Below are 288,358 nucleotides of genomic sequence, written 5' to 3'. Positions count from 1 at the left end.
TCATCGGGTCTCATCCGTGTCGCCATAAATCATTTCAAATAATGTATCTGTAATATATTCCACTGTGGGAAAAAATACGCCACTGTCATCATGTTAGTTATCTAATATCGTTTTAGCTCACCTCGTAAACGAATCCATCATCGAAGCAGTTCGATGCTTTATGCTTGTGTATTCCCCTTTAACACAATAGTCATTGGGCTGCTGTAGGTGAGATCATCCCTTTTGCGCTCATGCAAATATGATCTATTATATTGACAAGATAGTTGAGTGACCGGTTTTACAAATGGAAATATATGTCCTCAAAGATGGAAGGCAGGCGCGATCAGGTCGGACCATTCTAGCCAATGAAAGTATATATAAACTCCAAAAAAAGTGCATTCACTTATATCAGTGCATTCGCAGCAAACTACCCCTTAGCCTACGAAACTTATTTTCGATCATATAAGCCTCACGTAACAAATTAGAAATATAATTTTTGTTTACCAAATTCGACACTCGGGGACAGATATTGGGCGGAGTAAATCCTCCCGCTTCGCCTCTTCCTCTCTGCTCATGTTAGCGCGAACTGACCAAGGAAAACAAAGCAATGTTTGTATGGGAAATGTAGTTCCATGGGAATGTCGCTCCAATGGAGAACTATGATCAGCCCTTGTAAAAAAGTTTATAGTACCTTCAGAAAGTATTCACACCCCTTGACTTTTTCCACATTTTGTTGTGTTAACAGCCTAAATTTAAAATGAATTAAATTGAGACTGTGTGTCACTGGCCTACACACAATGCCCCATAATGTCAAAGTGGAATTATGCTTTTTATCATTTTTACAAATTAATTAAAAATGAAAAGCTGAAATGTCTTGGGTCAATAAGTATTCAACCCCTTTGTTATGGCAAGCCTAAATAAGTTGAGGAGTAAAAATTAGCTTAATAAGTCACATAAGTTGCATGGACTAATAGCGTTAAACATCATTTTTGAAGGACTACCTCATCTCTGTACCCCACACATACAATTATCTGTAATTCAGTCGAGCAGTGAATTTCAAATACAGATTCAACCACTAAGAGAAGGGAGGTTTTCAAACACCTTGCAAACAAGGGCACCTAATGGTAAATTGTTTATTAAAGCAGACATTCAATATCCATTTGAGCATGGTGAAGTTATTAATGACACTTTGGATGGCGTATCAATACACTCAGTCACAACAAAAATACAGGCATCCTTCCTAACTCAGTTGCCGGAGAGGAAGGAAACCACTCAAGGATTTCACCATGAGGCCAATGGTGACTTTAAAACAGTTACAGAGTTTAATGGCAGTGAAAACTTAACTATATTTTCTTAAAACTGCATTGTTGGTTAAGGACTTGTAAGTAAGCATTTCACGGTAAGGACTACACCTGTTGTATTCGGCGCATGTGACAAATACAATTTGATATGATTTTACAGGAGAAAACTTAGGATGGATCAACAACATTGTAGTTTCTCCACAATACTAACCTACACACATCTTGTTTGCAATAAGGCATTAAAGTAAAACAGCAAAAACGTGGCAAAGGGGCCTCCCAAGTGGCGCAACAGTCTAAGCACTGCATCGCAGTGCATCGCAGTGTTAGAGGCGTCACTACAGACCCAGGTTCGATCCTGGGCTGTATCACAACCGGCCATGATCGGGAGTCCCATAGGGCACCACACAATTGGCCCAGCGTTGTCCGGGGTAGGGGAGGGTTTGGCCGGACGGGCTTTACTTGGCTCATCGAGCTCTAGCGATGTGTGGTGCCTGGAAAACAACCTCTCACTCAACGTCAACAAAACAAAGGAGATGATCGTGGACTTCAGGAACAGCAGAGGGTGCACCCCCCTATCTACATCGACGGGACCGCATCGGAGAAAGTGGGAAGCTTCAAGCTCCTTGGCATACATATCACTGACAAACTGAAATGGACCACCCACATAGACAGCGTGGTGAAGAATGCGCAACAGAGCCTCTTCAACCTCGGGAGGCTAAAGAAATGTGGCTTGTCACCTAAAACCCTCACAAACCTTTACAGATGCACAATTGAAAGCATCCTGTAGGGCTGTATCACAGCCTGGCATGGCAACTGCATCGTCAGCAACTGCAGGGCTCTCCAGAGGGGGGTGCGGTCTGCCCAACACATTACCGGGGGCAAACTACCCGCCCTCCAGGACACCTACAGCACTTGATGTCACAGGAAGGCCAAAAAGATCATCAAGGACATCAACCACCTGAGCCACTGCCTGTTCTCTCTGCTATCATCCAGAAGGCGAGGTCAGTACAGGTGCATCAAAGCTGGGGTCGAGAGACTGAAAAACAGCTTCTATCTCAAGGCCATCAGACTGTTAAACAGCCATCACTAGCACATTAGAGGTTGCTGCCTATAGGCATAGACTAGAAATTACTGGCCACTTTAAGGAATGGAACACTAGTCACTTTAATAATGTTTACATATCTGGCATTATCGCATATGTATATACTGTAATCTATACTATTCTACGGTATTTTAGTAACTTAATAATGTTTACATATCTTGTATTACTCATTTCATTTGTATATACTGTATTCTATACTATTCTGCTGTATCTTAGTCCGTTCCGCTCTGACATCGCTCGTCCGTATATGTATATAGTCTTAATTCATTCCTACTCAGATTTGTGTGTATTGGGTATATGTGGTGTAATTTGTTAGATATTACTGTACTGTCGGAGCTAGAAGCACAAGCATTTCGCTACACCCGCAATAACATCTGCTAATCACATGTATGTGACCAATACATTTGATTTGATTTGATTTTTCGTGGGCCGTGCACCTGCAGGCTGACCTCGGTCGTCAGGTGAACTGTGTTTCCTCTGACACATTGGTGCAGCTGGCGGGCGTGTGTTAATAAGCGAGGTTAGGCAGCATCATGTTATGGGTACGCTTCTCATCGGCAAGGACTAGGGAGTTTTTCAGGATAAAAAGAAACGGAATAGAGCTAAGCACAGGCATGAGGAAAACTTGGCTCAGTCTGCTTTCCATCAGACACTGGGAGACAAATTCACCTTTCAGCAGGAAAATAACCTAAAACACAAGGCCAAATATACACTGGAGTTGCTTACCAAGACAACATTGAATGTTCCTGAGTGGCCTAGTTATTGTTCTAATTAAACCGTCTTATAAAATCTATGTGTCACGTCCTGACCATAGAGAGCTCGTGTTTTTCTATGGTAGAGTAGATCAGGGCGTGACTGGGTTTTTTTGTCTAGTTCATTTATTTCTATGTTTGGTTCTAGTTTCTTTTTTCTATGTTGGGGTTTTTGTCTAGTTTACATTTTCTATGTTGTGTTCTAGGTTCTTTTTTTCTAGGTTGGGGTTTTCATATGATTCCCAATTAGAGGCAGCTGGTCATCATTGTCTCTCATTGGGGATCATATTTAAGTTGTTGTTTTTCCCACTAGTGTTTGTGGGAGATTATTTTGAGTTTATGCATGTAGCACCACTTCGTCACGGTTTGTTGTTTTTTGTTTATAGTCTGTCTTGCATAGTTTCACATAGAAATAAAGATGTGGAACGATACGCACACTGCGCCTTGGTTTCTTTCATACGACATCCGTGACACTATGGCAAGACATGAACATGTCTGTCTAGCAATGATCAACAACTAACTTCACAGACCTTGAATAATTTAAAAGAATAATGTGAAAATATTGTACAATCCAGGTGTGCAAAGCTCTTAGACTTACCCAGAAAGACTCACAGCTGTAATCGCTGACAAAAATGTCTCAAAATATGTTTCGCTTTGTCATTATGGGGTATTGTGTGTAGATGGGTGAGAAAATAAATATGTTTAATCCATTTTGAATTCAGGCTGTAACAAGACAATGTGGAATAAGTTAAGGGGTATAAATACTTTTCTGAAGGCCCTGTATGTGTAAGTGGCATATTGAGAGAATTTAAAGACTACAAGACAATGTGGAAAATTGTCACGATTTTGTGGAGAGAAGGACCAAAGCGCAGCGTGATCTGGGTTCCACAATTTATTCGTTAAACGCACAAAACAGTAAACAGCAAACGAAACGTGAAGCAAATTCAGTGCTCACAGGCAACTACACAAACAAGATCCCACAAACACAGGTGGGAAAAATAACTACTTAAATATGATCCCCAATTAGAGACAACGATTACCAGCTGCCTCTAATTGGGAATCATACAAAACACCAACATAGAAAAATAAACTAGAACACAACATAGATATAGATATACTAGATCACCCCCTAGTCACGCCCTGACCTACTACACCATAGAGAAACAATGGCTCTCTATGGTCAGGGCGTGACACAAATCAACATGACACCATACTGTATCTTCATCTGACAGGCATCTTTCTGGAATAAAATATGATATAACATAATAGAATAAAATAGAATAAATACATCACAGTAGTTTTAACCAGTAAGTAATAAAAAGGCGATGTGAAAAGTCTTTGAAACCCTCCTACGCATTATGAACTATGTCAAAGTTGACTTTAAAAGTCATATCCTTTTGCAGAGCTGATGGGGAGCTGATGGTGGAGGGGTAACATGGGATTTGTTTAGCCAAAAACAGGGCACAGACAGAATTACTGGGGATTATAGGAATAATGGTGGAATGAGAGCTGTATGGTGGAATTACAGCCATGACAGCAGCTGGTGATGCGTGCAGTGCAGAGCAGACCATAGCTCTGGGATTATGGTCCATTTTGGAATACAGAGATTTACTACTGATTTTAGTCCTAAAAGTTGTTTTTGTTCCTTTTATGTATGTTGTAACTGGAGACTGTGTAACATAGCTCGACCTATAGGTGTGACTACTACTTTTAGTTCCTCACGCCTCCGATCTGGTTTATATATCCAAGGTTGGTTTATTTTGGTTCAACAGTCTACTTAAACACCTTGTCCTTATCGTTTACCAACCATTGCTTTTTCTTAATCAGCCTCATTCTTTACAGCGGTTGAAGAGATCATCACTTTGGCAAACCATCATCATCACCAGCATCATACATTTCCTTATCATCCCTATAGAATTGATGCCTTCCCTTAGAGGCCAAGCTACACTGTTTGCTGTCCCAGAGCCATAGCCAGCGAAGGGAGTGAGGCATGCAGGGGGTCACATCAGGGGCTGGTTGGTCTGCTTTATGTGCAGAAGGCAGCACTTCCAAAGGTTGGCCTGGGTGTATTAGTGGTGCGTAAATATTTAAATTGTCCAGGCCTGCTTATTGTTCCCAGCTGGGGGGCTAATGGAGGTATGTAGGTGTCGTGTACAGTCAGTAAAACACTGTACAGCTGCTCTAGGGATAAGCCCCCTGTACAGACAGACAGGTCGTTGTAGTCAGGCAGGGCAGGCAGGACTGTAAGGAGTTCAAACTAAGGTTTCTCTCTCTGGTTTACATTACTTTTTTTTCTCTCTGTCTTTCTCTTCGCAGGTCTGTTCTGTTCTCTTTCTGACTTGGCTGTACTGTAACTCAACCAGATTCATTTGTTATGATGTGGTCACTTTCATTTGTTTCACCTAAAGGTCAAATATGCAGACTTGTTGACTTCATAGTGATATTTTGTTGCTCTTCCTGAGACCAACACATTTGTAAGGAGAATTCCCCACCTCTGTACAGCAAATCCAACCAGACAATGCCTCTACAACCTATAACGTTACTGTGGAGATGTGTAAAAGCTCTTTATAATGCAGATAGAACACCACTGAAACAAACGTTTACCTTACAAAGTTTTGATTTCCAACACTTGATTTATAGTTCTAAACAAAAGGAGAAATCCACCAAGCCATTTCTACACACACATACACAGTACATCTAGACATCAAAGGTTGTGATTGATGGAGGATTAATGATTGGTACGATAGTATGTCACGCTTTGTCTAAAAATGCCTGAGATGATTGAAGTTGGACCACAAGACTATTTCTATAAACTAGTCTACTGTTATTAGACCTATAGCTAACAGAACAAAGGAAACATTATTCAGCAGACAGGCAAACTATACAGCTGTCTGCACCCTCTCTCAAATCTTTCATATCTCAAACATACAGAACTGTGCTTTTTCATTTCTTTCATCCACACTGAATATTACCAACACATTGTGTATTTCCAAACGTGTGATAGTTTTCAATGAAAACGGCGTACAGTGTTACGTTATTCCTATAACTCCATTACAGTAACATAGAATATAGTATGCCAATTTGTGTACAGTATATTGTTGTACCACCCTGTCCTTTCCTTGTCTAGAAGGTACCGTCATTGATACCTGAGGCTCAGTCCCAAATGGCACCCTATTCCTTACATAGTGCACTACATTTGACCAGAAAAGTAGTATACATTGAATAGGGTACCATCCCTGGGATGTCCACTTATGGGAGGTGAGGGATCAATTCTCTAATGACTCTGATCTGATCTCAGATTAACCCTTAATACTCTGTCTCCTGGGGGAGGGATAATTGACCAATCAGATGTGAAAAATATATGATGTGAAAAGATCTGATGTCATTGGTCAAAAGACCAATTAGTGGAAAAAATATCTGAATTGGTCTGCCTGTGTAGATGCAGCATTAGTGGTTCTCAATGACTGTCCTTTCCAAAATACCAGTGACCCCAAAAAAAGAAGAAAAAGAAGCACCTTACTTTCCATTTCTACAGCTTATATCAAACTGATAACTCTAAGGTTACTTAATTTGTTTTACTATATCATCTTTAATTGTTCTACTCATGCTGGAAATCATACTTAAATTCATGAAGCAACATAAAGGCCTGTTAGAGCTGTGACTGACCTAGGGCCTTGGAGAACTGCTTCCTAAGTGTGCAGTAAACATTCAATAAACTCAGCAGCCGTGCCATTCCATTCTATGGTGCTTGTTATGACACTGTAGCCTGGGAGACGATAAAGAGAGTGTCTAATACATACTGTACTCACAGACAGTGAAACACATGAGGCTACTATAGGTAGAAGCAGAGCTATATTACATATTTATATACATACATTATATGCTCACACATGGCATGTGTTTACATTATGGATGGGCAGAATCATGGGTGTGGAAGAGTAAGACTTGGCATTCCAGTCCTTAGCTTTCCAGATACAGGATCTATCCTCCACACGCTCTGCTTTTCAGGAGATAGCCCAAGGCCAAGGGGCTTTTGATCATTAAATATTTACCTTTAGAGACCTCATAGCTTGTAATTAGCCGATCCCAATAGTAGACATTCTTCAATTCAACACAGCTTGTCAAAATAGAGGTAGTTAAACAAATTGAAAGTGAGCATGAGCTTATCCATGACGATTTGAAATTATTTTATAATCGGTTTTATATGAAGCTGCTACTGATATCTGTTTAACATAGCCACGTTTGGTTTGTTAAGACTGTGTCTCATCAACCATGACAGCTTAAACAATAGCGTAGCCCACATGTACAGTACCAGTCAAAAGTTTGGACACACCTACTCATTCAAGGGTTTTTCTTTATTTGTACTATTTTCTACATTGTAGAATAATAGTGAAGACATAAAAACTATGAAATAACACATATGGAATCATGTAGTAACCAAAAAAGTGTTAAACAAGATTGGGATTCTTCAAAGTAGTCACCCTTTGCCTTGATGACAGCTTTGCACACGCTTGGCATTCTCTCAACCAGCTTCCTGAGGTAGTCACCTGGAATGCATTCAATTAAGAGCTGTGGCTTGTTAAAAGTTCCTTTGTGGAATTTCTTTACTTCTTAATGCCAATCAGTTGTGTTGTGACAAGGTAAGGGGGGTATACAGAAGATTTGGTAAAATTTGGTAAAATACCAATTCCATATTATGGCAAGAACAGCTCAAATAAGCAAAGAGAAACGACAGTCCATCATTACTTTAAGACATTAAGGTCAGTCAATCCGGCAAATTTACAAGATCTTCAAGTGCAGTCGCAAAAAACATCAAGAGCTATGATGAAACTGGCTCTCATGAGGACCACCACAGGAAAGGAAGACCCAGAGTTACCTCTGCTGCAGAGGATAAGTTCATTAGAGTTACCAGCTTCAGAATTTGTTATTTATTTTACCTTTATTTAACTAGGCAAGTCAGTTAAGAACAAATTCTTATTTTCAATGATGGCCTAGGAACAGTGGGTTAACTGCCTTGTTCAGGGGCAGAACAACAGATTTTTACCTTGTCAGCTCAGGGATTCGATCTTGCAACCTTTCGGTTACTAGTCCAACGCTCTAACCACTAGGCTACCTACAGCCTACGCTACCTGCCGAATTGCAGCCCAAATAAATGCTTCACAGAGTTCAAGCAACAGACACATCTCAGCAGCAACTGTTCAGAAGAGACTTCGTGAATCAGGCCTTCATGATCCAATTGCTGTAAAGAAACCACTACTAAAGGACACCAATAATAAGAAGAGAATTGCTTGTGCCAAGAAACACCAGCAATGGACATTAGACCGGTGTAAATCTGTCCTTTGGTCTGATGAGTCCAAATTTGAGATTTTTGGTTCCAGCCGCCGTGTCTTTGTGAGATGCAGAGTAGGTGAACGGATGATCTTCGCATGTGTGGTTCCCACCGTGAAGCATGGAGGAGGAGGTATGATGGTGCTTTGCTGACACTTTGATTTATTTAGAATTCAAGGCACACTTAACCAGCATGGCTACCACAGCATTCTGCAGCGATACGCCATTCCATTTGGTTAGCACTTAGTGGGACTCATATGTTTTCAACAGGACAATGACCCAAAACACACCTCCAGGCTGTGTAAGGGCTATTTGACCAAGAAGGAGAGTGATGGAGTGCTGCATCAGATGACCTGGCATCCATAATCACCTGACCTCAACCCAATTGAGATGGTTTGGGATGAGTTGGACCGCAGAGTGAAGGAAAATCAGCCAACAAGTGCTCAGCATATGTGGGAACCCCTTCAAGACTGTTGGAAAAGCATCCCTCGTGAAGCTGGTTAAGAGTGTGCAATGTTGTCATCAAGGCAAAGGGTGGCTACTTTGAAGAATCTCAAATGTAAAATATATTTTGATTTGTTTAACACTGTTTACTACATGATTCCATATGTGCTATTTCATAGTTTTGATGTCTGCACTATTATTCTACAATGTAGAAAATAGTAAAAATAAAGAAAAACCCTTGAATGAGTAGGTGTGTCCAAACTTTTGACTGGTACTACATATCATAAACAATGGAATACTAGATCATTCATGCTTATAGCTGATATAAACAGATTGGTATCAGAAGGAACGCAATATAAGGGTGTCTTAGTATAGCCTACCAGTTCCACTGGTTTTTGGTTAGTCTGCAGAGATACTGCATCAAAGATGGCGGATTATAAAGATGAGGCAAAAATACCTTTTACCATTGAAAAAAATTGGCACAGTTCCAGTCTACTTTAGGGGTGGCTCTCCTATAGGCAACAATGCAATAGCAGCTGAGTCTGGTCCACTTAGTTCATTTGACCGGCACCAAGCTGATAAAAAGTAGCCTATGAAATGTCTAGCTTTCTCTTGAGTCTCTGACTGTATCTTCTCAGTGACAAGGAGTACCACCTGTTGGTCATAACTAGTAACTGCATTTGAATGGTGCATCAAATGTACACTAATAATAAGCACTACTGAATTTTATTTCAGATTTCATTCCATGAATTAAAGGTTGTCAGAGATTTTCCAAATTTGGCACAGATTACAAAGCAGAGAAATTTGGGGCAGTATTGGTCAACATTGTGAAAATGTATACAACGTGTTAAAAAGCTGTAATCAAAAACTATTAAGAATCCGTCCTCATAATCTTTCATTAACACAGTCTGGAGCCATAAACTGGTGGAAGTCCAATAGCCTTGTAAATAATGTGTGTGCTGTAGCCAACTATACTATTGTTCAATCTACTACGGCAGGGTTTTCCAAACTGTGTTCTTCTATAGTTTATCTAATTTGGTTCCATTTTCTGTGTTCATCTATTGTGGACCTTCTTGAGATGTTCCAGTTATGCCTGATTGGCGCTGCTGCCTCCACAGACGATCATCACCAGGGGCCCTGCTAGGGGAACGGGCAGCCAACCCTCACCCTGCAGTCTCTGGATGACCCCACAGTACACAGCCCCGCAGGCCAGCTCCACCAGCACACACTCCTCGTCTGGACGGACACACACACACACACACACACACACAAGCAAGCACACATGTATACACACACACAAACAGAACATATTTATTCGTAACCCGTAGCTATGTTTCTTTTAGAATACAACTATACCTCATATAAAGCAGAGTAAAGTATAGGGATGAGAACAGTGACGGCTGGTACAACGCTCACCCAGGAAGGTCTCCACTGCTTGCAGGGCCTGTTGGTCAGTGACCAGCTCTGATATGATGTTCATGTTGCCCTGTCTTCGAACCCAGACACTTGGCCTCTGACAATACAACCATCACAGATTATTAGAATGGAATGGAATAGATTTGAATACAACATAATGCTAAATGAAAATCTCAGTTTAATCTCTGTTCTCTTCTCACCTGGTGATGTCAGAGAGGGTGACTATCTTGCCAGCCTTTACTGCTGCATTTAAACAGTCTGCTCCCTCAGTCTCCACAGATGATGGCCACACTGCCGCAGCCCACCTCCTTACATATTGGCCATATATCACAAACCCCGGAGGTGCCTTATTACAATTATAAACTGGTTACCAACATAATTAGAGCAGTAAAAACCTGTGGTATACGGTCTGATATACCACGGCTGTCAGCCCATCAGCATTCAGGGCTCGAAACACCTAGTTTATCATTTGTGATCTAAGTCAGTCATTCTTGAAGTCATGCCCTTTACTACAGGCTCGGTTAAGGATTTGTCTGACTTCAATATCTTCTCACCAGAGCAGAGGATGGTCAAAGGGTGGAACATACAGTAGGTCAGGGCATCAGTCTGGGTCAGACGCAGGGCCTCATCATTAGCATCATCCCACACCTGAACAGGCAAAATGAGACAAAAATGGCAACACACACACATGGGGTAACAGGCATAGTCTACAAAGTCCACAAGTAAATCAGTCATCAATTATAAGGATATCCTCTGTATCATTAAGAACTGAAGGCAGCATTGAATCACATCTTATCTGGTCAACACCAGGAGGTGCTGTCAAACAAGTGTTTCAACCGTAGTAAACAAACCAGTTATAATGGCGTCCATTTCCCATATTCCATGATGTGCGTAATTTAAAGGTTTATGTGGAGTTGTTTGTCTGTTTCAAGTGGATTCATATAGACCCATCACTTGTGCGAAACACTAATCATTGAAATGTTACTAAAGTAGTATTCTAACTGTGTATTCAATTAGGCCTATAGATGTGAAATTATTTATGGTAACTTAACTTCAACCCTTTTGAACATGCTTACCTTTTGACACGTGTTCAATACCGCAGATGTTGAATGAACCAGAGGGTTGGGAACTTTCCATTTTTAAATACACTGTGGTCCCCGCCCGTTTTGAAAAGTCTATGCTCTCCAAAAACAGACTATTTATGTGAAAGGCTTCTGGATTTGACATGATGGCTCAAGTCCCTTGATAGACGATTAATCAACAACTATGAAAGTCTTCGATCTCCTCTTGAATGGTAGTGCACATGCACAAATGCAGGGTTTTATTTTCACACCTATGTGACCAGTCCACAGAAAAGACAGTAGGCAAGAAGTAGACTGCTATAGTACAATTCATTTTGTAATGGTGCAACTTTGTGACAACCATAACTTACTGCGGCTCTCAGTGCGTGATTGCTCCTTGACCTTCACAGAAAACTGCACCTGTCAGGCAGATACTGGTCAATGTTTAGCCCAGAGGTGGGATAGATCCGAAATCTATCCCATAGTCCACCAATAACTATTGTTTGGTGGACTGTAGCCAATGTCAGAATTGCGCATAGCATTGCAAAACGTAAAGTATAACATTCTACACTGAACTAAAATATAACCGCAACATGCAACAATTTCTAAGATTTTACTGAGTTACAGTTCCCATAAGGAAATCAGTCAATTGAAATAAATTCATTAGGCCCTAATCTATGGGTTTCACATGACTGGGAAAACAGTGACTGTTCACATGACTGTGACAAACAATATGCATGTTTGTCACAGATACCTTAAAAAAAAAAAAAAGTAGGGGTGTGGATCAGAAAACCAGTCAGTATCTGGTGTGACCACCATTTGCCTCATAAAGCGCAACACATCTCCTTCACATAGAGTTGATCAGGCTGTTTATTGTGGCCTGTGGAATGTTGTCCCACTCCTCTTCAATGGCTGTGCGAAGTTGCTGGATATTGGTGGGAACTGGAACACACTGTCGTACATGTCGATCCAGAGCATCCCAAACATGATTAACAGGTGACATGTCTGGCGAGTATGCAGGCCATGGAAGAACTGAGACATTTTCAGCTTCCAGGAATTGTGTACAGATCCTTGTGACATGGAGCTGTGCTTTATCATGCTGAAACATGAGGTGATGGCGGTGGCTGAATGGCACGACAATGGGCCTCAGGATCTCCTCACGGTATCTCTGTGCATTCAAATTTCCCTCGATAAAATGCAATTGTGTTCATTGTCCATAGCTTATGCCTGCCTATACCATAACCCCACCATGAGGCACTCTGTTCACAATGTTGACATCAGCAAACAGCTTAACAACACAACGCCATACACACTGTCTGCCATCTGCCTGGTACAGTTGAAACCGGGATTCATCCCTAAAGAGCACACTCCTCCATCGTGCCAATGGCCATCGAAGGTGATCATTTGCCCACTGAAGTCGGTTATGACGCCAAACTGCAGTCAGACCAAGACCCTGGTGAGGATGAGGAGCACGCAGATGAGCTCCTTGAGACAGTTTGTGCAGCAATTCTTTGGTTGTACAAACCCACATTTTCATCAGCTGTCAGGGTGGCTGGTCTCAGACAATCCCGCAGATGAAGAAGCCGGATGTGGAGGTCCTGGGCTGGTGTGGTTATACTTGGTCTGCAGTTCTGAGGCTGGTTGGATGTACTGCCAAATTCTCCAAAACAACGTAGAGAAATGAACATTAAATCCTCTGGCATCAGCTCTGGTGGACATTCCTGCAGTCAGCATGCCAATTGCTCTCTCCCTCAAAACTTGAGACATCTGTGGCATTGTGTTGTGTGACAAAACTGTACATTTTAGAGTGGCATTTCATTGTCCCCAGCACAAGGTGCACCTGTGTAAAGATCATGCTGTTTAATCAGCCTTTTAATATGCCACACCTGTCAGGTAGATGGATTATATTGGCAAAGGATAAATGCTAACTAACAGGGATGTAAACAAATTTGTGAGAAATAAGCTTTCGTGCATATAGAACATTTCTGGAATATTTTATTTCAGTTTATGAAACATGGGACCAACACTTTACATGTTGCATTCATATTTTTGTTCAGTATAGGTTAAAAAAAAATATTCCCATTTAAGGGAAATCATTATTTATTGTGTACATTTATATTTCATTGTGCATATTGATTGGTGTTTGTTTTGTCACATAAACCATCCCATAGAACTGATGGTAATACACAACCTATAGATCAAGCCAGCATCAGTCAACAGGTAGGCTATACCAAAGATAGTACAGTATGGCTCAGTGGAGGCTGCTGAGGGGAGGACGTCTCACAATAATGGCTGGAACGGAGCAAATGGAATGGCATCAAACTCATGGAAACCATGTGTTTCCTGTATTTGATACCATTCCACAATTCCGCTCCAGCCATTACCACAAGCCCATCCTCCCCAATTAAGGTGCCACCAACCTCCTGTGGTATGGCTTTACTCAGTGATCAAAATGTGTATCACTTTGCATGATAGGTATTAAAAAGACAACAACCAACCTGAAACAAAAATATGGAAAACAATACAGTGTACAAACGTCTGCTAAAATGTAACTCAATATGAATACAAACTCCAAACAGAGATCCAACTATAGGCCTTTTTAGGTGATAAAGCATTTATATACTGTAGGCTTATGAGTGTTTTGATGAGTTTAGTTGAAATTCACGCCCATAGTTAGCTTCATAGTTATTGCATCTGTAGAAGAGAATGCAGCCCCTTTCACTTTCCCATCCCAGCATTACATCTTCCACTCGTTCCTTCAGAACACATTTTGGTTTGCATAAATAACACCAACATTGTATGACTGTTTTAAACATTCCACACATCTTTTAGTAGTTTTAACTGGCCTTCAAAGTCTTTCAATTACACCTCTGTCTTTCCTTCCTTTTCTCATCTTGTAAAAACCTGTTCCCTTCGTTCCTCTGCTGAACCCTGAAGATATGAACGCCAGGGTTTAAACTGTGATCGCCTTCAAACAGCACTTACTGCAAAACCCATATTCAATAACTCATGACTGCTACTGTACTCTGCTCCCTTTTCTGAGATCATTACATTCAAGTCCTAACTCTGACACACAGGAGACAAACACTGAGAGAGAGGGGAAAGAGGGAAGCTCTGCTCAGAGTATTCTCTGGATGAGGGGTGGTGGCAGGGTGATGGGAGTCATTGAAAATAAAATAAAAATGTTTTGTTTCATTGCTTCATGATCCAATGAGCTTCATTGCTTCATGGTCCAATGAAGGGCAGGGGGGGACCTTACAATAATTTTTAGACAGATCTCTGGGACGTGGATACTGCCTCTACTTCCTCTTTGGTAAGTGACTACCAATTCCAAGCATGTCTGTCTGTCTCTGTCCGGATATGGCCCCCTCTGTCCATGCCCTGGCCCTTGTCCTTTGTTCTGGGGTGGCACAGACTGGCACAGAGAGAGGGCACTGTCCGGGCACAGCCACTGTCTGCAGATCCAGTCAGAGCGCAACAACGTGCACTGCCTTCTCAGCAAAGTGCACCAGCTTCTCTATGCCAGAGAACGTTGTCTAGGCTTGATCCTTGGATACAACTGTAAGAAGAAAATGTTACTATTAATTGTATTTTCTGATCATGGAAATTCGTATTCTACAGGCAGGTACAGCAGGGGGTGCCATGTTACAATTTAGGATTTATTACCAAATATTTTGAGATGCCGCTTCAGTCATTTGGGATCCTCATCAATTCAACTAACATTTAATTAGCATCTAATTTCAAACAAGATTGTGGAAATCTATATACCTAGATACAACACATTAACCATAGAATTAAACAGAATTATAGGATCTCTATGATATTAACTTCCTAGTGATTCAGACCATAGTTGTATCCATCATGGTGACTGGCCTTACCCCGAGCAGGTTGCGTGGTACGTAGCCCTCCTTGTCATGTAGCCTGGCCCACCACCACTCTGTCTCAGCGTCGTCCCTGCGACTCAGGGTGGTGATGGCGTCTCCCTCGTGGAAGGACAGCTCATCTGAGCTCTGTGCCTCGTAGTCCCACAGCGCATACACAGACCCTTTATTCATCACCCCCAGCTTCTCCTGCAGCCCTGGCGGATGGACAGAGAGGAAGAGGGTCACTTCCCAGTTCTCAGGGGCTTCCAGTGGCGCAGCGGTCTAAGGCACTGCATCTCAGTGCCAGAGGCGTCACTACAGACCCTGGTTCGATTCCAGGCTTTATCACAACCGGCCGTGATTGAGGGGCCCCTCCTTGCCCCTAGTGTAGGATTGGATGGGTACCATCAATAAGGTTGATGCTTTGCCTTGCCTTCATATAGATTAGATGGAGCTTTCGACATATAGCTTATACCTATCCAATTCTACATATCCAAGCACGAGTGTGTAGGGATAAGTGTTGTTTTGGGGACATGGCCCATAGCTCTCCTTTGAGCTCCACAGATCTACAAAAGTGTGTAAGGGTGTAGGGGCTAGGGGTTGTTTGTAGACAGGAGCCGCATGTCTCTCTATACAACACCACTCACCGAAGAGGAACTGGGAACACAGTGTGTATCCGTCCTCCATCTCCTCACACTTATCAGCCGCTGTCTCCACGTCACTGATGGTGGTGGCAAAGATGGCCGCCCCTGACTCCACCAGCAACTTACAGAGATGCACACTGTTACAGGAGGCCGCACAGTGTAGTGGGGTCCTGCACACATGACAGACACAAAAGGAGAGACGTTCATGGAGACATTGTGAAGTATTGACTGTTTTAAATGCAGCTGACCAAAGCTAAGGTAAGGTCAAAGAGAAAGAGAGGAGAGAAAGAGAAAGAAAAGGTCAATGAGAAATGGTCACAGTGTACGTCCTCACCATCCATCGCTGTCAGCAGCATTGACGTTAACTCCAAAGTCGAGCAGGAACTTGACGATGTGGTGGCGTCCAGCACATACGGCGTTGTGAAGGGGGGTGATGCCCTCATCATTGGCCGTGCTGGGGTTCTCAACCTGCATGGGGGAAAGGATCAATCAATCACATTTATTTCATGAATCAAATATAAATGTATTGATAAAGCCCTTTTTATATTAACAGTCACAGAAGCCATTAAAATGTTTTAAAGAGCAGCTGACTTAGAAGTCAGTTTGAAATCTCTCACAGGCTGACAGAATGGTGCGTAAAATGAGAAGACTCAACACAAGGACTTTATCTTCCGGGACAATAAAGTTTGAATTGAATTGAAGGGCCTATGATTACCTCATAGATGATCCGCTGCACCAAGTCAAACTCTCCCTCCAGAGAGGCATCCAGTAGCAGGGCCAGAGGGTTGAACTTGACCCGCTGCCCGTGGCCTATCCGCTCTGACTCAGGCTTCTTCAGGTTAGTCCTCTTGATCTGCTGAGACAGAGAAAGTGGAGTTACTCTCTGGCTAATGCACAGGTGGTTGGTGGCACCTTAATTGGGGAGGACGGGCTCACAGTAATGGCTGGAACGGAATAAATGGAATGGTATCAAACTCATCAAACAAGTGGTTTCCATGTGTTTGATAACATTCCATTCACTTCATTCCAGTCATTATTATGAGCTGTCCTCCCCTCAGCAGCCTCCTGTGGTCTAATGTCATGACTAGGGCAGGGAATTTTTCCTGTGAAGAAAGTAATGTTTGCAACTCAGATGGCAACTCTGGCATAAGTCAGATTTTTTGTTTTGTTGCTGACCATGTGACCTGACCAGGAGAAACTCTAGACCCTATGTATTATGGCACACAAAAAGGGAGCATGCTGTTGCATTATGGAGCTGTGGCTCCGCAGGTTGACCTTAGGCAATGCCAGGGGTGTGACAGTCCGGGGAGAGGTTTCTTGCTGCTGGGGAGACGAGGCCTCAGGGATGGGGATGGGCCTGGGAGTGGAGGCGGTGCTAGCAGGACCAGGTTGGTTGTTGTAGTTGTCTTCCAGGCTGGGCTGGGGGGTGGGCATGCGGGGAGCGGTCTCACTGGGTGGGGGTGTCCTTTTCTCATTGGAGTCAGAGGAAGGGGACATGGAAGAGGACAGGCGATGGTCTGAGTTGGGACCGTCTGCCGCAGTGACGACCAGGGAAGCTGTCCCGATCAGGTTCCCATTTGAAGTGTTGATGTTGTCCATGTCCGGACATCCCAGGACACCACCCATGAAGACGGGCTGGTAGAACAGGGTGCTGTTGCTGCCCTCCATGCCTCCGGCCAGGGTGTTGAAGCGCTGGTACAGGAGCTTCTGGATGTTGGGTCCGGTGGGGCCCTCTGGCTCTGTGATGGAGCTGCGTTTCTTCAGCGGGCGCGGTGCGTTGGTCAGCCGCCGGCGCAGGACCTCTAGGTCGGCTTCACTCTGGTAGCACAGCGGGGAGTGGGCCACGGGGGTCAGCTTGGTGGGGCTCAGGGGCCGCGGGATGTTCTCCACACTGGGAGGGGGTAGGAGTCTACCCTCTGTGGTGTCCCCTTCCCTGTCCACCATGTCCTCTCCACTCTCTCCTCCTGGGGACAGTGCCCCGTGCTGGAAGGGCACAGGGGAGGGAGAGGTGCTGGAGGGAAGCACAGGTTTCCCATACACTACGAACAAAAGGAGATGGTGATATTAATATAGGACCATACAGATACAGAGCTTCAAGCATTATCTGAATCAGGCCAGGGTTGAAATACTATTTGTTTTCTTCAAATACTTTGAGAGTTTGATTGAGACTCCCTGGAGCGCCTTTGCACTTTTGGAACTATTACATTGATCCCACTGTGCAAGGCATGCTCAATCAAGTGCAGCTTAATTATTTGAAGGAAATCAAATACTATTAGAACCCAGGTCTGACTGACTCTTTAAAAATACAATGTCCATCGATTGAGGCGTTTACCTGCTTTAACAGCAGACCTGCCTCCTGTTGGGTAGCTCTTGGCTGCTGCAGGCTGCTGCAGGTACATGTGGTAGATGGAGGAGGAGTTCATAGTGGCAGGGCCCTTCCTGGGGGACTGAGGCCTGGAGGAGGACCGGTCTGGAACGTATGGCCTCACAGCCCCAGCCGGCAGGGGGTCAGGCCTCTCCCCCTCCCCCTGGCCTGACTGGGGTGTGGGGCTAGGGGGGACAGAGATACGCTGCTGGATCTGCTGGGAGGAGTAACCAGGAGGTGCTGGGGCTGAACGTTGCCAGGCTAAAGTGGCAGGGACAGACCTGGTCAGGGAGCTGGTAGAGCAGACTATAGACGGGTGGCCAGTAGGTGCAGGGTAGGTCCCGTAGATGGGTAGTGGTTTGGACACGGATCCTCCTGGTAGCTTACTGAAGTCAAGGCTCTGTGGAGGGAAACACCGTGAACCAGTTAGATCCATTATAGGACAGTAGGAAGGAGAGTCCAAGGAGTGTGTGAAAGAGCCAAAAGTGAATGGCTGCATCTAAATAGTCTTAAGTTGCTTCCTCCACTTGTGTCCTCTCTGTCTGCATCGATCTAAAAAATACTGGGTCTGTGAAAGCAATATGGTGTAGAAAACCAACCAGGAATTGCTTTTAATGGTTAGTTATTTAATATCCTTGCAGATGAAAGAGAGAAGATGATGATAGTAAGCCACTTTAGACTATTGAGATGTACCCAATGACTGTAGTAGTGGGAGGTCGAGCATGGATCTCACCTGGTCTGGGCTGGTGTTCCTCCAATCTGAAGGTTGCATCGAGGAGACACTTTTACTCAGGGTGGGCCACACTGCTTCATTGGCTACAGGAGGGGTACACACACACACACACAGAGACAGAGAGAGAGAGAGAATGTTGATGCTAGTCCAAATGAGCAACGGAAAGTACAGTTACACTCACACACACACACAACACACAGTCTATTTGAAGAACTCGTTGCCTTGTGCTCTCATACCTACAGACTGGCACAGTACAGGAACAGCTTGCCCTCCATACCAACAGACTGGCACAATACAGGAACAGCTTGCCCTCCATACCTACAGACTGGTACAATACAGGAACAGCTTGCCCTCCATACCAACAGACTGGCACAATACAGGAACAGCTTGCCCTCCATACCTACAGACTGGTACAGTACAGGAACAGCTTGCCCTCCATACCTACAGACTGGCACAGTACAGGAACAGCTTGCCCTCCATACCTACAGACTGGTACAGTACAGGAACAGCTTGCCCTCCATACCTACAGACTGGCACAGTACAGGAACAGCTTGCCCTCCATACCTACAGACTGGTACAGTACAGGAACAGCTTGCCCTCCATACCTACAGACTGGCACAGTACAGGAACAGCTTGCCCTCCATACCTACAGACTGACACAATACAGGAACAGCTTGCCCTCCATACCTACAGACTGGCACAATACAGGAACAGCTTGCCCTCCATACCTACAGACTGGCACAGTACAGGAACAGCTTGCCCTCCATACCTACAGACTGGTACAGTACAGGAACAGCTTGCCCTCCATACCAACAGACTGGTACAGTACAGGAACAGCTTGCCCTCCATACCAACAGACTGGTACAATACAGGAACAGCTTGCCCTCCATACCAACAGACTGGTACAGTACAGGAACAGCTTGCCCTCCATACCTACAGACTGACCTGAGGGACACAGGGTCAGGTCTAATACAAGGTGTATGTGCTGGGTGTATTTTGGTCCCCGATTCTGATCGGGTTAAAGAGATTAGAGTGTCTATCACTCCAAAAGGATAACTCTCTCTCTCTCTCTCTGAGACATAGTCTGTCTGGAGGTAAACTATTCCCTGCCTGTCTGTCTGCCAGACTTCCTATTAAACCTATTGCAGTGTCTGTGCCAACTAAGCCTTGCCTACTCTCCCTTTCAAACATTACAACTGCCCAGCCCTATTAAAAGGTGAGCACTTGAAGGACTACACAATCTAAGGCTGCATCTGAAATAGGGCTCTGGTCAAAAGTAGGGCTTACACAGTACCAGTCAAACATTTGGACACACCTACTCATTCAAGAGTTTTTCTTTATTTTTACTATTTTCTACATTGTCAAATAATAGTGAAGACATCAAAACTATGAAATAACACATAGAATCATGAAGTAACCAAACAAGTGTTTTATATATATATATATATATATATATATATATATATATATATATATATATATATATATATATATATATATATATATATACACACACACATTTTAGATTCTTCAAAGTAGCCACCCTTTGCCTTGATGACAGCTTTGCACACTCTTGGTATTCTCTCAACCAGCTTCACCTGGAATGCTTTTCCAACAGTCTTGAAGGAGTTCCCACATATTCTGAGAACTTGTTGGCTGCTTTTCCTTCACTCCATCACTCTCCTTCTTGGTCAAATAGCCCTTACACAGCCTGGAGGTGTGTTGGGTCATTGTCATGTTGAAAAACAAATGATAATGATTCACGCAGTCTCCCCTGAACAGTTGATGTTGAGATGTGTCTGATACTTGTACTCTGTGAAGCATTTATTTGGGCTGCAATCTGAGGTGCAGTTATTCTAATGAATTTATCCTCTGCAGCAGAGGTAACTCTGGGTCTTCCTTTTATGTGGTGGTCCTCATGAGAGCCAGTTTCATCATAGCGCTTGAGTTTTTTTTGCGGCAGCATTTGAAGAAACTTTCAAAGTTCTTGAAATTTTCTGGATTAACTGCACCTCAGTGTTAAAGTAATGATGGAAAGTCGTTTCTCTTTGCTTATTTGAGCTGTTCTTGCCATAATATGGACTTGATCTTTTACCAAATAGGGCTATCTTCTGTATACCAACCCTATCTTATCACAACACAACTTATTGGCTCAAACACATTAAAGAAAGAAATTCCACAAATTAACTTAACAAGGCACGCCTGTTAATTTTTTTATTTCACCTTTATTTAACCAGGTAGGCCAGTTGAGAACAAGTTCTCATTTACAACTGCGACCTGGCCAAGATAAAGCAAAGCAGTGCGACAAAAACAACAACACAGAGTTACACATGGGATAAACAAACGTAGAGTCAATAACACAATAGAAAGGATAAGGGTACGGCTAAAGGCTATAAGAACTGGTCGTCTAGTGCGTTGGGAACAGAGAATAAAAGGAGCAGATTTCTGGGCGTGATAGAATAGATTCAGGGCATAATGTACAGACAAGGGCATGGTAGGATGTGAGTACAGTGGAGGTAAACCTAGGCATTGAGTGATGATGAGAGTGGTTGTGTCTCTGGAGGCACCAGTTAAGCCAGGTGAGGTCTCCGCATGTGTGGGGTGTGGGACAAAAGAGCTATCTAAGGCATGTTGGGTGGGGCTGGGGGCTCTACAGTGAAATAAAACAATAATAACTAACCTAAACAGCAGTAGACACGGCATATTGACATTAGGGAGAGGCATGTGTAGCCGAGTGATCATAGGGTCCAATGAGCAGCAATAGGTGAGTCAGGGAGCCGTTCGGTAGTCGCTACTATGCTAGGCAAGCTGGAGACACGGCGATTCAGAAAGCTAGCAGGCCGGGGCTAGCAGATGGGTCTTCAGCAACGTCGCAACGGAAAAGCCTGTTGAAACCTCCTTGGACAATTAAGTCAGCAGACCAGTCGTGACGGATCGGCGGGGCTCCGTGTCAGCAATAAAGGCCAAAGAGGTATTGTAGCCCAAAAATTAGCTGGTAGACCTCTTTGATAAGCGGGAGATGGGCCTAGCTCGAGGCTAGCTCAAGGCTAACTGGTGCTTGCTTCGGGACAGAGGCGTTAGCCAGCAGTAGCCACTCAGGTTGTTGCTAGCTAGCTACGATGATCCGGTGTAATGGTCCAGAGAATCCGGAGATGTGGTAGAGAAAAAGCAGTCCGATATGCTCTGGGTTGATATCGCGCTGTGCAGACTGGCAGGTATTGACCGAGCTGAAGCTGGCTGGTGTTCGAGTTAACAGTGAAGACCGCTAGCAGTGGCTAACTGACTACTAGCTAGTAGCGAGTAGACTGCTGATGGGGTTCTGGTTCTAAAGTATAAAAATAGCAGATCAGTACCACATTGGGTGAGGCAGGTTGCAGGAAAGTATATTCAGTCCGTAGATGGAAAGTGAGATTAAAATATATACCAAAACAAAAACAAGGAAAACGACTATTTACATGGGACAAGACAAACACACGTCCGACTGCTACGCCATCTTGGTTTAATTGAAATGCATTCCAGGTGATTACCTCATGAAGCTGGTTGAGAGAATGCCAAGAGTGTGCAAAGCTGTCAAAGGCAAAGGGTGGCTACTTTGAAGAATCTCAAAAATAAAATATATTTTGATTTGTTTAACACTTTTTTGGTTACTACATGATTCCATATGTGTTATTTCACAATGTAATTTTTTTTTTAAATAAATAAAAACCCTGGAATGAGTAGGTGTGTCCAAAATTTTGACTGGTACTGTATATGGAACAGGGTGCCATTCGGGGCACAGCTCAAGTCCATCAAAGACAACCCATCATTTCACTCTCTACTGTACGTGAGTTCTATTTGTGAGACATGTCTGGCTTGTTGCATTCAAAGAGGTGGAGAACAATGCCGCAGTAACCCCTTCTCTAACGTCATACGTCCATACAAATAAACCATGTTACCTAACCATTTCCCCTTATTCAATTGAGGCTGCTCATAATGACAGTGGTATTTTGGGCACACAATGACAATGAATTACAATATAAAGTACCAGTCAAAAGTTTGGACACACCTACTCATTCAAGGGGTTTTCTTTATTTTTACTAGAAGCACGAGCAATGGACATTATACCGGTGGAAATCTGTCCTTTGGTCTGATGAGTCCAAATTTGAGATTTTTGGGTCCAACTGCAGTGTCTTTGTGAGATGCCGAATAGGTGAACGGATGATCTCTGCATGTGTGGTTCCCACCGTGAAGCATGGAGGAGGTGGTGTGATGGTGCGTTACTTGTGACACTGTCTGTAATTTATTTAGAATTCAAGGCACACTTAACCAGCATGTCTACCACAGCATTCTGCAGCGAAACGCCATCCCATCTGGTTTGCGCTTAGCGGGACTATCATTTACTTTTTAACAGGACAATGACCCAACACACCTCCAGGCCGTGTAAGGGCTATTTGACCAAGAAGGAGAGTGATGGAGGGCTGCATCAGATGACCTGGCCTCCACAATCACCCGACCTCAACCCAATTGTGATGGTTTGGGATGAGTTGGACTGCAGATTGAAGGAAAAGCAGCCAACAAGTGCTCAGCATATGTGGGAACTCCTTCAAAACTGTTGGAAAAGCATTCCAGGTGAAGCTGGTTGAGAGAATGTCACGAGTGTGCAAAGCTGTCATTAAGGCAAAGGGTGGCTACTTTGAAGAATCTATCATCTGAAATACATTTTGATTTGTTTAACACTTTTTCGGTTACTACATGATGCCATATGTGTTATTTCACAGTTTTGATGCTTTTACTACTATTCTAAAATGTAGAAAATAGTAAAAAATAAAATAAAACCCTGGAATGTGTAGGTGTGTCCATACTTTTGACTGGTACTGTAAATAAATATATTTTCAAGGCCCAAAAGAAATGGAACCTCACATAGGCATACTGAAGATGAACACAATAGTAAGATAATGATTTAAACCTGTACATATCTTATATAAGGAGGGAAGGCAAGGGAGTGGCATTAGTTTTAGGTAGCTGTTATCCTATGCTATCCTATCCTATGCTATGTTGTTGATATAGGGCCCTGTTACGGAGGCCCCACTCAATGTAGTTATCTTTTCTTATTTCTTATTGTTGTAGCATTGCCGAGAAGGAACCTGCAAGTAAGCATTTCGTTGGATTGTGTTTACCATGTGTATCGTGTAAAATAATAAAACTTGAAATGTGTATTTTATTATAATATAGGGCCCTGTTACTGAGGCCTTGTTATTTTATGTATAAAATAAGGGAAGGCTGTGGAATTGGTTTTAGGTCAAAGTTGTAACTATGTTATACATGCAAGTACAGAACTATCTACATTTATGTTGTTGATATTGAGCCCTGTTACTGAGGCCCCTCTGCTTCTGCTGCCCTAGCCCCTGGCTGCAGACTCACTGTCGGCACTGTAGGCCCCTGAGGGGGACCGGGGCCCCTCTCTCATCTCCACGGGGTCCACTATGATGTCTAAATCTGAGACCTTCCATTGGACAGAGGGCTTCCTCACACCGCACCATTCCTCCTCTGCTGAGCCCGAGACCACGCACAGCGTGGCACCACAACATCAACAACAACACCGACAGAACAGACGATACGAATAAGGGCAGGAGAAGAAGAGGTCCACAGACAGACATAACAGAATAGAGAGGACAGGAAGTTAGAGAACGCTGAACCAGATAAAAAAAAAAAAACAGAAAACAATATAACGAGTTTAGAACTGAAATTTCAGAGAAGTTACCAGCTATGCCATAGCAATCTCATGATTGTCCAGATCAGATAAACCAAGGTGTCCCAAATAAACAGATATAGTCTGACAGTCAGTAGTTTGAGATTGATAAAGTAGGTAAAGCTGCAGTGTGGCGCAGAGACTGACCTGATTTGGAGCGGCCATGGCTGATGGTGCCAGTCCCAGGGACAAACGCTGGTTTAACGGGGTCTGGGGGCAGAGCGTAGCCCACCTCCTGTCTGCCTGGGACGGGCACCTGGATGTACGGACATACAGCGGCCACGCGGCCTGAGCTGCTGGGGGTGGGCTGGGGGGAGGGAGGACCGTTTATCCTGTTAAGCTGTGGAGTGGAGAGAGAGAGAGGGCAAAATACAATGTCAGCTATACTTCCACAGTCAAAGCAGCGGTGGTTCAAATCACAATGAGTACAGAGATTGTTAAGAGACAAAGAGCAAAGTCAACTACCTAAATACGTGTTAACAGTGCCTAGTGAAATTATCAGCATTTTGTTGCCTTAAATTTGGAAAATTAAAACGCTCGTTTTTAAGGCAGCAAAATGTGAAAACTTTGTGTACTTTCACTACACAGTCTTTATGCATGCTATGCTACTGTATATGCTGGCGGTCTGTTTGTATGAGAGTGAGTGGGAACACAAAGCAAATTGAATGCAGTCTATCACAGTGCCATCCGTTTTCTCACCAAAGCCCCATATACTACCCACCACTGCGACCTGTATGCTCTCGTTGGCTGGTCCTCGCTACATATTCGTCGCCAAACCCACTGGCTCCAGGTCATCTATAAGTCTTTGCTAGGTAAAGCTCCTCCTTATCTCAGCTCACTGGTCACCATAGCAACACCCACCCGTAGCACGCGCTCCAGCAGGTATATTTCACTGGTCGCCCCCAAAGCCAACACCTCCTTTGGCCGCCTTTCCTTCTAGTTCTCTGCTGCCAATGACTGGAACGAATTGCAAAAATCGCTGAAGTTGGAGACTTATATCTCCCTCACTAACTTTAAGCGTCAGCTGTCAGAGAAGCTTACTGTTTTTGCCGCACTGCCTTGCTTTATCTTGGCCAGGTCGCAGTTGTAAATGAGAACTTGTTCTTAACTGGCCTACTTGGTTAAATAAAGGTGAAATAAAAAAAAGGTCTTGAGATAGAAGCTTCCCAGAGATACTCAATCTGAGAGTTTCTTCCTGTGGGGTTGATCTCTTTTTGACGTGCCTCTGTTTTTTTCTTGTGCAGGCGCTCGCGAAGGTCCCCAATGCGCTTGTCCATCATGGTCACCTCCATGTTGCGCTTACTCAGCAGCTCCTTGTTCTGCTGCAGCCTGCCACTCTGCTCCGTGTTCAGCTTGTTACGCACCTGACAGAGACACAGAGGGAACATGGAACAGAATGGCTGTGAGTCACACCAGGAGGCAGATGGATGGGCAACGTGCGCCCTGTCCTGTCTCTGTTTAACCATGCCCTGGCAGGATGAGGAATGGAGAGACAAAGCTGCACATCTATTATGTCAGCGTCACAAATATCCTTCAGAATGAAAATGTCAGCCTGACTCATCTAATCTCCTCTCCTTCACATCTGCTCTGCAGCTGGATGACATCATCTGGAACTTCCTAACAAAATGTGAATCTGAAGTGCCATTTTATAGTGGCATCGCTTGTTGTATTACGTAAAAATAAATGTCACATCAAGCTTTCTCTCTGATGACATGTACAGTACTTCTGACCAGACAGTGTACATTATGCAGTAGTACCCAAAATATACTTTTAGAACAGCCGAAGCAAGCACACATTTTCTTCAGGAAATGTACCTGTAGTTCCTGGTAGAGTTTGCGTAGCTCCAGAGAGGCGGTGCCAGTGAGAGGTCCTCCTAGGGGCTGCAGGCCGTTGAGACGTCCCCTCCTCAGGTCCTCCAGCTGCTGGGTGAGCTGGTCCACCTTCACCACAGCTGACTGCAGCTCTGCCTGCTTCTCCTGGAACTGCCCACTCACATGCTGGATCTCAGCCGCTGCATGAGGAGAGGAGACGCAGTACACTGTGAGATACGAACTAGCTGTGTGTTTGAGTGTGTTGGGAGAAATCAAAACATAGATGTTTCAAGTCTGATGGTGTATGAGAGAAGAGTGAATAGAGTGTATTGGAAAGTTGTGGACTGGATGGACAACTCCCCTTTCTCCAGAGTACCAGTATCAGAATGTGTCAGACAGGGTGCAGCCTTGGACGTTATACAGGACAGGACTACACCCTGCTACAGTATGAACATAAGGACTTTAAGGCACCCAGACACACCCAGTTCCAGACCACAACATGGGGAGGGTCAGATTCCAGGCTCACTGACAGAACTAGGGAAAGAGATGACATCATGGACAGCTGAACGGGGCCTAGATTCCACTATGCTGGGGTTCTCCGTCAGAAGAGGCTGGTGGGAGGAGCTATAGGAGAGCAGGCTCATTGTAACGGCTGGAATGGAATGAATGGAACAGTATCAAACTCCGTTCCATCTACTCCGTTCCAGCCATTACAATGAGCTTGTTCTCCTATAGCTCCTCCCACCAGGAGGAGTGTGCGTTTGCATCCTGCATCACATGGCTTACACAGGTTTCCATTGATGAGCTTGCTGTAGTCCACCTGGCCCCTCATGGCGCAGATCTTCTTTAGTTTGGCCTCCTGACTCTCCACTCGCTCCTTCAACCTCTGTAGCTTCTCAGCCTCTGACACCGTCTGGCCCCGTCTGTGGTCCTGCTGCTGCAGGTACCTCAGACGCTGCTCCTGAATGGAGAGGAGGGGAAAGGAGGAGAGGACAGAGAGAGGGAAGAGAGAGGACAGGAGAGGACAGAGAGGACAGAGAAAGAGGACAGGAGAGCAGAGGGTTGGGTTGGAGGAACAGAAGGGAACAATGAGTTACAGATGTGGGGAGGGAAAATGTAGTGCAAGCATTCCTCCACTTCATTCCAGCACAGTGCAATGACAGATAAAATTACACACACACACACACACACACACACACACACACACACACACCTCAGTTCGCACAGAAGAGAGCTGAAAGGAACAAAAGATGAAGAGGAATGAGAAAAAAGAAGGTAATAAAAAGGATTGAGAAAAGAGGGAGCAAGAGAAAACATTAAATACAATCCTATTCAGCTAACACAGTGGGCCTCAACACACCAGCTCGCAGAGAAGAGAGAATACACCCCAAAAAATGATCTTATCACAATAGGAAAAGGGCTTTGCCAATACAAAAAAATACCAGCCTTCCAAATAATACACACATACATAGACAATCTAAATAACGGGAAGTGAATCCATACATACCAAATACACACAAGTGGTGGAGTAAGAGAATGAAGGAAAAAGGAAGGAATCAGTATGTGAATGAGAGCGAATTAAAGGGATTGCAAGACTATGTGGTGCTGACAACCATTTTCAGGTCCGCTCAAGAATGAGCAACACAGTACAGGCTCTGACAGAGAGAGACAGAGAGTTTGACTAAACACAATATACTGTTCAATAGAAGGAGAGAGGTAATCCCTCAATACAAACTCACAGCTAATCACGCACATTAATACACACCGCTAATACACTCAACAAATATGACTCACTAAAACACTGTGTAGCTTATACAGTCAATCTACACTGAGCCTCTAGGAGTCCACTTCATCAACATTATTACAATCATCCACAGAGTAAGGCATCATGGCTTCTCAAAGAACAGAAAACATTTGAACATTCGCAGTGTTCCTTCGGCCCCATCATAAAATCAGATTTACCTTCAGAATGAGAAATATCAGTCAAAACCTAACCCGCAACCGGATCCAAACTCCTTGTAAAGGAAATGTGATGATCAATGAAACACTAAAGAATACGTGACAAGATGTCCCCTTGATGTCATGAGACACGGAAATGCTTTCCTGGTGCTGAATTAGAGTTTCCAGTATGTTCTGACTTAGATATTCCTGGGAAGTGACCAGTACGCTGGGTGTGGTAAAATACTGTTCGACCCATTAGGTTCCTCTCCGTCTTCTCCCCTCCTTGAGACAACACACTTCCTTCTCAGCAGCTGGCTGCTCACTGCTGACCTAATTTCCTGCCGGACATCTAGTCCCTTCCTGTTGTCCCTGGCAACGCATGCTGCCACCTCCCACAATGACCGCACTAACCTTAGTAACCCTGACCTTGTACCTAGATCGTGACTGAACCCATCCTCACATACAAGCTGATCTAGGAACTGCTTGTTGTGTTTAAATGACCACAGAGACCATAACAAGCTGACCACAGCACATGTGACCAGATCAACCACAGACCGTGTGAACTATATCCCATTCCATCAATCAATCAAAGAGCAAGCAGAAGCACAGTGGTCAGTAAAACCTTCTTAGAAGGAGGAAACCTAGAGAAACCAGGTTCATCCACTCTTCCCCCTGTCTGAGACCACAGTAAATCATCTCCACAGTCCTCCCCATTCTGGCCGGTTACCTATAGAGGGAATAGAGTGCCATGTCAAATGGATCCCTGGTGACATATAGGAAGGAGCCAGGTGTATGGCCCAGCCCAGACAGTGGAAGCTGAGGATCCATCTATAGATCTACAACATATAGACCTGCACTCTGACCCAGTGCCTGTTCCCCAGCCCAGTGGAAGCTGAAATAAAAGGGACTACCCTGAACTTGTCCAATGAGAAAAGCTTTAAAACATTTTGCTACGGTGTGCTCTAATTGACACAACACAGCCACTCAACTCAGAGGGTAAAAACTTTGAGCTTGGCCAGAAATCTCAGAGGTGTAGACACCAGTGGGTATTGCGGTTGGAAAGGAGGTTTATCACAGAGAGGTCAATAATGATGTTAATGGTTTATATTATTGTCTGTGTTCTAGTACCTTGGCAACCAGCATCTGCTGTTGGGTCTCGATCTGTTGCTGTTGCCGTGTGGCCATCTCCTGCAGCTCTGACAGAGTCAGCTCCACGCAAGGGTTCCCCACCTACACACACGAGACAAACAGAGAGAACACGCTCAAAATGTGGGCCCTCTCAACCAACACACACATAAAACATTAGGCAATAGGGTTACAGAGACTGGTGTAGGCAGCAGGAGGTCTAAATAACATCAAACAAAGAGAACATATCTGTCTTACGGAAGACAAGTCTCTATAACATCAAAAAAACAAAAGCAGAACTGTCCTCTTTGATGTAACGTTAGAGGACTCATACAGTAGTTTTGTGACATAAAAAATGAATATCAAACAGAATATCATATACATTTTAATATCAAACAGTATGCTCATGACATTTAAAGGTGTTCTGCTGACCATGATGCTGAGTGCAGGGTGTGTGCCACACAAAGCTATCAAAAACAATAAGGCGATTCCACGCCAGGATAGGCCAAAAATGATTTGTTCTGGCAATTTTCACATAGAAAATTCATTGGGAGGAAGGATGTTTGACATGCTTTCTCATTTGTATCACAAACAATTTAGGAGAAAATTACAATGAAAGTGGCCATTTTAGGACCTTTTTAGACCTACTGTATACATGTCTCCTGTAAGACCCTTTGAACCGTGAACCACACATGATACAGACATCATCTTGGTGTCATTATACTCCTTATAGTGTGCTCTAACATATGGAGTATGTCTAGATTGAGATTTTTCTTTTTATAATAAATAAAATCACATTCATTTATTCAACATTACAAATATTAATAAGAATATCTCAAAAGTACCCTTTTTGATTTAGCTTATTTTTAGACATATTGTTTGGAACAATATACTTTTAATTACATTATCCATTTCATACATAGCAATTTAGGTTATAGGTCAGGGTTCCCCAACTGGCGGCCCGTGGGCCGAATTTGGTCCAGCGGTGATTACATTTGCACCCCCAAGTTTTCAGAGCTAAAAAAATTAAATAATAATTATTGTAAAAACACCAGCAAATCATGACATAGACTTTAAGCCTTGAGACATGGATTGTGTATGTTTGACATTCAGAGCATGAATTGGAAAGACAAAAGATTTAACTGCCTTTGAATGGGATATGGCAGTAGTAGGTGCCAGGCGCACCGGTTTGTGTCAAGAACTGCAACACTGCTGGGTTTTTCATGCTCAACAGTTTCCCATGTGTATCAAGAATGGTCCACCACTCAAAGGAGATTCAGCCAACCTGTGGGAAGCATTAGAGTCAACATGGGACAGCATACCTGTGGAACTCTTGACACCTTGTCGTGCCCAGACAAATTAAGGCTGTTCTGAGGGCAAAAGAGGGTACAACTCAATAATAGGAATATGTTCCTAATGTTTATACACTCAGTGTATGTGATCGTATATACAAATGTAAGAAAGGTTTGAAATGATTATGCTTTAGTCAAATATTATACCTGTTTGCGCTTCTTGCGGTCACATCGGCCCATGGCTGAATCTAGTTGATGATCACGGTTGTTAGGTCATTAACCAATCACAGCCCTCCTTTAGGATTGCATATTCAGCAGAGGGAGTTCCCTTTCAATTCATTTCTCCATTCACTGTGTTGGTGGTTCTCCTAAAATTGCTCATAATTTCATGATTAGCAGAGCACACTCTGTGAATGTGATGAACTTGTAGAGTATATTGTTCCAAATAATAGGTCTTAAAGCTGAGATCAATGAAAGGTGAAACAGCGCCACTGGTCACCCCAGGTGCATTTGTTATTGTTTTGTTTTTTTGAAAAGTAGGAGATGAGCATCCAGCAACGTAATAAACAAATATTGCAGTACTCTGCTGTTCTATCGCACGTGCAATGATGTCCGAGGTAATAACGTCTTTGTTGTTGTAATTTCAGCAAAGGAAGTGGCAGTTTGACCGCATCGAATTTCAACTTTAAAATTAACAAAAAGGGTACATTTGAGATATTTATATTTACAGTACCAGTCAAAAGTTTGGACACACCTACTCATTTAAGGAGTTTACTTTATTTTTACATTGTAGAATAATAGTGAAGACTACCACAGCATTCTGCATTGATACGCCATCCCATCTGGTTTGTGCTTAGTGGGACTATCATTTGTTGTTTGGCCGCCTTTCCTTCCAGTTCTCTGCTGCCAGTGACTGGAACGAATTGCAAAAATCGCTGAAGTTGGAGACTTTTATTTCCCTCACCAACTTTAACCATCAGCTACCTGAGCTGCTAACCGATCGCTGCAGCTGTACATAGTCCATCTGTAAATTCCCCACCCAATCTACCTACCTCATCCCCATACTGTTTTTATTATATTTACTTTTCTGCTCTTTTGCACACCAGTATTTCTACTTGCACATCATCATATGCTCATTTATCACTCCAGTGTTAATCTGCTAAATTGTAGTTATTCGCTCCCCTATTTATTGCCTACCTCCTCATGCCTTTTGCACACACTGTATATAGACTTTCTTTTCTTCTACTGTGTCATTGACTTGTTTATTGTGGTATTGGCTTGTTTATTGTTTACTCTATATGTAACTCTGTGTTGTTGTCTGTGTCACACTGCTTTGCTTTATCTTGGCCAGGTTGCAGTTGTAAATGAGAACTTGTTCTCAACTAGCCTACCTGGTTAAATAAAGGTGAAATAAAATGTAAAAAATTAAAAATAGACTAGTGGGCCTATGGGCAGAGTTGCCATCATTCAGCAACAAATTCTCCTCATCAGTCAAATGGGGTTTGAAAAGATCACTGAAAGCAGGTTTGGTTGCATTTTAACAGAGCTGTAGAGTAGCTTTAACTGACATAGCTTCAAACAGACGTTGTGCTTTGACGATATCAGTACTGCTGTTCTAAGTACCTGCTGTCAGTATTTTAACAAGTCTGTCAATGTCAGTTAAACAGCAGGAAAGAGAGAGTCAGTCAGGGTCTAATGCAAGGTCAGGGAAATGGTCCAAAACAATGCTACAGTGAATTTCAGTCACGTCAAACCATGACATAACTGCTGATATTAGAAAACAAGTGTAGGATCAGAATGCTGCATCACCCCTCATACCATATGAAGGACCATGCCACTGTACTGTACCTACAACGTTTCATCTATGGGAATAGACATAGGTGCTGACTATAGCACTAACCTTAAATCACATTACACATGAATGGGGATCCTAAGAATAAATATGTAGGCTTTAATTAACAGAACATATCTTACACATTTCAATTGCACACAATAATGGACAGCTATGCCAATATTTCAATGGAAAAATCAGTGCCACTTCACAATAGTTCTATACAACATTCATTCAATTATGCCATTGCATGATCATTAAAATCATGAAAAATGCTGATATTCAAACTATTCTCTTATTTGCTTTTTATTCAAGCCTTATGTTACATAACATAATTTTCTCCGCTCAGGATATATACAATGAAATGCTATACAAATCAATAACAACACAAGGAAAGCCTTATTGGCAGAGACAACGATGTGACTGACCTGCACGGAGAAACTTCACACCATGACAAAACATCAAAGCTATTTAATTTAAATAGGTTTTATTACCTGGTGGGCGTCCCATGTAATTCTGCAAGATCGCACCTTAATTTTGCTGCATTGTCCTTCAACTGTAAATTCCTGTACAGCCTCAACATGTTTCCACTCCATTTTTTTCTATCAAATAGTTCCTCTGCAAATCCAGAAAACGTAGCGCCGTGAATGACAATGCACTGATTCCTATCGGAACTTTCGCACTTGTCCGATGCGTTGATTTGCGAGTCTCTTCCTCTGGCTCGAGGAGCGCGGTTGGTTAGTCCCCTGCTGTCCCGGTTACAAGCGTTCGCACGCTGATCTACAAATCAGTAAACAGAGGGGGCGAGAATCAACAGGATAGTTGTCACATCTATTTAGGCCTGGCGGATAACGGATCGTATTTGTCTTTCTCTGTATGTCCCAAATGTTTCTACAACAAATACCCCTATCTCAATATAAAGATAGGGTTATTTGTACGTAGGTTAAGAACATCTAAAACATGTAGCCTATCAAAAGCGCCCATTCTTCGTCGCTGACGTGACTTTGTGACAGCATACATTTTTCACCCCTGTGAGGGTTTTGTTCCAGTTTTGACGTGCCAGCAGTTCTTTCCACTACTCCCTCTGCTGCTGGAGCCAGACTGCAGGACGAGTACACCCCCTCCCTCTTCCAAGCTCCTGCTGCCATAAAGTCCCTGCGCCACAGCTGTCTGGCAGACAGATTCCGGGACCCTCAAGATGCGCACAGGGATTTAGGCGAAACCTTGTATCATTCACAAGCGTTCATGCATCATATTCTAAAATTGCTGTGATCTCAGGAATAGGCTCACTGATTACACTTCTAGCATGTAAATGTACTTCTCAATAGAGCCTCAGAGTCAAGGCTTTATCATAGTCCAAAAAGCAATTTCTCCAACTGTCAGGAGGTGGACGTTGGGCGAGGGACCAAAATTGGAATAAGCTATTCAAATACTCAGCGACATCGAGTTATGATTAACCAATCGACGCTCACTATAGTCTCCAGACCCTACTGGCTTGCCTGCTGATACCAAGGCTGCTTGAAGGCGAAGCAAGCGTAACTTTCACATTTACACGTTTAAAGGATCTTGGCAGTATAGCAGTCAATGGAACCATTGACCAGACTGGCACACATTGAGCAAATCTGATCGAACAAAGTGGATATTTGTCAAATCCATCATGATGTATGTATTGTAACAGGCCAACAATGTGGTTACCCAAGCAGGAAAAATATATATTTAAATACAGTTGAAGTCGGAAGTTTACATACACTTAGGTTGAAGTCATTAAAACTCGCTTTTCAACCACTCCACAAATTTCTTGTTAACAAACTATAGATTTGGCAAGTCGGTTTGGACATCTACTTTGTGCATAACACAAGTAATTTTTCCAACAATTGTTTACAGACAGATTATTTCACTTAATCACAATTCCAGTGGGTCCAGTGGGTCAGAAATGTACATACACTAAGTTGACTGTGCCTTTAAACAGCTGATGTCATGGCTTTAGAAGCATCTGATAGGCTAATTGACATAATTTGAGTCAATAGTAGTATTTGGTAGCATTGCCTTTACATTGTTTAACTTGGGTCAAACATTTTGGGTAGCCTTCCACAAGCTTCCCACAATAAGTTGGGTGAATTTTGGCCCATTCCTCCTGACGGAGCTGGTGTAACTGAGTCAGGTTTGTAGGCCTCCTTGCACGCACACGCTTTTTCAGTTCCTCCAACAAAATGTTCTATAGGATTGAACTTTGGAGGTATGCTTGGGGTCATTGTCCATTTGGAAGACCCATTTGCAACCAAGCTTTAACTTCCTGACTGATGTTGCTTCAATATATCCACATAATTTACCTTTCTCATGATGCCATCTATTTTGTGAAGTGCACAAGTCCCTCCTGCAGCAAAGCACCTCCACAACATGATGCTGCCACCCCCGTGCTTCACGGTTGGGATGGTGTTCTTCGGCTTGCAAGCCTCCCCCTTTTTCCTCCAAACATAACAATGGTCATTTTGGCCAATCAGTTCTATTTTTATTTCATCAGACCAGAGGACATTTCTCCAAAAAGTACGATCTTTGTCCCCATGTACAGTTGCAAACCGTAGTCTGGCTTTCTTAAGGCGGTTTTAGAGTAGTGGCTTCTTCCTTGCTGAGAGACCTTCCAGGTTACGTCTACATGGGACTCGTTTTACTGTAGATATAGATACATTTGTACTTGTTTCCTCCAGCATCTTCACAAGGTTCTTTGCTGTTATCACAAACCCAGCTATAATTTCTATAATTACACACAGCATCCAGTCAGCCATAAGGGTCCCTCCATCTAGCCACCCCTGCCTGAGCCCTGCTCTGTTGTAGCCACAGCTCACTCCATTACAACACTGCACATCCAGTAGCAGGTGCATTTGGAGGCAGCAGGAGTAATGACCATAAAGCTCAACTCAGCGTTCAGAGCCAGAGAGCCATTAAAGTCCAGGCGGCCCATTATGACATATTTTCAAACCTCAGTTGATTGACTCTTATCGAGGCATGGACACATGTTACAACGTAACACAAACTATTTGGTCTCCTCTGCTGTGAACACTGCAGCAAGCTTTTGAATACATCCACTAGCAGGTGCATGTGGGGGCTTAAATCAAATCAGAGTTTACTGTATGTGAAAAAGCAGGGAGTGTCCACTGTCCAGTATGACCACCTGTTATTTTATCACTTCTGGCCTTATGAACAAGATCCACTGGAATTCTGACCATGCCGACAATGATCAGACTCATCCCCAGAACAGCCCAAGATCCCACCCAGCACAGCTGTGAACATACACAGAGCCAGACGGTCCAATGGCTGCCATGACCAAACTAAGCTCTCCACACTTTATGTCTAAGGAAGGTAGGACTGGACATACAGACTCTGTATTCCAGAGAGATGGAGAGAAGGAGATAGAGAGGGGGTAGAAAGAAGAGAAGGGAGAGACACTGAAAGAGAAACAATGAGAAGAGCAAAAGGTGCTGGCGTAGGCACGGCCTGTTTCTCCACTAGCCTGTATCTCCGCTAGCCTGTATCTCCGCTAGCCTGTTTCTCCGCTAGCCTGTATCTCCGCTAGCCTGTATCTCCGCTAGCCTGTATCTCCGCCAGCCTGTATCTCCGCCAGCCTGTATCTCCGCTAGCCTGTTTCTCCGCTAGCCTGTATCTCCGCTAGCCTGTATCTCCGCTAGCCTGTTTCTCCGCTAGCCTGTTTTTCCGCTAGCCTGTTTCTCCGCTAGCCTGTTTCTCCGCTAGCCTGTATCTCCGCTAGGCTGTTTCTCCGCTAGCCTGTTTCTCCGCTAGCCTGTTTCTCCACTAGCCTGTTTCTCCACTAGCCTGTTTCTCCACTAGCCTGTATCTCCACTAGCCTGTATCTCCACTAGCCTGTTTCTCCACTAGCCTGTATCTCCACTAGCCTGTTTCTCCACTAGCCTGTTTCTCCACTAGCCTGTATCTCCACTAGCCTGTTTCTCCACTAGCTGAACTTCACATGGGACTTATGACAGTGATAAACATTTATTCTAACCACTTTCTGAAGTTTTAGCAAGATCTGCAGGCTGACTGTCTGAGGCCGGTAACACATGAAGTAGGCCTATATATAAATTACAAGACACACACTTTCCTGACAGTGTACTTCTCCACCCTGTGAGACACTGATGATGCAGAGAAATATGAAAGTGCTAAGAATCAACACGGTACAGTAGAGTATACAGTAATACAGCAGTGCCACTAACACATAGCCCTCAACCACAAGCTCATGGGTGTCCCTCCCTCCCTCCCTCCCACCCACCCACCCACACACACCCACGTATACACACACATATCCACATCACACACACACACCCACGTATACACACACCCACACACACACACACACAGAAATCAAAGTCATATCTCGGATACACAACTTACCCCTAGAATGAATTCACTCCTTCCTTTGACAATAAACAGAAGGGAAAATCAAAGCCAATTCCACAAGAGGACTGACTGTTGAGACTGACGGGTGAAATCAGTGACAACCAGGAGAGTCTGGCTGCATGGCCACAGCCCACGAATAATGAGACCAAAGAATGCATCCCAAATGGCTCCCTATTCCCTTCCTACATAGTGGGCCACATAGAGAATAGGGTGCCATTTGGGACACAACCCAAGAATCCTCTTAAAACAGTTATGTCATAAGACTATTGTAATCCATGAGGACTGACTGACTGAGATAACTAAAGGTAGATGCACTGTTGCTAAAAGTGCTACAGTTACTATGCTAAACGATATACTAAGTTATCTGCTTCTTTTAAAACATTCATGGCTGAATCTGAACTCGGACATATGTGTGTGTAACTACCTTTAGATTACACAGTGAGTGATGCATGAGTATGTCAGGTTAGGACTCAATCTGAAGATGAGAGTTTAAGAACACCAGAAGATAGCAGGTACTGGGACATAAAACCAGGTCAAAAGGTCATTCGATAAATCAGAAAAACCCAACCAGGAAGAAACTACAGTACAGGCATAAAACTACATCAAACGTGGAGAAACAAATCACATGTTTCCAAGCAGCAGTAACCGTGTAGTTGTTATATAGTAAATTGTAATGGAACAGATCATAAACTGTGAAACTAAATTGAATTGCTTTTGAGCACTGCCTGGGGACAGTATCTAGCAGAAATGATTGACATTTGACACAAAAATAATACCAAAGAAAGCAGTGGGGAGTCCAGCATGGGTCAGAGATGCCAGACCGTAGTAAGTTTATCTCCTGCTTACATATGGACAAATTCTAAGGGAACTGTAATCATGCCTGTCACTAAGCCTTTTCCTAATCCTCTACAGACACACACACACACACAAGCACACTCTAACACGCACACACACACACTCACTCGAGCACTCTAACACACCAAGTCGTTGCCGCCACTACAAAAGATATGATTTTTAAAAATTAAAAAAATTGCCGTCAGGGATTGGGAACCAAGTCAGGATCGAGGGAAAGATGAACGGTGCAATGTACTGAGAAATCCTTGATGAAAACCTGCTCCAGAGTGCTCAGGACCTCAGACTGGGGCGAAGGTTCACCTTCCAACAGGACAATGGCCCAAAGCACACAGCCAAGACAAAGCAGGAGTGGCTTCGGGACATGTCTCTGAATGTCCTTGAGTGGCCCAGCCAGAGTCCGGACTTGAACCCGATCGAACATCTCTGGAGAGACCTGAAAATAGCTGTGCACAATCGCTCCTCATCCAACCTGACAGAGCTTGAGAGGATCTGCAGAGTAGAATGGAATAAACTCCCCAAATACAGGTGTGCCAAGCTTGTAGCGTCATACCCAAGAAGACTCAAGGCTGTAATCGCTGCCAAAGGTGCTTCAACAAAGTACTGAGTAAAGGGTCTGATTACTTAGGCAAATGTGATATTTCAGTTTATATTTTATAATACATTTTTATAAATACCTGTTTTTGCTTTGTCATTATGGGTTATTGTGAATAGATTGATGAGGGAAAAAAACAATAGAATCAATTTTAGAATAAGGCTGTAACATAACAAAATGTGGAAAAAGTCAAGGGGTCTGAATATTTTCTGTATATACTAAACAAAAATATAAACACAACATGTAAAGTGTTGGTCCCATGTTTCATGAGCTGAAATAAAAGATCCCAGAAATGTTCCATAAGCACAAAAAGCTTTTTTTCTTAAATGTTGTGCACAAATTTGTTTACATTCCTGTTAGTGAGCATTTCTCCTTTGCCAAGATAATCTATCCACCTGACAGGTGTGGCCTATCAAGAAGCTGATTAAACATCAAGATCATTACACAGGTGCAACTTATGCTGGAGACAATAAGGCCACTCTAAAATGTGCAGTTACTGTATGTCACACAACACAATACCACAGATGTCTCAAGTTGAAGGAGCCTGTAATTAGCATGCTGACTGCAGGAATGTCCACCAGAGCTGTTGCCAGAGAATTGAATGTTCATTTCTCTACAATAAGCCACCTCCAACGTCATTTTAGAGAATTTGGCAATATATCCAACTGGCCTCACAATCGCAGAACACGTGTAACACTCACAAACACACAGAGTTTTAGTGGCCCACTATGAAATCTCTAGGAGTGAGTGATCGAGGAAGTCCTTGGCATTACAGTAAAAAGTCTCTGGTGCCTATTTGGCCCTATGGATAGGAATTATTAGGACTTGAAATGCCAAATCATGACGTCATACAGCCTTCCTTCCCATTCACACACAGGCATACACATGCAGGCAGGCATTATGCCAGGAAGTGTGTTTGGCTAGGTGATTTACTGCAGTGTGTGTGTTTTTTTGTTTGTTTGTGTTGTGAGGACTTACCCTTTCCTCACAAGGCTGGTCTGAGCTCCCTCCACTGCAGCTGTTGGACTGTTCCTGAGAGAGCTGGCTCCCTGCATTGGAAACAAGGACAAGCACATCAGACACTGTGCAGACAACTAGTCACTAACACAGCATGGATACATAGCAGTAACAGTAAAATTAACATTATACACAGTGTACAAAAAATTAGGAACACCTTCCTAATATTGAGTTGCACCCCCTTTTGGCCTCAGAAGAGCCTAAATTCATCGGTGCATGGACACTATAAGGTTTCGAAACCGTTCCACATGGATTCTGGCCCATGTTAACTCCAATGCTTCCCCCAGTTGTCAAGTTGGCTGGATATCCTTTGGGTGGTGGCCCACTCTTGATACAAGCCGTTGAGCGTGAAAAACCCAGCATCGTTGCACTTCTTGACACACACCTGTGAGCCTGGCACCTACTACCATAACCAGTTCAAAGGCAGTTAAGCGTGATAGATGGCATCATGAGGAAGGCAAATAATGTGGATATATTGAAGCAACATCTCAAAACATCAGTCAGGAAGTTAAAGCTTGATCGCAAATGGGTCTTCCAAATGAACAATGACCCCAAGCATACTTCCAAAGTTGTGGTAAAATGGCTTAAAGACAACAAAGTCGTGGTATTGGAGTGGCCATCACAAAGCCCTGACCTCAATCCTATAGAAAATGATGTGGGCAGAACTGAAAAAGCGTGTAAGAGCAAGTAGGCCTACAAACCTGACTCAGTTACATCAGCTCTGTCAGGAGGAATGGGACAAAATTCACCCAACTTAAAACAGGGAATTGTTATTACATTTTAGGAATTGTGAAAAACTGAGTTTAAATGTTTAAGGTGTATGTAAACTTCTGACTTCAACTGTATAACGAGGAATAAAGTGACTGTGCAACAGAATATATATATATTGTTATTTTTAAATATGAATGAATTTTATATTTGGCGTACCCCCGACGGCATTGCGCGTACCCCAGTTTGGGAATACCTGGTCTACAGTATAGATAGCTAACTTGATAAGAAATAGTGAGAACAGCGGTAAAGCTCCTCTCTTTACTACAGGCTAATTCATGCACAGAGGCCAGTTCCAACTTCCCAGGCCTTTTTTACGCCCCCAGTCAGGCCCCAGTCAGATCCCAGTCTCTCTGCCCTCCACCCCTGATTGGGTCCCAGTCAGATCCCAGTCTCCCTGCCCTCCACCCCTGATTGGGCCCCAGTCAGATCCCAGTCTCCCTGCCCTCCACCCCTGATTGGGCCCCAGTCAGATCCCAGTCTCCCTGCCCTCCACCCCCGATTGGGCCCCAGTCAGATCCCAGTCTCCCTGCCCTCCACCCCTGATTGGGCCCCAGTCAGATCCCAGTCTCCCTGCCCTCCACCCCTGATTGGGCCCCAGTCAGATCCCAGTCTCCCTGCCCTCCACCCCTGATTGGGCCCCAGTCAGGCGGGAGGACCACACAACATGTTATTGCGTGACTCCAAGTTTACTTCTATATGATGGTTATTATATCAATATTTGCGCATAAAAGCGTTTCCACCGACATTTCTCGCATAATGCATTTTACAGACACAAAAAATCCCACCTTGTCTAGCGTATTTTGTCGACATTTAGAAAGTTTACCGACAAATGTTCGGTTTCCATCAGGCCTGTCACGACCTTTTTTATACAACATTACTTGCGTAAAAAAATTGGATGGAAACCTGGAAAGAGACAGTAACGGAGTTTGCAAGAGCACAACCAGATCTGGGACCAGGCAAGGTCTACCAAGGCCAAGTCACCCACCCTGGTTGCTGCTCTCTGAGGGGGAGTCTTCGTGTCTCAGATAGAACCTGACCTCCATCCTCCTGGGACCCCACTCCTGCAGGTGCTCATACATCAGGTGGTCAAAGGGGATCACTCTCTCTGTGGAGGACGAGGAGAACAGAGTTATAACATAGTTCTATTATATACAATACTAATAAGGGGATCACTCTCTCTGTGGAGGACAAGGAGAACAGAGTTATAACATAGTTCTATTATATACAATACTAATAAGGGGATCACTCTCTCTGTGGAGGACGAGGAGAACAGAGTTATAACATAGTTCTATTATATACAATACTAATAAGGGGATCACTCTCTCTGTGGAGGACGAGGAGAACAGAGTTATAACATAGTTATATTATATACAATACTAATAAGGGGATCACTCTCTCTGTGGAGGACGAGGAGAACAGAGTTATAACATAGTTCTATTATATACAATACTAATAAGGGGATCACTCTCTCTGTGGAGGACAAGGAGAACAGAGTTATAACATAGTTCTATTATATACAATACTAATAAGGGGATCACTCTCTCTGTGGAGGACGAGGAGAACAGAGTTATAACATAGTTCTATTATATACAATACTAATAAGGGGATCACTCTCTCTGTGGAGGACGAGGAGAACAGAGTTATAACATAGTTATATTATATACAATACTAATAAGGGGATCACTCTCTCTGTGGAGGACGAGGAGAACAGAGTTATAACATAGTTCTATTATATACAATACTAATAAGGGGATCACTCTCTCTGTGGAGGACAAGGAGAACAGAGTTATAACATAGTTCTATTATATACAATACTAATAAGGGGATCACTCTCTCTGTGGAGGACGAGGAGAACAGAGTTATAACATAGTTCTATTATATACAATACTAATAAGGGGATCACTCTCTCTGTGGAGGACAAGGAGAACAGAGTTATAACATAGTTCTATTATATACACAATACTAATAAGGGGATCACTCTCTCTGTGGAGGACAAGGAGAACAGAGTTATAACATAGTTCTATTATATACAATACTAATAAGGGGATCACTCTCTCTGTGGAGGACAAGGAGAACAGAATTAGAATATAGTTCTATTATATACAATACTAACAATTGTCTCACTCTCTCTGGGCAGGAGAAGAAAACAGAAGTTGTTGTTAGATACATAGACTTGGGTGATTATCTATTGGTGATTGTAAAGTGACATGGTGGGTTGATTGCCCCTCAGCCCTGATCATCATTAGAGATGAACTGAGTACGTTCTATTAATAGAATGGATAAACGACATAAGCCCCATGGCTAAACTCTGGTACTGAAGCACTGTATTGTGTCGTGAAGAAGAGAAAAGAACCCATGACAGTCAGGCCAACCTTGCCAATAGCTAGTTACTATATTTTCCCCTCACCTGTGAAGTCATTGAAATAGAATTACTAGAACACTGTCTGGGATGTACAGGCCAGGGTTTTCCTGGATCAAACCGGTGTTCAGGTGGGGGGGATCTTTTAATATTAATCTACACATTTCTCCATGGAGTTGTGAGAAATTGTTCCAGTTTGAAAGCAAATTTCCTGCAATTTTATGCATTTGCCATGCCTGTGTTTTATTTTGCTCAAACATAATAACAAAATCAATACTGCTAAATTCATCGTTTTGGGATGTTTCAATTCCCCTTGACTATTTAGCTTTTATTTTGGTGATGGTTAGTTCTCAAAGATTATAAAAAAATATATACAGTACCAGTCAAAAGCTTGAACACCTACTCATTCAAGGGTTATTCTTTAATTTGACTATTTTCTACATTGTAGAATAATAGTGATGACATCAAAACTATGAAATATCACATATGGAATAATGTACTAAGCAAAAAAGTGTTAAACAAATCAAAATATATTTTATATTTCAGATTCTTCAAAGTTCACCTACTCTGCATCTCAAAGACATGGCGGTTGGAACCAAAAATCTCAAATTTGGACTCAGACCAAAGGACAGATTTACACTGGTCAAATGTCCATTGCTCGTGTTTCTTGGCCCAAGCAAGTCTCTTCTTATTGGTGTCCTTTAGTAGTGGTTTCTTTGCAGCAATTCGACCATGAAGGCCTGATTCACGCAGTCTCCTCTGAACAGTTGATGTTGAGATGAGTCTGTTACTTGAAATATGTGAGGTGCAATCTGAGGTGCAGTTAATTGCCGATTTCTGACGCTGTTAACTTTAATGAACTTCCATTCCTGTGATGGTCCTCATGAGAGACAGTTTCATCATCGTGCTTGTTAAAGTGCAGTCTTTGCAACTGCACTTTAAGAAACTTACAAAGTTCTTGAAATTTTCCGGATTGACTGACTTTCATGTCTTAAAGTAATTATGGACTGTCATTTCTCTTTGCTTATTTGAGCTGTTCTTGCGATAATATGGACTTGGTCTTTTACCAGATAAGGCTATGGAAAACATTTGTCAAGGGAAGGAGTTGGTGATTACCCAAGTAAGAGATCTCAATTATGTCTGGCTGTCAATTATGTCTATTTGCCTGTATATATCAAGACATTGAGTTAAATAGATTAATCTAAAACTTGGAGGAGATCACTAAAATGTTCGGAAGAAAGTCATGAAGCAGAGGCAAATTATAAAATAGTGCTTTCCTAAATATCTGTAAAGCTAAGATTTTTCACTTGTCAGCTTAACACCAGTCAGTCAGTGAACCATTAAACCAGTGACTTAAACCCAAAGGTTAGGGGTTGAAGGTGAGGTTTAAAGTCAGAGATTAAAGCCGAAAGTGTCACTTACCGTTGCCCTTCCAGACACCAGACAGGTGACAGCCACCTTCTCCGGCCTCCTTACAGAACTCCACCACGTCTTTACAGGTGGTCTCTGGGGTGATGGGCACCTCTGTCAGCATCTGCTGGCTGTCGCTCAGGTACACCGTCAAGATCATCTACAGAAGGGAGACATAGAGATATAGCTTGTCAAACATACTATACATCTCTGACAAGGTATAGCCTAGTCACATACTGTATTTGCCCTAGCAAACTCTTCTATTGTAGTAATACCAGACTACTGGTAATATCGATTGAGCAACTATACAACATACATATGGCAGAAATGTTAATGCATGTAACCCAGAGAGGAAAGCTCTTGTATTGGAGGAAATGTCCCCTTAACTCTGGCTGTCCTCTAGCCCAAATACATTTCTATCAGATGCTTTGCCTCAAAGTCAGAGGCAGTCAAGAGGGAGCAAGACTATTGATGCCATAGGTGAGCGATAGACATTAGAGGAGAGATATTACGAGCACAGACTACCAAGACTATTCTCGCTATTCACCAAGTCACTTGGCTCTGTCATATCCTCACATGGTCTCTCCTATCATTGCTACGCAGACGACACACAATTAATCTTCTCCTTTCCCCCTTCTGATAACCAGGTGGCGAATCGCATCTCTGCATGTCTGGCAGACATATCAGTGTGGATGACGGATCACCACCTCAAGCTGAACCTCGGCAAGACGGAGCTGCTCTTCCTCCCGGGGAAGGACTGCCCTTTCCATGATCTCGCCATCACGGTGGACAACTCCATTGTGTCCTCCTCCCAGAGTGCTAAGAGCCTCGGCGTGACCCTGGACAGCACCCTGTCGTTCTCTGCTAACATCAAGGCGGTGACCCGATCCTGTAGGTTCATGCTATACAACATTCGCAGAGTACGACCCTGCCTTACACAGGAAGCGGCGCAGGTCCTAATCCAGGCACTTGTCATCTCCCCTCTGGATTACTGCAACTCCCTGTTGGCGGGGCTCCCTGCCTGTGCCATTAAACCCCTAAAACTCATCCAGAACGCCGCAGCCCGTCTGGTGTTCAACCTTCCCAAGTTCTCTCACGTCACCCCGCTCCTCCGCACACTCCACTGGCTTCCAGTTGAAGCTCGCATCTGCTACAAGACCATGGTGCTTGCCTACGGAGCTGTGAGAGGAACGGCACCTCCGTACCTTCAGGCTCTGATCAGGCCCTACACCCAAACAAGGGCACTGCGTTCATCCGCCTGCTGGCCCCCCTACCTCTGCGGAAGCACAGTTCCCGCTCAGCCCAGTCAAAACTGTTCGCTGCTCTGGCACCCCAATGGTGGAACAAGTTCCCTCACGGCGCCAGGACAGCGGAGTCAATCACCACCTTCTGGATAAGAGCGTCTGCTAAATGACGTAAATGTAAAGACAACATGCTTAGAGTAAGACAGTGATTTGGTAAAAACATATAGCCTCCTATCTTCCATTTGACACCACATTTTAAATGCTCCTTTGAACTTCACATGTTGGTGCTCATGGGTCCTTTTACATGTTGGTGATCATGGGTCCTTTTACATGTTGGTGGTCATGGGTCCTTTTACATGTTGGTGCTCATGGGTCCTTTCACATGTTGGTGGTCATGGGTCCTTTCACATGTTGGTGGTCATGGGTCCTTTTACATGTTGGTGCTCATGGGTCCTTTTACATGTTGGTGCTCATGGGTCCTTTCACATGTTGGTGATCATGGGGCTTTTTACATGTTGGTGCTCATGGGTCCTTTTACATGTTGGTGCTCATGGGTCCTTTCACATGTTGGTGCTCATGGGTCCTTTCACATGTTGGTGATCATGGGTCCTTTCACATGTTGGTGCTCATGGGTCCTTTCACATGTTGGTGCTCATGGGTCCTTTTACATGTTGGTGCTCATGGGTCCTTTCACATGTTGGTGCTCATGGGGCTTTTTACATGTTGGTGCTCATGGGTCCTTTTACATGTTGGTGCTCATGGGTCCTTTCACATGTTGGTGCTCATGGGTCCTTTTACATGTTGGTGCTCATGGGTCCTTTCACATGTTGGTGGTCATGGGTCCTTTTACATGTTGGTGGTCATGGGGCTTTTTACATGTTGGTGCTCATGGGTCCTTTTACATGTTGGTGCTCATGGGTCCTTTCACATGTTGGTGGTCATGGGTCCTTTCACATGTTGGTGCTCATGGGGCTTTTTACATGTTGGTGCTCATGGGTCCTTTTACATGTTGGTGCTCATGGGTCCTTTCACATGTTGGTGGTCATGGGGCTTTTTACATGTTGGTGATCATGGGGCTTTTTACATGTTGGTGCTCATGGGTCCTTTTACATGTTGGTGCTCATGGGTCCTTTCACATGTTGGTGGTCATGGGGCTTTTTACATGTTGGTGCTCATGAGGCTTTTACAAAAACATTTATAAATATGACTTGCAGTTAAACTAGGCGGTGATTTCATTTCCAGATTGACAATCTGTTGTAAACGGAAATGTGGGTTAATCTGCAAATTTGGGTGGCAGAATTAAAAAATGTGTCTCTCTTAATGTCCCCACCCCCTCCTCCCTGTCCAACAGAATCGTCCACCAGGATAGACATAGACAGAGGTATTTATACCCCACAGCTGCCTGACACGGGTCCCTTGGCCTGTATAAACCACTGAGCCCTCTGCGGAAGGCTCAGCCCAGCCCCACATGTCTAAACCACAGACACACCGACCGAGACAAGCCCTGAAACGGAGCTGCACGTCCCGTCCACGATGTAAGGTAATCTCTCCCTGCCACACGCAAGGATGGGGATAGACAGATTGAGAGGAGGAATTCTGTAAGGCTCAGTTTACAACCGTGAGCGAGCTATAATAATCTGATTATGGCGGTTGTAAACGTGTGCGTGTGTCCACAGGGTGACAAGTGAAAACATACACCAGGAGAGAGAGAGAGCAAAAACAAATCCAGAAAGGTAAGGTTATTGTCCCCTCACTGTGAGGGAAAAGGATCATTTATTTTTTTCTCCCTAGGGATTGGCCTGTAGCCTTGACTATATAGGGGCTGCTTAGAATCAAACAAAAACCAGCCAAGGGTGATAAAACCCAAACCAGTCCTGAATTCATCATCACTGCTAAAGATTCTGTTTCCAAAAAGCAACAATTTGTAAGCATGCATCTCTGATCTCCTCTGTCCTGCGTCCCTTAACCTGCTCAGAGCTGCTGTTGTCTCTCAATGAAAGGTCAGAAACCAGACACAAAGAGCTAGAGTGGCTAAACTAGCCTCTGCCTAATAGTATTAAACACTCAGTCACACTGAACAGCCTACTCCATGTTAACATTCATAACAAAATCCCACAGTCAGGTAACTTTTCAAATCTACAAAAAGACACCACACATGCCTACAGTACAACAAGATACAATACGCATTCATATGCACCAGAAACATTGTCCTCAACCACATACATACTGTGCCTTTCCGGTCTCCTCACCTGAACTACACTCATTAACTAACAAAAAACATCAACAGCCCACCAAACTCTTAAACTTGCGCAAATACATAACACCTTAAAAACATATAATCACTCTCCAGCTTCCCAAAATGACTCCTAGCCAGCTCTGGATGCCATTTTCTATTTTTAGCAACAGCACATTTATTTTACATTTTTTTATTTCACCTTTATTTAACCAGGTAGGCCAGGTGAGAACAAGTTCTCATTTACAACTGCGACCTGGCCAAGATAAAGCAAAGCAGTGCGACACAAACAACACAGAGTTACACATGGGATAAACAAACATACAGTTAATAACACAATAGAAAAGTCTATATACAGTGTGTGCAAATGTAGTAAGATTAGGGAGGTAAGGCAATAAATAGGCCATAGAGGAAAAATAATTACAATTTAGCAATTAAACACTGGAGTGATAGATGTGCAGAAGATGAATGTGCAAGTAGAGATAGTGGGGTGCAAAGGAGCAAAAAATAAATAACAGTATGGGGATGAGGTAGTTGGGTGGGCTATTTACAGATGGGCTGTGTACATGTGCAATGATCAGTAAGCTGCTCTGACAGCTGGTGCTTAAAGTTAGTGAGGGAGATATAAGACTCCAGCTTCAGTGATTTTTGCAATTTGTTCCAGTCATTGGTAACAGAGAACTGGAAGGAAAGGCGGTCCAAAGAGGAGTTGGCTTTGGGGATGACCAGTGAGATACACCAGCTGGAGCGCGTGCTATGGGTGGGTGCTGCTATGGTGACCAGTGAGCTGAGATAAGGCGGGGCTTTACCTAGCAAAGACTTATAGATGACCTGGAGCAAGTGGGTTTGGCGACAAATATTAAGCGAGGGCCAGCCAACGAGAGCATACAGGTCGCAGTGGTGGGTAGTATATAAGGGCAGTCAGAGTCAAAGCTGGACAGGACAAGACAGCGGCAGGACAGGACAGAGGCAGAACAGCGGCAAGACAGGACAGCGGCAGGACAGGACAGCGGCAAGACAGGACAGCGGCAGAACAGGATAGTGGCAGGACAGGACAGCGGCAGAACAGGATAGTGGCAGGACAGGACAGCGGCAGAACAGGATAGTGGCAGAACAGGATAGTGGCAGGACAGGACAGCGGCAGAACAGGACAGCGGCAAGACAGGACAGCGGCAGAACAGGATAGTGGCAGGACAGGACAGCGGCAGAACAGGATAGTGGCAGGACAGGACAGCGGCAAGACAGGACAGCGGCAAGACAGGACAGGACAGGGGCAGCGCCCACCTCCCTGTCAGGCTCCAGTCTGTCCAGTGCTACTGCTATAGCCCTGTCTGTCCGCCCGTCCGTTCACCTTAGCTGCCCTGCGTGGCTGCGGCCCGGGACATACCGTCTGGTGGAGCCAGGCCTTGGTCACACTGACCAGGCTGTGCTGCACCATGCTGAAGAACCTCTTCATAGAGCTGGAGGGAGAGGATTTTCACGTGTGTGTGTGTGTGTGTGTGTGTGTGTGTGTGTGTGTGTGTGTGTGTGTGTGTGTGTGTGTGTGTGTGTGTGTGTGTGTGTGTGTGTGTGTGTGTGTGTGTGTGTGTGTGTGTGTGTGTGTGTGACACCAGGCAGTAGAAGGATAGGGGTTGGGGTGTCAGAGTGAACGTGAGGAGCGTAGCCAGGGTGAGGGTGTGTGTGCTGGTAAATGCAGCCAGGGCCAGGCCCAGGGTAACATCATGAGGCCACCCATCTTCAGAATTAGATTCCCAAGGAACAGGCTGTGTGAGGCAGAGAGGAATAAGAGGTGCCTGGTGACACTAAGCAGACCAGGATGTCACTGTGACAGGGCACCTATAGGAGGAACAGGACACTCACTGACCACGGGCACATTAACATCCAGCTAAACAACACACAGACACACACACTTCTTGTTCAAACTACAGGTGTAGAATCTTAAATTTGATCACCCTGTTGTTGCAGTAAATTTCCAGGAAATGCAAACTTGTAGTGCATTCAAGGTTTAAAAAGGCTTCTAAAGTTTGTAATTTTTACTATAAAATGTCAGACTGGATTTGTCCTACAAAAATCTCCATGAATTATAATCCACACAATAATTCACATTTCCTGTTGCTGCAGGATTATTTACTGCTGTGAGAAACAGATTAAGTTAAGATCCCACATCTGTACCATTCCAAACAGATACAACCTAGCAACAACACAACTAAAGCCTGCTGAGAGGAGAAACAACATTCAGACAGGCTGATAGGACATTATTCCATAGTAGAAAACAAATGATGCCATCCCATCTTTTCGAATTCACTTGATATTCGATTTGCGGAGTGACGAGATGGATCTGTGCTGACTGATTCCAATAAAGCCCAAATCTAACGGTTGTGCCAGCAACACCCCGGGCCTTGTCAATAACACATCTGAGGACACAAACCAGGTGCTGTCGCAGTGGGCCTGGAGCTGGGCTGACTGATGAGCCACTGCCTGGAGAGCCTGTGATGCACAGTTTACCCTGTTACTCAGACCTCATCTACCAGGCAGACAGAGAAAGACAGTCCTCTCTCTCTGTGTCTGTGTCTGTGTGTGTGTGTCTGTGTGTGTGTGTGTTATTTATAAACAAAGTGTATTTTAAGCTCCCTTTAAAAGGAATACCCCTGGGGCATCGAACAAACCACATGTACAGGAATACAAATCATTCAAGAGATTTTCAGATAAAGTAAATCTTTATCAGTGGATGGATTTGCAACGTGTCTGTTGGGTGGAAGACATAATGTGCCACTTTTAACCAGAGCCCATACTTCCATGACAGACAACAGAGATAAGAAACCAGAATGCAGACAGTTTGATGTTTCAGAGTCAGACACACTCTGGACCTACCAACACCTGATGTGGTGTCCTGGCTAGCTGGCTCCCCTGTGCAGCACAGAACAGTCAATAAATTGTCCATAGCAACCACTGTGTAGGGGAACGGGCTTGCCTGGCACCACTAAAAGAGCTAAAATCCTGTTCTTCCAGAGATTGTTGAAGTTAAACGCAGGACATAGCAGTAAACACTGCACTTCATCTGTAGTCTATTCAATGGAGCTGACAGCCTCCCATTCACACTGCTGACATACATGCCCAGTGGGTTTGCACATAGACGGGGAACTGGGGTGAGTGTTTACCATAAAGGCAAGAGGTTGAATGGGTGGATCTGAACCCAGTATGTTCTGGATCAGATGTATAGCTCTTAGATGTGATGGGACCCTGCCTAGGAGCAGCTCACAGAGACCAGCACAGAATGATCCATGTTCTTCCACTAATTTTATCCTCTAGTCTAGAGAGATCATGGTTGAGTTGAATTCCATTTCGATTCAGTAAGTTCAGGAAGTAAACTGAAATTCCAATTCAAAACAAAATGTTCCTCTGTTGTAATGGGAATTTCACTTTACTTCCCTGAACTGACTGAATTGAAATGTAATTGACCCTAACACCAAAAGGCACATCAATACAAATGGCATGGCGGGATTCATAACAACAACAGCAGCTCGACTACACAGTGATGCATGGCTTCACTTACACTAATGAGAGCTGAGGAGGACTCTCACTATAACAACAACAGTAAGTCAGTAAATTAAACAGGCTAAGTCTTTGTAAGCCTACAACTGGCTACTGGTCAAGTCATGAGATGGGAGAGTACAAAATGGCTCACAATCAATATCAGTCAGTTAACTCCACTTGGTCTGAGCCGAGTGAATAGAGGGCTCTGAACTTGATCTTTGGCTCGTAAACACCAGCGTTGTACTACAGTAGAGTATATACTAATAACTGTGATGTTTAAAACACTAACTCCCAATGATGATGAATGTCCAACACAGTCCATTAGCTGTGTCTTTCCTGATTATTCTACCCAAATTCTAAACTCCGGTGTCTGTTAAATAGCTATGAGAGCGGTAGTATCAAATCTGGGTGGAAATAAAGGTAATGGGGGGTTACTGTGAAGCGTCGAAAAGAGGCTTCTGCAGTACAGGGACGACAAGAGGGGTTTGAGGGAGAAATAGGACTGCCCTGCTAGACATGATAAAGGACATACAAATGGAATATGTGCGTGTGTGTGAATAAAGCAGTTGTGAAACGTTCAACCCAGTACAATGCCTCGCTAATTATATTAGTCGAAAATAGGACAATGCGCAAAAGCCAGTTAAACAGGCATGAGGAGATCCATGTTGGAGCCGTGTGTGTGTGTGTGTGTGTGTGTACTTCCCTACACTGACAACAGTTACTGGTGGACTGACACTGACAGGGAGGTTACAGGTCTTGGTGAATGTGCGTCACTGGGTGGGTGACCACAAGTATTGCCTATCACTGTTGTGTGGGGATCTTCCCTAGGCTACCCTAAAAATCTGCCTTATTCCGCTTCATATTCATCTCTCATTGATGGGAGTACTGTAGCTCACCCACCACTCAAAATCCATATGTAAATTCTATTCAAATTAACGGGTTTTATTTTATACAAGAGCTCATTTGTTCGAAGCTACCCACATGCATCTGTTCATTCCACAATATATATTTCCAAGACTTCTAAAACTATCCGATTGTTTTTATTTACTTACCGGCGTCATGATTTTAGTCAGTCAATGAATGTTTATCCCAGCCAATCTCTTGGAGAAACTCTCTGTCTCTGGTCCGAATAACTGGTCGGTATGGTCGAGTGCGTCCCTCTCCAGAATCGGATGTAATGGTCCTAAAGTAACGACACTTGGTCCCACAGCGATGCAGGCATAACTAGACGCTGAGGGCGAAGTGGGTCACGGCACGCAATAATCACTGAACATCACACAGCGTAGTTGGGAGGCATGTTGTTTCGACGAGTTTGCTGCTGAGCGACTGAAAGTTCATGCCACATTTCGCCGACCGCCCGCGCGCTCGAATAAATAGTATAATCCAAGGCCAGGACAAGTCCGCTAAAATGCTGTTGTAGCAAAGACGGCTGGTTTTATATGGTTGTCCGTGAAATAATACTGAAAATATTAACCCAAACGCTCTAAAGTAACTTATGCCTCATATCAAGAAAATGTGACATCAAATCCATTCCAACCCCAACAATGTTACTTGGACTTTCAAGCCTGGATAGTCACATTATGACGTTCGGTGCAAAATCTATGTAGTTATTATCAGCCCCTGGTCTCGTCCTGGTCTCGACAAGCTACATCAAACTAGAACAGCTTTAAATTCACAAGATAATGCAACCCACTTTCCTACCGCAGCTACAAACGCCATGACAGGGGGAGAAAACTCTCCGACTGTAGTTCTACTGTTATATTTTCTGATAATTATATTCCTAACTAGGACTATAATGAAAATACTGATGAATGTAATAAAATAGTCTACCAGAGCATTCTTCCTTCAGCCCAGTTGCTTTCACACATCTAAGCCAACTTTGTTCATATGAGCCGTTTCAAAAGGATGATGCAGTTTTATATGGAACGTCAGTGTCATCTTGTGTCCGTACTGTGAAAAGAGTTGTTGGAGTTGCAATCATGTCTCTAAACAGTTAGTTGCAGGGGATGGAAAAGATTCATTGGATCTTTCAGGTCTGACAAAAAAAAAATAAACATGAATTCATCAAATTAATTGTATTAACTTAATTTATTTATTGAGGTTTTCTAATGTGTGTAGGCCTACATATTGTAGTGGTGGTGCTCATCATCCAAAACATGATCACGTTACACTCTTATTTACAGCACAAAAACTGAAATACAATTAAGGTATTTACTCAGAAATTACATGGTAAATGGTAATACAACGGTAATACCTATAGGCCTAAATTACATGTTGATTCATGAGTCATTCAAATACAGCAATCCCCATTTGGTACCAGGCAGTTACCCAAATATGTTGAGATAAATTACAATTCATTTCTACCACAGAATTTCGTAGGAAATACCAGGTAAATACAGTATTTATGCAGATTTGTGCTCTTCCTTGATGATCTTATTTTTTAAAATATGTAATACTATCAAAGGCTGTTAAACAAAAACAGATTTCAGCCTTTGCACAAGTCATACATGATCACACCACCAACAACAAGGAACAATTTTAAACATCTTGCTTTAATGAATCACTACAGTAGAAGAGGAAAACAGCAGTGCTAACAACTCAGATTAATCTCTAACTGGTCTTTTCACATTGTTTACTTTGATCAAATTAAATGTTACTATTTAGACTGGTAATCAATAACTTTTTTTCTTTGAGTATATTTTTTTATTATTTGAATATAATCAATAACTTTTCTTATAGTAGTCAGTTTCTTTGTTGAGTAAATCTTGACAATACCGCTTATCTTCTTACTGAATGCAGCAATTTTGTCCATTAGCATCTTTGAAGCGGAGACGCATCTTGGGCTTGTAGTTTTCGAGGTACATTAGTTGTTTTGAGTTGAAGGCTCCACGTCTCTTTCTGAGAGAAGAAACACGGACAAAATGATGGCATTTTGATGATTTCTGATGGTTTTTATGATTTGGCATTTTGATGGCATTTTAAATGTCACACTGACGTATTCAGGAATCACCTTATAACTTATATCATCTTCATTTTTAATCACAGTAGCGAGAAGATTTGATAATTTATGAAAATTATTATTCATTTATTAGTATTCATAAAAATGGTTGAAGTATCCAAATATTATCAATGTAGAGAACTTGTGGGCAGTAGGTAGTTTACCAGTTAAATGCGTTGGGCCAGTAACCGAAAGGTTGCTGGTTCGAATCCCAGAGCCAACTAGATAAAAAACCTACCAATGTGCCCTTGAGCCAGGCACTCAACCCTAATTGCTCCAGGGTCACCGTCAATAACAGCTGATCCCTGGCCGTGGCCCCACTCTCCGAGGGTGTCTCAGGGGGAATGGGGTATGCATAAAAACTTATTTCCAATTCACACATGCATAATACACACTTGAACATGTATGAAATAGAACAAATTATAAGCACCCACCAAATTATTATATAACTTACTGTCTTATAAAGTGAACAGCATCTTCATACTCCATCCCACACTCAATCAACGCCAACGCTACCAGGACTGGGGCTCTGGGGAGAAATTATATCAATCACATCAAGTGTACTGTAGAGATGGGAAAGTTGGTGTAATATAAAATACCCCTCCTTCACTAAATAACCACATTCACTAAACACTGCTTTGAGTTGGTGGCTAGCAGACATTCGAAGGAAGGAGAAGATACAATATGTAGACAACTCACCGACCCAACCCCGCCACACAATGCACTGCAATGCAACAACCGGGTTCCTCTCTGAATTTACACTTCAGGAGGTTGAGCCAGTCATCAACGACTTGTTCAGGGGGTGAAGAACCATCGTCAAAGGGCCAATCCTGTTTGGAGAGTACATATGGTTGGTATTAGGCTCTGTAAAAGGATTAGTTGATTAGGTAGGGTAATTGATAGGGCTAATGCTTTCATGCTTCCTCCATCATTAGGAAAAGGACAGGTCTAGATGTCATGCAGATACAACTACAATTGGAACAGAAATGCCTCAATCAACTCCAACCAGATTTGAAGGTGTAACCGGTTAAGATAGTGGCAGAACAGAGCGGTTGTCTCACCACAACAGTGATGCCTTCCTGCTCCACAGGGGTTTTGTCGTAAGTGGCATCACACACTCTGACCAGTGTCTGCACTCCAAAAGCCTTCAGATCCTATAATAGACATAATAGATATAATAGATTTTAGTTTAGTAAGTAATCATTCAACACAATTTGTTTTTCAGTTCATTCCAAATAAGGTTTAACATATCTTTATTTAACTAGGCAAGTCAGTTAAGAACAAATTCTTATTTTCAATGACAGCCTAGGAACAGTTTAATAACTCTATAAACCAAATAACACAATGCTTCATGTAAATGCAAAGCATAAGGGATATGTATTAGTAGGAGTCAATGATACCGTACCTCTATAAACTTCACCAGCTGGGAGTTGGTGGGATTGTGGGTGATCAGAAACTTCATACAGTCATGGGAGATCTCAACAGGGGCGGGGCGATTCATCTTGACAGACAGAGAAGGCAGTCTTCCAGGAGAGGGTGTACAGTACAGTAGTAGAGAAAAGTACTCCAAAATGGTAGCTAGATTGGGTATAAAGGTGGTTATTGAAAGATATAGGCTATGGAGAATGGGGTGAAAGTAAATAAAAAGTGGAATATGAAACAAAAGAAAGAAAAGGGGTATCCCTTTAGATTTTAAATCCCAACTAGCCCATTCAGGAATTATTTAGTGGTTGTTTAGTGGCTGGATTAGCTCAATCCAAGCCATATACTTGGAGAAATATCAGCCTCTCTCTCTCCAGGAGTACTGGTCGACTTCTGGTGGGGTATTTCTTCATATGTTTGGCTGCAGGCTGCTCACAGGTGCTGGTGCTGTGCCTGGCAAAAGTCTCCACAGTGCGGCACCCTCACAAACGCCATAAATGTGCTGCCTGAAAACATATAGTTCACAGGAAGGTAGCAGTCACAGGGAGGAATGGTTTTATCAGCAACACAGCCCAATTACTAACATGTAATAGACTAGTTGCAAAGTAGGATAGGGTACAGCACTGAACCAATTCAGGCTATATAAAAGACTCCATACGATGTCATGTCTGTCACGTTGTACTACACGTCTCATGTAATTTTGATTTGCGATAATGAAATAGGCCTAACATGTTGAATAACACTGAGAAAATCAATGGGTGTAACAAACCAACCGTTGTGTGCTGAGTAACGTTGCGTTCATCCAGCGTGCACAAGGCGGTGTGGCAACTCTGCACACCATTGATTCTTCTCTCTACAGTGGCACAGCCTAGGGCTCCTGCTGCTCACAAAGAGCTCCTGACCTGTAAAACAAAGCATTAGGCTAAATCATATAGCGTATACATTAAAGCCACGTTTAGGAACAACGCTGCGAAGCCTAAACGTACTGTAGTAACAATAGAAATACATTTTTTACATTACATTAAGGTTTCATCCAGCTCATAGACGGGGAACAATACCATTTATTTATAAACATTACAGCTCTCTCTCTTTGTCCCTCTATCACTGTCTGTCTCTCTGGCAAGAATTGTTCAATACAGGAAATGCATTGATTACATATTATACATGATGCAGTAATAGCTATACACGTAGCTATTCCAGAAGCACTTGCATTTAACCATCATAGCGAGCTAGTTATTAGCTTGCCAGAGGTTAATCTAATAAATTAGCCATTTGCCATAGATGGCGACAGTATTTGTGAGTCAAGCTAGGTTAGCTAGCACGTTGGCAACGCAGCAGATCAAACTAACGTTAGCTAGCTAACAATGACGTGCCGGATGTGTAGGTAACTAGCTAGTTACTTACAAAAAGCTGATGATTGACGTCTTCAATGAAAATTCGATGAAAGACTGGTTGAAAAAAGCAACATATCCGTTTGTTGACAGCAGTGCTAAAAAGCGTTAGCTTGCTAGCGGCTTGGTATTATACCACGTGACGTACGTGACGTCAACGTGTGTTGGAATAAAATACAGTGAGCATTTTCATTCAGGTTCTCAACACTAGAGGGAGTCACACAGTCATTTGGAGAAAGAATACAACATAGTTTGGGGGATTATTCCATGTTAATTCAATGATAGACCTTGATGGTGATAGAGGATATTGCATGTTTGAGCAAGTCTGACGGCAAAGACACTATACAAAGTCTGCCTTGACAAGAAATCTAGTAGATGCATTAATTGCCATAGCGATTTGCGATAATGAAATAGGCCTAAATAGGCCATCATTGTAAATAACAATTTGTTCTTAACTGACTTGCCTAGTTGAATAAAGGTTACTTTTTTTATTTTATTAAAAATGCCATAGAGGTTATCATTCTGTGTTACGCAATCTTAACAGTGGAGGCTGGTGGGATGAGCTATAGGAGGACATGTTCATTGTAATGGCTGGAATTGAACAAATGGAACGGAGTCAAACATGTGGTTTCCATACGTTTGATGTGTTTGATATCATTCCATTTAATTCCATTCCAGCCATTACAATGAGCCCATCCTCCTATAGCTTCTCCCTCAAGCCTCCACTGAATCTTAGGATTCCACATGTGTGAAATGCCATGTTAGTCTTACTGCTTACAGTAGACCTATGATGCTCTCACAGTCCACAGCCATCTCTCTCTCTCTCTCTCTCTCTCTCTCTCTCTCTCTCTCTCTCTCTCTCTCTCTCTCTCTCTCTCTCTCTCTTTCTCTCTCTCTCTCTCTCTCTCTCTCTCTCTCTCTCTCTCTCTCTCTCTCAGGTAGTGGGCTTGGATTCACAGGTCTGTTCTTGTGTGGTTTCCTTGAGTCCTCATGAATAGATAAACACACACCCTTTGTTTAGCAGGTAGAAAAAATACACCACTGCCAATAGTATACAGTCCTCACTCCTCACACACCTGGGGCTGGTAGGCTAGGCTGTTTGCGCTCGGTAGTTTTCCATGTGACACAGGCAGGAGTTCTGAGAAAGGAGAGAGAGACACCTGAGGATAGATTCCTGCTGTGTTTGTTCCGCTGGAATATTTACATTTTTCTGATCCCAGTTCATATCCCAAGTAAGGTAATTTTCAGCCTACTTTAATGAACGCATGTCTTAACTATATTGTCTTAGGGAATTGAGGAGAAATTAACTTAAAATTCAGAGACCCGGGGGTACGAAAGGCCTGACACAGTAGAGGCTCTGTACCAAAGAGCCGTTCCTGTCTCCTACTGTATGTTTATTATCTCTACACATTAGGTGTTCTATACTCAAGGTGCTTAACATGTCTTTAATAATAATGATAATAATACATTTTATTTGACATACGCCTTTTAGTACGCTGAAAGACACCTTATATTATAAGTACATCAAATCAATCCCCGTCTGTTTGTTCAGTGTTGTGAATGTAGTGATAACGCACTTTTGCTTTCTACCAACATAGCAATATCTCTGTACACATTTAACTGACCATTTACTGGCAAGTACTGTTGTTGCAAAGACTTTGGTAATAATGACTCAATAAATAAAATACAATCACGATCTGGAATACTGAATACTTGTCAAATACAAGCCTACGCTCTAACAGTAAATATATAGTTAATAGTCTGAGTGGATGTGGGGGACATAAAATACAATGGTATCATTTTACATGATGGCGTCATTACTGACATTATGGAAAAGTAGGTGTTCTGTTTTTTTATTTCCGTAAGGCCTACAGTTTCAAAATTGATTGCCGTGCTTCGAAGCTCTAAAAGCATTTAGAGCGGATAAATCCTATCAAAAGGTAGATTAGTTTAATCTCCATGGACCAATTAAAGAGGATGTAACACAAAAACATATACACATACTGTAGGCCATTTAGGTCTTGTTAGATTCATGAAATGATGAGTCAAAAATTTAATTATCAAACTTCCCTTCATTGAAAGTGTGCTGGTTTTACAATAAATGGACTTCCTCTATTGTAAATAAACTAGGTGTGGTTTCTACATGGACATTTTAGTGTTGAATTTAGTAATGTCAATGCCTACACTGCTTTGTGAAGACTCACAGAGTAGCAAGCGAGAACTAATGCCATCACACAGAAAATAATGTGTTTAACTGCACTGAAAAGGATTGAAGATTGGCCATGTCAGTGTCTTTGTGGTCAGGTTTAGTCTATGTATTTATTTAATTTATGACAGATTTGTTTTAACCCTGTGTGTGACCATTTTGCCTTGTGACTGACTTCTGTGTTGACAGGCCACAGGGATGAACTGGTCAGCACTAGAGAGCCTACTCAGCGGGGTCAACAAGTACTCCACTGTGTTTGGCCGTGTGTGGCTGTCCATGGTGTTTGTGTTCCGTGTCATGGTGTTCGTGGTTGCCGCCCAACGTGTGTGGGGAGACGAGAACAAGGATTTTGTGTGCAACACCAGGCAGCCCGGCTGCACCAACGTCTGTTACGACAGCATCTTCCCCATCTCACACATCCGCCTGTGGGCCCTCCAGCTTATCTTCGTCACCTGTCCATCTCTCATGGTCATGGCTCACGTCAAGTATCGCGAGGGGAAGGATTCAAAGTACGCTTCCCAGCACCAGGGCTCTCGCCTGTACGCCAACCCAGGGAAGAAACGTGGAGGCCTGTGGTGGACCTACCTGGTCAGCCTGATCTTTAAGGCTGTGGTTGACGCAGCCTTCCTTTACATTCTCTACTATATCTACCACGGCTATGACATGCCACGTCTCTCCAAGTGTGCCCTGGAGCCTTGCCCAAACACAGTGGACTGCTACATATCCAGGCCCACGGAGAAGAAGATCTTCACCATCTTCATGGTGGTCTCCTCAGCCATCTGCATCTTCATGTGCATCCTGGAGATGTTCTATCTGTTGGGCAAGCGGTTACAGAAGGTGCTCAAAGAACGGCAGGCCAACAAGAGACTTCTCTTCGCTGAGTGCCATGAGGTGACCAACATCGCTCCGCCGAGGTCATTGTATATCAGGGTAGATCCAACTATTGGGAGCCAGCAGAACATCAGCAGACAGAAGAAGGCAGAGGAGGCTGCTGCCACAAGTCTGTAGTCCTGATCCGTTTGATTTTGGTGCACATAGCACTGACTTTGCTGAGAGCTACTTTATTGAGGAAAAATGTACTTTGATATGTGGTTGTCCACCTAGCTATCTAAAGATGAATGCACTAACTGTAAATCGCTCTGGATTAGAGCGTCTGCTAAATGAGTAAAATGTAAATCCATATTACACTGACTTTGGGGGTAGCTACTTTATGGAGGAAAAATATACTTACTATGACTGAGATATCTGGTTGTCCCACCTAGATATATTAAGATGAATGCACTAACTGTACATTTTGCTCCATACTGGAGCATTTTGGATTTGAGATCAGTAGTTTATATGAAGCGACAGAACAGAATGTGCCGCTTAGAAATGAAAGCTCTTTATATATCTAGTCCCTCCGTTTGAAGACGTCATAAGTATTTGGACAAATTCACTTATAGTGTATTAAAGCAGTCAAAAGTTTAGCATTTGGTCCCATATTACCAGCAGGCAATGACTACATCAAGCTTGTTGGATGCATTTGCAGTTTGTTTAGGTTGTGTGTTATGTTTTGTCCAATAGAAACTTAATAATGAATGATAATTGTATTTCTAAGTGAGTAAATGAGATGTTTGTGAACATTTCTAAATGAATCCTGATAATGCAATGATTAACAAAAATCATGAAGGAATCCTGAAAAATGATGGGTGAGAAAGTTACAGAGGCTATACAAAACATGCTAACTACTCACCATTCCCAAGATTAAATGAAATCAAATGTTATTCATCACATGCTTCGTAAACAACAGATGTGGACTAACAGTGAAATGCTTACTTACAGGCCCTTCCCAACAATGCAGAGAGAAAAATAGAAAAATAATAACACAAGGAATAAATACACAATGAGTAACGATGACTTTATATACACGGGGTACCAGTACCAAGTAGATGTGCAGGGGTACGGGGTTATTGTTGGAGATATGTACATACTGTATAGGTAGGGGTAAAGTAACTAGGCAACAGGATAGATAATAAACAGTAGCAGCAGCATATGTGATGAGTCAAAAGAGTTAGTGCAAAGCGGGTCAATGCAGTCCGGGTAGCTATTTGGTTAACTATTTAGTAGTCTTATGGCTTAGGATTAGAAGCTGTTCAGGGTCCTATTGGTTCCAAACTTGGGGCATCGGTACCGCTTGCAATGTGGTAGCAGAGAGAACAGTCTATGACGGGTGGCTGGAGTCTTTGACGATTTATAGGGCCTTCCTCTGACACCGTCCGGTATAGAGGTCCTGGATGGCAGAGAGCTTGGCTCCAGTTTTGTACTGGGCCATACGCACTACCCTCTGTAACGCCTTGCGGTCAGATGCCAAGCAGGATACTTCACAATTCGTTCATGATTATAGATAACCATGGTAGCATCCATATTAATGTAAAAGTGACACCAAAATGGCACAAGACATTATTCACCATTCAGTTCCTATTGGGCAAAACACAATCCAAAACAAACTGCAAATACACAGATTGGATTAATGCAGGGGCTTGCTGGTGCTGTAGCCCCTTGGCCCAGGCACGAGGCAGCAATTAAAAAAGACATACATATATATATATATATATATATATATATATATATATATACTGCTCAAAAAAATAAAGGGAACACTTAAACAACACATCCTGGATCTGAATGAAAGAAATAATCTTATTAAATACTTTTTTCTTTACATAGTTTAATGTGCTGACAACAAAATCACACAAAAATAATCAATGGAAATCCAATTTATCAACCCATGGAGTCACACTCAAAATTAAAGTGGAAAACCACACTACAGGCTGATCCAACTTTCATGTAATGTCCTTAAAACAAGTCAAAATGAGGCTCAGTAGTGTGTGTGGCCTCCACGTGCCTGTATAACCTCCCTACAACGCCTTGGCATACTCCTGATGAGGTGGCGGATGGTCTCCTGAGGGATCTCCTCCCAGACCTGGACTAAAGCATCCGCCAACTCCTGGACAGTCTGTGGTGCAACGTGGCGTTGGTGGATGGAGCGAGACATGATGTCCCAGATGTGCTCAATTGGATTCAGGTCTGGGGAACGGGCGGGCCAGTCCATAGCATCAATGCCTTCCTCTTGCAGGAACTGCTGACACACTCCAGCCACATGAGGTCTAGCATTGTCTTGCATTAGGAGGAACCCAGGGCCAATCGCACCAGCATATGGTCTCACAATGGGTCTGAGGATCTCATCTCGATACCTAATTGCAGTCAGGCTACCTCTGGCGAGCACATGGAGGGCTGTGCGGCCCCCCCAAAGAAATGCCACCCCACACCATGACTGACCCACTGCCAAACCGGTCATGCTGGAGGATGTTGCAGGCAGCAGAATGTTCTCCACGGCGTCTCCAGACTCTGTCACGTCTGTCACGTGCTCAGTGTGAACCTGCTTTCATCTGTGAAGAGCACAGGGCGCCAGTGGCGAATTTGCCAATCTTGGTGTTCTCTGGCAAATGCCAAACGTCCTGCACGGTGTTGGGCTGTAAGCACAACCCACACCTGTGGACGTCGGGCCCTCATACCACCCTCATGGAGTCTGTTTCTGACCGTTTGAGCAGACACATGCACATTTGTGGCCTGCTGGAGGTCATTTTGCAGGACTCTGGCAGTGCACCTCCTGCTCCTCCTTGCACAAAGGCGGAGGTAGCGGTCCTGCTGCTGGGTTGTTGCCCTCCTACGGCCTCCTCCACGTCTCCTGATGTACTGGCCTGTCTCCTGGTAGTGCCTCCATGCTCTGGACACTACGCTGACAGACACAGCAAACCTTGCCATGGCTCGCATTGATGTGCCATCCTGGATGAGCTGCACTACCTGAGCCACTTGTGTGGGTTGTAGACTCCGTCTCATGCTACCACTAGAGTGAAAGCACCGCCAGCATTCAAAAGTGACCAAAACATCAGCCAGGAAGCATAGGAACTGAGAAGTGGTCTGTGGTCCCCACCTGCAGAACCACTCCTTTATTGGGGGTGTCTTGCTAATTGCCTATAATTTCCACCTGTTGTCTATTCCATTTGCACAACAGCATGTGAAATTTATTGTCAATCAGTGTTGCTTCCTAAGTGGACAGTTTGATTTCACAGAAGTGTGATTGACTTGGAGTTACATTGTGTTGTTTAAGTGTTCCCTTTATTTTTTTGAGCAGTGTATATATAGTATATAGCAGTATATATATATATATATATATATATATATATATATATATATATATATACTGGTACTGGTACTATATATACTGGAACTATATATATATATATATATATATATATATATATATATATATATATATATATATATATATATATATATATATATATATATATATATATATATATATATATATATATATATATATATATATATATATATATATATATATATATATATATATATATATATATATATATATATATAGTACCAGTCAAAAGTTTGGACACACCTACTAGCCTTCCCTGTAGCTCAGTTGGTAGAGCATGGTGTTTGCAACACCAGGGTTGTGGGTTTGATTCCCATGGGGGGCCAGCACAGAAAGAAAAAAAAAAGAAAAAAAGAATTGTATGAAAAAATGTATGAAATTGTATGAAATGTATGCATTCACTACTGTAAGTCGCTCTGGATAAGAGCGTCTGCTAAATGACGGAAATGAATGAAATGAATACTCAGTCCAGGGTTTTTCTTTATTTTATACATTGTAGAATAATAGTGAAGACATCAAAACTATGAAATAACACAAATGAAATCATGTAGTAACCAAAAAAGTGTTAAACAAATCAAAATCAATTTCATATTTGAGATTCTTCAAAGTAGCCACCCTTTGCTTTGATGACAGCTTTGCACACCCTATTTGACCAAGAAGGAGAGTGATGGAGTGCTGCATCAGATGACCTGGCTTCCACAATCACCCGACCTCTACCCAATTGAAAGGGTCTGGGATGAGTCGGACCGCAGAGTGAAGGAAAAACAGCCAACAAGTGCTCAGAATATGTGGGAACTCCTTCAAGACTGTTGGAAAAGCATCCAGGTGAAGCTGGTTGAGAGAATGCAAAGAGTGTGCAAAGCTGTCATCAAGACAAATGATGGCTATTTGAAGATCCTCAAATATATTTTGATTTGTTTAAGACTCTTTTGGTTACTACATGATTCTATATGTGCTATTTCATAGTTTTGATGCCTTCACTATTATTCTACAATGTAGAAAATAGTAAAAATAAAGAAAAACCCTTGAATGAGTAGGTGTTACAAAACTTTTTACCGGTAGGGTATATATATATAGTATATATTCTTTCACTTCAACCACTAACCACAGGAAGATTCAGGAGCCCGCTCTCAATGAGTGTAGACAGCCTGCTACTGCCTGCTGCCGCTTTGCTAATTGTCAGATGAGGAGAGGAGGTAGGGGGCCCACATGGGTAACTTGGGGGGCCTACCTTGATTGGGTAACTGATTAATAATTTGTTTTAAATAAACTGCAAAATAAATAAAGGTGACTGGTCAATTGTGTGAGTCAGGGGCTGGGCCCAGGGGGCTCACTCCTGAATCTAGCTTGGAAAGACAGTACCGTGCAGTATCGAAGAGCCCTCACTGCTGCTCGATCATCCTATTTTCCAACTTAATTTAGGAGAATAAGAACAATCCAAAATATATTTTTGATAGTGTCGCGAAGCTAACTAAAAAGCAGCATTCCCCAAGAGAGGATGGCTTTCACTTCAGCAGGGATATATTCATGAACTTCTTTGATGAAAAGCAAATTAAATCTGCGTATTCCTCCAAAGCTCAGTTGTCCTGAGTCTGCACAACTCTGCCAGGACCTAGGATCAAGGGAGACACTCAAGTTTTTTAATACTATATCTCTTGACACATTGATGAAAATAATCATGGCCTCTAAACTTTCAAGCTGCATAATGGACCCTATTCCAACTAAACTACTGAAAGAGCTGCTTCCTGTGCTTGGCCCTCCTATGTTGAACATAATGAACGGCTCTCTGTCTACCTGATGTGTACCAAACTCACTAAAAGTGGCAGTAATGAAGCTTCTCTTGAAAAAGCCAAACCTTGACCCAGAAAATATAAAAAACTATCGGCCTATATCGAATCTCCCATTCCTATAAAAAAAAAAAATGGAAAAAGCTGTTGCACAGCAACTCACTGCCTTCCTGAAGACAAACAATGTATACGAAACGTTTCAGTCTGGTTTTAGACCCCATCATAGCACTGAGACGGCACTTGTGAAGGTGGTAAATAACCTTTTAATGGCGTCAGACCGAGGCTCTGCATCTGTCCTCGTGCTCCTAGACCTTAGTGCTGCTTTTGATACCATCAGTCACCACATTCTTTTGGAGAGATTGGAAACCAAAATTGGTCTACGGACAAGTTCTGGCCTGGTTTAGATCTTATCTGTCGGAAAGATATCAGTTTGTCTCTGTGGCTGTTTTGTCGTCTGACAAATCAACTGTAAATTTCAGTGTTCCTCAAGGCTCTGTTTTAGGCTCCGCACTATTGTTTTCACTATATATTCTACTTCTTGGTGATGTCATTCGGAAACATAATGTTAACTTTCACTGCTATGCGGACGACACAGCTGTACATTTTGATGAAACATGGTGAAGCCCCAAAATTGCCCTCCCTGGAAGCCTGTGTTTCAAACAGAAGGAAGTGGATGGCGGCAAATGTTCTACTTTTAAACTCGGACAAAACAGAGATGCTTGTTCTAGGTCCCAAGAAACAAAGAGCTCTTCTGTTGAATCTGACAATTAATCTTGATGATTGTACAGTCGTCTCAAATAAAATTATGAAGGACCTCGGCATTACTCTGGACCCTGATCTCTCTTTCGATGAACACATCAAGACTGTTTCAAGGACAGCTTTTTCCATCTACATAGCATTGCAAAAATCAGAAACTTTCTGTCCAAAAATTATGCAGAAAAATGAATCCATGCTCTTGTCACTTCTAGGTTAGACTACAGCAATGCTCTACTTTCCGGCTACCCGGATAAAGCACTAAATAAACTTCAGTTTGTGCTTAACACGGCTGCTAGAATCTTGACTAGAACCAAAAAATGTGATCATATTACTCCAGTGCTAGCCTCTCTACACTGGCTTCCTGTTAAGGCAAGGGCTGATTTCAAGGTTTTACTGCTAACCTACAAAGCATTTCATGGGCTTGCTCCTACCTATCTTTCCGATTTGGTCCTGCCGTACATACCTACACGTACGCTACGGTCACAAGACGCAAGCCTCCTTACTGTCCCTAGAATTTCCAAGCAAACAGCTGGAGGCAGGGCTTTCTCCTATAGATCTCCATTTTAATGGAATGGTCTGCCTATCCATGTGAGAGAAGCAGACTCGGTCTGGACCTTTAAGTCTTTATTAAAGACTCATCTTTTCAGTAGGTCCTATGATTGAGTGTAGTCTGGCCCAGGAGTGTGAAGGTGAACGGAAAGGCTGGAGCAACGAACCGCCCTTGCTGTCTCGGTTCCCCTCTCTCCACTGGGATTCTCTGCCTCAAACCCTATTACAGGGGCTGGGTCACTGGCTTACTGGTGCTCTTCCATGCCATCCCTAAGAGGGGTGCGTCACTTGAGTGGGTTGAGTCACAGATGTGATCTTCCTGTCCGGGTAGGCCCCCCCCCCTTGGGTTGTGCCGTGGGGGAGATCTTCGTGGGCTATACTCGGCCTTGCCTCAGGATGGTCAGTTGGTGGTTGAAGATATCCCTCTAGTGGTGTGGGGGCTGTGCTTTGGCAAAGTGGGTGGGGTTATATCCTGCCTGTTTGGCCCTGTACGGGGTTATTGTTGGACGGGGCCACGGTGTCTCCCGACCCCTCCTGTCTCAGCCTCTAGTACTTATGCTGCAATAGTTTATGTGTCGGGGGCTAGGGTCAGTCTGTTATATCTGGAGTATTTCTCCTGTCTTATCCGGTGTCCTGTGTGAATTTAAGTATGCTCTCTCTAATTCTCTCTCTCTTTTTCTTTCTTTCTTTCTTTCTCTCTCTCGGAGGACCTGATCCCTAGGACCATGCCTCAGGACTACCTGGTCTGATGACTCCTTGCTGTCCCCAGTCCACCTGGTTGTGCTGCTGCTCCAGTTTCAACTGTTCTGCCTGCGGCTATGGAACCCTGACCTGTTCACCAGACGTGATACCTGTCCCAAACCTGCTGTTTTAAACTCTCTAGAGACAGCAGGAGCGGTAGAGATACTCTGAAGGATCAGCTATGAAAAGCCAACTGACATTTACTCCTGAGGTGCTGACCTGTTGCACCCTCTACAACCACTGTGATTATTATTATTTGACCCTGCTGGTCATCTATGAACATTTGAACATCTTGGCCATGTTCTGTTATAATCTTCACCCGGCACAGCCAGAAGAGGACTGGCCACCCCTCATAGCCTGGTTCCTCTCTAGGTTTCTTCCTAGGTTCTGGCCTTTCTAGGGAGTTTTTCCTAGCCACCGTGCTTCTACACCTGCATTGCTTGCTGCTTGAGGTTTTAGGCTGGGTTTCTGTACAGCACTTTGTGACATCAGCTGATGTAAGAAGGGCTTTATAAATACATTTGATTGACTTACATTTTTTATTTTATTATAATATAATTGTTTTCCAACCACAGAAGCCCGCTCTAAATGTTCAACATATAATTTAGGCACAGACGATCAATAGTTTATAAAACATATTTTTGTTATCACAAGCACATACAGGTATCTGCCAAAATGAAGGAAACACCAATATAAAGTGTCAGGAAGGCTGCAGTTTGGGCAGCATGTGCGCCAAATATAGGCTACAGCTTGTTGCGTTGTGGCCCTAAACATATAATCCATAGAAGGTTTTGTAACCCCGGGGCCTATGATTTCTTAATCCGGTCCTGCAAATGCATCCAACAAGTTTGTTGTCACAAGCTTGATGTAGTTATAGTGTGCAATGAATATGGGACCAAATACTAAACTTTTGACTACTTGAATACACTTTAAGTGAATTTGTCCAAATACGTATGACATCTTCAAATGGGGGGACTACTGTGGGTACATAAAGTGCTTTCATTTCTAAACGGTAAAACAGATACTGCATGTATGAAAATGCCCTCAAATAAAAGGTGACATTCTGTACTGTCGCCTCATATGACCAATATGTATAGAGTCAGATTTAGAATTTTAGCTTCACTGTCCAAATGCATACAGGGGTGAAAATGTGTGTATTTTTTAAGATATATATGCAGTATATTTTTTGTTGTTGTAATAATTAAGGCACTGTCCATAACCCCTAACTCTATGTAGAGGGCTTAGTAGTAGGCTAGGTCAGGTCTAGGCCCCAATGAAAATTGAAGTATAGAATATCAAAGGAAACCTGTTTCCAACCTATTCAATTGAATATGTATTGTGCTCATGACTCAAAGGCTGATGGCCATAACAAAAGCAACGACACCCACTCTCAGTCATTTTGAAATGTACAACATTCACCTCACTCACTCAGAACACCATGCAAATGAAATCACCTCTCACTCTTCAACAAAAAGGAATTTGCATCGCCACCACAGACAATTCAAAACCCCTTTTCCTGATGTATGCTTTACACGATATAAAGGCAACAACCTTTATACAATTCAAAAGGTCACAACAATCTTTGCACGGTTCAAAAGCTACAACAAAAATTATTAAACAGATCAATTCAAAAGCTCTCCCTTTTCTGAAATCCTCTCTTTTTACTCTCTCTCTCTCTCTGTCTCTCACTGTCTGTGTTCTAAAGCCTCAGCCCACACTGTCTCTCTCTCTCAGCTAAAATAGCACACTCCGTCCACAGCACAGCACATTGCCTGCCTCAACGTTACATAAGTGACACCTGTTACCCTTTTACTTGTACTTCCCTCCTACAATTCCATTCCTCCATTATCGACACACCCTCTCCCTCACTCTATTCTTCCCTCTGTCATCTAACCACAATAACCATTTCCTTTAGTGCTCTCTCGTTGCCATGGCTTACACTGCTTATTGTCCCTCATTCTAGTATGGTCTGAACCCACTGGGCAGCGACGTCTATTCCACGTTGGTTCAACGTTATTTCATTGAAACGACGTGGAAACAATGTCGATTCAACAAGTGTAGCACCTGGCAGATATTCTACTGCATGATTCACCCACTCAGCTACACCCACTCATGCAGTGTCCCAGCTGGCTACATATCATACTGTAGAAACAAGCACACAGCATGCACCCCCCACATACTCCTTCAAAAATCTGAAAAAAATTCATTTCTTTATTCTCTAATGATAATAGTAAATACTACAGTATTTAATTTGCATATACCCCACTCATTCCCCTCCTCCATATCGCAATTTTTGCCACACAAAATTGAGAATGCTAAATTCCAATTATAGACCATATATTGTGTTCCCTACAGTTTATAGAAAGAGAAGAAGCTCTGAACTATCTGTTCAGACCTACCCACAAGTTTATAGAAAACCACATAAGTTCTGAACTATCTGTTCAGGCCTACCAACCTAGAGGTTATGGAAAATGTGCTCTTTTAGTATTTCACCAATAGGTTTCCAGAAGGAGAAAGCCTCCACTTCTATGTCAATTATAATAAAACAAAAACACTATAGTAAATGCTACAGTAGTGTCCGCTAAAACACTACAGTAAATACTACAGTATAGTACAGTCCACAAAAACTGTGAATACTGCAGTACACAACAATCCACAAAAAACACTACATTAATTACTATGGTGTATACTACAGTTTTCTTTTACCACAGTATTTATACTATAGTTACCTGTGAATACTACAGTATATAACAGTAACTACTGTAGTATTAACTGTACTTTAGTCTGCAAAAAGACTACAGAGAACAGTGAATACTGTAGTATTTTCAGTGCATTTGGAAAGTATTCAGATACTGTCAGATTGGGTGCGCAACTGGTCAACTGGAGTCAGGTGCAGGAGAGCAGAGATGAGTGAACAGGCACATTTTAATTGGCAGAAGCAAATCAGTAGGGCGCAACAGCGTCACAACACTCCAAGGCAAAAGCAAATAGCGCACTAGTCACACAAATAATGTACAACAATACAATACCACGGGTTCAAAACAATACCCGGAAAAAACCAGCCTGCCGCGTCACACAATAAATGTAACGAACAATTACACACACAGACATGGGGGGGAACAGAGGATAATATACACGTAGAGTGATGAGGGGATGTAAACCAGGTGTGCGGGAAAACAAGACAAAACAAATGGAAAGTGAAAGGTGGAGCGGCGATGGCTAGAAGACTGGTGACGTCGACCGCCGAGCGCCACCCGAACAAGGAGAGGAGCTGACTTCGGCGGGAGTCGTGACAGTACCCCCTCCCTGATGAGCGGCTCCAGCAGCGTGCCGACACCGGCCTCGGGGACGACCCGGAGGGCGAGGCGCAGGGCGATCCGGCCGGAGACAGTGGAACTCCCGCAGCATTGAAGGGTCCAACACGTCCTCCACCGGAACCCAGCACCTCTCCTCCGGACCGTACCCCTCCCACTCCACGAGGTACTGAAGGCCCCTCGCCCGACGCCTCGAATCCAGTATGGAGCAAACGGAGTACGCCAGGGCCCCCTCGATGTCCAGAGGAGGCGGAGGAATCTCCCGCACCTCAGACTCCTGGAGCGGGCCAGCCACCACTGGCCTGAGGAGAGACACATGGAACGAGGGGTTAATACGGTAATCGGGGGGAAGCTATAACCTGTAACTAACCTCGTTCACTCTCCTCAGGACTTTAAATGGCCCCACAAACCGCGGGCCCAGCTTCCGGCAGGGCAGGCTGTCACGTCCTGGCCAGTATAAGGGTTAATTGTTATTGTAGTTTGGTCAGGACGTGGCAGAGGGTATTAGTTTTATGTGGTTCGGGGTGGTGTTTTTCTAGAAGGGCATTTGATTTAAGTATTCCGGGGTTTTTTGGGCACTATTTGAGTTTCATGTATTCTATGTTTAGTCTAGTGTGTCTGTTTCTATGTTTGGTTAATTGGGGTTGGGACTCTCAGTTGAAGGCAGGTGTTGTCTGTTTGCCTTTGATTGAGAGTCCCATATATTAGGGTGTGTTTGTGTTTGTCATTTGTGGGAGATTGTTCCGTGTATAGCGTCAAGCCTTACAGGACTGTTTATTGTCGGTGTGTTTTTTTTGTATACGTGGTTATTTTGGGTTTGCCTTCTTTCCATAAAATAAAGAAGATGAGTATACACATACCTGCTGCGTTTTGGTCTCATCACTACAACAACTGTGACACAGGCAGAGGGGCAGGTTTCGGGTCGAGAGCCAGACCCGGTCCCCCGGTGCGAACACCGGGGCCTCACTGAGGTGACGGTCTGCGCTGGTTTTCTAGCACAGCACGACCCGCTGGAGGTGAACATGGGCGGTGTCCCATGTCTCCCCCGCGCGCCTGAACCAGTCGTCCACCGCAGGAGCCTCGGTCTGACTCTGATGCCAAGGCGCCAGAACCGGCTGGTACCCCAGTACACACTGGAAGGGGGAGAGGTTAATGGAGGAGTGGCGGAGCGAGTTCTGAGCCATCTCGGCCCAGGGCACGAACGCTGCCCACTCCCCCGGCCGGTCCTGGCAATAAGACCGCAGAAACCTGCCCACATCCTGGTTCACTCTCTCCACCTGCCCATTACTCTCAGGATGAAACCCTGAGGTAAGGCTGATCGAGACCCCCAGATGTTCCATGAACGCCCTCCAGACCTTCGAAGTGAACTGGGGACCTCGATCAGACACTATATCCTCAGGTACCCCGTAGTGCCGGAAGGCGTGCGTAAACAAGGCCTCCACAGTCTGTAGGGCCGTAGGGAGACCGGGCAGAGGGAGGAGATGGCAGGACTTAGAGAAACGATCCACAACGACCAGGATCGTGGTGTTACCCTGTGAGGGGGGAGATCGGTAAGAAAATCCACCGACAGGTGCGACCAAGGCCGTTGTGGAACAGGTAAAGGGTGGAGCTTACCTCTGGGCAGGTGCCTAGGAGCCTTACACTGGGCGCACAACGAGCAGGAGGAAACATAAACCCTCACGTCCTTGGCCAAGGTAGACCACCAGTACTTCCCACTCAAACAATGCACCGTCCGACCGATCCCAGGATAACCAGAGGAGGGTGACGTGTGGGCCCAGTAGATCAACCGGTCACGGACAGCAGACGGAACATACAGACGCCCAGCGGGACACTGGAGGGGAGCAGGCGCTGCACGTAACGCCTGCTAAATGTCCGCGTCCAGCTCCCACACTACCGGCGCTACCAGGCAGGAAGCCGGGAGTATGGGAGTATGATCCATGGGCCGCTCCTCTGTGTCATACAGCCGGGACAGTGCGTCTGCCTTCACGTTCTGGGAACCTGGTCTGTAGGAAAGGGTGAACACAAAACGGGTAAAAAACATGGCCCACCTTGCCTGACGAGGATTCAGTCTCCTCGCTGCCCGGATGTACTCCAGGTTGCTGTGGTCAGTCCAGATGAGAAAAGGGTGTTTAGCCCCCTCAAGCCAATGTCTCCATGCCTTCAAAGCCTTAACCACAACCAACAGCTCCTGGTCCCCCACATCATAGTTTCGCTCCGCCTGTCACGATTGTGTGGAGAGACGGACCAAGGCGCAGCATGCTCTGAGTTCCACATTTTTTATTTAGTGAAACTTACAAAACATAAGGAAACAAACAACTAACCGTAACATCAGAGGTGCTACATGCACTAACTCAAAACAAGATCCCACAAAACACAGTGGGGAAATGGCTGCCTAAATATGATCCCCAATCAGAGACAACGATAAACAGCTGCCTCTGATTGGGAACCATACCTGGCCAACATAGAAATAAAACACCTAGATAGAAACACCCCCACTAGTCACACCCCGACCTAACCAAAATAGAGAATAAAAAGGCTCTCTATGGTCAGGGCGTGACACCGCCGGGCTGAGCTTCCTCGAGAAGAAGGCACAGGGGCGGAGCTTCGGTGGCGTGCCCGAGCGCCACGGCGTTAGCCCACTCCAGAGCTCTCCCCGAGAGGCACGAGACGAGGGCGGACACCCTCTCCCTTCCCGAGGGTGCCAGGTAAACGGTGGCCAGGTATAGGTCCAGCTGTAGCAGGAAACCCTGGCACCGTGCCACCGTCCCATTATACTCCCTGGGAAAGGCGAGACGCATCTCACTGGGACCGGGTACAGGAGGGACGAGTGGTTCCAAACGTCTTCCATTTAAGAATGATGGAGGCCACTGTGTTCTTGGGGACCTTCAATGCTGCAGACATTTTTTAGTACCCTTCCCCAGATCTGTGCCTCAACACAATACAGTCTTGGAGCTTTACGGACAATTCCTTTGACCTCATGGCTTGGTTTTTGCTCTGACATCCACTGTCAACCGTGGGACCTTATATAGACAGGTCTGTGCCTTTCCAAATCATGTCCAATTAATTGAATGCACCACAGGTGGACTCCAATCAAGTTGCAGAGACATCTCAAGGATGATCAATGGAAACAGGATTCACCTGAGCTCAATTTTGAGTCTCACAGAAAAGGGTCTGAATACTTATGTAAATAAGGTATTTGTTTTTTATTTTTAATACATTTTGAAACATTTCTAAAAATCTGCTTTTGCTTTTTCATTATGTGGTATTGTGTGTAGATTGATGTAGATTGATAATTTCATCAATTTTAGAATAAGGCTGTAACGTAACAAAATGTGGGAAAAGTCAAGGGGTCTGAATACATTCCAAATGCACTGTATACCATAGTATACTATAATATTTTTTCATGTGGGTTGTCATGCCAATGGAGTTGGCAAGAGCACAAACAGATCTGGGACCAGGCTAATATAGAGTGCCTTAAGAAAGTATTCACAACCCTTGACTTATTCGTTTGCTAACTTTTTGAAATGAAATACAGAAATATCTTTGTAGTGACGGGTGTATTGATACCCCATTGAAAGTGCAATGAATAACTTTATCATGCTCAAACGGATATTCAATGTCTGCTTTTAAAAAAATCTACCAATAGGTGCCCTTCTTTGCGAGGCATTGGAAAACTTAAGTGGTCTTTGTGGCTAAATCTGTGTTTGAAATTCACTGCTCGACTGAGGGACCTGACAGATAATTGTATGTGTGGGTTACAGAGATGAGGTAGTTACAAAAAAATCATGTTAAACACTATTATTGCACACGGAGTGAGTCCATGGAACTTATGTGACTTGTTAAGCAAATTTTACTCCTGGACTTATTTACACTTGCCATAAAAAAGGGTTTGAATACTTATTGACTCAAGACATTTCAGCTTTTCATTTTTAATTAATTTGAAAAAAATATATATAATTTCACTTTGACATTATGGGATATTGTGTATAGTGACAACAAATCTCAATGTAATCCATTTTAAATTCAGGCACAACAAAATGTGGAAACAGTAAAGGGGTGTGAATACATTCTGAAGGCGCTGTAAAACAGATATTCTCAATAACAATCTTTAGCAGAATCAATCAATTATGCAATAACCACGTCTGGTGTGTTTGAAGCACCCCGAAGCCACAATATTCATGATACTGAGAGATCCTCATTGCATGAACATGTGCGGTGTATTTTTTTGAATGTGGTGCCCTGTCAAACTTACACTGGAGAAGTCTCCTTCCTCAAGATGCTCAAACAAAAGGGTGATGTCATCTCTGTCATTCAATGCGCCAGAGCTCAATGTCAACTGTGCCACTTATTTGGGTTGGGGTAACAATGATTCCTTCTTCAAACAAAAAGACACAAAAAAAGAACAGTGGCTCATATGAGTGACATAGTAATGGTATTGAGAGGTTAGTCACCCAGACAAACACTGTGGCTATGATGAAAGGCCATTCGTTTACTATTAGCCTGGGTACTACTCTGTTCAATGAAAAGGAAAAGGTGCAAATCTCACTCAACATTAAAAATGCATTGTTTTATTCAAGCAAGGTTAAAAGATGAGTGTTCCGGCCTTGAATTCTTTCCATACTAGTCTGTTTGTGCAATCATGCCACTCCTTGCCACTCCTTGTCATGTTTGGAATGACAAGGAGTGGCAAGATGGCACAAACAAACCCAATGAACTACTACTCAGACACAAACACAACAGTTTGTCTGTCAGCCTCCTCAGATAATGTGGGTATTGATCCTCATGTGAATTATAGCTGACATACAAATTAACTATTAATTATGACAGCCCCCACCCCATTATCACATCCACTGCCACCTCACTGGCCTGGTTCACAATGATCTAATTAATTTGGCCTGAAATAGACAGACAGAGCCCTACATTTCTGCAATAGAGGGGTGTCGTCCTTGGATGTATTCACTTGCAGTGGTAAAAGAAACATGTAGAAAAAATAAATGTGGGGCTTACTTTTCCCAACAGACAAAATGCAGGTGACACAGAATCCCCATTAGAGCCACCAAGTCAAGGTATTTATTTGCACATTTATGCATTTCAACAACAAGTTGTACATAAAAGCTTTACAATAGCTCCTTTTATGTATATGCATCACTTAGTATTATACACCATCAAGGACCAGGCAAGGTAGGCTACTGTAGATCAATAGTTCACTGCAAGAAATCTTCATAGCTTTACAATGCAACATTTATTTCAGAGCACTTTATTATATTTTTGGCAAAAAATGTTTATTTAACCTTTATTTAACTAAGGCAAGCCAGTTAAGAACAAATTCTTTTTTACAATGACGGCCAAACCCTAACCCGGGCGACGCTGGGAAATGATCAAATATACCAATGATAAAATATACCACATTCACTCATGATTTTCATTTATACAAGACCCAATCAACACTTTTCATAAATGAAATATACTGAAAAACAGTAACACCTGCTCTTTCCATGACAAAGACAGACCAGGTGAATTCAGGTGAAAGCTATGATCCCTTATGGGTGTCACTTGTTAAATTATGCCATGAGACAATTGATACATGGATTGTGTATGTGTGCCATTCAGAGGCTGAATGGGCAAGACAAATAATCAAGAACTGCAACGCTGCTGGGTTTTACACACTCAACAGTTTCCCATGTGTGGGAAGCAATGGAATCAACATGGGCCCGCATCCCTGTGGAATGCTTTCGACACCTTGTAGAGACCATGCTCTGACGAATTAAGGCTGTTCTAGGTCAAAATTGGATGCGCAACTCAATATTAGGAAGGTGTTCCTAATGTTTTGTACACTCAGTGTATATAGCAAATGTGTAGTCATGTCGAACAATCAGATGAAACAAATACTGTAAATGAAAATCCAACAGTATTTCAATATCAATCAACTTGACAAATTATATGTAACTTATTTGATGCAAAAGAAAATACATTAAATAAAGCAACTGTTTTGCTTATATGGTAATAGAAATCTATGAAGAATGAAGCTCTTATTAAGGTAGTATTTACTATGACTATCTTTACTTAAATGAAGCATGAATTTCAAAACGTATGACTGAATCAATTGGTTATGGTGTTAAAAACCTTAAAAACTAATTTATATTTTAATCAAAAGAATGTCACGGGCTGCCTTAATGACTGTGAGATCAATAACTATGAACCAGACTCAGACTCAGACTTTGGTTGTGTCCCAAATGGCACCCTATTCCCATTGGGTCCTGGTCAAAAGCAGTGCACTATATAGGGAATAGGGTGCCATGTGAGAGGCAGCCAGTGTGTCTCTCCTCTCACACCTCTGTGTGGGTTGAGGAGTATGAAGATGATGAAGAGGAAGATGAAGAGGATGACGTGTCTTTTTTACTCGTCTGACGAGTGGAACCTTCAGCAGCCCTGAACTGCCAGGTAACCTTCCTCGGTTGATCGGTTACGGGGACTGTAATTTCCTCTGTCACTGGCTCTGTCACTGGTTTCACTTCCTCACAGAATAGATCAGACAACACTTCCTGCTCTAGTTCCTCCCACAGATCCCATGTCGGTTGTTTGATTGGTTTAGACTTAGAGCCGGACTCGGACTCATCAGAATCCCAGTCACTGTCTCCAACCATGGAGCCGAGCACAAAGTCCACTCCGGACCCGCTGTCATCGGAGGAGTCGGACCCCTTGGAACAACGAATAAAGGAAGAGTGGCCTTCTGTGGCAAGCAGATGACACTCAGGACCCGCCAGATACACGAAGCTATCTGTTGAGAGGAAGTCACTCTCCTCAACGTTGGGGCAGAGGGGTCTGGAAAGGGAGGTTGGGGGTGTAGACTCAGTGGGGAGAGAGGGGGGCTCCTCCCGTGCCAGTGAGACATCAGGGAGCACAGACACAGCCAGGTATACAAAACTATCTGTTGTGACAAATGGATCCAGGTCACTGCTGTCCAGGCCTGACTTCTTCCGTGGTATCGCATGTCTGGAGGGGGACAAGGGGAGTGGGGAGTCAGTGCCAGATATGATCTTAACACTCTTGTTCCTCGATTTCAATTCTGCCTGGTTTAAAGGGGTGAAACCATCATGTAGATCTGGGTTATCAGGCCCTTCATTGTTGGTGGATTGCATGTCACCCATTTCAGTGTCTTTCATCAAAGGTGCTTCTTCCTCAATCCCATATCCCTCACAGTGAGGGGAGCTCTTTAAGAGTGATGGGTAGCACCACTGAAGCTCGGTGCTCTCCTCCCTCCCCCAGTCTTTAAATGCCACCTCGTCTTTATCCTGGTCCAGAGATGTGTTGCTCCCCAAGTCTGACTCAGTCAAGGGTCTGTCACTACCATCTGAGGCGTTGTCTTCCTGGCTGGTCTGACTGGGGTTCGACATGAAGACTCCACTTGAGTCTGACTCCAAGGTCAGGTTGGAATCAGGCGAACCATCTTCCTTGACATTTTTTGTCCCTGTTGAACACCCCATGGCAAGGAGTTCCAGGCTGGGTTGGGTACTGATCTGCTCAGGTTCAGAGACACTTCCAGAAACAACAGACTGCCCTGCTGTGAGCTGTGAAGCTTTCTTTCTCAGAGAATCTGTCAGACATTGTTCTGCTACAAGCTCACTTTCTACGTCCTTGGCCCTTCTCTCCAGCTCCAGGAGAGAGAGTTCAGAAGCAGCACTAGAGGGTGGGTGAGATCCTCCAAACCCAGAAGGGGGTTTGAGCAGAGGCCAGTGCCTCAGAGAGCCAGTGTAAGACTCTGCATCCCCCCAGCCTTCATCCCACAGTGTGTTCACCATACCGAGCACCGTGTCCCACTCCTCCACCTCCTCCCCCTCAGCACCGCCACCTCTTGCTCCACCCTCCTGCTCCTTGCTTTCTGGATCTCCCTCCTTTATACTTGACTCAGTGCCATCGCTGCTTGTACATTCTGGCTCCTCCCCTCCTTCCCCTTCCTTCTCTGGTTTTTGGAGAGTTTTTTTTGCAGAGAAGACCCTCCAATTTTCCAAGTGTTGCTCCTTCAAGGAGTAACCCACCCTACCCATCAACCCTACCAATTTACCCTGGTGCTCAGAGAAAGGGGTAAGGTGGGGAAGATTTTTTCTCTCCATGGCACTAAGCACCACCAGGGAGGGCAGAGGGGGAAGGATAGGAAAGTTATGGATTGCACCACCTTGTCTAACAGTTCTCTTCCTCACAATCAGCCTGCGAGGCCAGGTGGATTCCATAGGCTGGGGGCTCACAGCACGAGGTCCTGGGGAAATCTGATCGAGCAAGAGGGGGGTAGTGTCACGGGGTGCCTCTGGGGAGAAGGGAGAATCATTGTCAATGGCTGAGTCCAGTGCCTTCGTCCTCGGCGCAAAACCAAAAACCCCAACATTCTCCTCTTGAGACATGGAGCCCACTGAGTGGGATACCGCCCTTTTTTTCTCAATCTCTCCCCCTTTCTCATTCTTTCTTTCTGTTTCTCTGTCTCTTCCTCCTATCCTTCTGAGATCCTCTTGAACACATTGGAGGGCCGTGACAGAGAGCTGGACAAGAGGGGGTTTGGGAGGGGGGTGACGAGGCTGAGAGGGGGGTGATTCTTCGAATATGAAGCTCTGATGTTGAAACGGAAGGGGTTTGGCTGGGGAGTAGAACACAGGGGTGTGACAGCCAGAGGAAAGGGGTGACCCAGAGAAGGGTGAGATCAGAGGGGAGGTCATGTTGTGTTGTGAGTAGAAAGGATTTAAGAAATTCTTCTCCATTACGTCTCCAGATGAGAGTTCTAGATGTTCAAGATGTTTGGGGGGTGTTAAGACTTTCCAGGAGCGCTGGCCGTTGTCCCCTCTCTTGCCGCTGTCATGCTGGTGTTGATGTCTCTTGCCACTGAAGGAGGAATTTCCCCCAGGGGCTGACATCAAGGAGACACTGGGGGACACTGACCTCCCCCCAAACCCCCCTGGGGAACGGCTGCTCTGGCCAGCTTCAACCAGCTTCAGCTGGTCAAATATCACCCTTTCGTCTAGCCTCCTACCCATGGAAGGTATGGGAGTTGTAGATCGTGTCTCGAACGTGATCATGTCCCCGCAGGCACCTGCCCCCACCCCTAGGTTGCCGTTGCTGGAGAAGTTGTTGTCCTGGCCTCCCCTGGAGGTTATGGTGCTCTGGGCAGAGCCATGGTCAATATGTTCATTGATACACATGGTGTCGTAGATGGAGCGCTGGGGGATGTAACCGTCCTCATTGTAGCCATCCCCATCCACACTCTTCTCCAGGCAGCAGGGACACTGCCTGAAGCAACCCGGTCGACTAAGAGGCTTCCCCATACTGTTCTATCCACCACCAGCAAAAATGACTGTCAGTAAATGTTCCAAAAAGAGCAGTCTAAAAAGAGATGGTAATTAAAATATACTGGATATAAAAGAAGTGCAGTGAGACAACGTAAAAATGAGTATGATGCATGTCAGCTCATTCCTTATCATCATGCAATAGTCAATTACAAATATGAGAAATATTCAGATTGAATGCCATCTGTAAAGTCTATTAAAACAGCCTCTCTCGCTCTCCTCTCAATAATACCAGTAGAGGAGCTTGGAGAAAGTCTTTTTGTCATAGAGGCATATTCAAGAACAATTTTGCTCACTTGCTCTGACAGAACTGCAGCCAACAACACAAAAACTGATTCGCAAAGGTGTTGAATAGGGTTGCAGCTTCAAAAAAATAACACACGACTTCAACATGATGCTGGGTAACTCACTGTTCTCTGTTGGTCCGTTCAGAACCCCAAAAGTATTTCCTTTTGTCTATCTCTGCATCGCCTTCTCCTCATACTAGTCTCTGCTGTCATCACTTTCAACTGTCCCCATCAATAAATGAGTCAAAAACTTGTCATTGCCATGGCAGCTGATTAATCCATCTCTTTGCTTGCTTGTGCTCCAGAATACATCATTTCTGAAATGAAGAAACTAAAGGTTTAAGAAACCATGTAAATCATCCGTCTGCTCAGAGGCACTGATTATTTGACAAATGGTCTCTTATTTGAACACCAACGCAAGCCACCCCCCTCCTCTCTCTCACCCACTCTCCATCTCTCGCCCTCACACACTTGAAGATTCCCCTCCCCCATGTTTCTAAGGCTGCTTCAGAGGTTTCTATTAAAGACAAACTTTTACTCTTTTTTCTTTCTCTCCGTCCTCTTTTCACTCAATTTAGGTTTGACCTCTGTGGGCTTTGATGTCCTCCCCAGACATGAATCAGCAGGGGAAATCAGACGGCTCTAAAGACAGTCACAGCTTCATCGTCTCACACAGGTGATGCATGTGACATTGACAGAATGATATCCTTGAAATGACCTTCGAAACGAATCAGAAACGGGTATAGCAAACAAAACATGTTCTGTTATATAACCACTTTCAATGTGTTTGGCTTGGCTGAGAGATACATGAGGATAAAGCCTGCAGTTTCTTTTACCTGCCTCCTCTCTCTCCCACACAAACTCTTCTTCGCTCAGCACACTATCCCTCAGTACCACTTCTCTCAGTACAGTGCCCTCGTCCCTCCCACTCATGCCCTTTCGCACATGCAAGGAGAACGTGGTTTCTCTCTTCTATTTGTCCAACAACACATCATGCGCTGTACAATAACAATACTCTGCACTGCTAAAGCACGATACACAATACATCACCCCACCTTTGAACCATCAATTAGTAAATCATGCAGTCAAGCAGATGAGAACGACTCTTCAACTCCTCAGATTTTCATACAGGTAATTTAACATTAACATAACATTATTCACAAATCTAAATGATGATCACTTTCACAGTGAAGGAACATTTCCATTTGGTTTGAGTTGTATTCTCAGTCAGGTTCTTTTAATCACTTCAGACAACAGACAGCAGAGCAGACAGAAATGTCCTTTGCATAATCATGTTGCTTATTCAAGTCCACAACAGAGGGATTCATACAAAAAAACTAAAACAACAAAACTATGTACACCATTATGTGATCACCTTGGTTTAGTTAGTAGTTTGGATGATCAAGACTATGGAATTAGTTGTGTGGGCCCTCAGAATAAGGCATATTGGTAGAAAGTAACATTTTCAGCTATATTAACAAACTAGAAAAACAAACAGAAACGAATGTAACATGAATAGTTTTAATGTTTTGTTAGCCATAATTCCATTCATCTTCTAAAACTAGAATCTAAAAACAAAGACGTAATGAAAAACTAAATGAAGTGTCAGACAGTATCTTATTGTCTTTACATGATTGTGCATGTTTGCGGCATGTCCATGGCTGTGTCCGAAATGGCACCCTAACCCATATATAGTGCACTACTTTTGACCAGAGCCCTATGGGCCCTGTTGAAACGTAGTGCACCGCCCTATATGGGGAATAGTGTGCCATTCCATGAGTAGGTTATTCCCACTACAAATGGTCATTGTCATCATCTGTGGAGGCTTCAGTATAGTGATTATGCAGCGGAAGCTCATCCAGGTGGACCTCCCGTACTGCCAGGATGCGTGTGAGCATGCTTTCCAGCGCAGGGCCTTCTAGTTGCTGGGCAGAATACCACAGCAGGTTGTTTGAGTGACAGGAGAGCTCTGGCTGCAAGTAGAACAGGTGTGGTCTATTCTTCACCGACTCTGAGCTGCAGGTGGAGACAAAGGAAGAGGATTATAGAATTATCGAAAGGCAGCAATTCCAGAAATATTCTCAATTTCTGTTTTTCAGACTGCAAAACATTGAGGCATTAAAACATTGTCAATATCTCAAACAAGTCATATAGCTACAGTAAAATTAGAGTGGAATATAACAGAAATAAAGATGTACTATGTAATCTCACCATTTGGAGAGGTAGAACTCGTAGAGTCTGACAGGGCAGCGTAGTGGGTTCTCAGTATTCTCAGGCATCTCCATGTCACCTTCCTCTTCATCCAGCCTTCTCTTGGCAGGCAAAGCTAGCAGCTCTGGATATGCACACAAAGAGAAAACAACCCACAACCTAGCGCATTATGGAACTCGTAGAGGATGTTATTGCTTGTGATATGGCAATGCCTTTCTTAATTGCTCCTAATGGGATAAAGAAAGTAGAATAAAATGTGATAGCCTTGAACAGCATTGAGGTTGGAACTCAACTCACCGGGGGTGTCTGACACATCCTGACCAGGCCTAAACCTCAGGAAGGAGCTCTTGCCGTTCTTGGTGACCCTGGTACAGCGGGTGAAGTTGGTGAAGGACAGACGTCTGTGTTGGCCCAGGGTCTTGAACTGGAACAGCTTGGTGCCAAAGAAGAGCAAGGTGTTGAGCAGCACGATGGGGGAGTAGGCTCCCAGCTGTTTACAGTCCCACAGGTACTCCTCCTCCACACGGGAATGCAGGTAGCCTAAAGAGAAACAGTGGAGGGAGGGACAGAGGGATGTGTCGTCATTGTGTGTGTGTTTCAAATGGTCCAATGATATTAAAGGGATAGGACAGGCGTAGTAGAGAAGGCTAGAAACCTTCTTACCGCTGGGCAGCAGGGTAGGACTCCAGTAATGTAGCATCATAGTCATCTCCATGCTGAACTTATGATAGAGCACATCAGTGAAGATATTCTCTAGCCTTCCATTCTCAAATAGATACTGTAGAGACAAATGAGAGATGGTGAGGGAGAGAGGCATTAGGTACTGTATATCATATTTGGCAGAGGGGCAAATACAATAGATGTCCCTGGGGCAGTAGTTACTATAGCAAAAGTGCAGATAATATTGATGTTACTAGTAAGGGTGTGAACATTTAAAACAACATTTGGATCCTTAATGTCAAGAAAAATTCATAACTGAAAAATTGTGTTTTGTTATGTAGATGCAGAAAGTAAACGGCATAGTGGGTCAATTTCCTCAGCAACTAAAAGTTTTGAAGAGCGAGGCTCAACTTCTCCGCTGTTTTGGTGCCCTAGTTACCACGCTGCGAACAACCTGTGCAACACTGAGCAAAGTGTTGCATCTCGCTCATCTCAATATCCTAGCCTATTCATTGATGATAGGTCCTGCTTTACTGAAGTTGAGAGACATTGCAACGCAAGAAATTGCGATACACAGCTTTTGATTGCAGGTATATTTTTATTTATTTATTTAACTAGGCAAGTCAGTTAAGAACAAATTCTTATTTACAATGACGGCCTACTCCGGCCAAACCTGGACGACGCTGGGCCAATTGTGCGCCGCCCTATGGGACTCCCAATCACAGCCGGATGTGATACAGCCTGGATTCGAACCAGGTACTGTAGTAACGCCTCTTGCACGGAGATGCAGTGCCTTAGACCGCTGCGCCACTCGGGAGCCCCATATATAGGCCTAGTGCACGGTTCTGCCTGCCTGCCTGGAGGGCGAACTGCCTATACTGTGCCCCTGCCCCCCTCCGTCCGTTGATAGATCGCTATGAAAGATGCAAGTGTTTGTGTTGTCGGAAGTATGGCAACTAATCAGTCTCCTCCGTTCCAAAAATACTGAATCTTGACACTCAGAAATTGGAGTCAAGAAATCAATTATTTTGGAGTACTCTCCACCATCTTCATTAACAGTTGGAAAAATGGGAGAAAGGCAAGCGACAGCTGCGAATGCCTGTATGGCAATACTTTGAGAAGTTAAATGAGAAGGAAATGCAAACGTTTGCGAAGTGGAATTGAGCCCCAGTAAGGGCAGTGCAGGTTAGAGGTTTGCACGGGACTGATTTCTTCATCCCCACCCCCACAGCTTTTCATAGCTCACCTGCTGGTTCTGTCCCGACTGCAACGCTCTACATCAAGAACTACTGGTCCGAACTTAACAGCAGTCCCACAATGTTATTTTAGGAGTATGTGACGCAGCTCACCTACCAGCCATGGTTCCAGCGAATTTTGCGCCCTATAGGCAATATCAAAATGCACAAAAAGAACCTAAGATTCTATTAAGCTATCGTATTACTGGGCTAAATCAGCCAATATGCTAGCTAGAAGAGAGCCAAGTTAGACTTGCACTTTCTCTTTAGCTATTTTTTTTCTGCCTACCTTTTAGGAGTGGGATGATTTTGGTTGGGAGATCAATATTTATTTCTAGGCAATGAAGTAAACTATAGCCCAATTATATTTAGCAAGTACATTTCCTTGGAAAGATAGCTGCCAATGATTGGCCGCCCATGCATACTATTTCAGAGAAACCACACATACTGTGCATTCAGAAAGTATTCAGACCCTTTCCCCTTTTCCACATTTTGTTACATTACAGCCTTATTCTAAAATGGATCAAATACAAACATTTTCTCATCAAGCTACACACAATACCCCATAATGACAAAGCATAAAACAGGTCTTTCAAAATGTTTGCAGATTTATAGAAAAACAAAAATACCTTAAATACATAAGTATTCAGAACCTTTGATATGAGAGTTGAAATTGAGCTCAGGTGCATCCTATTTCCTTGATCATCCTTGAGATGTTTCTACAACTTGATTGAAGTCCACTTGTAGTAAATTAAATTGATTGGGCATGATTTGGAAAGGCCTGTCTATATAAGGTCCTACAGTTGACAGTGCATGTCAGAGCAAATACCAAGCCATGAGGTCGAAGGAATTGTCCGTAAAGCTCCAAGACAGGATTGTGTCGAGGCACAGAACTGGGGAAAGGTATCTTATCTGCAGCATTGAAGGTCCAGAAGAACACAGTGGCCTCCATGATTCTTAAATGGAAGACGTTTGGAACCATCATGACTCTACCTAGAGCTGGACGCCCGGCCAAACTGAGCAATCAGGGGAGAAGGGCCTTGGTCAGGGAGGTCTCTGCAGCACTCCACCATATCGGGTCTTTATGGTAGAGTGGCCAGACGGAAACCACTCCTCAGTAAAAAGGCAGCTTGGAGTTTGCCAAAAGGCACGTTAAGGACTCTCAAACCATGAGAAACAAGATTCTCTGGTCTGATGAAACCAATAACTCTTTGGCCTGAATGCCAAGCGTCATGTCTGGAGGAAACCTGGCACCATCCCTACGGTGATGCATGGTGGTGGCAGCATCATGCTGTGGGGATGTTTTTCAGCGGCAGGGACTGGGAGACTAGTTAGGCTCGAGGGAAAGATTAGCGGAGCAAAGTACAGATAGATCCTTGATGAAAACCTGCTCCAGAGTGCTCAGGATCTCAGACTGGGGCAAAGGTTCACCTTCCAACAGGACAATGACCCTAAGCACACAGCCAAGACAACGTAGGAGTGGCTTTGCGACAAGTCTATGAATGTTCTTGAGTGGCCCAGCCAGAGCCCCGACTTGAACCCGATCTAACATCTCTGGAGAGACATGACAAAAGCTGTGCAGCAACGCTTCCGATCAAACCTGACAGAGCTTGAGAGGATTTGCAAAGAAGAATGGGAGAAACTCCGCAAATACAGGTGAGCCAAGCTTGTAGCGTCATACCCAAGAAGACTTGAGGCTGTAATCGTGCCAAATTTGCTTCAACAAAGTACTGAGTAAAGGATATGACATTTTTTCTAAAAACAGGTTTTTGCTTTGTCAATATGGGGCATTGTGTGTAGATTGATTACGAAAAAAAGAAACTATTTAATACATTTTAGAATAAGGTTGTAACGTAACAAAATGTGGAAAAAGTCAAGGGGTCTGAATACTTTCCGAATGCACTGTACACTAGGCACACTTGATCTGAAACGCCCAACTAGAAGAGAGGTAGGCTACTGAAGTTGAAGCAGCAAATTCTGAGTGTTTGAATAATGCAACAAAGATGTGCTTTCAATACAATAGGTAGGCTAATACATACAAAGTAGAAAGACGACCGTTTCCAAATAATCGGCGGGACCAAAAAATATTTTTATCCTAAAGTCGTCTTTCTGACCGACCGCGCCACGATGATCTTTTCGGGACCCACAGAGTACAGGTGCAATGCTTACCCATCTGAAAAGGACTCACCGTGAAACAAATAAACATCGCTGGCAGCAGTGCAGCTGCATTTTGAATTCACATGGAATTGTATACATTTTTCTTATTGTTTTCATGCAAAATCAAAGAGAACAAAAATTGCTGTTTAAAAATTAAGAAAAAGGGTCAATTTGTCGCATCACACATCTGCAAACAGTATTAGCTGCCATCACGTCACTATAACCAGTATGGCCACTGACAGACAGAAAAGGTGGTACCGTAGTGGATAACATAGTACGGAATAAGGTATAAAGATTAACTGGAAGTATCTTGGATAAAGTATTGAATAAAAATAAAATACTAGGGATTAACGTGGAGGCTCAATACCTGCTGTATGCCCAGACAGAGGTAGAAGATGCTGTCAGCAGGGTAGGCCTGGCCGTTGGGGCGACGTACCTCACTGATGAAATGACAGAGGCCGTAACTAAGCTCAGAGGAGTTACACTGCAACACGTTCTCCTTCACAACCATAGATTTAGCTGCTGTAAGGGTGACACATGGGCACAGAAAACCAGATTAGGGAACCATGGATTTAGCTGCTGTAAGGGTGAAACATGGACACAGAAAACCAGATTAGGGAACCATGGATTTAGCTGCTGTAAGGGTGAAACATGGACACAGAAAACCAGATTATGGAACCATGGATTTATCTGCTGTAAGAGTGACACATGGGCACAGAAAACCAGATTATGGAACCATGGATTTAGCTGCTGTAAGGGTGAAACATGGACACAGAAAACCAGATTAGGGAACCATGGATTTACCTGCCATAGGGAGAAAGATGGACACAGAACACCACAAAAGGTACATGAACACCGATAGCATATTTTAGACTCAATTTACATGATAAGCAAAGATCTAAAAATGGTCTGTGCAGTTAGGTTTGACTCACAGGCATCTTTGGAAAATTCACAGTCAATCTGTTTGTTCCTCTGCAGGACCCAATTCTTCCAGGCTTTCACCCCGTACTTGTGATGGAGTTTTGATCTGGCAGGAGGGAGTGAAACAGTGTGCTCCACCATGTCAATAGTCCCACTTCGCTTACAACTCTGCAATACAGAATGCGCCCACAGAAAGGGAAAGGGAAAAACAATTGGACCAACAACATAGTAGGAGTAGAATCCACTTTTACTGTATAATATCTTTGATTTTATAATCTAATAATACAACCCTATTGCAGTCAAAAGTAATAATGGCGCTGATGTGACATAGGCCATACTACCTAACTAACTAGTTCTGTTACCATTATATTACAATACTGTATGACTACTTTATTACAAGTTTTATATTACTATCACCTAGCCCATGTGACCAGTAGACTACTGGTTGCGCCCATGTGACCAGTAGACTATGTTGCACCCAAACGGCACCCTATTCCCTTTATAGAGCACTACTGTTAGTCAAAAACTAGTGCACTATAAAAGGAAATAGGGTACCATTTGGGACGTATCCTATATCATTGACATACCAGTTTACTGGGAGGGAAGCCATCTCTGGGTCTCTTACGTCTTCTAATCTTTACAGTCAGTCTCTGCCCTTTCACTGCAGCAGGATCAAACGAATCTGAAACAGCATGGAATACACATTTAAGTGATAATGCCCGAGAGAGAGCCGGTGTATGGCTGTTGTTAGGCCCGAAACGAAGTCAAGGGCCGGCAAACCGTGCAAATATATCCTCCAAACACTGGCTTCGAGTGCATTATAACTTTTATGCAGGTTACCAACATGCTCAAATAATGACTGACATATTTTAATTTAAAACGTTATTTAGATTAATTTAGTCATACTAGTTCATCTTTCCCCAAGATATAGTCCCAACGCAACCTGGCTGGTTGTTCGTTCTATCGGTCCGGTTGCCAGAAACAAGTCTTTTTGTTCTGCATCTATGGACGCAACCCAGTCGTTGGTTCTAAATGTTCTATTGCCATGCTGGCTGGCAACGTTCTTATCCCTTGCTTGCTAGCTAGCCAACTACGGCTAAGTTACAGTCACGTTAAACAGTGCAGACAGAATAACAGCAAAGTAAGTGCATTTGTATTTGTTTGGAGACTTCCATAACAATGAGCTAATGATGCGTGATTTCTCTTGGCATAGAAAATGCGCTCTCTCGTCAGGACACTGTTGTTCAGAGGAGCTAGCCAACAACACAGCTAACACAATCACTTCAAACTGAAGCTGGAAAGACAGCAAACTAGCTGCATTTTGTTTCATTTTACCTGTTTTCTACTGACATGTCTTTGTATATATCCATTAAAATGACTCTGATTCATGATTTCGACTGGCTGAGAAAAGCTGCCTGCCTGTCTCGTCCCGACCCCTACACGTTCATTACAATGGGACAGTTGGAGAACGAATTTCAATATTGAAACAATGTTGCCAATGTCAGAGACAGACAGCAAGGTTTATACAAATCTCCTCTATTGAAAACCAAATGCTAGTCTAAAAGAAATGATCTAGATGCTTTTTACAGTTGAGATCAAGCTTTTGCCTGTGGTAATAGACCGTCTGGAAAGCAGTTTTAACCAATCAGCATCCAGGATTAGACCCACCCATTGTATAATTAAGCAATAAGGACTGGGGGGGGTGTGGTAAATGGCCAATATACCACGGCTAAAGGCTGTTTTTGGTTACAGATATCCCAAACCCACATATATCACAAACCCCCGAGGAGCCTTATTGCTATTATAAACTGCTTACCAATGTAATTAGAACATTAAAAGGGAAAGGTTTTGTCAAACCCTTGGTATACGGTCTGATATACCACGGCTGTCAGCCAATCAGTATTCAGGGCTCAAACCACCCAGTTTATAATGTTACTTATACAGATGACACAGATGTGATCTGTGGGAATTTGCAAGTTCATCACTGCAAATAAGAATTTGTTCTTAACTGACTTAACTGTATAAATAATGTCTGGGAACATAAATGCATGTTGACTTTCTCAGAGCCTTTCTCACCAGGGGGGTAGTCAGCCTCCAGGTCCAAAAGTTGAGGGGAGGAGGGAGCTGTGCTGGGGTGCTCTGAAGGCTTCTCTGCCCCTCTCTGGGGGTTGGATGTGGAGGTGGACTCGTCCTCTCCACCCCAGCTGTGGGGGGTGGACACGGCCTCCGACTCCAGGTCCCCACTGTAGGCGCTGCCTTGATCTGTGGATAAACACCACAGACAGACAGACAACATGATATGTAAGCATTCAGTAAGAGCCTCCACCACAGAGAGATTTTCATTTAAAAAGTTGCTTTTCAAACACAATGCCTATCTATTAATACAGGTTCATCTCATTATGGAGGTAACATGTATTTTGCAAGAGAGACCTGTTCAAGCTGGTGTGCCAAGCAACAATAAAGATACAGTAACGTTCCCATACACGATACACAGCTCAGAGTAAAAACTATTCTCTTCACCTCCATGGGAGACAGGTTTGTCTTTCTCCTCCTCCTCGGCCATGGTCTGAGATATAACATCGTCTTTTCTGTCCTTGAGCTCTGAACGGCTTAACGAGGGGGGTATTACCATGGGCACTGGCACCTGGACAGGGGGCACAAAGAACAGAACAATATGGTTTAACCAGCCAAGTTAACAGACCATTAAAAGAATGCACCATGAAACATGGCGGGGTTCTCAGAAGTATATCAATCCAAGACATGAGGGTGTTTGTGGGGGCCTGCGAGTGTTAAGGACATCAGGGATGGGTACTTCCCGGTAATTCCCGTTGAAAAATGGAAAATAAAGAGAAAGTGGATGTGGGCATGAGGAGAGGACACGGAGCAGACGTACAGGCACAGGGATACCCATGGGCACAGGAGTGTACTGGCTGTACAAGTTCATCGGCACTGGAATGAAGACTGGAACAGGAACAGGCATCGCAATCACCCGCACTTTCTCCCCGTTCTCTGTGTACGTGAACCCAGTCTCTGCGAACCCTAAAACAACAATAACATCAACAACGAGAGAGAGGATGATGAACAGAGCTCAATACTAAACCTTTAAACCCACTATGTACATGTAGTGCAAGTTCTGATTTACAAATTCAGCGGCAGGGCGAGGCCAAAGAAATATAATAAACACATTATTAGAACTTCATGGACGGGGCTGGTGTGTTGTGAAAAATAAAAGTATATATATGTTTATATATATATATATATATATATATAATGTTTTTAAAAAGTTGCAAATGATAAGAATTGCATGGTGTTTTTTGTACCCATTGATGTCATGGATTTCTCTGTGGTCTGCGTCTGAATCTGGCAGCTGGTCTGCTGGTCCAGCATGAGGGGTTTACAGATGATGGCCTTGTTCTTCATGATCCTCCGGCGGGCTGAGATCCTCATGGCTTCCGTCTGGGTGCTCGCATCGCCCAGGCTCTTGCCATGAGAGTTAGACGTCGGAAGAGCTCCTGCAAGCAAAACAAAAAACAGTCTTAACTCCAAAGCTTATATTACCAGACCTCTTCTTCACAATGTCTTAACCGTGCTTGGTGTTCCACAGTGTTCTAGATGAATTTGCTAGCTACCAGTCAGGGCAGTGGCAGCTGTAGTATGGGGCTGGCCAGCAGGAGAGGTGGCCAACGATACAACATCAGCAATGACAGGAGCTGGCTTGGAGAAGGGGAATGGAGTTTGGGATGGACCTACAGCGGGAGAAAGAGAAAGAAGGGCAGTCATGAGAGACATGTAGAGTAGTATGCCTAAATCCGCCATTAAAAAGGAAATGTAGCAATATGTCAGACAACCAGGCTTTCAAGAGGAATTTAATTGAGTAAATCATTTAGTATTACCCTGTGTACCAGTGGTGCCGTTGCTAGTCCAAGGGTGCTGTTGGAAGGTCTGATAGCAGTACTGAATGACACACTCCAAGGTACAGAACAGCTTCACAGCCCCAAAACACTTCAGTTGCTCTTTCATCTTCCCTTGACGTCTGCAGCACTCACACTTAGCCATCTGGGGAGGGAACGACAACAAACAGGTCAGCAATTCAAAGGACTTCAACCATTCGTGGACTAAATCGACAGCTCCCAGTTATCAAACCAGGAAGTGGTTGTAAGGTAATCAGATCAAGAGAGTGAGAGACCAGGGCCCGAATTCAGAAAGCGTCTCAGAGTAGGAGTGCTAATCTAGGATCAGGTCCCTGCTGTCCATGTAAAACTGATCCTAAAATCAGCACTCCTACTCTAAGATGATTTCTACATACAACCCAGAGGTCAACATGCATAAAGATGATTTTAGCTCTGACCTCATAGAAAAGAACAGTGTAATTTGACATGCACGCCTCACTGCAGAACTCCTGCATCTTGCCACCAAAGTGGTTGTGGATCATATTGGGGCTGATGTTGGCACAGTAGGCACACATCCGCCATGGCCCCTTCATGTCGTGCTTGAAGAGCAGCTTACAGCCTGTTACAGTCACACAGACAAAGAGATAAATATGATGAGGTTAGTTGGTGTAGTTGGTGTACGAGATGAGAGAAAAGGACTACGTGAAAGACGGGTTGAAAAAAAAGAAATCCAATGAGTGAAACTTAAGTTGATATCAGAATGGATGGTCTGGGGCCACGTTAACCTCCCCTTTCATGTAAGAAAGCCATGATCATCATGATTTTAGGGAAAGAGGATCATTTTGTCCATGCATTATACGGCGAGTTTGACCAATTCCAGTCCCCTTGTTTATGGTGTGTGGGGTCCTCCCGGGGACAATTTTGATATACATATATTCCAAAATGAATGAAAATAAAAATGCTGACAACATAAAATATAATTTCCACCTCCAGAAATGAACCCAAAAAACATATTGGTAAAAATGATTTTAACATATTGGACCATGCATTGGACCATGCATATAGCCTATGCATGGTCTATATTATCAGATATGCTATTAGCAATATGCATTATCATCTGGAGCCCAACTGATGCAGCATAGTGGCTATAAAATGTACATAGACAAACCCCATGCTTTAGCCTATATGCATTTAGCCTATTGGACACAACATCCTGATTGTTGTTAGTTCTTCTTCTTCTTCTTTTATAATAAATATCTATAAATATTTACTCATTATTATTCACTCAAATGTATTACAAAGTATGTAAAGCCCTTTTAAGACATCATTGTTCCCTTTGAGCTGTTGTGTAGTGATGGTCATTCCGAGTCTTTTCTGTCAGCCGGATCATTTGGCTACATTCACCTAAAATAACTCATTGTATTGGTGGATACATATCATTATTGTAATCATTTTGAATATTCAATGTGGATTGTGGACGTCAATCGCCTGTATTCCATGGAGAGATTCTACGCTACTAGCCTCACCCCATGAATATGCATAGCCAACTCCGCTAAAGTGTTTTTCTCAAAGTTGCCGGGATGTCACGTGTCCTACTTATATCAGTACACTCATAACAACTTAAGCATTACGAAACTTCCATTTGAACAAATAAAACTCACGTAGCATATAAGCCATACATTTTTTGTTGTTGACCAAATTTGACACTCCATTCAAAAACTCCTTGCTTGGTGACGGAACGTCGCCACCTGCTGGAGAGAGATATTTTCAACAGAGTTGGGACTCTTCCTCTTCTTCTCTGCCCATGAAAAAAATGTACATCTCAAATGTAAAGCCTAAAACATTGCCTACCATTGTCAGATCGTGAAAAGTGAGTTAAAATATATTTTTATCTGACCAAATTATTATATGGCCTGCAACAAAAAAAAAGTTGACAAAATGTAATCTGGACCAGAATGAGGCTCTCTCCTAACTATATTGTTCATGTAATGAGGAACTACCATCTTCAGAGAATGTTTTTATAATTTATCTGCAGATAATTGATGTCTGCAGCTCAAAAAGCTATAGTAGCTAACAGTATAAAAATCAGGGAGACAAATCGACGGCTTTCACTATTCGGTTCCAGATGGCTCCAAAAATAACCATTTAAAAAGATGGTTGTTGCGAACGACCAATCATTATCGTTGCTGCTCCTAAAGCATGCTTGAAACTCCGGTGGTAAAACTGCATTCGTTAAACGATGCCACTCGCGCAATTGAAGGTGTAAAGAAATAAAGTAAGCAAAGGAAAACTGGGACCCAACTCTTTTAACAAAGTCCAACACTGCTTTCAAAATACATTTGCCAAAACTACTTTCAAAAGTGTTTTCCTGCGATTGCATGAATAATTGTTGTGCACGGACTGCTGGTCAGAATACGTTTCCCTCCCCTACATCATTACATTGAAAAAATAGAAGCACTGGAACGTTGTATCCTACCCTGAGTGATAAAGTAGAGGCTTTGAATTACTTCGTGAGCAGCTACAGTAGGCTACACACCGCTCTACCGCGGTGTTGTGCATTATAGATGATTTAATTCCCGTCATCTGAACATCGGAGTGTTGGCAACAATCATGCATGTCAGTTCAGTGCACACAGCTTAACAGACAGTGCATTCGGAAAGTATTCAGACCCCTTGACTTTTTCCAAATTTTCTTACGTTACAGCCTTACTCTAAAATTGATAAAATAGTTGTTTTCACCCTCATCATTCTACACAAAATACCCCATAATGACAAAGCAAAAACAGGTTTTTAGACATTTTTGCAAATGCATTAAAAATAAATAAATTTTAGAATAAGACTGTAATATATATATATATATATTTTTTGGAGAATACATTTGTCTATATTATTGTCTGGCTATGTCATGTCCAAACCAGAATTATCCCCCAACCCCCCGATTTAAAACGTCTGCTCCAGAATCAATATGACGGAAATCTGTCACAGAAACGGAGAACTTTAAACCCTGAAGAGAGAAAGGCCTAGCTGAACGAGAGAAAGGACTAGCTGAACGAGGGAAAGGCCTAGCTGAACGAGGGAAAGGCCTAGCTGAACGAGGGAAAGGCCTAGCTGAACGAGGGAAAGGACTAGCTGAACGAGGGAAAGGACTAGCTGAACGAGAGAAAGGCCTAGCTGAACGAGAGAAAGGACTAGCTGAACGAGAGAAAGGCCTAGCTGAACGAGGGAAAGGCCTAGCTGAACGAGGGAAAGGCCTAGCTGAACGAGGGAAAGGCCTAGCTGAACGAGGGAAAGGCCTAGCTGAACGAGGGAAAGGCCTAGCTGAACGAGAGAAAGGACTAGCTGAACGAGGGAAAGGCCTAGCTGAACGAGAGAAAGGCCTAGCTGAACGAGGGAAAGGCCTAGCTGAACGAGGGAAAGGCCTAGCTGAACGAGGGAAAGGACTAGCTGAACGAGAGAAAGGACTAGCTGAACGAGAGAAAGGCCTAGCTGAACGGGAGAAAGGCCTAGCTGAACGAGAGAAAGGACTAGCTGAACGAGAGAAAGGACTAGCTGAACGAGGGAAAGGACTAGCTGAACGAGGGAAAGGCCTAGCTGAACGAGGGAAAGGCCTAGCTGAACGAGGGAAAGGCCTAGCTGAACGAGGGAAAGGCCTAGCTGAACGAGGGAAAGGCCTAGCTGAACGAGGGAAAGGCCTAGCTGAACGAGGGAAAGGCCTAGCTGAACGAGGGAAAGGCCTAGCTGAACGAGGGAAAGGCCTAGCTGAACGAGGGAAAGGCCTAGCTGAACGAGGGAAAGGCCTAGCTGAACGAGGGAAAGGCCTAGCTGAACGAGGGAAAGGCCTAGCTGAACGAGGGAAAGGCCTAGCTGAACGAGGGAAAGGACTAGCTGAACGAGGGAAAGGACTAGCTGAACGAGGGAAAGGACTAGCTGAACGAGGGAAAGGACTAGCTGAACGAGGGAAAGGACTAGCTGAACGAGGGAAAGGCCTAGCTGAACGAGGGAAAGGCCTAGCTGAACGAGGGAAAGGCCTAGCTGAACGAGGGAAAGGCCTAGCTGAACGAGGGAAAGGCCTAGCTGAACGAGGGAAAGGACTAGCTGAACGAGGGAAAGGACAGGGTGAACGAGGGAAAGGACAGGGTGAACGAGGGAAAGGACAGGGTGAACGAGGGAAAGGACAGGGTGAACGAGGGAAAGGACAGGGTGAACGAGGGAAAGGACAGGGTGAACGAGGGAAAGGACAGGGTGAACGAGGGAAAGGACAGGGTGAACGAGGGAAAGGACAGGGTGAACGAGGGAAAGGCCTAGCTGAACGAGGGAAAGGACAGGGTGAACGAGGGAAAGGACAGGGTGAACGAGGGAAAGGCCTAGCTGAACGAGAGAAAGGACAGGGTGAACGAGGGAAAGGACAGGGTGAACGAGGGAAAGGACAGGGTGAACGAGGGAAAGGACAGGGTGAACGAGGGAAAGGACAGGGTGAACGAGGGAAAGGACAGGGTGAATGAGGGAAAGGACAGGGTGAACGAGGGAAAGGACAGGGTGAACGAGGGAAAGGACAGGGTGAACGAGGGAAAGGACAGGGTGAAAGAGGGAAAGGACAGGGTGAACGAGGGAAAGGACAGGGTGAACGAGGGAAAGGACAGGGTGAAAGAGAGGGAGAGAAAGGGGATTCGGTACTCACTCTCGCTGCAGAAGGGCCGGTCGATGAAGTCATATTTTATGACTTCCTTGACCAACTTCTCCAGTTTGCAGTATTCACACCTCACTATGACATTACTCTGTTTCTTAAACTCAACACAGCAAGGTTTGGAACAGAACTGCATGGTGCGACCCTGAAGGAACACAACACAAGAGCCCAGGAGGACACAGAGTATTAGACAGATACAACTACAACTCCCATCACAAGAGCATTAGACAGATACAACTACAACCCCCATCACAAGAGCATTAGACAGATACAACTACAACCCCCATCACAAGAGCATTAGACAGATACAACTACAACCCCCATCACAAGAGCATTAGACAGATACAACTACAACCCCCATCACAAGAGCATTAGACAGATACAACTACAACCCCCATCACAAGAGCATTAGACAGATACAACTACAACCCCCATCACAAGAGCATTAGACAGATACAACTACAACTCCCATCACAAGAGCATTAGACAGATACAACTACAACCCCCATCACAAGAGCATTAGACAGATACAACTACAACCCCCATCACAAGAGCATTAGACAGATACAACTACAACCCCCATCACAAGAGCATTAGACAGATACAACTACAACCCCCATCACAAGAGCATTAGACAGATACAACTACAACCCCCATCACAAGAGCATTAGACAGATACAACTACAACTCCCATCACAAGAGCATTAGACAGATACAACTACAACCCCCATCACAAGAGCATTAGACAGATACAACTACAACCCCCATCACAAGAGCATTAGACAGATACAACTACAACCCCCATCACAAGAGCATTAGACAGATACAACTACAACCCCCATCACAAGAGCATTAGACAGATACAACTACAACCCCCATCACAAGAGCATTAGACAGATACAACTACAACCCCCATCACAAGAGCATTAGACAGATACAACTACAACCCCCATCACAAGAGCATTAGACAGATACAACTACAACCCCCATCACAAGAGCATTAGACAGATACAACTACAACCCCCATCACAAGAGCATTAGACAGATACAACTACAACCCCATCACAAAACTAAAGTTAAATAAAGGTTAAACAAAACATTTAGAAAACCCCCCACAAATTTTACAATTGCCATGAAACATCAGATAAGAACGAGGTTCAGGAACGAGAGGGAGGTACCTACATTGTACTCGTAGAGCTCAGGTTTCCAGCGGAACTGCTGAGGGCACTGATGGCAGGAGAGTTTCACATGCCCCTTGGGGGTGGAGGTAGAGGAGGAGGGCATGGGCAGCCCTGGTTGATGCTGCCCTGCTCCATAGGCCCTAGCCATGTCTGGGGCAGCTCCATAGGATAGAGGTGGAGCAGAGGTCTGGGCTGGGGGGTATGGGTGGCCAGTGGTGGGGACCCAGGACGGGGGATAAGGACGGAAGTAGCCCTGGGGTGGTGCTGGAGGGGGAGGACCAGTGGATGAGGAGCCGTTCATCTGGCCCTGCTGGGGGGGAGGCTGGCTGCCTTCGGCCTCCTACCAGATTACATCGTAGGAGAGCACATTAAAAGAGCCATATTATGTATTCTGTAAAATCCATATTCTAAAGGATGATTGGCATCTTATTTTTATGTATGGTTCTGCATGTATAATTATGTAAAATATACCTAAATGCATGCTAGAAAATTCATTAAATCCCTCTAAAATCTACCTAACAGAGACCGAACAGTCTTTAATATACACACACAGAAAGCACAGATCATATGTAATATACAATCTGTTTCAATCTATTTAACCAATTAATCAATGAGCAGCACCCGGAAGGTCTTGACGCAGGTGTAGGAGCAGAAGTTGCGGATGCTGCCGTCCACCATGGCCAGGTGGTACTGAGAGACAGCCTTCACTTTGCAGTAGGTACATGGGAATGCCGTTCCTGTGTGTGACAACGGGGGGGACGTTATTATAGAATGGCAATTTTTTACATACTAGTCAGCAAGGTCACAGATGATCAAGCCATCTTTAAAACAGTTCAGTAATAAACTGTAGATATCTTTAAAAAAAAAAATCGGACTCCATAATAATAAAATTCTCTGTACAATCATGTATACTGAACAAAAATATAAAGCAACACGCAACAATTTAAATGATTTTGCAGAGTTAAAGTTTATATAAGGAAATCAGTCAATTGAAATAAATTCATTCGGCCCTAATCTATGAATTTCACATGACTGGGCAGGGGCGCAGCCGTGGGAGCCAGGCCTACCCATCGGGGAACCAGGCACAGCCAATCAGAATTAGTTTTCCCCACAAAAGGGCTTTATTAGAGACAAAAATACTCCTCCGCACCAGATCCCGCAGGTGAAGAAGGTCCTGGGCTGCCGTGGTTACACGTGGTCTGCGCTTGTGAGGCAGGTTGCACGTATTGCCCTATTCTCTAAAACGACGTTGGAGGCGGCTTATGCTAGATAAATTACTTGTTAATACCACTGCAAATACATTTCAATAACAATTTCATGGTGAAATATTGGTTGAAAAGCTAAATTGTTTCCTGGCTTGCGGGGGAAATCTGCTGACCGAAGTCCAGAAGCCATTGCAGGGTTTTTCCACTCTCTGACTAATAATTATTGGACTAAATGGAAATGCCGACGCATCCCAGAAAAAATTATAGCAGTCAGAAACAGATTTCAGACCGTTTCAGACAACGTAAGGCCTAAAATATCGATAAATAAAATACATTTGCAGACTTCCGCTTATACCATGGTAAAGTCAATGCTACCTGACAGTTCGTTCTGAGGCCAGCTTTTATTGACACAGATGGAGTTGCAGAAGAGTTCCACCTTGCCCTCCGAGTCGGTGCTCTCCAACATGTCAGACATGAGCCTCAGGTCACGGCAGCGTCCGCACGGCATCACCTTGGTGGTTGTCTGTCATACAGGAACAATTGGAAAGAGTGGATAAAACTAGGAGAGATTTGATGATGGACAAGATGAGACGGGGACTCAGTGAGATAAATGTGCATAATAGCAATAAATTATTCATAGAGAAACATTGAGAGGAACGAGCCTCAGAGGGGAGGCCCATCATCCGACTACCTGATAGAAGAGCGGTTCCCAAACTACTTCAGTCTGGGCCCCCCTTCCAACATTAGGGAGCACCCCACCCCCCCCACACCATGTCTATTTCTATGGGTACAAGCACTGTTCATGACACAAACTGTTCAACCCCTCTTGTTGGTAGAGAGAATTTTGGGTTAAAGCTTATTTCCTGCAATTCTACACATTTTGTCATGGGTTGCAAAGCAAATTTAGCAGTTTTAAATAATTTCTTGCAATTGTAAACATTTTGCCACGTCTAATGTGTATTCATGTGCTATTTGAGTGACAAAAACAATTACAATAATATCTATGGGCTAAAAAAGACTAAATAAAAAAACACCACTGTGATAAAAGACCATATGACCATCTATGACCAAGGCCAGACAGTTTTCAAAAGTGGAGTACGGTTTCTATGGAGGACCGTCTGTGTGTACTACTCGACATATGTGCTTACCTGTTTATAAGTGCTAAGGCAGGTAGGACTACAGAACTTTATGGTGACGCCCTCTACTCGGAGTCTCCGGCAGTTCCTGTCAGCACTGGAACAGTACTCGCCACAGCTCTCACAAACGTTTATGACCAGGTTGTGGGAGGAGCGGAAGCGCATGAAGCACTCATCACTGCACAGTTTGTGCAAGGAGCCCTGGTGAGTCACCTCGTGCTGAATCTGAGAGAGAGAGGTGGAAGGAGGATTATCAAATCAGGCAAAATTATCAAGTCAAACCTCACCTGCGATTGAGTTAGAACTAGAAGTGAACTAGTCGAACCAGCGGTTGTCTGTCATGTCCCTTACCGTGTCGCTCTTCTTGCACATACTGCACCTCAGGGTGGCAGGCTCTTGGACAGAAGGCATGGAGAGAGGCCCTGGTTTCCTCCTGCGGTTGAACACGGAGAGGCAGAACTGGCTACAGAAATCCTTCAGGTTATTGTCTGTAATGACACTGATCACATCTTTGGGGTCCTCAATCTCCCTGAAGATATGAGTTATAGACAAGAGATAAATAGTTATAAACAGCAATAACGTTAAGAGAATTTTACAGTAATGGGGAAGACAAAAAGATAATAATGTTATTTGGAGCACCACCACAGTTCAGCTGGGACTTGGATGACAGTGGCTGAGTGACTCACTTGAGGCACTGGTAACAGGTTCTCAGTTTGATGGCAGGCAGGGTGAACCCAGTGAGGCAGACGGTGGAGCAGAAGAGCTGGGTGGATCCTTTCCGTTGGAAGGCAGTCTGACCGCGCAGCAGGATCTTAGAGCAGCCTGAGCAGGACACACGCACTGCGTTGGCTGGGTTGGAGCTGCTGGGGGCCTGGGGTTGGGGCTGGGGAGGGGGTGGCTGGGGCACTGGAGCCAGGCTCCTGAGAGTCATTGTTGGCCCCTGTGGAATTAGACTTCTTCCTGGTCCAAATATGGAGGTGTTCTGGGAGGCTGCCATAGAGCCTGAAGGAGACAGGGCAGAATCAAGCACCTATTTATTTTATTGTGAATATATATAGTACCAGTCAAAAGTTTGAACACACCTACTCATTCCAGGGTTTTTCTTTATTTGACTATTTTCTACATTGTAGAATAATAGTGAAGACATCAAAACTATGAAAACAACATATGGAAAAATGGAGAAACCAAAAAAGTGTTAAACAAATCAAAATGTATTTTATATTTCAGATTCTTCAAAGTAGCCACCCTTTGCCTTGATGACAGCTTTGCACACTCTTGGCATTCTCTCAACTATTTTCTACAATGTAGAAAATAGTAAAAATAATGAAAAATCCTTGAATGAGTAGGCGTGCCCAAACTATTGACTGGTACTGTATGTAAGATTTTAAACAACATGACACAAGTACTGTATCTCCACATCAAATTGAGGAATGTAAATGCCTGCTCCTTGGAACCATCTGTACATTTGGTAAAGAAAACTATAAAAGCTTCTACCATAACCAGAGAGCATAACATTCACCGCCTTCTTACACTTTGTTTCAACATTTATGATCTTTCCATGTCTCTCTCTCATTGAACAATAGACCCAAATATTTGAACGTAGAAACCCTACCAACAGGATGTCCACACAAAAACAGTTTATATTATCAGCAACTTTCTTCTTTGAGAAGAACATACAGCAAAGACATTGGCACTGATCATTTGAATCCCCAGTCAATCAACCATCTTTTAACAGCCAACTGAACAAAAATATAAAACACAACATGCAACAATTTCAAAAATGTTACCGAGTTATAGCTCATATAAGGAAATCAGTCAATTGAAATAAATTCATTAGGTCCTAATCTATGGATTTCACAGATACCTTAAAAAACTGGAACATGCTGTCACACACATCGATCAAGAGCATCCCGAACATGATCAATGGGTGACGTGTGGTGAGTATGCAGGCCATGGAAGAACTGGGACATTTCCAGTTTCCAGAAATTGTGTACAGATCGTGCGACATGGGGCCATGCATTATCTTGCTGAAACACGAGGTGATGGCGGCAGATTAATGGCACGACTATGGGCCTCAGGATCTTGTCATCCATGAAGATCACACTTTCCTGAGATGGTTTGTGACAGTTTGTTCAGAAATTCTTTGGCTGTGCAAACCCACAGTTTCATCAGCGGTCACGGTGGCTGGTTTCAGACGATCCCAAAGAAGCCAGATGTGGAGATCCTGGACTGGCGTAGTTGCACGTGGTCTGCAGTTGTGAGGCCAGTTGGACATACTGCCAAATTCTCTAAAACGACGTTGGAGGTGGCTTATGGTAAAGAAATTAACATTAAATTACCTGGCAACAGCTCTGGAGGTCATTCCTGCAGTCAGCATGCCAACTGCACACTCCCTCAAAACTTGAGACATCAGTTGTGTGACAAAACTGCACATGTTAGAGTGGCCTTTTATTGTCCCCCAGCATAAGGTGCACCTGTGTAATAATTCTGTTTAATCAGATTCTTGATATGCCACAACTGTAAAGTGGATGGATTATCTTGGCAAAGGAGAAATGCTCACCAACACGGACGTAAAAAAAATGTGCACTCAATTTAAGAAATAAGCGTTTTATGCTTATGGAAAATTCCAGGAATCTTTTATTTTAGCTCATGAAACATGGGACCAACACCTTACGTTAATATTTTTGTTGAGTATAGCTTGTTGAATCAATTTGATCACGAGACATACCTTCCCCTCTTCCAAATAGCTCCATTGTCAGCATATAGGGAAGCCCCAATGCCCCAAACACATTCGTAAACACATTGTTAATCATAATGTTGAACAGAATAGGACTGATAGAAATGCCTTGAGGAATACAATTATCAACTCCATAATAAGATAAATTGGATCCTATTTTAACTTGAAAAGAACGGATAAATAAGACCGGAACCCATTTATATAACCCCCCCACCAATACCCTGTCTTTCCATGTTAATCAGTAGGCCTTCTCTCCACAGTGGTGTATGCCTTTTCAATGTCAAAAAGACAGTAGCCATTACTTCTTTTATGACCAGAGTTTTTTCCCACTTCATTGATCACCTTTACTAACGCATCCATGGAAGATCTACCTTTATGGAATCCACTTTGACATTGACTCAATAAACATCTGTTCAAAGAAATAAGACAGTCCGTTGAAAATATTTTTCATCAGTTTACATAGGTTAAAGGTCAGTGCTATTGGTCTCTAACAAGCAGTACGTAAAGGATCCTTCCCAGGCTTTACATAAGGTAAACAGCAAGTTTCCATCCAGGAGGTATAACCCCTTCACTCCAGATCGTATTAAAATATTCCCAGGAGAATCTTTATGACCTCATCAGGAAGATGCTTAAACACTGCATAACACAATTTATTATGACCTGAGGCGGTCCATCCACAGCCTATTAGGGCTAATCGCATCTCATGCAATGTAATCAGCATCCAGAGTCAACAATATCCCTCTTCTTATAGACATTAATATGAGCATTAAAATCTCACGACTGTGTTCAAAGTAACCCCACTATGTACAGTCGAGGCCAAAAGTTTTGAGAATGACACAAATATTAACTTCCACAAAGTTTGCTGCGTCAGTGTCTTTAGATATTTTTGTCAGATGTTACTATGGAATACTGAAGTATAATTACAAGTACTATAATTACATGAAGTTGATGCAAAGAGTCAATATTTGCAGTGTTGACCCTTCTTTTTCAAGACCTCTGCAATCCGCCCTGGCATGCTGTCAATTAACTTCTGGGCCACATCCTGACTGATGGCAGCCCATTCTTGCATAATTAATGCTTGGAGTTTGTCAGAATTTGTTGGTTTTTGTTTGTCCACCTGCCTCTTGAGGATTAACCACAAGTTCTCAATGGGATTAAGGTCTGGGGAGTTTCCTGGCCATAGACCCAAAGTATCGATGTTTTGTTCCCCGAGCCACTTAGTTATCACTTTTGCCTTATGGCAAGGTGCTCCATCATGCTGGAAAAGGCATTGTTCGTCACCAAAATGTTCCTGGATGGTTGGGAGAAGTTGCTCTCGGAGGATGTGTTGGTACCATTCTTTATTCATGGCTGTGTTCTTAGGCAAAATTGTGAGTGAGCCCACTCCCTTGGCTGAGAAGAAACCCCACACATGAATGGTCTCAGGATGCTTTACTGTTGGCATGACACAGGACTGATGGTAGCGCTCACCTTGTCTTCTCCGGACAAGCTTTTTTCCGGATGCCCCAAACAATTGGAGAGGGGATTCATCAGAGAAAATGACTTTACCCCAGTCCTCAGCAGTCCAATCCCTGTACCTTTTGTAGAACATAACCGTCTCCGTGCATTTCTCTTGGAAGACTTAACGACCCTATACAACAAAGCTCTCTTCTTTGGAAATTAACCAGATTTTCAGGAGTCAAAGTCCTACGTAATACTTTGTAGGCCCTATTTCTTTCCTCGAACAGCCGCAGAGCACTCTTCAGTCTACAAAGGAATCACCTTTCTTTCCATACCCACTTCACTCACTGGTATATGTAAGTTCGCTGCATTCAAAATAAGAGAAGTGACAGAGGCAGCATCAACATCAACAGGCCTCTCTAGAGACAACTCTGCAACAGAGTTTAAACAAAGTTCTCCAAACGTTTCCCAGCCCGCTTTAGGAAATCCCCATCTTCTGAATGGTGCCTTATCTGGAATAGTGACATCACACTTCATGGTACAACAAACTGGGAAATGGCAACTCCCAACAGTAGAATCATCCATTACACTCACACATTGCTGCAATAGAGTTAGAATCCAGTGTGAGGTCCAGGCAGGATGTAACCCCTCTGACAACATCTATTCTTGTACCACATCCATCGTTAAGACATACTAATGCTCTTGCTATCCTCATATCTTCGACAATCACACAATTAACATCTGTATGTGTGCTTCCACAAACTAATATGTATATTAAAGTCACCACACCATATCTCTCTAGAACCCAAGCATCCTGATATTTCATCAAGCATCGCTACTGAAAATCGTCGACAAGGACTGTAGACATTGAACAGCTTAATATGATTACCTGTACCGTAGACTTCCACCATCATGCATTCATATTCAGGTGGAACAGATACTGTATATTACGATATGCAAGACAAGTTTTATATCAAGATCTGATTGAACAATAAACAGGAATAATAAAATAAATATGTAGTCTAAGCCACGTTTCTTGAAGACATATAACATCAGGTTTAATCTCTAAATCAATTAGCAATAAAGCTTCTAGCATTCCATTGAAGGAAGATGATAAAACACATAATACAACAATTTATTCTGTTCCTGATCATCTGATGTATCAAGGGTATTGAAACTTCAGTAATGCTCAGTATTTCTTGGAATGCCTTCACTACTTCCATAATTCGTGCAGTCCTGCTCTTTTTCATATGGGCGATGTTGATTGCTCTACACAAAAAGGCTATGAAGTCTATACGATTTACAACCATGGATTTCTGTTACCATGTATTTATGCTCGCATGTCACATTGACACTAGTCCGAGGTGTCATGGACCCCCTCGGTGCAATGGGCATCCTAGAAGCCGCCAGCACTGACTGCTAATGTACTGGAACCAGAGCATTTAGATCAAAAGGCTTGTTCATTTTCCAAACAGCCACCGCAAGGGATACATTATTCGTTACTTTATACCTCTGCACGTCCATGGCTTGTATTGTACTTCACATCACCAGTATGCTGCACTACGCGCTCACAGTTGCAACATTTAATTTAGTATCAGATCTACATTTTCCGTACACTTGATCCCCACCACACCTTGCACATCTAATTTTACCTTTGTACACATTAGCAATATGCTCTGTCCTTTCGCATAAAAGCACTGAAGTGGAGGTGGCACATATTCTCTAACATGATAACTTAGCATTCCTAGCACCGGCTCCGACGCTCGTCGTGGCAGGGCTTGCAAACTATTACGAACTACAAAGGGAAGCACAGCCGTGAGCAGCCCAGTGACACGAGCCTACCAGACATAAATAACTTCTATGCTCGCTTCGAGGCAAGCAACACTGAAGCATGCATGAGTGCATCAGCTGTTCCAGATGACTGTGTGATCACGCTCTCCGTAGCCGATGTGAGTAAGACCTTTAAACAGGTCAACATTCACAAGACCGCAGGGCCAGACGGATTACCAGGACGTGTACGCCAAGCATGCGATGACCAACTGGCAAGTGTCTTCACTGACATTTTCAACCTGTCCCTGACCGAGTCTGTAATACCAACATGTTTGAAGCAGACCACCATAGTCCCTGTGCCCAAGAACACCTGCCTAAATGACTACCGACCCGTAGCACTCACGTCTGTAGCCATGAAGTGCTTTGAAAGGCTGGTCATGGCTCACATCAACCCCATTATCCCAGAAACCCCAGACCCACTCCAATTTGCATACCGCACCAACAGATCTACAGACGATGCAATTTTATTGCACTCCACACTGCCCTTTCCCACCTGGACAAAAGGAACACCTACGTGAGAATGCCATTCATTGACTACAGCTCAGCGTTCAACACCTTAGTGCTCAAGCTCATCACTAAGCTAAGGACCATGGGCCTAAACACATCCCTCTGCAACTGTATCCTGGACTTCCTGACGGGCCGCCCCCAGGTGGTAAGGGTAGGTAACAACACATCTACCACGCTGATCCTCAACACAGGGGCCCTCAGGGGTGCATGCTCAGTCCCTCCTGTACTCTCTGTTCACCCATGACTGCATGGCCAAGCACGACTCCAACACCATCATTAAGTTTGCCGATGACACAACAGTGTTAGGCCTGATCACCGACAACGACGAGACAGCCTATAGGGAGGTCAGAGACCTGACCATGTTGTGCAAGGACAACAACCTCTCCCTCAACGTGATCAAGACAAATGAGATGATTGTGGACTACAGAAAAGGGAGGACCGAGCACACCCCCATTCTCATCGACAGGGCTGTAGTGGAGCAGGTTGAAAGCTTCAAGTTCCTTGGTGTCCACATTGCCAACAAACTAACATGGTCCAAACACACCAAAACAGTTGTGAAGGGGGCACGACAACGCCTATTCCCCCTCAGGAGACTGAAAAGATTTGGCATAGGTCCTCAGATGCTCAAAAAGTTCTACAGCTGCACCATCGTGAGCATCCTAACTGGTTGCATCACCGCCTGGTATGGCAACTGCTCGGCCTCTGACCGCAAGGCACTACAGAGGGTGGTGTGTATGGCCCAGTACATCACTAGGGCCAAGCTTCCTGCCCGCCAGGACCTCTATACCAGGCAGTGTCAGAGGAAGGCCCAAAAAACTGCGAAAGCCTCCAGCCATCCTAGTCAGAGTGTTATCTCTGCTACCGCACGGCAAGCGGTAGCAGCTCCTACCACCAAGCCATAAGACTCCTGAACAGCTAATCAAATGGCTACTCAGCCTATTTGCATTGTCCCCACCCCCCATTTTTACGCTACTCTCAGTTTATTATCCATGCATAGTCACTTTACCTCTACCTACATGTACATATTACTTTGACTAACCGGTGCCACTGCACATTGCCTCTGTACCGGTACCCCCTGTATATATCCTTGATACTGTTATTTTATTGCTACTTAATTGTTCTTTTTTATTTAATATATTTACTTCAGTTTATTTTAGTAAATACTTTAACACATTTTTCTTAAAACTGCATTAAGGGCTTGTTGTATTGTTGTATTCGGCGCATGTGACAAATAAAATTTGATTAGATTTTTTTAAATTTCTTTTGTACTCTGATTGGCAATATCCCTTCAAAGTTTAACAGTACCGTTGTGGGATCCACTCGACTGCCACTTTTCGCTCAACATCTTTTTTGCTTCAGTTACATTCCCACCTTTCAAGGAAGTCATAACGTCTTCTATGGTTACTGTTAGTGGTATCCCAGCAGTTACCCCCATTTGGCCTTAGCACCGGAGATATAGCATTTCCCCCGATCCTCATTAAGGATCAGAATTTTCTCCTGTATCATTTTACCATTTGCATAAATCAATAATTTGCCAAATACCAAAACTTTGGCTTTCCTTCCAACCCTATCATTCTCTGAATGTTTTAGTTTGATGGTTCCAGGGAAAATACATTTTGTATCGCTCTTCTACAGTATAGTGTCCTGTTCTAGAGCCTAATTTCAACATCACTCAATTCCCCAGCAGTATTCAGACCTCCATCACGATCCCTTTTGTTTCTGTTTTCCTACTTACAACAGGTATAAAAGGTTGATCCCATCATTATCACAATCAAAATCAATTTCACTACTGTTAACTATGTGAAGCACCTGCAATGCTGACCACAGTCACAGCACAGTCATGCTAGATCACAAAAATAAAGAAAACGTCTACTGTTTGTAATGTCTTATTACACAAAATCAAATGCAAGTAGACCTTGTTTCCCAGCAGGTTCTCCCATCTCAGCCAAGGAACTCTGTAGCTCTGTCAGAGTGTTCATTACATTATTGGTCACCTCCCTGACCAAGGTCCTTCTTGCCCAGTTGCTCAGACAGACAGCTCTAAGCAGAGTCTGGGGGGGTTCCACAATTTTTTCCATTTCCCAATGATGGAGACCACTGTGCTCTTGAAAACTTTCAACACTAAAAATTGTTTTATACCCTTCCCCAGATATATACCTCATCACAATTCTCTCTCGGAGATCTACAGACAGTTCCTTGGACTTCATGGTATAGTTTCTGCTCTGACATGCACTGTCAACTGTGGGACCTTATATGGACAGGTGTGTTGCTTTCTAAATCATGTCCAAACAATTGAATTGGCCACAGGTGGACTCCAAGTCGTAGTGACATCTCAAGGATGGTTGAAGGAAATTGGAAATGAGCTCAATTTAGAGAGTAATAGCAAAAATTCTAAAAATATGTTTGTTTTTATTTGTCATTATGGGGTATTATGTGTAGATAAGTGAGAGAAAAATCTATTTAATCCATTTTGAATTCAGGCTGTAACAACAAAATGTGGAATAAGTCAAGGGTTATGAATACTTTCTGAAGGCACTATAATATGCTGATTCTCTCACCAGTGGGAGAGCCATAGGAGTTTCCTCCTCCAACGGAAAAGACAGAACTGATTCTCAGCTCCTCCTGTAACATACAACACAGAGCAGAGTCTATATAATAATAATAAAAATACAGTATCACAGAACCATCAAATCAAGTGTGTGAAAGCTGGGGGAAGATTGATTGAAGGCAGGACATGGAAGCGTTGTCTGACCTCAGGAGTTGTGTTGTCCAGTTCCTGCTTGATACTCCGTGTTGAGGGTAGAAGGGCACAGTCATATCCTTCATCTATGGGCTCATCCTTGATGTTCATGAGGGGAGAGATGGGGGGCTCTTCTCTGTCCCCCATCGCTGGGTTCTGGAACACATTCTCTGACCTCTGGAGGTCAGGTCAAAGGGACAAAATAGATAAATGAAGGAGACAAAAAAAATGTAATGTTCATAAAAGCATTTACACTACCCGTATACTTAAGTCATACAGTAACATACCTCTTGACGGCTGGATCCCCCAGCCGTAGACCGATTCAGACTTCCTTCATCTGACAGAAATGGAGAAAAGACAAATTAATGGAATCATCATCACAGCTCTAATAATGTGCATAGCATGTGCATGAAGCGGAAAAATGAGCAAATTAATGTTTTTTATTAAAATGAGTTATAACTAGCAGGACAAGGTTGCTTGCAGTCTTACCCAAGCTGTTCTCTGGTAAAGGGGACAGAGAGTGGTTAGTTGAAAGATTACTTTCTCCTTGCATGGTTAGTCTGTACTCAGCAGTTTGACTAGCCTCCTCAGAAGCTGTCAAAAGAATGACTGTTGTTAATCATTGCACAAGAAGTAGGCCTAAGTAGTAAGAAATGTAAAAGTTATGTTGAGAAGTAAGAAATGCTTGAGGAACAACATCACAGGACAACTCAATTTAGACATCATGGTTTCATTCTCACCTGTTCTAACTTTGGAAAGTGAAACTGCATCAAGGAATCTGTCAGTCGAATTTTGATCATCATCCTGAGTCTCTGCATGTTGTGTGTCAGGCCGTCCGGCTGACTCTCTGTCAGACTCTACATCACCCAGTGCCATCTTGGGCAGGGCTATGTTCCACTCCTCCTCCTCCTCATCTACCCCAAACACAGGAACCCCATCCAGCTCGTCTTCTGGCTCGACCACCCCCAGACCAGCCAGGGAGAAGGTGGCACTGGTAGGGTGAGAGATGTGAGGGAATACATGCCCCTCATCGTCACTGCTAAAATCATGGTCGACGTCAGGATGTCGGATTGGTCCTGGTGCATCAAAGACTGGTCCGGTTGTGATGCTGCTCCAGAGAGATCTGGTTGAGAGGGGAGTGTGCTGCCTCTGGGACTCACCAGCCATGGGGGCTGAGAGCTTCACCGCCTCATCAAAAGCCTTGGACAGCCGGAGTTCATGCTGTGGGGAGGGAGACAAGCAGTTTAAGTTACGACTTTGTTCCTATAGTATTAATAGTGCAGCATATTGAGGGGGAATGTTCTGACTGGGGTTTGAACCAGAAACCATACTGCATACAGAACAAGCACTCTACTGCCTGTGCCACGAGGGTCCATACCGCTGAACAGTTACTGTAGTAGGTACACAGCCGTAGTGGCCCTTGATTGCAACAGCGACCCTGCTCTGCGGTTATGGACTGTCTGCCATACAGTTTCGGACCTCTTGACATAGGCCGTTGTACACTTACACAGTAATACAATCTCATAACGTACTTTTGACAGAACTGTGGGCCCATCTTTGATATGAGGGTTGATTGTTCTACGAGCACTGTTACGTTAGCTAGCTAAATAGTTAGCTAGCTACCGTTAGCTCGACTGCAACGTTTAGCTAGCTACTAATGCAGTTGAAGAGGGACATATATGAAGCTGGCTGTAACCAGCCTGAACAGAAACAGATGGCTAACTAGTTAATAAGATAATGTCTTAATTATTTGTTACATATTTTCACCTGAGATTTTTGTTTAGCCTCCTCTGACTCCGCCATGTTTTTGTTGCGCGCTGTTCTTCTCGGGGGTGTTTCCTTTGGCTTTGCAGCTAACGCTAGCTAGCTAGGATGCACTGTTTCACAATGTTATTGTTAGAGACAGTGCCAAAGCGACTTCACACTGTGCATGAGGTAGAATATTATTTGCAGGATGTGTATGAAATAATTTTCATGGAGGGGGCATTCTAATCGGTGTTATTAACTGCAAGCTAGCTTTTCAATGGGAAATTGCATGCACATCGAACTCTCCCTTTCTGCTGGTATGGCTGTACCGTAAAGCGCCATAGATGCGCGCATACTCTGTTTATGGTCTGGTAATTTGATTCAATAACACAATACATTAAAATGTAACCAATCATTAGATAAACATGGTACATATTATCTGAAATTGTACTCCTTTCTATGGCTAGATAGCCAATGTGGATAGCCAATGTTTTCCAAGCTAAAATCGCGCATATATGGATTAGTCCTGTACCCTACTAGGTAGTTTAGCATTGACGTTGCAGATCGAAATTAAGTGTAGTAATATTACAGATAAAACAAGAAGACAGATTTTCACACCGGATATAAAAACCTGAAGCATCCGGTTGGAACGTCCACTCCCCAAATATGGTGAAGAGAGGAAGCCAAGTGGCTGGCAGTAATATAGCGAGACGGAACTGGGCCGACATTCTGCTAATTTTGTAATCGAAGAAAACCCCGATCTCAATACAGTTTTCTGTTCACAAAACTAAAATATGTTACGAATATGGTGCATTAAGCTACGTAGACGTGACGTTGTTCACAAGGAGTACAAGGGTGAATTTACTTATTACACACGCGCACTTCACAGAGAAGGCGTTCCCTAACGAAAATATGCAAATAATGCTATAACTCACCAATAGGATCTCGATAGTTCGTGTCCACCTCTTTGCTTGTTCTGCCCACTATGCTTCATTTTATACCATTGAAAACGACACAGATGAACTATCTTGGGTTAGTTATTGTTCTAGCGAAATCGTTTATTCCCAGCTGCAACGCTCAACGTTTCTCATAGGTCAAATAGTCAACTAAACGTCAACAGGAAGCAGGAAAGGAGACTCGACATTGTTGTTGATTTGTTCTAGCTATCGTCAGCGAACTGGAGATCAATCGTTTGTACAGAGAGGAGGGTACAGATAATTTAGCAAGCAAAAGTCATTCACAAGTTACAACATGGCCATGACGGCGGTGCGGTCAGGGGGAGCGGGAGGACCAGCCTCTTTGTCTCGGTTCCGCGGTGCACTGGTTGCTGCGGTGCTGGGAGACTGCGTTGGTGGAGAATTTGAAGGTGCAGAGGAGGTGCCCATGGACCGTGTATTGCAGCATTTGAACGGATTGGAGGATGAGAGTCGCGGCGATGGTGAGACAAGATTGATCACTACTAATATTGAAAAACAATAGACTAATGTGTCTACAGTACAAATACTCACATTTATCACCATGCATCTACCTCAGCCCCCCTCTCCGCTTAATCCTAATCCCTATAAAATATGTGGATTGCTCAATGCAACATTAACCTATATTTAATGGGAAATGGCTTCACATTTATAGCAGTCTTCTGTGAATGTGCCTCTAAGCCTAATATCAGACACCCTCCACCACACTACTATATCGTCATCATCATCGTGTGTGTGTGTGTGTGTGTGTGTGTGTGTGTGTGTGTGTGTGTGTGTGTGTGTGTGTGTGTGTGTGTGTGTGTGTGTGTGTGTGTGTGTGTGTGTGTGTGTGTGTGTGTGTGTGTGTGTCCGTGTCCAGGTATTCTGCAGTACAGTGATGACACTGCCATGACGCGCTGTGTTGTCCAGTCTCTGCTGACCAGGGCAGGGTTCGATGAGCAAGACATGGCACGCAGGTAAAGTCGACAGTTAGGGGTCTGTTTGTGTATTACAGTTTCAGTAGTATTAAGTATCTATAAAGTGTAAATATTTTGTTGGGGTGCTTTTTCTCTGCAGGTTTGCAAAGGAATACAGCCATTCTCCAGGGCGGGGGTACGGGGCAGGTGTGATCCAGGTCTTGAGGAAGCTTGCATCTCCACACCTTAATGATGTCTTTCAGCCGGCTCGGGCTCAGTTCAGTGGCCACGGCTCCTTTGGGAATGGTGGTGCGATGAGAGCTGCACCTTTTGCGCTGGCTTTCAGTAACCCAGTTGACATTAGGAGGGTTAGTGATAGAATGTGTGGTGGGGGCGAGTGGCTACAATGGCTACCATTACTGGCTGTCTTTGCTGGTTACATCCTCCTCAGATAGAAAACCAGCTAGAAACTCAACAGATTTGCTGTTTGAGGAGGATATAAGGCTACTGTCACCCTAACAACCATTCCAATTTGATTGTCTTAATTTTGCTGGGCACTGCCATACTTAAATCCTCTCTCTCTTTCTCTGCTCTCGCTCTCTCTGTATCTCCTATTTCTCTCCCTCTCTGCTCCCAGTACTCCAGGCTTGGTGCGATGCTGACCCACTCCTGTTCTCTGGGTTACAATGGAGCAGTGCTCCAGGCCCTCGCGGTCCACATTTCTTTACAGGGGGGTTTGGATCTGCCACATAGGCCTACGTTTATCAACAAACTCATCTCAGAGATGGAGGAGGTGGAAGCAGAAGATGCTGCTCGCAGTGACTCAAGAGTGTAAGTACTTAAACAGATAGTAAAAAAGCGTCAACTTTTATTTACCAAGTGCAAAGGATACAACCAGTGAAAACAGTACAGTGAAATTCTTACCTTGAGAGCTCTTTCCCAACAATGCAGTGATCGTAGTAGTAATAATAATAATATACAGTGAGCTCCAAAAGTATTGGGACAGTGACACATTTGTTGTTGTTTTGGTTCTGTACTCCAGCACTTTGGATTTGAAATGATATGATGACTGAGGTTAAAGTGCAGACTGTCAGCTTCAGTGTATTTTCATCCTTATTGGGTGTACCGCTTTAGAAATTACAGCTCTTTTTGTACAAAGTCCCCCCCATTTTAGGAGACCAACCGTATTGGGACAAATTCACTTACACTAATGTTCAAAAGTTTGAGGTCACTTAGAAATGTCCTTGTTTTTTAAAGAAAGCACTTTTTTTTGTCCATTAAAATAACATCAAATTGATCAGAAATACAGTGTAGACATTGTTAATGTTGTAAATGACTATTGTATTGGAAACGGCTGATTTTTAATGGAATATCTACATTGGCGTACAGAGGCCCATTATCAGCAATCATCACTCCTGTGTTCCAATGGCACGTTGTGTTAGCTAATCCAAGTTTATAATTTTAAAAGGCTAATTGGACATTAGAAGACCCTTTTGCAATTATGTTAGCACAGCTGAAAACTGGCTTTGGCTTGCAAGCCTCCCCCTTTTTCCTCCAAACATAACGATGGTCATTATGGCCAAACAGTTCTATTTTTGTTTCATCAGACCAGAGGACATTTCTCCAAAAAGTATGATCTTTGTCCCCATGTGCAGTTGCAAACTGTACTCTGGCTTTTTTATGGTGGTTTTGGAGTAGTGGCTTCTTCCTTGCTGAGCGGCCTTTCAGGTTATGTCGATATAGTACTCGTTTTACTGTGGATATAGATACTTTTGTACCTGTTTCCTCCAGCATCTTCACAAGGTCCTTTGCTGTTGTTCTGGGATTGATTTGCACTTTTCGCACCAAAGTACGTTCATCTCTAGGAGACAGAACACGTCTCCTTCCTGAGCGGCATGACGGTTGCGTGGCCCCATGGTGTTTATACTTGCGTACTATTGTTTGTACAGATGAACGTGGTACCTTCAGGTGTTTGAAAATTGCTCCCAAGGATGAACCAGACTGAGGTCTTGCCTGATTTCTTTTGATTTTCCCATGAGGTCAAGCAGAGGCACTGAGTTTGAAGGTAGGCCTTCAAATACATCCACAGGTACACCTCCAATTGACTCAAATGATGTCAATTAGCCTATCAGAAGCTTCTAAAGCCATGCCATCATTTTCTGGAAATTTCCAAGCTGTTTAAAGGCACAGTCAACTTAGTGTATGTAAACTTCTGACCCACTGGAATTGTGATACAGTGAGTTCTAAGTGAAATAATCTGTCTGTAAACAATTGTTGGAAAAATGATTTGTGTCATGCACAAAGTAGATGTCCTAACCGACTTGCCAAAACTATAGTTTGTTAACAAGACATTTGTGGAATGGTTGGAAAACGAGTTTTAATGACTCCAACCTAAGTGTATGTAAACGTCAGACTTCAACTGTAGATATTCCATTAAAAATCAGCCGTTTCCAGCTACAATAGTAATTTACAACATTAACATTGTCTATACTGTATTTCTTATCAATTTGATGTCATTTTACTGGACAAAAAATGTGCTTTTCTTTCAAAAACAAGGACATTTCTAAGTGACCTCAAACTTTTGAACGTATATGTGTATTAAAGTAGTCAAAAGTTTAGTGTTTGGTCCCATATTTATAGCACGAAATGACTACATCGAGCTTGTTATTCTACAAATTTGTTGCATGCATTTGCTGTTTGTTTTGGTTGTGTTTCAGATTATTTTGTGCCCAATAGAAATGGTAAATAAGGCATTGTGTCATTTTGGAGTCTCTTATTGTAAATAAGAATACAATGTGTTTCAAAACACTTCTACATTAATGAGGATGCTACCATGATTACGGATAGTCCTGAATTAATTGTGAATAATGATGAGTGATAAAGTTGTAGACGCACAAATATCATACTCCCAAGACGTGTTAACCTCTTACCATTACATTAACGGGAGGTTAGCATTTTTTGGGGGGTATGATATTTATACCTTATTCAATGCGCAGTAGACTGGTGTGGTTGAGGTAGGTTTATACATAAAACATGACTGGTAGTAAGATATAAATGTAAACAGGGCTGAAAAGTGACTGGTAGCGGGGAATATACACTAGTGGTCAGAAGTTTTAGAACACCTACTCATTTAAGGGTTATTCTTTATTTGTACTATTTCTACATTGTAGAATAATAGTGAAGACGTAAAACTATTAAATAACATATGGAATCATGTAGTAACCATTTTTTGTTTTTAACAAATCAAAGATATATTCAAATAGCCACCCTTTGCCTTGATGACAGCTTTGCACACTCTTGACATTCTCTCAACCAGCTTCTCCTGGAATTTTTTCCAACAGTCTTGAAGGAGTTCCCACATATGCTGAGCACTTGTTGGCTGCTTTTCCTTCACTCTGCGTTCCGACTCATCCTAAATCTTCTCAATGTGGTTGAGGTCGGGAGATTGTGGAGGCCAGGTCATCTGATGCGGCACTCCTTCAGTCTCCTTCTTGGTCAAATAGCCCTTATACAGCCTGGAGGTGTGTTTTGGGTCATTGTCATGTTGAAAAAGAAATGATAGTCCCACTAAAGGCAAACCAGATGGGATGGCGTATCAGTGCAGAATGCTGTGGTAGCCATGCTGGCTAAGTGTGCCTTGAATTGTAAATAATTAAGATAGTGTCAACAGCAAAGCACCATAACACCTCCTCCTCAATGCTTCACGGTGGGAAATACAAATGTGGAGATCATCCGTTCACCCACACCTCGTCGCAAAAATAATAAAATCTCCAATTTGGACTCCAGACCAAAGGACACATTTCCACCGGTCTAATGTCCATTGCTCATGTTTCTTGGCCCAAGCAAGTCTCTTCTTATTGGTGCCCTTTTAGTAGTGGTTTCTTTGCAGCAATTAGAACGTGACAACCTGATTCACACAGTCTCCTCTGAACAGTTGATGTGTCTGTTACTTGAATTCCGTGAAGCATTTATTTGGGCTGCAATCTGAGGTGCAGTTAACTCTAATGAACTTATCCTCTGCAGCAGAGGTAACGCTGGGTCTTCCATTCCTGTGGCGGTCATCATTTCAAAGTTCTTGAAATTTTCCACATTGACTGACCTTCATGTCTAAAAGTAATGATGGACTGTTGTTTTTCTTTGCTTATTTGAGCTGTTCTTGCCATAATAGGGATTCGGTCTTTTACCAAATAGGGCTATCTTCTGTATACCAACCCTACCTTGTCTCAGCACAACTGATTGGCTCAAATGCATTAAGAAGTAAAGAAATTCCACAAAATAACTTTTAACAAGGCACATGTGTTAATTGAAATGCATTCCAGGTGACTACCTCATGAAGTTGGTTGAGAGAATTCCAAGAGTGTGCAAAGCTGTCATCAAGGCAAATGGAGGCTACTTCGAAGAATCTGAAATATAAAATCTATTTTGGTTTGTTTAACACTGTTTTGGTTACTACATGATTCCATTTGTGTTATTTCATAATTTTGATGTCTTCACTATTATTCTACAATGTAGAAAATAATAAAAATATGAGTATGGAATGAGTATGTGTGTCCAAACTTTTGACTGGTACTGTACTTGTAAACATGAGTAATAGTGTGCAATTAGAGAATGATGACGTGATGTGTGTTTTTGTCCTATATTTTTAATCCCAGCCCCCATCCCCGCAGGAGGCCTTTTGGTTGGCCGTCATTGTAAATAAGAATTTGTTCTTAACTGACTTGCCTAGTTAAGGTAAAAAATAAATACAAATAAATGGGCTGTTTCCACGCCAGGATTGTCCCAAAATAATTTTGGTATCTCAGATTGTTGGCAAATCTCGCATAGAAACTTAATTGGGAGGAAAGATGTTTGACATGCTTTTTACATTTGTATCACAGACTATTTTTGAGAATGTCATGATGAAAGTGGCAATTCTTTTTTTACATTCATTTATTCAACAATTCAATTTATTAATACCCGATTTATTATTTATTTTTTGGGCTTATTTTTAGACATTGTTTGGAACAATAAACCAACATGTGAAATTTCCAGAGTGGACTCTGGGCTATCCTGGCGTGGAATCGCCCAATGACGAATTCTAACATAAGGGTACGCCTTTTCTAGGGTGCTTGAAGAAATAACTGTTGCGCGGAGGAGAGTTTTTGGTTCTCAACTTTTCTTTCATCTTGTTCTGTTTTGTATCTCCAGCTTCAGCGAGTCAGAGTTCCCATTCTGTGATCGACTGCACAGAGTCAAGGACCTGATGGAAAGGAACAACAGTGTCAGCATTGAAGAGGTCATATCTGAGTTAGGTCAGTATTGACTTATGGGGTAAATACAATCTACATTCAATGGTGGCATTATCCCTCTAGGATTTTGTTATTCTCTACTGGTCTTGGAATATAATTTACTAGTTTATCACTTATCACTAGCTAGTATGATAGACTAGCAATTGTTGTTCACTCTAAATATATACTTTTTTCTGTGTTTGTACTCAGGCAATGGCATTGCAGCCCTGCATTCTGTCCCTACTGCCATCTTCTGTGTGCTGCACTGCCTGGAACCCCGAGAGGGTCTGCCTGAGCGCTATGGTGGCCTGGAGAGGACAATGGCGTACAGTCTGGCCTTGGGGGGAGACACAGACACCATTGCCTGCATGGCGGGGGCCATTGCAGGGGCACACTATGGAATCGATGCTATCCCCCAAATCTGGCAGCGGTGTTGTGAAGGGGCAGAGGATGCTGATATAAATGCTGAGCGCCTACACACTCTGTACCACCAGGCACCGGCTGAGGGAGACTCTGGGACCGACAGTCAGCCACACACAGCAGCACATGACCCCCCCAACCAATAAATGACTTTGACAGAGATAAACATACATTGATAGCTATTTCATACATCATCTTATTCTGTGGTCCTCCTTCTGTCATCTGTTGAACAAATTAGTCTGTCATGAAAACCCCCATTATGGATTTAACATGAGTTACTGTATGTCATCTTTTTGATGGAGAAAAGTATTTAATAAACAGTTTTTAATGTCAGAAGCTTTATGATGTATTTGTGTGTGTGTGTGTGTATATATGTGTGTTACTGAGAATGTACTGGGAGGTGCAAGACACTGAAATCCCTTGTAATTCAACATTCTGAGGTAGGTGGCGGTATTTTCACGGGCGCTGACAGTCTGTCACAGACCCAGAAGAAGAAATATACGAAAGTTGACTTTGGAAGAAATGTGTGCTTCAGAAAGCACAAGAGTACTTCAATATACTAACTTCCCTTGAATAGTATAAACCATGGATATACAATAACAATGGAAGGTAAGGCAATAACTCCAGTCTTGTGTTAGCAAATTCAATGGTGATTGATTGGACCACTACTGAGCGAGCTAGCTAGCTAGCTACCAACCACTAGCTCTGGTCTAGCTTCGAACGATGCCCTGGACCAGAGGTAGCAAGCTACTAGGTCTGGGCGATATGGAGAAAATATATCACGGCATGACGTTATTTTATGTTTTTGAATAATAAAAGTAAAATCAAGTTGTATTTGTCACATACACATGGTTAGCAGATGTTAATGCGAGTGTTGCGAAGTGCTTGTGCTTCTGGTTCCGACAGTGCACTAAAATCTAACAAGTAATCTAACAGTTCCCCAACAACTACCTAATACACACATCTAAAGGGTGAATGAGAATATGTACATATAAATATATGGATGAGCGATGGCCGAGCGGCATAGGCAAGGTGCAATATATGGTATAAAATACAGTATATACATATGAGTAATGTTAGATATGTAAACATTATTAAAGTGGCATTATTTAAAGTGCCATTGTTTTAAAGTGACTTGTGATCCATTTGTTTAAAGTGGCCAGTGATTTGGGTCTCCATGTAGGCAGCAGCCTCTCTGAGTTAGTGATTGCTGTTAAGCAGTCTGATGGCCTTGAGATAGACTGAAGAACAGCTTCTCTCGGTCCCAGCTTTGATGCACCTGTCCTGACCTCGCCTTCTGGATGGTAGCAGTGTGAACAGGCAGAGGCTCAGGTGGTTGTTGTCCTTGATGATCTTTTTGGCCTTCCTGTGACATCTTGTGCTGTAGGTGTCTTGGAGGGAAGGTAGTTTGCCCCCGGTGATGCATTGTGCAGACCGCACCACCCTCTGGAGAGCCTTGCGGTTGAGGGCGGAGCAGTTGCCGTACCAGGCTGTGATACAGCCCGACAGGATGCTTTCGATTGTGGATCTATAAAAGTTTGTCAGGATTTTGGGTGACAAGCCAAATTTCATCAGCCTCCTGAGTTTGAAGAGGCGCTGTTGCGCCTTCTTCACCACACTGTCTGTGTGGGTGGACCATTTCAGTTTGTCGTTGATGTGTACGCCGAAGGAACTTAAAACTTTCCACTTTCTCCACTGCTGTCACTTCGATGTGGATAGGGGGGTGCTCCCTCTGCTGTTTCCTGAAGTCCACAATCATCTCCTTTGTTTTGTTTACGTTGAGTGAGAGGTTGTTTTCCTGACACCACACACCCTCACCTCCTCCCTGTAGGTTGTCTCGTCGTTGTTGGTAATCAAGCCCACTACTATTGTATCGCCTGCAAACTTTATGATTGAGTTGGAAGTGTGCATGGCCACGCAGTCGTGAGTGAACAGGGAGTACAGGGGGGGGCTGAGCACGCCCCGGTGTTGAGGGTCAGCGAGGTGGAGATTTTGTTTCCTACTTTCACCACCCGGAGGCGGCCCGTCGAAGTCCAGGACCCAATTGCACAGGGGGCGGGGTTGAGGCCCAGGGTCTCCAGCTTGATGATGAGCTTGGAGGGTACTATGGTGTTGAATGCTGAGCTGTAATCAATGAACAGCATTCTTACATAGGTATTCCTCTTGTCCAGATGGGATAGGGCAGTGTGATGGCGATTTCATCGTCTGTGGACCTGGTAGGGCGGTATTCAAACTGAAGTGGGTCTAGGGTGGCCAGTAAGGTGGAGGTGATATGATCCTTGACTAGTCCCTCAATGCACTTCTTGATGACAGAAGTGAGTGCTACGGGGTGGTAGACATTTAGTTCAGTTATCTTTGCCTTCTTGGGTACAGGAACAATGGTGGCCATCTTGAAGCATGTGGGGACAGCAGACTGGGATAGGGAGCGATTGAATATGTCCGTGAACACACCAGCCAGCTGGTCTGGGCATGCTCTGAGGATGCGGCTAGGGATGCCGTCTGGGCCAGCAGCCTAGCGAGGGTTAACACTTTTAAATGTTTTACTCATGTCGGCCACAGAAAAGTTCTTGTTTGCGGTCCGCGACGGTGGCACAGTATTATCCTCAAAGTGGGCAAAGAAGGTGTTTAGTTTGTCTGGAAGCGTGATGTCGGTGTCCGTGACATGGCTGGTTTTCTTTTTGTAGTCCGTCATTTCCTGTAGCCCCTGCCACATTCGTCTCGTGTCTGAGCCATTGAATTGTGACTCCACTTTGTCCCTGTACTGGCTTTTCACTTGTTGGATTGTCTTGCGGAGGGAATAACTACACTGTTTAAATTCAGCCATATTCCCAGTCCTCTTTCCATGGTTAAATGCGGTGGTTCGCGCTTTCAGTTTTGCCGCGAATGCCGCCATCCATCCACGGTTTCTGGTTAGGGTAGGTTTTAATACAATAAATGCAGCCTCAGGATATATGGTTTCCAGTGAAGTTCCTTGAGGGCCGTCAAGTGATCTGCTTGAGGGGGTGTATACACAGCTGTGACGATAACTGACGAGAATTCTCTTGGGAGATAATATGGCCGGCATTTGATTGTAAGGAATTCTAGGTCGGGTGAGCAGAAGGACTTGAGTTCCTGTATGTTATGATTACACCATGGGTCATTAATCATGAAGCATACACCCCCTCTTCCCAGAGAGGTGTTTATCTCTGTCGGCGCGATGCATGGGGAAGCCCGGTGGCTGAACCGATTCCAACAACGTATCCCGAGAGAGGCATGTTTCTGTGAAACAGAGAATGTTGCAATCTCTGATGTCTCTCTGGAAGGCAACCCTTGCTCTAATTTCGTCTACCTTGTTGTCAAGAGACTGGTCATTGGCGAGTAGTATACTCGAAAACGGTGGGCGATGTGCACGTCTATGGAGCTTGACCAGGCCGCTACGTCTGCCCCTTCTGCGGCGCCGTTGTCTTGGGTCTGCTTCTGGGATTAGATCCATTGTCCTGGGTGCTGGTCCAAACAGAGGATACGCTTCGGGAAAGTCGTATTCCTGGTTGGTAAATTGACGTCCATCTTATATCCAATAGTTCTTCCTGGCTGTATGTAATAAGACTTTTAAGATTTGCTGGGCTAACAATGTAAGAAAAAATACATTTAAAAAAAAGAAATACTGCATAGTTTCCTAAGGACTTGAAGCGAGACGGCAATCTTGTTAAATTTGCTTAGTAGCATGTGACCCTAGGGTGGCAACACCTATATTCTAAGGGATTTCAATGGGTCGTTCTCCATTCTGATTCTTTTATACTGTTCAATTTAACTTAAAATAAAAATAGTTTTCATCATTTTCATAAATGTTTGCATTTCCTGCATTCATTTGAGATAATTTCCATACTGCCACATAGGGCTGCACGATATGGGCAAATCATCTAGGCCTTATTTTTAACCAAATGTTACAACTGCGATTTGACTAGTGATTGAGATTAAAACACTTGTGTGAACTGTTGGAATCATGGAAATATGATTATTCTAATTCTATAGTTAGGATATAATAGTTGACACTTTGAATACAGTGTTGTTTGACATGACAAGGAATTTAAATGCCAGGGAGGAGTTATTGTGACAGGGTAGGAACCAAAGTGTTGTGTTTCCTTGGGGACCCTATAATCGTTGGCTACATTGAAGGTTTTCTCTTAGCTACTTAATGCTGTTGTACAAACATCATGCTGATTTAGGTCTACACCATCACTGGTATTATCAGGCTGTATAGCTAATTATGTGTCCTCTGATTCAGTACATTTATTAGCTTGTTAGCCAGCTAACTAGTGATTAGCATTAGCGGCTAACAAGATTTAGGCCCAATTTGCGAAGAAAAGACAAACAAGCTGTTTGCTGATGTAAAAACACAAACTAATATTAATTATATAACACTAGTGGATTTATATTAAGAAGCAAAGTGGAAACATCATCGTTGTCATCAACATTGTTGCATATGCTGCATTGACCATGCAGACTCAATGCAAGTGTCTCGTGGTCGAGGAACAACAAATGCTCTCATTGGGTGGCGGGGAGAGATGACTCAGGTAGCGAAGTAAACTATACAAATGGATGTTACACCCGACAGGTGTGGCGTATCAAGAAGCTGATTAAACAGCATGATCATTACACAGGTGCACCTTGTGCTGGGGACAATGAAAGGCCACTCTAAAATCAAATCAAACATTATTTGTCACATGCGCCGAGTACAACAAGTGTAGACCTTACCGTGAAATGCTTACTTACAAGCCCTTAACCAACAGTGCAGTTCAAGAAGAACGAAATAAACTAATGTAAAAAATATTACAAAGTAACACAATAAAATAACAACATTGAGGCTATATACAGGGGGTACCGGTACCGAGTCAATGTACAGGTTAGTCGAGGTAATTTGTACATGTAGGTAGGGGTAAAGTGAATATGCATAGATAATAAACAGCGAGTAGCAGCAGTGTACAAAACAAATGGAGGGGGGGAGGTCAATGTAAATAGTCTGGTGGCCATTAGATTAATTGTTCAGCAGTCTTATGGTTTGGGGGTAGAAGCTGTTAAGGAACCTTTTGGTCCTGGACTTGGCGCTCCGGTTCCGCTTGCCCTGCGGTAGCAGAGAAAACAGTCTATGACTTGGGTGACTGGAGTCTCTGACAATTTTTTTGTGTGCAGTTTTGTCACACAACACCACAGATGTCTCAAGTTTTTAAGGATCGAGCAATTGACATGCAGACTGCAGGAATGTCCACCAGAGCTGTTGCCAGAGAATTGAATATTAATTTCTCTACTCTAAGCTGCCTCCAACGTTGTTTTATTAGAGTATTTGGCAGTATGTCCAACCGGCCTCACAACCGCAGACCACTTGTAACCACGCCAGCCCAGGACCTTCACATCCGCCTTCTTTACCTGCGGGATCTTCTGGGACCAGCCACTCGGATAGCTGATGAAACTGAGGATTATTTCTGTCTTTAATAAAGCCCTTTTGTGGGGAAAAACTCATTCTGATTGGCTGGGCCTGGGCCCTCCAAGGCCCACCCATGGTTGTGCTCCTGCCCAGTCATGTGAAATCTATAGATTAGGGCCTTAATACATTTATTTAAATTGACGGATTTCCTTAAATGAACTGTAACTCTGTAAATCATTGAAATTGTTGCACGTTGCGTTTATATATTTTTTTAAATATGAAATATATGGTTCTGGCTACATCCTTAGAATCATAATGGTAGTTAGTAAGAAGCCTTCTTGTGTCAGCTGGTGAATCACTTGCTATGTTTTATTTCATCTTCTATCTATGCAATACAAATGAATCTAATATACTCATCTACCCATTACCTGGTTGTCAGTAAATGACCTCTTCCCATTTCTTTGGCCACACCAAAGACACGAGCAGGCAGGCACACTCTCTTAGGCCACACATAGAAGTGTTTCTGTCTTTTCCCCAGTAGACCTACAAGGATCAGAGACGACCACTCCTGGCAGAAAGTCCCAGACTGCAGTGACTGGCAGTGCAAGGAAAGTGAAGGACAACGCAGCAGACTGGCACAATCTGATTCTGAAATGGGACCGACTGAATGATGAAGGATCCACCATGGCAAATAAGATGGTGAATTTAGGATTCAATAAAAGGTAAGTCAATCCATGTTCTGCAATGTGTGGTTTCTACCAATGAGGCTGTTGTAAGATTTGTAGTAGGATAATAATACATGTATAAATCCATGGATTATTAGACCGAATTTGGAGGAAAGTCATGCCAATGTGAGAGACCTCTTAAAGTGCACCCCTCCTTATCCCTTTATTAAAATCAGTTCTCAGAAAGAGATGCAAGTCATGATGGCGGGTCAGGACACCTCTGCCAGCTCTAATTCAGAGAATGCATTTGATAACAGTAGAGAACTAGAAGAGGAGTGTGACAAGTTGCTACGTGTCGTGGACAAAATGGTGAGTCGATCATTTGTGCCATTATTGAACAGAACCAAAGATTGTGGAAGAATCTGCCAAATCTTGATTGAGGATTGTTCCACCTTCTCTTTTTCTCTCTGGAAACACCAACAATTGTAGCCTGGTTCCAGATCTGTTTGTACTGTCTTGCAAACTCAATGGTCATTGTCACAACACAAACATATCTGGGACCAGGCTACAATTGTGCTGTCGGTGTCATTACTGACAATTGTTTTTATTTCCATCAGACTCGTATTGTATCAAAAATGGAGAAGTTAGTTTCCTCTGAGAAGGGGATCATCGATCTGGAGACGTTCCAGTATGGAACAGGAGGAAGACAAACTCCTTTGTTTCAGACCTGGCCTACGTCACAGTTCGGTGAGACTATTAATCAGTTTTAGATGCTCTATGCTTTGAAAATACACATTGAACCGGTTTTCCAGACTACACCACGTTCTAGACTAAAAAACACTTTCAATGGAGATTCTCAATTGAGTTTTAGTTCTATGGTAGACTTAATTTGTATCTGGCCCTTGAGGTGTTTTTAGTATGGACCATTTATGTAATGTCTCTTTTCATTGCAGCAGACGTCTCCTCCGAGCTCTATGAAGCCTACAAGCAAGAACTGACTCTGAAACGGGCTATTCTTCAGGAACTAGCTCACACAACTAACCCAGACCTTTCAATGGTGTACCTCTCCTGCTGGCTGTATCAGCCGTACACAGATGACAGGGCAAAGTTACTGTTAGAGGGTCTTCTTTTAGAGACAGGGCATAGGCCAACTTAACAAACTTCAGTTGGAACATTCTATACCGTTTATGGACTTATGGCTACTGTACTAACAAGTCCATAAATAGATTACAACTACTGTATGGCCATTACAAAGGAACTCATGCACAGCAATGCTGCTGGTTTCAACATGAAATAATAGAATGATTTGGTTCTCGCATCCTTTATTAGGAAAATTAGTTCAACTGTACAGCATATGAAATGGTTGTACTGCAACAATGAGTCACAAATGAAACATGGAAATTAATAACCACAATTTCTCAACTTTTGATTTTATTTGCGTTCATTTCCAATGGTATTATAAACCTATTTTTGGAAAATGTTACACCCAAATATATAAAAAGTAATAAAATAGTGCAACTTTTTTTTGTACTGCTTTGATATTTATCTACATATAAACATATCACAAACTAAGCACTTGTTAAAGGATGAAAACACCACATCGAAAAGAACGTTTACAAATTTACAAAGAATACCAGGAATACACTTAAAATCCACCAGATGGAAAAGAGAGATGTGTGCTTGGTGTTGAGGTGGCCGGGTGTGGAGGAACAAAACATCACTGCTGTGTTTTCCCCTCAGCCTCAATACCAAGCAGAGCGTGGACTGCTTCCAGAGGGACTCCTTCAGGGGCGCGGATGTGCATAGTGGTGCCGTCAGGCCCGTTGACGATGACGATGCGCTCCGAGGCCAATTCGCCCTCCTGGCCCTCTGCTAGGTGCATGGTCAGCCCCTCAGTCTGGATGTAGATCTCCTGGACGTCCTGGCAGCCCTGGGCCTCCTGAACCACCACCTGGCCTAGTCCGCTGGAGGTGGAGGCAGCCTCGGTCAGGCCACTCTGCTGGACTGGGGTAGGGTTGGACTGCTGCGGCTGAGTATTCCTGGGCTGCTGATCAACTGCGACTGGGTCTGTGGCCAAGGCCTTCTCTAGCTCCTTCATTTGATCCGCTATGTCACTGGAGCTCAGGACCTCGGTGGGTTCTGTACCAGACACACCCTGATCTGTCTCCATGGCCTCCTCTCCTCCTACTGAGTCAATGGTCTCTGTCATGCTGTTGGATAAGTGATCCTGGATCAGTTCCATGGGTGTTATGTTCGTCTCAGGGTTAGATGAGACGACCTGTGGTGTGATGGTAGCAGTCTGAGTGACTTGAGGGCCCACGGGGCTCTTGGTGGCCACCTCAGTATGTGGTGAAATGTACTTCATGCTTGTTGTTGCGGTGTTCTCTACTTTGGCCTCACTTGATTCTGAGAGGATACAGGGAAAAGAAAGCAGAAGATAATGACAAGTGATCTGCTTTGGACATATAGCAAATATTCATCCACAAATTGTTAGTAGCATCAGGTAAAAAAGTACAACATACCTTTTGTGGAAGTCTCAATGCCGTTCTGATGGATCTGAACACCAGCCTGGTTTTCCATTTTAAATCTCTTTGTTGGAGGTAACATTTTAGAATTCTAGGTAGAGAAAGACTTACATCAATCTAACAATTACTCAAATCTGAGCATCTCATAACAATTCATTATTATGAAAAAATCCATAATAATGCCGTAATTCCATAAGTGTAGAGAAGTGTGTGTGGTCTAAATTAAATGGTGCTCTCCTTACCTCCATGTAGTGGACATTCTTGGTTGCCATGTTGGTGACATTCTGCTGAGTTGTAGGGTTCAGAACTTTGAACTTGTTCACCTCATCGAAGATGCCAAGAGATTTGGCAACCTAAGTGACAGGATGTACAGTATGAACATTTTACTCTCTACATTTTGATTCCAAGATGGAATAACAATTTAGTAATTTAGCAGATGCTCATATCCAGAGTGACTTACAATTAGTGCATTCATCTTAAGATAGCTGGGTGAGACAACCACATATCACAGTCGTAGGCAAGTACATTTTCCCTCAAAGTAGTTATCAGCAAACTCAGTGCTAGTAGGAAAATATTATGTATTAATTTTTACCTCTACATTGTGGACCTCCAAGGCCATGTGGACACCCTGAGGGTTACTGATGTAGTCTTGGGCCATCTTCTTCACCTGACTGTGGAGCTTCTCAAACTCCCGGTACACATCTGAAAACTGGGTTTTGGGTTGCCGCCCCTTCTCCACCTTAGGTTAAATGGGATACACTTATTCAGTAAACTTAAACAGAACATCTTATTCTTTATTTGACTGTTGCTAAAAATATGACAAAGATCCACCATTTGTCCAGAGGTAATTAGCTTCCATATCAAGCCTAAAATATGATCAAATTTTCCCACTATATCACCATGCATTCAAACATTGTGTAGCAAAAACCATGTATTGCGTAAATTGTTTTTATTGCACTGTTTTTCAGGTGGTGACCGTACCTTCATCAGGAGGAACTCCCAGACAGTCATGACCTTTGCCAAACGAGGGAGCACAGTCTCCATTAGTTCTTCATTGTCACATTCGTGTGTCACCTAAACAGGGGACAAGTGAAGTAGTAAAGTACTAGTATATACACATTCCTATCCTTTGTCATTAGCACCATTGGTAGGTATGATTTTCAGATGTGATACTCACAGCATCGCTACGTGTTGCATTCTTAGAACAAAATGCTTTTGAGCACATTTATTATGGTAGTAACGTTTTCTAATCCTGACGCCTAATTTGATGTACCTCTTTGAGCCATGCTTTCCTACTCTGGGTCTGCTGCTCCACGCTGGCTGCTCCCCCTCCTAGCTTTGGAGGTCGCCCCAGTCTCACCGCTGGGTGTGCTTTGGTAGGTGGTCTGCCTCGTCCTCTGGGCCTCCCTGGTCCCCGAGCCTGTACCACAGCCTGCCTGGTAGAAGCTGCTACTTCTTGGGTTGCTGTGGTATCTGCCTGTGGAGGTACAACAGAATCAGTAAAACACTATGGATCGGTTTCCCAGACACAGATTAAGCCTAGTCCTGAACTAAAGCTATTTCAACAGATTTTCCATTGTGCATGATTTGTATTTTTAGAACAGGACTAGGCTTAGTCTGTGTCCAAGAAACTGGCACTATAACAGACAGACATAACCATATTAGCTTTAGGCTAAATTAGCTATGAGTTGTAAACATACCAATGGTAATTTTTTGTCAACATTGGTTGAGACGGTAACTTTGTAGGGTCTTACTTTTTGTTGAGTGGTTGACATTGCAGCAGCTGTTTTCTCTGTGGCCTCACTTTTCTCAGGACCTGATGTATTTTTAACACTGCTTGCATTACTTTCTTCAGTCGGCTTCTTATGTTCGGCCCCAGTGTCTGCGCTTTTACCAGGGCTGTCTGTTTTAGAGGTCCCTTCAGGAAGTGACTTCAGTTCACCGTGGGAGGGGTTCAGCCTGTAGTGTCTGGACAGACCTCCATGGCCTATGTAAGCTTTATCGCACGTTTCACATTGAAAAGCCTTCCGCTTGTGACTGTAAATCATAGATGCTGCTCCCTTTTTACCATCCTCACCATCTTCATCTTCCTCCACACTGATTTCAGAGTAGTCGTCAGAATCTGACTGATGGCTCTCGGCCAAGTCCTCTGTCTTGATGAATTTATAGTCCTTCACCTTGTACTTGGGTGGTCTGGACACCCTCCCGGAACGCGTTTTGATTTTTGGTGCCTTTTTCATTCTGGTTTTGACCCTTTTGACTTTTTCCACTGTGGGGACAGAGACAGACATGGCAGGTTTAACTGCTGTGACTGTTGTGCCATTGACCGGGGCCTTACCTGAAGGCTGCTGGACAGGGGTCTGAACAGGTATAGGAAGTTTGTGCACAACGGGAACCAGGCTCCCAACCACAGGTGTTGAGCTCTGCAGTAGCAGCTGAATAGGAGGGTCTCCAGGGTTCTGCTGTAGGAAGTACTGTTGCTGTCCAACTATGGGTGTGATGTGGATGATCTGGGGGCTGTTGCTCACACTGCCGTTTGTAGACACTTTGACTTGCTGGCCTTGACTGGCCACAGCCAAGTTCTTCTGTTGAGGCATTGAAATGGTAGCCTGTGTAGGTCCTTTCCCCTCCTGCTTTCCAGAGGGTATCTGGACTTGGATTCTGATGGTTTCCTGCTGGTAAAATATAAACAATATTAATGTCAGTGGCGGTCATAATTGCCAGACAGTAGATTTCATGCAGCTGATTAAAGTGCAATGATTGAATATTAGCTTTTTTTTCTCCTTAAAAACAGAATTTGACAATTAAGCATACTACTTATCAGTGAAAGTCACAAGCAATAATTTGGACTACTAGCTAAATTATAACATAGAATACATGAACAAATACCAAAAGTTGTTACCTTTTTCTGAACCAGGCGTGTACCATTGTGGGACTGAAGTGCCACATGTTTCGCAACATTTTTCAGCTTCTGTGATGCATTCTGCATAGTGACCAGTGGCTGTGGGCTTGCTACTGCAATCTCAGAAGCTGCTACAGTCGTGAACAAGCCAGTTGTGGGATCCAGTGTGGTCACAACCTGCTCTGATCCCTTGGGTGTCTGGGCCATGAATTGCTGAGATTTGGTAACTTGCTCTATCACTTGTTGCAGTTCGTTGGGAGCCAGTGCTGTACTGGGAATAGTATACTGTATCTGTGACGAAGTAGTAGGGACTGTTTTGATGCCTTGATTTTGTTCAAACAGACGAGCAGCCTCATTCTCAGTTACTGTGATAAGCTGCTGTTTGGCCAACTGCTCCACTAGCTGTTGCTGCTCCTCTTCAGTCAGACCTGATCCCTCAACAAAACTACCATCTGGTTGCACATAAATGATGGTGGTCCCAGGTGCAAGAGCATTTACAAAGTCAGCACTGACTGTAGAATACTCTGCTCCCGTTGCAATACCTGGGGTCTCAACAATAGAAGTTATGTTCTGTTCAGGTTGTTGTTCATGGTCTTCAGTTTGGCTGACAACCTCCTGGGAGTCCTTTGCAACGAATGTCTCCTCTTTTGTGCAGCTTTGCAGGAAATCTGTCAAGCCCTGCGCTTCGGTGATCTCAGGTGCATTTGCTTCAATGCATTTCTCGCCGACTTGCTTCTGGTTTACTGGCAATTCAGAAACACATGGAACTTGAGACACTGTAACATGATCTGCCCCTGTTGTTGTACTTGACATATTGCTCTCGTTGTCGGCCATTTTGATTGTTGTAGCTAGCTAGCTAGATGTTCATGTGCAATCCTGAACCAATCGATAGGTTAGGTAACTTGAATTTCGATAATTTTTTACAGACCAATACGTTTGTAAAAATATATATCTACAAAGGTTACTGCAATGGTCCCAATTTTTTGTTGTTGCAATATTGTGAAACGGTGCAATCATTAAACGCTACAGAAGGAAACAGTTCACGTCGTGAGCTAAGAGACTGCTAGCTGAAGCTATTATATTTTTCTCCAGCGTTGATATGCCGTTTCCGGATCCGTTCTTCGTATTCTATATTATTATAGCGGTCCGCAAACAAATGTTAGAGGTGCATGCCACCGCCTACTGTCCTGGAGTGTGTAGTTAATCACAGTTCACAGACTGAATAAAGAAACCAGTAATTAAGATAAATTAAACCCTCTTATGTAATACGGTACTACTAAGGAAATAAAAAACAGCCCTACTAACTTATAACAACCTATCCCCAAAATCCCGTTCAACACCCTGATCCCCATCCAACCTCAATAACCCTACACTTCAATATTTCTCTCTTTTCCACATACCGGTACTTACAACAATACATCAACAAATGCTTTACTGTTTCATAAATTATACACGCTGTACACAAACCAATTGCATGCTTGCCAACCAGATATAATGCCGATTTTAATTTACAAAGTCCTAGACGCAACTGAGCAAACACCACCTCTTCCTTCTTAATTTGACCCTTGAATCTTGGTCCACCAACCGTTCTTTGGAGGGCATATTAATGCCCGCCCTTGGGCTCTGAGTCCCACCTCTTCTGCCACACATCTCTACCCAGTGGAGCACAAATATCAATTATATCTAGTTTTAAAGCCCTTTTGGCTACCTGGTCTACTATTTCACTCCCAAGTGGGCTGGGACCCAGCAGAATCGCACTACTACTCCCAGTCTCTTGATTCTCCATAATAACATAGCAGGTCTTCAATAGCAGGTCACTCCTATTAGATTTTCCGGATGACAAACTGTTCAGTACAGACAGGGAATCTGACCATTCTACATTTCTGACTGGTGGAGCGTCCTCCACCCACTGGAGCACCTACTATTGCCAAATGTTCAACTTAATATACTGACAGTTAATCTGTTAGTTTCAACATATCTCTACATCAAATTCAGGGATGTAACCGCCTGCTCCTGTACGACCCAATGATGTACAGTACCAGTCAAAAGTTTGGACACACCTACTCATCCCATGGTTTTTGTATATTTTTACTATTTTCTACATTGTAGACTAATAGTGAAGACATCAAAACTATGACATAACACATATCAAATCATGTAGTAACCAATAAAGTGTTAAACCAATCAAAATATGTTATATTTGAGATTCTTCAGTTGCCACCCTTTGCCTTGATGACAGCTTTGCACACTCTTTGCATTCTCTCAACCAGCTTCATGAGGTAGTCACCTGGAATGCATTTCAGTTAGCAGGTGTGCCTTGTTAAAAGTTAATTTGTGGTAAAAGACCAAGTCCATATTATGGCACGAACAGCTCAAATAAGCAAAGAGAAATTACAGTCCATCATTACTTTAAGACATGAAGCTCAGTCAATCCGGAAAATGTCAAGAACTTTGAAAGTTTCTTCAAGTGCAGTCGCAAAAACCATCAAGCACAATGATGAAACTAGCTCTCATGAGGACCGCCACAGGAAAGGAAGAACCAGAGTTACCTCTGCTGCAGAGGATAAGTTAATTAGAGTTACCAGCCTCAAGCTCTGGATCCAACAAATATTTGCTTTGTCTATCATATTGAAATGCCAATACACATAGCTGGATGCTGCAGGTCACTCACTGGGATTACTGTATGTGTCCATGAATACACAAATGTTGGTCGTAATATCAAGGTGCCTATTTAGTTTGACACACAACAGAGAAAAATAAACAATATTGACAATACATTTTTTTATGAGAATAAACTTCTCATCTGGCACAGTAGAGGCAGCCATGCATAATTGTACTCCCGCGAGACTAGGAAGTCAGAGTTGTTGACAACCATAGCTCTTGACGTTCTCGAATAATAAATCATAGAAGGTTGCGATAGCAATGTCGGCAGCTCTATCTTTTATACATGAGTTTAGCGTAACGTACGTGTCATCTATATGATAACAGGATATAGGGACGTAATATAATGTAAGTCTGTGTAAACACTTGTGTTTTGTATTTGTAGTTAGTTAACGATAACTAGGCTAGTCAACATTATCTAGTTAGCTCATGTCTCAAAGTGAAATGGCAAAATTGCTGACAAACATCTCTTGGCCTGGGTGTGCTCATTCTAAGCTCGTTAGCTATCCAATATTTTCGGTTGCAGGCTTATTCAATTTTGACCTGCCCAAGTAATGTCACTAGCTGGTAGTTTCAGTTGATGTGGATTGTTGCTAGCTAGGCTAATCGAGCTAGCGCTAACTGGGCGTGTGCTAGCTAGTAGAAGGTGTGAAAAACCTGAGGATAACCACTGCAGCAACTAGCAAGCTAGGTACCAAGCCTGGTCCCACGCTATGTACTCTAGTCAAATATTATATCATTCTATGCCATACATGTCATGTCTATCACCATGCGTTCAACACATGCCTAATTTTCTTGTCAACAGCAGAGCATTGCCTGTGCACTATGGCAGCCCAAACTCCTCCACAGAGCGCCCTGAGGGAGTTCTGTCCCCTATACTACTTGCTTAATGCAATACCTGCCAAGGTCCAGAAAGGCTTCCGCTCTGTAATGGTCTACCTGACTGCTCTGGACACCAACAGCGATTACATTGCTGTGGGGAGCAGTATTGGGATGCTCTACCTGTACTGCAGGCGGGTCAGACAGATTAATAAATACAGCATAGAGGTGAGTATGCCACTGTTTTAGGCATTGCTTAGTTGATTGAATTATTTTGCACTTTCACCCCAAAGCAACTTTGGTAACAAACATCCAAATATTAGATATGAAAAAAAATGTAAGTAAAAGTTTTTGCCCCAAGTAAGTAAGTATGTCATTCTAAACATGTTATCGTTCCAGGGGAAATCCGAAGCTATCACAGCAGTGAAGCTGCTCAGTTGTTTTGATGACTTGGTGGCAGTGGGCACGGCGTTTGGTCGGGTTGCTGTCTTTCAACTGGTGTCTCAACTTCCAGGCAGGAACAAACAGGTATGCCAACAAACCAATCAGTCAACTGAACTGTTGATATGACTAAAGATAGTGTTTTTGAGCAGTTTTTTTTTTGTTGTTTATTTTATTCTAGGCTTGGGTAATATACCTGTATACCGGGGTGTTTAGAAATACCTACAGTATGATTTAAAAAAAAAGACATAGTGGTGGCTCGATGGCAAGATCATGCTTATTGGTTAGAGCAAAGACAATCCCCTTCTGGATCTAGATCCTTGCTGTTTAATTTTTGTTTTTTTGCGCGCAGCAAACTGTGAGTAGCCTTTTGTGATTGTTGTATAACTTTATGAGCTGGGTTGCAATTAGTTTATGTTCGCTTGCGTATTGTTAGCATTAAGCAAGCGTCCGCTATGGGACTTCGCTAGTAATTTGCTAGCTGTATTTATTTATTTTTACGTTTAGAAAACAATAGTATGTTATGGTACAGGAACAGTATGATGGTATAAACATTCATATACCACCCAACCCTTTTTTATTCTCTTCTAAAATGAACAGGTGCAAACATAGCACAGATGTAAGTGCTTAGTAAATGTGTCCATTTGTGTAGCAAAACACTGATGTCCCTCTATTTTCTGTAGCTAAGGAGATTTGATGTGGTTGGTTTGCACAAAAGCACAGTCACTGCCTTGGCCTGGAGTGCTAATGGAATGAAGCTCTTCTCTGGTGATGACAATGGAAAGGTTGTGTACTCTACTGTGGACCTGGATCAGGTATAGCAGCTTTCATTCTTTCATTTTGGGTCAAGGTCTTTTTTGTGTGAATTTTCAGTAACACTTTACTTAAAGCCTACAGGTATAATGTATTATGCAGTTATAATGAGACTTGCCATAAGCATTTATTACCCCTTTATACTCCCTTATATCCTCCAATAACAGTTATCAATATATCTATCAATCACACTGTGCTGTTTGTTTATTAACTCACTTCTCTCACATGTGTTGTATCCTCAGGGTGTATGTAACCCAGTATCCTCAGGGTGTATGTAAACCTGTATCCTCAGGGTGTATGTAACTCAGTATCCTCAGGGTGTATGTAACCCAGTATCCTCAGGGTGTATGTAACCCAGTATCCTCAGGGTGTGTGTAACCCAGTATCCTCAGGGTGTATGTAACCCAGTATCCTCAGGGTGTATGTAACCCAGTATCCTCAGGGTGTATGTAACCCAGTATCCTCAGGGTGTATGTAACCCAGTATCCTCAGGGTGTATGTAACCCAGTATCCTCAGGGTGTATGTAACCCAGTATCCTCAGGGTGTATGTAACCCAGTATCCTCAGGGTGTATGTAACCCAGTGTCCTCAGGGTGTATGTAACCCAGTGTCCTCAGGGTGTATGTAACCCAGTGTCCTCAGGGTGTATGTAACCCAGTATCCTCAGGGTGTATGTAACCCAGTATCCTCAGGGTGTATGTAACCCAGTATCCTCAGGGTGTATGTAACCCAGTATCCTCAGGGTGTGTGTAACCCAGTATCCTCAGGGTGTGTGTAACCCAGTATCCTCAGGGTGTGTGTAACCCAGTATCCTCAGGGTGTGTGTAACCCAGTATCCTCAGGGTGTGTGTAACCCAGTATCCTCAGGGTGTGTGTAACCCAGTATCCTCAGGGTGTGTGTAACCCTGTATCCTCAGGGTGTGTGTAACCCTGTATCCTCAGGGTGTGTGTAACCCTGTATCCTCAGGGTGTGTGTAACCCTGTATCCTCAGGGTGTGTGTAACCCTGTATCCTCAGGGTGTGTGTAACCCTGTATCCTCAGGGTGTGTGTAACCCTGTATCCTCAGGGTGTGTGTAACCCTGTATCCTCAGGGTGTGTGTAACCCTGTATCCTCAGGGTGTGTGTAACCCTGTATCCTCAGGGTGTGTGTAACCCTGTATCCTCAGGGTGTGTGTAACCCTGTATCCTCAGGGTGTGTGTAACCCTGTATCCTCAGGGTGTGTGTAACCCTGTATCCTCAGGGTGTGTGTAACCCTGTATCCTCGGGGTGTGTGTAACCCTGTATCCTCAGGGTGTGTGTAACCCTGTATCCTCAGGGTGTGTGTAACCCTGTATCCTCAGTTTGTATGTAACCCAGAATGCTCAGGGTGTATGTAACCCAGAATGCTCAGGGTGTATGTAACCCAATATTGCGGTTGAAGCTTTGACGTGTGTTGTATGCTCATATCCTTAGGGTGTGTGTAACCCTGTGTTACTGTTTGAGGAGCTCTCAGCCATAGTCCAGCTGGAGTACAGTCAGAAGGTCCTGCTCATCTCCTCTTATCAGAGATCCCTGCTGTTCTACACCCAGGAACAGACCCTGCAGCAGCTGGGCACCAAGCCTAGGAAGAGGTAGCCACTTACTCATTAAAAGTACCACAACTTACACTGAGTATACAAAACATTAAGAACACCTGCTCTTTCCGTGGCATAGTCTGACCAGGGGAATCCAGGTGAAAGCTGTGATCCCTTATCGATGTCACTTCAATCAGTGTAGATGAAGGGGAGGAGACAGGTTAAATAATGATTTTTAAGCCTTGAGACGTGTATGTGTGCCATTCAGAGGGTGAATGGACAAGACAAGTGTCTTTGAACGGAATATAGTAGGCAGTAGGATAGAAGTAGGTGCCAGGCGCACCAGTTTGTGTCAAGAACTGCAACGCTGCTGGGCTTTTCACACTCAACAGTTTCCCATATGTATCACGAATGGTCCACCACCCAAAGGACATCCCGACAACTGGCCTCACAACCGCAGACCACGTATAACCACGCCAGCCCAGGATCTCCACATTCGATTTCTTCTCAGACCAGCCACCCGGACAGCTGATGAAACTGTGGGTTTGCACAATCAAAGAATTTCTGCACAAACTGTCAGAAACCATCTCAGGGAAAATCATCTGCATGCTCATCGTCCTCATCAGGGTCTTGACCTGACTGCAGTTCGGCATCGTAACCGACTTCAGTGGGAAAATGCTCACCTTCAATGGCCACTGGCATGCTGGAGAGGTGTGCTCTTCACGGATGAATCCCGTTTTCAACTGTACCGGGCAGGTGGCAGACGTGTGTCGTGTGGGCGAGCGGCTTTCTGATGTCAACGTTGTGAATGGGGTGCCACATGGTGGGGTTATGGTATGGGCAGGCATAAAGCTACGGACAACGAACCCAATTGCATTTTATCGATGGCAATTTGAATGCACAGCGATACCGTGATGAGGTCCTGAGGCCTATTGTCGTGCCATTCATCTGCCGCCATTGCCTCGTTTCAGCACTGCCTCATGTCGTAAGGATCTGTACACAATTCCTGGAAGCTGAAAATGTCCCAGTTCTTCCATGGCCTGCATACTCACCAGACATGTCACCCATTGAGCATGTTTGCGATGCTCTGGATCGACGTGTACGACGGCGGGCTCAAGTTCCCTCCAATATCCAGCAACTTCGCACTGCCATTGAAGAGGAGTGGGACAACATTCCACAGGCCACAATCAACAGCCTGATCAACTCTATGTGAAGGAGATGTGTCACACTGCATGTGGCAAGTGGTGGTCACTCACTAGGGCTGTTACGGTGACCGTATTACCGCCACTCCGGCGGTCACAAGTTGTGACGACAGTCAAATTCCACGTAACCTATTAGTCATGGTAATTAGGCTTCTCAACTCTGATGCTGCTGATGGTCATTAGCAGCCTACTGAACTTGCTAACTTCCTTGTATTCAGCACTCTTTTGTGCCTCTAATCACTCACATTAATACAAATGTAATCGAAAATCTAATGCAACATTTCTATAGGCTATGCAATTGCGTGAGAAAACAGAGTGATGGCCTCTCTTAAAAAGAGGAGGATCCCATCACCTTTCTATAGGCTAGGTCTAGTATATTTATTTCTCAACTTTATTTCTCAACTATTCATCACATTGCTTCTCTTTACCACAGGAGCATAGCCTACCTGGCTGACATGAAAATGAACCACAGGAAAAGTGTTCTCCATTCACTATTTAAGTGCATATATGACATGTATTTTTTGAGACAGGTGCATGATAATGGTCCATTCTAAATCAAAACAAATTTCACACTTATATTTTTGAGTATATGTAAAGACACGATTAAATCAAGAATAGTCTGATGGGTGACAATATTAGCCTATCACTTGTGAATGATATAACTTGTGAATAATGCCCAGTTTGTGTGCAGTAAGGCAAGAAACAGCGCATGCCTTTTTTTGTGCAACTTTTTCAAGTCATAGTCACACACATCAAGTAGCCTAGCTCATAGGCCTATATGTTTTGATTTGTATAAGGTTTGTATCACAACTGAAGTGGCCAAATAACAACTTAAAATGAAGCACGTTAATCCATTTTACAACAGGTGTAGAGCCTAACTGACCTACATACGCAGCGCATGAGTTTCAAGTTTGGGGAAGATTTTCACCATAAAAATTATAATACAAGCATTACATGCATAATCGCATTTGCGGTCACTTTTGAGAACGTTTTTTTTCCCTGCTAATTGATTGCAGTTTTGAACATTTGCCCGTATAGCCTACTGCCGTGTGCTCATTGCTGCGCTTATAATGTGAGAAATAGCCTAATAATTTATTAACTTTTTTAGCTAAACGTTCTGATCTGCTGCGTCAGCCTCATTGCAATTAAAAACTTTTTTGATGATGCTAGTCGTTGTATTAATTTGGGATCTATGACATCCCACAACTGTCCCAGACTATGTTTGGAATAATACGAATTGAGATATCTGAGAAACCCATGTGAGTGAGAGGTGTTTCGGAGCACGCAGACGTGAGAAGGGAATTGTCATTTTTATATTCAGCCCAACGGCCACTAGCCGCAACAGGCATGGATTCTTTTGGGGTGCATTACAGCCACAGAAAGGGGATGCCGCCGGGAAATTCTAGGGATTATCAAGTGCTTGTCAAATTGTGAATCAGACTGATGAAGTGTGTGCAGCCTGACAAAAAACAAAGCAGAGCTCATGCCTTGTGACTTTTTTCAAATCATCATTAGTCACCTCATGCAGTCTTACAATGTATTAAAATCATAACATATAGCCCAACGTTTATTTCACAACTAAAGTTACATAAGGAACTCTAAATGACGCATATAGGAGGACCTGTTTCTTTAACCGCTTAACACAGAGTAGCTGTATGTGAGCACTCCCTCAAATCGTTTGGAGAAAATATCCTTTCTATTTTATTCAGCTATGTTCAATTGTATTCTTCATACTATAAAATAATGCCATGGAATTCTAAGTAAATCTTTTTTGCTAAATGAACTAGTGTAGCCCACAGCTAAAAGGCATAACCAGATCAGGGCCTAACAAGGACAACGCAGAGTATGCTATTCTGTTCTTCTGAAATAGATGATCCAAAGGTCTGCATCAGTGACTTGTAGGCTATGCATGGAAGCCAGCAGATGCTAAATGTGTTTGTTAATTAACGTTAAATTATCGTGAGACTGGCAATTATTTGCTTGACAATCAGCGGCTGACAAAATGTCATGACCACCACAGCCCTAGTGGTCACACCAGATACTGACTGGTTTTCTGATCCACGCCCCTACTTTTTTTTTTTTTTTTAAGGTATCTGACTGTGACCAACAGATGCATACCTGTATTCCCAGTCATGTGAAATCCATAGATTAGGACCTAATTCATTTATTTCAATCGACTGATTTCCTTACATGAACTGTAAACACAGTAAAAAAAAAAGTGAAATTCTAGCATGTTGCATTTAATATTTTTATTCAGTGTAATATATTTATCTTGCATTGTTGTTGTTCCTCAAAGCAATGGGAAGTTTGGTGCGTGCTTCCAGCCAGGCCTGTGTAAGCAGAGTGACCTGCTAGTCTATGCAGCGAGGCCTGGCCTCCGGCTGTGGCGGACGGATGTAAGAGGGCTTGTGGTGGACACGCTGGTCCTCAAGCGTCTGTTCAACCAGGAGGTGCCGCAGTTTGAGCTGTTTGCCAGGCCGGGCCCCACGGGGGGTTGCCGGCCCCACGAGAGGCAGCTGGGTGTGGTGAGCTGCTTCCTCAGAGAGGGCTGGGTCCTCAGCTGGAACGAATACAGTGTCTACGTGTTGGACTGCCTCAACCAGGTAAAGATGTCCTCAGGCAGGAATGGATACTTTTTTGTTGTTGAAATATTTTTGTATATTTTTTTTTTCATAACAAAAGGGTAGACAAGCAGGAACATTTACATCATTCACTTAATACAAAGGAATGGATACTTTACATGGATATCTGGATTAATGGATACATTAATACATGAATTTGAGCTGTCTTATGTATTTCCTCAACCAGGTAATCACTTTTGAATCACTTTTGTCACAAATCATATTTTGATAGAGAAAAAAGTAGTCGGGTAGGTGAATCTAGCCTGTGAGAGTCTTTAAACCTGTGTCCTGTCAGGGTGTCATATTACAGGTCTATCTCTGTAAAAAAAAGAAAAGCTGCCTTTCTAGGTGATCATCGGTGCACTGGAGAGCTGTGGGGACATCATCTCTGTATCATGCACCGAAAATGAAATCTTCATCCTGAAAGGAGATCGGGACATTGTTCGCATCTCGAATGCTCCTGAGGACTTGGCTTCCAACAGTAAGATGACATACATAGTACATCGTCATGTCATAATATATCAGAAGCACTTTGTTCATTTCAAACCAAGCATAGAGAGTTGAAAGAGAGAATCATGATCTCCAGCTAACACTTTCCTTACTCCTAGACTTTAATTTTGAATTCTTGTATCTCTATAGTCATTCCCAGATATCTAACAATCTTCTGCTCTTAACTTTATCCCGCCCAGTTTCTGAGTTGTCCTTCCATCTGACCTCTCCCCTGACCACTCCTACCATCCTGCTCCCTCCCACAGGCTGGACTGTCTCCACGGAGCCGATCAGGACAATGGCCATCATCACAGAGCAGGGGGAGCGGGAGAGGCTGGTGGATGAGGAGGTAGAGGAGGTGCTGGAGCAGGACCAGCTGAGTAACACCCCCGAGGCGGGGAAGGCCGGAGCCCTGATGGAGAGACCTGAGGTGGGGGAGCGACTGGACCACCAGAGAGGGGGCAGTGTAAGGGGCACCAGTGATTTTCATAGCCGCAGCAGTTCCATCACGTCCTGCGACAGCGTTCAGGGCATGATGCTCTCCACCAGTACCATGGAGCAGTCAGAGCTGTCCTCCAGCCAATACAGTGCCATCAACCAGGAGGACTTTCAGCATGAGCTGGTGGTCCAGGCCATCAAAGTCAAGAAGAAGGCCAAGAGGAGGAGGCAAGGCGAGTGGCAGTTGTAGTGATTTGAAATCTAGTGTGTTATGCTGTGGTTGATGACAAAATGTTTAAAAAATTGCTGCAAATTGCTTTTTTAATAGTTTCTTAATCTAACAGCTTGTCTTATAATTACGTTTCTCTTATGGTTCAAGCCACTAATGTTGAAACTTCTTGCTGCTATGTTCTCCCGCTCTCTCTTTTTCTCTCTACAGAAAGTGGGAACCGCATCGGTGAGCAGCACAACAGCTGGTCCGAGAGCATTTACAGTCAGGATGGAGGAGGGGGCAGCGACGGGGGGACCAGCACCTCTATCAGTGAGCCCCCCTCAGCTTCCGACCACACAAGTTTCCCGTGCAGCAGTCTGGATCTACAGTGCAGGAGCAGCGGATCCCTCGACCAGGAGGGCTCCATCAGTGGGGGCTCTCCAGAACTCACTACCTCTGGAGCTCAGAGCGAGGGTGGTGACCAGAGAGAGGACCCTCTGACTCAGACTCAACCCCCTGGGACTCAGCCTCCCTCCTGCCCCATGTCCCTGCCCTCCCAGGACATGGAGTGCCAGTCCTACCCAGAGAATGGCAACAGCCCCTCCGTCAATAACAAAGAGGGGGAGACTCCCACCCGACACGTAGACCTATTACTGGAGTGCACCTTTGCCTACATGCAGACCTCGAAGGAGCAGGACCCCATGGAGGAGCAGGAGGATGATCTCCTGAGCCCCCTCATTGGGCCGGATGACTTGGACCAGGACGACCCCCACCACCAGCACTGTCTTCTGGATCTGGAGCCTCCTAGCTGTGTTGATCAGATGCGTTATTCCCTGGAGCCTGAGCAGTGCCCCTCTAGTGACGAGGAGGACATTTACGCTGTCCACGGAGTTCCGTACTCAGCCTCCAGCGCCAGCCTGGGAGACAGACTCAACGCCCTCAACCTCCAGGGGTCCAACATCGGGCAGCAGGACCAAGACAATACAGTAATAGTTATACTAGTGGTTACAGTTATATTACACACAACATGTGACGTTGCATCTTGCACCTTCCTCACTGTGTGTGCTACAGTACATCACATTCCATTTCAATGTGGTTAGTAATGGCGCATCAAAATGAAAAGCAATGGATCATTTGATTGTTATTAGTCATTTTATGGCACATTTATAACACACAAACCATTACTGTAGGATGCTGTGTCTGGTTTGAAACTTCTCTCCTCTCCTGTAGTTGGCAGAGAGCTGGATGGGCTACACAGGGCCAGGCTGTGGCATCCTCAACCTGGTTGTAACTGACCAATACATCTGGTGTCTGGACTTTAAAGGAGGCCTGTACTGCAGTGCCCTCCCAGACAGGGGCCTGAGCTGGCAGAAGTTTGAGGACAATGTGCAGCAGGTGGCACTGTCACCTTCAGGTGATGAGGATGTCTGTAATATGGTCATTTAGCAGAAGCTTTTATTAATCTATTGTTAGATGCTTTTATTTCTAAATCTGCAATATGTAACCTTTTAGGCGACATGACCAAATTCACATAGAAACGTGAGTTATAGATCTGTCATTATCATTAAAAGAAAGTCTAAGAAGTGGTAGATCTGTTCTATATGCACTATTTCTATGCTTCCCGTTCTTAAGTTGAATTTTTGCGACTTTGACTATCGGTTTTGAACACCAGCTGAAAATACAATATTTTTGGGTATTGAAAAGATGTTCCACTGCGGTTTAGATGCTACAAAGATTATCTACACTATATTTGCTTGTTTTATCATATAAACTGACATTAAGAGAACTATTAGAATTTAAGCAACCAGGAAATGGTGGGCGATTTCTGCATATTGTACCTTTTTAAGCTTTTATTGATATTTTATTCAGTGACTGGGTCTGTTAGGGTCTATCATGTGTATATATTGTGGAAGAGATGAAAGGCACTGTAGTTGATGGAGACAGACTGCACCAGCAACCACTATCATCGAGATAGATCTGTACTTTTCGGAGTTAGTTTGATTACCAAAATGACATCTTTGGATGTACACTACCGTTCAAAAGTTTGGGGTCACTTTGAAATGTCCTTATTTTTTAAAGAAAATCACCTTTTTTGTCCATTTTTTAAAATAACATCAAATTGATCAGAAATACAGTGTAGACATTGTTAATGCTGTAAATGACTATTGTAGCTGGAAACGGCTGTGTTTAAATGGAATATCTACATAGGCGTACAGAGGTCCAATATCAGCAGCCATCATTCCTGTGTTCCAATGGCACGTTGTGTTAGCTAATCCAAGTTTATCATTTTAAAAGGCCAATTGATCGTTAGAAAACCCTTTTGCAATTATGTTAGCACAGCTGAAAACTGTTAAAGAAGCAATAAGTTTGCACTGTCCTGTGAAGGGAGTAGTACACAGCGTTGTACGAGATCTTCAGTTTCTTGGCAATTTCTCGAATGTAATAGCCTTCATTTCTCAGAACAAGAATAGACTGATGAGTTTCTGGCCATTTTGAGCCTGTAATCGAACCCACAAATGCTGATGCTCCAGATACTCAACTAGTCTAAAGAAGGCCAGTTTTATTGCTTCTTTAATAAGACAACAGTTTTCAGCTGTGCTAACATAATTGCAAATGGGTTTTCTAATGATCAAATAGCCTTTTAAAATGATAAACTTGGATTAGCTAACACAAAGTGCCTTTGGAACATAGGAGTGATGGTTGCTGATAATGGGCCTATGTAGATATTCCATAAAAAATCTGCTGTTTCCAGCCACAATAGTCAACATTAACAATGTCTACACTGTATTTCTGATCAGTTTGATGTTATTTTAATGGACAACTTTTTTTGCTTTTCTTTCAATAACAAGGACATTTCTAAGTGACCCCAAACTTTTGAATGATAGTGTACATATTAGTAGATGCATTAAAGTTTCATTTTATTTTAGGGTCCCTGCTATGGAAGGTGGAACAGAAGACCATGACAGCATATGCATGTGGTAAAGTCACCATCAAAGGAAAGAGGCACTGGTACAAGGCCCTGGAGGATTCTGCCTTTGTGGCGCTTGGTGAAGACACAGCATGGATCATCCGAACCAGCGGGGACCTCTACCTGCAGACAGGTGAGCTACTGGTGACTATTCTGTACTGTATGTCCTTTTACTATTAATGGAGTATAGATGAACAGACCTGATTAGATCAAACACATTTAGACAAATTCATGTAAAAAAAAAAAAAGTTGCTTCAAGATTTTGATGGCACATTATTTGAATGCATCTTTAATGTAAGTATTGTTAATGTACTTTTTGCACAACGGCCTGATTCGCTCTATTTTAAACAAGACTTTGTGATTTTAGCCCTAGGTGGTCTCAATAGAGTATTAAGAATATTATATCACAATCCTGTTTATTGGCAGTCTGAACTCTCAATTCAGCAAATCAGTTCCTGAGATTAACCATTCTCCATTAGATGGCGCTGTTCAGGCCCATAGTAAATAGTATCATCAGTCACTGGCTAAATCTTTTTAGAGGTAATCATAATTCTGTACGGATGGCATATTAAGGATCAAAATAATGAAGCCTAGTAAATCCAAAACATGCTTTTAGAAAGTAATGTCTAACCTTTGGTGTTGTGATGGATTGTAACACACTCGCTGGCCCTGCCCTGCTGGTCATGACAAGTATTATATTATTATACTTTGGGTGGGTTTAATCCTGGATGCTGATTGGTTAAAACTGCGTTCCAGCCGATGTCTATTCCACAAGTTACCACCGGCTAAAGCTATGATGTTGAAATGCCTATTTACTCTGTTTCATCTCACTGCCCAGCCAGGCAATTTATAAACTTGATCTCCACTGTAAAAAGCATCTTGACATTATCTCCCACTTCTTTTAGACTAGCGTTTGATTTTCAACAGGGGAGATTTGTATAAACCTTGTCTGTCTCTCTGACATTTACAACAATGTTTTTCTATACTGAAATTCGATCTCCAGCTGTCCCATAATATTGAACGTGTCCGACGGGAGTCGGGAAGAGACAGACAGGCAGGCAGCTTTTGTCAGCCAGTCGAAATCATGAATCAGCTGGCATAATTTTTATGGATATATGCAAAGAAATGTCAGTTGAAAACAGGTCAAATGAAACGAAATGCAGCTAGTTTGCTGTCTTTCCAGCTTCAGATTTCAGTGATTGTGTTAGCTGTGTTGTTGGCTAGCTCCTCAGAACTAGAACTGATGAGAGAGCACATTTTCTACGCCAGGCAAAATTATGCATCATTAGCTCATTGTTAGGAATGTATCCAAATAAATGTCACTAGAAAACACCTTAAACAAATGCAAATGTAGACACTTTGCTGTTATTCTGTCTGCACTGTTTGACGTGACTGTAACTTAGCCGTAGTTGTCTAGCTAGCAAGCAAGGGATAAGAACATTGCCAGTCATTATGGCAATGGAACATTTAGAACGAACGACTGGGTCGCTCGCGTCCATAGATACAGAAAATAAAGACTAAACGACTGGGTCGTGTCTCTGGCAACAGAACCAATAGAACGAAAGACCAGCCGGCTTGGGTAGCAACTTTAGATTTGTGTCGGGACTATATCTCGTGGAAGAAGGAAATGGTATGAATAAATTAATCAAAATAACGTTTCTAATGAACGTTTGTCAATCATTATTTTTACAATTGAAGTAGGACGTTTACATACACCTTAGCCAAATACATTTAAACTCAGTTTTTCACAATTCCTGACATTTAATCCAAGTAAAAATTCCCAGTCTTAGGTCAGTTAGGATCACCACTTTATTTTAAGATTGTGAGATGTCAGAATAATAGTAGAGAGAGAGTGATTTATTTCAGCTTTTATTTCTTTCATCACATTCCCAGTGGGTCAGAAGTTCACATACTCAATTAATATTTGGTAGCATTGCCTTTAAATTGCTTAACTTGGGTCAAATGTTTCAGGTAGCCTTCCACAAGCTTCCACAATAAGTTGTGTGAATTTTGGCCCATTCCTTTTGACAGAGCTGGTGTAACTGAGTCAGGTTTGTAGGCCTCCTTGCTCGCACACGCTTTTTCAGTTCTGCCCACACATTTTCCATAGGATTGAGGTCAGGGATTTGTGATGGCCACTCCAATACCTTGACTTCGTTGTCCTTAAAACCTCTTTGGGCTAGGGGGCACTATTTTCACGTCCGGATGAAAAGTGTGCCCAAAGTAAACTGCCTGCTGCTCAGGCCCAGAAGCTAGGATATGCATATAATTGGTAGATTTGGATAGAAAACAATCTAAGGTTTCTAAAACTGTTAAAATTATGTCTGTGAGTATAACAGAACTTATTTGGCAGGCGAAACCCCGAGGAAAAACCATCCAGGAAAAAAATATTTTGAGGTCACTGTCTTTTCAATTGGGTTTCTATGGAGAACTAGATTTATGAGGGACCTGGTTGCAGTTCCTATGGCTTCCACTAGATGTCAGCAGTCTTTAGAAATTGGTTGATGTTTTTCCTTTGAGAAATGAAGAAGTAGCCCTTTCCTTTCTAAGTTTAGAGCCAAGTGGACTGTTTTGTTTGGGGAGTGCGACCTGAAACTCGCTCCACTTTCATTTTATCCGCTATTGAACACAGAATAAACTGTCTTACATTTTATCGATTATTTGTTTTAAAATATCTAAAGTTGGATTAGGAAAGTGGTTTGAAATGTTTGGATCAAGTTTACAGGTAACTTATTAGATACTTTGTAGTCACGTTGGGCGAGTTGGAACCAGTGTATTTTCTGATTCAAACGCGCCAAATAAACACGCCAAATAAATTTACATTTTGGGGATATAACGACAGAATTTATTGAACAAAAGGACCATTTGTGATGATTAATGGACATTTTGGAGTGCCAACAGAAGATCATCTTCAAAGGTAAGGCATGAATTATATTGTTATTTCTGACTTTTGTGTAGCACCTGCCTGGTTGAAATCTGATTTTCATGTGTTGGTATGCTGGGCGCTGTCCTCAGATAATCTCATGGTTTGCTTTCACTGTAAAGCCTTTTTGAAATCTGACACTGCGGCTGGATAAACAAGAAGTTCATCTTTAAACCGATGTATAACACTTGTTTGATTTATGAATTATTATTATGAGTATTTCTGTTTTTGAATTTGGAGCGCTGCAATTTCACTGGGTGTTGTCAAATCGATCCCGCTAACGGGGTTGGCACGCGAAGGGATCCATAAGAAGTTAAGCCATTTTGCTACAACTTTGGAAGTATGCTTGGGGTCATTGTCCATTTGGAAGACCCATTTGCGACCAAGCTTTAACTTTCTGACTGATGTCTTGTGATGTTGCTTCAATATATCCACATAATTTTCGTTCCTCATGATGCCATCTATTTTGTGAAGTGCACCAGTCCCTGCTGCAGCAAAGCACCCCCACAATATGATGCTGCCACCCCCGTGCTTCACGGTTGGGATGGTGTTCTTCAGCTTGCAAGCATCCCCCTTTTTCCTCCAAACATAACAATGGTCATTATGGCCGAACAGTTCTATTTTTGTTTCATCAGACGAGAGGACATTTCTCCAAAAAGTATGATCTTTGTCCCATGTGCAGTTGCAAACCGTAGTCTGGCTTTTTTATGTTGATTTTGGCTTCTTCTTTGCTGAGCGGCCTTTCAGGTTATGTCGATATAGGACTCGTTGTACTGTGGATATAGATACTTTTGTACCTGTTTCCTCCAGCATCTTCACAAGGTCCTTTGCTGCTGTTCTGGGATTGATTTGAACTTTTCGCACCAAAGTACACTCATCTCTAGGAGACAGAATGCATCTCCTTCCTGAGCGGTATAACGGCTGCGTGGTCCCATGGTGTTTATACTTGCGTACTATTGTTTGTACAGATGAATGTAGTACATTCAGGCTTTTGGAAATTGCTCCCAAGGATGAACCAGACGTGTGCAGGTCTACAATTTTTATTTCTGAGGTCTTGGCTGATTTCTTTTGATTTTCAAATGATGTCAAGCAAAGAGGCACTGAGTTTAAAGATAGGCCTTGAAATACATCCACAGGTACACCTCCAATTGACTCAAATGATGTCAATTCGCCTATCAGAAGCTTCTAAAGCCATGACATCATTTTCTGGAAATTTCCAAGCTGTTTAAAGGCAAAGTCAATTTAGTGTATGTAAACTTCTGACCCACTGGAATTGTGATACAGTGAAGTGAAATAATTTGTCTGTAAACAATTGTTGGAAAAATGACTTGTGTCATGCACAAAGTAGATGTCCTAACCGACTTGCCAAAACTATAGTTTGTTAACAAGAAATGTGTGGACTGGTTGAAAAACAAGTTTTAATGACTCCAACTTAAGTGTATGTAAACTTCCGACTTCAACTGTATATATTGGTAAACTGTGAAAGTGATAATGCCCTCAACCGGTGTTTGGAGGATATACAGTTCATTCCGAAATTATTCAGACGCCTTGACTTTTTCCATATTTTTATGTTACTGCCTTATTCTAAAATAAATTTGTTTTTTTTCCCTCGTCAATCTACACAAAATACCACACAAGGACAAAGCAAAGCAGGTTTTTAGACATTTTTGAAAATGTATTAAAAATACAAAAATATATCACATTTACTTAAGTATTCAGACCCTTTACTTAGTACTTTGTTGAAGCACCTTTGGCAACGACTACATCCTCAAGTGTTCTTGTGTATGATGCTACAATCTTGGCACACCTGTATTTGGGGAGTTTCTCCCATTCTTCTCTGCAGATCCACTCAAGCTCTGTTAGGTTGGATGGGGAGCATCTCTGCACAGCTTTATTCGGGTCTCTCCAGAGATGTTTGATCGGGTTCAAGTCCGGGCTCTGGCTGGGCCACTCAAGGACATTCAGAGACTTGTCCCGAAGCCACTCCTACATTGTCTTGGCTGTTTTCTTAGGGTTGTTGTCCTGTTGGAAGGTGAACCTTCACTCCAGTCTGAGGTCCTGAGCACTCTGGTGCAGGTTTTCATCAAGGATCTCTCTGTACTTTTCTACGTTCATCTTTGCCCCCGATCCTGACTAGTCTCCCAGTCCCTGCCGCTGAAATACATCCCCACAGCATGATTCTGCCACTACGATGCTTCACACTAGGGATGTTGCAAGTTTTCTTCCAGACGTGATGCTTGGCATTCATCAGACCAGAGAATCTTGTTGTCATGGTCTGAGTCTTTTTAGGTGCCTTTTGGCAAACTCCAAGTGTACTGTCATGTGCCTTTTACTGAGGAGTGGCTTCCGTCTGTCCACTCTACCATAAAGGCCTGATTTGTGGAGTCCTGCGGAGATGGTTGTCTTTCTGGAAGGTTCTCCCATCTCCACAGAGGAACTCTGGATCACTTGTCAGAGTGACCATCGGGTTCTTGGTCACCTCCTTGACCAAGGCCCTTCTCCCCTGATTGCTCAGTTTGGCCAGGCGACCAGCTCTAGGAAGATTCTTGGTGGTTCCAAATTTCTTCCGTCTAAGAATGATGCCAATTGTGTTCTTGGGGACCTTCAATGCTGCAGACATTTTTTAGTACACTTCCCCAGATCTGTGTCTCAACACAATCCTGTCTCGGAGCTCTACGGACAATTCCTTCAACCTCACGGCTTGGTTTTTGCTCTGACATGCACTGTGAACTGTGGAACCTTAAGTAGACAGGTGTGTGCCTTTTCAAATCATGTCCAATCAATTGAATTTACCACAGGTGGACTCCAATCAAGTCGTAGAAACATCTCAAGGATGATCAATGGAAACAGGATTCACCTGAGCTCAATTTTGAGTCTCATAGCAAAGGGTCTGAATTACTTATGTGAGTTAGTGAGGGGCTGGGAATGTCTGTATGTAACAGAATGTCAATCATGCTAAACTATTAGCAGTATAGCAGTCTCACATTAGTTTCTTAGTTAATCATATCGAATTCAAATGAAATGTATATATCCCATATACATACAGTGCATTCGGAAAGTATTCAGACCCCTTGACTTTTCCCACATTTTGTTATGTTACAGCCTTATTCTAAAATAGATAAATATTTTTTCCCCCCTCATTAATCCACACACAATACCCCATAATGACAAAGCGAAAACAGGTTTTGAAATTTGTGCAAATGTATTAAAAATAAAAAACAAATACCTTATTTACAAAAACAACAATTACAACAAATGCCTTAACTCACAGACCGTGAAACTTGACTGTGTGGTTGGGATCCTGTTCTGCAGGTTTGAGTGTGGACCGTCCGTGCGCACGAGCTGTGAAGGTGAACTGCCCGTGTCCTATGGCCCAGATCGTAGCGCATGGCGGGGTGGTGTGGGCCCTCAGCCAACACAGGGCCGTCTTCTACAGAGATGGCCTCAGCAGCTACTGCTCTGAGGGGGAAATGTGGAAGTTTGACAAAATCAGGTAGGACCTTTTTCTGAAAAAGAGAACCTGTGTGTCGTAGGCCCCAGTAACAGTGATAGTGGAGTTAGCTCTGCTCGGTTCTTGTGACAGCCCTGTGGGTTGTGGTGTGGTCATTCCAGATAATTGTAATTTAACAGTGAATATTTCACCTTTTTTGAAAAGAGGAAGGAAGATGTGTGTCATAGAGGCCTCGTAGCAGTGAACATTTAGTTAGTATGACCAACCAGGGTTCAAATCCAGATCTCCAGCATGCCACAGGACTGTGCTAGCCTGCTGAGCTAAAGCCTCTTAGGCATTAGCTTGGGGAGCTAATGCAAGTATTCAGGACTCAGGCAATGTTAGCTTTCTTTGCTGATCATTACATATTCGTGTGAATGTGTTTTTCCTCCTCCCAAAGTGAGAGTCAGGGTCTGGAGCCCATCTGTATAGCCCTGGGAGAGAACAACACGGCTTGGGCTCTGGACACCAGCGGCAGTCTGTGGTTCAGGACTGGAGTCACTGCCAGGAAGCCCCAGGGAGAAGATGACCACTGGTGGCAGGTTGGTATCCTACAGACTGTGTTCAATGTTACTCACACCCATAATTTCCATACGTCGCATATCTTGAACTATGATCGTTTAAGAGTATGTATTATTAAAGTCAAATTTAGGATGGTTTGCATTAGACTTCAGCCTAGGATGAGTATGGGTCTGGTGCCGACAGAGATGGTCGCCTCGCTTCGAGTCCTTAGGAAACTATGCAGTATTTATTTTTTATATTTTTATGTATTATTTCTTACATTATTACCCCAGGAAATCTTAAGTCTTATTACATACAGCCGGGAAGAACTATTGGATATAAGAGCGACGTCAACTTACCAACATTATGACCAGGAATACGACTTTCCCAAAGCGGATCCTTTGTTCAGACCACCACCCAGGACAGTGGATCTAATCCCAGAAGCTGACCCAAAACAACGTCGCCGCAGAAGAGACAGACGGAGCGGCCTCCTGGTCAGGCTCCATAGGCGTGCACACCGCCCACCGCTTCCGAGTATACTACTCACCCATGTCCAGTCTCTTGCCAACAGGGGAGACGAAATTAGAGCAAGGGTTGCCTTATAGAGAGACATCAGAGATTGCAACATTCTCTGTTTCACGGAAACTTGGCTCTCGGGATACGTTGTCGGAATCGGTTCAGCTACTGGGCTTCTCCATGCATCTCACCAACAGAGATAAACACCTCTCTGGGAAGAAGAAGGACGGGGGTGTATGCTTCATGATTAACGACTCATGGTATAATCATAACAACATACAGGAACTCAAGTCCTTCTGCACACCCGACCTAGAATTCCTTACAATCAAATGCCGGCCATATTATCTCCCAAGAGAATTCTCGTCAGTTATCGTCACAGCTGTGTATATACCCCCTCAAGCAGACCCCATGACGACCCTCAAGGAACTTCACTGAAAACCATATATCCTGAGGCTGCATTTATTGTAGCTGGGGATTTTAACAAAGCAAATTTGAGAACAAGCCTGCCTAAATTCTATCAATGTATTGATTGCAGCATTCGCGCGGGCAATACACTCGATCACTGCTACTCTAACTTCCGCGATGTAATCAAGGCCCTCCCTTCGGCAAATCTGACCACGACTCCATCTTGCTCCTACCGTCTTATAGGCAGAAACTAAAACTGTATGTACCCGTGACTAGAACCATTCGAAGCTGGTCTGACCAATCGGAATCCACGCTTCAAGGTTGTTTTGATCACGCAGACTGGGAAATGTTCTGAGCAGCCTCAAAGAATAACATCTAGACGCTGACTCTGTGAGTGATTTTATAAGGAAGTGCATTGGAGATGTTGTACACACTGTGACTATTAAAACCTACCCTAACCAGAATCCCTGGATGGATGGCGACTTTTCCGCAAAACTGAAAGTGCGAACCACCACATTTAACCATGGAAAAGAGGACTGGCAATATGGCCAAATATTAACAGTGTAGTTATTCCCTCCGCAAGGCAATCAAACCAGTGAGATGCCAGTACAGGGACAAAGTGGAGTCGCAATTCAACAGCTCAGACATGAGACGTATGTGGCAGGTTCTACAGGAAATCACGGACTACAAAAAGAAAACCAGCCACGTCACGGACACCGACGTCACGCATCCACACAAACTAAAAACCTTCTTTGCCCGCTTTGAGGAAAATACAGTGCCACCGTCGCGGCCCGCTGACAAGGTCTGCGGCCCCCCTCCTTCTCCATGGCCAACGTAAGAAATTTAACGTGTTAACCCTCGCAAGGCTGCTGGCCCAGACGGCATCCCAAGCCGCATGAGCAGATCAGCTGGCTGGTGTGTTTACGGACATATTCAATCTTTGAGAGACTAGTCAAGGATCATATCACCTCTACCTTACCGGCCACCCTAGACCCACTTCAGTTTGCATACCACCCCAACAGGTCCAAAGACGATGCAATCGCCATCACACTGCACACTGCCCTTTCCCATCTGGACAAGAGGAATACCTATGTAAGAAATGTCAACCCTGCCCTGTGCAATTGGGTCCTGGACTTTTTGACGGGCCCTCCCCAGGTGGTGAAAGTAGGAAACAAAATCTCCACTTCGCTGACCCTCAACCCCACAGGGTGCATGCTCAGCTCCCTCCTGTACTCCCTGTTCACCCATGACTGCGTGGCTATGCACGCCTCCAACTCAGTCATAAAGTTTGCAGACGACACAACAGTAGTGGGCTTGATTACCAACAATGAAGAAACAGCCTACAGGGAGGAGGTGAGGGCACTCGGAGTGTTGTGTCAGAAATCAACCTCTCACTCAAGGTCAACAAAACAGAGGAGATGATTGTGGACTTCAGGAAACAGCAGAGGGAGCACCCCCCTATCCACATCAACGGGACAGTAGTGGAGAAGGTGGGAAGCTTCAAGTTTCTCGGCGTACACATCACAGACAAACTGAAATGGTCCACCCACACAGACGGTGTGGTGAAGAAGGTGCAACAGCGCCTCTTCAACCTCAGGAGGCTGATGAAATTTGGCTTGTCACCCAAAACCCTGACTAACTTTTACAGATGCTCAATCGAAAGCATCCTGTTGGGCTGTATCACCGCCTGGTACAGCAACTGCACCGCCCACAACCGCAAGGTTCTCCAGAGGGTGGTGCGGTCTGCACACAACGCATCACCGGGGGCAAACAACCTGCCGTCCAAGACACCTACAGCACCCGATGTCACAGGAAGGCCAAAAGATCTTCAAGGACAACAACCACCTGAGCCACTGCCTGTTCACCCCACTACCATCCAGAAGGCGAGGTCAGTACAGGTGCATCAAAACTGGGACCGAGAGACTGAAAAACTGCTTTTTTCTCAAGGCCATCGAACTGCTAAACAGCAATCACTAACTCAGAGGCTGCTGCCTACATTGACACCCAATAAATGGATCACTAGTCACTTTAAACAATGCCACTTTAAATAATGCAACTTTAATATTGTTTACATATCTTACATTACTCATCTCATATGTATATACTGTACCTTATACCATCTATTGCACCTTGCCTATGCCGCTCGGCCATCACTCATCCATATATTTATATGTACATATTCTTATGCCATCCCTTTAGATTTGTGTGTATTAGGTAGTTGTTGTGGAATTGTTAGATTACTTGTTAGATATAACTGCACTGTCGGAACCAGAAGTACAAGCTTTTCGCTACACTCGCTTTAACATCTGCTAACCATGGCACAACTTCTAATGCTTATACATTTCTGGCCTTTTGTTCCCTCTCTCTTCCTCACCCTCCTTACCCCCCCTCCCTCCTTTTCAGGTGAGCATCACAGACTATGTGGTGTTTGATCAGGGCAGTCTGTTCCAGACTCTGATCCAGGCCACTCAGAACATGGCCATAGCCACCAAGGCCCCGGTGGAGCGGGTTGCAGAGTGCCTCCGCATGGCCTTCCTGTCCCAGCAGTTCCAGTGCCAGCCCATCCTGGTCTCCTCCAACACCAGCGGCGTCTGGATTGCACCCGGCAGGAACAACTTCCATGTCGCCAAGGGCAGCCTCAGCGGTATGAGTTTATGAAACCTCAAGACTTGCATTAGCTTTCCAAGCTAATGCCTAGGCTTCAGCTCAGTGGGTTAACACAGATGCTTAGTCATGAGGAATTTTTGTTTTTGTTTTCTGCATTGGAATGCAATTTATGGAATGCACTTTCTGACATGACTACTCTTCACAGAACTTAATCAGCTAAGCATTGCTTTATTGGCACCTTCTCTGTTTTAAGTCAGTGTGGTGGACAGGGACTTTTTGTGTGAATACTGCAGTGTGTTCAGTGTGACAGTGATGTGTTGTGACGCCACAGGTATGTTCTGGCAGGGTGTGGTACCCAGAGGAACCGTTTCAGCCACCAAGTGGGCATTCGTTTATTCCTCGGCTGTACTCAGTAAAGAAGGTAATACACAAAACACAATATTGTAATACAAACATAACACGCCCTACCCACCCTCCACCTGATGGCAACAACCCATCTCAAATATATTAACAGAAATAAGGAAGACCACTGTTATCTGTGTCTCTCTGTGTAGTGACATCTGCCGCTGTTATCTGTGTCTTTCTGTGTTGTACATCACAAATATGTGACTGACTGTGTCTGTGTCTCTGCAGGGAGCTTCCTGTGGCTGGGCCAGAGCAGGAAAGACCTGTTCTGTGTTTGGGACCAGGATGGTCAGATGCACCCCACCACAGTCCAACTGCCACAGGACACAGAGATGGTCCAGCTCTCTGCCTGCCGCGATGCCCTGTGGGGACTGGACCAACACGGCCGTGTCCACATCCGCACCCTCTCCACTAGCTGCCCCACCGGTATGCACTGGAACCTACTGGACCTCAGCCAGCTTGGTAAGGCCACCATCTTCACATTTAGAAATAACACTGGGCAGATCACAAGCTAGGGTAGCTAAGTGGAGACCAGATGGCTCTGCTAATACATGGCTCTGCTAGATGCTCAATGCAAAAATAATTTTGTGATTTTGTTTGGCTCATTGGTGTTGTGTTCCCTCACAGGGAGGTTGATTGCAGTAGTTCTGTGGTGTTCCCTCTCTGTTTTGTGGGAAAACAAAATGTTTCCTACATTTCATTATACTGCAGTAACTCATTAATTTGGTCTGCAGATATTAAAGGAACATTTAGTTGTGTATATATTGTCAATAGGTATTATGTTTTATAGCCATTACATAACTGATCAGGCTAGGACATCTGTTCCTAGTCTCACATACGTATCTAGTACATGTTGTATCTAGCACATGTTGTATGTCTAGTCTAGTCTGTCAAATGTCAGCCTGTCTTTTGGTGTCAGTTGCGTGTAGCTGCATACTTTCATACAGCCATCTTAGTGTCCCCATCAGCTCAGGTTGTGTCCCCCGGTCAGTTACGATTCTGACACCTCCTAGCTGCCGACCGTCTGACTCTGACCTAATTCACGTCTCTATAGACCCTTTTTCAGTACACGACATACTGACATCACACACAGATTCGCGCCACTCTTGGCGGCAGTAAGAAAGCCATTGCCATCTGCGCACATTCAACAAACAAACATTATATTAAGCAGGACATTCATACAAGCCTTAAAATCCAATTATAATCCAAATGTAGTGTGAAATGCACTTGTAAGCAACATGTAAATAGAGTCTTTTTTTGCTGTCTTTCTGTAAGAACTCCCCCTTGTTCTGCCACCAACTTGTGCACATCGCCCTCTTGCGACAATGTTTGTAAACACAGAAAGGGGTCTATATGCGGTTGTTTTTCTAGTCCAAGTCACATCCTTTGGCAATGCAGGGAGAGCAATAAACTAGCACACCTGAAGCAGAGGATCTGGACTTCAAAGGTAAGAGCCAGGTAGGTAGAAAGACTGTCTTACAACAGTGTATGAAGACCCGTTTTGTCCTCCTCTTGATTGGCCGCGGACACAGATTCTACAGGCTGGTGTCAGATGTCACTCGCTTCCCCACTTTTACGAGGGAGGTGTTGATTTTCTTGGTATTGGCAGCTGGTACTTACATAAGACTTGTTTTGTATTAAGGTCTTCCTTGAGCAAGGTGTCAAAGTTCAGGCTAGGTATGGAAAAGATCAAGTCAAGGGTACAATCACTGAGACTGACCTGTCAATACTCCATGCTGAAGGAATGTCAGGTAAGTTCACCAAAGAAAAAGACCTAATCTGCTTTTAGGTTGAAGTGTTGTTTACATGACCTTTAGATTTTGTTTGTTGGCACCACATCTCAAGCAGTGAGCTGACATGTCTGCAGAAAACACATGATCCTAAACAGATATTGGACCGATGTGTTACTCTCATTTGACAGACGGCCTAATCTTTAACAACTCAGTCCCTACTAGGCTTGATAATATCGAGTATCAGTGATATTTGACATTGACGATATATGGTTGAGATATTCTGATGTGCAAGACGATACTATATTTGAACTTTACAAATCAAAAGGGTGCAGTTTTATCAGTTAGGCTGTATCAATGTTCAAACTCTAATGAATTATCTATTTTTATGTATTTATTTATGAGAAGGCAACTATGTCACAAATAAGCAGAAAAATTGCACAGTCTGGAATGATTTACTACTCATTAACAGCGTAAAACGATATCGGATACCAGTGATATTTGGAGTAGCATTACCTTGGAATAGGTCTACCCAAATATCGCCCAACCATCCCTAGTCCCAACCCTCCATTCCTAGAGTTCAGTGTTAGCTTACTTTCCATGGACTTTTTTATGATCTAATAGCAGATAGGTTTCTACCCTTGGCTAGATCCACCAGGGACTTGGTAGAAGCTTCGGTGTTTGTTTATTGAAGAGGTTCAGGTTGTATATGTTCTGCTGCTGGAAAGTGGCGGGTGCAAATAGACAGCCATATGATGACAGCTGTAGCCAGGTCCTATTGGGCTCTGTGTGCATCACAATGTAACATGAGCGGGGAAGGAGCTGAGAGTGCACTCATTTTTAGCCCTGTTCTGTTAGTGTCATTGACCACATGATCTAAGTCTCCAAACTAGAACGCTGCACAGGGACATAATGTTTTTGACACCTTTCACAGTTCATTATAGTTCATGAAGGGTAGTTTAGAAAGTGATGCCATAGTGACATTTGCAAGTATAGCTTCTTTTACGTAAGATGTTCATTGGGTGTAGAACATTGTTTTATTATAAAAGGTTGCTTTACATTATAGAGGTCAGAGTTGAAAGGGTGATGTCCAAGGTCATGAATGTCCAGAAAACATTAGTCCTTGACCTGAGCTTTGAAGACCACTCTGAGCAGCCAAGCATAGAAGCTGCAACACCATATACACTATTCAGAAAGATACAAAGACATGTTTCAGCCTTGCCCTGAGACATAGCTGAAGACCATGTGTCTATAGTCTTGACTAAGGGAATGTTTAGGACTAATCTTTTCTTAGAATGTATTTTGCCCAGAAGTTCCAGGAGTATTTCTATAGGTTATCAATGATTAACATATGAGGTCTTCCTGGGTTATCTGTATTTGGAGAGGTGGAAATCCCGATCTTCTGACAGGCTGGTTAAGTATGATATTAGCACGGGTTATGATAGTAAAAGAAGACCCAGCAGATATGACAGCTACCTATCTACAGTTTAGAAGTTGCCCCCTGCCCCAGTCTCTCCCCACACAGACCTTTGTTACAGAATGTCAAATAGCTTAATCAAATAGTGATAATGTGATACATGGAAAGAGCAATGACTCACCCCTGGAAGGGTTGTCCATTAACCATTCCACAAAAGAACTAAAGACAAGCAACTTTGATGCCTCTGTCTCCATAGCCTACTTCACAAATGAATTCACTTAATTTGAGTCCGCAACCTTACCTAAAGATGAAGATACGATGTTTTTAAGGGATGAGGGATGAAGCCATTTTTTGTTCAGTTGAAATAATTTGGCTTATTTGCCTTGGTTAAAACCCCTTGGCCTTCACCCAGTACCCTTCCCTGAACTTAGTCACTGTCACTAGCCGGCTATTACCCGGTTACTCAACCCTGCACCTTAGAGGCTGTTGCCCTATGTACTGGTCACTTTAATAATGGAACACTGGTCACTTTAATATTGTTTACATACTGTATTCTAGTCAAGGCCATCCTATTAAACTATTGCTATACATATGCTATTCTATCCTAGCTATTCTACCGATATGCTACATATTCTAACTCGCATACATCCCATCACATATACACAGTTGAAGTCGGAAGTTTACATACACCTTAGCCAAATACATTTAAACTCCGTTTTTCACAATTCATGGCATTTAATCCTAGTAAAAATTCCCTGTCTTAGGTCAGTTAGGATAACCACTTTATTTTAAGAATGTGAAATGTCAGAATAATAGTAGAGAATTATTTATTTCAGCTTATTTCTTTCATCACATTCCCAGTGGGTCAGAAGTTCACATACACTCAATTAGTATTTGGTAGCATTGCCTTGGAACAATTTAAACTTGGGTCAACCGTTTCGGGTAGCCTTCCACAAGCTTCCCACAATAAGTTGGGTGAATTTTGGCCCATTCTTCCTGACAGAGCTGGTATAACTGAGTCAGGTTTGTAGGCCTCCTTGCTTGCACATGCTTTTTCAGTTCTGCCCACAAATGTTCTATAGGATTGAGGTCAAGGCTTTGTGGCCACACCAATACCTTGACTTTGTTGTCTTTAAGCCATTTTGCCACAACATTGGAAGTATGTTTGGGGTCATTGTCCATTTGGAAGACCCATTTGCGACCAAGCTTTAGCTACCTGACTGTTGCTTCAATATATCCACATAATTTTTGTTCCTCATGACGACATCTATATTGTGAAGTGCACCAGTCCCTCCTGTAGCAAAGCACCCCCACAACATCATGCTGCCACCCCTGTGCTTCACGGTTGGGATGGTGTTCTTTGGCTTGCAAGCATCCCCCTTTTTCCTCCAAACATAACGATAGTCATTATGACCAAACAGTTCTATTTTTGTTTCATCAGACGAGAGGACATTTCTCCAAAAAGTACGATCTTTGTCCCCATGTGCAGTTGCAAACCGTAGTCTGGCTTTTTTATGGCGGTTTTGGAGCAGTGTCTTCTTCCTTTCTGAGCGGCCTTTCGGGTTATGTCGATATAGGACTCGTTGTACTGTGGATATAGATACTTTTGTACCTGTTTTCTCCAGCATCTTCACAAGGTCCTTTGCTGCTGTTCTGGGATTGATTTGCACTTTTCGCACCAAAGTACACTCATCTCAAGGAGACAGAACACGTCTCCTTCCTGAGCGGTATGACGGCTGCGTGGTCCCATGGTGTTTATACTTGTGTACTATTGTTTGTACAGATGAACGTGGTACCTTCAGGCTTTTGGAAATTGCTCCCAAGGATGAACCAGACTTTTGGAGGTCTACAATTATTTTTCTGAGGTCTTGGCTGATTTCTTTTGATTTTCCCATTATGTCAAGCAAAGATGCACTGGGTTTGAAGGTAGGCCTTGAAATACATCCACAGGTACACCTCCAATTGACTCAAATGATGTCAATTAGCTTATCAGAAGCTTCTAAAGCCATGACATAATTTCCTGGAGTTTCCAAGCTGTTTAAAGCACAGTCAACTTAGTGTATGTGAACTTCTGACCCACTGGAATTGTGAGTTTGGACACACCTGCTCATTCAAGGGTTTTTCTTTATTTTTACTATTTTCTACAGTTTAGAATAATAGTGACGACATCAAAACTATGAAATAACCTGTAGCACTCACGTCTTTAGCCATGAAAGGCTGGTCATGGCTCACATCAACACCATTATCCCAGAAACCCTAGACCCACTCCAATTTGCATACCGCACCAACAGATCTACAGATGATTCAATCCCTATTGCACTCCACATTGCCCTTTCCCACCTGGACAAAAGGAACACCTACGTGAGAATGCTATTCATTGACTACAGCTCAGCGTTCAACACCATAGTGCCCTCAAAGCTCATCAATAAGCTAAGGACCCTGGGACTAAACACCTCCCTCTACAGCTAGATCCTAGACTTCCTGACGGGCTGCCCCCAGGTGGTAAGGGTAGGTAACAACACATCCGCCACGCTGATCCTCAACACGGGGGCCCCTCAGGGGTGCGTGCTCAGTCCCCTCCTGCTCTCCCTGTTCACTCCTGGCCGCACAGCCAGGCACGACTCCAACACCATCATTAAGTTTGCCGATGACACAGCAGTGTCTGATCACCGACAACGATGAGACAGCCTATAGGGAGGAGGTCAGAGACCTGACCGTGGGGTGCAAGGACAACAACCTCCCCCTCAACATGATCAAGACAAAGGAGATGAATGTGGACTCCTGGAAAAGGACGACCGAGCACGCCCCCATTCTCATTGACAAGACTGTAGTGGAGCAGATTGAGAGCTTCAAGTTCCTTGGCGTCCACATCACTCCCATTCAGATAACTCTTTGAAGTGTTTGCATCATCAATATGCCTCCTCCTGTTCTAAGTGATGTGTTTAGATTAAAAGGACTGCCCAACAGATGTCATCAATATGATAGGATATCATAGAGGAGCATCAAGGTTAGTATGACAATTTAACAAACCAGTTAAATTTGTCAACTTCCTGCCCTGAGGTGTCTGTGAGGACATCCAGACATGTTGCCCTCCTCTCTGGGTTGCCTGCCTATGTCCATATTCTCTTTGCAACATCACATGCCCTATTAAGTTTGGGAAAGGTAAATATCACGCTTCTGGACTGGCTGTTTTATAAAAATGTGAGCTATTGAAAATTAATGGTAAGAGAGAAACCCTGTTTGTGAGTTTATTTACAGAGGAAAAATAGACCAAGGAACGAGTTCCAGGAGTTATTCTGCTTGGCTGTGCTCTATGAATGGTCCAGTGACAGGTCTTGACCTATGCATTTGTCACATACATTTCAAGGCCTGCAATGGCAGCGCAATGTACGTCACTCACTGAATGTTTAAAGTAGACGTAGCTAGGTCATTGTTTGTTTAGAGGTCGCCCATCCCAATAGTCAGATTTTGTAATCTGTGCGAGATTACTGTGACATAATAGTGTTTTGTCACATGGGCTTAGTGTGTTGTGTTGTTGTGCTGCAAAAAGCAATAGCCATGGCTGTGGTTGCTGTGTTAGGCTGCTTACTAAACATTAGTAATAGAGACGTGTACATACACTCTATATTACTCCCAGTTAAAATTAGCCTATTATCAAAGCCGGTTACAACATTATGTAAATGTCATGAAGAAAGACTTCCAAGAAGCTGAAGAACTGACTTTGGTTTGCTTTGTCTTGCAGATCAGGTAAGGCTGGTCAGCGTATCGTGTGGCAGTCAGAACGTGTGGGCGTGTGATGGCTGTGGGATGGTCTATTTCCGCGTGGGTACGCAACCCTTCAACCCCAGCATGATGCTTCCTGCCTGGATCTGTATCGAACCACCAGAGCAGGTAAAGCCAGTCTAACCACAGTGTATAGTTTATATGGGTCTTTCTATGAACTAGGGTACCAGTGAGCATTTATTTTATTGGACAACTGTTTGGAGCTTTTACGAAGTAATTAATTAATAAATAAAATGTATGTGAATGCATTAAGATATAAAGGAGGAACATGGATACATTCAATATAATTCATAAATTGAATTAAAACATATGTTTAAACCCTTTCTCATGCTTGGAGTCTTCACAGATTTGGCAAAAATCATGTGACATAAAACACTACCTTTCTTTCCTTACATTTATGATATTGTTTGTTATATAGTAAGCTTTTAACAATTGAATTACACTTTGACCCTGATCCTGTGAAATTCCTGGATATTGTTGTCTTTTTTTTGTATGGAGATCTCGGAAGTGTACTGTAACCTGGTATAATTTCGTATCTCCCTATGTTATGGTGTGAAAACAGTTTTCATGGGCACACATATCCAAAAAGATGTATGTGATTGCAAAATCCAATGCTTCAAACAGAAAGAGTAACTTTAATATGATTAATAAAGCAAAAATCAATACCGTCATTAACGGGTTTTTCAATAATTACACAATAGTTATTTGATGCACGTTTGATATCTAGCTGTTTAGTTACATGGGGACATTATCGTGCAACATCAGCTGATTCAGGAAAGGATTTTCTGAATGACAGTCAAGTGGTAAAGAGCTTGTGTGATACTGCATGTGATTTAACAACTGCCAAGGTGTGGGAATTCATGTTTATTTCAAGGATTGACAGAACATTTCTGTGTCTGTTGTTATGGTGGTCAATATAATTAGCCTAATTTGTGGACAACATTAAATCAAGATACCTGAGTTAAGATTACGGTCCATGTACGTTTTGATCTCTTGTTTTCCATAGTTAAATGGAGCAATCGGGAATGTGAAAACGGCTGTTTATTCGTTTTTGAATAGAAATCTGTGGGTGTGTCCAGCTTACACCTGTGCAAATCTGTGTGCATAACAATGGAATTAAACATCCAACAAATGCCTCAGGAGTTGTGCTGTAGATCCACGAGTCCTGTCCAGAAACAACCCCTAGCCCCAGAGAATTGGACAGGTGTAAGCTATACCACCAAAATTCCACCAAGCCTATCAGAGGGTAAGGTGGAGCTCTCACCATGTCACCACCCATCAATCCCTCTCAGATCTCCACAAGTGTCTAGACTCTGGGCAGTAGGGGCTATGGGTTGTTTATGGACAGGCCATGGGTGTTATGGTAGCTCAGTCAGTCTGGCGCTGTCAAAAACATGTAATAGCTGTCAAATACTTGAGAGTGTGAGAGGTGAGGGATGAAACCGAGAGAGTGTGACAGGTGAGTGATGCAACAGTTTTTTTTAATTTCGTTTTTATTTAACCTTTAACTAGGCAAGTCAGTTAAGAATAAATTCTTATTTACAATGACGACCTACTACGGCCAAACCCGGATGATGCTGGGCCAATTGTGCACCGCCCTATGGGACACCCAATCACGGCCAGTTGTGATACACCCTGGAATCGAACCAGGGTCTGTAGTGATGCCTCTAGCACTGAGATGCAGTGCCTTAGACCGCTGCGCCACTCATGTTAGAGAGTGATGGGTGAGGGATGTTTCCTCCGTTCCTCACCTTCCTCTCAAAGCACATTGGGGTAGAGGAGGGAAGGTTCTTCCTCTTAGGCTTCAATGCACTTTCAAGGAGAGAAGTGGAGGGAATCAGGATAGAGGAAGCAAGAATGGGATGTCTACTTTTCACACACTTCTTGAAGAGTTTACTAATTATAATCATTTAATTATTGGTTATTATTATTATTGTCAATTATGTTGTTTACAGAACTCACTGTATTATATTATTATATCGACTATTAAAAAATAGAGATGCTGTTTATCTTTTTCATCCTAATGGAAGGTTAAGCATGGCTATAAATGATAGAGAAGTTGACTAAAGCACAAACAGACCTGGCTACTAGGCATGACAAAATAAACATGCAGTATCCATGTTAGATATGACATTTGAATTACATGTAGATGTTTTTTTGTTGCTAGGAGTTATGGTCTCATTGTGCCTTTTATACACTCATTCCTTTTTACATGTGAAGCTGCAAGAAAATCATATTTAAATGTATATCAAACCATTTTGAAGTGTTGACCTTGATGTCAAATTGGCCCCTTTTATTTATAGAAAGACCAATATGATTACCTACATTGTACATCTGCCTGCATTTGATTTATACAGTGATGGTTGCTTATGTATTTTATTTTTAAGTCAATCCTCATATCTTCAGACTGTTAAATAGTCTTAGCATTTTACTATAGCTATTGATGATAAAGTAATTCTGGAGACATACCAGACAAAAATATTTGACTCTCACACTGAGTTTATAATTCAGCCCACGATATCTCCTGTTGTGCTGTGTTGTTGACACCGTCATGGTTTCCTGCTCCATCAGCCACTAGGAGTGCATTTTACTAGAATCCACACCAGTCCCAACGACAGCATGCTGTGGGCCATGGACAACAGAGGGAACATACATGTCCGCATGGGAATCACAGACGAGATGCCTGTCGGCACCGACTGGGAACACATTCCAGGTAAATGACCTGACGATTGACCGACTAGTCAGACACCCAATGATAATTAATAACACCTTTGTCCGACTCCAAAGACTATGTAATGTACATATTCATAAGCGGAAGATCAGACACCCATTCATAAAACCTTTGTCCAAAGACTAGATCATAATTTTTCCTTTGGTTTATCCAATTTATTCCCAGGCCTGCAGGCCAGTCAGCTGGTGCTGAGTGTGAAGACTGTTTGGGTGCGCTGCCCCAACGGGGAGGTGGCGAGGCGCTATGGTATCACTGACAAGAACCCAGCAGGGGACTACTGGAAGAAGATACCAGGCCTGCTCAACTGGCTGACAGGTGAGTGATGCGGGAGAGAGAGATGAGTGATGAGGGAGAGAGAGGTGAGTGACGAGACTGAGTGAGTGAGGGAGAGACTGGGTGAGTGAGTGAGTGAGGGAGGGAGAGACTGGGTGAGTGAGTGAGTGAGTGAGGGAGAGACTGGGTGAGTGAGTGAGTGAGTGAGGGAGAGACTGGGTGAGTGAGTGAGTGAGTGAGGGAGAGACTGGGTGAGTGAGTGATGAGGGAGAGACTGGGTGAGTGAGTGAGGGAGAGACTGGGTGAGTGAGTGATGAGGGAGAGACTGAGTGAGTGATGAGGGAGAGACTGGGTGAGTGAGTGATGAGGGAGAGACTGGGTGAGTGAGTGATGTGAGTGAGTGTGATGAGGGTGAGTGAGTGATGAGTGAGTGAGTGAGTGAGTGAGTGAGTGAGTGAGTGAGTGAGTGAGTGAGTGAGTGAGTGAGTGAGTTTGAGGGTGAGTGAGTGTGAGGGTGAGTGAGTGATGAGGGAGAGAGTGGGTGAGGGGGTGAGTGGGTGAGTGAGTGATGAGACTGACTGACTGAGTGATGAGACTGACTGACTGAGTGATGAGGCTGACTGACTGAGTGATGAGGCTGACTGACTGAGTGATGAGGCTGACTGACTGAGTGATGAGGCTGACTGACTGAGTGATGAGGCTGACTGACTGAGTGATGAGGCTGACTGACTGAGTGATGAGAGTGTGAATATATCACCAAAATATATCCTGTACTGCATGCATGTACCATACTCACCTTTCCCTCTGCCACACGATATAAAACATCACAATAACCAAAAAATCTCACCACTTCTACAACCGTATATCTAAAACATCTTCCCCAGCTATACAGACAGCCCCCCAACACACCATATCTCCTGAAACATCTCCACGCTTTTTATCATTCTATAGAACTCATATTCAACCCTAAGGCGCGCAGAGACTATCCCATTAAATAATAGTAAAGGGTCTGTTATCCCCCCACCTTTGACCCTGTTCCTCCTTGTTAGCCAAATAGCCAACTATGCCTGAGCAAACAGAAAATTCAACAAAACACATTTGACCTTCTCCTTATTCGAATACCTGTATCCCATTATAAACATTCCAAGAGTTAAAACCTCCCCCAACCTCTCACACAGACATTCCAACAGAGACAGTAATGGCATTAACCTGGCGCACACAGGAAACACATGAATCACAGTTTCTTTCATAACACAGAAAGGACACCCTTGCCTGATTCCCGGGCTCAACCCGTGCCAACCAGCTGTTAGTGGCCAGGGCTCCATGAAGAACCCTCCACTGGAGGTCCCCTGACCTCTTTGGTACTGGGGGTTTGTAGAGCCCCCTCCATCTAAAACCCACCATACTCTCCTCCCCACATACCCCCTGCCACTGATGTGCCTTCACTCCTGTTAGGCTCCTAATGTTCCTAACCTTAACGCAGAGGTTGTAGAGGGCTTTACCTCCCACCACTTCAAACTCCCCCAGGCTCGGAGTGTTAAAATCTAACAAGTCCTCCAGACCCCCTTGCCAGTCTCTGCCGTCTCCTGCAGTGGCGGAAACATTGGTGGCCCCTCTCCCTTTGGCCACTCAAACATCCCCCTTACCGGCTCAGACAGTGCCTCCTGGACCTCCTCCAGGAATCTCTCCAGCAGCCTAAGAGACGTTATTCCTGTTTGTTGTGCCAGGACATCCGGGGTTTTCTACCCCTCCTCTCCTAGCAGTCTCAGGTCACCCAGCCTTTGTAAACCCGCTGCCATCAGTTGCCTCTGCAGGGTGGCCGACTGAACCGATCTCAAAGGGATGGTTGGGTTGTGGAAAATAGGCTCCTCCCACAGCCCAGGCTCCACACCCCCTTCTCGTGTGGGCCTTAGCAGCTGCCAGGCCCTCAGCACTGCAGAGTAAAAATCTGAGAGACCTGCTGTTCTCAGCCTCTCCAGCTTCATGAGGAACAGCTGCTGGTCCAACCCTAATCCGCCAGCTCTCCTCAGCAGCGCTCATGATGGTTCCCTCCAGCCAACACCAGTATGGTACAGCAGTCTCTGCACTGCCTTTAGTCGGAAAGCAGCCATCCTGCTCTCCAGTTTCACTAGGCCCTGTCCTCCTTTGTGGACGGTCATGTACAACACGGCCGCCCTCGGCCAGTGATGGCCCGACCAGAAAAAGTCCACGAGCTTGCGTTGCAGGTCAACGAGCAGACCAACGGGGGGGTCACCACCATCTCTAGCCCGACTAGACCCAGCCTCATCTACACCAACATCCATAGCCTGACTAGACCCAGCCTCAGCTACACCACCATCTACCTCTAGCCTGACTAGACCCAGCCTCAGCTACACCACCATCTCTAGCCCGACTAGACCCAGCCTCATCTACACCACCATCTCTAGCCTGACTAGACCCAGCCTCATCTACACCAACATCCATAGCCTGACTAGACCCAGCCTCAGCTACACCACCATCTACCTCTAGCCTGACTAGACCCAGCCTCAGCTACACCACCATCTATAGCATGACAAGACCCAGTCTCAGCTACACCACCATCTATAGCATGACTAGACCCAGCCTCATCTACAACACCATCTATAGCATGACTAGACCCAGCCTCATCTACACCACCATCTATAGCCTGACTAGACCCAGCTACACCACCATCTCTAGCCTGACTAGACCCAGCCTCAGCTACACCACCATCCATAGCATGACTAGACCCAGCCTCAGCTACACCACCATCCATAGCGTGACTAGACCCAGCCTCATCTACACCACCATCCATAGCGTGACTAGACCCAGCCTCAGCTACACCACCATCCATAGCGTGACTAGACCCAGCCTCAGCTACACCACCATCCATAGCATGACTAGACCCAGCCTCATCTACACCACCATCCATAGCGTGACTAGACCCAGTCTCAGCTACACCACCATCCATAGCGTGACTAGACCCAGCCTCAGCTACACCACCATCCATAGCGTGACTAGACCCAGCCTCAGCTACACCACCATCTATAGCCTGACTAGACCCAGCTACACCACCATCTCTAGCCTGACTAGACCCAGCCTCAGCTACACCATCATCCATAGCATGACTAGACCCAGCCTCTGCTACACCACCATCTCTAGCCTGACTAGACCCAGCTACACCACCATCTCTAGCCTGACTAGACCCAGCCTCATCTACACCACCATCTCTAGCCTGACTAGACCCAGCCTCATCTACACCACCATCTCTAGCCTGACTAGACCCAGCCTCATCTACACCAACATCCATAGCCTGACTAGACCCAGCCTCAGCTACACCACCATCTATAGCATGACTAGACCCAGCCTCAGCTACACCACCATCTCTAGCCCGACTAGACCTAGCCTCATCTACACCACCATCTCTAGCCTGACTAGACCCAGACTCAGCTACACCACCATCTACCTCTAGCCTGACTAGACCCAGCCTCAGCTACACCACCATCTATAGCATGACTAGACCCAGCCTCAGCTACACCACCATCTCTAGCCCGACTAGACCCAGCCTCATCTACACCAACATCCATAGCCTGACTAGACCCAGCCTCAGCTATACCACCATCTACCTCTAGCCTGACTAGACCCAGTCTCAGCTACACCACCATCTATAGCATGACTAGACCCAGCCTCAGCTACACCACCATCTCTAGCCCGACTAGACCCAGCCTCATCTACACCAACATCCATAGCCTGCCTAGACCCAGCCTCAGCTACACCACCATCTATAGCCTGACTAGACCCAGCTACACCACCATCTCTAGCCTGACTAGACCCAGCCTCAGCTACACCACCATCTATAGCATGACAAGACCCAGCCTCAGCTACACCACCATCTCTAGCCCGACTAGACCCAGCCTCATCTACACCACCATCTCTAGCCTGACTAGACCCAGCCTCATCTACACCAACATCCATAGCCTGACTAGACCCAGCCTCAGCTACACCACCATCTACCTCTAGCCTGACTAGACCCAGCCTCAGCTACACCACCATCTATAGCATGACAAGACCCAGTCTCAGCTACACCACCATCTATAGCATGACTAGACCCAGCCTCATCTACACCACCATCTATAGCATGACTAGACCCAGCCTCATCTACACCACCATCTATAGCCTGACTAGACCCAGCTACACCACCATCTCTAGCCTGACTAGACCCAGCCTCAGCTACACCACCATCCATAGCATGACTAGACCCAGCCTCAGCTACACCACCATCCATAGCGTGACTAGACCCAGCCTCAGCTACACCACCATCCATAGCGTGACTAGACCCAGCCTCAGCTACACCACCATCCATAGCGTGACTAGACCCAGCCTCATCTACACCACCATCCATAGCATGACTAGACCCAGTCTCAGCTACACCACCATCCATAGCGTGACTAGACCCAGCCTCAGCTACACCACCATCCATAGCGTGACTAGACCCAGCCTCAGCTACACCACCATCTATAGCCTGACTAGACCCAGCTACACCACCATCTCTAGCCTGACTAGACCCAGCCTCAGCTACACCATCATCCATAGCATGACTAGACCCATCCTCAGCTACACCACCATCCATAGCGTGACTAGACCCAGCCTCAGCTACACCACCATCCATAGCGTGACTAGACCCAGCCTCAGCTACACCACCATCCATAGCGTGACTAGACCCAGCCTCATCTACACCACCATCCATAGCATGACTAGACCCAGCCTCTGCTACACCACCATCTCTAGCCTGACTAGACCCAGCTACACCACCATCTCTAGCCTGACTAGACCCAGCCTCTGCTACAATAGCGTGACTAGACCCAGCCTCTGCTACACCACCATCTCTAGCCTGACTAGACCCAGCCTCAGCTACACCACCATCCATAGCATGACTAGACTCAGCCTCAGCTACACCACCATCCATAGCGTGACTAGACCCAGCCTCAGCTACACCACCATCCATAGCGTGACTAGACCCAGCCTCAGCTACACCAACATCTCTAGCCTGACTAGACCCAGCCTCAGCTACACCACCATCCATAGCATGACTAGACCCAGCCTCAGCTACACCACCATCCATAGCGTGACTAGACCCAGCCTCAGCTACACCACCATCTCTAGCCCGACTAGACCCAGCCTCATCTACACCACCATCTCTAGCCTGACTAGACCCAGCCTCATCTACACCAACATCCATAGCCTGACTAGACCCAGCCTCAGCTACACCACCATCTACCTCTAGCCTGACTAGACCCAGCCTCAGCTACACCACCATCCATAGCCTGACTAGACCCAGCTAAACCACCATCTCTAGCCTGACTAGACCCAGCCTCAGCTACACCACCATCCATAGCATGACTAGACCCAGCCTCAGCTACACCACCATCCATAGCGTGACTAGACCCAGCCTCATCTACACCACCATCCATAGCGTGACTAGACCCAGCCTCAGCTACACCACCATCCATAGCGTGACTAGACCCAGCCTCAGCTACACCACCATCCATAGCATGACTAGACCCAGCCTCATCTACACCACCATCCATAGCGTGACTAGACCCAGTCTCAGCTACACCACCATCCATAGCGTGACTAGACCCAGTCTCAGCTACACCACCATCCATAGCGTGACTAGACCCAGCCTCAGCTACACCACCATCTATAGCCTGACTAGACCCAGCTACACCACCATCTCTAGCCTGACTAGACCCAGCCTCAGCTACACCATCATCCATAGCATGACTAGACCCATCCTCAGCTACACCACCATCCATAGCGTGACTAGACCCAGCCTCAGCTACACCACCATCCATAGCGTGACTAGACCCAGCCTCAGCTACACCACCATCCATAGCGTGACTAGACCCAGCCTCAGCTACACCACCATCCATAGCGTGACTAGACCCAGCCTCAGCTACACCACCATCCATAGCATGACTAGACCCAGCCTCTGCTACACCACCATCTATAGCATGACTAGACCCAGCCTCTGCTACACCACCATCTCTAGCCTGACTAGACCCAGATACACCACCATCTCTAGCCTGACTAGACCCAGCCTCATCTACACCACCATCTCTAGCCTGACTAGACCCAGCCTCATCTACACCACCATCCATAGCGTGACTAGACCCAGCCTCATCTACACCACCATCTCTAGCCTGACTAGACCCAGCCTCATCTACACCAACATCCATAGCCTGACTAGACCCAGCCTCAGCTACACCACCATCTATAGCATGACTAGACCCAGCCTCAGCTACACCACCATCTCTAGCCCGACTAGACCTAGCCTCATCTACACCACCATCTCTAGCCTGACTAGACCCAGCTTCATCTACACCAACATCCATAGCCTGACTAGACCCAGCCTCATCTACACCACCATCTATAGCATGACTAGACCCAGCCTCAGCTACACCACCATCTACCTCTAGCCTGACTAGACCCAGCCTCAGCTACACCACCATCTACCTCTAGCCTGACTAGACCCAGCCTCAGCTACACCACCATCTCTAGCCCGACTAGACCCAGCCTCATCTACACCAACATCCATAGCCTGACTAGACCCAGCCTCAGCTATACCACCATCTACCTCTAGCCTGACTAGACCCAGCCTCAGCTACACCACCATCTATAGCATGACTAGACCCAGTCTCAGCTACACCACCATCTCTAGCCCGACTAGACCCAGCCTCATCTACACCAACATCCATAGCCTGCCTAGACCCAGCCTCAGCTACACCACCATCTATAGCCTGACTAGACCCAGCTACACCACCATCTCTAGCCTGACTAGACCCAGCCTCAGCTACACCACCATCTATAGCATGACTAGACCCAGCCTCAGCTACACCACCATCTCTAGCCCGACTAGACCCAGCCTCATCTACACCACCATCTCTAGCCTGACTAGACCCAGCCTCATCTACACCAACATCCATAGCCTGACTAGACCCAGCCTCAGCTACACCACCATCTACCTCTTGCCTGACTAGACCCAGCCTCAGCTACACCACCATCTATAGCATGACAAGACCCAGTCTCAGCTACACCACCATCTATAGCATGACTAGACCCATCCTCAGCTACACCACCATCCATAGCGTGACTAGACCCAGCCTCAGCTACACCACCATCCATAGCGTGACTAGACCCAGCCTCAGCTACACCACCATCCATAGCGTGACTAGACCCAGCCTCAGCTACACCACCATCCATAGCGTGACTAGACCCAGCCTCATCTACACCACCATCCATAGCATGACTAGACCCAGCCTCTGCTACACCACCATCTATAGCATGACTAGACCCAGCCTCTGCTACACCACCATCTCTAGCCTGACTAGACCCAGCTACACCACCATCTCTAGCCTGACTAGACCCAGCCTCATCTACACCACCATCTCTAGCCTGACTAGACCCAGCCTCATCTACACCACCATCCATAGCGTGACTAGACCCAGCCTCATCTACACCACCATCTCTAGCCTGACTAGACCCAGCCTCATCTACACCAACATCCATAGCCTGACTAGACCCAGCCTCAGCTACACCACCATCTATAGCATGACTAGACCCAGCCTCAGCTACACCACCATCTCTAGCCCGACTAGACCTAGCCTCATCTACACCACCATCTCTAGCCTGACTAGACCCAGCCTCATCTACACCAACATCCATAGCCTGACTAGACCCAGCCTCATCTACACCACCATCTATAGCATGACTAGACCCAGCCTCAGCTACACCACCATCTACCTCTAGCCTGACTAGACCCAGCCTCAGCTACACCACCATCTATAGCATGACTAGACCCAGCCTCAGCTACACCACCATCTCTAGCCCGACTAGACCCAGCCTCATCTACACCAACATCCATAGCCTGACTAGACCCAGCCTCAGCAATACCACCATCTACCTCTAGCCTGACTAGACCCAGCCTCAGCTACACCACCATCTATAGCATGACTAGACCCAGCCTCAGCTACACCACCATCTCTAGCCCGACTAGACCCAGCCTCATCTACACCAACATCCATAGCCTGCCTAGACCCAGCCTCAGCTACACCACCATCTATAGCCTGACTAGACCCAGCTACACCACCATCTCTAGCCTGACTAGACCCAGCCTCAACTACACCACCATCTATAGCATGACTAGACCCAGCCTCAGCTACACCACCATCTCTAGCCCGACTAGACCCAGCCTCATCTACACCACCATCTCTAGCCTGACTAGACCCAGCCTCATCTACACCAACATCCATAGCCTGACTAGACCCAGCCTCAGCTACACCACCATCTACCTCTTGCCTGACTAGACCCAGCCTCAGCTACACCACCATCTATAGCATGACTAGACCCAGCCTCATCTACACCACCATCTATAGCCTGACTAGACCCAGCTACACCACCATCTCTAGCCTGACTAGACCCAGCCTCAGCTACACCACCATCTATAGCATGACTAGACCCAGCCTCTGCTACACCACCATCTCTAGCCTGACTAGACCCAGCTACACCACCATCTCTAGCCTGACTAGACCCAGCCTCATCTACACCACCATCTCTAGCCTGACTAGACCCAGCCTCATCTACACCACCATCCATAGCGTGACTAGACCCAGCCTCATCTACACCACCATCTCTAGCCTGACTAGACCCAGCCTCATCTACACCAACATCCATAGCCTGACTAGACCCAGCCTCAGCTACACCACCATCTATAGCATGACTAGACCCAGCCTCAGCTACACCACCATCTCTAGCCCGACTAGACCTAGCCTCATCTACACCACCATCTCTAGCCTGACTAGACCCAGCCTCATCTACACCAACATCCATAGCCTGACTAGACCCAGCCTCATCTACACCACCATCTATAGCATGACTAGACCCAGCCTCAGCTACACCACCATCTACCTCTAGCCTGACTAGACCCAGCCTCAGCTACACCACCATCTATAGCATGACTAGACCCAGCCTCAGCTACACCACCATCTCTAGCCCGACTAGACCCAGCCTCATCTACACCAACATCCATAGCCTGACTAGACCCAGCCTCAGCTATACCACCATCTACCTCTAGCCTGACTAGACCCAGCCTCAGCTACACCACCATCTCTAGCATGACTAGACCCAGCCTCAGCTACACCACCATCTCTAGCCCGACTAGACCCAGCCTCATCTACACCACCATCTACCTCTTGCCTGACTAGACCCAGCCTCAGCTACACCACCATCTATAGCATGACAAGACCCAGTCTCAGCTACACCACCATCTATAGCATGACTAGACCCAGCCTCATCTACACCACCATCTATAGCCTGACTAGACCCAGCTAACCACCATCTCTAGCCTGACTAGACCCAGCCTCAACTACACCACCATCTATAGCATGACTAGACCCAGCCTCAGCTACACCACCATCTCTAGCCCGACTAGACCCAGCCTCATCTACACCACCATCTCTAGCCTGACTAGACCCAGCCTCATCTACACCAACATCCATAGCCTGACTAGACCCAGCCTCAGCTACACCACCATCTACCTCTTGCCTGACTAGACCCAGCCTCAGCTACACCACCATCTATAGCATGACAAGACCCAGTCTCAGCTACACCACCATCTATAGCATGACTAGACCCAGCCTCATCTACACCACCATCTATAGCCTGACTAGACCCAGCTACACCACCATCTCTAGCCTGACTAGACCCAGCCTCAGCTACACCACCATCCATAGCATGACTAGACCCAGCCTCAGCTACACCACCATCCATAGCGTGACTAGACCCAGCCTCAGCTACACCACCATCCATAGCGTGACTAGACCCAGCCTCAGCTACACCACCATCCATAGCGTGACTAGACCCAGCCTCATCTACACCACCATCCATAGCGTGACTAGACCCAGTCTCAGCTACACCACCATCCATAGCGTGACAAGACCCAGCCTCAGCTACACCACCATCCATAGCGTGACTAGACCCAGCCTCAGCTACACCACCATCTATAGCCTGACTAGACCCAGCTACACCACCATCTCTAGCCTGACTAGACCCAGCCTCAGCTACACCATCATCCATAGCATGACTAGACCCATCCTCAGCTACACCACCATCCATAGCGTGACTAGACCCAGCCTCAGCTACACCACCATCCATAGCGTGACTAGACCCAGCCTCAGCTACACCACCATCCATAGCGTGACTAGACCCAGCCTCATCTACACCACCATCCATAGCATGACTAGACCCAGCCTCTGCTACACCACCATCTCTAGCCTGACTAGACCCAGCTACACCACCATCTCTAGCCTGACTAGACCCAGCCTCTGCTACAATAGCGTGACTAGACCCAGCCTCTGCTACACCACCATCTCTAGCCTGACTAGGCCCAGTCTCATCTACACCACCATCTCTAGCCTGACTAGACCCAGCCTCATCTACACCACCAGCCATAGCGTGACTAGACCCAGCGTCATCTACACCACCATCTATAGCATGACTAGACCCAGCTACACCACCATCTCTAGCCTGACTAGACCCAGCCTCAGCTACACCACCATCCATAGCATGACTAGACCCAGCCTCAGCTACACCACCATCCATAGCGTGACTAGACCCAGCCTCAGCTACACCACCATCCATAGCGTGACTAGACCCAGCCTCAGCTACACCACCATCTCTAGCCTGACTAGACCCAGCCTCAGCTACACCACCATCCATAGCATGACTAGACCCAGCCTCAGCTACACCACCATCCATAGCGTGACTAGACCCAGCCTCAGCTACACCACCATCTCTAGCCTGACTAGACCCAGCCTCATCTACACCAACATCCATAGCCTGACTAGACCCAGCCTCAGCTACACCACCATCTATAGCATGACTAGACCCAGCCTCAGCTACACCACCATCTCTAGCTCGACTAGACCTAGCCTTATCTACACCACCATCTCTAGCCTGACTAGACCCAGCCTCATCTACACCAACATCCATAGCCTGACTAGACCCAGCCTCAGCTACACCACCATCTACCTCTAGCCTGACTAGACCCAGCCTCAGCTACACCACCATCCATAGCGTGACTAGACCCAGCCTCAGCTACACCACCATCCATAGCGTGACTAGACCCAGCCTCAGCTACACCACCATCTATAGCCTGACTAGACCCAGCTACACCACCATCTCTAGCCTGACTAGACCCAGCCTCAGCTACACCACCATCCATAGCATGACTAGACCCAGCCTCAGCTACACCACCATCCATAGCGTGACTAGACCCAGCCTCAGCTACACCACCATCCATAGCGTGACTAGACCCAGCCTTAGCTACACCACCATCCATAGCGTGACTAGACCCAGCCTCAGCTACACCACCATCCATAGCGTGACTAGACCCAGCCTCAGCTACACCACCATCCATAGCGTGACTAGACCCAGCCTCAGCTACACCACCATCCATAGCGTGACTAGACCCAGCCTCAGCTACACCACCATCTCTAGCCTGACTAGACCCAGCCTCATCTACACCACCATCCATAGCATGACTAGACCCAGCCTCATCTACACCACCATCTGTAGCCTGACTAGACCCAGCCTCATCTACACCACCATCCATAGCATGACTAGACCCAGCTTCTGCTGTCTGCATCTCATTGCCCCCTGCACGTTGACCTCGATTTCCCCCACTGGCACTTGTGCCCTCACCTTGTCTACGGCCTTTATGTGGGCAAGAAAAACTCTTATTCCCCAAATCCCCACACTCAAAACGCCATAGACTATCTGTGCTGGCAAACCCTGCGTAGAGCCCCTCCCCATGCCTCACTTTAAAATGCACATTTAGCTGTTGTTTCTGAATAACAATGAGCACTTGCCTCCGGAACGAAACAAGGTGTGCTTAACGGCATCTGCCTGAAAACCTGCCAACAGTACACGAAACCCGCTAGCAAACTTACCAAAACCACTCAGCTCTTTCCTGATTTGATCATCTGTAATAAACGGAGGCAAATTTGCAACTACTACCCTTGTCGAAGAGGCAAAATTGGCACCAACACACCCTTTACAAATATTCCACTAGCAATTAGCCTACCAACCAAATTTGCTCTTTTCATGAACACAACCACAGCTTTTTTTCATTCTAGAAGCGGAAGAGAGAGATTCTAGAGCGGGAGAGGGAGAGAGAGATTGTTAATGCTTGGCTTGCTATTCCATTGTGCACATTTGAGATCTACTACATTGCAGTCAGAATACAGATCTACAAATCATCCCCAATAACTCCTTGTTAGGGGATCAACATTAGAAAATTGTGTGCCTCTGCTTCGCCTTGCTCAAACTGATCACCTCCAACGTGCTGATTGTCCCACAGTGACACCCATGGACGAGCTGTGGGCTGTGAGTGTGTCTGGAGGTCTGAGGCACCGGCTCACCAAGACCCTGGTGCACAACACCGTCAATTCCCATGTCAACACAGGCTCCCTGAGAGGAGAGGACCTGGAGGAGGAGTGGGAGGTCATCTAAAGAAGACTGAAAAGGTGTTCTATTCCCTATATAGTGCACTACATTTGACTAGGGACCATAGTGCATAGGGCTCTGGTCAAGTCGTGGACTATGAAGGGAATAGGGTACTATTTCTCACGTCTCTCCCCAACTGAAACAACCACTCTGTATTAATATTCACTTTGACTACTGAAGTGGGCTGCATTGCATTTATTGGTGGGCACTTTACCTAACTTTTAATGGTATCATCCTATGTACATAATAGATTCTAAGGCAACTGCTAGGTGCTTATGAATCAGTACGGATTGCACAATGGCTCTGTGGACAGACAGGACGGGATAATTGGTGTTACCAAGGGAACGGGGTGTCTCCCAGACCATCTCATGCTGTGTACAACCAGTGTTTACTTTTAACCCAACCAATCCCTATTGAATTTAATTTAACGAATGAATTGTTATATTATTTAAAAATATATATATATATTGGTGACATTTTAGGAAGGCGATATTTTTCTTCATTTTAGTTAGTTTGCACTTTAGTTGAAGTGGGAAGGTAACTGCACTCACAGTACACAGCACTAGTCAAGACTTGCTACCCTGAGACCGTACACAGCATTAGTCTAGACTTTATACCCTAAGACAGTCTGCTGTCTTAAAAGACATCCTCTCCCAAAGGAACTTACTGTATTGTTTTTTACATATCGATTTATCCCGATGAATACTGTATGTACCACAACACACTTAAGAGCCTTCCAATAGGGTATCTTCAATTAAATATTTACATCTGTCATACCTCTAGTCCAGTTGAACCACTACCACAGGAGTTATATAGGGCTATGGTCTTTGAATTATGTTTTCATGTTGTTTTAAAGGAAACTACGAGGGTAGTATGAAGGAGATCCATTCTGTTTTTTTACTGTTTATAATAACACAGATGTAACATGACTGTAAGTACTTGAATGGAGAAATGTATCATGTTAGTCACAGTGCAAGGGTACCATATAAGTGTAGGTGCTTACTGTGCACATATTGATTGATGCTTCCTTTTTTACTGTGGAATGCTGTGCTCACTAAGGAAGGGATATTTGCAGGAGTTTGTTCTAGGAGATTTATTACACGTGTATTTTGTATAACTACGAGAAAGGGAAACGAACCAAATAATTTATTCAGTCTTAATACAGCTACTGTATAATTAAGGGAATCATGCATTTAATGGTACCATATTGTTGCTTCTGAATACTGTACTTTAGTGCTATTTCATCCTTAGGATTTTGCCAGTTCAATTCAGATTGACAAAGTCCGGGCCAGAAGTAGTGCACAATATAGATGAATAGGGTGCCATTTGAGATGTAAAATCAGATTGAATGACAGATGTTTTACACTAGACAGGAAAACCCAAAGATCGAGATGAAGTAGCCCCTCTGTGTGTCTATATGGGATACACAGCACTGCAAGTCCACTGAATCCTGTTGTATGAATCCATGCCTCTCCTCAGTATGAATGAACTTCCTTAATAAAGGTGTTTACAGAGACTCTGCCTGATGGTGCTGTATGACCACCATAGATAGAGCAGTGTATCCCAACTCCATAGGACTGCACATTTTTACTCAAGCTCATCACTAACACAGTGCTGATCAGAAACAAAATTGTGGGGGCCTAGGACAGGACTGGAGCTGAGAATGTTTTCCTTCTGACCATGAGCCGTGCAATCGTCAGCAGAGAAAACAACCATGAATGTGTGCAAAAAGCACACCATTGTGCCATGTTATGGGTGGGTGATACCATGCTGTGCTATAGTTTTGGACCTAGTCTACTATTGTTTCTGTAGGTCTGTAAAACAAAACACTTCTCAGTTGCCTGTATAGTTACTGTGTAATTACTATAGTAATAATGTTCTCTGCATTGCTTCACTCCACAACCTCCAGATAATGGGGAGGTATATTCTGGATAAAAGAGTACAACTGCAACAGGTTCTCTCGTGTACTCAATAATACTCTTATTTACATTGCAACATTATTCAATTCACTCTACTTTAAAGAATGACAAATCAAGATGTGTATTCTATGGTGCATTGTTTTTAAACATCAAAATGAAATAACCTTTTGAGTTGTTGCTATTTACAAAGCTGCATACTGCATTTTATTCACACTATTAAATCGTTCACACCATTGCCAAAAATAAACATTTGAGTCCTGTAGTCAGTAAAGTAGTTTTATCTGAGAGGTCTGAGAGAATCTTTATCTGGCGTACTGGTGTAGCCTGAAGTCCAGTGGTTTCAGAAAGTCTGGCAGAGAGTCCAGCTGTTTAACAGGTATAGACCGGGTCATCTTCTGCATAGCCTGAACAAAGAGAGAGGGAGGCGATAGTTCTAAGAGCCACTGGAACGCCTGCTCTCCAATAAGACTCTGCCACAGCGCTGGATTCTTCTGCAACTGTCCCTTCATTTGAAAATTGAATTTAGGCATGAAGAGAATGAGGTAACCAAGGCAGACGTGCTTGCTACGCATGTCAGGCTCGCCCTGGCGTATCTGATTTAGGAGGCAGTCCAAGGGGGTGTTCCCATCTCGGTCTGTGACATAAGGACATGCACCGTGTCCTAGTAACATAATCAAACACTCAGGGCGCACCAGTTCGCACGCCAGATGCAATGCGTCTTTGCCTCCTTGCATGTGAAAACATCCACGGGTGTTCAAGTAGCTCTGGCGCTCACTATCAGAGAAGTCTTTTAGGGAGTCCATGATCATTTCCAGGATAGTAATACGATTATAGCGGACAGCTACTGTGAGATGTGGTGTTGCTGATGCTTGGCAGCAGCAGAAGCTTTGACTGGGCATCTCCAGTGCACCGACAGAGTATCTGTTGAGGAGGAATTTGGCGTATTGTTGATGGTCGTGAACAAGTGCATACAGAAAAGCCTCGGGTGGAGTAAAAGAGCACGCCCGCCCTTCTTCCCAATGAAACACTTCCATTGTCCGCATGTCCTCGAGTGCCCATACTGGTAACAGGTCCCGCACTGCTTGGTAGAAGGCAAAGGAGGTTCTTTTGCACTGTGTCTCTGATTTATAATCGGCCCGGCGGTCAAACACACCTAGATCGTAAGGCATTGCTACTGTGTTCGGCAGATTCCTTTAATTTCTGAATATACCTTTTTTGCAAGGTATAGCCTAGCACCTCTGTGCCAGCTCTGTTAACATCAACACAGGATGTCAATGTGATTTACAAGAGAACAGTTATAAATATAGAAAATAATCAATAGCTGAGTTCAGGGAACTTGCATAACACACGGCAAAAAGTTTTTCAAATAAAAATGAAAGCCTATAGCAAACGTAACGGCTCTTCTGTCTCGCTGCTCTTGGAGTCTGTGTTCAGTATGTTTCGGCTGTTATTGACTTGCTTCAAACCCTCTTCAGACTCCATCGGCAGTTTATATACCCTTGCTGGTGGCGAACGATAGTGGAACTTCCTTCACGACTGCCCTCGTTGGTCGCTCACTGCGTCAACAAAAATCCCCATTGGCTGTCTGATGACGACTCCAAGGTGAGATGAAGTGTGACGTCCTCAGTTCCAAGTGCCGTTAACTGTAAAGTATGTGTTAGTGCACCATGTGAGCAATTTGTTTGGGCAACGCGCTGTCGTCCCCCCCATCGAATGTCCCCAGTGCGTACAGAACCGTCCGGTGTATAGGACGCACGTTAGGTTGTGGGTCCACAGTGCATTATGTAATTGAGCGTCTGGTGCAACGCGCCGCCTCGGTTTCATAATTTCAAGGAATTTATACCTTGTTTAGGTCGTGTTGTGTCATCAGGATTAGGTTAAACCTATCGACAGTAGACCTATAAAACAAGATATACCACATCAATAACATGGACTACAGGTCTAAACAGGCAACAATATAGGTATTTGAAAGTGTTTTTTAAACGTTGACATTCAAATTAACCTCAAATTGTGTAACAGCTTGTAGGTTCGTGCAAAAGTCAAATGCATGTGTTATATAACGTATTAGTTTTAGTAGCTTCAGTATAGGACAGACAATTATAGGCGTATTTTCGATAGTCCACCACGCCATCTGACTGGTGAATATGTGTAATTACACGTCATAAATAACCTTGAATTGACAAAGTAGGATATGCACATCTTCATCATCTTCACCCATTTAAATTAATTTTCAAACATACAGCATACAATATGTCCACACATCATGGTATGTCCACACAACATTATTTATTATGAGCCATGCAGAAGTGTAAATGCAGTTTAAAATGGGTTATGAAGTGGGAAATCAGTGTAAAATTGGTTCTGAATCAGCTAATTAAAATGTGTAGTAAAATAAAAAATATTTTATTATAGCATCCTTTCTGTTACTGGCCCAATGCTGTAACCACTAGGCTACCTTCCGCCCATACTGGTGTGGAGTTGCATGGGCTTCTACTGTTCTCCATATTCTACTTGAGCATGGTTTTGAGTAATAGCAATCTTCATTTCCCAGTGACTATGTCCCAGTGACGATGCAAACAGGCACAGTGATGTTCCATAGTCATAAACCCCAACCCTGCTAACATGACGTTACGGCATGGGTAATCTATGTAGTTTATGTAATGAGAAATTGAAGATCACTAAAGATAATATTTAGATTGAGTGTATAGATGTGAGCATGACTGCTGCAGCTAGATAGGGCTGGGCTATACTGTATAAAATAGGCCACGTTACAGTTCAGAAGAAGCATGATGGATGAGTTTTTGATTAAATTAATGTTAAGTGGAGAATGAAATACATCACAATCTGTTATCACCACATCTGTGTGGGAATAACCATGGAAGCAGCATAAGAGCAGAGGAAAAAACAAAACACATTTCCTATCTTATTGGTGTATCTGCACAGATACAGTGCCTTCCAGAAGTATTTGTCCAGAGAAGTAAAAAAAATGAGATAAATTAATATCAGGTAAAACATTTGCCTATAGAAAGTATTTCCTATACCTATGGGAGGACCCCCATTTAGCAAGATATGAGTCTAGCTCAAGTAGGCTATTGAGCTCCCCAAATATTATTTGACTTCCCTGGCCAGATATTTTTGGAGGGCATAGTTTGCAACTGCATTGCCACATTGCTATGAATACATGCACATAATATTTTAGAGTACCCTTTTCAAGGAGACCAGAATTAGCTTGATTGTGACAATGTGAATGCAAGACATTGCTCCTTTATAGGGCTTCTGAGGATGGGGACCAGGGGCTCATGACAGATTGAGGTTACTGAGCTAATATAGGTTTAAGTATAATTTGTGCATGGTCCCTGGCATATAAACAAAAACGAAAATAAATGCAGTCCTTTAAAATAAAAAAATGACTGAAATTCATATGATTTGATTAACTTATTCACTGTTTTCAGTGAGATTAATTTAAGTAGCCTTGGATTTTTATTAATTCCATAAATTGGCTGTATTTGCAGAACTAATTTTGTTTAGTTGCATAAATTCCCAATTAAATAATGAATTAATTGTAGCCTCTAGTTTCCAGGTAAGAAGAGAATTGGTCCTCATCATTAGCTTGAGGGGTCTCTCTTCAGGGCAACGCTTGAAACGTTCTGAGTTCCATTTGATGCAATCGTGTAATTTATCAAGACCCCTTGGAGTGTGAACTAGCAACCGATCTACCTGGCAAGATTCTCGACACCTCGTAGTAACGACTATAATGGACAAAAGTAGCCGGCTAACTAGTCAAAGTCTGTAGAATATAGTCGACAAATGCTGGTGTTAAAGCCACGTAGCTATGCTAATGTATTTCATAAATCAAGCTTGCTAGTTGCAACCGCAACTTTTATCCAAGTAGTAGCAAGCTAGCAGTGAAGCACCCCTCGCTAACTTGGGTATTTTTTGCTAGCTAGCTTTCTGGGTGGCTGGTTAATATTCAGAGAGCCATACAACAGCTATTTGGACACCCGTCATATTTTTTGGAGCAAGCTAGCTATCTGAACTAATTTATAATAAAGCAGTCTTTAGCTGGGTAGTTAACCAGTTTAATCAGTTGGTCATCATAGTTTCGTCCAGCTAGCCAGTAGCTTAGCTAGCCAACTCGCTAACGTTACTTTGTTCGCTAGCTAGCAAACTAGCAAGGTGCTGCTGACGATAGCCAGACAGTAGCTAGCCGAAATTCAAATAGTTTTGTTGCTCTTTCTCCATTTAAAAAATGCCTGCAATGATGGAAAAGAGTGGTTCAGAAATGTCTGGGAAAAGAAGGGGTAGGAATGCAGTGAATAATCCAAACAAAAGTTTTTCTACAAATGGAAATAGCAACAATTCGTGGGAAGAAGGAAGTTCGGGCTGCTCCAGTGATGATGAACATGGTAGGTCAACACGACGGTGGTAGCCTCGGTCACACTAAACTACTTCATACAATTGTACACTGATTCAAAATGTTAATCCTGTGTTTATTTAATGTTCAGGTAGTGGTGGTATGAGAGTTGGGACTCAGTATCAAGCCCTTGTGCCAGACTATGATCCAGGTGAGTCATTTTACCGTTCAGACAGTCGTAGAGCTAGAACACGTTACCAGACATGATAGCCTCGAACAATTCCTGGTTGTCGATTCCACGAACCTTGACTAAACTGTCTTGTTACTGCTAATCTTGATTCTTCTGACATTCCAACTCCTGTCCACGGCTACATTTTGTTTAATGTTTGAATGGATTTAACTACACAACTCAATCACAGATGTTAAAAAATATCCAATATATTTCAGCATTTTTAGATGCTGAATTAAAACATGTCTGAGATGAGATAGCTAATTAAAAAGTTTTAATTTACACCAGTCGTAGCTAGGCCCTAATTGTTGGGCGAAAGACCATGATTATTTATTGAGAGAGAGAAATATTGTTTAGATATGATTGCTACCCATCAAAGAATGAAGCATTATGAAATTGATTGTGTAGCTGCTTTTACTTTATGGTTGTAGGTCCTGACTGCTCATGGTCCATATTTGTTTTAAATTATGTCTCCATGAGATAATTGATTGGCTTGTGATGCTGATTTCACCAGTTACATTTTTTAAAAAGATAAAGGCAGAGTAGTTTAAGAGTAATGAAGTCACCGGTAATCATTTAATCCCATTATTCCCCTATGTCAGAGATTGCCAAAGTGGCCGAGGAGAGGGACAATTTGGGCATGCGGGTGTGGATCCCCAGCCGGAACCTGGCCGAAGCTAAATGTAAGGAACATTCAAGCCATTTTCTCATTATGTACTAAATATAAAATAGTTGCTTTTACAAATCTGAAGTTTATCTGAAGCAAAATATTAACTTAATGAATTAACTATACAATAATAGCAGAAATGGGTAGATGAGTGTTATTCCAGTCTTTTGTCTCTCTTTCTGTCTCTCTCTCTCTGTGTGTGTGCCCTTGACTTTTTCCACATTTTGGATTCGGCTTTTTCAGCCACACCCGTTGCTGACAGGCATTTAAAATTGAGCACACCGCCATGCAATCTCCATAGACAAACACTAGCAGTAGAATGGCCTTACTGAATAGCTCAGTGACTTAACTTGGCACTGTCATAGGATGTCACCTTTCCAACAAGTCAGTTCCTCAAATTTCTGCCCTGCTAGAGATGCCCCGGTCAACTGTAAGTACTGTTATTAAGTGGAAACGTCTAGGAGTAACAACTGCTCAGCCGCGAAGTGGTAGGCCACACACAGAATGGGACAGCCGAGTGCTATAGCACATAAAAATCATCTGTCCTCGGTTGCCGCACACAAGCTTAAGATCACTTAATGCAATGCCAAGCGTCTGCTGGAGTGGTGTAAAGCTCACCGTCATTGGACTCTGGGGCAGTGGAAATGCATTCTCTGGACTGATGAATCTCGCTTCACCAGCTGGCGGTCCGACAGATGCTACCTACCCCAATGCATAGTACCAACTGTAAAGTTTGGTGGGGGAGGAATAATAGTCTGGGGCTGTTTTTCATGGTTAGGACTAAACCCCTTAGTTCCAGTGAAGGGAAATCTTAACGCTACAGCATACAATGACATTCTAGACAATTCTGTGCTTCCAACTTTGTGGCAACAGTTTCACCATGACAATGCCCCTGTGCACAAACCGAGGTCCGTAAAGAAATGGTTTGTTGAGATCAGTGTGGAAGAACTTGACTGACTTGCACAGAGCCCTGACCTTAACCCCATCGGACACCTTTGGGATGAATTGGAATGCCGACTGCGAGCCTGGCCTAATCGCCCAACCTCACTAATGCTCTTGTGGCTGAATGGATGCAAATCCGGCAACAATGTTCCAACATCTAGTGGAAAGCCTTCCCAGAAGAGTGGAGTCTGCAAAGGGGGGACCAACTCCATATTAATGCCCATGATTTTGCAATGAGATGTTAAATGAGCAGGTGTCCACATACTTTTGGTCATGTAGTGTATGTTAAGCTTAAATAAGTTCAGGATACAAAATTTGATTAACAAGTTACAGTTGCATGGACTGTGCAATAATAGTGTTGAACATGATTTTTGATTGACTACCTATTATATGTACCACACACATACAATTATCTGTAAGGGCCCTCAGTCGAGCAGTGAATGTCGAACACAGATTCAACCATCTTTGCTGGCCATGGCAGAACACTGCCATTCCTGTCCTGCAGAAAATCACGCACAGAACGAACTCTATGGCTGGTGGCATGGTCATGCTGGAGGGTCATGTCAGGATTAGCCTGCAGGAAGGGTACCACATGAGGGAGGAGGATGTCTTCCCTGTAACGCACAGCGTTGAGATTGCCTGCAATGACAACAAGCTCAGTCCGATGATGCTGTGACACACAGCCCCAGACCATGACGGACCCTCCACCTCGATCCAGAGTACAGGCCTCGGTGTAACGCTCATTCCTTCGACGATAAACGGGAATCCGACCATCACCCCTGGTGAGACAAAACCATGACTCATCAGTGAAGAGCACTTTTTGCCAGTCCTGTCTGGTCCAGCGACGGTGGGTTTGTGCCCATAGGCGACATTGTTTCCGGTGATGTCTGGTGAGGACCTGCCTTACAACAGGCCTACAAGCCCTCAGTCCAGCCTCTCTCAGCCTATTGCGGACAGTCTGAGCACTGATGGAGGGATTGTGCGTTCCTGGTGTAACTCGGGCAGTTGTTCCCATTTACATTTTAGTAATTTAGCAGACGCTCTTATCCAGAGCGACTTATAGTAGTGAATGCATACATTTCATTTCATGCATTTGTTTTTTGTACTGGCCCCCCGTGGGAATCGAACCCACAACCCTGGCGTTGCACACACCATGCTGGCGTTGCAAACACGTTGCAAACGTTGCAAACACCATGCTCTACCAACTGAGCCACAGGGAAGACTATCCTGTACCTGTCCCACAGGTGTGATGTTCGGATGTACCGATCCTGTGCAGGTGTCACACGTGGTCTGCCACTGTGAGGAAGATCAGCTGTCCGTCCTGTCTCCCTTTAGCGCTGTCTTAGGCATCTCACAGTAATGACATTGCAATTTATTGCCCTGGCCACATCTGCAGTCCTCATGCCTCCTTACAGCATGCCTAAGGTACGTTCACGCAGATAAGCAGGGACACTGGGAATCTTTTTTTTTGTGTTTTTCAGTCAGTAGAAAGGCCTCTTTAGTGTCCTAAGTTTTCATAACTGTGACCTTAATTGCCTACCGTCTGTTAGCTGTTAGTGTCCTAATGACCGTTCCACAGGTGCATGTTCATTAATTGTTTATGCATGGGAAACAGTGTTTAAACCTTTTACAATGAAGATCTGTGAAGTTATTTGGATTTTTACGAATTGTCTTTAAAAGACAGGGTCCTGAAAATGTTTCTTTTTTTTGCTGAGTTTATGAATGTATCAGTGCCTTTGGAAAGTATTGACTTTTTCCACATTTTGTTACAGTACGTTAATGCCTTATTCTTTAATGGATTCCTCAGCCATCTACACACAGTACCCCGTAATGACAAAGTGAAAACAAGTTTTTAGAAATGTTTGCAAAGTTATAAACAAATACCATTTTATTTATATAAGTATTCAGACCCTTTTGCTATGAGACTTGAAATTGAGTAGGTGCATCCTGTTTCCATTGATCATCCTTGAGATGTTTCTACAACTTGATTGGAGTCCACCTGATGTAAATTCAATTGTTTGTACATGATTTGGAAAGGCACACACCTGTCTATATAAGGTCCCACAGTTGACAGTGCATGTCAACATAAAAAAAAACAAGCCATGAGGTCGAAGGAATTGTCCGTAGAGCACTGAGACCTTATTGTGTCGAGGGACAGATCTCGGAAAGGGGTTGCAAAAAATGTCTGCAGCATTGGTCCCCAAGAACACAGTGCCCTCCATCATTCTTAAATGGAAGAAGTTTGTAAGCTCCAGAGTTCCTCTGTGGAGATGGGAGAACCTTCCAGAAAGACAACCATCTCTGCAGCACTCCACCAATCAGACCTTTATGGTAGAGTGGCCAGACTGAATCCACTCCTCAGTAAAAGGCTCATGACAGCCTGTTTGGAGTTTGTCAAAAGGCACCTAAAGTACTCTGACCATGAGAAACAAGATTGAACTCTTGGCCTGAATGCCAAGCGTCATGTCTGGAAGAAACCTGGCACCATCCCTTCAGCGACGCATGGTGGTGGCAGCATCATGCTGTGGGGATGTTTTTCAGCGGCCGGGACTGGGAGACTTGTCGGGAAGGATGAACAGAGAAAAGTACAGAGAGATCCTTGATGAAAACCTGCTCCAGAGTGCTCAGGATCTCAGACTAGGGCGAAGGTTTTACCTTCCAGCAGGACAACAAACCTAAGCACACAGCCAAGAAAATGCAGGAGTGGCTTCAGGACAACTCTCTGAACGTCCTTGAGTGGCCCACCCACAGCCTGGACTTGATCCCGATCAAACATCTCTGGAAAGACCTGAAAATAGCTGTGCAGCGACTCTCCCTATCCAACCTGACAGAGCTTGAGAGGATCTGCAGAGAAGAATGGGAGAAACTCCCCAATTACAGGTGTGCCAAGCTTGTAGCTTCATACCCAAGAAGACTCGGCAGTAATTGCTGCCAGAGCTGCTTCAACAAAGTACTGAGCAAAAGTTCTGAATACGTATGTAAATGTGATATTTAATTTATTTGATACATTTGCAAACATTTCTAAACCTGTTTTTGCTTTGTCTTTATGGGGTAGATTGATATTTGTAGAAAATGTTTAATACATTTTGAACTTTCTGAATGCACTGTACATACATTCCCTGTGGGGACGACATCGTCGATGCACTTATTAATGAAGCCTTAACTGATGTGGTAAACAATGCTATCTGATGAGTCCGGCACATATTCCAGTCTGTGCTAGCGAAACAGTCCTGTAGCTTAGCATCAGCTTCATTGGACCACTTCTGTATTTAGTTTTTGCTTGTAAGCAGCAATCAGGAGGATAGTTATGGTCAGATTTTCCAAATGGAGGGTGAGGGAGAGCTTTGTGCACGTCTCTGTGTGTGGAGTAAAGGTGAACAAAAATGTTTTTTGCCTGTAGTTACACAGGTGGCATGCTGGTAGAACTTAGATAAAACAGATTTCAGTTCTCCTGCGTTAACCAGCTACTAGGAGCACCACCTGTGTGAGCATTTTCTTGTTTGTGTATGGCCCTATACAGCTTATTGAGTGCACTCTTAGTGCCAGCATTGGTTTGTGGTGGTAAAAAGACAGCTAGGAAAAATATAGATAAACTCTCTTGGTGTATAGTCTACAGCTTATCATAAGGTATTCTAACTCAGGTGAGTAGAACCTCAAGACTTCCTTAATATTAGAGGTTGCGCACCAGCTGTTTACAAAGAGACACTCTCAACCCCGAGCATCCTCAACACTGCCGGTCGGACCTGCTAGATTAATATTTTCCACGTCCTTGTTCAGCCATGACTCTAAGGAAAAATAGGTTATTACAGTTCTTTAGATCATGTTGATAGGATAGTCTCTAATGGAGCCTGTCCAGTTTATTCTCCAGTGATTGCATGTTTGCCAATAGAACAGAGGGTAGGCAGTTTATCCACTCGCAGATGTAGTCCCTTCAGGTAAAGTAAGCATTTCACGGTAAAGTCTACACCTGTTGTATTTCTCACATGCGCCAAATACATTTTAATTCGATTTTTCATTTGATTTGAGCCCGTAAAACGTCTGCTAAAAAAAATACATTTGAATATCCTTTTGAGCTTGTTGAAGTTATTAATTACATATTGGATGGTGTACTGTATCAATACACCCAGTCACTACAAAGATACAGGCATCCTTCTGAACTGTTGCTAGAGAGGAAGGAATACGCTCAGGGATTTTACTATGAGGCCAATGGTGACTTTAAAACAGATAGGAGAAAACTGAGGATGGATCAACAACATTGTAGTTACTCCACAATACTAACCTAATTGAAAGAGTAAAAAGAAGGGTCCCGGTAAATTAAAAAGTATTATGAAACATGCATCCTGTTTGCAATAAGGTACTAAAGTAATACTGCAAAAAATTTCCTGAATACAAAGTGTTATGTTTGGGGCAAATCCAATACAACACGTTACTGAGTACCACTCTCCATATTTTCAAGCATAGCTGTGGCTGCATCATTTTATGGGTATGCTTGTAACCCCCAAAAACAAAAAAATCAATAAATAAATGGAATAGAACTAAGCACAGGTAAAATTCTAGAGGAAAAACTGGTTCAGTCTGCTTTCCACCAGACACTAGGAAATGCATTAACCTTTTAGCAGGACAGTAACCTGAAACACAAGGCCAAATCTTTAATGGAGTTGTTTACCAAGAAGACCGTGAATGTTCCTGAATGGCTGAGGTTAGAGTTTCAAGTAGATTTGTCAAAACTCTATGGCAAGCTTGAATTTAATTTTTTAAAATAATAATAATGTGCAAATGTTGCACATTCCAGGTGTGGAAAGCTTTTAGAAACTTACCCAGAAAGACTCACAGCTATAATCGCTGCTTCCACAAAGTATTGACTCGGTGTGAATACTTATTTAAATTAGATTTCTGGATTTCAGTTTCAATACATTTGCAATAATGTATAAAACATGTTTTAACTTTGTCATTATGGGGTATTGTGTGTAGACGGGTGAGAGAAAAATGCATGTCATCCATTTTGAATTCAGGCTGTAACAAAACACAATGTGGAAAAAGTCAAGGGGTATATACTTTTTGAAGGCACTATATACTATTTGTATTTTGTTTTTTTACAGTGGATGAATACATCTCAATTACCAAAGAGAAGCATGGTTACAACATGGAGCAGGCACTGGGGATGCTTTTCTGGCACAAACACAACATTGAGAAGTCCCTGGCAGATTTGCCCAACTTCACACCTTTCCCAGATGAGTGGTCAGTGGAGGACAAGGTCCTGTTTGAACAGGGCTTTAGCTTCCACGGAAAAACGTTCCACCGTATACAGCAGATGGTGAGAGACTTAAAAAAAATAAAAAAAATATATATCTGTTAAAAACCGACTACTTAATTGACAAACATTGTAACACATAGTTGACCATGGCACATGAGACACTAAATACTAATTTGGGGTGCCCATTGTGTAATGTCTCTAAACAACAAATCATGTACAAAAATGTGTTTTCCTTGATTGATAAGGTCTTCTGTTCTTGTGCTAGTTGCCTGACAAGTCCATTGCCAGCTTGGTTAGATTTTACTACTCTTGGAAGAAGACACGGAGCAAAACCAGTGTCATGGATCGCCATGCACGCAAGCAGAAGAGGGAGCGAGAAGAGAGGTATGAAAAGTGTGTGCTTTTGTTTAAAATGCATGAACCACATTCTCTCTTCCTTTTTTTAAAACATAAATTGGTTAGAAAAACATATTGTAATCTTAGAAACTTAGGACAAGAATACATTCTATGTATAAATGTTTTGCTTTATCTTTTTAGTGAGAATGAGGCTGAGGAGACCAATGGTAACACTCCAAGGGATGTAGTGTACGAACCAAATAAGGACGAGAAGAAAGAGGTGGGTCTGTTCAGAGGCTCTTGTAACTTAATACACAAAATATATGCTGTTTTATTGAACCAACTAACATGTAGATTTTCTGTTTCAGCTGGGTGCTGCACCTGAGAAACAGGAGATAAAACCAGTACCAGTGGTACAGAGGGTAGCGTCTAAATATTTTCATTACCATTTGAATAGAAACATACATAATTCATGTTAAATTCTCCCTACTTTTGATACTTCGGACATTTTAACCCAAATGTATTCCTTTACGTCTAGCCGAATACTAGTATGGCAGAGAAGCTGACCCAAGTCAAGAAAGAACCCCAGGGTCCTCCAGGGAAGAACCAGCATCGTGCTAAAAAGAAGCCTCCAAAAGGAATGCACCTGAGCCAGGGAGACGTAGCTGCAATGTCCACCAGCACCCCTGCTGCAGTCGGTGTGCTGAGGCAAATCGACATGGAGCTGGTTGCTATCAAACGGCAGGTTGGTGTTAGTCTTAACATCAATACATTCATCTTCTCTGTGATAGGATTTTCTTCTCCTCTGATGAGAGTAAGTTTTGCATCAATCATGTATTGATGTTAATGGGAGATTTGTGTGAAAATTAAGAACAGGACCTAAAGTATCTTCAGTATTCACCCGAGTCCGGATGAGAGATGAGTTAACCTAGAAATCTTTCCTGAATGAGTTTTATCCCTTTTCTAGATCCAGAGCATCAAACAGAATAACAGTGCTCTGAAGGACAAGCTTGATGTGGGAGTGGACCACTTCAGAGTACCTGAGGTAAAGCTATTGCTTACCTAGAGTTCTGACCATCTAATTTGGTCTCTTTCTTCATAGAATGAATGTTACTCTTGTGGCTTGTAACCAGGGGTTGAAACAAAAATGATTTTCCAATCTTTCTGTTCTGAACAGAAACATTTTTTGTTTCGCTGAAGTTCTGAACAGACTTGAACTAAAAATCAATATCTGTAGTTTCTTTTTAAACCTCTGAAATAGTTTTTTTTAAACATTTGGCTCCACATTTTAAATTCTTTCACTAATCAGTGAGGATAGAACAGCTTGCTATGGAGTGACTGAAATTTTGCGTGTAGGGAAAGAGCTAGAGATGAAGTTGGCTTGATGCCCTGTGCATCTTGTTATGACATACATTATCTGAATTAGATCCACAGAATTATACCTATGGAGGAGCGGCTTCTATGAACAAGCTTGAGTGTCTTTGAACTTCCGAGATTTGGCTTAACGTTGGACCAGAGCTACCTAACAAGCTTGTGTATGCAGTGGCACCAGAATTAAAATTAAAAACATGTTGTAGTTAATAAAACGTAGTGAACTGAAGAAAAATAAACGCAACGTTTTACTGAGTTACAGTTCATGTAAGGAAGTCAGTCAATTGAAATAAATGAATTAGTCCCTAATCTATGGATTTCACATGACTGGGAATAAAGATAAACATCTGTTTGTCACAGGTACCTTTAAAAAAAAAGGCTTGGGCATGAATCAGAAAACCAGTCAGTATCTGGTGTGACCACCATTTGCCTCATGCAGTACGACATATCTCCTTCACATAGAGTTGATTAGGCTGTTGATTGTGGCCTGTGGAATGTTGTCCCACTCTTCAATGGCTGTGCGAAGTTTCTGGATTGTGGCGGCAACTGGAACATACTGTCGTACACGTCGATCCAGAGCATCGCAAACATGCTCAATGGATGACACGTCTGAGTATGCAGGCCATGGAAGAACTGGGACATTTTCAGTTTCCAGGAATTGTGTACAGATCCTTGTGACATGGAGCTGTGCTTTATCATGCTGAAACATGAGGTGATGGCGGTGGCTGAATGGCACGACAATGGGCCTCAGAATCTCTTCCCAGTATCTCTGAGCATTCAAATTGCCATCGCTAAAATGCAATTGTATTTGTCCGTAGATTATGCCTGCCCATACTATAACCCCACCGCCACCACGGGACACTCTGTTCACAAAGTTGACATCAGCAAACCGCTCGCCCACACAACGCCATACACACTGTCTGCCACCTGCCCGGTACAGTTGAAACCGGTATTCATCCGTGAAGAGCACACCTCTCCAGCATGCCAGTGGCCATTGAAGGTGAGCATTTGCCCACTGAAGTCGGTTACGACGCCGAACTGCAGTCAGGTCAAGACCCTGGTGAGGATGAGGAACATGCAGATGATCTTCCCTGAGATGGTTTCTGACAGTTTGTGCAGAAATACTTCAGATGTGCAAACCCACTTTCATGAGATATCCGGGTGGCTGGTCTCAGTTTATCCCGCAGGTGAAGAAGCTGGATGTGGAGGTCCTGGGCTGGCGTGGTTACACATGGTTGGACGCACTGTCAAATTCTCTAAAACAACGTTGAAAGTGGCTTATGGTAGAGAAATTCTGGTAACAGCTCTGGTGGACATTCCTGCAGTCAGCATGCCAATTGCACGCTTCTTCAACTTGAGACATCTGTGGCATTGTGTTGTGACAAATCTGCACATTTTAGTGGCCTTTTATTGTCCCCAACACAAGATTCACTTGTGTAATGATCATGCTTTAATCAGCTTCTTGATATGCCACACCTGTCAGGTTGATGGATTATTTTGGCAAAGGAGAAATGCTCACTAACAGTGACGTAAACAAATTTGTTCACACAATTTGAAAGAAATAAGCTTTTTGTGCATATGGAATATTTCTGGGATCTTTTTTCAGCTCATGAAACATATTTCCGACACGTTACATGTTGCGTTTTATATTTTTGTTCAGTATAAATAGTATCCTTAACTAGCATTGAAAAAGTTAATCCATTCTTCTATAGTAAAAAAATCTCTTTCTGAATACGCTCAAACACTTTCAGGTGGCATGCAGACGCTGAATTACGTTAGAGTGACAGTGAGGACTTTGCGTAGTCGCGTTGTTGCAGATTTTTTGTGGGACTGAATTGTAAAAGAACGTTACTAACTGGTTCCCATGCTTTTAAAAAAGCGGTTATGGTCCGGAACAGTATACAGTGGGGAGAACAAGTATTTGATAACCTGCAAAATCGGCAGTGTTTCCTACTTACAAAGCATGTAGAGGTCTGTAATTCTTATCATAGGTACACTTCAACTACGGAATCTAAAACAAAAATCCAGAAAAATCACATTATGATTAAGTAATTAATTTGCATTTTATTGCATGACATAAGTATTTGATACATCAGAAAAGCAGAACTTAATATTTGGTACAGAAACCTTTGTTTGCAATTACAGAGATCATACGTTTCCTGTAGTTCTTGACCAGGTTTGCACACACTGCAGCAGGGATTTTGGCCCACTCCTCCATACAGACCTTCTCCAGATCCTTCAGGTTTCGGGGCTGTCGCTGGGCAATACAGACTTTCAGCTCCCTCCAAAGATTTTCTATTGGGTTCAGGTCTGGAGACTGGCTAGGCCACTCCAGGACCTTGAGATGCTTCAGCCCTGGCTGTGTGTTTCGGGTCGTTGTCATGCTGAAAGACCCAGCCACGACCCATCTTCAATGCTCTTACTGAGGGAAGGTTGTTGGCCAAGATATCGCGATACATGGCCCCATCCATCCTCCCCTCAATACGGTGCAGTCGTCCTGTCCCCTTTGCAGAAAAGCATCCCCAAAGAATGTTTCCACCTCCATGCTTCACAGTTGGGATGGTGTTCTTGGGGTTGTACTCATCCTCCTTCTTCCTCCAAACACGGCGAGTGGAGTTTAGACCAAAAAGCTCTATTTTTGCCTCAGACCACATGACCTTCTCCCATTCCTCCTCTGGATCATCCAGATGGTCATTGGCAAACTTAAGACGGGCCTGGACATGCGCTGGCTTGAGCAGGGGGACCTTGCGTGCGCTGCAGTATTTTAATCCATGACGGCGTAGTGTGTTACTAATGGTTTTCTTTGAGACTGTGATCCCAGCTCTCTTCAGGTCAGTGACCAGGTCCTGCCGTGTAGTTCTGGGCTGATCCCTCGCCTTCCTCATGATCATTGATGCCCCACGAGGTGAGATCTTGCATGGAGCCACAGACCGAGGGTGATTGACCGTCATCTTGAACTTTTTCCATTTTCTAATAATTGCGCCAACAGTTGTTGCCTTCTCACCAAGCTGCTTGCCTATTGTCCTGTAGCCCATCCCAGCCTTGTGCAGGTCTACAATTTTATCCCTGATGTCCTTACACAGCTCTCTGGTCTTGGCCATTGTGGAGAGGTTGGAGTCTGTTTGATTGAGTGTGTGGACAGGTGTCTTTTATACAGGTAACGAGTTCAAACAGGTGCAGTTAATACAGGTAATGAGTGGAGAACAGGTGGGCTTCTTAAAGAAAAACTAACAGGTCTGTGAGAGCCGGAATTCTTACTGGTTGGTAGGTGATCAAATACTTTTGTCATGCAATAAAATGCAAATTAATTACTTAAAAATCATACAATGTGATTTTCTGGATTTTTGTTTTATATTCCGTCTCTCACAGTTGAAGTGTACCTATGATAAAAATTACAGACCTCTACATGCTTTGAAAGTAGGCAACACTGCCGATTTTGCAGGTTATCAAATACTTGTTCTCCCCACTGTAGATCACTTTCGTTCCCGATTCTGTTCCTAGAATATTTAAATTTTTTCCAGTTTTCTGTTCTAACCCCTGCTTTTAACTCATTATGACCTGTGGTGTATGTCATGTTTGCGTGCCAGTGATAACATGACCATTCATGTCTCAGGTGACCCAGAAGTTCAACACTCGCTGGACAACAGAGGAGCAACTGCTTGCTGTACAAGGTAATTGATTTCAATTACAACAGATGTGTAGGGATTAGAGAAAGGGAAGAGGTAGAAAATGTAACCAACTGAAATGAGGCCCATGTGAAAAGTCACGGTATAAAGAATTCCATCTTAAGTTGTTTTGCTGGGGGGGCATGGCACATAATCTACATTTGTTTAAAATGTTTGTTCCCTCCATTGTAACATCTTCCAGCCATCAGAAAATATGGGCGGGACTTCCAGGCTATCTCGGACGTGATTGGCAACAAGTCTGTGGTGCAGGTGAAGAACTTCTTTGTTAACTACCGCCGACGCTTCAACCTGGATGAGGTGCTGCAGGAATGGGAGGCTGAGCACGGGATGGCGGGAGCAGCCAAGGGAGGAGAGGAGGAGAAAATGGACACATCATCTTCTACTGAGGATGGAGCCACCACCCCTGTGGTGCCAGAGGGTCAAAAAGAGGTCTGTGACTGACCAATTTGATTGCATTCCATTATGGATTTTCAAATGTAACGGGTTTGATTGGCTAAATTCAGTTATCAATCTCAGTATGAAATGAGACATCATTTGCACTGTGCCCTACTATTTTAGTGGTCCCCTTTTTATCTGCACCAGTATAGTAATTCAGAGGGATGTACAAAGAATTCCAGTCTTTAATTTCAGTTTGATTTTTCCAGATGTATTAATTGCAAACACTCCCCATTGTCCCTTTACAGGACTCATCGCCAGTGGCGGCAAAACAACCTCTGCCCTCCTGAGTGGTCGGCCATCTTGGATTATTCTGTTGGCGGAACTCCTCCCTCTGAGATTTTACTTTTGTGCTGAAGAGACGATGATTAATCTGAATCTGCACAGGTTACATCCTGTCTGTGTGTGCTTCTTCAAGAAGGGCATTCCTGTTACCTCTTCCCCAATTCAAGAATGTTTTGCAGCTGCCCACCAATTAACTCGAGCACCATTCTTCAGCTGGGCTGACAGTCAAAGTAACCAGGATTATCTGACTGCACTTTATCCCATCACTGTTTTTGTCACCTTGGTGAGAAGGAAAACTTCTGTATCAAATTTAACTTGTTTTTGTATCTGGCCTCTTTTACCCTGTCACTCTGAACATTACAGATGATCCCTGTGATCTAGACCACAATACACATTTTTCATTTTATCCTTCTGTAACCCTCTTTACTTTGTAAAGACTGGTTTTGGTTGTGTAGTATTTAATCATAATAGGTCTTATTATGAAATGACCCTGTGGATTACTACCCTGTCATTCTGTGTGCTTGACGAAGATGTCTTTGTACACCAGGCGGCCATAAAGAAACACCCCAATAAATACCATCGCAGTGTTGGAGATGGGGTGAGTCAGGCGAGTTGTACCCCCGACACAAACACAGGGCGTAGAATGAGAGGATGACATTTCCACAGGAACATTTTGTATTGAGACCCAGTGCAAGTTGATACTACACAACCATCTATTTGTCTTCTTCCTCCCTAACCTTTTGTCTGTGACCCTGGTGCATATTTAGAAATAATGCATTAGTTGTAATTAATGTAAGGAACTTTAAATAGGAGTTGTTAAACATTGTGAGGATGTCCATTTTCAGTTTACTAGTAACCTCAGGACAATCGGGTCAACACAATTATGTTATGAATGATTTTCAGTTGAAAGGACCATTGAATGAGAAGTTAAGTAGATGAATGAGAGAATTTTGACTTTAATTTAAACATTTTGAGTTTTGAAATGTTATTTGTCAGTTCAAACCCTGTCCCTTTCGCAGCAACCTGCCTATGCTATTCAACTGTTTTTAATGTACTGATACCATGATTTAGCGTACTGTTTTTTTTTAATATATATTTGTGAAGAAATTGTGAATGCCTGAGGTGGGGTTTTAATGTGTGTATATTTTATTGCTGTCATTTACCATTGTGTATTCAGTTTGCTCCATCAATTAACCATAAATAAATTTGAAGGATTTATAGGGACATTTAAAGAATTCACTGGATGCTTGTTTGTCTTTTCCTGCTATTTGCTTTTAGCCTGGTCCCAGACCTGTTGTCACTCAGGCTCATTTGTTCTGACTTTCAGCACAGCTTGTCATATTTAGGTCAACTCTATATTAGGAAGGTGTTCCAAAATGTTTGGTACACTAAGTGTATATAAAACCTTGAGTGATGATCAGCCTTTTCTGAAGAAGGATCATGAAGTATTGTTTCAGAACAGATTGCACAAATATATGTTTTTACTGGATAGGAAGAAATTATTGAAGTAGATTAAGTGATGGGTACCGAGTGTACGGACCATTGCACATTTGTGTATCTGACAGCAATTCCCGCAGTACAGTTCACACTTGATGTTGATGACACTGCCATCTAGCGGAAATACGGTACAAAACATTGCCTGTCACTGGCTGAATACAATTTTTTTCTTCATGACGGGGATTTCCTGGGGAAGAAATACCGAAGGGGGGCTTTCCAACTGAGACATCAACAGCCAGAAGAATAAGCGGCGGCTCCATTTTGCTATGTTCCCATCTCGATTTTTAAAAAATATTTACTTTAATGTTGTTTTTACAATGTCAGCTACCGATAAAAATACTCTAGCTGCCTATTTTAAAAACGGTGGAGTTCGGTCGTTTTCATTGTAAGCGGTTACATTGTGGTGTTCGCGTTCATGAACGTGCCATTCACCGAAGCTCCATTTCTAACATTGTAGCTCCTGAAAAACGACGTTGCATTGGCCAACGTTACAGATCTGATTCATGTAAGTATTATTGCTAGCTAGGAAAGTTAACTATATCGTCCATGTTACAATGTGGGAACACAGCATGTAGCTATGTCTGTAAAAACATTTGAGTAGCCATACAGTGGTGTACCAAAGCGGGGAGCTAGGGAGGCTTCGAATTGGGGTATGAGGTAATTTCAAATATCAATTTCGGTGTACTGAATTGCCTGCGAGACTTAGCCATCAAAACAATTGTGAAAATATTCCAATAATGGCATATTCTAAAAATGTATTATTCTATATAATCACCTTGACATGTCTCATTTTATTATAATATATTCCGTATTACGCCAATGCATGTGTAGTACATTCATTGCAGTTATGACAAATTAGTTGTCTCGTCAGTGCATGCAAAGTAATTTACATAAATTATTATTTGAGTATGGTGAACAGGCTCACACAATGTACACAGTTAGTGTATTGGCCAATTGGGTAAATATTGGTTGCAAAATACATTTATTTAAATTCAAATTATATGCTTAACATATGTCAATAATGCCTTTGAATCATGCCAAACAGTATGCCTGTATGCATATGAAACATTGAAAATATTCTTTAACGGAATCTGTTTAATTTTTGATTGACCAGATCTAAGATCACTGTAAAAAAGCATGATTCTCTATTCTCGGAAGATTCAGCTGTTTGCATGTCTGTTCACACAGTTGAAACATGTTCTATTGCTTTCAGGTTATAGGCAGGCTATAGAATTACATGTGGGCAATTCCATGTAACGGAATTCTGCTGAGACTCAAATTTTTCACTTCAAAATGTATACCAAGCCAAAAACATTGACTTCAAATTACAGTGAAAAATGTTCAGTGGAAATAGTAGTTTACAAAAACACATTTACAGGAAGAACTGTGCAGATACAAAGTTTTGTAACAGAATAAAACTGAGGGAGATTTTACAGTAATTCTGTTACCAAACTTTGCATCTGCACAGTTTTTCCAGTAACTGATTTATTTACTGTGTAAGTTGTTCAAAGTAGCCATTGTATAGACTTGTATTGTTTGTTAAACATTGAAATCAATAGTTTTTGTTTTTCATCCATTTTAAAGTGAAAAAAGTGAGTCTCAGCGTAATTCCGTTACTGTGGAATTGCCCATGTACAATGACAGGTCAGTCAGAATTCCCCTACATGTTACTTTTTTTGTTGTTGTGATGTCATGATACTCTAGCAGCATTCAAGACTGGGTTACATCTGTATGATTGGAGTGGAGAAACTGACCTCTGTACCAATAATGTCTGTGTAGAATAGATAGCTGGTGCATTGCATGGCCATATAAGGCATCTAAACAGCTTCTACCCCCAAGCCATAAGACTCCTGAACACCTAATCAAATGGGTACCCAGAATATTTGCATTGCCCCCCCTTTTACACCGCTGCTACTCTCTATTGTTATCGTCTATGCATAGTCACTTTAAATACTCTACCTACATGTACATATTACCTCGACTAATCTGTGCCCCCACACATTGACTCTGTACCGGTAACCCCTGTATATAGTCTCGCTATTGTTATTTTACTGCTGCTCTTTAATTATCCATATTTTTTAAACTGCATTGTTGGTTAAGGGCCTGTAAGCATTTCACTGTAAGGTCTTCACCTGTTGTATTCGGCGCATTTGACTAATAACATTTGATTTGATTTGAAGATGATCGCACCTGAGAAGCTATAACATGTAACAGATTTCCCTTTACTTTTCTCCATCCAGTCACTCTTAGATACAATTTGATCTGTCAACATCAAGCATATGACCAGGTTTAAAGACAAGAATATTGGGCCTATTTCTCAAAAGATCTTGTTCATTCTCCATGTAAATCAGTGAGTGTATTTAACAGGGGAAATACCCTTTTATACATAATGCTCTGCGTTTCATCAAACCGATTTCCCGTAGAGGAAGAGAGACCTGATTAATCTCATTCCCGGCCCAAATGTACCCAAAATGATCTCAACTGTACTATATGCTTTGAATTAGATATCTAGCCTAGCCAATCTACATTTCAAACTTTTGCTGGCTGCTTCGATTCAGCTGGGTCTAGGGTTTGTGTGTGTGTGTGTGTGTGTGTGTGTGTGTGTGTGTGTGTGTGTGTGTGTGTGTGTGTGTGTGTGTGTGTGTGTGTGTGTGTGTGTGTGTGGTCAGTCAGTCAGTCAGTCAGTGATGATAGACAGCGGTGAAGCAGCATGTGGAAAAGCCCCTTCACTATCCCAGGAAGTCCCCTGAGAACCACAGGAACTGGTCAGCCAATAGCCTAGGACTAATCCACTTGCTCATCCAGTGATGATGGACTGATGTACTTTCAACATTGAGGGAATGTTGAAGGCAGACCTGTAGAAGTGGCCAGTTTTGATATCCTAACTAGTGTGATTCTGAATTGTTTGATTTGTATGAATGAGCCAGTTGAACCATGTGAGACAGGATATAGAGCTGAAGGTTCAGTCATTAGGTCCGAGTTCATCTCTAGCTTCATGGAAACCTTCCTTAGAACAATACACATACATGTTGGAAGAATGTTCCACATACAGTGCATTCGGAAAGTGTTCAGACCACTCTACTTTTTCCACATGTTGTTACAGCCTTATTCTAAAATGGATTAAATCGTTTTTCTCCCTCATCAATCTACACACAATACCCCATAATGACAAAGCAAAGCCATTTTTTTTTGTTGAAATGTTTGAAAATGTATACAAACGGAAATATCACATTTACTTAAGTATTCAGACCATTTACTCAGTACTTTGTTGAGGCTTCTTTGGCAGAGATGTCTTCTTGGGTATGATGCTACAAGCTTGGCACACCTGTATTTGGGGAGTTTCCCCCATTCTTCTCTGCAGATCCTCTCAAGCTCTGTCAGGTTGGATGCGGAGCGTCGCTGCACAGGTTTCAGGTTTTTCTAGAGATGTTCGATCGGGTTCAGTTCCGTGTTCTGGCTGGGCCACTCAAGGACACTTGTCCCGAAGCCCCTCCTGTGTTGTCTTGGCTGTGTGCTTAGGGTCGTTGTCCTGTTGGAAGATGAACCTTCGCCCCAGTGTGAGGTTCTGAGCGCTCTGGAGCAGGTTTTCATGAAGGATCTCTCCGTACGTCGCGCCGTTCATCTTTCCCTCAATCCTGACTAGTATCTCCGTACCTGCTGCTGAAAAACATACCCACAGCATGATACTGCCACCACCGTGCTTCTCTGTAGGGATGGTGCCAGGTTTCCTCCAGAAATGACCCTTGGCATTCAGGCCAAAGAGTTAAATCTTGGTTTCATCAGACCAGAGAACCTTGTTTGTCATGGTCTGAGAGTCTTTAGGTGCCTTTTGGCAAACTCCAAGTGGGCTGTCATGTGCCTTTTTAATGAGGAGTGGCTTACATTTACATTTACGTCATTTAGCAGACGCTCTTATCCAGAGCGACTTACAAATTGGTGCATTCACCTTATGACATCCAGTGGAACAACCACTTTACAATAGTACATCTATATCTTTTTGGGGGGGGGGTTAGAAGGATTACTTAATCCTATCCCAGGTATTCCTTAAAGAGGTGGGGTTTCAGGTGTCTCCGGAAGGTGGTGATTGACTCCGCTGTCCTGGCGTCGTGAGGGAGCTTGTTCCACCATTGGGGTGCCAGAGCAGCGAGCAGTTTTGACTGGGTTGAGCGGGAACTGTGCTTCCGCAGAGGTAGGGAGGCAAGCAGGCCAGAGGAGGATGAACGCAGTGCCCTTCTTTGGGTGTAGGGACTGATCAGAGCCTGAAGGTACGGAGGTGCTGTTCCCCTCACAGCTCCGTAGGCAAGCACCATGGTCTTGTAGCAGATGCGAGCTTCAACTGGAAGCCAGTGGAGTGTGCGGAGGAGCTGGGTGACGTGAGAGAACTTGGGAAGGTTGAACACCAGACGGGCTGCGGCGTTCTGGATGAGTTGTAGGGGTTTGATGGCACAGGCAGGGAGCCCCGCCAACAGCGAGTTGCAGTAATCCAGACGGGAGATGACAAGTGCCTGGATTAGGACCTGCGCCGCTTCCTGTGTGAGGCAGGGTCGTACTCTGCGAATGTTGTAGAGCATGAACCTACAGGATCGGGTCACCACCTTGATGTTAGCGGAGAACGACAGGGTGTTGTCCAGGGTCACGCCAAGGCTCTTAGCGCTCTGGGAGGAGGACACAATGGAGTTGTCAACCGTGATGGCGAGATCATGGAACGGGCAGTCCTTCCCCGGGAGGAAGAGCAGCTCCGTCTTGCCAAGGTTCCGCTTGAGGTGGTGATCCGTCATCCACACTGATATGTCTGCCAGACATGCAGAGATGCGATTCACCACCTGGTTATCAGAAGGGGGAAAGGAGAAGATTAATTGTGTGTCGTCTGCGTAGCAATGATAGGAGAGACCATGTGAGGATATGACAGAGCCAAGTGACTTGGTGTATAGCGAGAATAGGAGAGGGCCTAGAACTGAGCCCTGGGGGACACCAGTGGTGAGAGCACGTGGTGCGGAGACGGATTCTCGCCCTGCCACCTGGTAGGAGCGACCTGTCAGGTAGGACGCAATCCAAGAGTGAGCCGCGCCGGAGATGCCCAACTCGGAGAGGGTGGAGAGGAGGATCTGATGGTTCACGGTATCAAAGGCAGCAGATAGGTCTAGAAGGATGAGAGCAGAGGAGAGAGAGTTAGCTTTAGCAGTGCGGAGAGCCGCCGTGACACAGAGAAGAGCAGTCTCAGTTGAATGACCAGTCTTGAAACCTGACTGATTTGGATCAAGAAGGTCATTCTGAGAGAGATAGCAAGAGAGCTGGCCAAGGACGGCACACTCAAGAGTTTTGGAGAGGAAAGAAAGAAGGGATACTGGTCTGTAGTTGTTGACATCGGAGGGATCGAGTGTAGGTTTTTTGAGAAGGGGTGCAACTCTCGATCTCTTGAAGACGGAAGGGACGTAGCCAGAGGTCAAGGATGAGTTGATGAGCGAGGTGAGGTAAGGGAGAAGGTCTCCGGAAATGGTCTGGAGAAGAGAGGAGGGGATAGGGTCAAGCGGGCAGGTTGTTGGGCGGCCGGCCGTCACAAGTCGCAAGATTTCATCTGGAGAAAGAGGGGAGAAAGAGGTCAAAGCATAGGGTAGGGCAATGTGAGCAGGACCAGCGGTGTCGTTTTACTTAACAAACGAGGATCGGATGTCGTCAACCTTCTTTGTGTGGAGAGGAGGGAGTGAAAAGATGCCAGGTCCGCAGGGAGGCTAGTTTTCCTCCATTTCCGGTCGGCTGCCCGGAGCTCGCAATGAGTCGTCAAGCCACGGAGCAGGAGGGGAGGACCGAGCCGGCCGGGAGGATAGGGGATATAGAGAGTCAAAGGATGCAGAAAGGGAGGAGAGGAGGGTTGAGGAGGCAGAATCAGGAGATTGGTTGGAGAAGGATTGAGCAGAGGGAAGAGATGATAGGATGGAAGAGGAGAGAGTTGCAGGAGAGAGAGAGCGAAGGTTGCGACGGCGCAATACCATCTGAGTAGGGGCAGAGTGAGTAGTGTTGGAGGAGAGCGAGAGGGAAAAGGATACAAGGTAGTGGTCGGAGACTTGGAGGGAGTTGCAGTGAGATTGGTAGAAGAATAGCATCTAGTAAAGATGAGGTCAAGCGTATTGCCTGCCTTGTGAGTAGGGGGGGGACGGTGAGAGGGTGAAGCCAAAAGAGGAGAGGAGTGGAAAGAAGGAGGCAGAGAGAAATGAGTCAAAGGCAGACGTAGGGAGGTTAAAATCACCCAGAATTGTGAGGGGTGAGCCATTCTCAGGAAAGGAACTTATCAAGGCGTCAAGCTCATTGATGAACTCTGCAAGGGAACCTGGAGGGCGATAAATGATAAGGATGTTAAGCTTGAATGGGCTAGCGATTGTGACAGCATGGAATTCAAAGGAGGAGATAGACAGATGGGTCAGGGGAGAAAGAGAGAATGTCCACTTGGGAGAGATGAGGATTCCAGTCCCGCCACCCCGCTGACCAGATTCTCTCGGGGTATGCGAGAACACGTGGTCAGACGAGGAGAGAGCAGTAGGAGTAGCAGTGTTTTCTGTGGTAATCCATGTTTCCGTCAGCACCAAGAAGTCAAGGGACTGGAGGGTAGCATAGGCTGAGATGAACTCTGCCTTGTTGGCCGCAGACCGGCAGTTCCAGAGGCTGCCGGAGACCTGGAACTCCACGTGGGTCGTGCGCGCTGGGACCACCAGGTTAGAGTGGCAGCGGCCATGCGGTGTGAAGCGTTTGTGTGGCCTGTGCAGAGAGGAGAGAACAGGGATAGACAGACACATAGTTGACAGGCTACAGGAGAGGCTACGCTAATGCAAAGGAGATTGGAATGAAAATTAACTAAACAACTGGGGAAGCGAGAGAGCAGGGCCTCCCTCACTAACCATTCGCTGAAACACTCAAATATAACTATTCCAACTACCACTTTGAAATTATAATTGATGTAAACTACAGTGGTTCAATGTTTCCAGGAATAGGCTCAAACTTAGTTTATTCAGCTAGATAACTTGGTACAGTATTCTTCCGTGAAACCCACCCAGTGCACCGTGTCTTATGACGCCGTAGCTAACTAGCATGCTAGCATCCAATAATACACGGTTAGCACCAATACTTGGTTAAAACAAACTACCAATGGATCATTCGTGTCGGTGACTAGTTCCTTTCATAACGCAGAAGTAATTAAACGTTGGCTAGCTAACACAAAGTCAGTCCTGCTAGCTACACAAGTGGACTACACAACTAGAAAGCTTACGTTGCAAAAATCTTATTGACAAAGAATGATACAGTACTGCTAGCTGGTAGAGTTGGCTAACTAACAGTGGCTGCGTTTACCTTTATCTTTGATACAAAGACAACTATGTAGCTAGCTAATGTTACACTAATCCAATCGTTCCGTTGTAATGTATTTAGTTTCTACAGTACCGCTAGTTGGTAAAGTTGGCTAGCTAGAAGTGGCTGTGGTGTTGTGATGTTGACGCCGTTTGGAAAACGGCGTGAACGAACGAATACAGCTGGCTAGCTGGCTAGCTAACCTTGTTAGTTTCTCAAAGCTACACCTACACCTTTAGCTACACCTTTATCCTTGATGCAAAGACAACTATGTAGCTAACTAGCTAACATTACACTAATCAAATTGTTCCGTTGTAATGTAAGGAAATGTAATATTACCCGCGGAGCGAAGAACAGCACGACTACTCCCTCCAGCATCCGGCACTAATAGGCTTCTGTCTGGCCACTACCATAAAGGCCTGATTGGTGGAGTGCTGCAAAGATGGTTGTCCTTCTGGAAGGTTCTCTCATCTCCACAGAGAAACTCTGGAGCTCTGTCAGAGTGACCATCGGGTTCTTGGTCACCTCCTTGACCAAGGCCCTTCTCCCCCGATTTCTCAGTTTGGCCGGGTGGCCAGCTCTAGGAAGAGTCTTGGTGGTTCCAAACTTCTTCCATTTAAGAATGATGGAGGCCACTGTGTTCTTGGGGACCTTCAATGCCACAGAAATGTTTTGGTACCCTTCCCCAGATCTGTGCCTCGACACAATCCTGTCTCTGAGCTCTACAAACAATTCCTTCGGCCTCATGGCATGCACTGTCAACTGTGGGACCTTATATAGACAGGTGTGTGCCTTTCCAAATCATGTCCATTCCATTGAATTTACCACAGGTGGACTCAAATTAAGTTGTAGAAACATCTCAAGGATGATCATTGGAAACAGAATGCACCTGAACTCAATTTTGATTCTTATAACAAAGGTTCTGAATACTTATATAAATAAGGTGTTTCTGTTTTTTATTTTTAATACATTTGCACAAATTTCAAAAAAACTTTTCGCTTTGTCATTATGGGGTATTGTGTGTAGATTGATGAGGAAAAGAATGTTAGAATTTTAGAATAAGGCTGAAACATAACAAAATATGGGAAAAGGGGGTCTGAATACTTTCTGAAGGCACTGTTGGAAGAATGTTCCACATACATGTTGGAAGAATGTTCCACATGTATTTTAAAAAATGTTCATTATTTAGCCTTTATTTAGCTAAGCAAGTCAGTTAAGAACAAATTCTTATTGACAATGACGGCCTACCAAAAGGCAAAAGGACAATGATGGAAGACCAGCTAAATATTTAGTAGAACCTTACATATGTTTTGATCAGTTTGAGGTTGGATGTTCAGCGGATGATGCTGTCTTTTAGGATGGTGTATGCTGTGATTTGGGTTGGATGTTCAGCGGATGATGCTGTCTTTTAGGATGGTGTATGCTGTGATTTGGGTTGGATGTTCAGCGGATGATGCTGTCTTTTAGGATGGTGTATGCTGTGATTTGGGTTGGATGTTCAAGAATAGATTGCTTGCACTCGGAAAATGAATAATGTGTTGGCAAGTCTATAATAAAGACTTGTGTCAGTCTAGATTAAGCTGTACTGTCCACCATTAGAGCTGGGCGATATGGACTAAAGGCCGTATTGCGATAAATTGCCTGAATTGATTCAATAACAATAAATACATAAGATGATACGTTTATAACAATGTGCACCACCGCAGTTGTTTTTTATCCTTTTGAGCTACTACTTCTACTATAGTTTGATTGGAGCCATCAACAGTCCCTTTAACAGTCACCCATATTAGCAAACTTATTTAATTTCAAACTTCACATTTATCTAGTATAGGCTACTTATCGTAGTAAGTAACGATCTCAGCAAAATGCCTGCGGTAAGTGATCGGTATGGTTGGTGTTGATAACTTTCACTTTATCCTCCCAGCTCTACTCCATCTACTTTTGGATATGCTCTATTCCAGTCCCAAGCCGGGCCTTCCTGCTTGTGCACTGCAACCCCCCCCCCCCCCCCCCGAGTCAGAGCAGAGATAACATTAGCCCCATTTAACTATGTCTGTTATGAAGGGGTTTCCCAAGGTTTGGCCTGAGAGTCAGGGCTGTTGATGTGGCAATGAATGCTCAGCATTAACACACACACACACACACACACACATCCTCAGCTCAAACACCATTGTCCCACTCCAAGACCATGTAACATAAGACAATTGTATACTCCTTTTTTATGAAATGCGTGTTTGTCCTGTATGTTGTAACTGTCGAGTGCAGTTTTATTAAACATCTCTTCCCTCCTGTCTTTTTGTGTGTGTGTGTGTGTGTGTGTGTGTGTGTGTGTGTGTGTGTGTGTGTGTGTGTGTGTGTGTGTGTGTGTGTGTGTGTGTGTGTGTGTGTGTGTGTGTGTGCCCGTGCCCTCTCCAGGTCATGTCAGCAGGGCGGAATGCGGACGTGCGGGAGCTGCAGATCCCCCTCCAGCATCGCTCTCCCTCCCAGGCTGCTCTCTCTCTGGCCCAGAGCCCCTGGCCCAGCGACCCCAAGACAGGCTTCTTACCCCAGCACGGGGGCTTCTGGGACCACTTCATAGCCACCCCAGAGCCCAAATACTGCTGTGAGGCCTGCAGGCTAGTGCTCTGCAACCCCAGGCAGACAGAGTGTGGACACCGCTTCTGTGAAACCTGCATCTCTGAGCAGCTAAGGTGAGGACTGAGGACAAGAGATTTCAGTTTCATGATGAGTGTAAGAGTGAAGGGGTATGTTTTCTTTGTTGAGGAAATGATAGTTGAGAAATTACAAACATCTTCTTGTCAGTGTGTTTGATATGTCAGCTGTCTTCTGGTAATGGGGGTTGTCATAATTGTTTAGTGATTGTGTGATGATTATGATTGAGAAATAATGATGTCATTGGCCACATGTTGGTAAAAGGAGGATTTCATTGGACATTAGTTAATTAAGCAATGAGGCCCAAGGGGGTGTGGTATATGGCTAATATAATATATATATAATATATATAAGGGCTGTTCTTTATTATAAACTGGTTACCAACTTAATTAGAACAGTAAAAATAAATGTTTTGTCATACCCGTGGTATACGGTCTGATATACCACGGCTGTCAGCCAAGCAGCATTCAGGGCTCAAACCACCCAGTTTATAATGATAGATTTCTCACTCCGCATCAATCATCATCGTATTAATGTGCCTAAATGTCTTGTCGCCTTTACAGCAAACCAAATCCAGTATGTCCAGCAGATATGGAGCCGCTGTTCAAAGACAAGGTAAGACTACGTATGTGAATGATTTGCATCACTGTCATCATCCTTATGATACCCATGCTAAACAGCCCTATACCCTTTCTAAATGGCCTCGTACATAATCGCAGTGTGTCTCCTCACAGTAGCCGTTGTGTTTTCTGTCAGATCTTCCGTGATGTGTGCTGCCATAGAGAGATCATGGCTCTGAGAGTGTACTGCAGGAGTGAGAAGAACGGCTGTAAGGAGCAGATGAGTCTACATCAGGTCATGGTAAGTGTCTGACTGACTGAGGGAAATGGAAAAAGTCCCATTGTTTACACACAGTCATTATTCAAGCTCTAGAAAAGTGTTTATCTACAATTCTCGTTGATTTCAGTCACATTGATTGAATGTTTCCTGTTGAAACTGTAATGACTACAACCCAAATGCGATCTTATTTATAGCACTTCATAATAGGCTACATTTTCTTTACACTAAATCCTTATGATTCATTTTCCTCCTTTTTTCCCAGGATCATTTGAATGTGTGTCCGTATTTTGAGGTGCCATGTCCTTTAGGAAAGTGCAAAGAGAAGATGATGCGCAAAGACATTCCTGAGCACTTGAGTTGGAAATGTAAACACAGAGAGACCACCTGTGAATTCTGCATGCACAAGATGGCCATGACTGAATTACAGGTAACTAGAACAACTACTTGAGTTGGGCCGGTGCTCACCGAACCTGTACCTCTTAGAGAATAGTGTGACCGGCACCCAAAATTAGTACTGGCACATATTTTAGTCCACCTTAAGGGCAATTCTGACACTTTTCAACTATATATTCATTTTCACCAGCACCGTATGTCACCGCGAATCTCATAGGGTGTTTCTCAATATGCATACAACCGTGCTCCACACTCCCAAGCTCCGAGTGCATTCTCCCACGACATTCTCTTGAGTACGTTCTTGTGAAGATGAGAGTGTGGAGAACGCATAAAACATTACATTTGAGAAGCACTTGCACTCCCCTACTGTATTACCTCACGCTGCACCTCCCCATTCACTGAACCTTCTTCCAGCCAGGACAAAGGCAACAATAGACGGAACAAGATATGCACAAAGCAAAAGTTTAACTTCATAATTATGCTATTTGAGAAACACCCAGTGTTTGAAAATTACTGTTGTTAAAATGTTTAAACTTTTGATGATGTCATCGGGTCTAACTTTTTTACTTTATATTTTTTTATACAAAACGTAGAAATCTAAGGTTTTCACATATGTAGATACTGGTATTGTGCTGGAGATAAGGAAATTAGGTTGAAAAGTGGTGGAATTGCCCTTTAAGCACTGACAACAACAACACTGAATATCTGCTACCGCATGGCAAGTGGTACCGGAGCACCAAGTCTCGGTCCAAGAGGCTTCTAAACAGCTTCTACCCCCAAGCTATAAGACTCCTGAACATCTAATCAAATGGCTACCCAGACTATTTGCATTGCCCCCCCCCTTTTACACTGCTGCTACTCTCTGTTTATCATCTATGCATAGTCACTTTAATAATTCTAACTACATATACATACACTGCTCAAAAAAATAAAGGGAACACTTAAACAACACAATGTAACTCCAAGTCAATCACACTTCTGTGAAATCAAACTGTCCACTTAGGAAGCAACACTGATTGACAATACATTTCACATGCTGTTGTGCAAATGGAATAGACAACAGGTGGAAATTATAGGCAATTAGCAAGACACCCCCAATAAAGGAGTGGTTCTGCATGTGGTGACCACAGACCACTTCTCAGTTCCTATGCTTCCTGGCTGATGTTTTGGTCACTTTTGAATGCTGGCGGTGCTTTCACTCTAGTGGTAGCATGAGACGGAGTCTACAACCCACACAAGTGGCTCAGGTAGTGCAGCTCATCCAGGATGGCACATCAATGCGAGCTGTGGCAAGAAGGTTTGCTGTGTCTGTCAGCGTAGTATCCAGAGCATGGAGGCGCTACCAGGAGACAGGCCAGTACATCAGGATACTTGGAGGAGGCCGTAGGAGGGCAACAACCCAGCAGCAGGACCGCTACCTCCGCCTTTGTGCAAAGAGGAGCAGGAGGAGCACTGCCAGAGCCCTGCAAAATGACCTCCAGCAGGCCACAAATGTGCATGTGTCTGCTCAAACAGTCAGAAACAGACTCCATGAGGGTGGTATGAGGGCCCGACGTCCACAGGTGGGGGTTGTGTTTACAGCCCAACACCGTGCAGGACGTTTGGCATTTGCCAGAGAACACCAAGATTGGCAAATTCGCCACTGGCGCCCTGTGCTCTTCACAGATGAAAGCAGGTTCACACTGAGCACATGTGACAGACGTGACAGAGTCTGGAGACGCCGTGGAGAACGTTCTGCTGCCTGCAACTTCCTCCAGCATGACCGGTTTGGCGGTGGGTCAGTCATGGTGTGGGGTGGCATTTCTTTGGGGGGCCGCACAGCCCTCCATGTGCTCGCCAGAGGTAGCCTGACTGCCATTAGGTACCGAGATGAGATCCTCAGACCCCTTGTGAGACCATATGCTGGTGCGGTTGGCCCTGGGTTCCTCCTAATGCAAGACAATGCTAGACCTCATGTGGCTGGAGTGTGTCAGCAGTTCCTGCAAGAGGAAGGCATTGATGCTATGGACTGGCCCGCCCGTTCCCCAGACCTGAATCCAATTGAGCACATCTGGGACATCATGTCTCGCTCCATCCACCAACGCCACGTTGCACCACAGACTGTCCAGGAGTTGGCGGATGCTTTAGTCCAGGTCTGGGAGGAGATCCCTCAGGAGACCATCCGCCACCTCATCAGGAGCATGCCCAGGCGTTGTAGGGAGGTCATACAGGCACGTGGAGGCCACACACACTACTGAGCCTCATTTTGACTTGTTTTAAGGACATTACATCAAAGTTGGATCAGCCTGTAGTGTGGTTTTCCACTTTCATTTTGAGTGTGACTCCAAATCCAGACCTCCATGGGTTGATAAATTGGATTTCCATTGATTATTGTTGTGTGATCTTGTTGTCAGCACATTCACCTATGTAAAGAAAAAAGTATTTAATAAGATTATTTCATTCATTCAGATCTAGGATGATATTTTAGTGTTCCCTTTATTTTTTTGAGCAGTGTATTACCTCGACTAACCGGTGACCCCGCACATGGACTGTGTACCGGTACCCCCTGTATATAGTCTCGCTATTGTTATTTTACTGCTGCTCTTTAATTATTTGTTACTTTTATTTCTTATTCTTATTTACATTTTTCAGAAACACAAAGAAACCGTTTGTCCTTTATTTCCGGTGGCCTGCCCCAATCATTGTACTTTTCCCTCCATCTTACGGAGCGAGGTAAGGAGTGTATTTTAATGTTTGTAGTATAAAATGTATTCATGCAAGGCAGTATGGGCATCTTTTCTCTTATCATCAGATGGATTAACATAGTTTTAGATGTTGTGATACGGTTGCCCATTTCATTGAGACCACATTGTAATGCAAATGCTTGGTATAGAAGGACATGATTGAACCTAAATGTGTTTCTACTCTCAGCTGACAAGTCATCAACATGAGTGCCCCAAGGCTCATGTTACCTGCTCCTTTATTCGCTTTGGATGCAATTTCAAGGTCAGTCTTCATGTTACTATGATTATTAAAAGTGGTATTAATAATAATATACTTAATATAAGTTGTAATATCATGGCCACTATGAACTCCTCGTGATGTCTCTTCTACTCTGTTATCTGGCTCTTGTCCCACTGAACTACAACTCATTTAAGAGAACATACAGTAGTTTTAAGCTGTTATGTTACTGATATGATATTTTCCCTGATATTCCTCTGTAGGGTCTCAACCAAGACATGAGGGATCATGAATCTAGCTTTGCCTCTGAACACCTGCGGCTGATGGCAACCAGGAACACTACGCTGGAGGCCAAGGTAATCAACTCTACTTTGTTCTTTAGAACAATTTGCCCTGTGTACCATTAAAGGAAAAATGTATAAAGTCAACATAATGAAAATTCACCAGCATCATGACCAACTTCTATTTCAATCCATATGCAAGGCATACAGTGTATAAATATGTTGCCTTGTATCTGCATTACCTGTCATACTTGTTTTGACTCATGATATAATCACACATTTGAGTATGTGCTCTTACATGTTACACATAACACATACATTCTAACAACATGTATTTTGACAAGTACCCCAAAATAATAAATTGGGAGATATTAAACTGAATATTCAACCACAACTAACTTTTTAACAACCAACTAATCACAGGGCTGAATGGTTAAGTAGTTCAGGGTAATGAAAGCAGTAATAAGACAGACTGTTTCCCACCCATCTAGATGGAGGATGTTAAAGGAGAGCTTCTGGAGCGGTACAAGGTTCTGCCAGGCCTAAGCAGCCGTCTGTCTGAAACAGAGTCTCAGTACGAGGAGATGAGGGAGAATAACAGACAGCTGGAGCAGAAGCTCACTGCCATGCAGGTAAATTAAAAGGTTGAAGTACATTGAGTGTACAAAACATGTGAGTTGCACCCCCTTTTGCCCTAAGAACAGCCTCAATTTGTCAGGGCATGGACTCTACAAGGTGTCGAAAGCGTTCCACAGAGATGCTGACCCATGTTGACTCCAATGCTTCCCACAGTTGTCAAGTTGGCTGGATGTCCTTTGGGTGGTTGACCATTCTTGATACACACAGGAAACTGTTGAATGTGAAAAACTCAGCAGCGTTGCAGTTCTCGATACAGTCAAACCGGTGCGTCTGGCACCACCATACCCCGTTCAAAGTCACTTCAATCTTTTGTTCTCCCCATTCACCCTCTGAATGGCACACATGCACAATCCATGTCTTAACTGTGACCAGGTGAGTCCTTCTTTAACCTGTTTCCTCCCCTTCATCTACACTGATTGAAGTGGACTTAACAAGTGACATCAATAAGGGATCAATGTGTTCACCTGGATTCACCTGGTCAGTCTGTCATGGAAAGAGCATGTGTTTCTTATGTTTTGTACACTGTCATTATAAAACCTCTCAATAAAGATGTAATACTAGTCTTTGACATACATAATAATACTTGTCTTGTCCCACAGTCCCATTTACTGATTTCTCAGTTGGAGGTAAAGTCCTGTCATGTATGGAACTTACATTAGAAGTCATTTAGCAGGCACTCTTATCCAGAGCAACTTACTGGAGCAATTAGGGTTAAGTGCCTTGCTCAAGGGCATATCGACAGATTTTTCAGCTAGTCGGCCCAACGCTCTTTCAGCTTACTGGCCCAACGCTCTTAACCGCTAGGCTACCTACCGCCTAGGCTACATGAAGTGTGTGTAACTGTATGTGTGTGTTTGTGGACATTTTCTCCATGTAGAACTTGATGAGTTCCCACTCTGAGAAGCTTTTAGAGATGGAGCTGGAGCTGAGGTCTCTGAGGACCATCCGAGAGGAGGTGGAAACACTACGAGGCACCGTGGAGAGCATTCGTTCAAGGGTTGCAACGCTAGAGGGAGGAAGGGGCGGAGCCATCCCAGCCACACACACACTAGGTGAGTTACCCTGAATGCTCTCTCACTCTCTCTCTGTCTTCCTTTGTCTAGCTCTCTCTCTCTCTCTGTCTCGCTCTCTAGTCTCTCCCTCAGTGTCTCTGTCTCTCTCAACACTTGTCTTGGGAATTCTTTTATTCTTTGCTACTTCACTGTCGCTAAAACCTGTATAACTCTTTTAGGAGTTGCTCAGAATGAGTGTAATGTGATATTGGACCGATTTGATATGTTCAAAGTCTGAAGCTACATTATGAGCAAAGCAGTGATTGAAAAGAAACAGTGCTTTGGGGCCTCCCGAGCATCGCAGTGCTAGCTGTGCCACTAGAGATTCTGGGTTCGAGTCCAGGCTCTGTCGCAGCCGGCTGCAACCGGGAGACTCATGGGGTGGCGCACAATTGGCCCAGCGTTGTCCGGGTTAGGGGAGGGTTTGACCGGCAGGGATGTCCTTGTCCCATCGCGCACTAGCGACTCCTGTGGCGGGCCGGGCGCAATGCACGCTGACACGGTCGCCAGGTGTACGGTGTTTCCTCCGACACAGTGGTGCGGCTGGCTTCCGGGTTAAGTGGGCATTATGTCAAGAAGCAGTGCGGCTTGGTTGGGTCGTGTTTTGGATGACGCATGGCTCTCGACCTTTGCCTCTCCCGAGTCCGTACACGAGTTGCAGGGATGAGACAAGACTGCAACTACCAATTGGATTCCACGAAATTGGCGTGAAAAGGGGGTTAAAAAAACCATATATATATATTATATATATATTAGAGAACGACCGATTAATCGGAATGGCCGATTAATTAGGGTCGATATCAAGTTTTCATAACAATCGGAAATCGGTATTTTTGGACGCCGATTTGGCCGATTTTATTTTTTTACACCTTTATTTAACTAGGCAAGTCAGTTAAGAACACATTCTTATTTTCAATGACGGCCTAGGAACGGTGGGTTAACTGCCCTGATATTACTAGTTTATCTAGCCTGTCCTGCATTGCATATAATCGATGCGGTGCGCATTCGCGAAAAAGGACTGTTGTTACTCCAACGTGTACCTAACCATAAACATCAATATCTTTCTTAAAATCAATACACAAGTATATATTTTTAAACCTGCATATTTAGTTAATATTGCCTGCTAACATGAATTTCTTTTAACTAGGGAAAATGTGTCACTTCTCTTGCAACAGAGTCAGGGTATATGCAGCAGTTTGGGCCGCCTGGCTCGTTGCGAACTGTGTGAATACTATTTCTTCCTAACAAAGACAGCCAACTTCGCCAAACGGGGGATGATTTAACAAAAGCGCATTTGCGAAAAAAGCACAATCGTTGCACGACCATAAACATCAATGCCTTTCTTAAAATCAGTACACAGAAGTATATATTTTTAAACCTGCATATTTAGCTAAAAGAAATCCAGGTTAGCAGGCAATATTAACCAGGTGAAATTGTGTCACTTCTCTTGCGTTCATTGCACGCAGAGTCAGGGTATATGCAACAGTTTGGGCCGCCTGGCTCGTTGCGAACTAATATGCCAGAATTTTACGTAATTATGACATAACATTGAAGTTTGTGCAATGTAACAGGAATATTTAGACTTAGGGATGCCACCCGTTAGATAAAATACGGAACGGTTCCGTATTTCACTGAAAGAATAAACATTTTGTTTTCGAGATGGTAGTTTCCGGATTCGACCATATTAATGACCTAAGGCTCGTGTTTATTATATTATAATTAAGTCTATGATTTGATAGAGCAGTCTGACTGAGCGGTGGTAGGCAGCAGCAGGCTCGTAAGCATTCATTCAAACAGCACTTTCGTGCGTTTTGCCAGCAGCTCTTCGCTGTGCTTCAGGCATTGCACTGTTTATGACTTCAAGCCTATCAACTCCCAAGATATTAGGCTGGTGTAACCGATGTGAAATGGCTAGCTAGTTAGCTGGGTGCGCGCTAATAGTGTTTGAAACGTCACTCGCTCTGAGACTTGGAGTAGTTGTTCCCCTTGCTCTACATGGGTAACGCTGCTTCGAGGGTGGCTGTTGTCGATGTGTTCCTGGTTCGAGCCAAGGTAGGAGCGAGGAGAGGGACGGAAGCTATACTGTTACACTGGCAATACTAAAGTGCCTATAAGAACATCCAATAGTCAAAGGTATATGAAATATAAATCGTATAGAGAGAAATAGTCCTATAATTCCTATAATAACTACAACCTAAAACATCTTACCTGGGAATATTGAAGACTCATGTTAAAAGGAAGCACCAGCTTTCATTATTTATTTGAGGCTAAATTGATTTTATTGATGTATTATATTAAGTTAAAATAAGTGTTCATTCAGTATTGTTGTAATTGTCATTATTACAAATACATTTAAAAAATCGTCCGATTAATCGGTATCGGCGGGTTTTTGGGTCCTCCAATAATCGGCATCGGTATCGGCGTTGAAAAATCATAATTGGTTATATATATTTACTGCTCAAAAAAATAAAGGGAACACTTAAACAACACATCCTAGATCTGAATGAAATAAATAATCTTATTAAATACTTTTTTCTTTACATAGTTCAATGTGCTGACAACAAAATCACACAAAAATAATCAATGGAAATCCAATTTATCAACCCATGGAGGTCTGGATTTGGAGTCACACTCAAAATGAAAGTGGAAAACCACACTACAGGCTGATCCAACTTTGATGTAATGTCCTTAAAACAAGTCAAAATGAGGCTCAGTAGTGTGTGTGGCCTCCACGTGCCTGTATGATCTCCCTACAACGCCTGGGCATGCCCCTGATGAGGTGGCGGATGGTCTTCTGAGGGATCTCCTCCCAGATCTGGACTAAAGCATCCGCCAACTCCTGGACAGTCTGTGGTGCAACGTGGCGTTGGTGGATGGAGCGAGACATGATGTCCCAGATGTGCTCAATTGGATTCAGGTCTGGGGAACGGGCGGGTCAGTCCATAGCATCAATGCCTTCCTCTTGCAGGAACTGCTGACACACTCCAGCCACATGAGGTCTAGCATTGTCTTGCATTAGGAGGAACCCAGGGCCAACCGCACCAGCATATGGTCTCACAAGGGGTCTGAGGATCTCATCTCGGTACCTAATGGCAGTCAGGCTACCTCTGGCGAGCACATGGAGGGCTGTGCGGCCCCCCCAAAGAAATGCCACCCCACACCATGACTGACCCACCGCCAAACCGGTCATGCTGGAGGATGTTGCAGGCAGCAGAACGTTCTCCACGGCGTCTCCAGACTCTGTCACATGTGCTCAGTGTGAACCTGCTTTCATCTGTGAAGAGCACAGGGCGCCAGTGGCGAATTTGCCAATCTTGGTGTTCTCTGGCAAATGCCAAACGTCCTGCACGGTGTTGGGCTGTAAGCACAACCCCCACCTGTGGACGTCGGAGCCCTCATACCACCCTCATGGAGTCTGTTTCTGACCGTTTGAGCAGACACATGCACATTTGTGGCCTGCTGGAGGTCATTTTGCAGGGCTCTGGCAGTGCTTCTCCTGCTCCTCCTTGCACAAAGGCGGAGGTAGCGGTCCTGCTGCTGGGTTGTTGCCCTCCTACGGCCTCCTCCACGTCTCCTGATGTACTGGCCTGTCTCCTGGTAGCGCCTCCATGCTCTGGACACTACGCTGACAGACACAGCAAACCTTCTTGCCACAGCTCGCATTGATGTGCCATCCTGGATGAGCTGCACTACCTGAGCCACTTGTGTGGGTTGTAGACTCCGTCTCATGCTACCACTAGAGTGAAAGCACCGCCAGCATTCAAAAGTGACCAAAACATCAGCCAGGAAGCATAGGAACTGAGAAGTGGTCTGTGGTCCCCACCTGCAGAACCACTCCTTTATTGGGGGTGTCTTGCTAATTGCCTATAATTTCCACCTGTTGTCTATTCCATTTGCACAACAGCATGTGGAATTTATTGTCAATCAGTGTTGCTTCCTAAGTGGACAGTTTGATTTCACAGAAGTGTGATTGACTTGGAGTTAGATTGTGTTGTTTAAGTGTTCCCTTTATTTTTTTGAGCAGTGTATAGATAGATAGATAGATAGATAGATAGATAGATAGATAGATAGATAAACCAGTACTTTTATGGCCTGACATAAAAGTCTGGGAAAATGTAAGTAGCAAGAAGTCCAGAGTGGTACAAACATACAGGACTCTTATTCCATTGGCTTGCTATTGTTTCTCTGCAGGTTCTTTAGAGACACAGCTCTCCCGTCAGGACGACATGCTGAGTGTCCACGAGATCCGCTTGGCCGACATGGACCTGCGCTTCCAGGTCCTAGAGACGGCCTCCTTCAATGGGACGCTCATCTGGAAGATCCGTGACTACAAGCGGCGGAAACAAGAAGCCGTGGCGTCAAAGACCCTGTCTCTCTACAGCCAGCCTTTCTACACTGGCTACTTTGGCTACAAGATGTGTGCCCGGGTCTACCTGAACGGAGACGGCATGGGGAAAGGAACCCACCTGTCTCTGTTCTTTGTGGTGATGCGTGGCGAGTACGATGCCCTGTTGCTCTGGCCCTTTAAGCAGAAGGTGACTCTGATGCTGATGGACCAGGGCCCAGCCAGGAAGCACCTAGGGGATGCCTTCAAACCAGACCCCAACAGCAGCAGCTTCAGACGACCCACGGCAGAGATGAACATAGCCTCGGGCTGCCCGCTGTTCGTGGCACAGACTGTGTTGGAGAACGGTACTTACATCAAGGATGATACCATCTTCATTAAGGTCACAGTGGACACATCTGACCTCCCTGACCCTTGACCGCTGGTCTGTAGAGAACAGCAGATGTATCTGGATCAGGGTGCCCTTATGTGAGAGAGATTGCAAAAGATGGAATGGAGAGAGCAGAAAGAAGGATGGAGAACAAGAAAAGAACAGAAGTTAGAAGAGTAAGGTTTCTTTGCAGATCTCAAGGTGCAGCCTAAGCCTGCAGAAAGAGCTGGGTGGACCTCAGAGCAGTTGCCTTTGGTGCCTGTGTTGCTCACCAGATAGGTGAGAGAAGGAAATGGTTCTTTTTCAACTAGGCTGAATGTTAAAAAGTCTAAAGAATGCCTATATTACTCACAGCAGGGAGAGGTATAAATGGCAATGGATCATTCTAACCCAAGTTATGAGGATGCAACCATCATCAAACTACATGGACCCAAGGGAGGAAGGAAGGAAGGAAGGAAGGAAGGAAGGAAGGAAGGAAGGAAGGAAATCTACCAGAACTAAAAATCATATAGAATGGAGATAGTGAATATATTTCAGTAGACATTGATCATTTCTGCCTTGAAGAACATGGGACAGTGCATCATCCAACACAAGTCGAGGTGTGGAGATAGTTGGGCACGACACAACTATCTTCTGTAATATCAAATATCTCTGAGAACTCATTACTTGACTTTGATGAAACTTGTCTAGATTAAAGCCAGAAGATACAATCCCACATGACATGTTGAATAAGGAGATACAATGCTATATGTGGTTGTGTATGCTGTTTGCATTGCTGGTGAAGTTTGGTTGTATTATTGCATTGTTAAAGTATAGAATGTAATGTATGTTTCTAGTCTTGTGATTGTGTTGGAGAAAGTTGTTGATTGACAAGCTTTTATTAACAGGTGTTGTGTGAGCACTAGGGTGTGTCTTGTGTGCAGGCTACAGCCTGTCTCTTATTTCAGATTTGGTTTTAGTGGACCTGGTCTGCATCTGAAACAGCATCCAGCTACCTATATTGTGCACTACTGTTGGCCAGAGCTGTACAAAAGTAGTGCACTATATAGGGATTTGGGTGCCATTTCAGACACAGACAAAGATGGCACAAAGGAATGGATACACACCGGTACAGCAATGCCACTGTCTCGCGGAGTTAAGAATAAGACTAGCCTTTCATTTTGAAGATCTATAAAGATCTGTAAATTACTTCTATACTGCTTTTTGTAACTTACACATTGTTTTGTAATGTTCAGAACAGATGCTGTGCATCATATTTTTTTGTAACAGTTGGGAAAACAAAATGCCTCATTAAAACTCCAACCATGTTGATTGAGCTGAGACATAAAGTGACAGTGACTTGTTTTCATGATGGTTGGTGGAGAATGTTATTTGCACAAGTTATGTTTGAATGTGTATTAATAAAATTGTTAAACAAAGCTTGAATGTGCTTTGATGTTTGATTTCTGTGGAGGAGATCAGAAGGAGAAGATGGGGAGGCATTGGCCACACCCTCTGAAAGCCCTCCTACATCAACAGTCAAGCTCTATTCAGGAACCCACAAGGGAAACAGAAAAGAAGGCACCAGAGAAACACCTGGAGGCTGGAGCTTGAAGCAGACACCAAAAGATCAGGCATGGGATAGAACGAAATTGAGAAGACAGAACAGAGTGCAATAGAGACGAGTCGTTGATGTCCTATGCTCCCTGGGTAGCAATGGACCTAAGTAAATTTGAGTGAGAGGTTATCCTGAATTTGTGTTTAAGGCATAGGAAATGGGAGCTACACTTTTTCCTCTTTTGAATCAAGGAAAATATACAGTGATCACAAGCTGGTTAATTTAAGTCTTGATGATCAGTTTATTTAGGATTGGCTGTGGTGGGTCCGCCTGGACAAAAAAGTCTGTGCAGACTAGGGGACCACTGCTTCATAGGAAACAGTCCAAAAACAAACATGGGGAACCCTCCATGGTGCGGGCCTATCTTCTCCTTCCACTAGATGTCAGGATAGTACAGAATGTTATTCTACAGTATATTTTCCACCAAGGGTAGGCTACAAACGCAAAGTGACATTTCAGGAGAACCTGGCAACGCATAACAAGACGTGTATCCATCAGTGAACTGTTGCAGATAGAGATGTTATGAAGAGCTAACACAATTCCACATTCTGTATGACAGTTCTGATCAGGGTACATTCAGGTCATGTATATTCTCCACGATAAATGTGCATTCTAGTATTTTTGTAAAGTTGCTCCCACCTGGCAACTATTAAATAATTAGCCAATGTTTTCACGTGCATACATATAAACCGTGTGGTTATGTGAAGGTATTGTAGGATTCCACCTTTTTCTTTCTGACATCTGTGTCTAAGCAACATGCATGTTGCTAGGTGCCTACATACAATATGTAATTCAGTACATGTATTCTCATTGTCACTTAATATGGATTCCATGGCGTCTGTAAAAATTGGACAATATAAAAGTCCTGTCCTCCTCCAACATTATTATGGGCGAATTTAGGTTTTCCAAGTCTTTAATGCAAACTTGTATTGTCCATTCAAGTTTGCAGTATAGAGTTAGAAAACTTTACTTCACTTATGACAATGTCACGTCATTGAAATGTATAAATGGGCTTGGGCTAGACTCGTATTTTTCCCTCTGGAATATTCAGTCTCATGTCACTAGGTCATTCAAAGGAAGGGCGGTGCCGTTAAGGTAATGCAAATCATAGAGGGAGAGGCGAAGCGAGAGGATTTACTCTCTGTCTGCGTGAGATTAGCCCTTTTTTGTATGGAGGTCAGTGAGAGTGTAAAATTATGTGAGGCTTATTTAATCGAATAGAAGTTTCTTAATGTTTAGGCTGTTACAAATTTACTGATATAAATTGATGTACGTGGCATTCCGGCAACTTCGATAAAAACAACTTGGTTGTGTCTGTTGTTCACACGCGTAGCCTATCTGCACTCTCATTGGCTAGAATGGTCCCTTCTGATCTCGCCTGCCTTCCACGGTTGAGGACATGTATTTCCATTGTTAGCTGTCACCCGAATATCTTGTTAACATAATACTTACTCTTCGCACAGGCACCACTGTGGCGCGAACCACTGCAACGCTGTGAACTACTGCGCCGCACAGAGGAGCTACTGTAGAGAGCAGCCATCAAGCAGTGTTGGGAAAACAACCGTAGATTCTAGATGCCACGTTTTTCAGTTGCCAAAGAACATATTTGATTCAAAGCAACAGTGCCCATTTTTGTAATATATTCGGATACAAAGTAGCCTCGTTGCGCAAACTTTGAAAGCTGTGGAAAATAAGGAAGTAAAACGTTAGTTCTTGATTTGGGAACTGAGAAGAGGAGCATCATCATGTTCAGTTGGGTGAATAAGGAACAAGGAGGCAGAAACAAGGACGGCGAGATGTACCAAACTGTGACGGAGGGTCTTCAACAGCTTTACTCAAAAAAATTATTTCCATTGGAAGAAACCTATCTTTTCCATGATTTCCACTCACCTGCGTTGGAGGCAGCGGATTTTCAGAGCAAGCCAATGGTTCTACTGGTTGGACAGTATTCTACGGGGAAGACGACGTTCATAAGGTAGTGCATCCAGAAATCAGCAACAGTTATGCGTTCTCATGTTTGTGTTAACTTTATTTTACCTACAGGGCTCTCTGCCTGTCAGAAATGATTGAGTTGTTGAATAACCCCTAAGCAGTAGCCTACTATGACAGTTGTGAGCTGTCAAAATGGAGGTTAATTGCTGTCAAAATGTAAATGAGGAAAAAAACAGTTGGAACAGGTTGTTGCCCCCTGCAACCTAATGTAAACATAACTGTCTAGTGTTGGGAATGGGTTAGCATTATGTTAAGGTTGTAAACAGCTTGTTTCTAGTTTTTTTTTTTTTACCAGTATTCCATATTCCAATTAAATACAACATTAAACATCGTCAACATGCCACACCAACTGCTACTTAGAATGTTTTTTAATGTCACGAGGTGGAAGCTTGATTATAAACTGGGTGGTTCGAGCCCTGAATGCTGACAGCCGTGGTATATATAAGAAATAAGGCCCGAGGAGGTGTGGTATATGGCCAATATACCACGGCGAAGTGCTGTTCTTAAGCGTGTGCAACACGAGTGCCTGGACACAGCCCTTAGCAATGGTATACTGGCCATATATCACAAACCCCGAGGTGCCTTATGGCTATTATAAACTGGTTATCAACGTAATTAGAGAAGTAAATATACCAAATACCACGGCTATCAGCCAATCAGCATTCAGAGCTGGAACCACCCAGTTTATAACAGACCTTATACCACGGGTATGACAAAACATGTATTGTTACTGCTTTAATTACGTTGATAACCAGTTTATAATAGCAATAAGGCACCTCAGGGGTTTGTGGTATATGGCCAGTATACCACGGCTAAGGGCTGTTCTTAGCCGTAGTATATTGGCCATATACCATAACCCCTTGTGCCTTATTGTTTAAGTAGAGAAGCAGAGTAGTATTAACTATCCAGTTTCCACCAACTGCTTTCCAGTTTCCACCATCAATATCAATGAGACATGTCTGGTGACATGGGCCTTTTGTGCTCCCCTGGAGCCTCTGAACAACCAACCATTATATATATGAGAGAAAGAATATAACCATTACAGAATGGGTAAAACTGTCTAAAAACCTCTGAATTTATTGCCATTTTAAGATCTTTCTCTGAATCACCAGGACAGGCGCAAACTACGTCAGTTTCATAACTTGTTGATCTGCAGGTTCTGCAGCAAGATAGGACATGCAGCTAGCTTCACTATCTTTAGGGAAGGTGCTGGTGTGTCTTTGGCATCATTAACTTGAAGACATGTTTATCAAATAACTCTCTGTAATTATTATTACGCGATTAAACTGATTAATCGTGTAACTGTAATTAACTAGAAGGTCGGGGCACCAAGGAAAATATTCAGATTACAAAGTTATAATTTCCCTAATATAACTTTCAGATATTGTAATATCTGATCGATTTGTCTCCTCATTAATGATGTATTATTTACCTCGTCAGTCTCATTCCAAACGTCGTAAATTGTTGGTTATCTGCACGAACCCAGTCTCCACTATGAGTCATCCATACGTCAATTGTCTTAAAATCATTTATTTACTAAACTAAGTAATTCACAGAAAGGCATACAAAACAGTAGGTATCGTTACAAAGAAATGGTAGAGGAATGAATGGTCCCTAGTGGGCTAAACCGGCATGGTGGCTTGTTAGACAAAAGGGGAGTGGGGGGGTCAACTGAGGAGACACTACAGAGTTGATAATTATAACAATTGAAATGCTAATCCTTTGCACATGAACACTCACTCATTCGGGAACAATTGCAATCAATATATGTATATATATTTACGCTCAGTATGTCGTCGGGATCTTTGTTGGAAAGGTTGTTCTGTTGGAGAGTTCTCTCTCTCTCTCTCGGTTAGAATGGATCATTCAAAGCGACATTCGTTCATGTCGTTATAGAATGGATGTTTCGTCAGTCTTTGCGTTCAATGATACCGAATTCCTAGCTGCAGACTAGTAATTAATATCAAAGACTTGTTCTTATTCTGTATCGGTAGTCTAATAGTTTAACCACGTGGTATGGTTAAAGTTCAGTAGAGGGATGCATGGTCAAACCTATTAGCCAAGTCGTAATGGAGTGGAGGCCTGGTCTGGTGATAGAAAATCAGGGGGGGTTTATATTCGGAACATAGAAAAGGCTGTCTCATGACGCCAGGTCCTGCCTGTGTCCCTGGGGGCGTGCTGATGACTTGGTAAAACTTTAAAACAGAAAATACAATTCTCTCACATTAACATCTTACAAGCATCCCAACATATTCCAAATAGCTTTATCCTTATTCATTCATTTTATACAACCATTAGATGTAAGTCTCACCACTGAGGCTATTATATAAACAGAGCCATGGTAATGTACAGAGCCATGGTATTGTCATGAGTTTCACAAAATTGTACCAAACGGACCAGTTTGTAGCTGGATTTTTCACCGATCTTTTATACCTTCTCCAGAACATAAATGTTGTTCGTTTCTCCAATTCTGTGAGGTGGAAGAATTCCTTTGTCTCTCCATGAAAACACTCTGTCTCTTTATACTGTGGCCATGAGGTGGGACATTTTCTTAGGAATTTACGACCCCTTCTGACCACAGCAGCCTGGGTATAGGAGACAGAGGGAGATGGTGAAGAAGTGCAGGGGGAGGGGGTCAACTGTGCTCGCTGTACCCAAAGAGGGCAACGTCATGACAGTGCCTTTGGTAAGCTACAGTACTCCAGTCTGGTAGCTGCTGAAAGTATGTACACAATAAAAAAAAATATTAAGTTGAACTTTAAAAAAAAAAGGATCAACGTTAGTGAAAACATTTTCTTATCTTATTAAGTAGACTACATGGTCACTTACTGTTAAATTGTATTGCTCATTCACAACAACTGATTTGATTCTTGCACAGCTTGCAGAGTTACTTCATACAGGGATCCCACCCAATTCAAAGGAATTTAATAATAAATCAAGGGAGTTGATCATAGCCTAACCCCAGATCTATTTGTGCTGTCTTGCCAACTCCTATGGTCATTGTCTTGCCGAATGTGACGTGTTTGACAGCACAAACAGATTTGGGCCTAAACAAGGCTAGGGAGTTGAGGCCATTAATAGTCATCCTAAAGACATGTCTTCTCCTCTGAGTGGATGTGGCCAAGGCAAGCTGGCATTCCTCTGTTTGAAGACCTTTGACACAGTGCCATCCTCTCACAGGAAGGGCTGATGACCTATTGCATGGTCTGAACTCAACAACATGAGTAGCTGTTTTTTTTGGTCTTGAGGGGCACATATCAAGCACTCTGCCAGCCTGTAAAGTGTCTAGCGTTGGCACTTGAAAATGTGCCATACAGTTAGGCAGATGGCCAAGCTCTCCCATCGTAGCATATTATGTGGTATTACTCATGTGGTATTCACATTCATTTGCAAGTATTTTTTAGTCTTTCAGCTTGAAAAATGCAAAATGATAGAATGTATACAGAGTAGAGGTCGACCAATTATGAATTTTTTTTTTTCGCCGATACCAATTATTGGAGGACCAAAAAGCCGATTGTGCGTTTTGACAGCAGCTCTTTGCAATTCTTCAAGCATTGCGCTGTTTGTGACTTCAAGCCTATCAACTCCCGAGATTAGGCTGGTGTAACCGATGTGAAATAGCTAGCTAGTTAGCCGGGTGTACGCTAATAGCGTTTCAAACGTCACTCGCTCTGAGACTTGGAGTAGTTGTTCCCCTTGCTCTGCATGGGTAACGCTGCTTCGAGGGTGGCTGTTGTCGATGTGTTCCGGGTTTGAGCCCAGGTAGGAGCGAGGAGAGGGACGAAAGCTATACTGTTACACTGGCAATACTAAAGTGCCTATAAGAACATCCAATAGTCAAAGGTATATGAAATACAAATGGTATAGAGAGAAATAGTCCTATAATAACTACAACCTAAAACTTCTTACCTGGGAATATTGAAGACTCATGGTAAAAGGAACCACCAGCTTTCATATGTTCTCATGTTTTGAGCAAGGAACTTAAACGTTAGCTTTTTTACATGGTACATATTGCACTTTTACTTTCTTCTCCAACACTTTGTTTTTGCATTTGTTTTTGCATTTTGATTTAAACCAAATTGAACATGTTTCATTATTTATTTGAGGCTAAATTGATAGTATTTATGTATTATATTAAGTTTGTAACGCGGGTCGTCTAATGGGGACCAAGACGCGGCGTGTGACGTGCTCATATTCACTTTTATTTAACTTTCAAACAACAAAACAACAAACGACCGAAAACAGTCCCGTCAGGTGCAACATACACAAAACAGGAAACAACCACCCACAAAACACAGGAAAAAACACCCCTACTAAATAGGACCTTCAATTAGAGGCAACGAGGAACAGCTGCCTCCAATTGAAGGTCAACCCAAGAAACTCAAACATAGAAATAGACACACTAGAACAAACAGAAATATACTAACATAGAACATAAACCAAAACCCCCGAAACACATAAAACAAACACCCCCTGCCACGCCTTGACCAAACTACAATAACAAATAACCCCCTTTACTGGTCAGGATGTGACAAAGTTAAAGTAAGTGTTCATTCAGTATTGTTGTAATTGTCATTATTACAAATAAATTTAAAAAATTGGCTGATTTAATCGGTATCGGGTTTTTGGCCCTCCAATAATCGGTATCGGCATCGGCGTTGAAAAACCATAATCGGTCGACCTCTAGTCTTGATATGGTGTATCTAGTGTCCGGATGTATTTATATGGTGTATCTGGTGTCTGAATGTCTTGATATGGTGTATCTGGTGTCTGGATGTCTTGATATGGTGTCTCTTGTGTCTGGATGTCTTGATATGGTGTCTCTAGTGTCTGGATGTATTGATATGGTGTATCTAGTGTCTGGATGTATTGATATGGTGTATCTGGTGTCTGGATGTCTTGATATGGTGTGTCTGGATGTCTTGATATGGTGTCTCTAGTGTCTGGATGTATTGATATGGTGTATCTAGTGTCTGGATGTATCTAGTGTCTGGATGTATTGATATGGTGTATCTGGTGTCTGGATGTCTTGATATGGTGTGTCTGGATGTATTGATATGGTGTCTCTAGTGTCTGGATGTATTGATATGGTGTATCTAGTGTCTGGATGTATTGATATGGTGTATCTAGTGTCTGGATGTCTTGATATGGTGTATCTAGTGTTCGGATGTATAGATTAGAGGTCGACTGATTAATCGGCATTGTCGATTAATTAGGGACGATTTCAAGTTTTCATAACAATCGGTAATCGGCATTTTTGGACGCCGATTACATTGCACTCCACGAGGAGACTGCGTGGCAGGCTGACCACCTGTTACGCGAGTGCATCAAGGAGCCAAGGTAAGTTGCTAGCTAGCATTAAACTTATCTTATAAAAAACAATCAATCTTAACATAATCACTAGTTAACCACACATGGTTGATGATATTATTAGTTTAACTAACTTGTTCTGCGTTGCAAATAATCAATGCGGTGCCTGTTAATTTATCATCGAATCACAGCCTACTTTGCCAAACGGGTGATGATTTAACAAGCACATTCGCGAAAAAGGCACTGTCGTTGCACCAATGTACCTAACCATGAACATCAATGCCTTTCTTAAAATCAATACACAAGTATATATTTTTAAACCTGCATATTTATTTAAAAGAAATTAATGTTAGCAGGTAATATTAACTAGGGAAATTGTGTCACTTCTCTTGCATTCATTGTAAAGCAGAGTCAGGGTATATGCAGCAGTTTGGGCCGCCTGGCTCGTTGCGAACTGTGTGAAGATAATTTCTTCCTAACAAGGACCGTAATTTATTTGCCAGAATTGTACATAATTATGACATAACATTGAAGGTTGTGCAATGTAACAGCAATATTTAGACTTATGGATGCCACCCGTTCGATAAAATATGGAACGGTTCCGTATTTCACTGAAAGAATAAACATTTTGTTTTTGAAATTATAGTTTCCGGATTTGACCATGTTAATGACCTAAGGCTCGTATTTCTGAGTGTTTATTATATTATAATTACGTCTATGATTTGATATTTGATAGAGCAGTCTGACTGAGCGGTGGTAGGCAGCAGCACGCTCGTTAACGTTAAACAACACTTTCCTGCGTTTGCCAGCAGCTCTTCGCAATGCTTGAAGCACAGTGCTGTTTATGACTTCAAGCCTATCAACTCCTGATATAAGGCTGGCAATACTATAGTGCCTATAAGAACATCCAATAGTCAAAGGTATATTGAATACAAATGGTATAGAGAGAAATAGTCCTATAATTCCTATAATAACTACAACCTAAAACTTCTTAACTGGGAATATTGAAGACTCATGTTTTAAAGCAACCACCAGCTATCATATGTTCTCATGTTCTGAACAAGGAACTTAAACGTTAGCTTTTTTACATGGCACATATTGCACTTTTACTTTCTTCTCCAACACTGTGTTTTTGCATTATTTAAACCAAATTGAACATGTTTCATTATTTATTTGAGACTAAATAGATTTTTATTTATGTGTTATATTAAGTTAAAATAAGTGTTCATTCAGGTATTGTTGTAATTGTCATTATTACAAATATATATATATATATATATATATATATATGATAGTCCGATTAATCGGTATCAGCTTTTATTTGGTACTCCAATAATCGGTATCGGTAATGGCGTTGAAAAATCATAATCGGTCGACCTCTAGTATTGATATGGTGTATCTGGTGTCCGGATGTATTGATATGGTGTATCTGGATGTATTGATTTGGTGTGTTGCTGTAATGTATGCATTGCTGAAATGGGCAATAAAGGTATTGTATCACAAAACAGTGGTGTGTTACTCTTACTCTGTTCTGTTCCAGGTACCTGCTGGAGCAGGACTTCCCAGGCATGCGGATTGGCCCAGAGCCCACAACAGATGGCTTCATCGCTGTCATGTACGGGGAGAACGAGGGGATTGTCCCTGGTAACGCTCTGGTGGTCGACCCCAAGAAACCCTTCCGTAAACTCAACGCTTTTGGAAACGCTTTCCTTAACAGGTAAAGTGGACAATTTTTGTTTATTACTGGTAACACTTTACATTAAGTTGCTCTTAAAAAGTTGTTACTACATTATGTAACAACAATATTGTAACCATAGTAATTGCAGTATTACTACACAGGTATAAGCATAAAATCACATTACACAATTTAAAGGATCTCTGTGGGTGTAAGATCTTCTCAATATCCAGGGTTACCCACATGGTGGTGTCATTTTTTATGAATTGCTGTGGCATGTGGAATTTTCCATGACATAAAAAGGCATCTGAGCCTTGGTAAAGGCTTGAGCAGAGATATGTTGAATTGTTCAGCTGATAACTCAAGGTTAAGACATTTTCTTAGATATGAGTATTGATTGATTACAACCAGACACCACCTCCCACTGCCCCTGTCATGTATTATGGGTTCATATTATCGTTTATCTTACCTACATTTACCTCCCTCTATCACTTTGTCCTAATAAATCTGATATTAGTGACACGGGGTCCTGTTCATTATAACAGCTGTAATAAGTAATTCTTCTTGTGAAACGAGAACACATACTTGAAATTACATTTTTGTTTCACATTGTAGGCATTGTTTTGTTGAGTACATTCATCCGAGCATGCATTACTGCATGCAGTGCAAAATAACATATGCTTTTTCCTCCCTGTAGTTACAAGGTTTGTTGATTTGTCCCCTATGTTCCCAAGAGTGATTTACAAAGCAGATCCAGTTGGTTTATGTAATCATGATTTAAAAAAGCTTAGAAGGTTAGGGATAGTTTTGGTAGTTTTGCCCCATTGCTTCCTGTCAGCCCAGCCTTTTGACATAGCTGTCATTTTCTTCCACAAACAGTTAGGAGGAAGCAGTGACTTTGTCACCTTTCGTTAGTTGTAGTGCACACTATCTGTTGTTGGCTTGGCTGTCTGTTGTTGGCTTGGCTGTCTGTTGTAGGCTCAGTCAAGAGTCTCTCGTAGATATAATTTTAGCCAAACAACACTTGGCCGAAGCATGTTTCCTTTTTCCAGGTATTTATAATCCAGGGGAAATGGTTAAGTACTTCTATGACTGTTGCACAAGTTAAGGTCAAAGACATTCCTGACAGAACAGTGGACGTCTCCTCCTTTCCAGAGAACCTCCGACAAAGCTCATTGTTTCCCGGGCACGTTAATGTGCGTCACACAAGATGTCACTAAGAGTAGGTGGTCAAGGACCACAAACAAGGGTTTTTCTTTATCTGTACTATTTTCTACATTGTACAATAATAGTGAAGACATCAAAACTATGAAATAACACATATGGAATCATGTAGTAACCAAAAAAGTGTTAAACAAATCAAAATATATTTTATATTTGAGATTCTTCAAAGTAGGGTCCCCCTTTGCTTTGATAACAGCTTTGCACACTCTTGGCATTCTCTCAACCAGCTTCACCTGAAATGCTTTTCCAACAGTCTTAAAGGAGTTCCCACATACTCTGAGCACTTGTTGGCTGCTTTTCCATCACTCTGCGGTCCAACTCATCCCAAACCTTCTCAATTGGGTTGAGGTCGGGTGATTGTGGAGGCCAGGTCATCTGATACAGCAATCCTTACACAGCCTGAACGTGTGTTGAGTCATTGTCCTATTGAAAGCAAATGTTAGTCCCACTAAGTCCAAACCAGATGGGATGGCGTATTGCTGCAGAATGCTGTGGTAGCCATGCTGGGTAAGTGTGCCTTGAATTCTAAATAAATCACAGACAGTGTCACCAGCAAAGCACCCCACACCATCACACCACCTCCTCCATGCTTCACAGTGGGATCCACACATGCGGAGATCATCCATTCACCTACTCTGCATCTCTCACAAAGACACGGTGGTTGGAACCAAAAATCTCCCATTTGAACTCATCAGACCAAAGGACAGATTTCCACCGGTCTTATGTCCATTGCTCGTGTTTCTTGGCCCAAGCAAGTCCCTTCTTATTATTGTTGTCCTTTAGTAGTGGTTTCTTTGGTTTTTGCGACTGCACTTGAAGAAACTTTCAAAGTCCTTGAAATGTTCCGGATTGACTGACCTTCATGTCTTAAGGTAATGATGAACTGTCGTTTCTCTTTGCTTATTTGAGCTGTTTTTGCCATAATATGGCCTTGGTATTTTACCAAATAGGGCTATCTTCTGTATACCACCCCTACCCTGTCACAACACAACTGATTGGCTCAAACGCATCAACAAATTAACTTTTAACAAGGCACACCTGTTCATTGAAACGTATTCCTCATGAAGCTGGTTGAGCTAATGCCAAGAGTGTGCAAAGCTGTCATCAAGGCAAGGGTGGCTACTTTGAAGACTCTCAAATATAAAATATGTTTTGATTTGTTTAACACTTTTTTGGTTACTACATGATTCCATATGTGTTATTTCATAGTTTTGATGTTTTCACTATTATTCTACAATGTAGAAAATAGTTTAAAAATAATAATAAAAAAAATTGAATGAATAGGTTTGTCCAAACTTTTGACTGGTACTGTACATGGCTGCATACTACATTCTATAAATCCCTCCTGACAAAAACAGACATTGAGACAGGTATGGGCCTTGCTGCCAACCAGACAGATATACAGCTTTCATTAAGACTATATTTTCATCAGATCTGATTGAATGGTTGAATACTCATCACTGTTCCTCCAAGTCAAAAACATACCAAATGTAGAAAAGGCAATGGATGGGGTAGAAAAGAAAACGTCTCAATATGTTTTGACAATATAAGTTCAAATCGGGGTGATTTCTGTAGCTGGCCTTCGTGTCTATTACGAGTGTTGTGTTTTCTTCTCTACTGTATTTTTAATACTAATGCTACTCTATTATTTTCTTCGCTCCTGTATTCCTGTAGGTTCATCTGCTCCCAGATGCCTAACCAGGTCCTCCAGGGCATTAGTATAATTGACACACCAGGAATCCTGTCTGGAGAGAAGCAACGCGTTAGCCGAGGTCAGTAGCTAGCTATCAAGCTGAGATGTGACATTGATACAGGAGGAAGGCCTACAATGCCAAAATACTTCAAGATGTAGACTTCATCCACTCAATGTTGCTTTTATTAACATCAACCACCCTTTTAAAACTATAAATCATCAAACTACCCAACTTGGAGAGCTATGGGGGTACCTTTCTTTAAGAAAGAATAGTCATTTTGTTTGTGGTGGATCATGTATCAAGTCTATCCTTGTTTGTATACATTTTACAGATGCACCTTTTTCACATACTGGCATTTTTGTATTCTACAGTGCAGTAAGGGCAAATGGGTAGCTATCAAGTTTGTTTCAAGTGTCAGAGCATGGGTTGGAGAGCTTTATTAAGTGTTTTGTGTAATTCACCAGATAGATAAGCAGCATGTTCATGCTCTCAGTATGTACAGGATGTCACTGTAAGCCAGCTGTGTGTCATAATTGTACCAATATTACATTGAATAATATCATCACCATGAAGCACCGATGGTACAGCATGATGCAACACCTCCAGGACTCTAGCTATGTTTTCTCCAGAATTGGAATCCAACAATGGCTTTCTAAGCCTCCACTGGAAACCCTGAGATATGAAGTCATACTGTAGGCCTTGTTAGCAGCCCCACTCAAGTTTCCTCCATGTTGAGAAAATGATGGTAACCTCAACCCTGTTTTAGATATTAGGGTAATCATGTGCTGCCCTGTTCTCACTTTCTTTTCCTCTTTTTGAAAAACCACAAGGTTTCTGATATGAAAAGCTGCGAAGAAAAACGATACTTACAATGCATAAGACAGAAACATTGGGTGCAATTACAGAAGTGTTAGGGCCATTTGGGACTCATACCATGGAGAGATGGGTGTTCTTCTACATCTGTTCCTGCTTTTCTCTCTGTGTACAGCTGAGGTTGCAGCCATTTCAACATGATTTCAATGTTTCATAGCATCATGACATCAGTAGTTTTCATGTTGAGTTATATTATACATTTTTAAACAGAGTAGGCCTTTAATATAGAAGGACTTCCGGCGCCGACAGAGATGGCCGCCTCGCTTCGCGTTCCTAGGAAACTATGCAGCATCTTGTTTTTTTATGTATTATTTCTTACATTGTTACCCCAGGTAATCTTAGGTTTTATTACATGCAGTCGGGAGGAACTATTGGATATAAGAGCAATGTCAACTCACAACATTAGGACCAGGAATACGACTTTCCCGAAGCGGATCCTCTGTTTGGCCTATCACCCAGGACAATGGATCGGATCCCAGTCGGCGACCCAAAACAACGGCGCCGTAGAAGGGGCAGACGGAGCGGTCTTCTGGGCAGGCTCCGTAGACGGGCACATCGCGCACCGCTCCCAAGCATACTACTCGCCAATGTCCAATCTCTTGACAACAAGGTAGACAAAATCCGAGCAAGGGTAGCATTCCAGAGAGACATCCGAGAATGTAACATTCTTTGTTTCACGGAAACATGGCTCACTCGAGACACGCTATCTGAGTCGGTACAGCCACCTGGTTTTTTCACGCATCGCGCCGACAGAAACAAGCATCTCTCTGGTAAGAAGAAGGGCAAGGGTGTATGCCTTATGATTAACGAGACGTGGTGTGATCATAACAACATACAGGAACTCAAGTCCTTTTGTTCACCTGACTTAGAATTCTTCACAATCAAATGCCGACCGCATTATCTACCAAGAGAATTCTCTTCGATCATAATCACAGTCGGGTATATTCCCCCTCAAGCAGACACATCGACGGCCCTGAAAGAACTTCATTGGACTCTATGTAAACTGGTAACCACATATTTTGAAAACAAGGCTCCCCAAATTCTATCAGCAAATTGATTGTGCTACCAGGGCTGGTAAAACCCTGGACCACTGTTATTCTAACTTCCGCGACGCATATAAGGCCCTCCCCCGCCCTCCCTTCGGAAAAGCTGACCACGACTCCATTTTGTTACTCCCAGCCTATAGACAGAGACTAAAACAGGAAGCACCCGCGCTCAGATCTGTTCAACGCTGGTCCGACCCATCGGATTACACACTACAAGATTGCTTCGATCACGTGGACTGGGATATGTTCTGCATTGCGGCGAACAACAACATTGACAAATACACTGATTCGGTGTGCGAGTTTATTAACAAGTGCATCGGTGATGTTGTACCCACAGCGTCTATTAAAACATTCCCCAACCAGAAACCGTGGATTGATGGCAGCATTCGCGCAAAACTGAATGCGCGAACCACTGCTTTTAATCAGGGCAAGGTAACCGGAAACATGACCGAATACAAACAGTGTAGCTATTCCCTCCGCAAGGCAATCAAACAAGCTAAGCGTCAGTATAGAGACAAAGTGGAGTCGCAATTCAACAGCTCAAACACGAGAGGTATGTGGCAGGGTCTAGAGTCAATCACGGACTACAAAAGGAAAACCAGCCCCGTCGCGGATCACGATGCCTTGCTCCCAGACAGACAAAACAACTTTTTTGCTCGCTTTGAGGTCAATACAGTGCCACTGTCACGGCCCGCTACCAAAACCTGCGGGCTCTCCTTCACTGCAGCCAACGTGAGTAAAATATTTAAACGTGTTAACCCTCGCAAGCCTGCTGGCCCAGACAGCATCCCCGGCCGCGTCCTCAGAGCATGCGCAGACCAGCTGGCTGGCGTGTTTACAGACATATTCAATCAATCCTTATCCCAGTCTGCTGTCCCCACATGCTTCATGGGGGCCACCATTGTTCCTGTTCCCAAGAAAGCTAAGGTAACTGAGCTAAATGACTACCGCCCTGTAGCACTCACTTCCGTCATCATGAAGTGCTTTGAGAGACTAGTCAAGGACCATATCACCTCCACCCTACCTGACACCCTAGACCCACTCCAATTTGATTACCGCCCCAATAGGACCACAGACGACGCAATTGCCATCACACTGCACACTGCCCTAACCCATCTGGACAAGAGGAATACCTATGTAAGAATGCTGTTCATCGATTACAGCTCAGCATTTAACACCATAGTACCCTCCAAACTCGTCATTAAGCTCGAGACCCTGGGTCTCGACTCTGGGTCTCGACCCCGCCCTGTGCAACTGGGTCCTGGACTTCCTGACGGGCCGCCCCAGGTGGTGAGGGTAGGTAACAACATCTCCACCCCGCTGATCCTCAACACTGGGTCCCCACAAGGGTGCATCCACCCATACAGACAGCGTGGTGAAGAAGGCGCAGCAGCGCCTCTTCAACCTCAGGAGGCTGAAGAAATTCGGCTTGTCACGAAAAACACTCACAAACCTTTACAGATGCACAATTGAGAGCATCCTGTCGGGCTGTATCACCGCCTGGTATGGCAGCTGCTCCGCCCATAACCAGAAGGCTCTCCAGAGGGTAGTGAGGTCTGCACAACGCATCACCGGGTGCAAACTACCTGCCCTCCAGGACACCTACAGCACCCGATGTCACAGGAAGGCCAAAAAGATAATCAAGGACAACAACCACTCGAGCCACTGCCTGTTCACCCCGCTATCATCCAGAAGGCGAGGTCAGTACAGGTGCATCAAAGCGGGGAACGAGAGACTGAAAAACAGCTTCTATCTCAAGGCCATCAGACTGTTAAACAGCCATCACTAACATTGAGTGGCTGCTGCCAACATACAGACTCAACTCCAGCCGCTTTAATAATGGAAAAATGTATGTAATCAATTTATCACTAGCCACTTTATATAATGTTTACATACCTTACATTACTCATCTCATATGTATATACTGTACGCTATACCATCTACTGCATCTTGCCATCTTGATGTAATGTATCACTAGCCACTTTAACCTCTCTAGGGTAGGTGGCACCAAATCGTCCCACCTACGTAACAGCCAGTGGAATCCTGTGGCGCGTTATTCAAATACCTTAGAAATGCTATTACTTCAATTTCTCAAACATATGACTATTTTACAGCATTTTAAAGACAAGACTCTCGTTAATCTAACCACACTGTCCGATTTCAAAAAGGCTTTACAACGAAAGCAAAACATTAGATTATGTCAGCAGAGTACCCAGCCAGAAATAATCAGACACCCATTTTTCAAGCTAGCATATAATGTCACAAAAACCCAGAAGACAGCTAAATGCAGCACTAACCTTTGATGATCTTCATCAGATGACACACCTTGGACATTATGTTATACAATACATGCATGTTTTGTTCAATCAAGTTCATATTTATATCAAAAACCAGCTTTTTACATTAGCATGTGACGTTCAGAACTAGCATACCCCCGCAAACTTCCGGCGAATTTACTAACAATTTACTAAATTACTCACGATAAACGTTCACAAAAAGCATAACAATTATTTTAAGAATTATAGATACAGAACTCCTCTATGCACTCGATATGTCCGATTTTAAAATAGCTTTTTGGTGAAAGCACATTTTGCAATATTCTAAGTAGATAGCCCGGCATCACAGGGCTAACTATTTAGACACCCAGCAAGTTTAGCCTTCACCAAACTCCGATTTACTATTAGAAAAGTTTGATTACCTTTGGTGTTCTTCGTCAGAATGCACTCCCAGGACTTCTACTTCAATAACAAATGTTGGTTTGGTCCCAAATAATCCATAGTTATGTTCAAATATCCTCTGTTTTGTTCGTGCGTTCAAGACACTATCCAAAGGGTGACGAAGGGTTACGCGCCCGACGCGTTTTGTGACAAAAAAATTCTAAATATTCCATTACCGTACTTCGTAGCATGTCAACCGCTGTTTAACCTCTCTGGGCTAGGTGGCACCAAATTGTCCCACCTACGTAACAGCCAGTTGAATCCTGTGGCGCGATTTTCAAAACCTTTGAAATGCTATTACTTCAATTTCTCAAACATATGACTATTTTACAGCTATTTAAAGACAAGACTCTCGTTAATCTAACCACACTGTCCGATTTCAAAAAGGCTTTACAACGAAAGCAAAACATTAGATTATGTCAGCAGAGTACCCAGCCAGAAATAATCAGACACCCATTTTTCAAGCTAGCATATAATGTCACAAAAACCCAAATCACAGCTAAATGCAGCACTAACCTTTGATGATCTTCATCAGATGACACACCTAGGACATTATGTTATACAATACATGCATGTCTGTTCAATCAAGTTCATATTTATATCAAACAGCTTTTTACATTAGCATGTGACGTTCAGAAAAAGCATACCCCCCGCAAACTTCCGGGGAATTTACTAACAATTTACTAAATTACTCACGATAAACGTTCACAAAAAGCAAAACAATTATTTTAAGAATTATAGATACAGAACTCCTCTATGCACTCGATATGTCCGATTTTAAAATAGCTTTTCGGATGAAGCACATTTTGCAATATTCTAAGTACATAGCCCAGCCATCACGGGCTAGCTATTTAGACACCCACCCAGTTTAGCCTTCATCAAAATCATATTTACTATAAGAAAAATGGTCTTACCTTTCCTGTTCTTCGTCAGAATGCACTCCCAGGACTTCTACTTCAATAACAAATGTAGGTTTGGTCCCAAATAATCCATCGTTATGTTCCATCAGCGACGTTTTGTTTGTGCGTTCTAGACACTATCAGAATGGTAAATCACAGTCGCACGCATGGCGCATAACGTGACAAAATAATTCTAAATATTCCATTACCGTACTTCGAAGCATGTCAACCGCTGTTTAAAATAAATTTTTATGCAATTTATCTCATAGAAAAGTGATAATATTCCGACCGGGAATCTGCCTGTCTGTAAATAGAGGGAAAAACAGAAAGGCGGGGGCGGGCAGTGCACGCGCCTAAGCCTTTTGTCTGCTGATAGACCACTTAGCAAAAGCGCTCGTGTGTTTCAGCCAGGGCTTTGAATTACGTCATTCAGGTTTTTCCCGGGCTCTGAGAGCCCATTGGAGACGTGGGAAGTGTCACGTAACAGCAGAGATCCTCAGTTTTTGGAAGAGATGTCAAAGAAAGCAAATAAATGCTCAGACAGGCCACTTCCTGTAAAGGAATCTCTCAGGTTTTTGCCTGCCAAATGAGTTCTGTTATACTCACAGACACCATTCAAACAGTTTTAGAAACTTTAGCGTGTTTTCTATCCATATATAATAAGTATATGCATATTCTAGTTACTGGGTAGGATTAGTAACCAGATTAAATCAGGTACGTTTTTTATCCGGCCGTGTAAATACTGCCCCCTAGCCCCAACAGGTTAAAATAAATTTTTATGCGATTTTTCTCGTAAAAAAGCTATAATATTCCGACCGGGAAACCCTGTTTTCGTTCAAAGACTAAAAAATAAAAACCTGGTGTCGGCTCGTGCACGCGCCCCCAGTCTCATTGTTCTCTGATCGACCACTATCCAAATGCGCTACTGTTTTTCAGCCTGGGCCTGCAAAGGCATCATTCCCTGTTCTGCCGCCTTCTGAGAGCCTATGGGAGCCGTAGGAAGTGTCACGTTAGAGCAGAGATCCTCAGTTTTCAATAAAGAGAGTGTAGAAGGCCAAGAAATGGTCAGAGAGGGCACTTCCTGTAAGGAATCTTCTCAGGTTTTTGCCTGCCATATGAGTTCTGTTATACTCACAGACACCATTCAAACAGTTTTAGAAACTTTAGGGTGTTTTCTATCCAAAGCCAATAATTATGCATATTCTAGTTACTGGGTAGGAGTAGTAACCAGATTAAATCGGGTACGTTTTTTATCCGGCCGTGCAAATACTCCAATCTAGGGTAGCCTAGAGAGGTTAAACTCCATTGGGAATTGGAGTTTCCTTCATTAAACAGTTTAAAATCACATTACATAATTTCACAAATAGTTTCATCTTTACACATTCATTTTATACAACAATTAGATGCAAGCCTCACAACTGGGACTCTTGTATAAACAGAGTTATGGTAATGTGGCTGTATTGTCTCTCATGAGTTTCACAAAATTGTACAAAACGGACCAGTTCGTAGCTGGACTCTTCCCAGACCGTGAACACATTCTCCAAAACATGGACATTGTTCAGTTCTCAAGTTCTGTGATGTGGAAGAGGTTCCTTTGTTCTCCTCATCTTCAAATAATATTTTTGCAGGAATCTCCTTGCGAATGATTTTGCCGAAGATTGTATCTCCACCGGCCTGGGCAACCTGAGCTTTTGCTATACTCTGGCCATGAGGAGAGAGACTCCTCTAGGAATTTATGACCTGCCTAACAGAGCCTGGGTGTAGGGGGAAGAGAGAGAGGTGGTGAGAGTGGGATGGTGCTCGCTGTACCCAAAGAGGGCCACGTCATGACAATAGGCTGGTGTGTTTCTTTCTAAATCATGTCTGAACAATTGAATTGGCCACAGGTGGACTCCAATCAAATTGTAGTGGCATCTCAAGGATGATCGAAGGAAATTGGATGCACCTGAGCTCAATTTGGAGTGTCATAGCAAAGGGGTGTGAATACTTATGTAAATCAGATATTTCTTTATTTAATTTTCAATACATTTTCAAACATTTTGAAGAACATGTTTTCACTTTTTGATTATGGGTTATTGTGTGTAGATGGGTGAGAGAAAAATAAAATATTTAATACATTTTGAATTCAGGCTGTAACACTACAAAATGTGGAATAAGTCAAGGGGTATGGATACTTTCTGAAGGTGACTGTAAATAGTTAGTCCGGGTAGCTATTTGGTTAACTATTTAACTATCTGCATTAACGCTTTTTACACAAACTTTTTTGACTCACATACGCTACTGTTAATTATCGGTCACTATTCCTCATAATATGTACATATTAGGGATGCACCAATATGACATTTTTGGCCGATACCAATATCCAATATTTTCTTTGCCAAAAAAACTTCCGATACCCATAACCAATATTAAAAAATGTTGCGGCCTTTTATGCATTCTAGTACAGTTAAATAGTTGAAACAAAGTGTCATATGTTAATTTGTTCAGTTAGGAACAGATTGTTTAATAACTTGTAAATGAGAAAAATGACAAATCCATGAATTTTATCACAACGCAGACATTCATGACACAAATTTTAGCTGCCCCGTATTACAAAGATGGTTAAGTTGTTGGTGGCTCTTCTTACTATCCAATCTTGACTGTATGGAGAAACGTAAAAATGCTTTGAAAGAAATATTCATTTAAACTAAAATGCAGTTAATAATTGTAGCTTTAACTGCCTGAAAAATGACTGACTCTAGGCTGTCATAAACTGCTATAAATGGCACAACTAAAAGTTTTCAAATGTGCTCAACTGACTTGACTTGAAAAATGCGAGCAAATTTACATTATATCTCATCTTTGATTTAGGAAATTAAAAAATAAACAAAAGAACAAAACTGCTTTGTTTTAAATTAAATGAAACTCTTGACCTATACCAGCCATGAATAAACAGCAGAAAAGCCATAGGGCTTAGTCTATTTTTTTCCAGTGACTCTGGATGTCTGGGTTACAGTATGACTGCCCATTTACAATTTTAACATTTGGGGAGGTTTTTCATCACAAAGAGGACCAGCTCGGCTTTGTCACGAGAGTCTTGCTTTTTTTGTCTACAATGTGTGAAGCTGCACTGAAAAGGAGCTCACTGTCCACACTAGTACAGGGAGCATCAAGATACTTGCGAGCAGCTTTAGCTAGGAAGGAAAACGGTGCTTGTGACTTCTCCAGTATCCAAGTTCATCTTCATTCCTGGGAATAGTAGGTTCTGTCAGGTATGATAGTATCTGCAAATAATGGGGGGGGTAGTACATTTAATACAACATATTGCATTATTCCTGCATTCCAAAGTATCATTAGGCATAGATCAACTATACAGTCATGGCCAAAAGTTTTGAGAATGACCCAAATATTAATTTCCGCAAAGTTTGCTGCTTCAGTCCCTTTAGATATTTTTGTCATATGTTACTATGGAATACTGAAGTATAATTACAAGCATTTCATAAGTGTCAAAGGCTTTTATTGACAATTACATGAAGTTGATGCAGAGTCAATATTTGCAGTGTTGACCTTTATTTTTCAAGACCTGCAATCCACCCTGGCATGCTCTCAATTAACTTCTGGGCCACATCCTGACTGATGGCAGCCCATTCTTGCATAATCAATGCTTGGAGTTTGTCAGAATTTATGGGGTTTTGTTTGTCCACCCGCCTCTTGAGGATTGACCACAAGTTCTCAATGGGATTAAGGTCTGGGGAGTTTCCTGGCCATGGACCCAAAATATCGATGTTTTGTTCCCCGAGCTACTTAGTTATCACTTTTGCCTCATGGCAAGGTGCTCCATCATGCTGGAAACGGCATTGTTCATCACCAAACTGTTCCTGGATGTTTGGGAGAAGTTGCTCTCGGAGGATGTGTTGGTACCATTCTTTATTCATGGCTGTGTTCTTAGGCAAAATTGTGAGTGAGCCCACTCCCTTGGCTGAGAAGCAACTCCACACATAAATGGTCTCAGGATGCTTTACTGTTGGCATGGCACAGGACTGATGGTAGCGCTCACCTTGTCTTCTCCGGACAATCTTTTTTCCGGATGCCCCAAACAATCGGAAAGGGGATTCATCAGAGAAAATGACTTTACCCTAGTCCTCAGCAGTCCAATCCCTGTACTTTTTGCAGAATATCAGTCTCTCCCTGATGTTTTTCTTGGAGAGAAGTGGCTTCTTTGCTGCCCTTCTTGACACCAGGCCATCCTCCAAAAGTCTTTGCCTCACTGTGCGTGCAGATGCACTCACACCTGCCTGCTGCCATTCCTGAGCAAGCTCTGTACTGGTGGTGCCCCGATCCCGCAGCTGAATCAACTTTAGGAGACGGTCCTGGCGCTTGCGGTCCTTTCTTGGGCGCCCTGAAGCCTTCTTCACAACAATTGAACAGTTCTCCTTGAAGTTCTTGATGATCTGATAAATGGTTGATTTAGGTGCAATCTTACTGGCAGCAATATCCTTGCCTGTGAAGCCCTTTTTGTGCAAAGCAATGATGACGGCACGTGTTTCCTTGCAGGTAACCATGGTTGACAGAGGAAGAAAAATGATTCCAAGCACCACCCTCCTTTTGAAGCTTCCAGTCTGTTATTCAAACTCAATCAGCATGACAGAGTGATCTCCAGCCTTGTCCTCGTCAACACTCACACCTGTGTTAACGAGACAATCACTGACATGATGTCAGCTGGTCCTTGTGTGGCAGGGCTGAAATGCAGTTGAAATGTTTTTTGGGGATTCAGTTCATTTGCATGGCAAAGAGGGACTTTGCAATTAATTGCAATTCATCTGATCACTCTTCATAACATTCTGGAGTATATGCAAATTGCCATCAATCAAACTGAGGCAGCAGACTTTGTGAAAATTTATATTTGTGTCATTCTCAATTTTTGGCCACAACTGTACATAGAGCCGATGCAGATGTTGGCCTTTTTAGCTTACCAATATGCTTACCGATATATCGTGCATCCCTAGTACATACAGTTGAAGTCGGAAGTTTACATACACTTAGGTTGGAGTCATTAAAACTCATTTTCAACCACTCCACAAATGTCTTGTTAACAAACTATAGTTTTGGCAAGTCGGTTAGGACATCTACTTTGCATGACACAAGTCATTTTTCCAACAATTGTTTACAGACAGATTATTTAACTTATAATTCACTCTATCACAATTCCAGTGGCTCAGAAGTTTACATACACTAAGTTGACTGTGCCTTTAAACAGCTTGGAAAATTCCCGAAAATGATGTCATGGCTTTAGAAGCTTCTGATAGGCTAATTGACATCATTTGAGTCAATTGGAGGTGTACCTGTGGATGTATTTCAAGGCCTACCTTTAAACTCAGTGCCTCTTTGCTTGACATCATGGGAAAATCAAAAGAAATCAGCAAAGACCTCAGAAAAAAATTGTAGACCTTCACAAGTCTGGTTCACCCTTGGGAGCAATTTCCAAACGCTTGAAGGTACCATGTTCATCTGTACAAACAACAGGACGCAAGTATCAACATCATGGGACCACACAGCCGTCATACTGCTCAGGAAGGAAACGCATTCTGTCTCCTAGAGATGAACGTACTTTGGTGCGAAAAGTGCAAATGAATCCCAGAACAACAGCAAAGGACCTTGTGAAGATGCTGGGGGAAACAGGTACAAAAGTATCTATATCCGCAGTAAAACGAGTCCTATATCGACATAACCTGAAAGACCGCTGAGCAAGAAAGAAGCCCCTGCTCCAAACCGCCATAAAAAAGCCAGACTACAGTTTGCAACTGCACATGGGGACAAAGATCATACTTTTTGGAGAAATGTCCTATGGTCTGATGAAACAAAAATGGAACTGTTTCGCCATAATGACCATCATTATGTTTGGAGGAAAAAGGGGGAGGCTTGCTAGCCGAAGAACACCATCCCAACCGTGAAGCACGGGGGTGGCAGCATCATGTTGTGGGGGTGCTGTAAGGGCTGTCGTCGTAAGAAAATCAAGATGCAGCGCAGGATGTGTATTCATTTTAAAGATTTAATCAAATGAACCACTATAAACAAAATACTCTACAGAAACGACAGCAAACAGTCCTGTCTGGTTCTACATGAACAAAACAGAAAACACTAGACAGAAACAATCACCCACAAAAACCCAAAGGAAAAACAGGCTACTTATGTGTGACTCCCAATCAGCAACAACAAACTACAGCTGTGTCTGATTGGAAGCCACACGGCCAAAATCAACGAAACAAACCAACCTAGAAAAAATAACATGGAACGCCCACCCAATGTAACACCCTGGCGTAACCAAAATAAAGAACAAAAACCCCTCTCTATGGCCAGGGCGTTACAGGTGCTTTGCTGCAGCAGGGACTGGTACACTTCACAAAATAGATGGCATCATGAGGAATGAAAATTATGTGGATATATTGAAGCAACATCTCAAGACATCAGTCAGGAAGTTAAAGCTTGGTCGCAAATGGGTCTTCCAAATGGACAATGACCCCAAACATACTTCCAATGTTGTGGCAAAATGGCTTAAGGACAAAAAAATCAAAGTATTAGAGGGGCCATCACAAAGCCCTGACCTCAATCCCATAGAACATTTGTGGGCAGAACTGAAAAAGCGTGTGCGAGCAAGGAGGCCTACAAACCTGACTCAGTTACACCAGCTCTGTCAGGAGGAATGGGCCAAAATTCACCCAACTTATTGTGGGAAGCTTGTGGAAGGCTACCCGAAACGTTTGACCCAAGTTAAACACTTTAAAGGCAACGCTACCAAATACTAATTGAGTGTATGTAAACTTCTGACCCACTGGGAATGTGATGAAAGGAAAAAAGCTGAAATAAATAATTCTCTCTACTATTATTTTGACATTTCACATTCTTAATATAAAGTGGTGATCCTAACTGACCTAAGACAGGGAATTTTTACTTTAATTAAATGTCAGGAATTGTGAAAAACTGAGTTTAAATGTATTTGGCTAAGGTGTATGTAAACTTCTGACTTCAACTGTATCTACCTCAATTACCTCATACCCCTGCACAGCGACTCGGTACTGGTACCCCCGTGTATATAGCCAAGTTATCATTTCTCATTATTTATTATTAAGTTTTTTGTCATTTTTATTATTTCTGTTTTTTTTTCTCTGCATTGTTGGGAAGGGCCCGTAAGTAAGCATTTCACTGTTGGTCTACACCTGTTGTTTACAAAGCATGTGATGAATAACATTTTATTTTATTTGTTAGCAACACATGCATTCATTAAACTACATTTCCCTTGCTACTCAAAGGCGACTCCGTTTTCCTTCCAAAATTAAACCACAATTATTTAAGATGATCATTCATTGTTTATTCAAGAAAATAACAGTAGTCCTACTCTTCCATGCAGGCAATCATGTGATTTAAATGTCCTTTTCACAAAGTAATGGAAACATTTGAACAAATGGGGGATACAAAGTATATTGAAAGCAGGTGATCCACACAGGTGTGGTTCCTGAGTTAATTAACATCCCATCATTGCCCCCATCCACAAGGTTTGAGTGGTAATTGAATTGTTTGATGAGCATGAAAACGATGTAAACCATATACAGTACCATGGCCGTCTCAGTCACCAGATCTCAACCCAATTGAACACTTATGGGTGATTCTGGAGTGGCGCAAAGACAACGTTTTCCACCGCCATCAACAAAACACCAAATTATGTAATTTCTTGTGGAAGAATAGAGTTGTATCTCTCCATTAGAGTTCCAGACATTTGTATAATCTGTGCCAAGGTGCATTGAAGCTGTTCTGGTTCGTGGTGGCCCATCGCCCTATTAAGACACTGTGTTGGTGTTTCCTTTATTTTGGCAGTTACCTGTATATATGCATACTTTTTACTGGCGACCTTCTAAAATACCGGTACTTGTTGATGAGCCAAAACATATTTATAAAAGAAGTGCCACAGCTGCCACGTGCACATTATTTAACCTGTATCTTTAGGCTAGTGTATGTGTACCTTGGTGTGTATTTTGTCTACAAGTAGGTAAACACTCATTCTGTTTCAGGATGCCCATAGTGTAGTCATTTTCAAAGATGCTGGTTGGCTGTTGTATAAACACTAGTGGTGACTTTTAGATAGTTCTTTCTCCCTTGGGCCGCTGTAGCACTCTTAGTTAGAGGACATATAAACATCTAGTGTTTGATTTGTGGTTGATATTTGTTTGCGTTACTGCTTTCTTTTCAAGTCCAGGAAATCATCGCACTCTAATAGATTGTAAATCAAATGTTCTGCAGACAAAAGACTACAAACAATAGCAGAACAGCTGAATATCGGTTGTAATTATTGTTAATACAACAATGATACTACTTCAATGTTGGCTGAGCATCATGATTTTAATATTGTTTGTTTTTCCCGCTCAACAGGCTATGATTTCTCTGAGGTGCTGCGATGGTTCGGAGAGAGGGTGGACCGCATCATCCTGCTCTTCGACGCCCACAAACTGGACATCTCAGACGAGTTCTCTGAGGCCATCAAGGCCTTCCGTGGCCAGGACGACAAGATCCGCGTGGTGCTGAACAAGGCTGACCAGGTGGACAGCCAGCAGCTAATGAGGGTCTACGGAGCTCTGATGTGGTCCCTTGGGAAAGTCATCAACACACCCGAGGTGGTGAGGGTCTACCTGGGCTCATTCTGGGCCAAGCCCCTGCAGAACACGGAGAACCGGAGGCTCTTTGAGGCAGAGGCCCAGGACCTCTTCAAGGACATCCAGGGCCTGCCCCGGAACGCTGCCTTACGCAAACTCAATGACCTCATCAAACGGGCTCGACTTGCTAAGGTAAGGCGTTTCTGTAACTGTACTCCCCCAGTACGTACTCTGCCCTGCCCATTCTTGTGCTGTCCCTGGAGGCCAATAGTCCTAATAAGTCAAATGTCTTTAATGGTGATTGGAGGGGGATTATACAGTTACATATTGCGATATTGTTTTAGACAATATTATATCTACTTTGACTCGATTTGTAAAATATTTTTTTTTAAATTGCTCAGCTGGCGCTAGTCGGCTGTACGTGTCACGCCGGAGCCTTCCTCCTCCAGTCCCGCACCATGGCCGGAGCCTTCCTCTGCGCTGGTGCCCAGTCCGGCGGGGGGGGGGGGGGTACTGTCACGCCCCTGACCATAGAGAGCCCTCGGGGTTCTCTATGGTGTTTTAGGTCAGGGCGTGACTAGGGGGGTTTCTAGGTATTATATTTCTATGTTGGTGTGTGTGTATGGTTCCCAATTAGAGGCAGCTGAATCTCGTTACCTCTAATTGGGGATCATACTTAGTGTGTCCTTTTTCCCACCTGCTATGTGGGATATTGTTTTGTATGAGTGCGTATGTGCGCTACGTATTTCACTATCGTTATATCTTTGTTGTTTTGGAAGTTTCACTATCATTAAAATGTGGAACTCTACTCATGCTGCGCCTTGGTTCAATTATTCATACGACGGTCGTGACAGTACGGTACCTTTGCAAAAATGTTTCATCCTATAACTTGTTCTCTATCTTTAATTAATGAGCCAACATGTTTTCAGCACCATTCATTTCCATGACTGATCAAAACTAATTTTACAATGCTATCTCATCTCTCTGCAGGAGACAATGTGCAATATGTTTGGAACATCAAATCGCAATAGAATCGCAGTATCGAATTGCAATAAATATAGAATCGTGAGAATCGCTATACATATCGTATCGGCACTTAAGTGTGCTTAAGATCCCGGACTACATTTTTAAGTCTGACCACGTGGTCTTACACCTGTGTTGTTTTTGGCCTGTTGTGCAACATGAACACTTCCTCTGGGATCCCTGGTTTCCAGTATTTCCATTCAGACTGGTACTTAAGTCTCCCTGTAGCACACAGAGCAATTTATCCAGAACAGAGGAGGGCCATTCCTCAGAGTGTACCCTTATCTCTTCCGCAATATTTTCCAACTGGCCAGACAAACTGAAATCCAGCAGCTCTCCACATCCTGCTATTCTGAGAGTGTGTGAGACCATGTGAGGTAGTAAAGCACTCAGTCCGTACTCCCAGGTTGGCCCTGTCGGTCTCGATCGCCCACCACCCCTGGTCAGAGAGGAATGTATGAAGTCCTAAAAAAAACCAAGGCCCATATTTACCCACCCTCTTCCTGCCTGCCTGCCTGCCTGCCTGCCTGCCTGCCTGCCTGCCTGCCTGCCTGTAAGCACTGGCACTCCAGCCTCCAGCACCATAGTGTTTACGCCAACCCTGTCTGTCTCTGTCCGTCCGTCTGTTTGCCCATCCCACAACGTCTGCCTGCTTTCAAGAGGAATAAACATTCTCTGGAAACTAAAAGGCACAACCTTACTTTATCCCCAGGAGCGAACTTCCTCCCAAACCTACTTTATTGAGGAAATGATTGTGTAAACACCGGTGTTGTTGAATGTTCCCCCTGGCAAGGACATTTACAAGGTGGAGTCGCACTTGCAAACATGAGGAACATATTGATAACCCTGCTGGTCCAACAATGCTTGGAGGTTGAAGGAACCTGGTGAATGAATGCAATCAGCTTCTATCTGATGTATTCTGTTTTAACCCACCTTATCATCTCCCCTTGTACAGTGTATTTGTGAACTGAAATTGTATAAGTCTCATCAACAGGGTCGTCGTTGATAATGGCTGTCCCTGGCCATGACCCCATTCTCTGAGGGTGTCTCCGGGGGAGTTGAGACATGCGAAAAACACATTTCCAATTCACACATGCGTATACACACTTGTAGATGTGTAAAAAAGGAGAAACGTAATCACCCACCAAATCATAATAATTATTATTATTATGAAACCAGATGAAAATATCAAGCATGGAGAAGGAAGACTACCACAGAGATGTAGACAAAAGTTGTATCAAAAGCAGCATGACCTCATACATGCAGTGTAATAGAACCTTATTTGAATATGTGGAAAGCTGAAATCTGGAAATTACGTAAATAGACAAGTGGCTCAGGCTTGACCATACTAATACTCTCTCTCTGTATCTCTCCCATAGGTGCATGCCTACATCATCAGCTACCTGAAGAAAGAGATGCCGTCATTGTTTGGGAAGGAGAAGAAGAAAGAGGAACTGATCATGAGACTTCCTGAGATCTACACCATACTGCAGAGAGAGCACCACATCTCCCCTGGAGACTTTCCCAATGTCGTCAAGATGCAGGTCAGCTGGGTTACCATGCCCCCCACCTTCAGAATAATTCATATGGCTACGTCCCAAATGGCACCCTATTCCCCTGCACTACTTTTGACCAGAGCCTTGGTCAAAGTTAGTGCCCAAAAAAAGAATAGGGTGCCATTTTGGGACACTAGGCAGGTAGCTTAGTGGTTAGAGCGTTGGACTTGTAACCGAAAGGTTGCTAGATCAAATCCCTGAGCTGACAAGGTAAACATCTGTCGTTCTGCCCCTGAAAGCAGTTAACCCACTGTTCCTAGGCCGTCATTGAAAATAAGAATTTGTTCCTAACTGACTTGCCTAGTTAAATAAAAACATCATAGGTTTTTATCTAGGTGCAACTCAGTGGCTCATCTGAAATGCAGAGTATTATCAAATACTGAATGTACCCATAGTCATTTCAGTCATCTTGCATACCTCAACATGAGTAGTGAAACGGTACTTGCAGATACAAGTAAAGGGGTAGATGGATTGTGCAGATCAAATCCATCTCCACCCTTTTCTTTAACATCAACAGTTCATCAAAAATTCATCATTGGGCATCGTTTAGCACTGCTGGACGTTGCCATCCAGTTGAAAGCGAGAGACGGCCACACCTCTGGCACCTCCCCAGCTCTGTGTGAAAGCAGCTGTTTTCTGTCAGCTACAGAGAGTAGAGCGAGCTAGGCGTCAGAGGCAGACTGAGCCTGGCTTTGGATTAGGAAGGGAAAGCTCAACTCATTGAACATAGAGAATCACCACAGCACTTGAAGTGAGAACAGTGCAGCTGGTTGTGAGACATTGTCTTGAGAGAATGCTCCACTATTGATCAGTGTAGTGTGTACTGGTCCCTGAGGAGGACTGTAATTCCCTGTCCTGTTATTGTGTGTTGAGGAGAGGGACCACCTGCCATAGTCTACATTTTTTTTGCTTTTTAGTCATGGGTGTTTACTTAAAAAAATGTTCAACACAGCACCGTCGAGACCTGAGACCTTAAGCCAATGTAACCGATACATATCCTTTGGTCATCCCACCCTAATCCTAGCCCTGGTATGACTGTATGATCCATTAGACGCCACAATAATGGAGTCATATCAGGGAAAGCCTAATCCCTGCTTTACAGATGTGGCCTAGAAGTTTCCTCATATACGACAATGGACAGCTCATGGCCACCCAAGTCAGTCAGGGTCAATATACACTACATGACCACAAGTATGTGGACACCTGCTCGTCGAACATCTCATTCCAAAATCATTGTAATTAATATGGAGTTGGTTCCGATTTGCTGCTATAACAGCCTCCACTCTTCTGGGAAGGCTTTCCACTAGATGTTGAAACATTGCTGCGGGGACTTGCTTCCATTCAGCCACAAGAGCATTAGTGAGGTCGGGCAATGGTGTTGGGCGATTAGGCTGGGCTTGCAGTCGGCGTTCCAATTCATCCCAAAGATGTTCGATGGGGTTGATGTTCTTCCACACCGATCTCGATTTGTGCACGGGGGCATTGTCATGCTGAAACAGGAAAGGGCCTTCCCTAAACTGTTGCCACAAAATGGAAGCACAGAATCGTCTAGAATGTCATTGTATGCTGTAGCGTTAACATTTCCCTTCACTGGAACTAAGGGGCCTGGCCCGAACCATGAAAAACAGCCCCAGACCATTATTTCTCCTCTACCTAACTTTACAGTTGGCACTATGCATTGGGGCAGGTAGTGTTCTCCTGGCATCCACCAAACCCAGATTAGCCTGTCGGACTGCCAGATGGTGAAGTGTGATTCATCACTCCAGAGAACACATTTCCACTGCTCCAGAGTCCAGTGGCATCGAGCTTTACACCACTCCAGCCGACGCTTGGCATTGCGCATGGTGATTTTAGGCTTTATTATTATCAAATCAAATGTTATTTGTCACATGCGCCGACTACAACAGGTGTAGACCTTTCTGTCAAATACTTACTTGACAAGCCCTTAACCAACAATGCAGTTTTTTTTAAGTAAGATTTTTTTATTTTTTATTAAATGAAAAGTAAAATAAACCAAAGTTTATTTTTATTTCACCTTTATTTATTTAGTTGCGAACAAGTTCTCATTTCCAACTGTGACCTGGCCAAGATAAAGCAAAGCAGTTCAATACAGAGTTACACATGGAATAAACAAACATACAGTCAATAATACAGTAGGAAAAACGTCTATATACAGTATGTGCAAATGAGGTAGGATAAGGGATGTAAGGCAATAAATAGGCCATGGTGGCGAAGTAATTACAATATAGCAATTCAATACTGGAATGGTAGATGTGCAGAAGATGAATGTGCAAGTAGAGATACTGGGGTGCAAAGGAGCAAGATAAATAAATAAATACAGTATGGGGATGAGGTAGTTGGATGGGCTATGTACAGGTGCAGTGATCTGTGAGCTGCTCTGACAGCTGGTGCTTAAAGCTAGTGAGGGAGATATGAGTCTCCAGCTTCAGTGATTTTTGCAGTTCGTTCCAGTCATTGGCAGCAGAGAACTGGAAGGAAAGGCGGCCAAAGAAAGAATTGGCTTTGGGGGTGACCAGTGAAATATACCTGGTGGAGTGCGTGCCACGGGTGGGTGCTGCTATGGTGACCAGAGAGCTGAGATAAGGCGGGGCTTTACCTAGCAGAGACTTATAGATGACCTGGAGCTAGTGTGTTTGGCGACGAGTATGAAGTGAGGGCCAGCCAACGAGAGCGTACAGGTCGCAGTGGTGGGTAGTATATAGGGCTTTGGTGACAAAACGGATGGCACTGTGATAGACTGCATCCAATTTATTGAGTAGAGTGTTGGGGGATATTTTGTAAATGACATCGCCGAAGTCGAGGATCGGTAGGATAGTCAGTTTTACGAGGGTATGTTTGGCAGCATGAGTGAAGGATGCTTTGTTGCGAAATAGGAAGCTGATTCTAGATTTAATTTTGGATTGGAGATGCTTAATGTGAGTCTGGAAGGAGAGTTTACAGTCTAACCAGACACCTAGGTATTTGTAGTTGTCCACATATTCTAAGTCAGAACCGTCCAGAGTAGTGATGCTGGACGGGCGGGTAGGTGCGGGCAGCGATCAGTTGAAGAGCATGCATTTAGTTTTACTTGCATTTAAGAGCAGTTGGAGGCCACGGAAGGAGAGTTGTATGGCATTGAAGCTTGTCTGGAGGTTAGTTAACAGTGTCCAAAGAAGGGCCAGAGGTATACAGAATGGTGTCATCTGCGTAGAGGTGGATCAGAGAATCACCAGCAGCAAGAGCGACATCATTGATGTATACAGAGAAGAGAGTCGGCCCGAGAATTTAACCCTGTGGCACCCCCATAGAGACTGCCAGAGGTCCGGACTACAGGCCCTCCGATTTGACACACTGAACTCTATCAGAGAAGTAGTTGGTGAACCAGGCGAGGCAATCATTTGAGAAACCAAGGCTGTTGAGTCTGCCGATAAGAATGTGGTGATTGACAGAGTCTCAAGCCTTGGCCAGGTCGATACGGCTGCACAGTAATGTCTCTTATCGATGGCAGTTATGATATCGTTTAGGACCTTGAGCGTGGCTGAGGTGCACCCATGACCAGCTCTGAAACCAGATTGCATAAAAGGTACGGTGGAATTCAAAATGGTCGGTGATCTGTTTGTTAACTTGGCTTTCAAATACCTTAGAAAGGCAGGGTAGGATAGATATAGGTCTGTAGCAGTTTGGGTCTAGAGTGTCTCCCCCTTTGAAGAGGGGGATGACCGCGGCAGCTTTCCAATCTTTGGGAATCTCAGACGATACGAAAGAAAGGTTGAACAGGCTAGTAATAGGGATTGCAACAATTTCGGCAGATCATTTCAGAAAGAGAGGGTCCAGATTGTCTAGCCCGGCTGATTTGTAGTGTTCTAGATTTTGCAGCTCTTTCAGAACATCAGCTATCTGGATTTGGGTGAAGGAGAAATGGGGGAGGCTTGGGCGAGTTGCAGTGGGGGGTGGAGAGCTGTTGATCGGGGTAGTGGTAGCCAGGTGGAAAGCATGGCCAGCCGTAGAAAAATGCTTTTTGAAATTCTCAATTATAGTGGATTTATCGGTGGTGACAGTGTTTCCTAGCCTCAGTGCAGTGGGCAGCTGGGAGGAGGTGCTCTTATTCTCCATGGACTTTACTGTGTCCCAGAACTTTTTTGAGTTTGTGCTACAGGATGCAAATTTCTGCTTCAAAAAGCTAGCCTTAGCTTTCCTAACTGCCTGTGTATATTGGTTCCTAACTTCCTTGGAAAGTTGCATATCACGGGGGCTATTCGATGCGAATGCAGAACGGCACAGGATGTGGCATCCAAGGAACAAAAGTTACACAATAAAATAACATTAACGAGGCTTTATACAGGGTCAGTGTGTGTGTGTGGGGGGGGGGGGGGGGGGTTCAGGTTAGTTGAGTTAATTGAGGTCATACAGTGCCTTGCAAAAGTATTCACCCCCTTGGCATTTTTCCTATTTTGTTGCAATACAACCTGTAATTTAAATTTATTTTTATTTGGATTTCATGTAATGGACACACAAAATAGTCCAAATTGGTGAAGTGAAATTTAAAAAATAAATTGTTTCAAACAAATCAACAACAAAAAACAACTGAAAAGTGGTACGTATTCACCCCCTTTGCTATGAAGCCCCTAAATAAGATCTGGTGCAACCAATTACCTTCAGAAGTCACATAATTAGTTAAATAAAGTCCACCTGTGTGCACTCTAGGTGTCACATGATCTCAGTAGATATACACCTGTTCTGAAAGGCCCCAGAGTCTGCAACACCACTAAGCAAGGGGCACCACCAAGCAAGCGGCACCATGAGACCAAGGAGCTCTCCAAACAGGTCAGGGACAAAGTTGTGGAGAAGTACAGATCAGGATTGGGTTAAAAAAATATATCGGAAACTTTGAACATCCCACGGAGCATCATTAAATCCATTATAAAACAAACCTGCCAAGAGAGGGCCGCCCACCAAAACTCATGGACCAAGCAAATTAGGGAATTAATCAGAGAGGCAACAAAGAGACCAAAGATAACCCTGAAGGAGCTGCAAAGCTCCACAGCGGAGATTGGCGTATCTGTCCATAGGACCACTTTAAGCCGTACACTCCACAGAGTTGGGCTTTAGGGAAGACTGGCCAGAAAAAACGCAACCCTGATGGACCCCCGTGTTAAGGATCAGCGTTGCAGATGTGTTGTTGCATACCCTTACCACCTCAACATAGGAGGGCCAAGCACATGAAGTAGCTCTTTCAGTAGTTTAGTTGGAATAGGGTCCAGTAGACAGCTGATTGTTTTGAGAGATACAGGATAAAAAACGTGGGTCTTTCCATTGATACGAGGTCATGGCAGTTCTGTGCAGACTCAGGACAACTGAGTTTTGGAGAAATAGCCATATTCAAGGAGGAGTTCGTAATTTGTCTTCGAATTATATTTTTGTTGAAGATGTTCGGGAATTCATCACTGCTGAAGTGAAGGTCAACCTCACTTGGGGAATGCTATTTTTTTAGTTAGCTTTGCAACAGTATCAAAAATAAATATTGTTTTTATTCTCCTCAATCAGGTTGGAAAATAGGCTGATCAGGCATCAGTGAGGGACTTTTCGATATTGCATGGTACTGTCTTTCCAAGCTAGTCGGAAGACTTCCATTTTGGTGGACGCCATTTCCGTTCCAATTTTCTGGAAGCTTGCATCAGTGCTTGGGTAATTTCTGTATACCAGGGAGCTAGTTTCTTGTCAGACTTTTCTTCTTTTTTTTGAGGTGTGATTGCATCTAGTATATTACAAAGGTTAAGTTTAGATCCTTGGCTAGGTAGTTAACTGATTTTTGTACTCCCAACGTCCTTGGGTAGGTAGAGAAAGTCTGGAAGGGCATCAAGGAATCTTTTGGTTGTCTAAGAATTTATAGCGCAGCTTTTGATAATCCTTGGTTGGCGTCTAAGCAAATGATTTGTTGCCAACGTAAAAAATCGATAGACCAGAGTTATGAGGAAAAACATTTAGATACACTATCTATTCCACAGGACAAAATAAGATCCAGGTTATGATTGTGGCAATGCGTAGGTCCTGAGACATGTTGGATAAAACCCACTGAGTCAATGGCTCCAAAAGTATTTTGGAGTGGGTCTATAGACTTCTCCATGTGAGTATTGAAGTCACCAAAAATGTGAATACTATCTGCCATGACTACAAGGTTCGAAATAAATTCAGGGAACTCAGTGAGGAACACTGTATATGGCCCAGGAGGCCTGTAAACAGTATCTATAAAAAGTGATTGGGTAGGCTGCATAGATGGGAAGCCGTTGTCTTACTGCAGGGTTCTCAAACCCTGTTCCTGGAGAGCTACTGTCCTGGAGAGCTACTGTCGCGCCAACCCTAATATAGCACACCTGATTGTAATAATTAGCTGGTTGATAGGCTGAATCAGGTTAGTTACAACTCGGCTTGGATCGAACCCCTACAGGAGGGTAGCTCTCCAGGAACAGGGTTGGAGAGCTCTGTCTTACTGTAATGTGTTACTTTGTGAAGCAGGACTAGATTACAAATGACATTGATCCCTGTTTCATAAACTTTCTTGCTGTCTTTGTTTTTCAGGAGCAGCTCCAGCACTATGACTTCAGCAAGTTCCCCTCCCTGAAGATGAAGCTGATTGAGTCCGTCGACAAGATGTTGGCTAACAAGATCTCCGGCCTGATGACCATGATCCGCGACGAGGAGAGCATGGCACCCCCAGCCATGGTGAGCGGTGGGGCCTTTGAGGGCTCCCAAGACGGTCCCTTCGGCCAGGGCTATGGAGAGGGCATCAGCGCCGGGTCTGACTGCGAGGACTGGATCGTGAGCCGTGACAAACACAAGTACGATGAGATTTTCTACTCCATGAATCCCATCAACGGAAAGATCAGTGGAGTCAACGCCAAGAAGGAGATGATGAGCTCCAGTCTGCCCAACACAGTCCTGGGGAAGATCTGGAAGCTGGCGGACTGTGATAAAGATGGCATGCTGGATGACGAGGAGTTTGCCCTGGCGCAGCACCTGATCAAGGTGAAGCTGGAGGGGTACGAGCTGCCCACCGAGCTACCTCACCACCTGGTGCCTCCCGCCCACAGGAAGAACGAGGTCGCTGACATCCTCTACAACCATGACGAGGACTAAAGACGAAGCCAAAAAACACCAATGGAGAGGACACTTCAACTCTATTGTGTCCCAATGCCCAAACTTGTGCACTATGTAGTATGGTGTGATGTATTGGCATACTAAGTAGTGTGCTAGTGTGGCTTTTGGGACATAAGACTAGATCTTGGATCAATGTCTAACAGGAGGGGTCAAATCTGACTAAAAAACAAGCAGTAATCCTACTTAAGCTGGAATTAAAGGCTTTTTTTTGCCTTGATATTTTTGACTTACTTTAAAAAATTAAAAAATGTTAAAAGGGTTGGTTAACTTTTTCTTATCAAGTGATACAGACTCCCTCAGTTGATTTTTTTTTCTTTTTTTTCTGTTCTTGGTAGTTTCGGGTATACCAACACATTTTCTTAAAGATTTGAATAATCAGTTTCTCAGATATATTTTTAATGTATGGCAACTGAGTGTATATGGGCCAAGTCTTATTTTCAACCTTTGTCCAAAGCTTTTAATTTAATCAATGAAGGATTTATTCAAAGTATTGACACCGCACTCAAGTTAAGATTAGTGGTTACTTGTATATTTATCCAGGAACAGTGTGTACCATGCTGCCACATGGTTAAAGTAATATTTAAAAATCAATATATTTCAAAATTGTCTCATATGTTTAGTATGTAGTCAAAATATAGAGGAAGAAAATATGTGGAAGTGTGTTCCTGAACAAATACATGCTTGGAAAGATTTATGGGTGGGAGAGGTTGATGTGATAGACTGGACAAAGGTTAGAGTGCATCTCCTCTTGATTTAACATTCAATGACAATGGAAGTGGCTTGGCCAGTTGACCTACTGGGAAAAACAATTTTTTTCAGAGCACAATCTGGTTTTGCAAAATAACTGCTGTTGCTTCAATACTAGATTTTCTGCAATTGTTAGGAAGAAAATATGGGTTACCCAAAAAAAATGTTTATGTTTGTGTGCATATGACAGGAGTGTATTTCTTGAGGACAATGATACTCACAACAAGCTTATGATTGTGCCTTGTAGATTTATTGTCCGTATAGTCAAAAAGGCTGCACTGTGTCTTCTTACCTTGTCAGCTTGTAGACTGGATCTAGAAAAAATGTAATTCTTAAAAATAATTTCAAACCTTTAACAATTATCTGAATGTAAAAGTTACAATTTTATTTTGGAAGTGTGTTGTTTTTGTATCATTGTTATTTGAATAGTTGAACAATAAGTTCAATTTGTGTTCCTCTCCCACAAATCATCCAGGTGGCTTGATGATCATGGGTCAGAGAGATTTCCGTATTAGTCAGCCACCACCCTATGTTTTCATTATACACCGCCCAGAACAGAAGTGCTCCATGCGTACAACACTGTTGCTTTTGGGGGATGTGCTTGAGTGTATATGCCTTCCTGTCAACATTCAGTCTAAAATGAAAAAAATAAATGCATTTAATAGTTATTGTATAATTTCCTCTCTTGGAAGGTGGAGACTTTTTTTGCTCATTGTATAAAGTGTTGCATCAATCATAATGATGAATGTTGTGCAGGAGACATCTCTTTCTCGTTCTAAACCTAAACGGTTATATTCTATTCCCACTTATGTACAGCCTCAACATTGTGCATTACCATTTGTGAAGAATCCTACAATATAGATTCCTTTGTATCATTCAGGGGATGTGTATATATTAAAGAACGTGTAAAAAAATAGTGTGTTCATAAATGTTTCTTTTGAATGTACGGAGAATGGGCCTTAAATGGACTACCTGCAGGTGCACAGTTGAAGACGGCATGGAAAGTGTTAACTCACTAATTATTTATTTTTCAGTTCACTTAAATTGATCAAATTAGCTGGAAAAGGAAGTGAGTTATGAATGCAGAAGTAACTGTATATCATATGGGTTTCTGTTGAGCCATGGGTGATGCATCAAAACCCATCTCAAACCAGAGGAGGCTGGTGGGATGGCCTGTAGGAGGACCTGCTCATTGTAATGGCTGGAATGGAATCAATGGAATGATATCAAACACATGGAAACAATGTGTTTGACTCCGTACCATTGAATACATTCTAGCCATTACAATGAGCACGTCCTTCTATAGCGCTCCCCACCAGCCTCCTCTGTCTGAAATATGTTATTTGACAATGACTGATTTATACAACTGTTAACCAAGTATCAGGTTTGAAAGGTTACCTCACAGGTGGGAGTTACCTACTGTAAACAACAAACACATTTCTGATCGACTTTTATTGCATTGGGCACTTAACCTTTATATCAAATCAGAATCATCATCCATGTCCTTCTTACACCCTCTTTCTGCTATGTAAGTTGCCTATTCATCATATTACTGCCTTCCAAATTACCCTATAATGCTAGCCCATACTTTACTGCTTGAACCCCTCTCAACGTCAACAGTGAAGAGGCTACTCCGGGATGCTGGCCTTCAGTAGCAAAGAAAAATCCATATCTCAGACTAGCCAATAAAAATAAAAGATTAAGATGGGCAAAAGAACTCTGCCTAGAAGGCCAGCATCCCGGAGTCGCCTCTTCACTGTTGACGTTGATACTGGTGTTTTGCGGGTATTATTTAATGAAGCTGCCAGTTGAGGACTTGTGAGGAATCTGTTTCTCAAACTAGACACTAATGTACTTGTCCTCTTGCTCAGTTGTGCACCGAGGCCTCCCACTCCGCTTTCTATTCTGGTTAGAGGCAGTTTGCGCTGTTCTGTGAAGGGAGTAGTACACAGCGTTGTACGAGAGCTTCAGTTTCTTAGCAAACTCTAGCATGGAATAGCCTTCATTTCTCAGAACAAGAATAGACTGATGGGTTTCAGAAGAAAGTGCTTTGTTTCTGGCCATTTTGAGCTTGTAATCGAACCCACAAATGCTGATGCTCCAGATACTCAACTAGTCTAAAGAAGGACAGTTTTATTGCTTCTTTAATAAGACAAGAGTTTTCAGCTGTGCTAACATAATTTCAAAAGGGTTTTCTAATGATCAATTAGCCTTTTAAAATTATAAACTTGGATTAGCTAACACAACGTGCCATTGGAACACAGCAATGATAGTTGCTGATAATGGGCCAATGTACACCTACAGTTGAAGTCGGATGTTTACATACACCTTAGCCAAATACATTTAAACTCAGTTTTTCACAATCCCTGACATTTAATCTTAGTAAAAATTCCCTGTCTTAGGTCAGTTAGGATCACCACTTTATTTTAAGAATGTGAAATGTCAGAATAATAGTAGAGAGAATTATTTATTTCAGCTTTTACTTATTTCATCACATTCCCAGTAGGTCAGAAGTTTACATACACTCAATTAGTATTTGGTAGTGTTGCCTTTAAATTGTTTAACTTGGGTCAAATGTTTAGGGTAGCCTTCCACAAGCTTCCCACAATAAGTTGGGTGAATTTTGGCCCATTCCTCCTGACAGAGCTGGTGTAACTGAGTCAGGTTTGTAGGCCTCCTTGCTCGCACACACTTTTTCAGTTCTGCCCACAAATTTTCTATGGGATTGAGGTCAGGTCTTTGTGATGGCCACTCCAATACCTTGAGTTTGTTGTCTTTAAGCCATTTTGCCACTTTGGAAGTATGTTTGGGGTCATTGTCCATTTGGAAAACCCATTTGCAACCAAGCTTTAACTTCCTGACTGAGGTCTTGAGATGTTGCTTCAATATATCCACATAATTTTCCTCCCTCATGATGCCATCTATTTTGTGAAGTGCACCAGTCCCTGCTGCAGCAAAGCACCCCCACAACATGATGCTGCCACCCCCGTGCTTCACGGTTGGGATGGTGTTCTTCGGCTTGCAAGTGCCCCCCTTTTTCCTCCAAACATAATGATGGTTATTATGGCCGAACAGTTCTATTTTTGTTTCATCAGACCAGAGGACATTTCTCCAAAAAGTACGATCTTTGTCCCCATGTGCAGTTGCAAACCGTAGTCTGGCATTTTTATGCCGGTTTTGGAGCAGTGGCTTCTTTCTTGCTGAGCGGCCTTTCAGTTTATGTCAATATAGGACTCGTTTTACTGTGGATATAGATACTTTTGTACCTGTTTCCTCCAGCATCTTCACAAGGTCCTTTGCTGCTGTTCTGGGATTGATTTGCACTTTTTGCACCAAAGTACATTCATCTCTAGGAGACAGAACGCGTCTCCTTCCTGAGCAGCATGACGGCTGCGTGGTCCCATGGTGTTTATACTTGTGTACTATTGTTTGTACAGGTGAACATGGTACCTTTAAGCATTTGGAAAATGCTCCCAAGGATGAACCAGACTTGTGGAGATCTACAATTCTTTTCTGAGGTCTTGGCTGATCTTATTTGATTTTCCCATGATGTCAAGCAAAGAGGCACTGCTTTTGAAGGTAGGCCTTGAAATACATCCACAGGTACACCTCCAATTGACTCACATGATGTCAATTAGCCTATCAGAAGCTTCTAAAGCCATGACATCTTTTTCTGGAATTTTCCAAGCTGTTTAAAGGCACAGTCAACTTAGTGTATGTAAACTTCTGACCCACTGGAATTTTGATACAGTGAGTTATAAGTGAAATAATCTGTCTTTAAACAATTGTTGGAAAAATTACTTGTGTCATGCACAAAGTAGATGTCCTAACTGACTTGCCAAAACTATAGTTTGTTAACAAGAAATTTGTGGAGTGGTTGAAAAACGAGTTTTAATGACTCCAACCTAAGTGTATGTAAACTTCCGACTTCAACTGTATGTAGATATTCCATTAAAGACAATTTGCCGTTTCCAGCTACAATAGTCATTCATAACATTTACTATGTCTACACTGTATTTCTGATCAATTTGTTATTTTAATTGACAAAAAACTGGGTTTTCTTTCAAAAACAAGGACATTTTTAAGTGCCCCCAAACTTTTGAATGGTAGTGTATATATATAATCTATCTACAGTGCATTCGGAAAATATACAGACCCCTTTACTTTTTCCACTTTGTTACGTTACAGCCTTATTCTAAAATGTATTCAAAAAAATGTTCCTCATCAATCTACACACAATACCCCATAATGACATTTTTGCAAATGTATTACAAATTTAAATCTGAAATATCACATATACATAAGTATTCATACCCTGTATTAAGTACTTTGTTGATGCACCTTTGGCAGCAATTTCAGTCTTGAGTCTTCTTGGGTATGAAGCTACAAGCTTGGCACACCTGTATTTTGGGAGTTTCTCCCATTCTTCTCTGCAGATCCTCTCAAGCTCTGTCAGGTTGGATGGGGAACGTCGCTGCACAGCTATTTTGGGGTATTTTCAGAGATGTTCGATCAGGTTAAAGTCCGGGCTTTGGCTGAGCCACTCAAGGACATTCAGAGACTTGTCCAGGAGCCACTCCTGCGTTGTCTTGCCTGTGTGCTTTGGGTCGTTGTCCTGTTGGAAGATGAACCTTCGCCCCAGTCTGAGGTCCTAAGCGCTCTAGAGCAGGTTTTCATCAGGGATCTCTGTACGTTCATCTTTGCCTCGATCCTGACTAGTTTCCCAGTCCCTGCCTCTGAAAAACATTCCCACAGCATGATGCTGCCACTTTAGGTGCCTTTTGGAAAACTCCGAGCAGGCTCTCATGTGCATTTTACTGAGGAGTGGCTTCCAACTGACCACTCTACCATAAAGGCCTGATTGGTGGAGTGCTGCAGAGATGGTTGTCCTTCTGGAAGGTTCTCCTAACTCCACAGAGGAACTCTGGAGCTCTGTCAGAGTGACCATCGGGTTCTTGGTCACCTCTCTGAAAAAAGGCCCTTCTCCCCCGATTGCTCAGATTGGCCAGATGGCCAGCTCTAGGAAGAGTCTTGGTGGTTCCAAACTTCTTCCATTTAAGAATGGAGGCCACTGTGTTCTTGGGGACCTTCAATGCTGCAGACATTTTTTGCTACCCATCACCAGATCTGTGCCTTGACACAATCCTGTGTCTGAGCACTACAGACAATTCCTTCGACCTCATGGCTTGGTTTTTGCTCTGACATGCACTGTCAACTGTGGGACCTTATATAGACAGGTGTGTGCATAAAAAAATCACATCTGTAGCAGTGCTGGCAGTACTCCTCTGATTTGCTCTGTTGACAGTGGAAGCACCTTCTCATAGGGGCACAGTTTGGGGGTGCATAGTATCGCTGTGGTGCATATCTCTGCTGGAACTGTGCCGTTTCTCTCACCGGTGGTTCATATCGCGACTGGAACTGGACTACTTTTCTCACCTATGGTTCATATCATTGTTGATGGAACTGGACGGTTTTTCTCATCTGTCCTAGGCCACGAGCTGGCCAGTGCTGCTGCGGTGGACCTTGTGCTTGATAATGCATTGTCATGTTATCCTGTCCTCTGCTTGGTGGTGCAGGATATTGCTGCAGTATAAACACAGGTTGTTGAATGGATTCTCTGATTTGTAAGACTTCAGCACTCAAGTTCTTTAACACCATCATATCAGACCTCAATTATTTTAGCTCTGATACCAGGTCAGGGGATCGTTTTGGTGAGTTCTGTTGGGGAGGGCATTTCTCTTCAACAGGGGGCCTCATCAGTCTGAGCTGATTGGACAGTGGCGGGCCGCTGTGGCATGGCCATTTTCCTTTTGTTCTGTTTCTCTGTCTCGTTAGCACATGGAGTGTTTTGTTTCTCTGTCTCGTTAGCACATGCAGTGTTCTGTTTCTCTGTCTCGTTAGCCCATGGAGTGTTCTGTTTGTCTCGTTAGCACATGGAGTGTTCTGTTTCTCTGTCACGTTAGCACATGGAGTGTTCAGTTTCTCTGTCTCGTTAGCACATGCAGTGTTCAGTTTCTCTGTCTCGTTAGCACATGGAGTGTTCTGTTTCTCTGTCTCGTTAGCACATGGAGTGTTCTGTTTCTGTCTCATTAACACATGGAGTGTTCTGTTTCTCTGTCTCGTTAGCACATGGAGTGTTCTGTTTCTCTGTCTCATTAGCACATGGAGTGTTCTGTTTCTCTGTCTCGTTAGCACATGGAGTGTTCTGTTTCTGTCTCATTAACACATGGAGTGTTCTGTTTCTCTGTCTCGTTAGCACATGCAGTGTTCAGTTTCTCTGTCTCGTTAGCACATGGAGTGTTCTGTTTCTCTGTCTCATTAGCACATGGAGTGTTCTGTTTCTCTGTCTCGTTAGCACATGCAGTGTTCAGTTTCTCTGTCTCGTTAGCACATGGAGTGTTCTGTTTCTCTGTCTCGTTAGCACATGGAGTGTTCTGTTTCTGTCTCATTAGCACATGGAGTGTTCTGTTTCTCTGTCTCGTTAGCACATGGAGTGTTCAGTTTCTCTGTCTCGTTAGCACATGGAGTGTTCTGTTTCTCTGTCTCATTAGCACATGGAGTGTTCTGTTTCTCTGTCTCGTTAGCACATGGAGTGTTCTGTTTCTCTGTCACGTTAGCACATGCAGTGTTCAGTTTCTCTAGAAGCAGCTCATCTGTTGTTTTTGTGTCTAAGAGATATGGCTGCATGTACGTTCTTGTGTTGTCATTTTGTAGACCAGTCAGGACAGTATGCATGAACATGCTCTGGTCCAGTGCTGGGTCATACTTAGGACCAGACTTTGCTCCTGTGAGGCAAACAGGATTTTCTGTATCAGATCTAAGGAACAGATTAGCAAGTTTTGTGGGGTCTATTTGCTGCTCTGTACTTATTATGTGAGTTGGCTATACAGTTCTGTTGCACCCTTCTCTTGGTAGTGAGACCACAGTACTCTCCTCAGTGTGGGCAGAGTCAACTCTGACTTCCCTTCCAGATAGCGCCGCATTTGCAGCCCTTGTGCAATAGCTCTTACCACTGCATCCACTATTTCTATCTCTGGATACCCTTTATTTAGTCCGTTTTTGGTTTGGTGAGCAAGGCTGGAGAACGTGAGTCTTTCTTTTTGGCCTAGTTCACATATTTGACCGGATATCTTGAACTCTTTGTGCCCTACTGATGGCGTGTCCCTGCATTTGCACTGTGTTTTGGGGGGGGGGGGCTGGTTTGTGTCAGTGTCATTTCCATTTTTGTTAACGAGCCCCTGCATCTCACTTTCTTTTCGTTTAAGTGAAAGCCTTAACTTCTCTAGCTCTGTTTGTAGTTTGAGTTCTTCATTTTAATTCGCTTTGGCCATTGAGATAAGGTCACTAGCCTCCTGCTCATTTATCATATCTTTCAGACATACCATCATCCTCTAGGTCTTCAAATCAAATCACATTTTATTGGTCACATACACATGGTTAGCAGATTTTAATGCGAGTGTAGCGAAATGCTTGTGTCTTTTACTTCCCGTTCAATATATATTATAACATGTGAAACAAGGGTCATGCGTGTTTTACCAGTTAGATTCTCTTGGTTTGGTCCAGACTTGATATTTCCAAAATGTCACTTATTTCAATTAGATTGTATTTAGTCAGTTTATACAATGCTCCTTTCACTTCTTTTTGCATATCCTCTAATGCTGGTTCCATTTTACTAGCAAAAAAAGTTGAAAACACTTTTAATGAAGGTTTTCTTTTACTGAATTGACCTTGCTGCTCCCTGATGTTCACTCTGACCTCAGTGTCTGTCGAACCTCCACCGTAGCCATCTGTCACACTGTCATCGAGTTGGTTTTGAAGATGAATGTCTTCCTATCTCGTGGAGACGATCTTACAGGCTGACCACACCGCTCGCGTCGCGTGCGTGAGCGTTGCAAAATAAATTTAGAAATCTATGTTATTCAATTATTGCACCCACACTGCTCGCGCGCACCAACGAGCGTCTGCATTGCCATGGGCTAAAATAGAAATCAGTAATTTTTCTGACGCAGATTGCGCTGCAAGTCCTGCCTTTCTCATCTCCTCATTGGTTTATAGAAGCAGGTACCCACGTGCCATCTCCTCATTGGTTATACCCACATGGGTGACTGAAAGACGAACGAGGTCAGTGGCGGTATTGCACCTAATTTATGAAAGTTGCCAATCGCAATATAAAGTCAAGAGAAGAAAAAGCCTGGAAGGAAGAGAGATGACTGGAAACGATTCGGTTGACCGTTTTATGTGTGGATTAATTGGCGGAGTAGAGGACCTTGTGCATTTCAGGTAAAATAACAACTCTATGTTTATATCCCAGGAAAAATTAGCTAGCAACAGCAAGTTAGCTAAATAGGACAAATTAGCTAGCAAGTGCAAGCTAACTAGCTAAATTGCCATAAATGTTTAATGCTTTTCGACCTGTCCCCAAATTAATATAATTGGTTCAGAGTTTGTTTTGATATTTTAACCGCGTTTGGGGTGGGGGGACAAAATAAATGTATGCACGATGGCTCACGCGTCGCAGCCGGTTTGGGTTCCGTGTTAGGTGCATTCATCTCAGCGGAGCCTCAAATGTTATACCCCTGAAAGGGGGAAATATATAAATAAATCACTTGTAATTAGTTTTTTAATATAAAATCAACCATTTACATAGGTACAAAATAATGATTACAACAACATTCACATTTCCCAAAACTTTTCCATTGTTCCCACTCACTCACACACACACTCTCTCACACACACACACACACACACACACACAATACCTGTGCGCGTGGTCTCTCTCGGGCACGCTCTGATCACGAAGTCACCTCGTGCAAGTGAGCAGCCTTCTAGCAAGCTAGCTAGCAAAACGGCTAATGGCTAAGAAGTGATCTAAACATACAACACATTTATTGTTTTAAACATATTTGCTACTGACTAAATAACACACAGTAACATCTGGAACATTCTAACCGGAACAAATACATTCGAAATCTCATTCATACCTGAAAGGGGGAAATATGAAAATATATCACACGGATATTTGGCTACAGCTTCAAGTCACTTGTAATGAGCTGGGATGCCCGGTGCGCCCCTATAGGAATTCCTAGGTATAACCAATCAAACTCAGATCAGACGTCAATAGAGCACACAGATCGCATAATCAACATTTAGATAAATGAATAGCATATTACTTACTGGTACACATTATGATTCTGTATTATTATTTTGTTATTATTAAGACACTTTTAATTCAATCACATAGGCTGTGCCTTTCTTATCTCAGAAAAGTTAGAGAGGAGATGCAGGCCAAAACTGAGGCCTAAACTACAGTACACTAGCCAAGGGACCTTCATGCTTTATGAAGTCTAGACAGCTAACAGTGCAGACTCTTGGTCAATATGTAACCTCATTCTGTCATCAATAGCAGAAAGGACACACCACTCTCTGGAGAGAAAGAATAGAACTACCGTAATCCAAGGTCTGACATAAATATTGCACCAGAAAGACCCATCAGATACACTGGAAGGAAAGAGACAGGCTGTCTTTTTATAGCATTATTTTTGTTTAATGTTCCATTTCTACAAAAAAAAGGTGCTATCTACAACCCATAGGAGAACCATTTGAATAATCTTTTTTGGTTCTATGTAAAAACCCTTTTTTGTTTCAGGTCGAACTATTTTGAGTTCCATGTAGAACCCTCTGGGGAAATGGTTTTACGTGGAACCCAATAGGGTTCTACCTGGAACCAAAAGGGTTTAAACCTTTTTTGCACTGACTCTATGCACACACACTGGAATCTACCCACACACTCACACATACTTACACTGACACCCCAACACACGCTTACACACACACACTGCATACGCCCACACATACATAACACACGCACTCATGCATACTGACGCCACACACACACACACACACACACACACACACACACACACACACACACACACACACACACACACACACACACACACACTTTAACACTCACCACATACACTGCTGCTACTGTCTATTATCTATCCTGTTGCCTAGTCACTTTACCCCTACCTATAGGTACATAGCTACCTCAATTACCTCGTACCCGTGCGTATGGACTCGGTACTCGTACTCACTGTATATTTATTCCTTGTGTCATTATTTGCAGTAAAAAAAAATCTATGTCTTTAACTCTGCATTGTTGGAAAATGACCCGTAAGTAAGCATTTCACTGATAGTCTACACCTGTTGTTTACAAAGCATGTGAGAAATACAATTTGATTTGACTTGGAACAGTTCTCCTACGGGGAAGCCAAATAACCCTTTGGGAACCCTTTTTTCTAAGACTGTAGGGAAGATAACATTGTTATTCAGATCCCATCACAACCCTTTAAGGAACTGAAGGTGGCTAACTTAAATGGCCAGAATATGACACTGTTCTTTGTATTGTATGTCCCTTTCTTTTCTGTGTGGATACAAGGCATCATACTACATGATTCAGATGCATGGCTCACCATTTGTATTTTAAATGCTTTCCTTTCCCCTTTCTCCTTCCCTTTCCTACTCTCTCTCTCTCTTTCCCCTGGGTGTTGTTCTGTTGAAATCTGCTCATAAGCAACATACAGTATGCCTTGAATGTCCTGGTAGGTCATGGACACGTTGCAGACAGATAAGCACTCCACTTTACTGGCATTACCGATACACATCTGACTATAAAGAAAACTGGATCACAAACACACCAAGTTAACCTGAATTTGTATTTGCATTGTCAACTAACTTTTTTGACTCATCACATACGCTGCTGCTACTGTTTATTATCTATCTTGTTGTCTAGTCACTTTATCCCTACCTATGTACATATCTACCTCAATTACCCCATACCTTGCGCATCGACTCTGTACTGGTACCCGTGTATATAGCCAAGTTATCGTTACTCATTGTGTATTTATTATTACTTTTATTATTACATGTTTCACTTTTCTATTATTTCTCCATTTATTTTTGCTCTGCATTGTTGAGAACGGACCGTAAGAATTTCACTGTTAGTCTACACCTGTTAACAAAGCATGTGACAAAGCATGTGACAACATGGCCATAGGAGTTGGCTATACAGCACAAACAGATCTGGGTCCAGGCTGCAGTGCACTGTACTGTACTAATCTACTCAAACCTGAGCCCTGGCCTGGTGCTGGTAGCTACCCCTCCCAACAGCCTTCCAGCAGCCTTCCAGTCCACCACTGTGGTTCCAGAGAGACCAAGGCAGACCACGCCTGCTTAGGCTCTCCCATAATTACCCAGCTAGCTGGCAAGCAGAGAGGAGAGTCAATCAACAGACCTGGGTTCAAATACTATTTGAAATATTTCAAATATTTGAGTGTTTTCTCTAGCCTGCCTGGAGTGCCAGATGGGTGGGGGTTGCAGTGGTATGGCTATTCTATTGTTCCATTATACCAGGCAAGCTTAATCAAGCACAGATAAAGTATTTGCAATTAGAATAGTGTTTGAACCCAAGCGTGGCTGTCAGGAGGTAAAACAATCTGTTCAGAGACATATGATTCCCCCGGGGTCTGGATTAGGGAGTGGCCGTCACACTGGTCGAAGGGGAGAAGAGAGAGTGGGAAAGGGATGGGAGGAAAGCAGAGGAGAGGAGAGGAGTGGAAAGGAGCGAGTGGAGGAGAATATAGGGGAGAGGAGAGGAATGGAAAGAAGAGGAGAGAGGAGAGGAGAAGATGGAGGAGAGGATATGAAAGGAGAGGAAGTCTGAGTGAGGAAGGGAGGGCTGCTTGTCTGAGTCACACTTTAATGGAGAACATTGGCAGCAGGCCAAACTAACAGGCCCCAATGTCAGAGCAAAGCCTCAGAGCCCAGGCTGGGTTTGCAGCTGGCTGTCTGACTGGGCTGCAGCCAGGCTAACGTTTCCTGCCCCTCCTAACCCAATGTCACAAAATTACACAGGTCAGTGAAAATAGACACCCCAGTATGTATTAATTGTATTTTTGCAGAAGTGGCTAAGGTGACGACGAGTTGATCATAGTTTCCTTCCTGACTTGCACTATGTGTGAATTAAATTGTTCATCACATCCACTAATCATATTTCTAGGAAAGAGATGAGCAGATTTTTATAGGTTGACTGTAACTAGTGGTGCTAGCTGCTGTATCGCATTAGTGGATAGTAGTTTTGTCTAGCAGAAGTCATTTTTCGTAGCAGGTTAGGGGAACTTACGCAGCAGGTTAGGAGAATTCACATTGCAGGTTAGGAGAATGAGGTTAAGGTTAGGAAAAGGGTTAGGATTAGCAAAAATTGTCCCTGACGCAACTCGAAAATATCTAGCACAACCAGGTCTGCCCTGAAAAAAAGGCTCAATAACCATTCTGTGCTGTCAACTAAAACTAATAGTATGAAATTGCTTGGCTGGAGCATGCGACTGAATTGAAAAAACTATGCACACATATATAAAATTAAAAATAAACTATTGCTAAAAAGGATGAACCTGCACCACACTGGTGATCATAAATGCTCCACAAACAATTGAATGAACCTCACATCAATGTTGGACTAATCTCTCTCATGTTGTCGTTCCCTCTCCAGGAGAAGCTAACCCTGGGTGGTGTACACAGAGCTGAAGACATGTCTCCCTGGTCCGTCTGTTAGAGCTCATCTCCAGGGAGAAGCTGCCCATCAACAGCATCACCATCAACTTCCTCAAGACTAAGGTACAATACACATAAATACAGCTACTGTACCACCAACTTCTTCAACACTAAGGTACAATACACCAATATACAGTTACAGCACCATACATATTCTCAACACAGCGTTCAGTGAACTGAAGGATTTAGAAATCCCCAAAAACATCTTACCCCAGGACACTTCACATGATGACTATCATGGAGCACTCAGAGGCAGACTGAGTCTGCAAGGATATTTGAGGTTCATTTTAAGAAAAAAACCATGCCTACATGACCCTGATCTTGGGCTTGCTGTGGATTACCATCCTACGCTTCCAGATCGGAGCCATCAATCTCAATGAGGTATTTCCCATAGAATAAGAATGAGTAGAACAGGCTTGGAACCTCTGACCAGAATAATGATATCTCTTTGGTAGTTCCTCCGTGACCTGGAACCAACTCACTGAGTGAATTGAGATTTTATATATATATATATATACTAATTGCATTATATATATGGAGTGGCGGTTCTAGCTAGTATGGCTTCCTTCACCCCCCCCCAACAAAAAAAATAGCACCATTCTGCACTAACTGTTCAGACATTTGGAACAACACAAATAAATCATCATAACATTTAGAACTATGTAAATATAAAAATATATACAAAAACAATATCATAAATATCAAAGAAGTAACAGAGTCAAGTAGAAACAAATTGTAGTATATAAATACAAATAAAACATTATTGAATTATTCCCCTATTCCCCTATTGCTAACAAAAAACACACAAATAAAACTAAATTGCACAAATCCTATATCACACAAATACACAAATAGAATAACACACTTATAAAGAAGAGAACCTGATTATTACACTATTGCACTTCAAACAAGAAACACACAAACTAAATTGCACAACTGCCATCTAAACCCTGACCTTTCTTGCCTTCCTTGATGCAAAGTCATCAATTACGTCATCATAAGAAATCTGCCCAGCAATTATTCTTAACGATTTTGCACAAACCAGAAAAAAATGCAACAATATGTCTGTGAAACTATATATTCACAGGATTATGAATGAATTGTGGTTTATTTGGTAGCATTTCTTAGTGTGACTGATTTTACTAATTGCATTAGTACTGTACAAAGTTAGAGATAAGCTATTTGATAGATTCCCCCGCCCCCCCTACCTCGGGCTTCCAGTGGGGAGACCTGAGGTCAATCTACCCCCGCCCCATCTCGTACTTCTGAGTGGGAGACCTTCCCATGCAGTAGCCTGCCTAGCTCACAAACTAGAATCAGGGTGCCCACTCCGACAAGATTAACCTGTTAGGGCTAGGGGCAGTATTTACACGGCCGGATAAAAAACGTACCCGATTTAATCTGGTTACTACTCCTGCCCAGTAACTAGAATATGCATATAATTATTGGCTTTGGATAGAAAACACCCTAAAGTTTCTAAAACTGTTTGAATGGTGTCTGTGAGTATAACAGAACTCATATGGCAGGCAAAAACCTGAGAAGGTTTCATGCAGGAAGTGGCCTGTCTGACAAGGAGTCGTTCTTCTTGTCTCTGTTTATTGAAGAGTGGGGATCTTAGCTGTAACGTGACACTTCCTACGGCTTCCATAGGCTCTCAGAGCCCGGGAAAAAGCTGAACGATGACGAGGCAGCCCCAGGCTGAAACACATAATCGCCTTTGCCAAGTGGCCGATAAGAGGACAAAGGAATTAGGCGCGTGCCCGAGTCGACCCCGTGCTGTATTTTCTTTCGGCTGTTTACCTAATTGCAGATTCCCGGTCGGAATATTATCTGCATAAATGGCATACAAATTGATTTTAAACAGCGGTTGACATGCTTCGAAGTACGGTAATGAAATATTTAGAAATCTTTTGTCACGAAATGTGCCGTGCGCGGGACCCTTATTTACCATTGGGATAGTGTCTTGAACGCACAAACAAAACGCCGCTGATGGAACATAACTATGGATTATTTTGGACCAAACCTACATTTGTTATTGAAGTAGAAGTCCTGGGAGTGCATTCTGACGAAGAACAGGAAAGGTAATCAAACTTTTCTAATAGTAAATCTGACTTTGGTGAGTGCTAAACTTGGTGGGTGTCTAAATAGCTAGCCCTGTGATGCCGGGCTATCTACTTAGAATATTGCAAAATGTGCTTTCACCGAAAAGCTATTTTAAAATTGGACATATCGAGTGCATAGAGGAGTTCTGTATCTATAATTCTTAAAATAATTGTTATGCTTTTTGTGAACGTTTATCGTGAGTAATTTAGTAAATTGTTAGTAAATTCATCGGAAGTTTGCGGGGGGTATGCTAGTTCTGAACGTCACATGCTAATGTAAAAAGCTGGTTTTTGATATAAATATGAACTTGATTGAACAAAACATGCATGTATTGTATAACATAATGTCCTAGGTGTGTCATCTGATGAAGATCATCAAAGGTTAGTGCTGCATTTAGCTGTCTTCTGGGTTTTTGTGACATTATATGCTAGCTTGAAAAATGGGTGTCTGATTATTTCTGGCTGGGTACTCTGCTGACATAATCTAATGTTTTGCTTTCGTTGTAAAGCCTTTTTGAAATCGGACAGTGTGGTTAGATTAACGAGAGTCTTGTCTTTAAATAGCTGTAAAATCGTCATATGTTTGAGAAATTGAAGTAATAGCATTTCTAAGGTATTTGAAAATCGCGCCACAGGATTCAACTGGCTGTTACGTAGGTGGGACGATTTGGTGCCACCTGCCCTAGAGAGGTGACCCACAGTCTCACACAGTGACATGATATCATTGACGTGACGTGCAAATGAGCAATAGAAAACCAATCGTGCAAATGTCACCATTCCCCCAAAAAATGGTGCCCCGTACCACCCCTGGCAAGATGCAGCCCTGGGCAACTGCCCATGTCACCTATACCTAAGTCCGCCAGTGTATGTATGTGAACTTAACGCATATATTCACACGCGGGATTCATCACTCCAGATAATATGTTTCCACTGCTCCAGAGTCCAATGGCGGTGAGCTGTACACCACTCCAGCTGACGATTGGCATTGTGCATGGTGATCTTAGGCTTGTGTGCGGCTGCTCGGCCATGTAAACCCATTTCATGAAGCTCCCGGCGAAACAGTTATTCTGCTGACGTTGCATCCAGAGGTAGTTTGGAACTCGTAAGTTGGTGTTGCAACTGAGGACAGATGATTTGTACACGCTACGCGCTTCAGCACTTGGCGGTCCTGTTCTGTGAGCTTGTGTGGCCTACCACTTTGCGCCTGAGCCATTGTTGCTCCTAAATGTTTCCACTTCACAATAACAGCAATTACAGTTGACCGGGGCAGCTCTAGCAGGGCAGAAATTTGACTAACTGACTTGTTGGAATGGTGGCATCCGGGGCGGAGCTAGCATGTTGAAGTGAACAGCTGTGTTTGAGAGAGGCTCCTGCAACTTTTTTTTTTTTGCGAAACAATCTAACTTAAGCTACTTTACAGCACTTTTTACAACACAAGTCTCTTTCGAATACAATATTGTACATTTTTATGTGAACATGCCAATCCTCATCACCAAACAACGAGACAGATATGACGGAAGGCACAGGTAATAACGTGACACTTTCAAAACTTATCCGGGCTCTGGGAGAACTACATGCTATTGCTGAACTGGACACCAAAAACGAGAGCACCATTTGAACGGTTGCTTCGCAGGGCCAGAGTATTGTGGACCTTAAGAAGGCTTCTGAATTCAACGCTCGAATGAGGGGTAACCTGTTACATAAAGGATATCCCTTCCGTGTCTATGATGATTACCTGCCCGATGTGGCAAAGCATTGCGCCGGCTACACTGATGTCATGACTAAACTCTACAAACTCCATCTTCGCCCAGCCTTGCTCTTCCCTGCCAGACTCAGAATTACCCCTCCTTCTGGTGAGAAGATTTGGCTCTCCTCGGTTTTGGATGCAGATTGACATCATTTGAGTCAATTGGAGGTGTACCTATGGATGTATTTCAAGGCCTACCTTCAAACCCAGTGCCTCTTTGCTTGACATCATGGGAAAATCAAAAGAAATCAGCCAAGACCTCAGAAAAAAATTGTAGAACTCCACAAGTCTGGTTCATCCTTGGGAGCAATTTCCAAACGCCTGAAGGTACCACATTCATCTGTACAAACAACAGGACGCAAGTATAAACACCATGGGACCGCGCAGCCGTCATGCAGCTCAGGAAGGAGATACATTCTGTCTCCTAGAGATGAACGTACTTTGGTGTGAAAAGTGCGAATCAATCCCAGAACAACAGCAAAGGCCCTTGTGAAGATGCTGGAGGAAAACAGGTACAAAAGTATCTATATCCACTTCACAAAATAGATGGCATCATGAGGAACGAAAATAATGTGGATATATTGAAGCAACATCTCAAGACATCAGTCAGGAAGATAAGGCTTGGTCGCAAATGGGTCTTCCAAATGGACAATGACCCCAAGCATACTTCCAAAGTTGTGGCAAAATGGCTTAAGGACGACAAAGTCAAGGTATTGGAGTGGCCATCACAAAGCCCGAGAACTGAAAAAGCGTGTACGAGCAAGGAGGCCTACAAATCTGACTCAGTTACACCAACTCTGTCAGGAGGAATGGGCCAAAATTCACCCAACTTATTGTGGGAAGCTTGTGGAAGGCTACCCGAAACGTTTGAACCAAGTTAAACAATTTAAAGGCAATGCTACCAAATACTAATTGAGTGTATGTAAACTTTTGACCCACTGGGAATGTGATGAAATAAATAAAAGCTGAAATAAATAATTCTCTCTACTATTATTCTGACATTTCACATTCTTAAAATAAAGTGGTGATCCTAACTGACCTAAGACAGGGAATATTTACTCAGATTAAACGTCGGGAATTGTGAAAAACTGAGTTTAAATGTATTTGGCTAAGGTGTATGTAATCATCCGACGTCAACTGTATATATATTTATTTTTGATTGGGGGGGTATGTTTAATTTAGCAAGATCCTTGTTCTTATCTCCCAACCCACAATATATAAATGTACTGCTGTCTATATTGGTTGCTGATGGTTTATGTTTAGACCTGCATTGCTTAGCAATATAACCTTGAGCTGTTATCTTGCTTATCTCGTGGGTTGACCCAGGATGGCATTAAGTACGTAATATGTTTATGTTGCAACTTACTCTGTTTTGGTTTATTAGATGCTAAATTAACACTTGATTTGCAGGAGCATACTCAGTTCATATGTTAGTAGAAGTTCTAGGATAGTGAGAGGTTGTCACGAGAATTTTCAATCCCAATGATGATAACTAAACAATCATTTAAGCTTTGACCAACTCCCGAGGTTTGTAAGACCTTGGGTTTAATAATAGTTAGGCAAAGATTCTGCAAAAGGTTCGTGGTTCTTTATTCACGAGACCTCTGAAGTCTAAAATGCATACACAGTCATTTTATAACTCCCACCCCCACCTACACACACACACACACACACACACACACACACACACACACACAGTTTATCACTTTTCTACCAGCCTCAGTTTCTAGCCGTGTCTCTCCTCCCTAGATTAGGAAAGGCCCTCTTTCCTGTTGTCAGTTTTCAGAGTTACAACCAGGTCATATGTAGTTCAATTGCTCTTTGTTTTCTCAACCATAAATTTCTCACCCTTAACTTGTCTCACACATACATTATTGGATTATAGTCTTATAATTCTAATACATTTCATATAGTCTTATACGTTTCAGGGTGGAATTCTTTAGTCATTACTTTAAACATATAAATTCCTTTATCAGAGGTGAACATCGGCCAGACAGTGTGTTTCTTATCTTTTTTTTCTTTTTTTCCCCCCATTTGTATTTGCTGTTAAAGGTGGGTTGAGGGGGAGTGTAAATGTTGAGGAAAGTTGGGAGACAGGGTGGAGGGTAAGGGTGCTTGCTGGGGGGGAGGGGTTTGTTGGATACTGCCTAGGTATAGGTGTTACATATGCTGATCTTCATGGTTTGGTGCGCTTTCTTACCTTTTTATTGAGTTATATGTTATGCAGGCCACAATAGGAACTACAAATGAGAGGAGTGCAGGGCTTACATTTACTTCCTGGAATGTCAAGGGTTTAAAGAACCAATTAAGAGAGGCAAGGTCCTAGCCCACTTGAAATCACTCTCGTCTGATATTATATTTTTGCAAGAAACCCGTCTGAAAAACAATTCTTATAACAGACTTAAATGTAGGTGGGTGGGTCAAATGAGAGGCACAGCAATTCTGGTACGGAAAGGAATTCCCTTTCTACATAAAACCACTATTGCAGATAAAGAAGGTTGTTATGTGATCGTAATAGGAGAGATCCATTCTACGCCTGTAACTCTACTGAATATCTATGGCCCAAACATTGATAACCCCACATTTTTCAAGAGAGTCCTTGCCCTTATTCCAGATATCTCCCATACTAACCTGGTCATTGGGAGGGGGGGGGGGGGGGGGGCGTTAATTGTGTGCTAGACCAATATTTGGATAGATCCTCTACCCGGCGAACCCCTACCTCCTATTCAAGCAAATTCTTGAATACCTAGATAAAAAAATTCTAACTTATTTGATATTTGGAGCATCTCTAACCCAACGGGTAGGGAATACTCCTGTTCACAATGTTTATACCCGAATTGACTACTTTTTGGTTGATGTGAAATTACTCCCTTATACCTGTAATGTGAGGTATCATGATATTATCATTTCTGACCACAGTCCACTCACCTTCTTCCTGAGATTGGGTGACATCGTATCAAACGAGAGGGTTTTATGTAGGTTTCTTCCTAGGTTTTTGGCCTTTCTAGGGAGTTTTTCCTAGGGAGTTTTTCCTAGCCACCGTGCTTCTTTCACATGCATTGCTTGCTGTTTGGGGTTTTAGGCTGGGTTTCTGTACAGCACTTTGAGATTTCAGCTGATATACGAAGGGCTATATAAATAAATTTGATTTGTCTGGAGGTTGAATCCTCAGCTCCTCACAGAACCAACATTCTGTGAACATCTTAAAGACCAAATTACATTTTTCTTTGATACCAACGACAACACAGAGACTTCCCCCGCATTATTGTGGGAAACACTGAAGGCTTATTTGAGAAGCTGTATCATCTCCTTTCAGGCTGCCAGGAGTAGGCAAAACAGAGAAAAATGTGTAGAATTGGAGGGACAAATTCACTTACTGGATAGGGAGAATGCTGGTCATCCATATTTGGAGGAACATTAAAAAAATTAACGCTTTAAAATTTGAATATAATCGGATTCTCTCAGCTAAAATTGCTAAATCTTTTCTCTATGACAAGCAAAAATATTTTGAGTTTGGTGACAAACCACAGAAATTACTTGCCAGACATCTTTGAAAAACTGAGAGTGACCAAATGATTCACATAGTTAAATCTGCATCTGGGGAATTACTCTCTTCCCCCAAGGACATCAATGACAGATTCCATCAGTTTCACAACTATATATACATCTAAAGCAGATCCGAACACTTAATTATGCAAAACTTTTTGAAGGACCGTAATCTCCCTGCCCTGAACCAGGAAGATTCCAACTTCCTGAATAAGGAAATATCTCTTGGAGAAATTCAAGAAACAATTACTTCTCTAATGAGTGGCAAGACCCCGGGCACAGATTGATTCCCTGCTGAATTCTATAAAACATTCAGCATCATGCTCTCTCCCTACCTGCACAAAATGTTGGTTCAGGCCAATGAGGATGGAGCTCTACCACCTGCTTTGGATGAGGCGTTTATTACAGTTATACATGAAAAGGGTAAAGATCCAGAAGAGGTAGGGTCATACAGACCAATATCTCTCCTTAATAAAGACCAAAAGATTTTAGCAAAAACTCTGGCTTACAGGCTTAGCAGTTTAGAGGGCAAATTGGTCCATTCGGACCAGACGGGCTTTATCTCTAACAAAACTCATTCTTCAATCTCAGGCGCCTCTTCAACATTATGTATTCCCAGAGGTTGCACAATGTGGACCTTGCCGTTATATCTCTTGACGCCGAAAAGGCCTTTGACCAAGTAGAGTGGTCCTATCTATTCAAGGTCCTACAGAAATGTAATATTGGAGATGGGTTCATAAAATGGATCCAGCTTTTATATAGGAACCCTGACAAGGCAAGGTTGTGCGCTGTTGCCTCTGCTTTTTGCTCTAATCATTGAACCTCTCGCTCAGGCGATCAGATCTCATGCAGCAATACACTGCTATACTACTAAAGATACTCTAAATAAGATTTCTCTATACACAGATGACATTCTCCTCTATGTAACAGAACCCCAATCTCGTATTCCAGCTATTCTTGATATCATTCATTTGTTTGGTACCTTCTCGGGATACAGAATAAATTGGAACAAGAGCGAATTAATGCCCATACGGTTGCAAAACACCTATTGGTTAAAACTCCTTCCATTTAAGTTATCTTCAGAAAATTTACCTTCAGAAAATTTACCTATCTAGGAATTGTAGTTACCAAACAATACTCCTTACTATTTAAAGAGAATTTCCCCTCTCTGATGCAAAAACTCAAGGCAAACACACACTTTTGGAGAACTCTCCTAATTTCATTGCTCGGAAGAATTAATGCCATTAAAATGGTCTTCCTCCCACAACTGCTTTACCTATTCCAGAACATCCCAGTAGTCATACCTAAGTCCTTTCATAAACAACTGGACTCAATTAACCATCCATTCATCTGGGATTATATAACACTCAGGATAGGTAAAAAAGAAACACCTCTGTTAATCCAAGATGGAAGGAGGATTGTCTCTCCCAAATTGTATATTTTACTATTGGGACGCTAACCTCCATGCTGTTACATTTTTGCTGGATGACGCACTTCTGTCATCCAGTTGGTTTAGTATGGAGTGTGAGGATTGCCACCCCTTCTCTATTGGTGCTGTGATTTTGTCGCCTGTCAATTTGGAGATGTCACTTTATAGTAACAATCCCATTATACATAGCACAGTTCGTATCTGCAAGCAAATTAAAGTCTACTTTGACATAAGACCAATATCATTCCTACTCCCTGTTGCCAGGAATCCCTCCATTGCCCCCTCTAACCTTGATAACACCTTTGAGCGATGGGGAGAACTAGGGATCAATACCATATGGGATCTATATATAGAAGGGACCTCTGCCTCCATTGATTTGATGAGGCAAACCTATAATCTTCCCAGAAGTCACTTTTTGAGATAGTCTCAAATCTGTAGGTATGTTAGAAAACATCTTCCGACATTTGGGAATGCTAAACCTTCCATGTTTGACGGATGCATAAAAATATGCCCCACCTCAGGCATACTGATATCTCGTCTATATGACGCTTTTCAATCTGTTACCACACCTTCTACAGATTCCATTAAGGCAAAATGGGAGGAAGAGCTAGGGACTGACATTTCTGTGGCAGACTGGGAAGATAGCTTGGAGTATATCCACACCTGCTCCATTAACTCCAGACATCGTCTCATACAATTCAAGGTATTACACAGATTACACTATTCCAAAATTAAGCTGCATAGGATATTTCCTGATACATCCCCTATGTGTGATAAATGTCATGCTGCGCACGGTACACTACTCCACTGCTTTGCCCTATGCTCTAACTTGTATGGCAATTTGTTTGGAATTTGTAGGATCCACTCTGAAGTTCTGGAGACTTCAATTGACCCAGACCCGCTTCTGATCATCCTGGGAGTGTCTGAAACCCTAAACCAATTAACCAACCCCCCAAAACAACTAATCTCTTAGTCTCATTTCGGCAAAAAGAAAATCTTGATGTTTTAGAAAATGAAGGAAGCTCCCTCTACCAAATTATGGCTTAGCGAATTGGCAAACGCTGTACGCTTAGAAAGAATTAGATATATTCTGAACAATAAATTATCAACATTTGATAAAATCTGGCAGCCTCTCCTCCCTTACTCGGCACTGTGAATTTGTACATTTTAACGCACTCTCAACAGTAATATTTCAATCTACCCTTTGGCGGCATGTGCTTGCCCCGGCACCCGAGCAGTGTTATTATTTACTTTGTACCTAGAACTCTGGGTCTTTTTGTTTCTGTCTGCTCTTTTATGTTTAGGTAAGAATTGCATACTTGTCTTTTCTACAAAATACTTATACACCATTCTTGTGTGTGTTCAATAAAAAATATTTGAATAAGGAAAGGTGGCATCCCATGACGGTGCCACATTGAAAGTCACTGAGCTCTTCAGTAAGGCATTCTACTGCCAATGTTTGTCTATGGAGATTGCATTGCTGTGTGCTTGATTTTATACACCTGTCAGCAACGGGTATAGCTGGAATAGCCGATCCAGTAATTTGAGGGGGTGTCTAAATACTTTTGTATATATAGTTGTCATGACGTGGCCTTCTTTGGGTATAGCGAGCACCATCCCCCTCTCTCACCATCTCTCTCTTCCCCCTACACCCAGGCTCTGTTATTGCAGGTCATAAATTCCTAGAGGAGTATCTCTCCTCATGGCCAGGCAGTGTAGAGAGAGAAGGTTTCACAGGAGAACAAAGGAACCTCTTCTCCATCATAGAAATTGAGAACTGAACAATGTCCTTGTTTTGGAGAATGTGTACACGGTCGGGGGAGATTCCAGCTACGACCGGTCCATTTCATTTAATGTTTGTGAAACTCATGAGAGACAATACAGCCACATTACCATAATTCTGTTTATACAAGAGTCTCAGGTGTGAGGCTTGCATCTAATTGTTGTATAAAATGAATGAGTAAAGATGAAACTATTTGTGAAATTATGTAATGAGATTATAAACTGTTTATTGAAGGAAACTCCAATTCCCTTTGGAGTTTAACTAACTAATAGGCCCGCCCCATGAGCACAGACATTGACCTGGCATCATGGGACAGCCCTTTTCTGCTGTTACGAATATAACCCCCTCCTGAAGGATTTCCCACCAGACCAGCTTACCTCGATTACCACGAGAGGGCTAAGGTTTGAGTAGAGACCATAAACCTGAGTATAAGCTAAGGTTGTAATGGTTGTTGAAACTCTGAGACTATCGATACCGACAGAATAAGAGCAAATCTTTGATACTAATTACTAGTCTGCAGCTAGGAATTCTGTACCATTGAATGCGAAGGCCGACAACCGCTGAAACATCTATTTTATAAGGACATTTCTCAATGGGACTCTGAAGTACCCATTCTAACCCCTAAAGACAGGCTGATGAACTTCCAACAGAAAGAAGGACGATTCCAACAGAGATCATGACACACTGAGCGTAAATATATATATTGATTGCAGTTATTCCCGAATGAGTGAGCGATCATGTGCGAAGAATTAGCATTTCAGTTGTTATAGTTATCAACCGTGTAGTGTCTTTTGTCTTTCGCGCCCTTCTCAGTCCCTTTGTCCACCAAGCCGCCATGCCGGTTTAGCCCACTAGGGCACATCCCCTATCATTTCCTTGTAACCATATCTACTTTGTTTGTTTGTGTGTGCATTTCTGTGATTATTTAGTTAGATAATAAATAAATGATTGAGACAATTGATGTATGGATGATTCATAGTGAAGACTGGGTTCATGCGGATAACCAACAATTTACGACGTTTGGAATGAGACTAACGTGAGGTAAAGAATAATTCATTAATTAGAAGACTAATTGATCAGATATTAAAATATCTGAAAAGGTGTATTAGGAAAATTATAACTTTGTAATCTGAATATTTTTCTTGGTGCCCCGACTTCCTAGTAATAATAATTACAGAGAATTGATTTGATAAAATAACAGTCTAATTTTAATGATACCAACGACACGATATAGTCTATATCTCTTTAGTTTTCCCACTCCCTCCCTACTGCTTCCTATGAATTCCATCTGATGGTGTATGCATGTTTAGGCCAGTGCTTGACTTGGACTGAAATATGGTGCCCGTACTCATTTTGGGTACAGGCACCATTTATATTTAGGTGCAAGAACTCTTCAATTATTTTGAGCTAATATTCTAAAGGAGGTGCAGGAACTCAAGCAGAATAAAATTTGAGTTGCCGGTACTCAGTTCTGGTGAGGTCCTGCCCAAGTCAAGTAGGCTACTGTGCTTAAGTAAAAAGGCAAGTAATGTCCCGTTTGAAACACTGACAAGTATATTTTTACTCAATCTGATTGGGTGGGCCTGGCTCCCCAGTGGCCCCCCACCCAGGCCAACCCGTGCCTACGCCCCTGATATTGACCCTTACCTCTGACATGACTTTGGCCCTAGATGGCAGTTACTGCCTTCTTACTTGGTACACCCACTGGAATGTTTCCATGACAAAAAAATGTCAACACTAACTTATGTTCATAGATTTATTTGTATACGGCTTTCAGTTCCATACAGTTTCAGTTACAGCACAACACAATGGAGGAAGGATTTTGCCCACATGATAAAGCATGTATTTAATGTATAAAACATTTCAGTAACTCCTTTTGGACAAAAGGCGAAGTTACTGCTCTTTTGCTTGGTAGGGCGGTACGGGCCTATTGAACTTGCTCTAGAAATTACATATTTGTAGTGTGTTTAATCATAGTCCATCATTATCTATGGTTATGATATTGAGGAAAGCATATCCTTGTGTCATATCCACATCAGATCTAGTCAGGGATGGGCCCATCTGGCCTGGTGGCTCAGTTGTGATGCTGATAACAGATCCTTCTGTTGAGAAAACACACTTTGCCTGTATGTGATAGGCAACACACACACACACACACACACACACACACACACACACACACACAATGGCATCAACCTGGAATTCAGGCTCCCTCTGCAGGCCGTTGGTCTGAACTGCACTTCTCCTAATCTTGAATGTACCGTAGTTTCTAAATAACGGCCATGCCTTCTCTGACTGTCCTGTGGATTAGGCCAGGTGTATGCATTGTGGAGTAATGGGAGGTGTATGCACTGTAATGGGAGGTGTATGCACTGTGGAGTAATGGGAGAACGGGTGGTGCTAAACTAATCAGATCAGTACAAACACAGATCCTGTAATGCAGAGCAATGTCTGTCTGTTGTGGGGAGAAACAGACACTGAGACACACTGTAGCCGGAAGCTAGGAGCACTGAGTGCTGTTTGTTTTGAATGGACTGAGACTGAGCCAAGCTGGGAGACATTTCATCATCATCCCCAACATGCTGACACGTGGAAACAGATCCAGCAACATGTTTCTGCAGTGCTCTTGTGGAGAGACAGTTGCTGTGGTGTTATGATCATTGAGGTGTATTACAGTACAGTAAATCATTAAGAGTGGAAGGTTGCGTGTGGAATAAGGCAGCAGTGAAATTATAATTTACAAAGAGCAGTGGAGCTGACAGACATAACATGTTCTTCGTTGACAGTCTGAGTGACCAATAGTTTAGGTGGCTACTCCCGCAATAACATCTGCTAAATATGTGTATGTGACCAATACAATTTGATTTGACTATTAGACCCCAAAATGGCCAAAATGAGCAAGGTGTGTACTGGCCTAGTGTATATGTAGACCTAGTGTATATGTAGATCTAGTGTGTGTATATGTATATCTAGTGTGTGTGTGTATATGTAGATCTAGTGTGTGTGTGTATATGTAGATCTAGTGTGTGTGTGTATATGTAGATCTAGTGTGTGTGTGTATATGTAGATCTAGTGTGTGTGTGTATATGTAGATCTAGTGTGTGTGTGTATATGTAGATCTAGTGTGTGTATATGTAGGCCTAGTGTGTGTGTATATGTAGGCCTAGTGTGTATGTAAGCCTAGAGTATATGTAGTGTGTATGTGTGTATGTACCGATGTAGTGAGCATGGTGTGTAGACTACTGTTGTAGTGTGTAGCTATGTCTTGACTTTGTTTGGCTTAAAGATCTAGCCTCCATCCACTAAAACGGAGGCTGCTGAGGGGAGGACGGCTCACAATAATGGCTGGAACGGCGCAAATGGAATGGCATCAAACACATGGAAAACATGTGTTTGGTGTATTTGATACCATTCCACTCCAGCGATTACCACGAGCCCATCCTCCCCAATTAAGGTACCACCAACCTCCTGTGATCCACATGTAACCTTAACCCTTTTGAGACTCTGTTTGCAACTGCAGTGTAGGTACGAATCATTGTTTTGACAGCATTGAATAGAGAATGACTGATTGTTCGCGAGCAGACGAAAAGTCTGAATTATGCTTATGCAGAATGCACAGTGCCCTTTAGGCTTCAGATTGTACAGAAGCATATTTACTTTATTTCAACATGTGTTTATTTTCTATAGGTTCTACATTTCATGTTTTTCTTTCTGATCCGTTAGTGTAATAACTCTCTCTCTTCCTCTTCCAGATGGAAGTTCTCCTGAAGGAGCTAGATGATCAGAAGATCCATTATGAGAGAATGGTGTCTGACCTCCTGCTGTGGAACATTGAGCATTGAGGAATTGAGGCATTGAGGAAAACTTCTTCAGCCTGCGCTGCTGAGGCTGTCCAGAACAACTGGAGCAGCTGGCCCAGAAGTTTGGCAGGAAGGTAATATTTGTAATGTTTTTTGTTTTGTAACTTTGTCTTAGTGTATTTTATTATTATTATGTGTTATTTGTTTTGCCATTGAGGACCTCTTCGGAAATAAGTGTTTTAATGAATAATACTTTCACATCTTAAAGATTGATATATGCATACTTTTTTATGCATATTAACATTTTGTAACACTTTCTATGAAGGACATGAGTATAATGCTCTGACATCCTTTTTTAATGCATTATTGTGTGTAGTCACTTACTGTATAATGTGTTATGACACTGACAACAATTTAATTCAATTCCATTTAGGCAGGGCTGAGGGAGGGCTACCTGGAGGACACATCCTAGCTGATCAGCAGAAAGTAACTGATGGGGTTAAACAACCCGGTGTAGGTCCAGGCTGCAGCCCGGAGACTGGAGGCCTTGGGGACAGACACCCTGGTTAGGGAGCCTCACTTTAGAGCCCTCGGCGACATGGCAGCTGTCATCAAGAAGGGGAACTACCACAGAAAGGCCCAAATCATCCGGTGGTAAGGCTTAGAAGTTGTTTATACTATCAGGGAAAGGCCCAAGTCATTCTGAGGCAAGGCTTATGACTAAACTATCCCGGCAAGGCCCAAGTCATTCTGAGGCAAGGCTTATGACTAAACTATCCCGGCAAGGCCCAAGTCATTCTGAGGCAAGGCTTATGACTAAACTATCCCGGCAAGGCCCAAGTCATTCTGAGGTAAGGCTTATGACTAAACTACCCCGGCAAGGCCCAAGTCATTCTGAGGCAAGGCTTATGACTAAACTATCCCAGCAAGGCCCAAGTCATTCTGAGGCAAGGCTTATGACTAAACTACCCCAGCAAGGCCCAAGTCATTCTGAGGTAAGGCTTATGACTAAACTACCCCGGCAAGGCCCAAGTCATTCTGCGGTAAGGCTTATGACTAAACTATCCCAGCAAGGCCCAAGTCATTCTGAGGTAAGGCTTATGACTAAACTACCCCGGCAAGGCCCAAGTCATTCTGCGGTAAGGCTTATGACTAAACTACCCCGGCAAGGCCCAAGTCATTCTACGGTAAGGCTTATGACTAAACTACCCCGGCAAGGCCCAAGTCATTCTACGGTAAGGCTTATGACTAAACTACCCCGGCAAGGCCCAAGTCATTCTGCGGTAAGGCTTATGACTAAACTACCCCGGCAAGGCCCAAGTCATTCTGCGGTAAGGCTTATGACTAAACTACCCCGGCAAGGCCCAAGTCATTCTGCGGTAAGGCTTATGACTAAACTACCCCGGCAAGGCCCAAGTCATCTAGAGCAGGACTGGGCAACTAGATTCAGCCACTGATGGTCGGGGGGCTGGAACATAATTATAATAGTTTGTAGACTGCAAAATTAACCACAACTAAGCCCAAAAAGTGATTGTATTTGAAAATAAGAATAATTTCATACCTTGAGACATGATCACAAATGTCTCTTTTTTTATTCGCGGGAATATTAAATTCCTAGTTATTTTACAATCTTTTTTTAAATAATCAGTATGTTATTTATTGCTCCAAAAAATTCATCAGGAAGGTAAATACTGTCTACTTGACTGAAAATAACATCTGCATCAGTGTTTTCTGTCCGTTGTTTCAGAGCGGTGAGAATCACAAAGCGCTGGAAAGACCTGCTCCAGTTGCAGCAGAAGAGAGAGCAGCTGGGGGGCATTGTGAACACACTGAGCATCCTCAGAGACATCAAACTTGTCGCCCAGGAGCTCAGAGATCTACAGCTACACAACTAATGGACAGCAAACAACACAGTATAATGTACAACAGTTTAACAGTATAATGCTTAATGCTTCCTACTTACAGTATGTTTGCACAACTAAGTCTCTCTCTCTCTCCTTCCCTCTCTATGCCTTCCTTCTTTCCTCCCCCTCTGTCTCTCTCCCTATCTCTCTCCCCCTTCTCTTTTTTTTCTCTCTCTCCCCATCTTTCTTCCACCCCCTCATCTCTCTCCCCCATCTGTCTTTCTCCACTCCTCTGTCTCTCCCCCTCTCTTGCACCCCTCCTACTTCCTCTCAGATTTTAGCAGGGTCCTCTGACATTGGGGAGGTGGTGGCTCTGCTTCAGAAATAGGACCTGCTGGAGACCCAGATATCTGCTCATGGAGAGACTGAGTACCATCAGTAACATTGCCTTAATGGGACACACAGAGACGCACTGCAGATCCAGACCTGGGTCAAATCACTCAGTGCTCAGTACAACTCTTTGGTGGCACTTCATAAGAACAGGTGAGCATGCACACAACCGCTTAGGCCCGAATACAATCAATTGCAGATAACGGAGAACCACATGTTCATTCATAAGACTCTATTTTAACTAAAGGTCTGGTTTTGCCTCAGTAATGACGACATTTGTAACAGAAACATCTTGCCGGGTGTGTTCATTTCAGAATGGTTTACACTTCAGATACAGCATAAACACTCTTTATCTGCAATTGATTGAATTGGTTGTTAGTTGATATTTAATGACAATAGAGGCCTATTAGTACCTGTAGGTCTTTGTAAAATGTGTAACCACAGGAACGGTAACTGTTGATTGAAGTGGGTCTATTGTTGGTTATTGCCTTAATGAATCAACAGGAGGAAAATGCTGGAGGGCCAGTTGAAGCTGTTTGTGTTTTTTGACGACTGTGAGGAGGTGGAGGTGTGGATTTATGAGAAGTGGCTTCCTCTGTAGTCTGCCAGGCTGGGCAGAAACTTCAGCCAGATCCAGCTGGATATTCAGAAACAAGTAAGACATTGGCTATGTCGCAAATGGCACCCTATTCCCCAGGGTCCTGGTGAAAAGTAGTGTACTATCTTGGGAATAGGATGCTATTTGGGTCAGACCTTCTTCAGTCACACAAACATTGATTATTAAAGTTAAAGTACACCTACATAGCAATCAATAAAAAACAGAAATCCATGGGCATAACAATAAATTGGCATAGGCCTGTCGAAATACACTGGCATTTACAGTATAAACTGATGAAAAAAAGTAATATCATAATGTGAAACAAACACTCAACTCACACTTTTATATGTGTTTGTGTCACGGTTGTTGGGATAGACGGACCAAGGCGCAGCGTGATTCGAGTTTCACATCTTTTATTAGTGAAACGTAAACAAAACAATAAACAAACAACGACCGTGAAGTAACAGCGCACACATCAGCACTCAACAAAACAATATCCCACAAAGCAGGTGGGAACAATGACACCTTAAGTATGATCCCCAATTAGAGACAACAAACATCAGCTGCCTCTAATTGGGAACCATACCAAGAGCACCAACATAGAAATGAAAAGACTAGAGCACCCCCTAGTCACGCCCTGACCTACAACACCATAGAGAACCAAGGGCTCTCTATGGTCAGGGCGTGACAGTTTGTTGACCTACCGAGGTGCTGTACCATCAGTCTCTGTACTCAGTGGTCATCAGTAGAGGTCTGGAGATGTGCCGAGGGAAACACCCCACTTAGAAGGACATCCAGAAGTCGGAAGTCTGTCCTGACCCTCAAAAAGCAGTGGGAACACCTGAAGGACGAAGAGGCCAATGGCAAAAACAGACTGCATGCAACCATCGTCATCAAACAAGTTACAACCATTAAAAATATGCACAAATAAAAGTCACAGAAATAGAAAGTTTGACAGAATGATTATATGTAGGGAGAATGTATGGAATATGTCGAACCTAGCTAGTACAGTGACATTATTTTATCCACAGAATTACTGTGCCTTCAGAAAGTATGCAGACTGCTTGACTTTTTCAACATTTTGTTTGATTAAATAAATAGTAAATCCTCAGCAATCTGTACAAAATACCTTCTAATGACAAAGCGAAAACAGGTTTTTAGAAATCTTTGCAAATGTATTAAAAATGAAAAAATGAAATATCACATTCACATAACTATTCAGACCCTTTGCTAAGAGACTCAAAATTGAGCTTAGGTGCATCTTGTTTCCATTTATCATCCTTGAGCTGTTTCTACAACTTGATTGGAGTCCACTTGCGGTAGATTCAATTGATTGGACATGATTTGGAAAGGCACACACATGTCTATATTATGTCCCACAGTTGACAGTGGATGTCAGAGCAAAAACCAAGCCATGAGGTCGAAGGAATTGTCCGTAGAGCTCCGAGACAGGATTGTGTCGAGGCACAGATCTGGGGAAGGGTACCACAACATTTCTGAAGCATTGAAGGTCCTCAAGAA

The 288,358-nt window shown here is 43.4% G+C and overlaps 13 protein-coding genes and 1 pseudogene across 31 annotated transcripts in view; 7 read left to right on the top strand and 7 right to left on the bottom strand.

The window, feature by feature from the left end:
- The window catches only part of daam1a (dishevelled associated activator of morphogenesis 1a), an 80,321-nt gene extending 80,131 nt beyond the window's left edge, over nt 1-190 (bottom strand). The window contains exon 1 of the mRNA XM_029713103.1: nt 122-190. The gene's annotated coding sequence lies outside the window, so the exon portion shown is untranslated. The remainder of the gene's footprint in view (nt 1-121) is intronic.
- A 9,770-nt stretch (nt 191-9,960) lies between these two features.
- Nucleotides 9,961-14,380, bottom strand: LOC115161789 (L-serine dehydratase/L-threonine deaminase-like; annotated as a pseudogene).
- LOC115162113 (apoptosis-stimulating of p53 protein 1-like) lies at nt 14,268-52,989 on the bottom strand. Of its 8 annotated transcripts, XM_029713095.1 has the most exons (20): nt 52,194-52,989; nt 44,143-44,290; nt 41,347-41,466; nt 39,552-39,622; nt 29,597-29,698; nt 27,741-27,761; nt 27,314-27,488; nt 26,531-26,727; nt 25,940-26,080; nt 24,864-25,056; nt 24,389-24,514; nt 18,989-19,071; nt 18,537-18,655; nt 18,223-18,440; nt 17,166-17,929; nt 16,606-16,746; nt 16,225-16,358; nt 15,894-16,060; nt 15,262-15,461; nt 14,268-14,942 (listed from the first exon to the last, which is right to left on the bottom strand). In XM_029713095.1, exons 1-20 carry the CDS (start codon nt 52,200-52,202, stop codon nt 14,901-14,903), a joined length of 3,171 nt encoding a protein of 1,056 aa, XP_029568955.1. In that variant the 5' UTR covers nt 52,203-52,989; the 3' UTR covers nt 14,268-14,900. The 8 variants fall into 8 exon arrangements, with proteins under 8 accessions (XP_029568955.1, XP_029568952.1, XP_029568953.1 ...); XM_029713092.1 differs by having other exon boundaries at nt 18,223-18,655; XM_029713093.1 differs by having other exon boundaries at nt 16,606-16,743; nt 18,223-18,655.
- A 221-nt stretch (nt 52,990-53,210) lies between these two features.
- Nucleotides 53,211-57,097, bottom strand: ptp4a2a (protein tyrosine phosphatase 4A2a). The gene is made up of 7 exons (XM_029713101.1): nt 56,966-57,097; nt 56,335-56,463; nt 55,545-56,067; nt 55,201-55,293; nt 54,839-54,969; nt 54,594-54,668; nt 53,211-54,039 (listed from the first exon to the last, which is right to left on the bottom strand). Exons 3-7 carry the CDS (start codon nt 55,638-55,640, stop codon nt 53,928-53,930), a joined length of 507 nt encoding a protein of 168 aa, XP_029568961.1. The 5' UTR covers nt 55,641-56,067; nt 56,335-56,463; nt 56,966-57,097; the 3' UTR covers nt 53,211-53,927.
- A 916-nt stretch (nt 57,098-58,013) lies between these two features.
- On the top strand, nt 58,014-60,792 carry gjb9a (gap junction protein beta 9a). Of its 2 annotated transcripts, none has more exons than XM_029713090.1 (2): nt 58,014-58,184; nt 59,348-60,792. In XM_029713090.1, exon 2 carries the CDS (start codon nt 59,357-59,359, stop codon nt 60,164-60,166), a length of 810 nt encoding a protein of 269 aa, XP_029568950.1. In that variant the 5' UTR covers nt 58,014-58,184; nt 59,348-59,356; the 3' UTR covers nt 60,167-60,792. The 2 variants fall into 2 exon arrangements, with proteins under 2 accessions (XP_029568950.1, XP_029568951.1); XM_029713091.1 differs by having other exon boundaries at nt 58,014-58,189.
- Nucleotides 60,793-81,355: 20,563 nt separating this feature from the next.
- Nucleotides 81,356-110,803, bottom strand: si:ch211-266o15.1 (zinc finger MYM-type protein 4). 5 transcript variants are annotated; one of them, XM_029713086.1, is made up of 27 exons: nt 110,447-110,803; nt 109,420-109,900; nt 109,169-109,273; nt 108,967-109,016; nt 108,692-108,856; nt 108,498-108,561; nt 100,112-100,427; nt 99,777-99,954; nt 99,438-99,650; nt 98,665-98,812; nt 97,706-97,821; nt 97,086-97,424; nt 95,898-96,048; nt 91,679-91,839; nt 91,224-91,386; nt 90,960-91,076; nt 90,651-90,842; nt 90,224-90,369; nt 89,851-89,974; nt 89,407-89,592; nt 87,918-88,012; nt 87,342-87,498; nt 86,846-86,931; nt 83,021-83,135; nt 82,655-82,897; nt 82,358-82,481; nt 81,356-82,162 (listed from the first exon to the last, which is right to left on the bottom strand). In XM_029713086.1, the coding sequence occupies exons 1-27, from the start codon at nt 110,480-110,482 to the stop codon at nt 81,940-81,942; spliced, it is 4,494 nt and encodes a 1,497-aa protein (XP_029568946.1). In that variant the 5' UTR covers nt 110,483-110,803; the 3' UTR covers nt 81,356-81,939. The 5 variants fall into 5 exon arrangements, with proteins under 5 accessions (XP_029568946.1, XP_029568945.1, XP_029568944.1 ...); XM_029713085.1 differs by having other exon boundaries at nt 86,777-86,928; XM_029713084.1 differs by having other exon boundaries at nt 86,777-86,931; nt 110,447-110,799.
- A 648-nt stretch (nt 110,804-111,451) lies between these two features.
- adprs (ADP-ribosylserine hydrolase) lies at nt 111,452-118,318 on the top strand. Its single transcript, XM_029713079.1, has 6 exons — nt 111,452-111,863; nt 112,259-112,355; nt 112,456-112,663; nt 112,933-113,126; nt 117,483-117,586; nt 117,773-118,318. The coding sequence occupies exons 1-6, from the start codon at nt 111,677-111,679 to the stop codon at nt 118,126-118,128; spliced, it is 1,146 nt and encodes a 381-aa protein (XP_029568939.1). The 5' UTR covers nt 111,452-111,676; the 3' UTR covers nt 118,129-118,318.
- A 125-nt stretch (nt 118,319-118,443) lies between these two features.
- On the top strand, nt 118,444-125,569 carry cinp (cyclin dependent kinase 2 interacting protein). Of its 3 annotated transcripts, none has more exons than XM_029713081.1 (5): nt 118,444-118,591; nt 123,925-124,105; nt 124,285-124,417; nt 124,666-124,795; nt 125,002-125,569. In XM_029713081.1, exons 1-5 carry the CDS (start codon nt 118,585-118,587, stop codon nt 125,202-125,204), a joined length of 654 nt encoding a protein of 217 aa, XP_029568941.1. In that variant the 5' UTR covers nt 118,444-118,584; the 3' UTR covers nt 125,205-125,569. The 3 variants fall into 3 exon arrangements, with proteins under 3 accessions (XP_029568941.1, XP_029568942.1, XP_029568940.1); XM_029713082.1 differs by having other exon boundaries at nt 123,922-124,105; nt 125,005-125,569; XM_029713080.1 differs by having other exon boundaries at nt 118,445-118,591; nt 123,922-124,105.
- On the bottom strand, nt 125,354-130,596 carry znf839 (zinc finger protein 839). 2 transcript variants are annotated; one of them, XM_029713077.1, is made up of 8 exons: nt 129,476-130,596; nt 128,328-129,248; nt 127,847-128,050; nt 127,555-127,647; nt 127,166-127,312; nt 126,816-126,926; nt 126,571-126,664; nt 125,354-126,454 (listed from the first exon to the last, which is right to left on the bottom strand). In XM_029713077.1, exons 1-8 carry the CDS (start codon nt 130,307-130,309, stop codon nt 125,766-125,768), a joined length of 3,093 nt encoding a protein of 1,030 aa, XP_029568937.1. In that variant the 5' UTR covers nt 130,310-130,596; the 3' UTR covers nt 125,354-125,765. The 2 variants fall into 2 exon arrangements, with proteins under 2 accessions (XP_029568937.1, XP_029568938.1); XM_029713078.1 differs by having other exon boundaries at nt 128,328-129,245.
- Nucleotides 130,597-132,314: 1,718 nt separating this feature from the next.
- LOC115162104 (tectonin beta-propeller repeat-containing protein 2) lies at nt 132,315-178,551 on the top strand. 3 transcript variants are annotated; one of them, XM_029713072.1, is made up of 20 exons: nt 132,315-132,484; nt 132,945-133,183; nt 133,355-133,483; nt 134,080-134,211; nt 135,664-135,821; nt 139,263-139,569; nt 139,936-140,068; nt 140,277-140,747; nt 140,954-141,711; nt 141,956-142,139; nt 143,653-143,826; nt 149,929-150,109; nt 150,507-150,648; nt 153,932-154,172; nt 154,467-154,556; nt 154,769-155,002; nt 161,430-161,578; nt 164,042-164,183; nt 164,367-164,516; nt 176,890-178,551. In XM_029713072.1, the coding sequence occupies exons 2-20, from the start codon at nt 132,962-132,964 to the stop codon at nt 177,039-177,041; spliced, it is 4,149 nt and encodes a 1,382-aa protein (XP_029568932.1). In that variant the 5' UTR covers nt 132,315-132,484; nt 132,945-132,961; the 3' UTR covers nt 177,042-178,551. The 3 variants fall into 3 exon arrangements, with proteins under 3 accessions (XP_029568932.1, XP_029568931.1, XP_029568933.1); XM_029713071.1 differs by having other exon boundaries at nt 132,940-133,183; XM_029713073.1 differs by having other exon boundaries at nt 132,316-132,484; nt 132,942-133,183; nt 140,343-140,747.
- Nucleotides 178,552-179,074: 523 nt separating this feature from the next.
- On the bottom strand, nt 179,075-180,720 carry LOC115162106 (ankyrin repeat domain-containing protein 9-like). The gene has a single exon (XM_029713076.1). It carries the CDS (start codon nt 180,121-180,123, stop codon nt 179,257-179,259), a length of 867 nt encoding a protein of 288 aa, XP_029568936.1. The 5' UTR covers nt 180,124-180,720; the 3' UTR covers nt 179,075-179,256.
- A 42-nt stretch (nt 180,721-180,762) lies between these two features.
- On the top strand, nt 180,763-197,752 carry LOC115162105 (REST corepressor 1-like). 2 transcript variants are annotated; one of them, XM_029713074.1, is made up of 12 exons: nt 180,763-183,360; nt 183,460-183,519; nt 184,140-184,220; nt 190,246-190,460; nt 190,666-190,793; nt 190,938-191,016; nt 191,105-191,158; nt 191,275-191,481; nt 191,704-191,781; nt 195,721-195,778; nt 195,975-196,222; nt 196,477-197,752. In XM_029713074.1, exons 1-12 carry the CDS (start codon nt 183,204-183,206, stop codon nt 196,516-196,518), a joined length of 1,407 nt encoding a protein of 468 aa, XP_029568934.1. In that variant the 5' UTR covers nt 180,763-183,203; the 3' UTR covers nt 196,519-197,752. The 2 variants fall into 2 exon arrangements, with proteins under 2 accessions (XP_029568934.1, XP_029568935.1); XM_029713075.1 differs by having other exon boundaries at nt 180,782-183,360; nt 190,666-190,784.
- A 467-nt stretch (nt 197,753-198,219) lies between these two features.
- Nucleotides 198,220-220,282, top strand: LOC115162102 (TNF receptor-associated factor 3). Its single transcript, XM_029713068.1, has 11 exons — nt 198,220-198,515; nt 207,761-208,035; nt 208,561-208,612; nt 208,754-208,858; nt 209,100-209,264; nt 211,862-211,942; nt 212,141-212,215; nt 212,434-212,526; nt 212,943-213,083; nt 213,968-214,142; nt 218,334-220,282. The coding sequence occupies exons 2-11, from the start codon at nt 207,764-207,766 to the stop codon at nt 218,903-218,905; spliced, it is 1,731 nt and encodes a 576-aa protein (XP_029568928.1). The 5' UTR covers nt 198,220-198,515; nt 207,761-207,763; the 3' UTR covers nt 218,906-220,282.
- Nucleotides 220,283-221,597: 1,315 nt separating this feature from the next.
- Nucleotides 221,598-257,900, top strand: LOC115162103 (EH domain-containing protein 4). Its single transcript, XM_029713069.1, has 6 exons — nt 221,598-222,429; nt 229,297-229,473; nt 232,330-232,427; nt 246,285-246,697; nt 248,908-249,072; nt 255,661-257,900. The coding sequence occupies exons 1-6, from the start codon at nt 222,200-222,202 to the stop codon at nt 256,216-256,218; spliced, it is 1,641 nt and encodes a 546-aa protein (XP_029568929.1). The 5' UTR covers nt 221,598-222,199; the 3' UTR covers nt 256,219-257,900.
- Nucleotides 257,901-288,358: the final 30,458 nt, after the last annotated feature.

This window comes from Salmo trutta, chromosome 25 (genome assembly GCF_901001165.1).
Source record: "Salmo trutta chromosome 25, fSalTru1.1, whole genome shotgun sequence".
Taxonomy (NCBI): domain Eukaryota; kingdom Metazoa; phylum Chordata; class Actinopteri; order Salmoniformes; family Salmonidae; genus Salmo; species Salmo trutta.
Note: the sequence above shows the minus strand (reverse complement) of the source record. Positions and strands in the feature narration are given on the sequence as shown.

Excerpts from the sequence above, each read along its gene's own strand:
- LOC115162113 (XM_029713092.1), bottom strand. Across the intron at positions 39,623-41,346 it reads CTCAGAGAGCAGCAACCAGG|GGAGCCAGCTCTCTCAGGAA; the intron begins GTGGGTGACTTG and ends TTTCCAATGCAG. Across the intron at positions 25,057-25,939 it reads TGCACAAGAAAAAAACAGAG|CTTAACAGGATAAACGGTCC; the intron begins GCACGTCAAAAA and ends TCCACTCCACAG.
- ptp4a2a (XM_029713101.1), bottom strand. The coding sequence starts at position 55,640 with ATGAATCGCCCCGCCCCTGTTGAGATCTCCCATGACTGTATGAAGTTT. Across the intron at positions 55,294-55,544 it reads AGCTGGTGAAGTTTATAGAG|GATCTGAAGGCTTTTGGAGT; the intron begins GTACGGTATCAT and ends TGTCTATTATAG. Across the intron at positions 54,970-55,200 it reads AGGAAGGCATCACTGTTGTG|GATTGGCCCTTTGACGATGG; the intron begins GTGAGACAACCG and ends CTCTCCAAACAG.
- gjb9a (XM_029713090.1), top strand. The coding sequence starts at position 59,357 with ATGAACTGGTCAGCACTAGAGAGCCTACTCAGCGGGGTCAACAAGTAC.
- si:ch211-266o15.1 (XM_029713084.1), bottom strand. The coding sequence starts at position 110,482 with ATGGCGGAGTCAGAGGAGGCTAAACAAAAATCTCAG. Across the intron at positions 98,813-99,437 it reads GCCTTAGCACTTATAAACAG|ACAACCACCAAGGTGATGCC; the intron begins GTAAGCACATAT and ends CCTGTATGACAG. Across the intron at positions 90,370-90,650 it reads GAAATCCATGACATCAATGG|GGTTCGCAGAGACTGGGTTC; the intron begins GTACAAAAAACA and ends TTGTTGTTTTAG.
- adprs (XM_029713079.1), top strand. The coding sequence starts at position 111,677 with ATGGCCATGACGGCGGTGCGGTCAGGGGGAGCGGGAGGACCAGCCTCT. Across the intron at positions 111,864-112,258 it reads GGATGAGAGTCGCGGCGATG|GTATTCTGCAGTACAGTGAT; the intron begins GTGAGACAAGAT and ends GTCCGTGTCCAG. Across the intron at positions 112,664-112,932 it reads ACCCAGTTGACATTAGGAGG|TACTCCAGGCTTGGTGCGAT; the intron begins GTTAGTGATAGA and ends CTCTGCTCCCAG.
- cinp (XM_029713080.1), top strand. Across the intron at positions 124,106-124,284 it reads AATTTAGGATTCAATAAAAG|TTCTCAGAAAGAGATGCAAG; the intron begins GTAAGTCAATCC and ends TATTAAAATCAG. Across the intron at positions 124,796-125,001 it reads CTGGCCTACGTCACAGTTCG|CAGACGTCTCCTCCGAGCTC; the intron begins GTGAGACTATTA and ends TTTTCATTGCAG.
- znf839 (XM_029713077.1), bottom strand. The coding sequence starts at position 130,309 with ATGGCCGACAACGAGAGCAATATGTCAAGTACAACAACAGGGGCAGAT. Across the intron at positions 127,648-127,846 it reads GGAAAGCATGGCTCAAAGAG|GTGACACACGAATGTGACAA; the intron begins GTACATCAAATT and ends TCCCCTGTTTAG. Across the intron at positions 127,313-127,554 it reads GGGAGTTCCTCCTGATGAAG|GTGGAGAAGGGGCGGCAACC; the intron begins GTACGGTCACCA and ends ATTTAACCTAAG.
- LOC115162104 (XM_029713072.1), top strand. The coding sequence starts at position 132,962 with ATGGCAGCCCAAACTCCTCCACAGAGCGCCCTGAGGGAGTTCTGTCCC. Across the intron at positions 139,570-139,935 it reads TGTTGGACTGCCTCAACCAG|GTGATCATCGGTGCACTGGA; the intron begins GTAAAGATGTCC and ends CTGCCTTTCTAG. Across the intron at positions 140,748-140,953 it reads GGCCAAGAGGAGGAGGCAAG|AAAGTGGGAACCGCATCGGT; the intron begins GCGAGTGGCAGT and ends TTCTCTCTACAG.
- LOC115162106 (XM_029713076.1), bottom strand. The coding sequence starts at position 180,123 with ATGCCTTACGATCTAGGTGTGTTTGACCGCCGGGCCGATTATAAATCA.
- LOC115162105 (XM_029713074.1), top strand. The coding sequence starts at position 183,204 with ATGCCTGCAATGATGGAAAAGAGTGGTTCAGAAATGTCTGGGAAAAGA. Across the intron at positions 183,361-183,459 it reads CTCCAGTGATGATGAACATG|GTAGTGGTGGTATGAGAGTT; the intron begins GTAGGTCAACAC and ends TTTAATGTTCAG. Across the intron at positions 191,482-191,703 it reads TGGTTGCTATCAAACGGCAG|ATCCAGAGCATCAAACAGAA; the intron begins GTTGGTGTTAGT and ends TCCCTTTTCTAG.
- LOC115162102 (XM_029713068.1), top strand. The coding sequence starts at position 207,764 with ATGTCAGCAGGGCGGAATGCGGACGTGCGGGAGCTGCAGATCCCCCTC. Across the intron at positions 208,859-209,099 it reads TGAGTCTACATCAGGTCATG|GATCATTTGAATGTGTGTCC; the intron begins GTAAGTGTCTGA and ends CTTTTTTCCCAG. Across the intron at positions 211,943-212,140 it reads CCTCCATCTTACGGAGCGAG|CTGACAAGTCATCAACATGA; the intron begins GTAAGGAGTGTA and ends TTCTACTCTCAG.
- LOC115162103 (XM_029713069.1), top strand. The coding sequence starts at position 222,200 with ATGTTCAGTTGGGTGAATAAGGAACAAGGAGGCAGAAACAAGGACGGC. Across the intron at positions 229,474-232,329 it reads GGAAACGCTTTCCTTAACAG|GTTCATCTGCTCCCAGATGC; the intron begins GTAAAGTGGACA and ends GTATTCCTGTAG. Across the intron at positions 232,428-246,284 it reads GAAGCAACGCGTTAGCCGAG|GCTATGATTTCTCTGAGGTG; the intron begins GTCAGTAGCTAG and ends CCCGCTCAACAG.